Source organism: Hemitrygon akajei, chromosome 9 (genome assembly GCF_048418815.1).
Source record: "Hemitrygon akajei chromosome 9, sHemAka1.3, whole genome shotgun sequence".
Classification (NCBI taxonomy): Eukaryota; Metazoa; Chordata; class Chondrichthyes; order Myliobatiformes; family Dasyatidae; genus Hemitrygon; species Hemitrygon akajei.
Genome location: NC_133132.1, coordinates 144,923,445 through 145,211,802, shown reverse-complemented (window position 1 = coordinate 145,211,802; position 288,358 = coordinate 144,923,445). Strand labels below are relative to the sequence as shown.

The 288,358-nt window shown below is 39.9% G+C and overlaps 5 protein-coding genes across 9 annotated transcripts; 2 read left to right on the top strand and 3 right to left on the bottom strand.

The window, feature by feature from the left end:
- Positions 1-4,240: 4,240 nt before the first annotated feature.
- Positions 4,241-62,279, bottom strand: cdc5l (CDC5 cell division cycle 5-like (S. pombe)). Its single transcript, XM_073057201.1, has 16 exons — positions 62,043-62,279; positions 51,763-51,866; positions 48,426-48,587; positions 46,636-46,763; positions 42,909-43,008; positions 40,099-40,317; positions 38,319-38,463; positions 37,881-38,069; positions 32,508-32,656; positions 31,736-31,895; positions 29,544-29,708; positions 29,214-29,294; positions 26,294-26,536; positions 22,903-23,100; positions 8,084-8,296; positions 4,241-4,708 (listed from the first exon to the last, which is right to left on the bottom strand). Exons 1-16 carry the CDS (start codon positions 62,085-62,087, stop codon positions 4,601-4,603), a joined length of 2,409 nt encoding a protein of 802 aa, XP_072913302.1. The 5' UTR covers positions 62,088-62,279; the 3' UTR covers positions 4,241-4,600.
- A 7,369-nt stretch (positions 62,280-69,648) lies between these two features.
- Positions 69,649-121,130, top strand: LOC140733621 (protein downstream neighbor of Son-like). The gene is made up of 9 exons (XM_073057200.1): positions 69,649-69,967; positions 81,968-82,440; positions 100,008-100,199; positions 104,973-105,151; positions 106,657-106,835; positions 107,176-107,281; positions 113,016-113,135; positions 119,176-119,362; positions 120,367-121,130. Exons 1-9 carry the CDS (start codon positions 69,673-69,675, stop codon positions 120,562-120,564), a joined length of 1,929 nt encoding a protein of 642 aa, XP_072913301.1. The 5' UTR covers positions 69,649-69,672; the 3' UTR covers positions 120,565-121,130.
- Positions 111,958-153,362, bottom strand: mmut (methylmalonyl CoA mutase). Of its 3 annotated transcripts, XR_012100324.1 has the most exons (14): positions 152,918-153,362; positions 149,574-149,941; positions 147,568-147,725; positions 145,629-145,800; positions 142,472-142,720; positions 138,697-138,808; positions 132,705-132,820; positions 131,169-131,284; positions 130,134-130,265; positions 129,526-129,673; positions 128,020-128,187; positions 125,682-125,825; positions 115,841-115,993; positions 111,958-112,894 (listed from the first exon to the last, which is right to left on the bottom strand). XR_012100324.1 is itself a non-coding variant. In XM_073057199.1 (13 exons), exons 1-12 carry the CDS (start codon positions 153,285-153,287, stop codon positions 125,697-125,699), a joined length of 2,238 nt encoding a protein of 745 aa, XP_072913300.1. In that variant the 5' UTR covers positions 153,288-153,362; the 3' UTR covers positions 111,958-115,993; positions 125,682-125,696. The 3 variants fall into 3 exon arrangements, 2 of the variants coding, with proteins under 2 accessions (XP_072913300.1, XP_072913299.1); XM_073057199.1 differs by having other exon boundaries at positions 111,958-115,993; XM_073057198.1 differs by lacking the exons at positions 111,958-112,894; positions 115,841-115,993 and having other exon boundaries at positions 125,424-125,825.
- Positions 153,363-159,242: 5,880 nt separating this feature from the next.
- LOC140733618 (ammonium transporter Rh type B-like) lies at positions 159,243-285,919 on the bottom strand. 3 transcript variants are annotated; one of them, XM_073057194.1, is made up of 10 exons: positions 192,048-192,328; positions 186,872-187,058; positions 183,459-183,609; positions 182,736-182,883; positions 181,062-181,228; positions 180,041-180,178; positions 169,222-169,355; positions 166,852-166,967; positions 164,364-164,437; positions 159,243-161,759 (listed from the first exon to the last, which is right to left on the bottom strand). In XM_073057194.1, the coding sequence occupies exons 1-10, from the start codon at positions 192,220-192,222 to the stop codon at positions 161,682-161,684; spliced, it is 1,368 nt and encodes a 455-aa protein (XP_072913295.1). In that variant the 5' UTR covers positions 192,223-192,328; the 3' UTR covers positions 159,243-161,681. The 3 variants fall into 3 exon arrangements, with proteins under 3 accessions (XP_072913295.1, XP_072913296.1, XP_072913297.1); XM_073057195.1 differs by lacking the exon at positions 192,048-192,328 and adding an exon at positions 201,036-201,096 and having other exon boundaries at positions 159,244-161,759; XM_073057196.1 differs by lacking the exon at positions 192,048-192,328 and adding an exon at positions 285,716-285,919 and having other exon boundaries at positions 159,245-161,759.
- On the top strand, positions 205,669-229,953 carry LOC140733615 (ammonium transporter Rh type A-like). The gene is made up of 10 exons (XM_073057192.1): positions 205,669-205,892; positions 208,397-208,583; positions 213,120-213,270; positions 213,846-213,993; positions 215,501-215,667; positions 216,551-216,688; positions 220,902-221,035; positions 223,291-223,406; positions 224,723-224,796; positions 227,398-229,953. The coding sequence occupies exons 1-10, from the start codon at positions 205,718-205,720 to the stop codon at positions 227,458-227,460; spliced, it is 1,353 nt and encodes a 450-aa protein (XP_072913293.1). The 5' UTR covers positions 205,669-205,717; the 3' UTR covers positions 227,461-229,953.
- Positions 285,920-288,358: the final 2,439 nt, after the last annotated feature.

Genomic DNA, 288,358 nt, shown 5'->3' with positions numbered 1-288,358 from the left:
TTGATTCCTTCTAGCAAAGGGATCATTGATGTTTCAGATGAGACACTGAATGAGTTGTGATGCAGAGACTCGACCTGAAAAGTCGATCATCCCTTTGCCTCCAGAGGTACTGTCTGACCCACCCAGTGGCTTTTTCCAGCAGTTCATCTTCTTCCAGATTAGAGTATCTGCAGTTCCTTGTCTCCAGGTTTAATGTAACAATGCTAGATACAATTGTTTCCCCAAATGAAAAGCACTGGAGGCTAATATTTTATGAAAATATTTTGGTGGGACCAACCAGAGTAGGGCTTACACAGTGAATGGTAGGGCACTGAGGAGTGCGGTAGAACAAAGGGATCTGGGAATACAGGTCCGTAATTTGTTGAAAGTGGTGGCGAAAGATGGGGTTGTAAAGAAAGTTTTTGGCACATTGGCCTTCATGGATTAATGTTTTCTCTACAGGAGATGAGATGTTATGTTGAAGTTGTATAAGATGTTGATGAGGCTTAACTTAACAGGAGTATTGTGAGCAGTTTTGGTCACACACCTACAGGAAAGGTGTAAGGAGGGTTGAAAGAGACAATTTACAAGAATGTTGCCAGGACTGAACTGCCTGAGTTATAAGGAAAGATTGAATAGGTTTGAACTGTATTCCGTAGAATGTAGAAGATTGAGAGATTTGGTATACAAAATTATGAGGGGTTGAGACAGGGTAAATGCAAGCAGGCTTTTTACACTGAGGTTGGGTGGGACTACAGCCATAGGTCATGAAAGGTGAAAAGTTTAAGGGGAACATGGGATCAACTGATTCACCCAGAGGGTCATTAGTGTGTGTGTGCAATGTGCTACCAGCACAAGTGGTGCACGTGAGCTTGATTCAAGATTCATTATCAAAGTATGTATAAATTATACAACCTTGAGATTTGCTTGCTCACATGTAGCCACAAAGCAAGAAACCTTAGAGAGGTTTGAAGAAAAAAATAAAAGTAAAAATAAAAGACCAATACTCGACATGCAAGTGAAAGAAAAAAAAATTAAAAATCATGCTAACAATTGAAGCGAACAATAGCATTTCGAATCAGAAGTGAGTCCTCAGAGCTGAACCCTGGAGCAGCCCACATTAGGCCCAAAATCTCGCTCATCAGTTCATCATATTAGTGGGCACAGAGCACAGCAGTTGGGACAGTCTTCATAGCCTCAGTGCCATGGAGATGACCATTGCAGAGAGTGAGTGAAATCGACTCTCATCCAACTGACAACCTACATTTTCAGTCTATCTGGGCCGGCATTTAAATTGTCCAAACAGTGCATTGTATCTCACATTAAGACCCAGACATCACTGCTGTGAAAGCCTTAGGGCCTAGCCCACGCTGTGCAGCGACTCGATTCCATTGTCCAGCATGAAGCTGCTCTCAAGCTCTTCAAGTCAGCTTGGTGTCCAGAGCGATCTAACCTCGCACCTGGCCTTTTGAACGAGCATCAGAACTTCTCTGCCTGAGCCCCAACTACTCCTTGCTCCCAGGGCACTGGAACTCCATGTGCAATACACCATATTGGCTCATCCCCTGAACTTGCCTCACCATCGTTCACCCCTTCACCGCTTACGGCGATAATTTAACACAATTTACCTCAGAAAAGTATTTTTAATGGTTTTTAGTCGGATTTCTTAGCTTTTGACTACCAGAAAGAATGTTACACATGTTCAGTAGTGCTATTTTAATCGGAAGTTACAGAGAAGTTTGGATAGGTACATGGATAGTAGGGGTATGGAGGGCGATGGTCCTGGTGCAGGCCTGTTCCTGTGATGTGCTTCTCCAAGACTCTATGAAAGATTACACAACTTAGTTTTGACCATCTCTATCACAAAACTATTGTGTCCAGGTGGGTTTTTAATTTAGTCACTGCATTATTTTCACGATTAAAACTCTATATATTAACCCATCTGAGAGTTGCACGTTTCATTACGTCCTCAATTCCTTACATATTGCATTATATAAACTCAATCTTGGCTAATACACAGATGTACAATTAATGATACAAACTACGAATCCTACCTTATTTCAATATACAATGAGCTACAGGAACCTATGAATCCAATATGAGGGATGAAAATACAGAAAAATTAATGGATGAAACCCTACAGATGATAAAATACTAAGCATGAAGTTTGTCCTTTTAAGTACTCCTCTTGCATAATTTAGTAGGAGAAACAAAGAGTGACTTTGTACTAGCGCAACTTTCCTATTTGGTTAAGACCAATACTGAAGTACAGTTACAAGAATAAGTTTGTGCACACTTTGCAATTACCTTGTTTTCTGCATTAATTACTCATCAAACGTAGTCTGATGTTCATCCAAGTCATAATAATGGACAAACAAGCAATTGTACTTCTTCTCACCAATACTGAGTACACCATTTAAACAATCATAGTCTAGGCTCAAAAAACTATGTGAACCTCTGGGGTAAAGCCTTCTATAAAAGCAATTTGGAGTCAGGTGATCCAGTCAATAAGTTGAGATTGAAGGTGTGGGTTGCAGAAGCGCCCTGCCCTATAAAAAAGACACACATGATCCAGTTACTGACAGAGCCTGCTCTTCTCAAAAAGATCTGCTTATGTGCACCATGCCTCAATCAAAATGACTCTTGGAGGACCTTAGAAGAATTGTAGAGATGCATGAAGATGGAAGAGGCTACAAAAGTATTTCTAAAGACCAGAGTGTTCATCAGTCCACAGTAAGAGAAATTGTCTACAAATGGGAGGAAATTCCAGTGCTGTTGCTATCTTCCCTAGGAGTGGGCATCCTGCAAAGATCACACCAAGAGCTCAAAGTACAATGCTGAAAGAGGTGATAAAGAATTCAAGAGTAATAGCAAAAGACCTGCAGATCTCTAGAACTTGCTAATGTCTCTGTTCATGTGTCCACTATAGAAAAAACAGTGAACAAGATTGGCGTTCATGGAAGGACACCATGGAGGAAACCACAGCTCTCCAAAAAAAAAATTCCACAATGCTTTTGGGACAATGTTCTGTGGACAGATTAGACAAAAGTTGAACTTTTTGGCAGAAATGTCAATTGTTATGTTAAAAGGAAAAAGGGCAATGCACACAAACACCTCTTTCCAACTGTGAAGCAAGATGGAAGGAGCACCGTGGTTTGGGACTGCTTTGCTGCCTCAAGGCCTGGACTGCTTGCAATTGTTGAGGAAACTATGAATTCAAAATTGTATCAAGACATTTTACAGGGTAGCAGTCCGTCACCTGAAGCTTAATAGAAATTGGATGCTGCAACAAGACAATTATCCAAAACTGCCTTGATTAAATCAACAGAATGGTTTAAAAAGAAGAAAATGCATGTTTTGGAATGGCCAAGTCAGAGTCCAGACCTTAACCCAATTGAGAAGCTGTGGCATGACCTGAAGTGGGCTGTTCATGCAAGGTACCCCAGAAATATTGATGAACTGAAACGGTTTTTTATGGAGGAATGGTTTAAAATTCCACCTTGCCAGTGTGCAAATCTGAAACGTTTGGTGGAGGTTATTGGTGCTAAAGGAGGCTCTACCAGTTACTAAATACAAGGGCTCATATACTTTTTCCAACTAGGACTGTGAATGAGTAAACAACGTGTCCAATAAAGACATGAAAGTACAATTAGGACTTTATTCCTTGGGGCGTATTAGAATGAGGGGAGATTTGATAGAAGTTTACAAAATTATGAGGGGTATAGACAGAGTAAATGCAAGTAGGCTCATTCCGCTTAGATTAGGAGAGAGAAATATGAGATGACATGGCTTTAGGATGAAAGGGGAAAGGTTTAGAGGGGAACATTAGGGGGAACTTCTTCACTCAGAGAGTGGTGGGAGTGTGGAACGAGCTGCCATCTGATGTGGTAAATGTAGATTCACTCTTAAGTTTTAAGAATAAATTGGACAGATACATGGTTGGGAAAGGGTTATGGACCGGGTGCAGGTCAATGGGACTAGCAGAATAAAGTTTCAGCACAGACTAGAAGGGCCAAATGGCCTGTCTTCTGTGCTGTAGTGTTCTATGGCTCTATGGTAATTGTTTGTGTGTTTTAGTTTAAGCAGATTGTGTTTGTCTATTATTGTGACTTAGATGTAGATCAGACCAAATTTTATGAGTATTTAGTGCAGAAAACCAGGTAATTGCCAAGCGTTCACAAACTTTTTCTTGCAACTGTACATCTTTTCAAAGTTCAAAAGATTTAATTATTTCAGTCATTAAAATGAAATATACAGAGAATAAACAAATTTCACATTTTATTAGAATGATACTCAAATCACAGTACAAATCACTCCTTTCCATAAGTTTAACATACAATTAAGAAAATGTTCAGAAAAGCTTTGACAGTAGACCAGCTTAACATGTTTTCTTCTTTCAGTACTGACAAACAGAAGACTACTCCATATATTACTTAGAATCTCCATGTGGAATATACAAAGGATCCATATATACTACAGCAAAATTCTCAGTACAATTTGCACAGGGTGACATCTTTAAGTTTCCTTTATAACCATTATTGTCACAGAAAATACTTTATTAAATGGAGTTCACTGTACAAAGTAATGTGAAATGCATGCAGAGCAGACGTTTTCTCACTTATCAATACTTCGCTGCCACAAGTCCTTCTTTTTCCAGAAGCAGGTCTGCGTACCTTTGCTGAAGCTCCTTCTCTCTCTCCTGTTGTCGTGCAACATCTTCCCTCAAAGACTGAGTTTGGAGTTTGAAAAAGATACAGCAAATAAAATTCACAATGTTGTATATGAATAGGCAGCATCAGAAAGCTAAGCCCTGCCTTCACTCGGACAACTTAAATCAGACTTTGAAACCTGCTATTCTTAAAGTGCAGAAGATATCCTATGTTTCAAATCTCCCACCTTTCTCTACAAATTTATGTGTTAACTAACTAACTAACTTTATGGATGAATACTCCCCGTGGAAGCAGAATGCTACCTAACACTCCTAAGGATTAATTTTGTTCTTGTACCAGAAAATATCCTGTACCACTGGTAGTAATTGCACAGATAGCAGGTCATCCTCAATGATTTTACAGTTAAGCAGTTTAATGTGCCTTGTTTGTGCAAGAATCTTCTACAAATGACTACATTTACAAGGAATGACAGCTCTGCTTTATGGCAGCTAAATGTTATAAAATTGTGGCAGTTTAAGTAACTGATTCTTCTACAGGATAGATAACAGCGTTCCCTTGACATTTACTATCCAATTCCAGAATAGTCTATTTCATACAGCTCAAGTTTGCAGTAAAAAAAGTATTTTCTTTCATTGTTACACACACAAAATGCTGAAGGAACTCAGCAGGCCTGGCAGCATCTACGGAAAAGAGTAAACAGTCCAATGTTTCGGGCCAAGACCCCTCATCAGGGCTGGAGAAAAAGATGAGGTCAGAGTAAGAAGGTGAGGGGAGGGGAGGAAGAAATGCAAGGTAGTAGGTGATAGGTGAAACTGGGAGGGGTAAGGGGTGCAGTAAAGAGCTGGGAAGTTGATTGGTGAAAGAGATTAGGGCTGGAGAATGGGGAATCTGATAGGAGAGGACAGAAGGCTGTGGAAGGAGAGGGCAGGAGCACCAGAGGAGGAGATGGGTAGGTAAGGAGACAAGGTAAGAGAGGGAAATGGGAATGGGGAATGGTGGGATCATTACTGGAAGTTTGAAAAAATAATGTTCATGCCATCAGGTTGGAGACTACCCAGATGGAATATCAGCTGTTGCTCCTCCAAACTGAGTGTGGCCTCATCACGGCAGTAGAAGAGGCCATGGACTGACATGTCAGAATAGGAATGGGAAGTGGAATTAAAGTAGACGGAACATAGGTGCCCAGCGAAGCGGTCTCTCAATCTACGTGGCATCTCACCTATATATAGACCACACTGGGAACACTGGATTCAGTAGATGATCCCAAAAGATTCACAGGTGAAGTGTCTCCTCACCTGGATGGATTGTTTGGGACCCTGAATGGCAGTGAAGGTGGTGGTGTAGGGGCAGGTGTAGCACTTATTCCGCTTACAATGATAAGTGCTAGGAGGGAGATCAGTGGGGAGGACGAATGGACAAGGCAGTTGCATAGGGAGCGATTCCTGTGGAAAGCAGAAAGTGGAGCGGGGGGGAGACGGTGGTGGGATCCCGTTAGAGATGGCGGAAGTTACAGAGAATCACGTGCTGGACGTGGAGGCTGGTGGTGTGGTAGGTGAGGACCAGAGGAACCCTATCCCTGATGGGGTGATGAGAGGATGGGGTGAGGGCAGATGAGTGTGAAATGGAGGAGATGTAGTTGAGGGCAGCATTGATGATGGAGGAAGGGAAGCCCACTTCTTTGAAGGAGGACATCTCAGTAGTTCTGGAAAGAAAAGCCTCATCCTGAGAGCAGATGTGGCAGAGATGGAGGAACTGAGAGAAGGGGATGGCATTTTTACCAGCAACAGGGTAGAAACAGGTAGCTGTGAAAGTCAGTGCTTTTATAAAAGACATCAGTAGATAAAATTATTTCCAGAGATTGAGACAGAGATCGACAAAGGGGAGGGACATTTCGGAAATGGACCAGGTAAATTTGAGGGTGGGGTGGAAGTTGGAGGCAAAGCTGAGGAAGTCGATGAGCTCCGCATGAGTGCAGGAAGCAGTGCCAATGCAGTTGTTGATGTAGCATAGGAAAAGTTGGGGAGTGATACCAGTGTAGGCTTGGAACATAGACTGTTCCATGTAGCCGACAAAAAGGCAGGTATAGCTGGCAGCCATGCAAGTGCTCATGGTGGAGAGGAACTGGTTGAAGCTGGTGCCCAGAAAGAAACAGAGTTTTGAGGCCTTCCTGGTGGGGGATGAAGGTGCATAGGGACGAGACATCTATAGTGAAAATAAAAGATGGTCGGGGCCAGGGAACTTGAAATCCCTGAAAAGATCAAGTGGGTGCAAAGTGTCATTGATGTAGGTAGGAGGGGACTGAACCCCTCCTCCGCGGGGGGGGGGGGGGAGGTGGAGGAGGAAATGGGGACTGAGTCGAGGTATGCAGATACAAATTCAGTGGAACAAGCAGAAACAATGAGCCTACCTGGTCAGGGGAGGTACGGGGTGAGGAAACTATGAGGTTGGTGCCAGGGGGTGGGAGATTCCAGAGTTAATAAGGTCGGTGATGGTGTAGGAGACAATGGCCTGGTGCTCCTGAGTGGGGTCTTGTTCAAGAGGCAAGTAAGAGAGGTTGTCGCTTGGCCTCAGCAAGGTAGAGCTCAGTCCGCTAGACTACTATAGCACCCACCTTATCTGCAGGCCTGATGGTGAGGTTAGGGTTAGTGTGGAGAGAGTGGAGAGCAGTGAGTTCGGAAGGAGTGAGTTTGGAGTTGGAGAGAGGGGTGGTGAAGTGGAGACGGTTGATGTCTCATTGGCAGTTAGCAATGAAAAGATCTACAGCAGGCAGAAGATCAGAGCTGGGTGTCCAAGAAGAGGACAAGGGTTGAAGACAGGAGAATCGGTCATCACTGCGGGCTGGAGAGTGATTGCCAAAGAAGTAGGCATGGAGACAGAGGCAGCGGAAGAAGAGCTCTGCGTCATGGCGGACACTGAGGTGTGGACACAGGGGGACAAAGGTGAGGCCCTTACTGAGGACAGAACGTTCTGCCACTGAGAGGGAAGGTCAGAGGGGATGGTGAAGACACGGCACGGATGAGAGCTGAGATCAGAGGGGGAGGAAGGGGTTTGTTGTGTCAGAAAGAGGAGAGAGCTGGGGTGCTCAGGGAAGGTGGGGTAAGAGAAGATGGAGTCTCCGAGGATCCAAGAGCTGGTGATGGGACCTGAAAGACATGGGACTGCAGAGTGGTGGTGGGAGAAGGGGAGATGGGGGTTCCAGCGGCAGTGTGCAAAGTCCTGGCCTGGGGGTGCTGTCGGTCAAGGCTGGAATTGGAGTTGGAGGTTGCGCATTCAGCGCCTTGAAAGGGTCCAAGGACACTGGAACCCTCGTTGATGGCTTTCAGTGTTACATTGTTTTACTATTGACTTTAATTTTCCAATTTGTTTCTGATGTTTAAATAAATTAGTAGTGCTTTAATAGTGTATTTTAAAACATAATCAACTGCCGTAATTACCTCTTGTCTTCTCGGAATAGCAATATCTTCATGTTTCTTCAGTTCCTCAAAGGTGCATAATTCTAGATGTGCCTGTTCAATTTGATCCCACAGATCACTTAACTGTTTCATAAGCCCTGTGGCACGTGACTGATAGCCACCAAGTAGGATCTTGAGCTTTTTCTCCATTTTTGCTGCCTGCTTTGCCTCTGTGGTCATATGATTTCTGTTGGTCTAAACAAGAAATTACATAAGTAGATATTTTTCCAAGAAATACTGTTGTCAGCATTTTCTAGAATTAAAGAGTTATTAGAAATCAGCTCCTGTATAATTCACAAACGGGGATGACTTTATCTGACATTTCAGCCTTGTGAAACTTCCCAAAATATCTATCAACATTCAAGTTTGGTCTAATCATCACAGAAGAACATGAACAACAGAACAGTAAGCCATTCAACCCCTGGCACCTACTTCACTGTGCACCAGGATTAAGGGTAATCTTTTACCTCAGTGTCACAAGATCATGTCCTTAGATTTCGTTAATATGTAAAGCTCTATTAATGCTCAACTCAAATATATCTATGACTAAACCTCCACAACCACCTTGGCAGTGAATTTCAAAGTTGATTCTCATTTTGAAACCATAGCCCCTGGCTCTTGACAACCCAGTCGCCAGAAATATCAACTCTCCATTTACCTTGTCAAGCAGCTTAGGAGTTTCATATGTTTCAATTTCACATGTCAGCCAAACACATTTAATCTCTGTGTATGACAAACCCATTATCTCAGGAATCAATCTGGTGGAACTTTACTGCATTCCTGCCATTGCAAGTATCTCCTTCGAGAGCCAAAGAAAGAACACAATCCAAATACCACACAGCTTTACGCAAGAGGAATAAAATGTTTCTACTCTTGTACTCAAATCCTCTTGCCATAAAGGCAAACATATTTCTCACCATTTAAATTTCAATTTTTTGTAAAATTCTATTGTATTTCTTTTTTCCTGTAAATGCTTGCAAGAAAATCTCAAGGTAGCATATGGCAATATACAAATACTTAGTTTGAAGTCTGCCTTTCTAGTTGCTTGTTGAACCTACATTTTTACTTCCAGTTTTAAGGGCAATGCAGGTCGTCCTGAAGACCAACATCTTTTAATCTGTTTCTACTTAAAATAATGTTCTGCCTTTCCTTTTTTCTCATCCAAGCTGGATATCTTTTTTTTTTATTCCATTTGCCATATTCTAGCCCATTCATTTAGCCTGTCTACATTACCCCCATACAGCTACCTTGTTTTGTATCACCTGCAATCCTAGTTGTATTATAATGGACACAAAGTACATTGCAGATGCTGTGGTCAAATCAACATGTACAAACACGCTGGAGGAACTCAGCAGGTCGGGCAGCATCCGTGGAAACGACCAGTCAACGTTTCGGGACGAGACCCTTCGTCAGGACCACAGTTTCGGGCTCCGTCCTGACAAAGGGTTTTGGCCCGAAACGTTGACTGCTTGTTTCAATGGATGCTGCCCAACCTGCTGAGTTCCTCCAGCGTGTTTGTACATGTTGTATTATACTGGATTACCTCATCGAAAGACTTGTAAACTCCCACTGGTTTCCTTCTATTACCCAGTTCTTAATCCAGTATATCCACCTGTAATGTTGGGAACAATATATCAGTTCACTTGCACTTCTTCCAATCAATGTTCAGTGATCTGCTCCTCAAGGAGAAAGCATGTGAGGCACTTGCCTTTAGTCCAGCTGCAGTTGAAGTCACAAGTTTACATACACCTTAGCCAGATACATTTAAACTCAGTTTTTCACAATTCCTGACATTTAATCCTAGAAAACATTCCCTGTTTTAGGTCAGTTAGGATCACTACTTTATTTTAAGAAGGTGAAATGTCAGAATAATAGTAGAATGATTTATTTCAGCTTTTATTTCTTTCATCACATTCCCAGTGGATTAGAAATTTACATACACTTTGTTAGTATTTGGTAGCATTGCCTTTAAATTGTTTAACGTGGGTCAAACGTTTTGGGTAGCCTTCCACAAGCTTCTCACAACAAGTTGCTGGAATTTTGTTCCATTCCTCCAGACAGAACTGGTGTAACTGAGTCAGGTTTGTAGGCCTCCTTGCTTGCACATGCTTTTTCAGTTCTGCCCACAAATTTTCTATCGGATTGAGGTTGGGGTTTTGTGATGGCCATTCCAATACCTTGACTTTGTTGTGCTTAAGCAATTTTGCCACAACTTTAAGATTATTAAGGGATTGGACACGCTAAAGGCAGGAAACATGTTCCCGATGTTGGGGGAGTCCAGAACCAGAGGCCACAGTTTAAGAATAAGGGGTAGGCCATTTAGAACGGAGTTGAGGAACAACTTTTTCACCCAGAGAGTTGTGGATCTATGGAATGCTCTGCCTCAGAAGGCAGTGGAGGCCAATTCTCTGGATGCATTCTTGAAAGAGTTAGATAGAGCTCTTAAAGACAGCAGAGTCAAGGGATATGGGGCGAAGGCAGGAACGGGGTACTGATTGTGGATGATCAGCCATGATCGCAGTGAATGGCGGTGCTGGCTCGAAGGGCCGAATGGCCTACTCCTGCACCTTTTGTCTATTGTCTATGCTTGGGGTGATTGTCCACTTGGAAGATCCATTTGCACACTGAGCTTTAACTTCCTGGCTGATGTCTTGAGATGTTGCTTCAATATATCCACATAATTTTCCTTCCTCATGATGCCATCTATTTTGTGAAGTTGTCTACCCGTTTCCTCCAGCATCTTCACAAGGTCCTTTGCTGATGTTCTGGGATTGATTTGCCAGTACATTCATCTCTAGGAGACAGAATGTGTCTCCTTCCTGAGCAGTATGACGGCTGCATGGTCCCATGGTGTTTATACTTGAGTACTATTGTTTGTACAGATGAACGTGGCACCTTCAGGCATTTGGAAATTGCTCCCAAGGATGTACCAGACTTATGGAGGTCCACAATTTTTTTCCCTGAGGTCTTGGCTGATTTCTTTTGATTTTGTTGGTAAACTTCTGACCCACTAGAATTGTGATATAGTCAATTAAAAGTGAAATAATCTGTCTGTAAAGAATTGTTGGAAAAATTACTTGTATCATGCACAAAGTAGATGTCCTCATCGTTTTGCCAAAACTATAGTTTGCTAATATGAAATCTGTGGAGTGGTTAAACAATGAGTTTTAATGACTTCAACCTAAGTGTATGTAAACTTCTGATTTCAACTGTAGGTGACTCATGAGAATCAGATAATGTTAATCCTTTCAATTTGCATAATACTCGATCTAAAGTTGCCTATTCCTTATTGGCTCCTCACACTCCAACCTCTAATATACACTCCATGAATTCACCCTCCTCACTGTTGATTTTATTTAGCCAGTTTATACTAAGATTAAAGTCTTTCATGATTACTATATTAGTTTTTTTACATGCACCTCCAATTTCTTGATTTATACTATACCCTGCATTACCATTAGCAGCTCATGCGTAAACACAAGAGATTCTACAGATGCTGGAAATCCAGTGCAAGACACATTCAAAGTGCTGGAGGAACTCAGGTCAGGCAGTATCTATGGAAATGATAAACAGTCGATGTTTTCGAGCTCAGATCCATCTTCAGGAGAGCTTTTATTAATATTTCTATCCCTTGCTATTTTTAGGCTCTACCCCGCCCCCAAAGTCGATTCTACTTAACTTTTGAGCTATGATCCATTCTTTTTACAGCTTTTATCCTTAATATCAAAGCTACCTTGGTACCTTTTCATTTTACATATCTCTTTCAAAAGTAAGTATTCTGGAGTATTTAGTTCCTAATGCAATCATGTCTTTGTAATGCCCTTTGGATTATATCTACTTACCTTATCTAATGCCTGTGTCATTAATTTGTCCAACTTGTTAAGAATTCATTTTGTACTCCGGAGATGCACTCATATCCTGATATTCTCTGTCCCTTCCAGACAAACTCTATTATTGTCACTTATTTTTCTACCCTGAACTATGGCTTTGCCATTCCTCTACCTCATTAAGGACGTCTAAAGGGTGGTGGGGTTCCCAAATTCCTATCCAAAAGAATGCAGGAAGGGCAGAAACCCTCTGCACATTTAAAAAAAACATCCACATGAGAAGTTGATGCAACTTAACCTTTAGGGCTACAGGATTAATCTGAATGGGATGAAGATGATTGCTGTGTGATTGGAAGCCTGTAAGCTTCCAATTCCATCTAAGCTCTTGAATAGCACATTCAGTTTTAAAAGTACCATAGATAAAGTTTGACTGTCTCAAGATAAAGTGACAGATTATCCAATCCTTCAAAATTATCAATGAGAGAAATAGTGCAAGCAAGGGAAAAAAAAGGCAAGTTTAGAAATTTGGAAAATATCAATGTTGTTATAAAAATGCACCTCAGAAAATATCTTTGTTTTATTGATAGAGGGAGCAGCCAAGCAAGAATTAAACTGAAAATATTATTTTACCCTCAATTATACAAATTTTGAAGCTGTAGCTGAAATAATGAACTGCATGAGAATTTCTCAATAAATTGGTACTGATTATATTAAAATAAACTAATGGAAGTGCTCCATGCTACAGTATAAACATCTGCCCCAAAGTCCAAAATTCACTGACGCAAGAGCTCTGTGAATTTTTCAAAACACATTCCTAGAGACTAGATTTTTTTTTGTTATGATCATTTCACTAGTCTTTTTTTGTAATAAACAGGTATTTCTTTAGAATTCCTTTTAAAATATTTAGAATGTACAATTTTTAAAATGTTATATTATCCTGACTTTGAGTCATTTTATGTCGTAAAACAAATAAATCCAACCCTTGAATTCCTCATTATGGTGGAATATTTTTGAGACATAAAAAGCTATGCATTATACCTAAATACATGTGCAGACTGTAAGGAAAACAGGAAAACAGAAGCAGGGAAGGCCACCCATCTCTGCAAATAAATTTTCTGCAAGATTTTAACTAAAAGTAGCTATGCTGCATTATAATAGCGCTGAACAGTGGTTTAGGTCTCCTTACTATCATTTGTATTCTATTACAAGGTTCACAAACTAGATTTGCTGGAATTACCTGTGCAACGCAGTGTAGTGTCAAATTCAGTGAAGCCTTACATTACTGCCCCTTTACAAATTCTCACAGATGCTGACACTCAGCTCAGCATTTACAATATCAACAGTCAGCTTTGAAAATGACACTGTGCATTAGCAATAGGTAGCTATAAAGGAGTACAGTTACTGAATGATTAGAGGGAAGTGGGAAGTGATGAGATGAGACAGGGAACACCAGATAGGTTGAAGAGGAGGAGCTTACACATGAGGAATCTACTTTGTGCAAGACGCACAAAGAAAATGTCAAAGGCTACAGTTGGGAGCTCCTGGCAAAACGTAACCGGGGAGATATTTATGAGTGCCTACACTTTGAGGAGACCTACAACACAGGCAAATCAACAAGCCCATTTTACAGACTCCTATGGAGTTGAAAATAGTAAATGAAACCTCCTCCTCTTGATCATGAGATTTGAGTGACCATTCAAATGCAACAGTGAGCAACAACCGTGAGAAGGGGCAGACTTACAGTAGACAACAGCAACTTTGAATGATGTCAATGTCGGGGAGCTGAGAATGAGTGTGACCTTGACCTCAAAGACACAAAAAAATCACAAAATACACTGCAGATGCTGGGGTCAAAGCAACACGCACAACACACTGGAGGAAATCAGCAGGTTGATCCGAGGAAACAAACAGTCAAAATTCTCCAGCTTCCGGTAATTCCATCCCCCTCCCTCATGGTTCCGCCTCCTTCTACTACCCTTAGTGCTTTCCCCTTACATTCCTTCTTCACCTTTCCTGCCTATCCCCTTCCTACTTCCCATCCCCCACCCCTTGATCTTTCCCCTTTCTGGTTTTCCACCTAGCACCTACCAGCCTTCTCCTTCCCACCCTCCCCCCACCTTCTATATAGGGCCCCTGCCCCCTCCCTCTTCAGTCTTGATGAAGGGTCTCAGCCCAAAATGTTGACTCTTCATTTCCACAGATGTTGCCCAACCTGCTGAGTTCCTCCAGCGTGTTGTGCATGTCACAAAAAAACCCACAGTCCAAATAAGTGAGCGGCAGCATGGGACAACTTATTTAGGTTGCAGGAGGTCACAATTTTCTGTGAGGACAAGAAATACAGCTAGAGTACTGGCCCTTTCAAAAGCACACGTGTTATTAAATCAAGAAGTTCTGTAATTAAATCAGAACTATTTTTGAGAAAAAAGTGACGTTAGAAAAATCACATTTGAGAATTTCGGACACTGTTCTACTGTTGATGTCATGAGTTGAGTTTTAAAAAAAAAATTGGAGAAAGATACAAGTGCAAACAAAAATCCCACGAGAAAAAGGAGTTGAATTTCTCAATGGTACGTACTGCTTAAGTCCCATTTAAGTCTTGTCAATTATGATATTACAAGAAACTATTTTTGAAGTTATATGAGGAATTTTTAAGTTTGATACTTCAAATAAAAAAATTCCCAATAATATCTATAAATGAAAAGCTAGGATTTTTTTCAAAATAGTTTACACATTTGAAATAATGTTCCTTTGTGAAAAAGTGACGGAAGTAGCACTGCTCAATTATTTTGTTGCAAAATGGCAAATGAAGCTTTGAAATTTTTACTGAAATGTAGGTTTGGAGACTGGAATTAAGAATAGAAATAAAAACTGAATTAAACTATAGAGCAAGATTAGGCATTGAAATGACTGTAGCCACAAATGTAGCTGTGTTTGTTTATTGGTTTTCCTAAAAAGTATTTGGATATTGCACACCTTTAAGAGTTGCAGGGTACTGACAAACGTATTAACGTTTGTTGCAGCACGGTCTGCAGCTGTTTTCAATACCAAGAGGAGAAGTGCGAATTCTCTGAATGGAACTGCTACTGCCTAATTCTTAGAACTACTCAAGTGAATGATTTCCATCCTACTTTTCCCTGCCAAGATGTTTTAAACAAATCCACCTTTTGTGAATAACTTCCTTGATTAACTGAAACGTATACTTATGGGTATAAATAAAACATGCTATCCTTACTATTCCGTTGTGCTTATTTTTTCAAAGAAAATTGGAATTTAAAAAAAAGAAACATTACTTCTGTATACTTATTATGTATTAGGATTCCTGCCATTCATTTTGTTCCAGAATTTATAAATGTATGTACTTGGAAACAGTGAGATTATCCTAAAATAATAAAAAGCAAGACTTTTAAAATTGTGGATCATAACACTACTTTGTCAGAAATAGGAAGTAAACTATCTTGACATACACTTAAGCAATGTTGTAATAGCTTGGTTTGAATTATCAGTTCAGTGATTGGTTATATGAGTCATACATTTTAATGCTAAATACACAACAATGACCAACTAATATTTAAACAATGAAACCAAAATAAATATCATTTAGCGAACAAGGCAAATATTCCTGTGTCGACAGTAGTATCATACAGATTAGTAGGGTTAGATTTACCACTTGATTCATTTTGAGCTTTCCACTTAAATCTAGAAATAGGTCATCACAATCAATGTAAAACAAATCCCTAAACTTTCAAATGCAATTAGATCATCACTTGGGATAAACCTATTTATGTTTTATGGCAAAAAGTTCTTGTTTAAAAATGTTTTCATTAGAAGTAGACCAATACTGCACTCTGCTGGATAAATGTCATTTCTGCAACTAACATTGCCTTGTATGACTTAATATGCAAAATAAAATGCATTAATTCTACCTCATACTGTTCAAGCCTTATATGTCACCATGTTATAGGTGTGTGCCTCAATAACGTAAAGCTAAACGCACACATGTTACCCCTGGCTCCCATGGCTTCCTTTCCATTAGTTTTATGTTTTGGAGGAACAAAACAGTGGCAACGAGCAAGCTTAAAAAGAGCTCAAGATGACTATGTACCTAATGGAGCACAGCATGCTTTCTTCTCAAGGGGAGAGTGAGACATTCGAGTTTTAAAAAAAGGCTGAAAATGGATGAAATATATGGGTACATAAGCAGTGAGTACTGGATGATAATAATACATTTTTTAAAAAAGCAGAAAGATAGACTCATTTGATTGCACATCAGAAAACTGGGTGATGTATACTGAACGAATTGAGCAACATTTTGAAGCAAATGAAATAGCCAATGAAAAGTGAGTGCCAGTGTTACTGAGTGCAATAGGTAGAAAGGCATAAATTTTGCTCAAAGGTTTGAATGCTCCATCCAAACCAGCCAAAACGAGCTTTGCTGTTTGCAAAACGCTTTAGGTTTCATAAGTGGAATCAAAAGGAAGGGAGGTCCATTTCAGCTTATGTAGCTGAACTGAAGAATTTGTCAGCTCAGTGATGATGCATTGAGAGATCATTTAGATTCAGAATCTTATAAAAAAATTTTTAAAAAAACAGATCCTAACTGAAGCACAACTCACATTAAAACAAGCAGTTAAAATCGTTGTATCCATTGTAAACAGCAGCCAGAGATGCAATTGAGTTACAGTCAGGAATGAAAGTGAGCGTGAATATAATTGCAATGACTAAACAGAAACTGATCTGGTCTGGCTGAACAAGTTGTGTTACCATTGTGCAGGGGCTCAAAAACATCAGACCAATGCAGGTTTAAAGGCAAAACATGCTGAAAATAAGACCGTAAGATACAGGAGCAGAATGAGATCAGCTGGCCATCGAGTCTGCTCCACCATTTTATCAGAACTGATCCATTTTCCCTTTCAGCCCTCATCTCCTGCTCTCTCCCTGTAGCCCTTCATGTTCGGACTAATCAAGAGTCTATCAACCTCTGCCTTAATTCCACAGATTCACCACTCTCTGGTTAAAGAAATTCCTCCTCATCTCTGTTCTAAAGGTATGCCCCTCTTTTCTGAGGGTGTGTCCTCTGGTCTTAAGGTTCCCCTATCATAGGGAGCACCCTCTCTACCAGCATCAGATTTATTATCACCGGCATGTGTCGAGAAATTTGTTAACTTATCGCACTCTATTTAATAGTTTTCAAGGAGATCACCCCCACATTCTTCTTAATTCCAGTGTGTGTAGGCCCAGAGCCATCAAACACTCTTCATATTACAATCTTTGCAATCCCAAAATCATCTTCATAAACCTCCTTTGAACCCTCTCCAATGTCAACACATCCTTTCTTAGATAAGGGGACCAAAACTACTCACAATACTCCAACTGAGGCTTCACCAGTGCTTTACAAAGCCTCAACATCACATCAATGCTTTTGTGTTCTTGTCCTCAGAAAAAAATTTCGATCATCGCATTTGCCTTCCTTACCACAGACTCCCAAGTCTTTTTGCACCTCGGAATTTTGAATTTTTTCTCCATTTATAAAAGAGTCTACCCTTTTATTTTTCCACCCAAGCAAATGACCAAACCGTTCCCAACACCATATTCCATCTGCTACTTCTTTGCCCATTCTCCAAATCTGTCAAAGTCCTTCTGTAGCCTAATTCTTCATTTCCCATTTATCTTCGTATCGTCAAAGGAGTCAAACGCAACAAAGTAACATACAAAATGCAGACAAAAATAAATGCATTGCCCAGGGAAGAGAAAATGCTAAAAAGTCAAGTTACAGTTTCAAAAAAGAGCACAAGTCTGCATGCTGTCAATAAAACTCGGTTGATGATGAGAATGACACAGAACTGGGTAGCCTTGAAATTTATAATGTGAAAACAAGAGACAAGCAATATATCAGAAGTGAACTGCAAATTAATTTAAGTGGAATTGCACACTGTTTTAGTCATTCCACAAAATGAGTTTAAACAACATTTCAAAGATACTGAACAGAAGCCTGCAGATATCCAGCTAAGAATTTATACTGGAGAAATGATAACTCCTGTGGGAATGACATCCTTAATAGTGAAATACAACCACCAAACATCCACTTTGGGCTGGTATGTGATTAAAATAGGAGGGCCAACATTGGGGGGGGGTGGGGGTCATGATTGACTGAGACAACTACAACCTGATTGGACATCTATTCACCTTTTGCATGCCATATCCCCCGCAACAGAGACAACTGAAAGTAAATTAGGAAAAGTATTGGATGATACAACAAACATATCAAGGGTAACATAGTGGTAAATGAAAATGCCACACCCAAGTTTTAAAAGCCAACTCAGTTCCTTATACCATCTGTGATATTTAGCTAGTGAGCTAGATCACAGGAATGTGGAATGAATTCTTCCCATGGGCAACACCAGTGGACCCAGTAGCCAAGAAGGATGTTTCTGTCAGAATCCGGTGATTTTAAGGTCACCTTTTGCCTATGACAGAGGGCATCTTTGCAAGCCTTGTGCTTCAGCAAAGTGGACTTAGCTGAGGCCTACCTACAGAAGGACATGAAGAAGAGTCCTAAGTATTTCTCACTATGAACATCAGAAAGGGCTTTATTGCTATAATAGGCTTAATTTTGGAGTAGCACTCGCGTTTGCACTCCAGCAGAAAGCTAGGGTCCAGGTCCTGCAACCCCTCTCAGGCACTCAGTCTTACCTGGATGACATCATTCTTACCAGTGAGGATGACAAGGAACATCTCCAACATCTCAAAGCAGTGTTAAAAAGATAGGAAGATTATTGATGCAACAAGTGTGAATTCTTTAAACCAAGTATCATGTACTGTGGTCACACCATTATATTGATGCACAAGAATTACACAGGTGCACAGAGAATACTTAAGCAGTGGTAGATGCCCCAAGGCCAAAGGACGTGTCACAATTGCGATCCTTTTTAGGATTTGTCAATTACTACAACAGGTTCCTGCAAACCCCGGCTATTGTGATCCAACCCTTGAACTCATTACTGCAAATTGGGAAGAAATGGCAATGGACATAGCAGTGCAGGGTGGCTTTCCAAAAAACACAGGAACTGGTAACATCAAACACTGTACTCACACATTATGATACACATTGTCCAGTGAAGTTTGCCTGATTCTCTGAAATAACCCTGAGGAACTTAAAGTTGCTGTCCCTCTCCACTTCTGATCCCCGATGAGAACTGGGTCATGGACCTCAGTTTTCTTCCTCCTGAAGCCAGCCAGATTTTTAGTGTCCCTCCTATATGCTGATTCGTCATCACCTTTGATTTGGCCAATGACAGTGATGTCATCAGCAAATTTATGATGACTGAGTTGTGCCTAGCCTCAGTCATAAATATAAAGCAAATAGAACAGCGGGCTAAGCACACAGCCTTGTGGTGCACCTGCGCTGATGAAGATTGTGGAGGAGATGTTGCCAGTTCGAACTGACTGGGGTCTGCAAGTGAGGAAATTGAGGAACCAATTACACAAAGAGGTATTGAGGCCTAGATCTTGAAGATTATTGAAAACTTTCTAGCTATGGTTAAACTCCCTAGAATTCAGAAGGTTGCAAGACATGGCAACTGATAAAGCAGACATGGAGAAACTATTACTATTGTTAGGTGGTCTAAGAATCATACAAAAGTGATTTTTTTAAAATTTAAATTATTCTAAAAGTGACAACTGACTGATGCACACAATCAAAGATTAATATTTTTGTTAACTGATAACGTTAAGGAATAAGGGACGAAAGCTGGTATGTGGATCATATCACCTTAAGGTAGAAAAAGATTCTAAGCAATCAAAAGCCTAGTCATGCAGCCAAGAACACACAGGATAAACTGCCTGTCGTGTGTCTTTTGGAGTGGTCATCAGGAAAGGGAAACTGAAAATGTCTCGTATTCGGGACTCTCAACACAGTATGACCTAGTTTGAAATTTTATAAAGTAGGGTGTTCTTTACCTAATGAGGATGCTAAATCATATTTTGTTCCCAATCATTTTAAATATAAACATAATCCCAAAAATATATTTGCTATTTATTCTCAGTAGTCTCCATTTTGTACCTCATAACATTGCATTCTCTGTCAATAAATGTTAAAAGGCCTGAACAGATTAGATATGGTAAAGTTATTTCCCATGGTAGGGGATTCTAGGACAAGAGGGTACGACTTCAGGATTGAAGGACATCTTTTAGAATTGAGATGCAAAGAAATTACTTCAGTCAGAGGGTGGTAAATCTGTGGAATGTGTTGCCATGAGCCGCTGTGGAGGCCAAGTCATTGGGTGTATTCAAGGCAGCGATAGATAGGTTCTTGATTAGCCAGGGCCTCAAAGGGTATGGGGTGAAGGCAGGGGAGTGGGGATGACTGGAAGAAATGGATCAGCCCATGATTGAATGGTGGAGTAGACTCGATGGGCCAAATGGCCTACTTCTGCTCCTATATCTTATGGTCTAATACAGGGGTGTCAAACTCATTTTAGGTCACGGGCCGGATTGAGCAAAATGCAGCTTCATGCGGGCCGGATCAGTCGGACGCGTGCGAACGCAGCTTTCGTTGCCTCCGTTTTTTCAGCCTGCTCTCATGTGTCTCAGTCTCTGCTATAACTACAAAGTGTTTCACTTTACAAATTCCGTTTCTTATGAAGAAGACTGCCGAATAAACACTAAAAACCCTGAAAACCAGGTACCTGAATAAACTCAGCGTTAGCCTTATCATACGCCATAGGTGCTTCGATTACTGGGGCCAGCTTTAATAGTAATTAGATATTATCTCCCGGGCCAAAGATAATTCCACCGCGGGCCAGATTTGGCCCGCGGGCCTTGAGTTTGACATATATGGTCTAATAGATACACAGAGTCAAGATTTATCCATATCATCTCTTCCCCACTTGTTTAAAAACTGCTGAACTCAAATTTACTAATACTAGTCGATTATATCTTATCCAAAATGCTTGGGGTCAGAAGTATTTTAGATTTTGGAATATATACTGAGATAGCTTGCGTTTGCCATCATTTCAGAGTCTGAATTTAAGTACTACCAGTAAGCAGTTTCTGTCTTACATTTATTCATCACACACATGTACTTAACAGTAAAAATTACACATCATTAATGAATATACCACGTGTGCAGGGTAACAAAAGCAGCATTGGGAGAATACCTGAATCAGCCGTTGAACAACAAAAAATGGCAGACTTCAGTCTTGACCACAATGCTGTGTTTTGATTAAAAGGCTGCAGTTCACTCTATTTGTATTTTTTTAGGTTCTGTGTAAGGTATAAAAACAATCAGCATTTTGGACTTGCTCTGATGTTAGAATTTCACCAACGACCATCTTGACAAAGCTGATTGTATTTCTCTGCTGCTTCATGATCAGCGACACTTTATGACCACATATTTAAAAAGGTAATGTCTGCGATCAGCCTGCTGAATATTCACTATTACCTTCAATTTTCAGTTTGTCGTGTCATGGTCAGCATACTGTTAAGTGGCATATGTTTACTCTGATGTCCACGAATCCACTCTTTCAATACACGATCGAGATCTTCATTTGTTGCTTTATTTTCATTACCTTCTGTTCATTACATACATGAGGTCACTTCTCAGATCTCTGTAGTGTGCAGAGACCTGCACATTGCCTAGGAACCTTCCCAGAGCCTTGTCGAATTTTCCCATCTGTGACATCATTTTAGCGCTCAAAAAAACTTCAGATTTTGGAGCTTTTCAGATTTTGCAACCTGTAACTTTTTTTCCTCAGTTTATTTCCCACTGCTTCATAGCAGTCTCAACCATACCAAGCTACTTGTTAATATACACAGATGATTATAGTGAGTCGATTGTGCTCAATTTAAAAGGTCTAAATATCAGTCTTGAATTTTCCAAGAAACTAACTGGTTTTTAAAAAGCCTAACTCCTTACCGGTAGCACATAAACTCAGAGTCGGACATGATGGCAAACTCCAGCTATCTCAGTATCTTTTGTAAAGATGATAGAAAAAACAGTAGAGCATCCCTTATCTGAAGTTCCAAAATCCGAAAACCTCTGAAATCAGAATTTCTGTTTTAGCACTGACATGACGTCACAAATGCAAAACTACACAACACGCTGGAAAGATTCCAGACAATGCACAGGTCTCTGCACACCACAGACAGTTCTGAGAAGTGATCTCACATATGTAATGAACAGAAGTTAATAGAAAATAGAAAAACACCTCAAAAAGTGAAAAATGAAGATCTTGATCATGTACAGTATTGAAAGAGTGGATTCATGGACGTCAGAGTGAACATATGCCACTTAACAGCATGCTGAACATGAAACAAGGAAAGATCTATCACGACAAACTGAAAATTGAAGCTAATTGTGAAAACAGCAGGCAGAAATTTCAGAAGCTTTAAATTTTGAAAATGCCTGCTGATCATGAACATCTAGCAGAAGGATAAATCCACACTGTTGATTGCTGTTACACCTTACATAACGGCATTAAATTTTTAAAGCACTGCTGATGAAAATCTAACACCAGAACAAGTCTACAGTGCTGATTGTTTTATACCTTACTTAAAATCTAAAAAAGTAAAATACAGATACAGTGAACTGTAACCTTTTATTCAAAACACAGCATCGTAGATAAAGATTGAAAGCCTCCCGTTGTATGTTTCTGTTCAATAGCTGATTTAGGTATTCTCCTGATGCTGCTTTTGTAAACCTTGCATAAATTATATTTTCATTAATGGTATGTAATAATTTTCATTGTTAAGTACATGTGTTGTGAACAAGTGTAAGACAAAGACGGCTTACCAATAGCACATAAATTCAGAGTCAGAAATAATGGCTATCCCAAGCTACATCGTAATTTATTCCAAAATCCAAAACACTTCTGGCTAGAGGATTTTGGATAAGGGGTACTCATCAGCTCCATCATCATTAGGAGCAAATATATTATTTTTCATCGAATGATCCAGTTTTCGAAAATGTACACTAACCTCCAGTTTTTTTTCCAGTGATTCTATGCGATCCTTCTTGCTGGCCAGATTGGCACGAGTATATCTGTTCTGCCCTGGCAGATACAGCACCTGACTGTAACATTCTTCCCACACTTGGTTATATGCTTCAAGTGGAAGGTCTCCATGCCCCATACCATGTTTAACAACTTCCATCTCCTGAGTCAACAAATCACTCGCCTGAAAAAAAATGACACATTTACTGAGTTGGAAGTAGATATAATTGATGTTAAAAATTAAAAATCTTACCAACTCTAGGAAAATTAAAACAATTGCAAATTTTACTGTTTTTTCCCATTTTATTCATCATATTTGAATTCATCAGAAGTACATTTTGATTAAAAATATCTGCCAATGATGAAAAGCTTAAATAAAAACAGAAAATATTGGAAGCTTAATGTCTGTGGAAAGTGGAACAGTTGCCATGTCAGGTCTGGGTCCCTTTATTAGAATAGGGAAGGTTAGAAAACAAGTTAGGTAGCAGAAAAAGTAGGGGAGAGATGCTGGAATATAGAGAATAGCTCTGATAGGGCAAGACCAGATGATATAATGTGGCAGCTAAGAGAAGTGATAATCAAATGACTTCATTGTCTCTGTAATACGATGCCAATGATAAGGCTATTCAGCATGCCCAGCTGGTCAGACTTTTAACATTGGGGGGGGGGGGGGGGGAAGAAAACAGAAATCTGAGCCAAAATAATGGCAGGTTCAAATGACCACTTCTGATACACACAGAAAGACCGAATTGTTAGAGTTATAAAATTTAGGTATAGAATCCTGCAGCTTGTAATGCAGGAGAGGCTGTTCCTAAAACTTGCATTTGGCCTTGCTGTAAAAATGCAGGAAACACAGACAGCATAGTCAGAGTGGTAACAACACATTGAAATTAAGTGACCAAAAATTTGGGGTTAATCCTGTGTACTGATCTGAATTGCCACATTTGGTCACACATTCAACACATTCTGTTTCCCCTTCCTAAGTATATCTATTACATAAAACTAACTTATTCTTGTTCCCAATTATGACAAAAAGGTCTTCAGCTTGTTATGTTAATTCTGTTGATCTTTCAACATGTTGTCTGACCTGTTGAATGTTTCCAGTATTTATCTATGAAATTTAGATTGCTGTCTGGAGTACTGTTTTCGTAGACTACTGGCCAAAACTGGCAAGTGGAATCAAATTTTATGGTTTATAAGGCAGATTGAGATCAAATTCTTTTAAGTCCACTCATTCTTTACACCAGTCATGTCTAAAAAGACATCACTGACATCTAGTGGTACAATCATGTATCATCATGCAACATCACATTCGAGCCTACATACTGATAGTGAAACAGGATCCTTAATTGCACAATTTCCATTAAGGTTAATAATAATGTAGATAAACCATTAATCCAAAAATGACACTTCATGCATTATACCCTATATCTCCTTTTACCAAGATCAAAACCCATAATATTTAGCTATTTAAGAAAATATGTACACTTATAAAACTCAGTGGTAACATTTTTTTTAATTACAGGTGGCCCCCGTTTCTCGAACATTCGCTTTATGACACCTCGCTGTTTCGAAAGACATACATTAGTACATGCCTTTGCTGACCGAAAGAGGATTTTCACAGTTATGAAAAATGACATCCACTTTAAACGTGTGTTTACCCCGAGAAAGACTACCATGACCAGTGAAGCCTTGCGCAGGCAGGTGTGTGTGCATTATGTGTACATGCACATGCGTGTATGTGCCAATTTTTTTAATTACACATCAGTTTTGGCTCGCTGTCGCCTCGATTCTGGTAAGTGAAACTACACTTACAATATACATACAATATTTATACTTTATATAGGCTGTGTATTTATCATATCATTCCTGCTTTTACTATATGTTAGTGTTATTTTAGGTTTTATGTGTTATTTGGTATGATTTGGTAGGTTACTTTTTTGGGTCTGGGAACACTCAAAAATTTTTCCCATATAAATTAATGGTAATTGCTTCTTCACTTCACGACATTTCGGCTTACAAACAGTTTCATAGGAACGCTCTACCTTCGGATAGCAGGGGAAACCTGTGCCTTAAAATCACTTCAGAATTGTGACAATTACACCTTTTTTTTGTCTTTAGAATTTTTTCATTCAAATTACAACGCTCCATGCTTCCAAAATGATACATGTTAAACTAACATACTATTATCTGTTCAAATCATGAAGAAATTAATTACAGCTAAATGATTCGTTCACATGCAACTATAAGAATACCAAAGTGGATCACTTAGATTTTAAAACTGGCCATGCGCCAACACACCAGTTCAGTTCTTTGCATACCACTCAATACATTGTTACAATAAGCCATTACTAATTTGTTCAATTCAACGTAGTTCACATGTAATCACACTAATCAAACTTTTCTTAGAACTATTCTATACTATGCATGGCACACTTGAAAATGCAAATGCTCATTCAAAAAAAGGATGAAGTATTTATCCAACTAGTTTCAAGGATTCTTCAGTGTACACAGAAAAACAGCCCACTGCTCTTTGCCCAGTGCCACGTAATTTTCTTTACATTTCCTTTCAAAAGGAAAGCTTCCACCACATTTCCAGAACTCAATTATTTTGTAAAAACATTGCCCCTCTCTTCTATGGCTCATTACCAGCTTTACTTCAAAGTTGCCTCCCCTAGTTCCTAACTCTCTTATATCTGGAAACAAGTTCTCCCTATTTAACATGACCAAAACCCCTTTAGAGTATTTCTCAGATTCCTTTTAGAAATATTCTACTGAATACATGTTCTTTAACATTTCAAAGAATACATATCAGACCAAAATATATTAGTGTGTAAAATTAATTTCTCACCTCTGACTCTGGCCTATTCCCTCAAATCCAAGTACTTTCGTTACTGCTTTCATGGTCAGTACAAACCATTTGTCTTCTACACTCCATCAAAGCCATCAGGCTTTGAATAGCTCTTTAATATTGCTTCATAATATTATCCACACTAGCTTCTCCCATTGCTCCACGGGATTGAAGCATTTCAGTAAATCTTCCCTTTGCCCCCTGCTTTCACCTTCTTTGAAGCACAAGTGCAAATATAGACACAATATTTCAAATGAAGTCACACTACTGCTATAAATTTTATTAGAATTGCAACTGTCCATAAGATATTGTTGCTTTCATACATATAATTTTTAAAATTTATAGAATGTATAGATATAATGTAATTGAATAGCTTTTCAATAAGCCCTTTCATTAAGAGATTAATTTTACTTTGGCAATCACTAATTTTTAACTTCAGTTACTCTACAACTCCATCGTTCCATCATGGGATCAAGAGTATAATGCAAATAATTACATTCTATATTAATTAAAATAATTGACAAACCTTCTTCAGGTCTTCTTTATTGATTTTCTCATATTTGTTGTGTTCAAGGAAAGCAATATGCTCAGCGTTACTAGAACTCGATCCTGCACCTTTGCCTCTTTTATTAAACTGGTCTACATATGGATGATGCAGTGTATCATAGTGAAGCATGACAATCATTTCTTTCTTCACCATCTCTTCAGCTTTCTGCATTTCAGTTAGAGGAGGCTCTACATTCAGCGGACGCAAGATGGTTTCGTTAACCTAAAATTAGAAAGGAATTTGGTTGTATACACTAATTCTATATTTTAAAAGAACACTTTTCTTACCATTACAAAACTCTAAACATAACCATGATTTAACAGATTCTAAAAATGTAATTCCTTAATCTTCTACCATGCTAATTTAGCAGCTTTTAATAATGTTATTTTTCCATTGATAAGATTGTTGTACTTTTCTTTAGGGTATGAATAACTAGGTTCCGGCCCAAAACGTCGACAGCGCTTCTCCCTACAGATGCTGCCTAGCCTGCTGTGTTCTACCAGCATTTTGTGTGTTGTTGTTCCTCTACATATTAGTTAACTTTCTATATTTCAATATAAATTGCATATTTGATATTGCTGGTCCCCTGCTCCCTTCCCTGCTTTACCTGAAGCAAACTTCAAAAGCATGTTCCTGATCAGTGGGGACATGTACAGCATAAACTAAAGGCTTACTGAGAAGCACTTTTGATATTTGACTTAAGTTTTTAGAAAATTGAAATATATTCAAAGACTATTAAAAACTTTACTACTGAATAACACAGGACTGATGAAGGGTCTCGATCTGAAACGGCGACTGTTTACTTTTTTTCTACAGATGCCGCCTGGCCTGCTGAGTTCTTCCAACATTTTGTGTGTTGCTTGGATTTCCAGCATCTCCAGATTTTCTCTCGTTTGTGACTGTACGACTGAATAATTGTTTTAAAAAATCAGAACACTTCTAATAGAGAGCTACTAAGGCCCTAGTGAAGAAAAAGGAGGTGCACAGTAGGTATTGGAAGGCATTCTAAGGGACTGTTTAAACAAATAAAGTATTTGGATAGACAGGCAACATGGCTTTGTGCATAGTAAGTCACGTCTAACCAATCTTGAAGTTTCTCGAAGAAGTTACCAGGAATATTGATGAAGGCAAGGCAGTGGATGTCACGTACAAAGACTTTAGTAAGGTCTTCAACAAGTTGCCATATGGGAGGTTGGTCAAGAGGTTCCATCGCTTGGCATTCAAGATGAGGTTGTAAATTGAATTAGGCATTGGTTTCACGGAAGAAGCAGAGAGTGGTTGTAGATGGAGGCCTGTGACTAGTGGTGTGCTGCAGGGATTGGTGCTGGGTCCGTTTCTGTTTGTCATCTATATCAACGATCTGGATGATAATCTGGTAAACTAGATTGGCAAATTTGTGGATGACTCCAAAATTGGGGATGTAGTGGACAACCAGGAAGATTTGCAGCGGGATCTGAACCAACTGGAAAACATAGGCTGAAAAGTGGCAGATGGAATTTAATGAAGGCAAATGTGAAGTGTTGCACTTGAGAGGAGCAACCAGGGTAAGTAGTGGTAGGGCACTGAGGAGTATGGAAAAACAAAGGGACGTGGGAATATAGATTCATAATTCCTTCAAAGTGCCATCACAGGTAAAGAGTGTCATAAAGAAAGCTTTTGGTACTTTGGTCTTCATAAATCAAAGTACTGATTACAGGAGTTGGGATATTAGGTTGAAACTGCATAAAACATTGGTGTGACCCCATTTGGAGTATTGTGTCTAGTTTTGGTTACCTCCAGCAACGATGTAAATAACATTGATAAAAATTTACAAGGATGTTGCTGGGACTTGAAGATCTAAGTTATAGGGAAAGGTTAAATAGGTTGACAAGGTTTATTCCCTAGAATGTAGATTAAGGGGAGATTTGAGAGAGGTAAGCAAAATGATGAAGGGAATTGATAGGGTAAGTGCAAGCAAGCTTTTTCCACTGAGGTTGGGCGAGACTACAACTAGAGATCATGGATTATGGGTAAAAGGAGGAATATTTAAGGGGAATATCAGGGGGAGCTTCTTCACTCAGAGGGTAGCGTGAGTGTGGAATGTGGTGTCGACTTCAACGTTAAGAGAAATTTGGACAGGTAAATAGATCAGACGGGTGTGGTCTGGGTGCAGGTTGATAGAACTAGGCAGATTAATGGCCAGATGGTCTGAAGAGCCTGCTGCTGTGCTGTAGTGTTCTATGCCTCTCTCAATGGAAAAAAGCTATATTACACAACTAAGAGCAACGGACTCCCTTGCAGCTATTTTCTCCAACTGAAATGAATCTTCCTGCAGCAGATCTAATCTGGGACAGGTTTAGCATTCAGGTTTCCCAATGCCTCTCCGGAACACAGGAGCAAATGTTGTTAAGACCACAAGACCATAAGATATTAGAGCAGAATTGGACCATCTGGCTCATCGAGTCTGCTCTGCCATTTATTTCATCATGGCTGATCCAATTTTCCTCTCAGCCCCAATCTCCTGCCTTCTTCCTGTATTCCCTCATGCCCTGATCAATCAAGAATCTATCAACCTCTGCATTAAATATACATAAAGACTTGGCCTCCGTAGCTGCCTGCCGCAGAGAATTCCACAGATTCACCACTATCTGGCTAAAGAAATTCCTCATCTCTGTTGTAAAAGGATGCCCTCTATTCTGCAGCTGTGTCCTCTGGTCTCAAGACTCTCCCACCATAGGAAACATGCTCTCCACATCCACTCAATCAAGGCTTTTCACCATTTGATAGGTTGGGGTCTGATTGACAGCACTGAAACCACCAGGAAGTTGGGACTTAGTTCAATTGAGTACCTTTAAAAGTGATCCAGTTTATTAATGTAACCCTGCTCAAAAAATGATATGGACTGCTGTTTTACACTCACCTCTGAAGGTCTTGGAAAATTTCGTTGTACTGATTGGTGTCTCTTCTTTAACTCCCTCTCACGTTCAGCATCTTTCATTGCCTTAAAAGGAAACAATAAAAATTCTGACAATTATAACCCAAACTTGGTTGCAAGATACAAAACACAAGTATGCCATTCTAATGCACTGAACTAGCAGAGACATAATGTGAGTGATTACTCTGTAGGATTCAAATACCAGTCTCACTTGTCAATTCCATCCTCACTATACAATATTCAGTATAAATAGGAATCAATTCCATAGTTAAGTTTTGTGCAGAGTGCAAGGTTAGAATTCTTGAAGAAGGTTACCTGTCTACGAGACTCCACATCAGCAGCATCTTCTATGAAGTTATCTTCTGTCTCTTGTTCCTCAAGCTCTCGTTCTGCATTTTCTGGCAGTACAATTTCAAAGTCATTCTTCGGAGTAGGAAGATTCAACAGACCCATCCGTAGTTGTTCACGGTGCTCCCTTTCCTGCAAGAAAATTTAAGTATGACCTTTGAGGCAACATTAGTGATTTCCTGAGTGAACAAAGTTAGCTGCTGATTTGATAAAAATATCGATGGCATTTTGTAATTAAGTAAATTCAATATACAGCTAACACTACCCAGCTGTGATTAACTTTTTAAACTCCTGTTTTCCATGAATTGTGTGTGATTATGGTGGTGAACTATAGGGCAGATGTCACTGGCTAAAGCTGCAAATTCAGGACCTCTTTGTAACCCAGACTCACTGATAGTTTTGCAATGCCAAATCTAATGTGCAATTAAAATTGTGTCCAAAAGTAAGGAAAATCCTGCACTAGGTTAAACCTTTTCCCGAACCTTTTGGTTTCTAAGAAAGTGCATGGTTTTGAATTGGGAGGCAAGGTAGAAACTCAGGCTCTGTTAACAGCTGGGAGCTTTGCTGGCTCTCAAAACTCTAGTGCAGGTTTGGGAATGGGTGTATTCAGTCTGTTACCAGGCCAACTCAGACTCTCCACATGCAGACTAGAAAGAAGCATGGAGAAATTGCCGGTGGCAATTCAGAGCAGAGGACTGGGCCACAAAGAATTAGTAAATTAAATTTGGTAACATTTAAGGTCAACAGGTATATTATTACTCAGCTGGAGAAAATTAGTGGATCTTTTTAAATCGATCTACCCAAGCACACCTTCAAGCTTTGAAGGAAACTTTGTATCAGGATTCAGATGGCCAAGTAATTTTATGTCACCTTTATAGTGAAGCATATCTACAACATTCCAATATGTTAGCAGATAGACAGGGTACCAAAGCACAGAAACAAGCCCTTTGGTCCATACTGACCTGGTGTTCTCCTGATTTTCATCTGCCTTCACCCAGACCTTTGCCCTCTATACTACTCTCATTCATGTAATTACCCAAATTTCTTTTAAATGTTACAATTGAACCTGTATTCACCACTTGCACTGGCAGATTGTTCCATACTTGCATCACCCTCTAAGTGAGGAAGTTAGCCCTCAGATTCCCTTTAAATACTTCATCTTTCACCTTCGGTTCTAGTCTCAACCAAACTGTGGGGACAAAGCCTACATGTGCACACCTTATCATAATTTTTGTATAATTCTATAAGACCTCAGATGTTACAGAGTTGTACCATGCAGAAAAGGTCCCTCGGCCTACCATTTCATACCACCCGTTTAGCCTTATGTGCATTAGGTTAGGAGACATTTATGTCCTGGTAATTCAAATACTACTTTAAGGTGCTTCTTAAATGTCATGAGTGTATCTGCCTCCATCAGCTCTTTAGGCAGCACATTCCAGTCTCCAACCATTCTCTCCGTGAAAATAATTGGCCCTAATATCTCCTCTAAACCACCTACTTTTCATAATAAACCTATGCCTCTCATCTTAAGCAGCTCCATCATGAGAAATATGTATTTACCATCTACCCTACCAATCCTTTATATACCTTTATTAGCTCACCCCTCAGCCCCCTCTGCTCTAGGGGGAAAATAATCAAATCCAGCCTATCTAGATACTCCTTATAACTAAATTGTTCCAAACCAGGCAACATCCTGAACTCACAATTGGGATCAATGCCTTTGGTTGTTAAAAAAACAGAAGGGAAAAAGTCATTTATGGTCTTCAGATCCAATTTCTTATCAGGAACTTATACCATAAGTGTTAACTTGTGTAGAATAGGTTTTGGGTCAGGTTTTGTGGCAAAATACAGCTACTTATTTTCAAAGCTCATTCATGTGTAATCCTATTAATTGAAATCAGGTAAATATTAGCATGTGTAGAATCATGTGAATGTTAGCTTGTGATATCTATTCTCTCATGTAATCATTGCAAAGCCTTCAGAACAAAAACTGTAGCTAATCAAACTAACTCCAGCTGGCACATGGCTCACAGCGGAACTTCAGTCTCTAGGCAAGTACTTAAACTTAAATAAGTCAGTGTGCTTGCTTTAATGTACCAGTATAAAACTATTCATTTTTCTTAATAAAACTGAACTCCAGAAATAACCCTAGTTCTTACCAGTTGCTTGGTGAATGAAGGGTCGTAATCCACCACTTCGTCTCCAGGATTGATATTCAATTTATCTCGTAAAGGAGTCCTTCCAGGAGTCACTGTCACACCAGGCTTAGGTGTCAATCCACTACGCGGAGTCAAACCATCACTCCCATGTGTTGGGGTTCTAAACATTTTAAAATAAGATATTTTACAAGAAAACTGTCATTCATGCTGGAAGCAGATGAATTAATGCTGCAAAGATGAGATTAAATAAAATACAGAGATGAGTTATTTTATCTACAGTCTTGTTGACAGGATCACTCCTCTTCACCTTTTCATTTTCTCCCCATTTTACTTATTGTTTCTCTGTCTCCTCCATCCTGAAGTGGAGATTAATGACGTCCAATTTACTTCCCTTGAATGCAAATAATCTCACCCAGATCAAATTGACTTTATAATCTGGACTTCGTTTATATCTGGTTATCATTTGCAATCAGTGTTTAAGATTTGAATATCAAAAGTGACAGATGAGAAAAACAGAATTTTCTCTTTATAAATGCCTTATAATCTGTGAAGTGTTTTATCTAGATGTCAACAATTAATATGCAAAATGAAAATAAACAAAGTACATAACTTGAAGCATTGCAAAATGAACATTAAGCAAACATGTCAGTAAATATAATTTTATCAATTGTAAAATCAAGAGTTATAGTTTCACTGAAACAATTATACATTTTAATTCAAAACTGGGCAAAAAATTAAGTCACTACATTAAGAAAAACATGTTAAAGCTTACCTGAAAGGTGTTGTGAGGACTGTATTTGGTGTCTGAACTACCTGTCGCTGTGGGGTTACTCCAGAAAAATCACTTTCATGGAGTGGGGTATTCAGTCCACCTTTTAAAGGTGTATCAACATTTGTCAGTGCCATTAAGTTTTGAGCTTCCTGCATTAAATACAAAAATCCAGTTTAGTACCCAATTTCATTTACATATTTACCTTTTGTTTTTACTTTTCACCCGAGTTCATGCATAGCCTAAAAGCAGGAATTCATCTCCAACACTCCACAAAACCTACTCTAAAGAACATGAGCCGCTGCAGAACCAAAGCGCTGCATTGAAGTGACCAGGCATCTTCTTATACTGTTCCAACAAAGGGAGAAAATAAAGGCAAATCAAAAATTGTAGCCCTCCAAAAAAAACTATAACCCACTAAAATGCAGTTTTTTTAAAAAAATTGGCTCATTTGAGTTTAAGAGACAGGAACTAAAAATATGCTCTCATTCTCACTCTTCCCAATGAAGAACTCTAGTGTGGATAATAGAAAACTAACTTGTATGTCATTCGGCTCAGTCATATGTGTAAATAAAAGATGTATAATCAAGATGGTAAGGGCATTAGTGTTGTAGAGGATAGAAGACAAATAAATTATTGTACTGATAATTGGTTTATTACTGTCACACGTACTGAAATACAGTTAAAATGTTTCTCTCGTGCCATCCATACAGATCATTTCACAACATCAGTACACCAAGGTACAATGTAAAATCAATAACAGAAGCTGTGTCTAGTGTTACCATCTTAGAGAAGGCGCAGTGCAGGTAGACAATAAGGTGCAAGGGCCATACTGAGGAACGTTGTGAGTTTACCTTTATAAGAGGTGTTCAATAACAGCAGAATAGAAGCTGTCCTTGAGCCAAGTAGTTGGCGCTCTCTTCTCACCGTTACCATCAGGAAGGCACAAGAATCTCAGGACCCACACTGCCAGGTTCAGGAACAGTTATTACCCCTCAACCATCAGGCTCTTGAACCAGTACAGATAACTTCACTTGCCTCATCACTGAACTGCTTCCACAACCTATGGATTCACTTTCAAAGACTCTTCATCTCGCATTCTCAAGATTTATTGTTTATTTACTTTTTCTTGTGTTTGCAGCTTGTTGTCTTTTGCACATTGGTTGTTTGTCCACCCTGTTGGGTGCAGTCTTTTATTGATTCTACTGTGGTTCTTGGATTTACTGAGTATGCTCACAAGAAAATGAATCTCAGGGTTGTATATTGTGACATATGTACTTTGATAATAAATTTACTTCCAACTTTGCTTATTTTCAGGCTTTTGTACATATTGCCTGCCTGAAGGGAGGAGGAGAGAGAATGTCTAGGGTAGGAGGGGAGTCTTCGATTATGCTGACTGTTTTTTTTCCCCAAGGCAGTGAGAAGTTTAGACAGAGGGGAGGGTGGTTTTTGAAATGGACTGATCTGGGTCTACAACTCTGTAATTTCTTGCCGTCTTTGGTAGAGCAGTTATTATATCAAGCCATGATGTACCTGGATAGAATGATTTCTGTGGTGCATCTTTAGCCTCCTAAATGAAAGAATGGTGCACTTTCTTAACAATAGCATCAATGTGGTTGTACCAGAACAAGCTAGCAATACTTAATACCCAAGAACTTGAAGCTCTTATCCATCTCCATTTTAGCACTCAGTTTCCAGAAGACAATGACCAACTCTTTTGTTTTGCTGACAATGAGGGAAAGGTTGTTGCCATGACACCATGCTCTCTACCTTCTCCATCTAATCCATCTCATTGTTATTTAAGATCTGGCCTGCTCATCTTCAAACTTTTCGATGGTGTTAGAGCACAATAAGGCCAGACATTTGTGAATGTAGGGAGAGTAAAGCACGGGGCTGGGACACAGCCTCGTGGGGAACCAGTGTTGACAATGATCATGGCAGAGGTGTTGCTGCCTATCTTTACTGATTGCGGTCAGTTAATCAGGAAACCAAGGATCCAACTGGAAAGGGAGTTGCTGAGTTCCAGAGCTGCATTTGTTTGGAAATGAAGACAGAGCTACAGTCAGTAAATAGGACTCTGATGCAGGTGCCTTTGCTATGTACATGCTCCAGAGGTAAGTGTATGGCCAGGAAGATGGCAATGGCCATGAACCTATTTCAGGGGTAATTGTATTACAGACTATCAGTGTTCTGGGAGTTTGGAGCTGACATGTGTCAAGATCAATCTCTCAAAGTATTTCATATGCAATATTAGGTCCCTTAGTCTCAAAAAAAACTAAAAACCCTAACAGGGGTGATCTATAATTATGTATTGTAAAATAAACATATTTTAAACCTGAGTCTTAGCAGTCTAACTTCACAGAAAGTACAACATAATTTGACAGTTTTGGAAAAGTCAATGTGAGGACTAAAATCTCCACAACTTCATCTAAGATAGGGACCTCATTCAAAACACGAACATACTATTTACTCACCCATATAAAGTCACGTGTATTTCAGTAATTAGTGAAATGCAAGCAAAATATTTGCAAGATACTGCCACATAAGAGCAATGCACTATAGTCATAGAGTCATAAAAATGTAGAAAAAGGCCCTTTGGCCCAACTTGTTCATGCTGACCAAGGTGACTTCCTGAGCTCATCCAGAATAAAAGGGTTAACATATGAGGAGCGTTTGGCCGTTCTAGGTCTGTACTCACTGGAATTTAGAAGAATGCATGGGGATCCCACTGAAACCTACTGAATGTTGAAAGGGCTAGATAGGGTGGATGTGTCCTATGGTGGGGTATCCAGAGCAAGAGGGTACAGCCTCAAAATTGAGGTATGGCCTTTTAGAACAGAGGTAAGGAGGGATTTTTTTTAGCCAGAGAGTAGTGAATCTGTGGAATGCTCTACCACAGACTGTGGTAGAGGCAAAGTTCGTGGGTATATTCAAGGCAGAAGTTGATAGTTCCTGATCAGTCAGGGCATCAAAGGATATGACGGGAAGGCAGGTGTATGGGGTTGAGTGGGATCCAGGATCAGCCATGATGGAATGGCAGAGCAAACTCGATGGGCTGAATGGGGTGATTCTGCTCCTATAGTCTAAATGTTGTTATTGTACCAACCTCTACAATGTCCTCTGGCAGCTTGTTCCATATACGGACCACCTTCCACATGAAATTGCAGCCCCTCACACATTGAACCAATAACCACTTACTTTAGTCTCCACTACTTTGGGAAAATATTGTGGCCACCCACCTTATTGATGCCCCTCATGATTTTTTTGAACCTTTGAGTCAAGCGTCATCCTCCCCAACCCCAAGGAAACAAGTTCTCCAGTCCAGCAACATCTATATGGTCTTTACTGCACCCTCTCTAGCTGTCCTGTAGTATAGCAACCAGTACTACACACAATGCTCTAAGTGTGACTACACCAATGTCTTGTACAGTTACAACATAATGTTATAATTCATGTACTCAATCCCCCTCTTCACCATCCAGTCTAACTTTGTTGTTATTTTCAGGGAACTATGCACTTTCACCCCCAGGTCACTGTTCTCCAACACTCCTCAGGGCCTTACTATTCACTATGTATGCCCTAGTCTGGTTTAACTTCCAAAGATGCACCATCTTTCACCCGAGTTAAAACTCCATTCACCATTACTTGTCCTTTTTCCCCAGTTCATCTAAATCCAGTTGTAACCTTAGACCATCTTCTTTACTGCCCATTATAACTTACTAATCATGCCACCTACTTCCTCATCCACAAGACTTAGCAACGATCCCTGCAGCACACTACTGGTCACAGACCTCCAATCTGAAAGACAATCCTCTTCCACCAAGCCAATTTTGAATCCTGGATTGCACATGATCTAAACTCCTACACCAGTCCACCATGAGGAACAGTGTCTAAGGCTTTGTTACAGTCCATGTAAACAACATCTACGCTCTGCCCTTATCAATTCTCTTGGTCACCTCCCAAAAAACATGACACATGATTTCCCATGCACAAAGCCATGCTGACCGTATCTAATCAAGTCCTTGCCTTTCCAAATGCAGATCAATCCTGTCTCTCAGGATCCCTTCTGCTAACTGTCTCACCCGTGATGTTAGGCTCACCAGCCTGTAATTGCCTGGCTTGTCCTTGCAGTCTTTCTTAAATAAAGGCACAACATTAGCCTTCTCCAGTCTTCTGATACCTCACCAGTGATTAACAAAGATAAAAATAAAATCTTTGCCAAAGCTTGAGTAATTTCTTCCCTCGCTTCTCACTGTGTCCAAGGATACAATGGTCATACCCAGAAAGATATATCCAACTTGATGCATCTCAGATTGTCAACAACACATCCTGCACAATGTAGTTATGTGTTAGGACATCAGTTTTTTTTCTTGAACTCCACAGGTTCCATGGCCTTCTCCACAGTAAATATAGTTGAGAAGTATTCAGTTAAGACCTCATCCATCTCCTTTGGTTCCACACACAGACAATCACACTGACCCCTAAGGAGATCTATTCTCTCCCTAGGTACCCTTTTGCTCTTAATATACTATTGGAACCTTTCAGGATTCTCCTTTACCTTATCTGCCAAGAATATTCCATGTCCTGTTTTTACCCTTCTTATTTCCCACAGCTGAAGTTTCGGTAGCAAACAAGTAAGCTATAATTGTAGCTACAAAAGCTACAATGAAACATCAATAATTCCTTTCCTCTCACAAACGCTGCTTGATCCACTGAGTTCTTCCAACCTGTTGCTCCAATTCTAAAATCTGCAGCCTCTTGCATTTCTGCTGAGCTTTCAGTAGTCTTTTACTGCCTCATTTCAATTTTTATAGAATGTAACAGTTCAGCACAGGAATAAGCCCTTCGGCCCACGGCACTGTGGCAAATCAAATAATTAGTAATCAAATGGCCAACTAAATTAATCCCCTCTGCCTACATATTGCCATATCCTTCCATTTTCCTCACATTCATGTGCTTATCTAAATGCATCTTAAAATTCTCTAATGTATCTGCCTCTACCAATAACCCAGCAGCACATTCCAGGCATTCACCACTCTGTGTGCAATGAAACTTGCCTCCTCACATCTCCTTTGAAATAACTTCCTCTCACCTTAAATGCATGCGTTCTTCAATTAGACATTTCAAATCTGGGAAAAAGATACCTTACCTATGCCTCTCATAACCTTATAAATCTCTATCAGATTTCTACTCAGCCTCTGCCACTCCAGATGAAACAACCCATTATCTTAATTGTTCTTTACCATTCCAATTATAAATAGGAGTTAAAAACTATTTGCTTCTTGTATTGCAGCCATCCCTAACTGCACAGTACTCTCCGGGTATAGCAGGCTACACACAAAGCTAAATGACCTTGGGTTAATTCGGTTTGATTACCTGAAGAATGCGATCCTGTGCTGCAGGAGTACGTGCAGTTCGCAAACTCAAACCAGTATTGGCAATGTTATATTCAGAAAGAAGAGCGTTGGAAGCAGAATTCGGCATTCCCGATTCTTCTACAGTTTGGCAGGCTATTTCACTCGCCTGACCATTTTTGACCACTTCTTCCAGTTCAGCATCAGAGATCTTTTAAAAAAAGAACACAGTTTTTTCTTAAATTGGTGGCTAACAAAGCTTTATTCAGTTTTACACTTCTATTAATTACTATTATTAAATGGGCACATGAAACCTGTTGAATGATATTCATCTAACAAAGAATTTGACAAAGCACAAGTTGAGGTACAAGTATTCTCACATTTCTGGAAGAATGCCGTGTCAGTAGGGAGAGCACAAAAAATACAACTATAATGTCTAGTGTTTGAGGTGGCCATTTACCTGTGGTGCAGGAAGAACTAGTTTACTTCTTTTTTTAGTAAACTCAGAGACACCACTGATCTGTAATATAGCAGAGGGTAAATCAGATTCCTTCTTCTTTTTCAGACGCTGCTTATCTTTCTTCTGCTCTGCTTCTTCTTTCTCTCTGAATAAAATAAACAAATTATATGAAAATGAACATATCTGTAGAGAGCTCTGGAATTTGGAAACTCATAAAATAACTATAGCTTATTTTTCACTTAACTACTTACATGTATTTTTAAATAAGTGTCTTGGTATGATCAAGAAGCTCAAAACCGACATAATTCAACTTAAAAATATTTATTGAAACTACCCTCATGAAACAATTAAACACATAATCTGCAAAAAAAAACAGCATGAGAACTGTTGGAAAATTATATCTACTTTAAAGTTGTCTCTCGTATTTTGGATGACAATTTTGTGAGAAATAAACAGTCCAGTGAAAACTGACGCTATAATTTTGGTGCAGGCTTTCATTGATTCTGTTATGGTTATCACTCTATTATGGATTTATTCAGCATGCCTGCAAGAAATGAATCGCAGGGTTGTATATGGTAACATATATGTACTTTGATAAAAAATTTACTTTGAACTTGTTCTGCATTCATAAACTCTGTTCAACTAAATCTGAAAGTGTCATTGTCACTGATAGACAATTTCTCAATGTAATGGAAGTGTAATGGCTTCTTTGTAATGTTTCACTGCTAAGGCTAATGTAATGGCTTCTCTGTAATGTTCACTGCTAAGGTAACGGTTTCTCTGTAGCAGCAATGTTTGGGTCATGGCTGGAGATAACAGGACTGTAGTACACCTTAGCCAATCGGAGATTGTTGTTTTGTCTTGTATATCTGGAAGGATGTTGTTTTCGCTGTCTTTTGACGAGGAGAGAAGAAGAGGGAGGGCGCGTGTGGTGAGAGCTAGTAGACCACTGGACGGAGTGGACTGGGATCTGAGGGTCCAAAGGCTGGCGATGCTCAGAGGAGACCGATGGTGGAAGAATGACTACTGAGTGAGCTCCATCGTGACTTTGACTTGGGCCCTTTTTTTAAAATTTTCATTACTAACCCTATATTCAAATTAAGATTCATAAAGTTCAAACATTTAATTGCATATCGTGTACTGCTTGATATTTTGCGTTGGGAGTTTGTAACTGGGGGTACATTACACAGCATCCACACAAACGCGATTATCCAGTTTGGCGGGGCCGAAGGCTGTTTCCCTAGACGAACACGAGCTGCGCGAGCCCAAGGGTTACAAAAGTTAAAGACATCTGATTAAACTTTATTTTTTATTCAGAGATATAGCAGATATAGGCCCTTCCAACTGTGCCGCCAGCAAATCACAGGACATTTTACAACGACCAATTAACCTACTAACTGGATCTTCTTTGGACTGTGGGAGGAAACCGGAATACCTGGAGCATAAGGAATGACATCTTCTATTGCTTTGCAGATGACTGAGAGTAGATGGATCAGGTTATAGTTAGCCAGATTAGATTAATGCTGTTTATAGTGTGAAAAACTATATCAGATAGATGCCACCTTTTTAAATGTATTGGAATAGCTTGTCCAGAAGTGCAGCTAGTTCTCAAGCACCAAGGCAAGTGTTTTAAGTCTTGGGGGAAAACCTAAACTGTATGTCTTAACATGTATAAATCTCAACGAAAATCTCCGTGTAATGAAGCAGTAAATGTATAATGCACATAATGTATTAAAAATGTAGTACAGTAATGACAATTTAGTATTTTGCTGCAACTTACGATCTTAGCTCTCCATCCAGATGTTGTTGGCGAAGTCTTTTGAAGTCTGGTTCAAGTGTTTGATAGTTTTCCTCAGCGGTGTCATAAAAGCCTGGAGCAGGTTTCTTTTCGAAGGGGATTTCAGCATTATAATCCACTCCTCTCTTCTTTTTTCGTTTCTTCTGTATCTCTATGCCAGCCGCTCGCAATTCTCTGCGCTTCTGAAGTGCTGCCAGTCGTCTGACATTTAAACAGTACAAAGATTTTTATTTTACTAAGTTTTCACCACTTAGAATTTCATTTGATTATAAACTCTGTTTGATATTCAATAAGATGAATACCAAGAAGTTAGAATATAATTACAGCTTATTAGTGTACCAGTTAGGAAAGGGATTGACAGGATCAATTCCGAAACCTCTCATTATGTAAAGATCAGCAAATATTTATTCTATGATATGTGAATATTATGAATACTCAGAAAGTCAGGCTACTGCTCTGTTAATTTGTTAATTTTTCAGACTGATGGCCTTTCACTAGAACTGTCGTACCTGCTGAATATTTCCAACTTCTAAAGTATTTTGCTTTTTGATTATGGTTTAATGAAACACTGCCATTTCTCTTCCAACAATGGCCCCCATGAAGAACCACTGCTCCTCTCTCTGGTCTAATTCTGATGAAAAAGTTTCTCTCTCTACTCCCCCCCCCCCCCACCCCACAGATACTACCCACCCTGAGTTCCTCCAGCATTTTCACATTTTATGTCAGATTACCAGCATTTACAGTTGTCACTTTTTAAGTTTGTGGAAGTGTATTACTAAACAACAGAATATTGTTAATCTCAACAGGCTGTGGGATAAGTTTCTAATATTTTAAATATTTTAACAAATTGTGCACTATTATGTTAAAAAGGTTTCTGTTTTAAACTGCTTCATAGACCCAAGTTTAATATTGACTTTGAGTTGAATAAGATTCATTTTTTGAGATTTTTCTCCTGTTATAAATGGTCATCGTGTGAACATTAATCAGTCCCACTACTTGAAATATTTAGGTTTAAAATAAGCAATCACATACGTCAGACCAAAATCAGATGCAAATATTAGCAATGACATACCGCATAAATTTTGTTATTCTGTGGTAGCAGTATAGTGCAAAAATATTACTGTTACAATAATAAACAAACAGATCAAAATAGTTTATGGACAGCTCAGGAATCTAGTGGCAGAGGGGAAGAAGCTGTTATTAATATGTTGTGTGCCCATATTCAGCAGTGCCAATTTCTAAAACTGGTTATGTGAAATATGATGAAATGAATAGAAATATTACAGATTTAGTTTGCTTTACTAGAGTTTAAGATGTTTATGCTGGAGAGAAAGATGCATATTTTATTAATGTTAAGGGATCACCTAGTCCTGAATAAGGATCCTCAATGTGACAAGCCTTTAACAACAAAACTATATTCAGATTAAAGTAAATTATTATGATCCATATCTAGAAATACTGTAAACGCTTAGGAGATTTAACACAATCCACCATTTCAAGAGGAGCTTATTAACAATAATGATCCCTACTAAGGCAATCACTTTATAAATTCATACATAATCGCCATAGTGGATTGACACTGGCCATTTTAACATCTACTATTTCTACAATATCTTCTCCAACAGATTAAAACCAAAGTGTAAATTGCTTTCAAAGACACCATTTAATAACCATTCTGTTAATGTTTTTGAACTGTTTAGCTTATTTGTTAGAGGGCACCTAAAAGTCAAACATATTACTGTGGATTCTGAATCATAGTTAAGTAATGTTGGGTTAAGTAATGTTTAGATGATTATTTATTTTTCACTAAATGACATTACTGAATCAGTTGGATTTCCCACCAACTTTCTTGGGTAAAGGAAGTCACCAGTGATGAAATTCCATTGCAGGGACTACAGAGTTTGGCTGAAGAAATTGAACGTGAACACAAGAAACAGGAGAGCAAGTAGACCTTCTCTTGCCTAGTGTCTGATTTACCATTCAATTACATCATGGTTATTCTTTTATCCCTGCACAAACATCACATTCCTTGACTCCCTCACTAACCAAAGATCTAGCAATCTCTGTATTTACTCAGTAACTTAGCCTCTATGGGCCTTTTGTAGAGTGAATCCAAATTCTCATTTCAATGTTTGACTTTAGAGATGGAATATCTACAATAGTCATTTCAAAATCACTAGAAGGATAAAAGAATAAAAATCAGTGTCACTCCATGAATACTTGAGATCCACTTATTCACAATCAACATCAACAATTATTGTACAGAGATTCCCGAGGTTACAAATGGCATGACTTTTGGAAATTTGACTTCACACAAATCCTCCCATACATTTTTAAAGCAGGTAATAAAAAAATCTTTCATGTAATTATCAATTATGCAATAATCAGATATAGTACATATTCCACTAGTTTAATTATATGTGTGGTAGGTAGATTTTCATTGGAATGAAAGTATATCACGTGTATGTGGAGCAAAATATGATTAGCTATGAAAAGTTGACTTTTCTGACTTAATGAAGAAATGAGTTCACAGAAAGTTCTCAGGAAGACAACCCTCTTGTAACCTAGGGTTGCCTGTATAAACTTACTCAATTAGTTTATTGATTTTGAAGTTGTCCATTATTGTTGATAACAAGCTATCCATACTACCTTTTCAGTTTGTACAAAAATGTCCACTAAGTACACATAAACAGGCAAGCACATATGCTTCTTGGTTAATATAAAGAATTTCTGTCTAATGGGAGATACAGATGTTAACAATGTTGCAGTTTTTGCTGTATACAATGACTAACCTGGCTTCTTCAAGCTGCTTTTCTCGTGCTTTTCTTTTGGCTTTCTTGCCTTGAGTATTGGCCAAACGAGCTCTTGCCTCAGAGAGCATTTCAAGTTCATCTAAGAGAAAAAAATATATTTTTATGTAATCCCATGTAACCTAGAATCAATACTTCCTTGGTAAACAAGGTTGAGAAGAAGGGAATAAACAAAGTTGAAAATACTCAACAATTACAAAATCTCTTAATTAGTTGATTCTAAAAGGTTTTTTTTTAATAAACTTCCCACACTCAAACTTCAGCATGCCTATAACTTCTTTGTTTATTTCTGTTACCTGACGTGAATAATCTCATCAGATACGAGTGGCATTTTTGTTGCAGGTTCAATCATCACTTTCATTAAATATTCTGTGGCTTCTTAACCTTTTCTTACTTACTAAAACACAGGAGGACATTTGGTCAATAAAATCTAAGCTAGCTCCTGTATCCCTATATGTTACATTGCTACATACTGCTAACAATTTTTCTTTTATTCTTTGCCACTTGTCCATATTACTGTATCTAATTGAATCTACTAGCATGTCTTTGCTATTCCATTTTTTAAAGCAAAAAATTATTTCATAACTTGAAGACACATTTTTCCAAAGAGTCAAAGACATTATATAAAAAAAGTGGGAAATTTTATTTTTGTACTTAGAGCCATAGTCATACAGCATTAAAACAGGCCATTCAGCCCATCATGTCCACACTGACTAGGGAGCATCTATCTGCAGGAATCCCACCTTCCAGCACTTGTTTCATATCCTTCAATGTCCAGAGAATTTAAGTACTCATCTGGACACCCCATAATTCGGTTCACAACTCTGCTTCCACTACTCTAGCAGACAGTATATTCCAGCTAATTGTCACCCTGAATGAATCCACTGTAGATCTCTTTTCCACTACTCTGAATCTGTGCCCTCTAGTTTTATTCATGTATGGCAAGAGAAAAAGATTTCTGCAGTCGACTCTGCTTATACCTTCTTCATTTTAAATACCTCAAACATGTCCCTTCTCCACTGCAGGGACAATAAACCAACCTCTCTAGTCAATACTCATAACTAAAATGTTCCAACAGAGGTCTAACCAATGTTTTATAAATATGTGGCATAACCTTCCTGCTCTTGCATTCAAAGTCCCAACTAAAGTACAGCATGCCACATCTTTTTGAACCACATTATTGAACTGGGCTGCCAGCTTGCAAGTTGTTTGGATTTGCACACCAACGTCCCTTTATTCCTCAATATTCCCAAGGACCTTACCATACATACATATTCTAAGTCCCAGCCTCATGAACACTCCCTGTAAGAGCTTTGTATCTATTTTCTGTCAGCATGCATTTTGTGTTGCACATTTATTATGTTTATTACGGTAGGTAGTCATGTGGGTGGGGGCATGGTACAAGTAAAGAGCTTAGTGACAAAAGCATGAATATGTAACCAAACTCTTCTTGGGAGTGACCCAGATGATTATTTTTTGCTGATCGCATAATTACATTTAAAATCACTTAACTTCACGTAAGTCAGCTTAAATTTGCTTAATTACACTGATACGGTTTAATACGCTAAGACTGTTTATTTTGTTATATCGCTAGTTTTAGATTCATTTTTTATTGCTTCAAGATTGTTTTGCTAGTTTGCTAATAAAGGATTGAATACAGTCAGCCCTCCTTATCTGCGGGGGATTGGTTCCGGGACCCCCCGCAGATACCAAAAATCGCGGATGGTCAAGTCCCTTATTTAATCTGTCTCAGTACGGTGGTCTTTAGGACCCAGCGGAACCCCGGACTTTATTTAACCTGTCTCAATGCGGTGGACATTAGGATCTGGCGCAGCTCTGAATCCGCAATGTTTCTGTTCACGAAAATATTCACAATCACGATTGAAAATAAGGTGGAAATACTAAAGCCATCAGAAAGAGGTGAAACACCATCGGTCATTGGAAAAGCGTTAGGCTACAGTCGGTCAATGATCGGAACAATTTTAAAGGAGCATGTGAAAGGCCCTGCCCTGATGAAAGCTACAATTATTACTAAGCAACGCAGTGGTTTAATTATTGAAATACATATGTTTCTTAAGTTTTATATGCAGAGAAAGGTAAAATATATACTACATACTAAGAAAAATGTTTTACCAGCTGACGCTAAATAATACCGGATGTACCTGTTCTGACTTCAAATCCGACTTAAGGATGGACTCAGGAACAGAACTCATTCATAACCCGGGGACTGCCTGTACTTTTAAATAATCTCTAGATTACCTAATACAATGTAAATTCTATGTAAATAGTTGTTATACTGTATTGTTTAGAGAATAATGACAAGAAAAAAGTCTGTACATGCTCAAACGAGTGCTGGAGAGAGAACTTCCGGGTTTTCCCAATCCACGGTTGGTTGAATCTGCCTATGCGGAAACTGCGGATAAGGAAGGCCGACTGTATATTCTTTGACTTTGGAGCCCTGTTATTATTGGATTGGAAAGCTCATCATACAGGAACAACCCCCACCCTGCTTACCCTGTAAGCAATATTAGATTGCTCGCTACACTCCCAAATCTATCATTTCCCAAAAATTCCTATTTCAATATTCACAGTTCAAAATAAATTCATTATCAAAGTATGGGTATGTTACCATATACCTCCTTAAGATGCATTTTCTTGCAAGTGTTTACCGAAAAATACAATTGAATTTCATGAAAGACTATACATCAACAGACAATGAATGACAAACAACCAACGTGCAAAAGACACTTATTTATTGCTTCTCAGCCCATTTCATCAACACATCACTATCACATTGTAGCATAAAACCACCCTACACACTGTCAACAACTCCAACAACCCGAGTGTAACCTGCAAAACTTACTGGTTATGCTCCCTATCTCCACATGCAGATTATTCAAGGATACCAGCTTTGAGGTCTGATATTTCCAGACATTTAAGTATGTACTTGAGCACTTGAATGATCAAGGCATAGAAGGCTGTGGACCAAGTGCTGAAAAATGAGATTATTATTGATATGCATTTTATTGTTAGCATGGACATGGCATATATTTCTTGCCGCATGACACTATAACCACGTATTTAAATCCCTGTACTGATGTTTCCTTCTCACAGTATCGAAGTTAGTCTATTCACTAATGATATCCTACATAATTGTGATGACAATCTATCCATTTTAGCTTTTCTCTACATGCTTACTGCTGTTCATGTGGTTGACTATTGATACTTCTTTCTCACCTTTCAGCTGGGCGGCACCCTTATCTGATTTTATTGTTATCCATAGCTACCACCAAATATGACTTCTCTTCTAAAACCAGTTCTGTAGGTCATAATATCTCAAGGAGCTTAAGATATTGCATTAAATATGCTATATAAGTGGAACTTTTTATTGCTGAGGAGGGGAGGACACTTCATGAGCCTCTCTCCTCCCCACAGGCTAGCCTTGAAGCAATACACAAGTTCTGTTGTACTTCTCACAGCATCTCTTCTCCATCCCTTCTTTCACTTGGTTCAAGCAGCACACCACTCAATCCCATAATTTCCTTTTAACTAGGCACTGCAAATGTCGGATTCCTCACAAGAAGGTCACAGAACTGAATTATATGTAACAATATACTGTAATATGCTGCTGCAGTATTTTTTTCAGTACTGAGTGACACATCAATTGCTCAAAAGTATCCTATAAATATCAAGCTGAACTCAGAAATACCTTCATCCATATCAACCGGATCAGGCCTGGCTGGCTTAGTTTCTGGGTTTGGATCAATCTCACCAGGCTTCAGCTTTCGAGGATCATCAGCAGCTTCCTCTTCTTGATCTCTTTGGGCAGCCTTATCTCTGAAATATGTCCCAACACCACTGTCAGCTGCATAATCGATTTTTCTATTATTTTCTTGAAACATTAATTTTCAACAAAAATTGTTGAAAAATCAACAAAAATCAAACTGAGCACCAAAGATGTTTTTTTAAACCATAATTTGGTTACAAATATAAACAATAAAAATAAATTTGCTAAAGAAAATGATTGCTCCAGCCATATAGGATGGTGTCTTACATATTACACTGGCAAAATGATAGTATTCCTCTAGGAAAGGATAATATACAAATGTTTTCATGTCACTCATTATAGTTCAAATTGGCAGCAACAAGCTAATGAACAAAATAATATGTCATTATTGCAAAATATAAAAGTTACAGTGGTAAACAAGAAACATCTACATCCATACAGATACCCTTAAAATATCCATGGAAGACACGATTTGTGAATGAAAGCGCTCTCTGTATAATGGTTGACAGGCCAATGAGCATTGGCAATTTGCTGGAAATCAAGTACAGCAAAATAAATCAACTATATAAAGTTTGTAACACCCTTTAGTCAGATTTGAAAAGCACTTATGGCAGCATTACACTGAAATAAAAATTCCCAACAGAAGGAAAATATGTTAATGAATACTATTAAAATGTTGTTGTAAAGTACGTTATTGAAATATGGAATATATTTCTTTCAAATTAAAACTGCTTTCCAAGATTCTTACTCTGTACAGATTCAATTACTATCCCAGGATTTCAGCAGTTCATTTTTGTCTTCCCTTTCCTTTTGTAGTTACTCAAATAAGCTACAAGTTTTTCTTTCTGCTGAATACAAAAGGAATAACTAAATGGAATGCACTAAAACTGGAACTGAACTGACTTTATTTCTCACATCCTTCACATACACAAGGAATAAAAATCTTTACGCCTCCATCTGAAAGTGTAATTTATAGTAATTTGCAATAATTAATACGTACAGCAGAACAGTCAATATAGCTTAGAAATATCTTAAAAAATCAATATCATGGGAATCAAACACAAGAGATTCTGAAGATGCTGGCAATTTTGAGCAACACACAAAAAATGCTGCAGGAATTCAGCAAGTCAGGCAGCATACATGGAGGGAAATAAACAGTCATTGTTTCAGGGCAAGATTCGTCATTAGGACTGGGCTAGTCCTGATGAAGTGTCTCGGCCTTAAATGTCAACTGTTTATTGCTCTTTATGGATGCTGCCTGGTTTGCCAAGTCTCTACAACATTCTGTGTGCTTCCTTGATTACGAAAAACCTGCCTTTCAATTCCAAACTAAATAAAACAAGAATGTCATAGGCTTTAAATGACTCACAGTTCCAGGGACACAGATTTGATGGTAGGGGTGGGTGCTATCTGTTTGGCAGCCACATGTTCGCAATGGTTCAGAGGATCTAATGGGTGCTTTGTTTCTTCCCACAACCCAGAAACATACAAGCAGGTTAGCTGGTTAATGTTTGTTACCCAAAAAGAATTGAAGAGGAATTCATGGGTGAGCAAAAGAGAATAAGTTGGCTATAGGGGGGAAAAAAGCCAGCAGGAATGGGATTGATGTGATTTGCTAATTTGGGAGCCAGAATGTACTTGACAAGCCAAATACCGTTTTTCGGTGTTATAATAAGTAAAAGCTAAAAAATGGAGAAAACTTTTCAACTTACAGAAGATATTCATAATGTTCCAAGCACTGGGCTGCTGTTCGGCCAATTATTGGAGCAATGGTCCGCCACTGGGTTGGCATGAGCTTTGCCAAGTGAAGCAACTTCTCCTCCTCCTCCCTTGACCATTCTGTCTTCTTGATACTTGGATCCAACCACTCATACCTTGTTTGCAAAAAATACGATTTCATTAGGACAGATATGGAACTCTAATGCTGTGATTTAGAGATATTCTTAAAAAAAACTTGCAACAAATCATTCAAATGTTTTGCTTTACTTATTTGCTTAAAAGTGGAGGAGATCAGTGGCAATGCTGACATTTATTATCCATTCCTTATCACTCATAAACTCAGGAGATAGTGGTAATTGCATCAGTGAATCTGGAGTCAGAGGTGTAAGATTTTTCTTCCCTGAAGGACATTTATGAACCAGTTAATTAAAGTATATAATTGATGTCTACTTTACAACAAGTTAAAATATGATCAAACATATCAGCGATTCTCAACAGGGGCGGTTACATGTCCTAAGCGGGTGTTAGGGGAAACAGAAGTCGTTGGGGGGCGGTAAGTGGCACCCTAACTATGGCACTATAATTATGAGACCTCCCATGATTGGTCAATCGCGCTAACTGGTACAGTATAAATGTAGCTTGCAGAACATCAGCTCTATCGCAATTAAAATCTGAATTCCTGTCAACGTAATTTTTGCTGTTATAATTGCCTTCATCTTTGCTACCATAATTCCATTTGTGTCAACTCACTGCTGTCGTCAACATCGGATAGGCATTCCCAGTTTGTGTTAATTTTTTATTTTAATTTGGCCCCCGTTAATGATGGATGGATACAGTGTGATCTCTATGAGGCTGAAGGTAGTAAAGCCTTGAATTCTAAATCTGCTAAGAAACAGAAACTACAGAAAGTGCATCAGTACAATGTTACATACCTGGAGTATGGTTTTATTTCATTCCCATCTCATCAGTGACAACACGTGTCTTATTTTAATACTGTACTATCTAATGAAGTCATAAAGCCATCAAGATTGCAGGAACACTTCCGTAAGACACCCTGGAAAGGCTCCTTATGGTATTACTCAGTTCCAGAAGATGGAAGGAGCATTTGGAAAGCATTGCATACTTGAATCATTTGCCAAGTAAGCTAAAAATGACCTTGATAGTGGTCTCATTGCTTCTTATATTTCCAAAATGATAGCAAAGTGTGGATAATCTCATAAAATTGGTGAAACATTAATAATGCCTGCTGTATCAGAAGCACTCACCACTGTTCTCAAAATGGATACCAGAATTTTAAAATCAAATCTTCTGATTAATAACTCCATAGCTTGTAGTATTGACATAATGAGTGAAGACATTGAGTATCAACTATGCATAAAGTTACAAAAAAACAGAATTTGGGATACAAGTGGATGAGTCAACTGTGCAAGACAATGAGGCATTGCTAATGGCATATGTACGGTTTATCAAAATGGAAAAGTTTATGAAGAAATTCTCTTTTGTAAAATGTTAAAAGAAAATCAATGGAGAATCAATCTACGACAAGCTCAAAGGGTACATTGAGGATAAAAGTATTTCAATTAGGAATACTTTTATTTCTTGTGCAAAAGATGGGGCACTATATATGACAGTTTGCCATGCTGGTTTGTTGCATTTATGAAAAAAAAATTCCAAGTCTGTTTGCAATCCATTGTGCAATTCATCAACACCTCGCAGGCAAAAACCTCAGCCAGTGACTTCTTTCAAGCACGACTCTTATAACACTTGCTATCAACAAAATTAAACCTAATCCATTTCTCCAGTTATGCCAAAATAATGATGAAGGGTTTGAATTCTTGTATCTTCATACTGAAGTATGTTGGTTGTCAAAAGGCTGAAGGCTAATGCTTAAAATATTTCTTTGATCTTTTTGTCACTCTGGTTGAATTTTTGTTCAAAGTCGACAAGAGGTTGGGAAACAAGATTGAACTTCTATGTGGCATCCTAGTTTATCTGTTTGACAAAATGAACATTCTAAATATAAAAATGCAGGGTGCTTTTAATTAAATTGCTTTCAATTTAATCCAAGCAAAAAGTGCAGTGTCCACTTCTATTGGAAATTTTGAATTACATAAGCAAAACATTGGGAGAAGAATGGTTTCACAGTTTCCCTGCATGGAAAGTAAAGCACTCTCTTTCACAGATGGTGATTTGCAAGAGTACTGCTTACACCTGCAGTCAATGAAGAAGGATTTTCAGAATCAATTCAAGGATTTGAACAATCTGGAAACTCTGGACTGGATAATTAACTCATTTCTTTGCAAGATCGAAGATCAGGAAGAGCCTGCAAGTAGTATCAACATTCAGAATGATGAAGCAGCAAAAAATGTTTTGCAAAAATGTCGGCTTTTGTGGTATATGGCTACACTGCATACAAAGTTTATTGAACTTTGAAGAGCCAGACTTCCTTGCATTTCCATCCTCCTACCTTGTTGAAGGAGGCTTCAGTGCAGTGAACCACATAATCACAAAAAACAGAAACTGCTTGAACATTGTTACACTTGGGGACTTAAGGCTTTTGCCGTCACAACTTGAACCAGATATTATAACTCTTGCTAAAAACTTTCAAGCTCTAGGATCACATTGATATCAAAGCTGCTGTACAGCACATAGGTACTATGTAAGTTGGGTTTAAGGACAATAATAATTTAAAGAAGAATCATTTTTCCTCATGTTAGCATATGGTCGACATGTTTTACACTATGGGGGCACTGGAAAGTATACTGTGCCTAAAAATGGCATTGGTAAGTATGAAAGTGCTTTAGGGGGAAACTGGGCCAAAAAAGGTTGGAAAATACTGAAATATATGAGTCAATGTGTAATATCCTTACCATGTGATAATGAACAGCAGCCTGTACGGCTATGTGAAATTTCTGTAGTCCAGTGTTGCACTGTGTGAGTGGACATTTATCAATAATGTAACATAGTTTGGTTTTCTTGAAGCTAGTCAGAATGTTTACCAAGACTCCAGTGCTGGAAGTTGCTCATGCATATATCTTCAACCGTTCTTTTTTCAGACCCTTGAAAACAATCATTTTTCCAGACCATACCACCAAACTCCATTTAACCCATTTGGCTAAATATTACATCATATTCTAACTGGTTATGAAATTCTCAATTCACATTGTCCACAACTCATCAGGGCTAAGGTTAAGGAGAACAATGGGGTGAGAAGGTAATAGAAAATTCCATTGCTTGTCAAGTAAACTCATCGCACAACAGCTATTTTGTGCTTGCTGACTAGATTAAGCATCAACATTGGATACAATAGAAAGAAAATGTCAAACATACCATCTAGCTTTGCATTGTTTGGCTGACTTCCGATGTAATAGTGATGCAATACGTGACCACTGGTTTTTGCCATATTTCATAACAGCTGCTTTGAGAATTTCATCCTAAATAAATAGACAGCATGTTACTAATGACAAAACTGAAGCATAACTTTGTAAAGTGCAGAAATATTGCAAGTTATTCATTTTACAGAATCCAGGCATGAGTCAGTTTAAAAAACACATTGATTGTAAAATTAATAGTATTTTAAATATGGTTTGTTCTTCCTCATTGTGAACTCTATCAGCACTCTCCGATGTAATTCTCTCCGAGTCCTGGGCTATGCTTTCAGATGAAGTCTATGAATAAAGAGCAAAAATGTCTAATGTAGGAGAACAACCCAGTGATAGATTGATACTTTATTGATCTCAAAGGAAATTACGGTGTCATAGTAGCATTACAAGTGCACAGATATACAAATATTAGAAGAGAAGTAAGAAAGAATAAAAAATAAGTTACCTCAAACAGTCTAACAGGAGGGGGTCATCACTTCCCCGGCTATAGGTTGATTCATTATAGAGCCTAATTGCTGAAGGCAAGAATGACCTCATATAGCACTCTTTGGAGCAACGCAGTTGTCTTAGTCTATTACTAAAAGTGCTCCTCTGTTCAGCCAAGATGACATGCAGAGGGTAGAAACATTGTCCAGAATTGTCAGGATTTTCTGTAGGGTCCTTTGTTCTACATAAGCCTCCAGCATATCCAGTTTGACTCCTATAACATAACCAGCCCCTTCTAATCAATTTATTGAGCCCATTGGCATCACCCATGTTGATGTCATTGCCCAGCACACCATCACATAGAAAATTGTACTGGCAACAACAGACTGATAGAACATGTGAAGGCGAGGCCTGCATACTCCAAATGACCTCAGTCTCCTCAGGAAGTAGAGATCTTACTGACAGTTAGCTGTCTCTGGAGAAAGGGAATGGAGGATGGAGGTTGAAGGAGTAGGGAAAGAAAGTAAAAGGAATGTGGCAAAAATAAATAAAACAGATATTGATTTTCTTCCTTATATGCCTAATCATGTATCACCAAGTTTAGCATTGATGCATGCTGGATTAAATTAGAATAATAAATTCAACTGAATGACCAAATTTCACTTAGATTTTAGCAGTTACTTTAGCCTTCTTGTTTTCTTTATTATGTTTTTACTCAACATTAATCTGAATGAGGATTACGTTTATTCAAACTACATTTGTTATGAATGCTGAACAGACCTGATGGAAATGGGGTGCGGAGTTAACCATTCCCCCCCCCCCCCCCCACCTTTTGAGAACTATGAACTATTGCTATTGCTATGCTGTTAATGAGAGAGAGAGATGACGCACAGAGGCAGGGACATCTGCTACAGATAAGAGAGAGAGAGGGAGACACAATTGATTTATGTATTATGGCTTCTTCCTGGATTGTTTACCTTTCGCTGCCAGGACGTTACTTTGCTCGTTAACATTCCTAAGGAGGCAGCAGGAGTGGCCTGATTTGATGGACATGGTCATTTTGAGTTGATGGATGGCTGATACCCCGTCAGTGGGGGATAAAAGACAGGTGTGGGGAGACACCCCTCAGACACACCAGTGGACACTGACCGAGTGTTGTGCACCCACAGGAAGGTAGGGGCTTCGAGGACCGAATCAGAAGATCGGTCAACAAAGCTCACAGTGTTACAGCAGGGCCGGTGGGGACTTGTGTGTGTGTCCACTCATGCCAGAGTGACGAGTCCACCACAGAAGAATGGTCTGGCCGAGAACGGAGGGGTCATAACCGAATGACCACAACGGTACAACGGAATCAGAATACAACAGAAGGTTTGCTGGCTGCAGCTGCTCAGTCTCTTGCTCGCGCTCTCTCTCTCTCTCTCTCTAACAACTTACAACAACCGCAACTACCTCAGCACACATGAACTGAACTGAACTCTATATTCTCTTATGACAATTCATTTACCCCTAGACATTGATAGAGTTTGTTTATTATTGCTTATTATTATTTCTACACTTCTAGGTTTATTATTGCTAACCTGTTTTATCTGTATATTTGTATTATTGGTATTGTTTTGCTTATTTTACTAATAAACACCCTTGGTTATAGTACCACCAGACTCCAACGGATTCTTCTATTTCTGCTGGTCTGTAAACCCAGTTACGGGGTACGTAACACATTAAAATAGGGTTGAAAGTATTACTACTGGAAAAATCACAGTATAAATACAGTATTAAGTGCTTTGATATGGTTAATACAGGACCTTCAATATATATTTAGTAAATCAAATTCATACAAGCAGCATAGAGAATGAATCCCAAGAATGTATACAAGATCAATTTCTAGATCAGCATGTTGAAAAATCAAATAAGTAACAACTACTTTTGATCTGGTACTGTGCAATGACAAAGAATTTATTAACAACTTTAAAAGTAACTGACTCAAAGAGTGACCATAATGTGACAGAATTTTACATTAAATTGGAAAGTAATGCTATTCAATCCAATAAGCACAATTTTCAATCTAATCAATGGAAACTAAGAAAAATATGAGAGGGAGGTTGGCTCTAGGATATTTGGAAATTATTTTAAAGGATATGACACTAACAGGCAACAGAGCATATAAAGAAAAAATACATGATTTGCTGCAAATTTACATACAGGCACCAAATTAGATTTTTGAGGCACTATTTTTAGACCATAAGACATAGGAGCAGAACTAGGCCATCTGGCTCATTGAGTCTGGTCCGCCATTCAATCATGGCTGATCCTTTTTTTTAATCTCCTCAACCACAACCTTCTCCCTGTAACCTTTGATGTCATGTCCAATCAAGAACCGATCAATCTCTGCCTTAAATACACCCAACGACCTGGCCTCCACAGCCGCATGTGGCAACAAATTCCACAAATTCACCACCTTTTGGCTAAAGAAATTTCTCCGCATCTCTGTTTTGAAAGGGAGCCCCTCCATCCTGAGGCTGTGCCCTCTTGATCTAGACTCTTCCACCATGGGAAACGTCCTTTCCACATCCACGCTGTCTAGGCCTTTCAACATTCGAAAAGTTTAAATGAGATTCCCCCGCCTCCCCATCCTTCTGAACTCCAGCGAGTACAGACCCAGAGACATCAAACGTTCCTTGTATGATAAACCTTAATCATCCTTGTGAACCTTCTCTGGACCCCGCCAGCACATCTTTTCTAAGATGAGGGACCCAAAACGGTTCACAATACTCAAGGTGAGGCCTCACCAGTGCCTTATAAAGCCTCAGCATCACATCCTTGCTCTTGTATTCTAGACCTCTTGAAATGAATGCTAATATGGCATTTGCCTTCCTCACCACTGACTCATCCTGCAAGTTAACCTTCAGGGTGTTCTGCACAAGGACTCCCAAGTCCCTCTGCATCTCAGATTCCTGAATTTTTTCCCCATTTAGAAAATAGTCCACACATTTATTTCTATTACCTAAATGCATGACCATGCATTTTCCAACATTGTATTTCATTTGCCACTTTCTTGCCCATTCTCCTAATCTGTCTAAGTCCTTTTGCATCCTACCTGTTTCCCCAACGCTACCTGCCCCTACACCAATCTTTGTATCATCTGCAAACTTGGCAACAAAGCCATCTATTCCTTCATCTAAATCATTTATATACAGTCAGCCCTCCTTGTCCGCAGGTTCCGCCTGTGTGGATTCAACCAACCGCAGAGCGGGAAAGCCCAGAAGTTCTCTCTCTAGCACTCGTTGTTTGAGCATTGTTCGCCTCATGTCTTGTGTTGTGAGCAAGAGGATGGAGTTTAAGACTAGTAAGGGATGGCTGGCTAGCTATGTAAAGCGCTACAGCCTCATGAACTTATAAAGATCACGGGAGAATCGGGATCAGCCGAAGAGCTACGATGGTTGCATCTGTACTGAACAGGTACAGACTTTTTTTCTTGTCATTACTCCCTAAACAATACAGTATAACAACTATTTACATAGCATTTACATTGTATTAGGTATAAGTAATCTAGAGATGATTTAAAGTATACAGGAGGATGTGCGTAGGATATATGCAAATACTACGCTATTTTATATAAGGAACTCGAGCATCCGTGTTTTTTGGTATCTGCGGGGTGTCCTGGAACCAATCCCCCTCGGTAAGGAGGGCTGACTGTACAGCATAGAAAAAAACAGGTCCCAACACCAACCCCTGTAGAACACCACTAGTCACTGGCAGCCAACTCACTGCCTCCTACCAATCAGCCAATGGCTAACCATGTCAGTAACTTTACTGTAATGCCATGTAATAACTTGGTAAGCAGCCTCATGTGTGGCACCTTGCCAAAGGCCTTCTGAAAGTCCAGATATACAACATCCACTGCATCCCCTTTATCTATCCTACTTGTAATCTCCTCAAAAAATTCCAACAAGTTTGTCAGGCAGAATTTTCCCTGAAGGAAACCATACTAACTTTGTACTATCTTGTCCTGTGTCACCAAGTACTCCATCACCTCATCCTTAACAAATGACTCTAAAATCTTCTCAACCACTGAGGTCGTTAACTCATAATTTCCTTTCTGCTCCTTTCCTCCTTTCTGAAAGAATGGAGTGGCATTTGCAATTTTCCAGTCCTCTGGCACCATGCCAGCGTCCAGAGTTTTTAAACAGAGAGTAATGGATTGCCAGTGAAGATGGTAGAATATATGACAAGACCATTTAAGAGGCATTTGGACTGGTACATGAAATGGCAGGGAATGGAAGGATATGGAACACATGCAGGCAGATCTGTCATTTTAATTGGCATCGTGGTCAGCACAAACACTGAGGGCCAAATAGCCTGTTCCTCTACTGTAGCATTGTATGTTTAAAATAAAGTCCAACTATAGAAATTAAACATTATGTAAATAGGAGAGAAAGAAAAACAGGTCTGAGGATTAGGAGTGTTTTAGAATTAGGCAGAGCTTGGCTGAGAAACTGATAAGGTCCAATAGATGACAACAGCAAGCCAGAGAAAAAACCTAAAAACAGAATACGTTAAGTAATACACCATGGGTCCTTTAAAAGGAACAGACAGCAATAGCAAATTTGGATCGCTTACAGACACGGACTTAAGAATTTATAATCAGGAGTAAGAAAAGATTGAATAATTAAACAACTGCTTTGCATTTGCCTTCACAGCAAAACAGGAAATAAAACCAAATTAGAAATAGGGGGGGGGGGGGGGGGGGGGGAACGTTAACAAGCCTGAAAACTGATAAATCCCAACAAGTTCATTATCTATAGAGTTAACAGAGATGGATGAAATGAAAATATGGTTGACTAATCTACCAGAGATTTGTGAAGATGCATGTAGTGGATGAAGTGCAAGTGGGAAATCAGTACGTCTTTGCTTAGTGACACACAAAGGGTTGCTGAACAAAGTTAGAATACACATAACTACAGGATATAGACTAGTGTTGATTGGGAGATAGTTAATAAGCAGAAATCAAAAACTAGGAACAAACTAGCCTCTCTGGGCATGACAAGCTGCCTTCAGTGGAGCACTAAAGGGATTGACTATTGTGCCCCAACTATTCATAATATGTCAGCAATCAGGCAAAGGGATCAAATATAAAGCTTCTAAGTGTACTGATGATGTGAAACGAAGTGTGAAATTGTATACTGATTTGGATGCAATGAGATTTCAAATGGAGAAAGACAAGCTAAATTAATGGACAATAATAGAGCAGCTAATGTATAATGTGGAATATTACAAGACAGAAGAAATGAAATGCTGAGTGTTTTTAAAAAGGTGAGAAATGCTGACAGCAAAATGGACCTAGGCCTCCTGGTACAGAAGTCATTCAAAGGTACCATGCATGTGCAGCAGCAGAACAAAAATGGTATGGGCCTTTATTACAAATGATTCTTGTACAAGGGCTTTACAATTACAAAAGCTCTGTTGAGACCCAACAGGAATACTGTGTACAAATTTGGACTCTGTAGGCTTAAGAAAAAATATAAACTTGATACTAAGATGTTATCACAAGCATTCAATAACCATTCCCTGGACTGGGAGAATGAAGAAGGGTTGAGCAGAACAAACCTCTGTAGTTTAAAGTTTAGAAGAAATGATAAGTAATTTTCTCAAAATATAGAAAACTCTAATGAAGACTTTATGGAAGGGAGAACAATCCTCCTTGCTAAGAAGTCCAGAACTTTAGTTCATGCCACTGTCTTAAAATAAGGGCAAGTCATTTTGTGGGTCACTTACAAAGTGATGAATCTTTCAAACTTTCTACCTTGTGGCTTTTCCAGAAATGTGGGCTTAGTTTGATTGTACTGATTGATTTGTAAAGTTCTGCTTATTAAGGCAATCGAGGAATCTGGAAATGGGTTAGGAAAATTGTGCTGAGGTAGAAAATGAGCGGTAGTCTTGCGGAACGATGCAGGGCACTTGAGCGGCCAAATGGACTACTCCTGCTCCCATTTCTTATACAAATCAAATTAACACAATCTGGTCAAGATTCAGGCAAGTTTCATTCCAGCCACATAAATTCCAACAATGACCATCTTGAATGAGAAGGGGTTGAGGTTGGAAGGTTCAAGGGCTATTGACTAGAAACTTAGCATTTGGAAGAAAAACCATTTTGAAGTTGAGCCAAAACTATACAGATTGAGGAATAAATGATCAATCCTAGTTGATGTTGAAATGACAGGTGCCAAGTTCCATTCTTGAATTCTGCTTCAAGTATTCCATAATATTATCTGGTGAAGAGTTCTAGGATTTTCTATCTAGCAGCAGTGAAAGAGTAGCAAAATATTTCAAAATCAGAATGGTGTGTGGCTTGGAAGAGAAAAAGTAAGAGATGTTGCACCTATGTTCTTATAGCCCTCATCATTCTTGTAGTAATGATCACAGATTTGAGGGGTGATGGTGGAACCATACTGCATTTTATAGATTTGACTGATTGCAGCCCTGACACGCTAGTGGTGTAGACTGGGTGCTACTTGCAGCAGACTTCAGTTTGCCGGTGTTAATTACTCTTCAGTAAACGCTGCAACTGCCAAGAGGTTAGGATATTGCAGCAGGTGACTCACCTCCTGACTTCACAAAACCTTTTCACCATTTTTGCAAAGCACAACGCATGGTGTAAAAGAACCAGGAGTATGAAGAGACGTCAAGAAAAAATTATCCCATTTAATGATACTTAAATCACCACCTTAAACTCTCCATCCCTCATACTATCATGCCGTAGCTATAATGTACACAATAGATGAAAAAGGTACTGCAGCAACTCTAAAAGCCTTTTTAACCTCAGTAGCCAAACCAATGACCAAGGACTAAGGGAGAAAACATGGGAACTCTCCTCCAAGCAATGCACCATCTTTCTTAAAATAGATGACTGCTCTTTCATCATTGTTAGTTTGAAATACGGAAATTGACCACTCAATAACACTAGGAAAACAACTAGGACCAGCTCGTCCCCACTTTAAGGCAGTCAGGGAGGCAATAAAAGCTGATCTGGTCAAATACACTCATAATAAATGGAAATAAATTTGTTTAAAGCACTGAGGTCATGACCCTCACTACTAACATGAAAAAAATATTACTCACTTCTCCAAACTTTGACATTAAACTTATGCTCCCAAGTTACTGATCTCACTGCTACAGAACACAAGAGATTCTGCAGATACTGGAAACTTGAACAACACATGCAAAATGCTGAAGGAATTTAGCATATTAGGCAGCATCGATGGAGGGGAATAAACAGCTGGCATTTCGTGCCAAGACCCTTCATCAGGGCAGAAAAGGAAAAGAAGGGGGCAAAAGCCAGAATAAGAAAGTGGGAGAGGAGGGGAAGGAATACCAAGCTGGTAGGTGATAGGTGAGACCAGGTGAGGGGGAAGATAGGGATGTGGGGGGGGGGGGGGGAGGAGAACGAAGGAAGAAGCTGGTAGGTGATAGATGGACTGCTAATTTCACTACTGAAATTAGGAAGAGACCTTTTGCCTCTAAATTTTGTGCATCACTGTCTCCTTTTCCAGAAGTGTTGCTCATCTTTCATTGATCAAAAATTCTCCAAGTCTTGGCAGCAATATCAAATTTTCCTTTGTATCCTCTCTGGTGCTGGTACATTTTCCCCATACTATAGCCATTGGAACTAGCAGACATTTTAACTCTGGCCTAACAATGTTTTATACATTTTGAGTATGACATCCTTACAAAGCATATTTTAAGCCTCAGCCACTATATCTGTGAACCTCACCCTGTGCTGCTATTTCAAGGAGCTGTGGAAATACATCCAAGACTCCACTGTTCACTTCAAGTTCTTAGCTTTACTTATTGCAAATGCCCCTTCTCCTTTTTTGCCATCACTGATAAATTACCTCCATTTATCCAGAATGAATTACATTTACAATTTTTCTATTTAACTGATCAATCCACTGATACATTCCTGGGGTCCCGAGCTTTCTTTGTTGCTATAAAGTATAATGAATTTGATACATACTACAAAACACATGAAATGGACCTTTGAACTTTGTAGAACTCTATTTCAAACAGTATTCCTGAAACCATCGCCTGGTGCATGACACGACTGAGTCAGTGTTGAATCCAACCACATAGATTACTGTTCACTAACTAATCCGTCTTCCAAAAATTCATTTAGATTATATTAAAAGCCTGATACAAACAATCCTGTATCATTTTTAAGGCAGCAACAAATTAGTAAACTTAAGCTCAAAAGTTTGTGTTTATATGGTTACAAAGCATGCCCAGCAATAAAGTATCAGACTATACTGACAACTCCAGTATTGCATCTAAGATAATCAAAATAATAGAATGAATGTGGTATGACTGCAGGAGAAGATGATTCAGAGAAAATTCAAGGTCAAAGATAATCAAGGAACTAAAAAAGCATAATGAAGATTCCATTGAAGCAATTATATTACCGTCGTTATGCACTGAGCAACCTGGATATTAATATGCAGTTAAACAATCTTATGTTAAAGAAGTGTTTTGAGGTACAAAAGAAAAAATGCAGGAGGCCAGTGGATCAGTTGGTGAATTAATGAATGGTTAAAAATAAAATGGACACATCTGAGTCTGCAACAGTGATAACAATGGCAAATAGGAAAAAAAATAGGAAAAGGATAGATGATGGTTTGATGAAAGCACACTGAGCTGCTTTTTCAAAGTAAATTTACTAACAAAGTACATATATGTCACCATATACAACCCAGAGATTCATTTTCTTGCAGGCATACTCAATAAATCCATAATAGAATAATAGCCATAACAGTATCAATAAAGACTACACCACCTTGGGCATTTAACCAGAGTGCAGAAGACAACAAACTGCGTAAATGTAATTAAAATAAATAATAAACAATAAATATTGAGAACATGAGATGACGAGCCCTTGAAAGTGAGTCCATAGGTTCTGGGAACATTTCAAAGACGGGACAAATGAAATTGAGTGAAGTTATCCCCACTAGTTCAACAGCCTGATGGCTGAGTGGTAATAACTGTTTCTGAACCTGGTGATGCAAATCCGCAGGCTGCTGTACCATTTTTCTCTCCAGTTATTGCTTTATTTTTGGAAACTTTCAGCTTTTATATTATATTTCAAGAAAACTAGGGCTGGAAAGTCGTCAGAACATCTTATATATATGTCAGAACAATATATATTATTAAAAACGAGACCTGTACAGTAGTTGTGATAACCTTCCCAGGCTATTAGAAGATAAAATGGAAAGTAATTAGGTCACCCAATTCCTTAATAAACTTCCTTAAGAATTACGCACACAATGGTTAAATATAAATTTTTAGCCAAATCAGTGTAATTCAGGAATCTTGGGAGAAAACTTGGGACAAACGAGAACGGTGACCGAGCAACACTAGGCAAAGATAGTAGCCTGACTTAGTATTAACCCAAGAATTCCATCCCACAATTAATCAAAGAAAGACTGATATATTCTTTCACGAAAGGGATATTCAGCCTTCTAAATTCTGCACTCAAGAGCGCAGTGGAGCATTGGTTGTGTATATTCCAAAGGAGAGATGCACCGAATCTTGGGTATTAGTGGACGTGGGGTTTGTGCAGTAAAGTTGTTGGCAGATCAGTCATGACCGTGACCATAGTGAACAGCAGAGTAGGCAGGAAGGGCCGAATTGCTTTTAATTCCGATGTTTGCATAGTGCAGGGCACCCGGATAGCCCATCATTAACCTGTACACGAAAACCCCAGGCCAAGCTACACCAGGGCAGGCCAGGCCCGGGGACAGGCCTCACACTCACCTCCGTGTTCCTCCAGACGCCTCCCTTGATCATTATCCGCGGCATCTTTGCGCTTGACGAGGAGCCAGAGGAGATCCCCCGGCAGCTTAGTGAGAAGAGAAGACGGAGAGATGTCTAACCCGCTGGTGTTGTGGGCAGCAGGCTCCGGCCCAGTGTACAGCAACGACTAGGGTCCCGCCAAAGAGCGGCAGCCGCTGCCCCGGCAAGGAGGCACCTGCCCTCTTTCCGAGTGACTCCGCGCCCTCTCGCCAGGCTGACTGTCACTGCAGCCAGCCGCTTCCCGGACGCCCTGCTCTGCAGGTTATCTCCAGGGCGCCCTGCGAGCGTGGTGTCAAAGTAATAGTATACTTGTTTTTGATTTTCTGAGGGAAGGTTTGACTATAAGAAGGGGAAAAAAAACGGGTTTGCATTTTCACGACCTCAGGAGGCTGGAAAGCTCATTACAACTGACAGTGTTAGTGACTCAAAGTGCTATCTCGGATCCCATTACCGCAGGAATGTTCATGTACGGGTCCTAAAATGTCCTTTTCCATATATTTTCAGTTTACATCTCTCATACCGTATTGAGATACATCACATCCTGGGCACTAACTTGCTCTTTATTTTAAAATAAAGAGCAAGTGCTGAAGATGTGGGGGAAAAAAACTCGTACAGAAATTGCACAAATGTGTTTGTCCTGTTATTCAGTGAGGATATTAAGGGATTATTATTGAACAAGTAATACTAACATTTACACCCAAGACGAGTTCCATTATTTTGTGTGGCATGAAAACCGAAATACAGGAAGTTCTCTGCAATGTGGAAAGAATGCTGGAAGAAATTTGGAGGTGTTGTTGAGGAGATGAAGGAAGTGATTATAGGGGGATACTGATCAGTAACAAGGAATGGCAAATGGATTTCAATACAGATAAATGAAAGATGTTCATTTTGTAAAGTCACATCAATGTAGGACTTATACTATGAATGGTAGGGCACGAGGGAATGTGGTAGAACTGGGGGAATGCAACTGCATAATTAGTTGAAAGAGGGATCACATTTAGACAGTGGTGAAAAGGGTGCTAAGCCCACTGGCCTTTATCAGTCAGGGCACTGAGTTTTAGCAGTTGGGACATTACGCTGCAGTTGTGTAAGTCATTGGTGAGGCTGCACATGAAATACTGTGTACAGTTTGGGTTGCCCTTTTATAGAAAGGACATGGTTAAACTGGAAACAGTGCAGAAAAGATTTACAAGGATGTTGTCAGGACTAGGAGGCTTGAGTAAAAGGAAAAGGTTGGCTAATAAGTCTTTATTCCTTGGAGCATAGGAGAATGAGGGGCAACCTTATAGGACAGTTTATAAGAGAGGATATAGAAAGTGGATGGCAACAGTCTTTTCCTAGGGTAGGAAAGTCCAGAACCAGGCAGCATAAGCTTAAGGTGAGAGAGGAGCAATTTAAAAGGCACTTAAGGGGCAACTTTTTCACACACAGAGGGTAGGAAGTATGTGAAGTGAGCTGAGGTAGGTACAAAAGTACCATTAAAGAAGTACTTGGATAGGTTCGTTGGAGGGATATGAGCCAAACACAGGAAACTGGGACTAGCTGGGTGGGCACAATGGTTGCCGTGGGCTTGTATCCGAGCTGTATTTCTCTATGGCTCTATAACTCAGCAAGCCTTGAGGTAGCTGCAGAAAGACAAACCTGTTACTGTTTCAGAACATCCCAAAACATTGACTGTTTTGCTTATTTCCACAGATACTGCTTGACATTTGAATTCTTCCAGGATTACATTTTTGTTGGAGTCATACTGAACAGAAACAGGCCAATTTATCCATGTTGACTAAGGTGTCTGTCTAAGCTAGTCCCATTCGTAGAACATAGAGCAGTACAGACAGGAATTGGCCCTTTGGCCCATTGTATTTCTATTGAAAATGATGACAAATTAAACTAATCCCACATGGCTGAACATGGCTTATATTGTTCCCATTCCCTGCCTTTTCATGTACCTTTAAAAATGCCTTTTAAACATTGCTGTTCCATCTGCTTCCACCCCTTCCATTGGCAATAAGTTACGGGCACCTACCACTATCCATATAAATCAAGATAATACTTGCCTCTTTTAAAATTCCCCCCTCACATTAAAGCTATACTCTTTAGTATTTGATATTTCCACCCTGGGAAAAACTCTCCAATTACTTATCATATCATTGCCTCTCATAATTTTATTTACTTGCATCATATCACTCAGCAGCCTCCAACACTCAGAGAAAACAGTCCAGTTTTGTACAACCTCTGCTTATAGTTAATACTCTCTAATTCAGGCAATATTCTGGTGATCCTCTCCAGATCCTCCATAAACTTCCTATACTGTGGCATCCAGAGCTGCACACAATACTCCAGCCATGGCCTAACCAATGCTTTCTACATCTGCAGTATGACTTACCAACCTTTATACTCAAAACCCTGACTGATGAAAACATGAATACTATATGCTTCCCCTACTACCCTAACTAAAACTTCCAGGTTTTGCCTGCATTTGGCCCAAACATGTCTCACCCCAGTCCATGTACCTGCCCAAATGTCTTTTAAACATTGTAATTAGTACTTGCTCCTACCACTTCCTCAAGCAGATTGTTACAAATACCCACCACTATTAGTGTGAACAACTTTGTTTTAGATTCCAGCATCTGCAGTTTTATTTATTTTCCAGATATATGTGTTTATTTTTCTCCAGAAAGTGAATGTAAACAAGACATTTAACCATGGACCTTCAATCTCCTTACCTAAACGCTCTTCGTCTTTGTCTCCCTCATTATTCTGGCAAATACTATTTAAACCTGGAGACTTACTTTGGCTCTGCTTAATCTTGCTAGAAGTACCATCACATTTATAATGAAGCCATTGATTCTTTTTGGTTTAAGATGGATCTTGCTTATTGATCTTTGGTGTTTATGGTGCTGCTTCAACAGTGAGGGGTGGGTTTGGTGCTCAGAGCTTCGTCTGGTGGGGCGGTGGGAGACGTTGAAGGTTTTGCTGCTGCATGTGCGAAGGGAGGGGGAGAGGAGGCTTCATGGCTTCGATGTTTCTATCATTCTAGGTGGTTTCTTTGTTTCATGAATGCCTGTAAAGAGATGGAATTTCAGGGTGTGTGCTGTATACATACTCTGATATAAATATACTTTGAAACTTTGTTAATACATTATTGTCCTCATCATCACCTACATCTGGTCAAGATAGCACCAGCAAACAATTCCTCGGGCGACATCTTCCAGATAGTCAATCTCTTCAATCATTTCACTTTTTCTATGCCTTCAACTTGTTCTTTTTGTCTTGTTTGTGTTACAGAAACTGTTTGAGCCTGCGACGTACAGCTTGGAACTTGATCAAATGATCTAACACTACGCTGTGTCCAGAGAGCTGCCTTGTGGACATCGGAGACGAGGACCTGAAGAGGACCGGGAACTCATGGAAAAGACCAGAGATGGGGTGTGGGCTCCATCGCAAAGTGGCAAGGAAGACTGAAGCATCAGAGGAGGTCAGCAGCGGCTCCCAACAGAGGCCAGCAGCCAGGTCAGCAGTGTTTAGGCCCGGCATGGTTGTCACTCTTCATGTAAGGACTGAGTTTATCCGGCTGCTCTCTTCATATGCTGACGGAAAGGTGTTTTCGATATCCTGAGATGTATGTTATTATTGGACTGTATTTTAAATTGGTCTCCTTCAGTTTTTCAATGTTTTCTTTCTTGTGCCCAATGGCAGGTGGGCAATCTGTTAACTTTTTTGTGTGTGAAGGTGGGTTGGGGGTTTTGATGCTACTTTGGCTGTTTTTTTCTGCAGGGGAGGGGGTCAGGGATTGTTACTGTCGCTGTTTTTTCTGCTGAGAGGGGTTGGGGATTTGTTGCTATTGTCGCTGTTATTTTTCAGTGAGTGAGGGGGTTGGAGGTTGTTATTGTCATTGCTCTTTTTTTCTGAGGGGAGGGAGTGGGGGATTTTGGGTTTGCGAGTTTTGTATCTTTTTCTTTTTCATGTCGGGGGTTAGCTGATGTCCTTTCTTTCAACAAACCCCATGGTCTTTTTGTATTTCATGGCTATCTGGAGAAGATGAATATCAGTGTTGTATTCTATATGCATACTTTGACAATAAAATGCCTCTTTGAATCATTATTTATCTCTTCCCATTTCTTCCAGTGTACTGTTCTATTTACCCTCAACATTACATTACCCTCTTTTTATTTCTTCTGTCCAACTTGTCATGGAAAGTATGAATTTATCTCATTAGTTTTCTCATTGCTTGTTGTGAGGAACTTCTGAGATTATTCTCTATTTGATTTCTTTTTAATTAGCCATTTGTTCCCATCTATTTCTCTTTATGTGGTGCCATCTCTGTGCGATGTCATTCTCTTGTATATCTGAACTCCATCACTTGTTGTTTTGTACTGTTGGAACTCCAGTGCTTGGAGATGAAGCCAATGAATGTAGTATTTTATTTGTGTTTTCAGAAGATACTCAATAAGGTATATAAAGGACGTTGGTCAAGAAGACTGCACAAATGCCTCAAGAAGGCAAGATCTCCCATCAAAGTTCCCAACATCCAGGCCTTGCTATCTACTCACAGCTACAATCAGGGAGGAGGTACAAAAGTTTGAAGTCCCACACCACCAGATTCAAGAACCGCTACTTCCTTTCAACCATTTGGTTCTTGAAACAACTTGCAAAACACTAATCACTATCTCAGTATATGGCCACTTTGTACTACAATGGACTTGTTTTGATTTAATTGTTTTTCTTGTATCATTTTGCATAAATTTTTCTTGAGTATGCTGTGTCTCTTATGCTATGTAATGCAGCAAGTAAGATTTTCATTGCACCTGTATATACATATACCTACGCAGATGACAATAAATTCAACTTTGACATTGAAGGGAATTAGGGGTAGAATATTGATGTGGAACTGCAATTGGTTATCAGACAGAAATCAGTAAATATAAACAGATTGTTCTCAGATTGGCAGGCTGTGACCACTACGAGATCAAGCAATATCAATGCATAAGCCCTAATATTTCATAATCTACATCAATATTGTGGCTAAGTGCAGCATTTATCATATTTTCAAGTTGTTTGAGTCACTAAGCCAAGTGAGATTGTATGTATAAAAAACGATACAAAAAGATTTTGAGGTGAATGGGTGAGCATATGGTTTAAATTATGGAAAATGAGAGAGCATTCACTTTGGTAAACACAACAGAAAATGGAAAGAAAAATTAAATGGTAAGTAATTGGGTCATGTTGATGTTTGAACTGACCTTGGTGTGCATCTACACAACTCACTGAAGACCAAAATGCAGACATAACAAGCAATTAAAACGAATTGTAAGTTAGCCTTTATAGATGTCCCATGTTATGGACAGTGGGAGTAGGGTGGGTGTAGCATTCCTAGAAAACAGTCTATATCACAATTTCTTATAACGCAAAGCTGCATCATTTGTGCATGTATCAAGAAACATGAATTGAAAAATGTCTTTATTTAATTACTTTATTTTCTCATAAGTTCTGTAAGAACAGATTTTACAATCTGTACAATCTGTAAGGAGATGGTGGTGGACTTTAGGAGATCTAGGCCTCATATGGAGCCAGTGATCATTAATGGAGAATGTGTGGAGCAGGTTAAGACCTACAAGTATCTGGGAGTACAGTTAGACGAGAAGCTAGACTGGACTGCCAACACAGATGCCTTGTGCAGGAAGGCACAGAGTTGACTGTACTTCCTTAGAAGGTTGGCGTCATTCAATGTCTGCAGTGAGATGCTGAAGATGTTCTATAGGTCAGTTGTTGAGAGCGCCCTCTTCTTTGTGGTGGCGTGTTGGGGAGGAAGCATTAAGAAGAAGGACACCTCACGTCTTAATAAGCTGGTAAGGAAGGCGGGCTCTGTCGTGGGCAAAGTACTGGAGAGTTTAACATCGGTAGCTGAGCGAAGGGCGCTGAGTAGGCTACGGTCAATTATGGAAAACCCTGAACATTCTCTACATAGCACCATCCAGAGACAGAGAAGCAGTTTCAGCGACAGGTTACTGTCGATGCAATGCTCCTCAGACAGGATGAAGAGGTCAATACTCCCCAATGCCATTAGGCTTTACAATTCAACTGCCAGGACTTAAGAACTTTTTTTAAAGCTATTATTAATGCTTTTTGAGTTAGTGATTTAGATGCATATCATATTATTACTGAGTTAAGTATTATATGTAATGAGTTTTTGCTACAACAAGTGTATGGGACATTGGAAAAAAATGTTGAATTTCCCCATGGGGATGAATAAAGTATCTATCTATCTATCTACTCCATATCTCAAATCATTGAACAGTAACTTGTGAATTTTGTAAGGGTGATTCTGCAAGACCAAATTGCTATTACACAGGGGTCATCTCTATTATGAGAGAGAATGAATATCACAACTGGTGTGACTGCATCTGGACTGTTGTAGATAGTCTTGGTCTCATGGCCAAAGTATATACTTGCCCTGAGGGGAGTGGAGCAATGAGTCAGAACATTGGTACCAGGGATATTAAATTTGCTGGATGAGGAGAAATTGAATAGAGTGTGAGTATGAAGGAAGCCCACATTAAGGTATACAAAATTATTTGTCTTTATCGTCTGAGGCCTTGAGAATAGGAGTTGGGATGATATGTTACATTGTACAAAGCAATGGTTAAACCATATTTGGAGAATTTTATGCAGTTCTGATCACCATACTTTAGGAAGGATGTGATTAAGCTAGAGAGTGTACAGGAAAGATACACAGGAATATTGCATGCACTTCGAGGACTTGAAAGAAATATTGAAAAAAGTAGGACTGTTTTTCTTGGAGCGAAGGAGACTGAGAGGTGACCATAGAGGCAAATATAATCATGAGCAACACAGGTAGACAATATCTTCACTGCCTTTTATCTGGGAGAGGGGTGCCTAACACTAGAGAGCATATGCTTAAGATGATGAAGGAAAGTTTTAAAGGGAACTTAAGGGTAAGTTATTTCACACCGTATATAGAACGAGAGCCTAGAAGAGCTGGTAGAGGCTGGTACAATTATAACATTTAAAAGACACTTGGACGGGTATATAGACAGGAACAGTTTCGAGGAATGGGTCAAATGCACTTAAGTGCGATTAGTGTAGATAAACATGATCAAGTTGGACTGAAGGGCCTGTTTCTATACTATATAACTCTATGAATTTATTAATGATTCCAGCAATTGAGACGCAGAGAGAATGTTTCTCCTGACTGAGGAGTACAGGGTTCAGAGTACATGAGTTTTAGTGTAAGTTTTGGGTCCTTCTTAACTGAGATGAGCTGGGGAATCTTTGGAATTCTTGACCCCAGAAGACTGGTAAGGATCGGGCATTGTGTTCAGATTTCTGTGATGATTCAAAATAGAGATCTCGGCATTAAGTAAAAGAAGAGATTCAAGGATATGCGAGAAAATGGCGCTGAAGAAGATTAATGTTAATGACTGGTGGAACAGGCTCAAAGGACTGTATGGCCTCCTCTTGCGCCCCTGTCGATATTGAACTACAACTCCCATGATACTTGGGGTGGTGATGCGCAAGCTGGCGACGCGGTGTAGGCTGGGATGTGAGTTCCCCAGCTCCGGCCTCGGCGACCATGGTGGGCACTTACTGCTGCGTCCCGGGCTGCTTCAACAACACACTCAAGAACAAGGAGCTCTCCTTCCACGTCTTCCCTAAAGACGAGACGCTGCGAGGTGTCTGGATCCGCAACCTGTCGCGCCTGGACGAGAGGAAATTCAGTGTGTGGCAGCCCAAAGCCCATCACAAAGTCTGCGACGCGCACTTCGCAGGAGGCAAGAAGACCTACATGAACAATGTGCCCATAGTCTTCCCGGTGAAGGCCGAGAGATCCCGCAGGAAGGAGCAGGCCAGCCAGCCCCCGCCGTCAGGTAGAGCACCCTATACCAGCCTAGCCGCAAACGGCAGAGGCAAAAGTTTAATCCTGGGCTCTGTATGTGTTTCAAAAATGGAAATTTCTGATTTATGGTTCTATGTATGTAGACATTTGCGTTATCTGTTGGTCTTACGTATAATCCGCCCTCAAATGGATTACTGGCACAGACGAAAAGATTTCGAGTCTAAGCTGCAGTCCAAACTGAGCTCCTCAGCAGTGTAAACGTGTCATGCGATTGGTTTTTGTTGTGTATGTTCGTGTTGGTGCTGTGGTTTAATGACCTGTTTTTGAAATAGTTTCAATATATAGCTGCTTCGGCTTTAGTTTCGTCCATCATATTCTCCTAATTAAAAGGAACTGCTTATTTTGATGGAATTTGCAAGAATGTGACTACTGCCCTTGTTTCTTTATCTTCTATTTCCCGCACCTTCTATAATTCAGGCATAAAATGTCAGAAACGAGTTGATAAAAGATTTAGCAAATTTTTGCTGTCCCTCCCCCCAAGTTACGTTCTGGGAATAAGTGCTCCCACTGAGACTTTGCTACATTTGCGAACGTATATCTGCCTAACGTACAGTGCAGTGATCTAGTCATTTTAATGAAGATCGAGGTGAAATTAAAAATTGATAAATCAATATTACACTTCCGATGGTGTTACTAATATCACTGTTACTTAGTATTATACTCGGATTATGACACTAAAATAGTTAGTTTGGTGGATAATGAAGAAGGTTATCAAATCTATAAGGATCCTGATAAGTTGAGTAAATGGGCTGAGAAATGACAAATGGAGTTTAATTTGGGTAGATGTGAGATGCTGCATTTTGAAAAGTCAAATCCAGGTATGGTCTTCACAGTGAATGACAAAGCCCCTAGGAGTTTGGTGGACCTTGTAGTAGAAGTACAAGGTTCCCTGCAGGTGGAGTCATAAATAGACAAGTTAGTGAAGAAGGCTTTTGGCCTGCTTGCCTTCATAAATCAAGCATTGAGTACAAAAGTTGGGAGATCATGGTGTAGTTGCACGTGATTTGACTCGGATATTGTGGTCAGTTTTGGTCACGCTGCTTATAGGAAAGAAGTTATTAAACTCTAGTACGGTAAAGATTTACACAGGTGTGCCAGGTCTTGAAGTACTGAGTTATGGAGTGGCTAGGATCTTATTCCTTGGAGTATGGTAGACCAGCAGATGATCTCTTAGAGATGGATAAAATCACATGGGGCATAGTTAGGTTGAATGCACACAGTTATGGAATCAAAGACTATAGGGCACAGGTTTAAGATGAATGAGGAAGGATTTAATAGGAACTTGAGGGGTAATGTGTATGTAGAATGAGCTGCATGAGGAAGAGGTTGAGGCAGGTAGAATAACAGCTTTCAAAAAAGACAGTTGGTCAAGTACATGGACTGGAAGGTTTAGAAGATTATGGGCCAAATGGTGGTAAATGGGACTAGTTTGGATGAGGCATTTTTGTCAGCATGGAAAAATTGAGCGAAAAGGCCTGTTTCCATTCCTTATAACTCCATAGAGGATAGAAGGAAAAAAACCATGTTAATGTGATAAAACATTGCTGTATACAAATTTGTCTGTTCTTAAAGAGATGTGCTGTGAATTTGGCCCAACATCGTGTCTGAATTGGAAAATATACACCGATTTAAAACAGAAATACTGTTTTTCCAAAATTATTGGAAGAAGCATAAGAGGTTTAAGTCTGTGATTTGCCAATAGGTGTTGACTTTCAAGAGTGTCGTGCTTCAGTTAACTTTCTCAAGCAGTCCATTGTGGCAGGTGAAGACTACCTTACGTTTGTAGTATAATTTTATAACCTGTGATATCATGGCATGATGGATGGCACAGTAATGCAGCAGTTTGCGCTGCTGTCTCCGAGCTCCAGGGACCCATGTTCGGTTCTGACCCGAGCTGCTGTGCGTGTATGTGATTTCTATGTTCTCCCTGTAACCATGATGGTCTATGTCGGGAACTCCACTTTCCTTCCAAGTTCCAATGCCGTTCTGACAATTGGCCACTGAACCCAGCGATGCAAATTAGTGGCAAAAAGGGAGTTTGAGTATGTGGGAGAGAAAATTTGTAGCTACAGAGGAAAGGAAATGGAATTAGATCTGATGGAGTTGCTCTGCAGTAAGGTGGCCTGGACTTGATGGGCTGGTGACAAGACTAATGTGCGCGTGATTTTTTTTTAGGCTCTTTAAACTGAGAGAGTAGTCAGTGAGATTTTTTAAACTCTTCCCACTGTCTATATCTACACTCAGCGGCTGCTTTATTAGGTACCTTCTGTACTTAAGAAAGTGGCAGCTGAGTGTATGTTCACGCTCTTCTGCTGCTCTAGGCCATCCGCATCAAGGTTCAACGTGCTGCACATTTAGAGATGCTCTTCAGCACACCGCTGTTGTAGTGCATGGTTGTTTGAGTTACCGCCGTTCTTCTGTCAGCTTCAACCAGCCTGGCTATTCTCCCCCGACCTCTCATTAACAAAGCGTTCCCATCCACAGAACTGCTGTTCCCTGGATGTATTTTGTTTTTCTCTAAACTCTGGAGGCTGTTGTGTGTGAAAGTCCCAGGAGATCAGCAGATTCTTAGATATGCAAGCCACCCCATCTGGCACCAACAATCGTTCCACGTTAAACTCACCATACCTGTGCACGTGACAATAATTCAACTTGATACCATGAGCATATCTAGCCTTCTTTATTATAAAGTAATATTTACCTGGCATTTGTGGAGAAAAATATCTGTGATAGTATTAGCACCAAGTTAGTATCTGAATGAGTACACAGTCCTGCGAGGACATTTCTGTTATCTTGAATGTAACTGAAATAGCCCCCTTCCGAATGAACACGATGTGAATTTTGTTTTTTTTAGAACAAATTTTAATCTATCTGGAAATCAAAAGCAACAAAAATAAGTTATTAGATCTATACCCTGCCTGGTGCTTTGCTTTTTTTTGTTTGGTAGGTTAGGCTTGCAACAACTGGTGTTTGGAAGATTGCAAAGTGACTTGATGTAAAAGATATAAGTGTAGAAGATCCTTTTGAGGCCTCTTGGCGGGGTGAATGTGGAATGGAAAAATTAGGAGTCAATATTTCAAAGTAAACAGATAAATGGGTGACATATTGGCAGAGCTAGTACAGCTGCTGTCTCCTGGCTTCAGTGACCTAGTTTCAGTCTTGACCTTGAGCAGTCTCTGTGGTGTTTGAACATTCTCGCTGTGACCATGTGGGTTTTACAGATAGCAAAGACTTGCTAGTAAATTGCTCCTAGTGTGTAGGTGAGGGGGAGTTAATGGGAACGTGAGGCCCTCCGTTGGATGGGGTCAACAATGGATATTGTGTCTTAGCTGTCTATGTGATATCTAAGCTAGGGCAGTATGAGATGGAGAGCAGGCTGTTGCCCGTGTAGCAGGCTCCCCTTCGGCACACAGCTGACGCAGCCAACGGAACAGCGTAGACCAATACGGTTTGGCCCCAGTGGTGTGCCGGAGTTGCCAGTCAGCTTTGAACTCAACGTAGGACTGCCTTTGGAACTCCAGCTCTGGATGTTTCAGGGTTTACTCCTGAAGCCTTCCCCATGAGTGGGTATAGATGTGAGGCAGCAGATATTTGAGATCAGAGTTTTCCTTTTTGTAGATGAGCTGCCAGCCACGGCTGATGAGCCCTATCTGCCCTTAGCAACTGGTTTTAAGGCGCCAGTAACTCACCTTTGCCCCTTCTCCTGTCAGTAGAAAGGGTTCTGCTGGGCTTAGTAGCTCAGCCACACGTAAAGAGAACAAAATTAGGATTATTGGAGTTGGTACAGATGAAGGGCAGCTTTTTTTGATTTGGGCCCTGTGACTGTGGCATAAACCTTTTGAAGAATCTTGGAACCCTCTTCCTCAAATGTTTGTGGAAGCAGAGTATTTGAATTTGTTTTAAAAGGTACTTGATGAGGAAAAGGGAGAAAAGTAATCATCGTGAGACAGTAGTGCTGAGTTAAGGTTAGATGAGTCATGATCGTTAAATGGTGGAGCTAGTTAAGGGGCCTATTTTCATATATTTTAATTCACATTGGCTTATTATTGTTACATATGTGAAATATGGTGGAAAGGCTTTTTGTTTGAGTGTCATTCAGACAGATCTTGCAGGTGGTGAAAGGAAACACATTGAATATACAGTAACAGCTACAAAGAGTACAGTTTGTCTTTATAATTTGTATGCACTTAATGTAACATAAGAAACAAAAGTAAAAATGACCATTCAGCCCATTTAACAACCTCAGGCATTCAGTAAACATGATTAATGTTTTATCTTTGCTTTCCTGCACTTATCAAATATTCCTTCATTCGTTTAATATCCCAAAATCTATCAGTCTTGAACATATTTAGTGATTGAGTGTTTGCAGCACTCTTGGGTAGAGAGTTCCAACGACTCAGTACCCTCTGGGTGAATATAATTCTCTTTATCTCTGTCCTGAAATTACGAGTCCCGGAAGAAATCCAGCACCGGTTTCTGAAGTAAACATTGGCAATTAAATGCAGTAATCCAGAAGTAGTTGTCAGTAATTTGCTTTTCTTCCACTGGGAGTGATGTTTCTGTAGCATACTGTGTAGAAATGGGGAACTGATGGGAACAAAGCATTTACATTTTTAAATATATAAAAATATTCTGAAGAAAGTCCTGCTTTGCATGAGTTTCAAATGATGATTTTAACGTAGCATGATTAGTTTAAACAACTCTTGGCATGAGAGCTCTAATTTTACATGCACAGAATATTATTGGCAAACATTTCAAAGTTTCATAATGCTTGAAATAAATATTTAAGTCTTTGCATGATATTTCCAATATAATCTTGTGCGTGGTTTTCAAAGTTTCTTTCATGCTATATAAATTGTTTAATAATTTAGTCCAAAATGAATTGTGCTTTTTACAGCTCTTGTTTCTGAGATTTTTTTCATATTATTAGTTGCTTTCACTGTTTAATAGCATGATTGTTGCTGGATACCAGCAATTCCTTAAATTTGCCACCTAACAGTTTTTTAGAGATGACAAATTCACACACGAGAAATTACTGGATCTTTGTGGGACTCCAAATTTGGATTTGAATAATCTCGGAGGCCTGATTTTCATATTTGGATAGAAAACCTGTAGAGGTAAATAGCCAGACATTGCTGTGAATTATTCTGTCTTTTTATCATATAACCCATCTTGTACAACTATCTTGTGACATTTCTAACACTTTCTGTTGCAAGGTTAATATTCAGTTTTCAATTGATAAAATGTACATTTGATGTTATGAGCACATAAAATCCAATTTGAGCTTTTCTGCGTTCAATTTTTTGCTCATTGAAGCAAATGTCTCTATGCCATCACCTTACTTTTCTTGAATCTGCCTTTCTTCCACCAACTACCTCTTCAACAAGCCTTTTCCAAAAGGTGCTATGTGCTGTTTTAGTGCAGACTCATTTCATTTTGACTGTTGGCACTTTTAAAACCTTCTAACATAACGGTTATGGCCTTTTATTGATTTGTGAAGCAAGCTACAAATAGCTAGTTATTTGCCGTCCATGAGAAGATGGTGTCAGAGCAGGTGTAATAACATCTCAGACCACTTGCTTTCTTCCTGGCTTTAAGAAAATAGTTGCCTTAACAATACATCACTCTTAAGTAATGAACTGTTAGGATATGGAGTACAGTATTAAGAATATTGTTTTAGTGAAGGGAGGAAGGCTAGTGAATGTACTGAAAAGCATGACCTATATGTGGTGGGGGTGGGGGGAATCTCATTGAAACCTACCGAAAGTTGAAAGGACTAGATAAGGTGGATGTGGAGAGGATGCTTCCCATGGTAGAGGTATCCAGAACTCGAGGGCATAGCCTCAAAATTGAGGGGCGACCTTTTAGAACAGAGTTAAGGAGGAATTTTTTTTTTTAGCCAGGGAGTAGTGAATCTGTGGCATGCTCTGCCACAGACTGCAGTGGAGGCTATGTCAATGGGTATATTTAAAGTAGAGGTTGATATATTCTTGATTAGTTAGGATGTCAAAGGTTATGGTGAAAAGGCAGGTGTGTGGGGTTGAGTGGGATCTGGGATCAGCCATGATGGAATGGCAGAGCAGACTAGATGGGCTGAATGGTCTAATTCTGCTCTTTTGTCTTATGGTCTTTCTTTCAGGGAGAATGGAGTGGAAAAGGTAAGAGAACCTTTCTATAGCTGGACAGGGATAATGAGAATATTTACCTGGAGAACTATGCAGTTTGTGTTTTCTTGTTTAGAGGCATAGAGAAATGCAGTGGGCAAGCAGGCCCTTTGGCCCACCAAATACATGCTGACCATCAGTTACCTGCATGCATTCTCACATTCCCATTAACTCACCTCAGTTTCGCCTACTCACTCACACACCAGGGGCAAACTATTGTATCCAATTCGTCTACCAACTTGGCATGTGGAAGGAAGCCTCAAAGGCACTTGCAGACTTCACTTAGACAGCTTCATAGGTCAGAATTGAACATAGGTTGCTGTAACTGTGAGGCATTGTGCAGTCCAAATGCTGGGGTAAATTTGCATTGGTGTCAGTGCTGAGAAATTTCACTATGTTCATTACTGGGATACAGTGATTGCCTTAAGACAAATTGTTAGCCGGTTTGATCCTATGCTGACTGATGTCCAGAAAAACAGTGACTTTGTGGTTGTGGCAAAGTTGTTTCCCATGGTAGCAGAGTTGTGGTAAACCATGTATATCTGTCAGGACACGCCCCTCTGCTGACTGCCCCTGTGGCTCCTTCCACAGACCCCTGGATAAGGGTGATTGTGTCTCTGCTCCTCCCACAGTCATCCAGCATGGACGTGCTCCGTTTTACTGTTAATAAAAGCCTTTCAGTATTTACTCTACTTCCAGTCTTTTGGAGTTATTGATAGTGCATCAATGTTATTATCAGTAATTTCAAAGCATGGGGTGCGCTTTGAGACCCGACAAATTGGACATTGACCCACGAACACCTGAGGCCGGCAACGCTTACGAACTCTGGCTAGCCTGCTTCGAATCATACCTGGAGGAGATTGAAGTGACCGAGTCCGCCACGAAGCACAGAGTTCTCCTGTCTAGGGTCAGTCCATGGGTCTACTCGATAATTAGAGACCAGCCGAGTTACGACGGCACGATGAGCGCCCTCAGTAGACAATACCTGCGGCCGGTAAATACCGTCTATGCACGACATCGCTCAGCGATGCGGCAGCAGCGGGCAGGAGAGTCGAGTGCTGAGTTTGTCCGGGCCCTACAGACACTATTGCGGGCCTGCGATTGCCGACGGCCGACGGCCAAACAGCATGTGGAGCTCCTAGAAAGAGATGCCTTTGTCACAGGGATCAGATCAGTGTACATGCGCCAGCGGCTGCTGGAACACGCCGATTTTACCTTACATTCGGCGATCGAGCTGGCCGACACGCTGGAGGCCACTCTGCACAACTCTGACGCTCTCCAGGCGCGTGATCTCCCGACGGCCTCATGGACGCCGCAGACCCCGCGTCCCACCAGCAAATCGACCAAGGCTGCTGCCAGTCGCGAGTCTGCGAAGTGTCACTTTTGCGGACTCAAGAAGCACCCTCAAAAACGCTACCCGGCCCGAGAAGCTACCTGCTCCAGTTGCCGAATGAAAGGCCACTTCGCCAAGGCCTGTAAGTCCAAACTGTGAGAGGGATCGAGCAGCGCCACGTGGAAGGCATGGGGATCACCATCTTGGCCGTCGCCATCTTGCCTGCCTGCTGCTGCATGGGGGCAGCCATCTTGGCCGGCGCCTCCTCGCACCACCTACGACCCACGGGTGCTTACCGGGCACCCCATCGCACCGGACCAAGACAGCGATTCAACTCTGGCCTCCGTGATCCTCGACCAAAGCGCCCCCCACCAGCTCGCAAGGTCAATGATGGACATCCTGGTGGAGGGGCGCAGGACAGGTTGCCTGTTTGACATGGGCAGCACTGAGAGTTTTATCCACCTGGACACGGTGCAACGCTGCGGACTCGTGACACGGCCGGTAAGCCAGAGGGTCACCATGGCTTCTGGGTTGCATACAACAGACATCTGGTGGGGTGGTGGTTTGTGTAGTGACACTGGTGGTGCAGGGCACAGAATATCGGGACTTTGCGTTACTGGTCATGCCTCAACTGTGTGCCCCTGTGCTATTGGAGCTCGACTTCCAGAGCCACCTGAAAAGTGTGACAATGGAGTATGATGGGCCCCTCCCACCAATCACTGTCAGAAATCCCCAGTTCTGTGAGAATTCATCACATACCCTGCTACTGACCACACACACACACACACACACACACACACACACACACACACACACACACACACACACACACACACACACACACACACACACACACACACACACACACACACACACACACACACAAACCCCCCCCCCCCCCCCAAACCCAACAGCCGTATTACGGACACCAATTGCGGCCTCTCCACCCTCAAGATCCCTCCCCCACCACTGTTCGCCAACCTGACCCCCGACTGTAAACCTGTGGCAGCTAAAAGCAGGAGGGACAGGGCCTTCATTAAGTCGTAGGTGCAGCGGCTGCTCAGGGAGGGAATCACTGAGCCAAGCACAAGTCCTTGGAGGGCCCAGGTGGTTGTTGTTTGGAACGGGGAGAAAAATAGGATGGTCATGGACTATAGCCAGACCATCAATAGGTTCACGCAGCTTGGCGCGTACCCCCTACTCCGCATCATGGATATGGTCAATCAGATAGCTCAGTACAAGGTGTACTTGACCATAGACCTGAAATCCGCTTACCATCAGCTCCCCATCCGCTCGGAGGACCGCCCTTACACTGCCTTCAAGCCAGATGGCAGGCTCTATCACTTCCTGCGCGTCCACTTCGGTGTCACAAATGGTGTCTCTGTCTTCCAGAGGATGGATCAGCTCATGATAAAATGACGGAGCAGACTCGATGGTCCGAATGGCCGACTTCTGCTCCTTTATCTTATGGTTTTGTTGTAATATACTGAATAAACAATATATTACTATTATTTCCCCTCGTACTACCTCCGTGTTAATGTACTGAATATATATGGTTCAATTTAATATCAGATAATATATACAGTATACTACCTTAAATTCTTACTCTCCGCAGACATCCATGAAACAGAAAAAACAAAGATGAATGACAGAAAAGCATTAGAACCCCAAAGCCTGTGTTCCCTCTTCCCATGCACAAGCAGCAGCAAGCGTCAATCCTCCCCCTCCCCCTACCTGCCTCAGCAAAAGCATCGGCCCCCCACCACCCACCATGCAAGCAAAAGCAAAGCCCCCAAAGAGAGAAAGAGAGAGGTATCGCTTCTGCTGCAGAGAGAGGGGAGGGAGGCCAACAGCTCGCTGTTTTGATGTTACAATCTGCAATGTCGCTGATTTTGACAGCAGAACACTCTGCTGCCTTGATGTTTCAATCTCCCACAATGTTTTATTTGGCAACCCCAACAAGGAATCGGGTCACCTGCATGGCCGCACTCTGAAGGCGCACGTCTTCCAGGCCATTCCTGAAGATGTCGAAAACGCTAGCAAGGTCTGAGAGCGGGAATCCACCGCTGCAAAGAATTGCAGTTTGAGTGTAGCTGAAGATCACAGACGCTGACAGTATTCTGTGACAACAACAAACCAATTTACTGATTTCTATACAAGATTCTGAGGGGGTTTTACATATGGATGTTGAGATGATGTCTCCACTTGTGGGAAGTCTTAAACTTGGAGGCATGATTTTAGGATAAGGTTTCCTGCTTAAGATGAGAAGTTGTAAATTGTTGGAATTTCTCACAAAACAAAATGTGGAGGCAAAAATCACTAAATGTTTTTAAAGTTGAGAGCAGCATTTTTTTTACTCTGTTGAGGAATTGAGAGTTATGAAGATTGAGGAAAAGAGCAGAGTTAAAGCTTATTCAATGACAGCAAGCTTGGCCTGCTACTTCTATTTCTTATGAATTGGGGCAAAGATCTCTAGAATCCTTCAGAAATTTTCTTGCATCAAATATAACCAAATATAAAGAGCATGAAAATCATAATCACAAGAGATTCTACAGATACTCAACCTTGAGCAAAACATACAAATACTCAGGAAGTTAGGTATCCTCTACGGATGGGAATAAACAGTTAATGTTCATGGCTGAGACCCTTCATCAGGATTGGAAAGGAAGGGGGTAGAAGCAGAGTAAGAAAGTGGGAGCACATAAAGCAAAATAGTATAATCAAATGTTAACATCTTCCCATCATATGTTGTAGTTGTGTTATTAATGACATTCGTTTTGTCCTTTTCTGTTCAATGCTGCATTTCTTAAGATACGGCGAACTCTTATTTCACGATATTCTGCAGCACCCAAGTGCTGTATTTTCAGAATGTAAATGTAACTGTCCCACTGAGACTGTGTTCCATCCCCATGATCAATGCAGAAACACAGGATCTCTGAATGTTTTAAATCAGCAACTAATCTTTGTGCTATCACCCTATAATGTGGACAAACTCTATAAGCGTAAGGTCAGATCATGTGTGCTAGTCCTTGCCCCATATTGGGCTTTTCTTTTACTCTTTATTACCATGAAAAGTATTGAAAAAATATTTGACAAGAATAGGATAGTAATTTTGTGCTCCACATATCACCAGATTGCATGCTGTCCGTTCCGTATGTATTCAGAGGCTGATATTTTGTTCACCATTCCCCTCGGCATAACCTACTGATGGTGTACCTTCTCACTAACTTCTGGTATTTCATGATAATGCTGGATCACACTGAAATCTTTATGGTCTAGTCCTCAGCTGGGGGTTGCTATTACAATAGAGCTTACAACACTTTTAGTTTTAGACAGAAGCATAAATTTGAGCCAAAGATAGCAAAAGATTTTGATACATTTCATTAGACCTTGAAGTAAATAGGAATGCCTACTACAATAATCAGCAATAACAGTTAGGATGGTGCCATTAACTGAGATTGGGGACACCTAGCTAGTCTGTGTGGATGAAAGTAAAGACTGTTATTTCATAAAAATGCATTTCTGTTGTATTTGCTGCTCTGTAATCATTTTGAGTTGCTCTTGAAACTGATGTCACAAAAATCAGTGTTTTATATGTTTGGCTATGAATAAATAATTGTTAGATTCTATAATTTCCAGTATTTGGTGAAGCAGTTATCATCACTGCATAGCCACAAATGAGTTAATAATTTCCTTTCCATTCATTTATCCAGTTACTCCACAGAATAGGTTTGTGCCATTATTACTGAGGGGTCGTCCTCCTTGTGATAAATTATGGAGACAGCAGTCAGTAACTGGGCTCATCTGAATATGAATTGAAATATCTGTTTAATTTCACAGCAAATTCAGATTATAGATAGTTGACACTGTCAATGCACTTGTATTCTTGTAGATTAGATATGGAATTTAATTATAATATACATTAACTAAATACCATATTGTCCTTTTTGACATTAATGATGCTTCATGTTTGCCTATTAAAGGTATAGGGCCCTGCAATAGTGTCTGTTATGTCCTGGGTGTAATTACAACTTTGACTGTTGTTTGGGTGAAATGTGTGCTGGTTGAAGTCCTTGGAAGAAGGTACATGTTACTCTGGAAATCAACTCCACCTTACAGGAGTACAGATCATAGTGGGAATGTTGATCAGATTGAACAAAGTATCAAAATATTTTCAGAGACGGATAAAATATCTTAATGTATCCTGGTCATACTACCATTTCTTCTTTTCTCATCATTATGATAAATAGTTTCACAACCTTGAACAAGCGGAAAGTTTAAAATCCCACTTGCATCCATTTGGTCCATTTCTCTAACAGTATGCAATCTATATACCTGTCCAAATGTCTTTTAAATGTTTTAATCTCTACCACCTCTTCTAGGTTTTCATTCCATATATCCAAAATCCTCAGTGTGGAATAACTTGCCCCTTAAATTCCCTTTAAAATCAGTGATTTTTCTTATTTTTGTTTAGGTCGGCCTATAAATGGTGGGAACCACTTTAGTTATCCCCAGAACGTCTTGGCATTTCACAAGAAGGCAAAGCAAAAGTATGGCCAGACGCAACACAAGGATCTTCCTAAAAGAATCAAAGTACCTTTTGCTGTTCCGACAGTTCAGAAGGAAGGATCAGTTGTAGCGTCTTTATCGTTGAATCATCAGGAGGGTGAAGATGAAAAAGCACGTTTTGAAGCTGCACAGACTCTGCTGGATATCTTCAAAGTTAATTCTGGCTGTGAGGATGTTCAAATGACCTCCGTGTGTGAGGCATTGCAGCAAATCAATGAAAAGCTGAATACCGAGATTGCTGATTTAAAAGATGAACATCGTTATCTACAGGAAGAATATAATCAAATTAGTGGCGAATTGAAGAGATTTAAAGAAAGCGAACCCAAATGTTGCACTCAGATTCCACTTTATTCTACATCTCCATGGCTCCAGATTAAAGTAAGCTTGGAATTTACAAATATAGTTGGTGTAGTGAAGTGAATTATATGTCTGCTTTAGTATAATATATTTCTTATTATTTTGCTACATTTAGACATGAATTTGGTGTTTAATTTTTTTTCTGATGCAAATGGTTCAGTAAAATGTCCTAATAATTGCAAGTTTTGTATATTGAACATGTGTAGCCTTTATTGTATAGAGTTGTGGAGACATAGAAAAGTATGAAACAGTCTCTTCGGTACATCTAGTCCATGCCAACTCCCAATGACCTACACCAGGACCATAGCCCTCCATACCCTTCCCATCCGGATACCTATCCAAACTTCTCTTAAACGTTGAAATTGAGTTTGCATGCACCACTTCTGCTGGTAGCTCATTCCACACTCTTATGGACCCTCTGAGTCAAGAAGTTTCCCCTCATGTTCCCCTTAAACTTTGCACCTCTTGCCGTTAACCCATGACCTCTAATTGTAGTCCCACCCAACCTCAGTGGAAAAAGCCTGCTTGCATTTATCCTATCTGTACCCCTCAGGATTTTGAATACCTCTATCAAATCTCCCCTCAATCTTCAATGTTCCAAGGAATAAAGTTCTAACCTATTCAATATTTCCTTATAATTCAGGTTTTGTGTTGTAAGAAAAATACCTAGGAAGCGTATGACTGTGAAAACACATCAACTAGGTGTTTCTGACACCAGTATGTTCGCCCATGCATTGCGAGTGGTAGCTGTCGCTAATTCATAAATGCTGGCTTATTGCTTGGTCTTCATGGTTTGAATTTGATCTACTGTTTTTCAAAAAAAAAGAAATCATGGAAGAAATGGTCAGTAAGTCACCAAAATAGCAAACAACTGGAAAAATGATTTGATGTCCAAGTGTTTATGAGATGAGGGTAATGAGAGGACGGGAAGAAATGTTAAATGGAGAAGCATACTGGAGGAGATGATGGCAGAGCAGAGATGGCTGACGTTTCTATGAGTGGCTTACAAGGCGCAGGAAAGGTGTGTCCCACAGAGGAAGAAGTTCTCAAATGGCAGGGGTAGGCAACCATGGCTGACAAAGGAAATGAAGGACTGCATAAAAGCCAAGGAAAGGGCATATAAGGTAGTGAAAGTGAGTGGGAAGTCGGATGATTGGGAAGCTTTTAAAATCCAACAAAAGGCATCTAAAAAAGCTATAAGAAGGGAGAAGATGAAATATGAGGACAGACTAGCCAATAATATAAATCAGGATACCAAAAGTTTTTTCAGTTATATGAAAAGTTAAAGGGAGGTGAGAGTTGATTTTGGACCACGAGAAAATGATACTAGTGAGGTAGTAATGGGGGACAAAGAAATGGCAGATGAACTTAATGGGTGCTTTGCATCTGTCTTCACTGTAGAAGACACTAGCAGTGTGCCAGAGGTCCGTGAGTGTCAGGGAGCAGGAGTGAGTGCCATTGCTATTACAAAGGGAAAAAGTGCTAGGCAAACTCAAAGGTCTTAAGGTGGATAAGTCACCTGGGCCAGATGGACTACACCCCAGAGTCCCGAGAGAGGTTGCTGAAATAATGGACGCATTGGTCATGATCTTTTAAGAATCACTTCATTCTGGCATTGTCCTGGAGGACTGGAAGATTGCAAATGTCACTCCACTCTTTAAGAAGGGAGGAACGCAAAAGAAAGGAAATTATAGACCAGTTAGCCTAACCTCAGTGGTTGGGAAAGTGTTGGAGTCTATTATTAAGGATGAGGTGTTTGGGTACTTGGAGACTAATGATAAAATAAGTCTGAGTCAGCACGGTTTCTGAAAAGGGATATTTTGCCTGACAAATCTGTTAGAGATCTTTGAGGAAGCAGGGTGGACAAAGGCGAGGCAGTGGATGCCATTTACTTGGATTTTCAGAAGGCGTTGATAAGGTGCCATACATGAGTCTGCTTAACGAGATAAAATCCTATGGCGTTACAGGAAAAATACTGGCATGGATAGCGGAATGGCTGAGAAGCAGGAGGCAGTGAGTGGGAATAAAAGGGGTCTTTTCTGTTTGGCTGCAGGTGACTACTGGTGTTCCTCAGAGGTCAGTATTGGGACCACTGCTTTTCACATTGTTTGTCAATGATTTAGATAATGGCTCTGTGGCAAGGATTGCAGATAATGCAAAGATAGGTGGAGGGAAGGTATTGCTAAGGAAGCAAAGCAATTTCAGCAGGACTTAGACAAAGTAGAAGAATGGGCAAAAAAGTGGCAGATGGAATACAGTGTTGGAAAATGTATGATAATGTATGTATTTTGGTAAAAGGAGCAGTAGTGTGGACTATTATCTAAATGGGGAGAAGGTTCAAACATCAGAGGTACAGATGTACTTAGAAGTCCTCATGCAGGACTCCCAGAAGGTTAATTTACAGAATGAGTCTGTGGTAAAGAAGGCAAATGCAATGTTGCCATTTATTTCAAGGGGAATAGAATATAAAAGCAAGGAGATAATGCTGAGCCTTTATAAGACACTGGTCAGGCCGCACTTGGAGTATTGTCAACAGTTTTGGGCCCCATATCTCAGAAAGGATGTGTTGTCATTGTCATTGGAGAGAGTCCAGAGGAGGTTCATGAGGATGATTCTGGAGATGAAGAGGTGAACATGTGAGAGACGATTGGCAGCTTTGGGTCTGAACTCAGTTGAATTTAGAAGAATACGGGAAGATCTCATTGAAACCTACCGAATGTTGAAAGGACTAGATAGGGTGGATGTGGAGAGGATGTTTCCTGTGGTGGGGTATCCAGAACTAGAGGTTACAATCTCTAAATTGAGGGATGACCTTTTAGAACAGAAGCAAGGAGGGAATTTTTTAGCCAGAGAGTAGTGAATCTGTGGAATGCTCTGTGGTGGTGGCCAAGTCCGTGCATATATTTAAGGAGGATGTTGATTGTTTCCTGATTGGTCAGAGCGTCAAAGGATATGGCAAGAAGGCAGGTGTACGAGGTTGAGTGGGATCCGGGATCAGCCATGATGGAATGGCAGAGCAGACAAGATGGGCTGAATGGCCTAATTCTGCTCCTATGTCTTATGGTCTAAATATACATCTGTTCTGTGAGGAGCAATAGTGAAACTGTCGTATCATTATATCAGATCATGCCATGGTGGTAAGAGTTAGAATGTAATATATTAAGATCCAAAATAACAAAAAAAATCCTCTAATTATGGCAGACATATCTGAAACAGAAACAGAATAACCTGAACTTTAACATGCTATCTAATATATTTGCTTTTAAGTGATACCACAGAATTGAGGATCATTTATTTCTTCTCTGGTTTTTGAAGGGACTAGGGATGCCAATGTGGGAACCATAAACTTTGCTGCAGATAGGATAGGCCAGGTTATGAGGTCATGTGCTCCTTTCACAGCTTACTAAGAACTTCATTATTTTCTTGATTGGTAGATATTAAGTTTTTTTTTCCAAAAAGAGATCTAATGCTTTCCAGGGTATATGACATAAGCTCTTTTTGGGCTTCCAGCTGGGTATAAGTGTCAATTTTAACCGATGTATTGATGACAAATCTTCCATCTTCATCAGGGTGATGCCTAGGCATGTCAAGTCCGATGGTATATGCAATCAGCTCCCATTGTTCATCCCTCTTGATTGGTTGGTTCTCAACCAATCAGGTTTCTGCTGTCCCACTGTGTTTAAAATTGTATTCCAGTTCTTAATTAGAGTGAGACCTTCATCTTTGTGATAATTCTTATATTCTAGTCTTATCTCAGTGGCTTCCTTTTCCAGGTGGATCAAGGAATATGTAGAATTAACTTGCATCAAGGAGCATAGGAGGTATATCTGTTTGGGATACCCTGAGAAATTGGTGGTAGCAGAACATTGCATTCGCAATGACCACGGGATTGACTTAGACGGCATAAAACTACTGTGCCACGCCAATGGATTGGGACCACCTGATTGGTTGAGAACTAACCAATCAGGAGGGACGGATGATAGGATATATATACCACCAGACTAGACGTGCCTAGGCATCATCCCTGATGAAGATGGCAGAGTTTCTCATTGAAACATCGATTTCAATGAAACTCTTGGACCCAGCTGGAAGCCCAAGAAGGAATTCTGAGTCACTAGGTTCTTAATATTGCTTTCAGTGCTCCTTCTCCACTTTGAGTGGTCATAGCCCCATAAGAAGTAGATGCAGGAGTAGGCCATCTGGCCAGTTAGACTGTTCCACCCTTCAATAAGATCATGGCTGATCTGATATTGGACCCAGGTATACCTTAACTGCTGTATCCCCATTACCTTTAATTCCCCTGCTGTGTAAAAGCAATCTAAATGTGTATTAAATAGATTTAATGACAAAACCTCTATTGCTTCCCGAACAGAATTCCACAGGTTCACTACTCTCTGAGAGAACCAGTTTCTCCTCATCTCTGTCCTAAATCTATTCTCCCAACTCTTGAGATCATTTTCCCCTAGTTCTGGTCTTAAGAGGGCATTGAGATTGAATGAGAATGTTACATTTCACCAAGATGGTTTGGAGTATGTCTTTGAATCTTTACCTTGGTTCATGTGATAAACTCTTTCTGTTACAAATCTTGGGGGGGGGGGGGGGGGAGTCACGTGATGATGTAGGATCGAGACGTGGAAATCCAGCTCTCCCGTAAAAAACTAATAAATTAATGTTTAAGTGAAGAAAAGTTAGTAAATATTTTCTAAAAACTACATCTAAAACTACTCAGGGTTTTCCTTAGATATGCCTTCTAACAGACAAAGAAGAAAACTACTACTTTGAAGACAGTACAAACTGGGCCAGCCGCCATGAAGAAGCCTCGGACTCAAGTGCATCTCACCTCCGGCGATACAGAACAGGAATCGGCGGCAACATCAACAGTCTCCAAGAAGAAACAACAGGAACTGCGCGTGCGCGAAGGAAAGGGCATGCGCAAACATGAGCAATTTGAACTACAAATCCCAGCTACGATTGGAAGTGGAATTGAAAATGAACCCGAGGTGCATTCGGATTCTCTGGAACATACAGATGAAGATGAGGAGGTAAAAGAAGAACAACAGGAAGAGGTTGGAGGTGGAAGATATTCTGGAGATATAAGAGAAGCTTTGGCGCAAATAATGCATGAATTAAAAGAATTAAAAACATTAAAAATAATAAAAGAAGATATTAAAAATATGAAGACTGTTTGATAAAATGGTGAAAAAACAGGAGAAAATGGACAAGAAAGTTAAAAAGCTGGAAGAAATAATGGGAGACACTATTGATAGAGTGAATAAAATGGAAGATAATATTCTTGCCTGGACATCAGAAAGAAAACGACTGTTGGAAAAAATAGACATGCTTAAAAATTTTAGTAGACGAAATAATATTAAAATTGTTGGTCTTAAAGAAGGGATAGAGGGAGAGGATCCAATAAAATTTTTTCAAAAATGGATCCAGGAAAATTTGGAAATGGAAGAAGGAACCCAATTGATTGAAATCGAAAGGGTCCACAGAGCCTTAAGACCAAAACCTCAACCTGATCAATACCCATGACCAATCTTGATAAAATGCTTAAGATATCAAGATAAAGAAAAGATCCTGAAGGCGGCTGCCCAATGTGCCAGAAAGAGAAATGAGCCATTGATGATAGAAGGGAAAGCAATTCTTTTCTATCCTGCTATAAGTTATGACCTTTTGAAGAGAAAGAAGGAATTTAATCCAGCGAAAAAAGTTTTATGAGAAAAGGGTTATAAATTTATATTGCGCCACCCGGCAACACTGATAATTTTTTTGGATGATGGAAAAGAAGATTTTTTACTGATCATCGGGACGCAGAGGAGTTTGCACAAGAACTCCCAAATATTTGCTAGACACAGTAAAGATTTAAAAGTGAAACAGATTAAAGATGAAGACGGGGACAGTGAAGTGAATTGATGGATATTAAGGATAGAAGAATATTTAAATATACTTTTAATTATATGATACAGGGGGAGAAAGGTAAAAATTTGAGAAATATTAATCGAGAGTAGTGATATTATTTTTTCTTCTCTTATATATACTTTTTTCATGTTACGGGGGAGCTTCGGATCGATTGCTACGGGATTCACGTGTGTAATCATGGCGTTTGCCATGGCCCACACAACGGAGGGGGGTAATGTTGTGTTTGTTTTCATTCACAACATTAGCAGGGGGGTTTTTGTTTTTTTTTACTTTATAATCTATTTTTCTTTTATCTTTCTTTCTTTGCCTGGATGATCGGAGGGGACACACATAGCAACATGGAGAATTTTAAAATAATTCCCCAAGGTACTATGAGAGTTGAAATATTATGTATTATTATAGACTGGAGTAACACCGTTAAAAATAATGACTAATTTACTGAATTTTTAAAGTTTTAATGTTAATGGGCTTAATGGACCGGTGAAAAGAAAAAGAATTTTAACATACATTAAGAAAATGAAAATAGATATAGCTTTTATACAAGAAACACATTTAACAGAGATAGAACATCAGAAATTAAAGAGAGACTGGGTCTGAAATGTTATAGCAGCTATATTTAATTCAAAAGTGAGGGGAGTTGCAATTTTGGTCAACAAAACTTTACCAATTAAAATACAAAATGTATTAATTGATTCTGCGGGAAGATATGTAATTATACATTGTCAAATCTTTTCAGAACTATGGACTCTTATGAATATTTATGCACCAAATGAAAACAATGTAAAATTTATACAAGAGGCTTTTTTGAATTTGGCTGACGCACACGATAAAATATTAATAGGTGGAGACTTTAACTTTTGTCTAGACCCAGTTTTAGATAGGTCAGCAAAGGTTGTTACAAAACCAAAAGTAGCAAAATTAACTTTATCATTGATGAAAGATGGAGAAGAATTAACCCAAGAGAAAGATTATTCATTTTATTCAAATAGCCATAAAACTTATTCAATGATAGATTTTTTCCCTACTATCAGCGAATATTCAAGACAGAGTGAAAAATATGGAATATAAAGCAAGATTATTGTCAGATCATTCCCCCTTGATAATGACAATAATAATGATGGATAAGGAGGAATCGATTTACAGATGGAGATTTAATTCAATATTATTAAAACTTCAAGATTTTTGTGATTTTATGAAAAAACAGATTCAGGTTTTTTTTTAGATATAAACTCGCATTCAGTTGATGATAAATTTATATTATGGGAAGTGATGAAGGCATATTTGAGAGGCCAGATAATAAGTTATACTTCTAAAATTAAAAAGGAATATATGGTAGAAATAGATCAATTGGAAAAAGAGATTACAAAATTAGAAAAAGAATCTCAAAGATATATGACAGAAGAAAAACAAAGACAACTTGTTAATAAGAAGCTACAATATAATACACTTCAGACATACCGAACAGAAAAAGCAATTATGAGAACTAAACAGAGATATTATGAACTAGGTGAAAGATCACACAAGATTCTTGCTTGGCAGTTAAAAACAGACCAGGCTTCCAAAACGATAAATGCAATTAGAACAAGTGTAAATAAAATTACTTATAAACCTTTAGAAATCAATGAAACTTTTAAATTTTTAAATTCTGAACTGTATCAATCAGAATCACAAAATGATATTGTTGAGATAGAAAGGTTTTTATCACAAATAACTCTCCCAAAATTGAATTCAGAAGAACAGAAGGGATTAGATGTGCCTTTTACATTAAAAGAGGTCGAAGAAGCTCTAGGATCACTTCAGAGTAATAAATCTCCAGGAGAAGATGGTTTTCCGCCTGAATTTTACAAAAAGTTTAAAGATTTATTAATTCTTCCTTTTATGGAGCTAATACATCAAGCGGAAAGAACGCATAAACTTCCAGAATCTTTTCCGACAGCTATTTTAATAGTATTGCCAAAAAAAGAGATCTTTTAAAGCCAACAACATATAGACCTATTTCTTTGTTGAACACAGACTATAAAATAATAGCAAAGATTTTATCTAATAGATTATCTAAATACTTACCAAAATTAATACACATGGACCAAACAGGATTTATTAAAAATAGAAAATCAGCAGATAATGTAACTCGGTTACTTAGCATAATTCATTTGGCACAAAAGAGGGAAGAAATGAGTGTGGCAGTTGCTTTGGATGCAGAAAAAGCATTTGATAGATTGGAATGGGATTTTTTATTTAAGGTATTGGAAAAATATGGATTAGGAGTATCTTTTATAAAATGGATTAAAACCTTAAATACTAACCCCAAAGCTAAAGTGGTGACAAATGGCCAAATTTCAACATCATTTCAGTTAACAAGGTCAACTAGACAAGGTTGTCCATTATCACCTGCTTTACTTGTGTTGGCGATAGAACCATTAGCTGAATTAATTAGAACTGACTCAGATATTATGGGTTTCAGAGTTAATCAGGAGGAATATAAGATTAACTTATTTGCTGATGTTCTGATTTATCTAACTAACCCATTGCATTTGTTGCATAAATTATCTTCTAGATTGGAAGAATATGGGAAAATATCAGGGTATAAAATAAATTGGGATAAAAGTGAAATTTTACCCCTTACTAAAGGAGATTATAGTCAATGTCGATTAATAACTCAATTTAGATGGCCGATAAATGGTATAAAGTATTTAGGTATAAGAGTTGATAATGATATAAAGAATTTATATAAACTAAATTATTTGCCATTATTGAAAAAAATTCAAGAGGATCTTGATAAATAGATGATGTTACCAATAACATTAATAGGTAGAGTCAATGCTGTAAAAATGAATATATTCCCTAGATTACAATATTTATTCCAAACACTACCAATACAATTACCGCAGAAGTTTTTTCAAGAGTTAAATAAATGTGTGAGGAAATTCCTTTGGAAAGGTAAGGTGTCAAGAATATCGTTGGAAAAATTGACATGGAAATTTGACCTAGGAGGGTTACAATTACCAAATTTTAAGAATTATTACAAAGCAAATCAACTTAGATTTATTACATCTTTTTTTGATGAAGATAAACCGGCATGGATTAGAATAGAATTAGATAAAATAGGAGAAAATATACCAGAAGATTTTATATATAAATGGGAATCTAAATGGATACGGGAAAAGAAAGAATCTCCTATACTAAAACATTTGATTGATTTATGGAATAAGATAAATGTTGATGATGAGATAAAGAAATCTTTATTAGCAAAGAGACCTTTAATTCAAAATAAACTTATCCCTTTTACAATGGATAATCAACTTTTATATAACTGGTTTCACAAAGGGATTAGATATATAGGAGACTGTTTTGAAGGAGGTATATTAATGTCATTTGACCAATTAAAGAATAAATATAAAATATCAAATAACACTCTTTTCTGTTATTTCCAATTAAGGGCTTATTTAAGAGATAAACTGGGTCAAACAATGTTATTGCCGAAACCTAATGAAATAGAAACTTTAATTCATAAAGGAAAAATTAAAAAAATTATTTCTGGTATGTATAATTTGATTCAAAAACAGGCAATTAAACAAGGAATTCACAAGTCAAGACAAAAATGGGAAAGTGATTTGAATATTAAAATTGAAGAAACAAGTTGGTCAAGATTATGTCTTGACAGTATGACAAATACAATAAATGTTCGACTAAAATTAGTACAATATAACTTTTTACATCAAATATATATTACACCACAAAAAATAAATAGATTAAACTCAAATTTATCTGATCAATGTTTTCCATGTAATCAAGAAATTGGTACTTTTTTACACTCTACTTGGTCTTGTTTTAAAATTCAACCTTTTTGGACAAATTTAAGAGTTTTACTGGAACAAATTATTGGAATACAACTTCCACATTATTTTTACTAGGCGATATTGAAAGGATAAAATCGAAATCCAAATTGAATAAATATCAGAAAGAATTCATAAAAATTGCATTGGCAGTAGCCAAAAAGGCTATTGCAGTTACTTGGAAATCAGATTCATACTTAAGTATAGATCGTTGGAAGAATGAAATTTTTAGCTGCATTCCACTTGAAAAAATTAAGAGATTAAAATTTAAGAGATAAATATGAAATATTTCTGAAAATTTGGCGCCCTTATTTAAAAAAGATAGTATTAAATATATAGGTGCTCAGAAGATAAAATTATTGGTTATCTGGGGAAAGAATTAAATATACATATTAAAGCTATTATGAACTCCATGGAGCATGTGGGGATCTTCCGATATCCAGGCATTCTTTCTTTCTTTCTTTTTTCTTCTCTTTTTTTTATAGGGATATGTTTGGGGGGAGGAGTTAAGGGGAGGGGGAAGGGTTGACAATTTTTTTTTCTTTCTGTAACCTATTTGAAAATTCAAAAAAACTTTTAAAAAAGCCAGATCTTGGTGGAACAGACTGTTTCCAGTTTTGTCGATGACCAAACTATAACACTGACTGTATGTAGAACCTCGAACCTGGGGATGTTGGTCTTGGAGGGGACACTGACAGTGGAATTCATTTATGAATTCCAATATATGTAACCAACTAGTGGGGGTATTCAAGGACATTTTCAACCTCTCACTGCTACAGGCAGAAGTTCCCACTTGCTTCAAAAAGGCAACAATTATACCAATGCCTAAGAAGAATAACGTGGGCTGTCTTAATGACTATCGCCCTGTAGCACTCACATCGACAGTGAGAGATTGGTCATGACTAGACTGAACTCCTGCCTCAGCAAGGACCTGGACCCATTGCAATTTGCCTATCGTCACAATAGGTCAATGGCAGACACAATCTCAATGACTTTCCACACGGCTTTAGACCACCTGGACAACACAAACTCCTACATCAGGATGCTGTTCATCGACTATAGCTTAGCATTTAATACCATCATTCTCACAATCCTGAATGAGAAGTTGCAGAACCTGGGCCTCTGTACCTCCCTCTGCAATTGGATCCTCGACTTCCTAACTGGCACAGTCTGTGCGGATTGGTGATAACATATCCTCCTCGCTGATAATCAACACTGGCGCACCTCAGGAGTGTGTGCTTAGCCCGCTGCTCTACTCTCTAAATACACATGATTGTGGGGATAGGCATAGCTCAAATACCATCTATAAATTTGCTGATGATACAACTATTGTTGGTAGAATCTCAGATGGTGACAAGAGGGCATACAGGATTGAGATATGCCAACTAGTGGAATGGTGCCGCAGCAACAACCTAGCACTCAACATCAGTAAGACGAAAGAGCTGATTGTGCTTAAGACAAAGGAACACATACTAATCCTCATAGAGGATCAGAAGTGGAGAGAGTGAGCAGCTTCAAGTTCTGGGTGTCGATCTTGAGGGTCTAACCTGGTCCCAACATATCGATGTAGTTATAAAGAAGGCAAGACAACTGCTGTACTTCATTATGAGTTTGAAGAGATTTGGCATGCAACCAAATACTCTCAAAAACTTCTTTAGTTGTACCGTGGAGAGCATTCTGACAGGCTGCATCACAGTCTGGTATGGAGGGGCTACTGCACAGGACCGAAAGAAGCTGCAGAAGGTTGTATAATCTAGTGAGCTCCATCTTGGGGCACTAGCCTACAAAGTACCCAGGACATCTTTAGGGAGCGGTGTCTCAGAAAGGCAGCATCCATTATTAAAGACCTCCAGCATCCAGGGAATGCCCTTTTCTTACTATTTACCATCAGGTAGGAGATACAGAAGCCTGAAGGCACACACTCAGCGATTCAGGAACAGTTTCTTCCCCTCTACCCTCTTATTCCTAAATGAACACTAAAGCTTTGGACAATGCCTTACCCTTTTTTAATATACAGTATTTCTGTATTGCACATTTAAAAAAATCTATTCAATATATATAATTGATTTACTTGTTTATTTATTATGTCTTATTTTATTTATTATCTTTTTCTCTCTCTCTGCTAGATTACTATTGCATTGAACTGCTACTGCTAAGTTAACAAATTTCACGTCACATGCTGGTGATAATAAACCTGATTCTGATTCTGAATTTGTAAAGTTTTGCTGAGTAGCACTCCTGGTATTATTTCTATATTCCCTGTGGTGTGAAATCCACTCAGTACTCTTCGTCAATCTGGCCCCTGGACAGTACAGAACGAAAGCTGCAAGAAGATGGTGCCAAAGTTATCAAGGACCTTACAGAAGTAGCTCCTCTCAGCCAGTGCCTCACAGACAATGTGTCAACTTTCAGCCTACAAGTGCCACAAAGTGTTCATAGCTTATAAGCTGCCTTGAGTTCTGCCAAAACTAGTTCCTGCATAAGAGACATTTGGCTTCTCTTTTAAGAAGAGCCGAGACTGGTTCTGTGAGAATGATCAGAAGATAACAGGAGCTAATTCACAGATAATTTAAGGATTTCCTGGATTGAAAGCTCTTTCATTCCTCATGGGGAAAAGAAACAAATTCTGCAAATGCTTTCTAACAGAAAGCTCAGAACCTAAAGAGATGCAGAGGAGCATAGGAGGCTGAATAACTTGCTGATGGCCATTGCTTCTCTAAAGCGAGATGGCAATTAAAGATTCATTGGTTTTTCAGATGCACCTTGGAACACTTTCTGTGTTAAAGGTGTGATATAATCCAAGTTATGTGGAAAATGTAATCAGAATGAAACACTTTGGTATATACGTAGGTGCTGAAGCTTGAGGTTATTGAGCCATCATGTCAAAAGGATGTGCACGAGTAGTGTGTATAGTACGTGTACTGTGTGTATGTGGCTATCATTATGGAATTGTGCTTAACTCTAATGAAATTTACATAATTCGGTCTTCAGGCCTGACCATTACTTTTTCAAAATTGACTTTATACGAGGAGTGGGTGGGATAGAATTCTGTTTCATTTGCTTGTCGGCCCTTGTTAAAGGTGTGGTGTTGTTCAACAGTGGAATCCGAACCTCAGCTCCAGCCAGCAAATGTGAATCCCTATTTCTTTGAAGAATTCACTGGGGCTGATCTCTTGATAGGGACTGAAAATTGTTGGAATTAACTTTACTTCTTTTTATTCCCTGCTGGTAATGTAATTTAATAATATTTATCACTGTATCGAGGCTTGCAGCATTAGGAGAGAGAATTGAAAATTACTATGATCTATAAAGCCAGCTTGAGATACTGCGATTGGTATTGCTGATGGCTGCTTTTGGTGGCCACCAGAGAAAAGAAGGTAATTTCACTCCATGGCAATGGTACGTGAAAACACTGCTGAATATTGCAGGTTATAAAGTACAATGCCAAACACCAGAGACGTATGAGAGTGTGAAGGGCTGTGTATAAAATAAATGAGAAGATTTTACATCCCACTGTGATACTGGGACATCTATTATCTGATATGCGCTCATCTTTACGTGTGAATTGCCTGACAAAGATTTTGATGCCCAGATATTTTTATGCTAAACCGTGATCCTAAAGATTCACAGGCCTATGATTCTGGGGAAGAAGATAGTATCCTGGTAGCTGCCTTTGTTGGCTCAGCTGACGTCTCATAGGGAAGTTCTCTTTCCTGCAGAGCATCCTTGATACTGCTAGCACTGTGAGTGAAGGTTTGGAGCTAGCTGGGTGAATACAGTGATTGAGCATTCTTCACTGCTCAGTTCCAGTGAGAGGATATAAAGAGGTTTTTGGCAGACTTAAAAAGAGGCTGTGTTACCCAAGGGACTACAATGTCTTTAAGGTGCCAAAGTTCTAGAAATCCTGGAATCCATCATTGGGGGGAGGGGGTGTCAGCCAACCTGGCACAATAAGTTCCAGCCGTATCTTCTACAGCATTTATGTTGCTGTGTTTGGGAAAATCGGTACATTCGGGAGCCAATGGAATGCTCTCTGAATTCGTGAATGAGCACAAAAAATGGGAAGTGAGGATTCCTTGGTTGTTTTCCTTTAACCTTATTATGTGAGCTTCATTATTTCTATATTGGCGTTTATTTGTTAAGAGACTATCCTAACAAGTTTAGCTGATGTGAACACAAGAAGATTCCAGCCATTGTCCGTAAGGTTTGTACATTCTCCCCGTGACTGCGTGGGTTTCCTCCTGCAGTCTAAAGATGTACTGATTGGGAGGTTAATTGGTCATTGTAAATTGTCCGGTGATTAGGCTCGGGTTAAATCAGTGATTGCTTGGCGGCACAGCTCGAAGGGCCGGAAGAGCTTAGTCCGTGGCATATCTCAATAAACAGAAGAAAAATAAATAAAAATGGTAACTACAGGTGGCCCCCGTTTTTTCAACGTTGCTTTACGAGAGCTCGCTGTTACGAAAGACCTACATTAGTACATGTTTTCGCTAACCAAAGAGGATTTTTGCTTTAACGAAAAAAAGACACCTGCTTTATATGTGTGTTTACCCCGAGAAAGACTACCATGACCGTGAAGCCTTGTGCAGGCAGGTGTGTATGCATGCGTGTACGTGCCAATTTTTTTTTTCCTCTCCAAATCTATTTTATAGACAATAGACAATAGGTGCAAAAGTAGACCATTTGGCCCCTCGAGCCTGCACCGCCATTTTGAGCTCATGGCTGATCATCTACTATTAATACCCGATTCCTGCCTTGTCCCCGTATCCCTTGATTCCCCTATCCATAAGATACCTATCTAGCTCCTTCTTGAAAGCATCCAGAGAATTGGCCTCCACTACCTTCCGAGGCAGTGCATTCCAGACCCCCACAACTCTCTGGGAGAAGAGGTTTTTCCTTAACTCTGTCCTGAATGACCTACCCCTTATTCTCAAACCATGCCCTCTGGTACTGGACTCTCCCAGCATCTGGAACATATTTCCTGCCTCTACCTTGTCCAATCCCTTAATAATCTTATATGTTTCAATCAGATCCCCTCTCAATCTCCTTAATTCCAGCGTGTACAAGCCCAGTCTCTCTAACCTGTCTGCGTAAGACAGTCCAGACATCCCAGGAATTAACCTCGTGAATCTACGCTGCACTTCCTCTACAGCCAGGATGTCCTTCCTTAACCCTGGAGACCAAAACTGTACACAATACTCCAGGTGTGGTCTCACCAGGGCTCTGTACAAATGCAAGAGGATTTCCTTGCTCTTGTACTCAATTCCCTTTGTAATAAAGGCCAACATTCCATTAGCCTTCTTCACTACCTGCTGCACTTGCTCATTCACCTTCAGTGACTGATGAACAAGGACTCCTAGATCTCTTTGTATTTCTCCCTTAACTAACTCTACACCGTTCAGATAATAATCTGCCTTCCTGTTCTTACTCCCAAAGTGGATAACCTCACACTTATTCACATTAAACGTCATCTGCCAAGTATCTGCCCACTCACCCAGCCTATCCAAGTCACCCTGAATTCTCCTAACATCCTCATCACATGTCACACTGCCACCCAGCTTAGTATCATCAGCAAATTTGCTGATGTTATTCTCAATGCCTTCATCTAAATCGTTGACATAAATCGTAAACAGCTGTGGTCCCAATACTGAGCCCTGTGGCACCCCACTAGTCACCACCTGCCATTCCGAGAAACACCCATTCACCGTTACCCTTTGCTTTCTATCTGCCAACCAGTTTTCTATCCATGTCAATATCTTCCCCCCCAATGCCATGAGCTCTGATTTTACCCCCCAATCTCCTATGTGGGACCTTATCAAATGCCTTCTGAAAATCGAGGTACACTACATCCACTGGATCTCCCCCGTCTAACTTCCTGGTTACATCCTCGAAAAACTCCAACAGATTAGTCAAGCATGATTTACCCTTGGTAAATCCATGCTGGCTCGGCTCAATCCTATCACTGTTATCTAGATATGCCACTATTACATCTTTAATAATGGACACTAGCATCTTCCCCACCACCGATGTCAGGCTGACAGGTCGATAGTTCTCTGTTTTCTCCCTCCCTCCTTTCTTAAAAAGTGGGATAACATTAGCCATTCTCCAATCCTCAGGAACTGATCCTGAATCTAAGGAACATTGGAAAATGATTACCAATGCATCCGCAATTTCCAGAGCCACCTCCTTTAGTACCCAGGGATGCAGACCATCTGGACCTGGGGATTGGCTGAGAGGATGGTGCAGGAGGGAGGGCTTCAGATTTTTAGATAATTGGGCTTTGTTCCAGGGAAGGTGGGATCTGTTCCGAAGGGACGGTTTACACCTGAACTGGAACGGTACTAACATTCTTGCAGGAAAGTTTACTAGTGCTTCTTGGGGGGGGGGGGGGGGGTTAAACTAAATTTGCAGGGGGCGGCGATCCAGAATGTGAGAGAGGATAGCGAGAGGAAGAATAAAGGACAGGTGGGGACTACACGGTTCCAGAATATTAAGTGTGTAGGCCACCAAACAGTAGCATGGATATTGGATGCAAGTTGAATAAGGAGTTAACATTGGCATGTGGCAAAGGTAATGTCGCAGTAGTTATGGGGGATTTCAACATGCAGGTGAACTGGGAGAATCAGGTTGGTGCTGGACACCAGGGTAGGGAGTTTGTAGAGTGCCTACGGGATGCATTCTTGGAACAGCTTGTACGAGAGCCGACCAGGGTCAAGGCTATTCTGGATTTAGTGTTATGTAATGAACAGGATTTGATAAGCGATCTTGAAGTAAAGGAGCCATTAGGAGGTAGTGATCATAATATGATAAGTTTTTATCTGCAATTTGAGAAGGATAAGGGCAGCTCGGAGGTGTCAGTGTTGCAGTTGGACAGGGGAAACTATGGAGCTATGAGGGAGGAGCTGGCCAAAGTTGACTGGACGGATATCCTAGCAGAAAAGACAGTGAAACAGCAATGGCAGGTATTCTTGGGAATAATGCACAAGATGCAAAATCAGTTCATCCCCCGGAGAAGGAAGGATTCAAAGGGGGGAAAGGGGCCACAGTGGTTGACAAAGGAAGTCAGAGATTGCATAGCATTAAAAAAAAGGAAGTATGACAGAGCTAAGGTGAGTGGGAGGATAGATGATTGGGAAGTTTTTAAGGAACAACAGAACTTAACTAAAAAGGCAATACAGGGAGAAAAAATGAGGTACGAACGCAAGCTAGTCAGGAATATAAAGGAGGATAGCAAAAGCTTTTTTAGGTATGTGAAGAGAAAGAAGATAGTTAAGAACAATGTTGGGCCCTTGAAGAATGAATTGGGTGAATTTTGGCTCGCTGTCTTCCCCATTCTAATAAGTGAAACTACGCCGTACATACAATATTTCTACTTAGGCTGTAAATAGGCTGTATATTTATCATATCGTATTATTTTTTATTATATGTTGATGTAATTTTAGGTTTTATGTGTTATTTGCTTTGATTTGGTAGGTTATTTTTTGGGTCTGGGAATGCTCAAAAATTTTTCCCATATAAATTAATGGTAATTGCTTCTTCGATTTCTGACATTTCAGCTTACAAACGGTTTCAACGGAACGCTCTACCTTCGGATAGCGGGGGAAACCTGTATCAACCTAATGATCCTTTTACTCAGTATTATTTTCAGAATCATTTGAACAGTAAAAATATAAAAATACAGTTTTATGCAAATATACAACTGCCTGCCATCAGAAACTGCAAGTAAAACATTCCCAGGAATTAATTGGTGGTGCATTAAATGTCTGTACTATTTGTCTATACTTTTTGATTGGGTAAATTCCAGGATTAATTTTTAAAATGTTACTCTCTTAGGTATCTGGTGAATGTAGTGAAGAGCAGCCCACTATTTACCCAGACTGCTACACTGACTGGAGTATAAAGACGAGGATCCTCATTACCTCACCTACTCCTATATCCTGGGCAAAAGTATGTAGCAATTTGTTACCAAATGTGGGATCCATTAATGGAACTGCAGTAAAACCTGAAAAAGTTCACATTAAACAGGTGAGATGATTTATAAATAAAAATGGGTTATTCATTATGGGCTGAATCAAAATAATCTGCTCACTGTTGTTTCCAAGCTATTTAGTTATTAAGTATTGCAATGAGAGCATTTTGCCAATAGTAGCAATGAACAAAATCCTTTCTAATCCTGCCTTTTGAATTGTCTACTCCCTCAAATATACAGTATACATTAATGTCTTTCCACATTAGAATTTCATCTAGTTGTGAACATCTTTCATTGCTTTCCTTGTGCACATCTGTTTTTTTGATTCACTGTCAGCAAGACTTGGAGCAACTTTTCTTTTTGTTTCTTTCTTTTATTAACTGTGGAAGAGCCAATGTTATACAAGTCACATATGCTTTTCACAGACACACCACTGTAGAGATAACGTATGGTGTTTGCACTTTACACACAAGAAGCACTTTATTCAACAAAGACGTGACTGGGGCTAGAAGAGAACAGGTTATAAAAATAAATGCAGAATAACACAGAGGAATGACTTGCTTCTTTTAGAGACCGTGCCGACAGCTGATTCTGCTAATGGTGCCACCAGAATAGTGGCGATGGGTCAGCACGGCAAGGCAGGAAATTTCAAAGCAGGCTGGTGAAAATCATGTCCAAAGCAGCGTTGGAACCGGATTACTGATTACTGGATTCGAGGTGGTCAACCTAGATCAATATTTTTGTTTGTATGAGTATTATTTAATTAGTACATATTTACATAAAAATTGCATCCCAAAAAGGAAGTTGGTTGTTTAGAATGACCTAATCAACAAATGCTTAATCCTATTATTAGGAAAGTGTACATTATAAGGAAAATGTATACGTATAATGGTTTCAGTGGTAGCATAGCGATTAGTACAACGCTGTTACAGCCCGGGGCGTTGCGGAGTTCGAAGTTCAATTCTGGCACTGTTCTGTAAGGAGTCTCTGTGGAATGCGTGGGTTTTCTCCAACTGCTCCAGTTTGCACCCGCAGTCCAAAGATGTACCAGGTAGGTTAATTGGTCATTGTAAATTGTCCCGTGATTAGGATAGAGCCGATCAGAATTGTGGGGTTGCTAGTGCAGTGTGGCTCGAAGGACCAGAAGGGGCTACTCCACTCTGCATTGCTAGATAAATAACTAAACCCGAAACTAAGATAAGAAAAGAGCACTACAAAGAAAAAGAAGTGCGTCTTGTTGTGAGCTCTTGAATTTGAAATACCTTCTAATCAGGAAACCCTTTGAATCAATCGGTCATTCAGAATCTACCAACCGTAAGTCATGTCAACCACCAGGATCACATTTTAGAACTGTGACTAAGTGTCTGGGGAGTGGTGGTGGAGGTTGCACAGGTAGAGTTATTAACTCTGTTCTGTTTCCATTCAATAAAATTAACCTATTGTGTTCTGAAAGGAAATAGTTCTGTTTGCAGTGATGCAACAGTTACCACTTCTCCCCTTAAGCTAAGGAGGCCAGCGTTTTGATCTTGGCCTTGGGGTCAGTCTGTGGAGTTTTCACATCCTCCCTTTGGGGTTTCCCTGAGTGCTTTTGGTTTCTGGTTAGTAGGTTAATTGGCTTGTCATATTGGCCCTGGTGTAGATGAGCGGTGGGAATACTGCAGGAATGAAGGGATGATGGTGGAGTGGTGAAGGTGTAAAGGCAAAAATGTAATTGGGGCAGGTGGGTTACTTGATAGGTGGCGTGGAAGTAACTATACTGCAAGATTTTGTGATTAATGTTCAAATTTCTTTCATCTTTTGAAATACAAATTGCCTTCTGAAATGTAATTGAGAGATAATGTTACTAGCTCTATTTTGTATCCGATAGGAATATACTTTTAAAAACATTGGCTGGAGCTGATTGGCCTTTACAGAAAGATTTACATTCCTCTGACACCTTTCATGGCTCCAATATCTCAAAGCACGCTGTCAATTAGTTTGCATCCTCTGTTCGACATGGGGAGATGTGATGACATATTTGGTGTTCCATCTGTGGGAAATTCTTATGTGAGATTGAGGGATAGAAGTATTTTCAAGGAAACTCCACGTTCCTCTGAAGCACTTCTGCCGATCAGACTGCACTACATTAGAATAACAGCATGGATTTTGTGCTCAAGTCACTGGAGTGAGACTCAATTCCACTTATTGAAAGATGAATTAATAATTCTGAGCAATGGCTGTCATTTTAAGCCTATTAGTCTGCTTCATTGTGAAGGTTTCCATTTATCATTTTGAATTGCTCTGAAAGTGACAGACCTCTTAGCCAGCAGTGTTGCATCAAATTTTAAATACACTTCCCAGTGTGAAAAAAAGAGCAGAATTTATGACTTTTTTTTGTATGGTTCATTGAAACTTTTACAAATTAATGCCAGCTTTGATTTGAGTTGACTTAGGATGAGAAATGGCCTCATTTGGAATTCAACAATGTGATGCTATCAATCAGACAATGGACTATGAAAGATCAGAAAAGAAAGACACAAACAGAAACTCTGGGGAAAGGTTATTGATTGGTTCCTTGAGTTTATAATAAAATTGAGTCTTTCCTTTTTGTAGTGTTCTTCACTAAATTTCAGGTATCAAGGGTTTTTATACCTGCAGTTATCTTGTCTATAAATGATTTATTGTTTTTCCATGAGAAGGATTTTTATGATTTATTTTAAAATATTTTCTTGTCCAGGTCACAAGAAATGCACATTAAGCATAAACCTAAATAGACTATTGCTGATCAAATGCCATTTCAGATTGAATTAGCAAAACTCATTGCATGCTTTTTGTTAAGTAACGTCATTCATCTGGAAAATTGCACTGATAGTTTCAAAAGCCACCGGTTAGGGGAGTGGGATATTGTGATACTGTTTTATTTGACCGAAATGAAGCTCAGTCTGCAGAGAGGAGATGATCAGCCACCAGTCTATTTTCCTGTCCATTTGTGGAAGGAAGACAAGATTTCCTTATTTATGATTTAGTTAATGTAGCCTGCTGAAAGACCAGGAACATCACTGTTTGCTGTACGGTTCCTTAATCAAGCTTCTGAAAGCCTTGTTTTATCTCATTGCTGAAGGAGATCAATGATACAATCTAATTTCAACTCCCAGTGAGAGCTGTGCAGTTGACATCCTTGTGGAGCGACCCCTCCTGGGGCAATTTACTCCAAGGCCTTGTCCTCTTAGACCCTGTCAGAAACCTGAATGGCCAAAATGGGAAGCATTATCCTTGGCACTAAATTCAGTCTGTGGCTGGTGGTCTGAGGTGGATAAAAAAAATTATTAAAATTGTTACATTGTAAAGAAGGAATTGTGCCCTTTCTGGCCAATTAAAAGCATAAAAATTATTTGCTCTGAAAAGAATTGATAGGCTTACCTTGTTCTAAAGTGTTATTTTCTGATTTCTAAAATAATTCCATTTAATTTCTTTTATTTAAAATTAGGATATAAAAGAATACATAATTACACTTCAATATCTAATGCTCCTTGCCCCTCTTTTCTTTAATAAAGTTCTTCAATAGCTATAGTACTGTATTTTGTCCTGTGGCAAGCCTGCACAGGATATTCTTTGCTATTTTGGGTAATACATCCAAATATCTGATTTCTTTTATTCATTGCTATAAAACAGTACTGAATTCATCTAAATTTGTGAATTCAAGACAATTAGATTTCTCATCTACTATGTGTTGTTTTTTTCTTTTTAATGAAGATTTTTTTTGCTCCATGTGAACTGCTTTGAATTAGACAATGATGGTTTCAGTTTACTAAACCTCAATTGATATAACCCACAGAGATCTCGTGTCTTCTTTTCTGACCAGCAAAGTTGAAATGAAGCCTACGTGTTCGACATTTTGTTAGATCTCATTGGTAGAGAGTTAAGTGAAAATTGCACGCAAAATGAAAATCGGTACATCCGACAATGTTTTATAAAAATGTGAATGACTTTGAGCTTTTTGTTTACTGCTTCTGGAGAAACAAATATCAGTGTTAATTCAATTTGCACAGTAATGGAAAATAACCTGTGCCCTTGCAGCAAGCCAATATATAAATGGTGGATTTCTTGAGAAAAAGGGAAATTGCTTTACTCGCTCACTGCATTGCAACATCACTGTAAAGTTTGATGAAATGGTCATTTTTAGTTGTGTTTTTGTCATGTTACAAATCTAGTACAATGAAAGGAGACTGCCCTAGCATCAACCAATACACACAAAATGCTGGTAGAACACAGCAGACGAAGGGTCTCGGCCCGAAACGTCGACAGCGCTTCTCCCTATAGATGCTGCCTAGCCTGCTGTGTTCCACCAGCATTTTGTGTGTGTTGTTTGAATTTCCAGCATCTGCAGATTTCCTCGTGTCTGCCCTAGCATATTTAGTTTAGACTGGTCTATTGTTATCCATAGCTAAGACGCAGCAGGCTAGGCAGCATCTATAGGGATGTGGTGAACTACATGGGGTCTGTGGGAGGAGCCACAGGAGCAGTCAGCAGGGGGGGGCGTGTCCAGACAGGTATATGTAGTTCACCACAAGGGAGAAGCGCTGTCGACGTTTCCTGACAAAGGGTCTCGGCCCGAAACGTCGACAGCGCTTCTCCCTATAGATGCTGCCTAGCCTGCTGTGTTCTACCAGCATTTTGTGTGTGTTGTTTGTATTTCCAGCATCTGCAGATTTCCTCGTGTCTGCCCTAGCATATTTATTTTAGACTGATCTATTGTTATCCATAGCTAATCTCTGTTATTTCTTTATTTAGCAATACCGCGAGGATTACACCCATCAACCCATCATTAACTTGTTTGCTTACTAATTCAGGAACCTGAAGATAGCCCAAATATAACGTGCACCTTCCAGCAGAGTATGGGATACTGGATGTACCCAAGGCTGCCCTGGCTGCATCTTTTTCCAAGAATAGGAGTTAACAGTGTATCAGTTGATGATGCTTTACAGTGGAATCCAGATTACAAGATACAGAATATTCTAATGAAAGACTGGTAAGTCACTAACAGCCGGTCAAAAAAAAAATCATGCAAAGGAAAACATCAAATGGCCCTAATGTTTATTGTGAGTAAACAATTAAAGAACTTATCATTTGATATTGTCATGTTTGATTTTAGAAATGTTTGTTCTTCTGGAATAATGAAACAATTTTAATGAAAATTAAATTAAAATAGTTGTATGTCTTCTGACTTCCATATATCTGACCAGTAGAAATTCATACTTTGCATATGTCAAATACACAATCTGGTAGCAACTGGAAATATTCCTTTTATAATAATTTGGCTCAATTGACTTTAATGAATCTACATTTAATAAGAGGAGATCAACCTTCATTAGATGTAATCTGTTGGTGAAAATAGTTCCTGCCTTGGTGTTCAGTGCATTTTTTAATCATTTGGCAATTCTTACTGATATTAGCATTGGTGTCAAATCTTGGTAAGATAGTAAAGGCGAGCATCTCAAAATCATTATGGCCTACTGTCATGAAATAGTGTCTGGATAGGAATAAAAGTAGGACAGGCCTTCAGACCAATGCGCCTGTAACAGAAGATAGAAAAGTGAGGGGTTTGCAATAACAGAGTGGTTCATCCAACCAGTTCTATATAGCCATGATCTTGTGTCACTTAAAACTCTAGTTCAAAGTAAATTTATTATCAAAGTACGTATATGTCATCATATATAACCCTGAGATTCATTTTCTTGCGGGCATTCACAGTGGAACAGAGAAATACAACAGAATCAATGAAAAACTATACTGACAAACAGCCAACGTGAAAATAATGTGCAAATACAGTAAATAACTAAATTGATTAATTTTTAAAAAATCTGAGAACATGAGCTGTGAAGTTCTTAAAAGTGAGTACATAGATTAGAAGTATTTTACTTGTCTTAAGTAATTATGTGAGCATGACAATAATGATTGAGGTTTTGAACAGAATTTGATCTGTGAATTGGGTGGCAGAGTGGAGATGCGTCTTTACAGAAGGAGGTGTAAAATGCTCCTTCCCTCTGCTAACCTGCAGGTCGCCCTTGGGCAAGGTGTAGTACCAGTTTAGCCCCCCCCCCCCCCCCCACCCCACCGATCATGGTCACGTGAAGCCCATGGGAGCAGGTAGTGGACGGTCATATGAGCAGCTGGTGCATATCACAAGTTCTGGTAATGCGGTCACTGACACCAGGCAGACAATCTCTGAAGAGTATCGATAATGGCTGGGGTCACCCGTTTTGTAAAGGCACTGCCCAGAAGAAGGCAACGGCAAGTCACTTCTATAGAAAATTTTCCAATAACAATGATGGTTATTTAAAGATCATGATTGCCCACATCATATGACATGGCACACATTGAATGAACGGTCTGTGAATATGGGATGTTTTAGCAGTGGATATTTCTCTAAATCTATTAATGATACTGCTTTTTATCAAAGGAATACACATTTTTACCTTATTGTAAACTTGTTTTAGGTTTTCATACATTAAAATTTGTAACATTCTATTTTAGGTTGTCGACCTCAAGCTCACTGTTTGAACAACTTCAGTCTGGACATTGTCCTTTCTTTTACATCTGTACGTACCAATTCACCGTGCTCTTCAGGGCAGCTTGGGAATCTAGGAAAGAATCAATTACTGCCTTGTTGTACCCAGCAAGTGTGGAAGTTTTGGAAGAAATGAGATTGTCAGGTAAGGACTCTTTTGCATAATCCATTTTTAATGAAGTTATGTAACAATGAAATAAGCAGCACTGTAGAGTTGTATAAATGGTAATAAAGTTTGAAATGGTAAATTTTTAATAATGTCTTTACACGGGAATGTTGATCATATGTGCTTGCTAAAAATTCCATGGTCTTTGCAATTTAACTTTCCTTTTCATTGTTGCCCATGACCAAAACTACTAATTCACGAGTGGTGCATTTTTGGGACATGTATAATTCACTGTATAAAATATTTTAAAAATTCAGTAGCTCAGGTTTGATCTCTGGTGGAATAATCATTAAACGTGCTTTCTCTGTTCATTTTGTAGAAGTTGTCTTTTCAACTTACTTAGTGGACCACTCTCAAGAGAATGGTCACATGAGCCTTTCCCCACAAGATGGACATGGATTCGCCCATTTTAAACCAGCTTTCATGTAAGTAACACAATATAAGGTTATGCCTTGTTGAAGATTGTTTCTGTATTTTGCTACTGTCCTTCAAATTTTCAATATACATTGATTTATTTTTGTTTTCCATTACAATTGCCCAATATTGTCCAGCTGCACAGAATGTTTATCAAAAAAAAAAGATAATCGTGCCCAGTGATTGAATCAGGCAATGAAATATTTGAGGAATGATTGTGGATTGATTCTGACTTCATACTTGACATCTTGGTTGCCATTGGCCTGGTAATATCCTTGTACTTGATCTTACTTGTTTTTTCTGGCAGTGGCTATTTGAGCAGAGAGCCAAATCTGGTAGTTCACTGTATTGCTGCACTATACATGGTGTCCAATGAAAGTACATAGATTTGCTGTGATTTGCCTACCACTTACACCTTGACCAAAAAGGCAAAACAAAGGTATCACATCAAATTTGGCTTGACAGTAGGAGACAGGGTGTTGGTAGTGTTACGTAACCCCGTAACCAGGTAACTTACCAGCAAAGATAGCGGGATCAGCTGAGTCGGATGCTACTATTTTCAAACGTTTTATTCAAAAAGGGCACAAACGTATGGTTAATACAAAACATTCAGATCATATACATCGTCAAAACTCAATCTAAAACACCGGTGTAATAATAATCAATCAGAAATAAGCTCTATAGTTGTCTAGGGGTAATACTGAGTCCAATTGAAATATAAAGAGTCACTCAGAAGTTTGCAGGCTTTTCCCTTTTGGGAACCGCTGGGGTTTTCACGTTGTAGAGAGAGAGAGATGATTTAGAAAGGATAAACACTTGCCCGTTGTCTTTGCAGAGCAAATCCTTGGAATCAGGGGAGCAGGCTTCCCCGTTGTTAGTTAAAAGCAGTCTTTCATTGGTTCTAGCCACAGATTCAAAATTTGGAATCTAACGCACGTGGCTTCCTTCAAAATGGCTTCCTGCTCCCACGGGAATCGGTATCGTGCTTCCTTGGTGTCTCCTTGGTGCGTCTGAGTGTTTCCCCCCCTCAGACCCTCCTTTATACTTCTTCACGGGATCGCAGGTGTCAATCAGGTTGCAGGTAATGCGATCTTTCTCTCAACCAGCCCACTTTGCCCGAGGGCTTTTCACATGGTCTCAGTAGAAGGTTGTTTTCCTGACCAGCAGTGTACTGCAGCGATTCATGCTGGGTCCATTTTCGTTTGTCATTCTTATAAACAATTTGGATCAGAATGCAGATGGTGTGGTTAGTAAGTTTGTGGATAATACTTGAATTGGTGGTATAGTGGACAGAGAAGAAGGTTATCTAAGATTACAATGGGATCTTAATCAGTTGGTCCAGTGGGCCAAGGAATGGGCAGATGGTGTTTAATTTGGTGAAATGTGGGGTGTTACTTTTAGGTAAGGCAAACCATTGTATGGTACAGAAACATAGAAAACCTACAGCATAATACAGGCCCTTCGGCCCACAAAGGAACTTGTCCCTACCTCAGAAATTACTAGGCTTATCTATAGCCCTCTATTTTTCTAAGCTCCATGTACCTATCTAAAAGTCTCTTAAAAGACCCTATCATATCTGCCTCCACCACCGTTGCCGGCAGCCCATTCCACACACTCACCACTCTGAGTAAAAAAAACATTACCCCTGACATCTCCCCTGTACCTATTCCCCAGCACCTTAAACCTGTGTCCTCTTGTGGCAACCATTTCAGCCCTGGGAAAAAGCCTCTGACTTTTACAATTTATGTCAACGATTTGGATGAAGGCATTGAGAATAACATCAGCAAATTTGCTGATGATACTAAGCTGGGTGGCAGTGTGACATGTGATGAGGATGTTAGGAGAATTCAGGGTGACTTGGATAGGCTGGGTCAGTGGGCAGATACTTGGCAGATGACGTTTAATGTGAATAAGTGTGAGGTTATCCACTTTGGGAGTAAGAACAGGAAGGCAGATTATTATCTGAACGGTGTAGAGTTAGGTAAGGGAGAAATACAAAGAGATCTAGGAGTCCTTGTTCATCAGTCACTGAAGGTGAATGAGCAAGTGCAGCAGGCAGTGAAGAAGGCTAATGGAATGTTGGCCTTTATTACAAAGGGAATTGAGTACAAGAGCAAGGAAATCCTCTTGCATTTGTACAGAGCCCTGGTGAGACCACACCTGGAGTATTGTGTACAGTTTTGGTCTCCAGGGTTAAGGAAGGACATCCTGGCTGTAGAGGAAGTGCAGCGTAGATTCACGAGGTTAATTCCTGGGATGTCTGGACTGTCTTACGCAGAGAGGTTAGAGAGACTGGGCTTGTACACGCTGGAATTAAGGAGATTGAGAGGGGATCTGATTGAAACATATAAGATTATTAAGGGATTGGACAAGATAGAGGCAGGAAATATGTTCCAGATGCTGGGAGAGTCCAGTACCAGAGGGCATGGTTTGAGAATAAGGGGTAGGTCATTCAGGACAGAGAAAAACTTCTTCTCCCAGAGAGTTGTGGGGGTCTGGAATGCACTGCTTCGGAAGGTAGTGGAGGCCAATTCTCTGGATGCTTTCAAGAAGGAGCTAGATAGGTATCTTAGGGAAATCAAGGGATATGGGGACAAGGCAGGAACCGGGTATTGATAGTAGTTGATCAGCCATGATCTCAAAATGGCGGTGCAGGCTCGAAGGGCCAAATGGTCTACTTCTGCACCTATTGTCTATTGTCTATTCATCATCTTGTACACCTCTATCAAGTCACCTCTCATCCTCTTTCGCTCCAAGGAGAAAAGGCATTTGCATCGTAAATTGTAGGGTCCTGGGGACTGTTGTAGAACAGAGAGACCTAGGGGTCCAGGTACATAGTTCTTTGACACAAGTGGACATGGTGGTGAAGAAGGTATTTGGCACTCTTGCCTTCATCAATCCAGGATGTTGGGTACAGGAATTGGGAAGTCATGTTATAGCTGTTTAATATATTGATAAGGCCAGATTAGGAGTACTGCGTACAATCCTGGATACCTTGCTGAAGCAAAGATGAAATTAAATCAGAAAGGGTGCAACAAAGAGTTACGAGGACGTCACTGGGACTGGTGGGCTAGGACGTTTCTTCATAGCCTGGTGAAGGATGACCTTATAGCAATATATAAAATCATGACGTAAACAGATGAAGTGAATAGCCAGACTTTTCCCCTGGGTAAAGCTGTCCAAAACCAGTAGGTATAGGCTTAAAATGAGAGGAGACATGAAATTTAAATTTAAATGGGACATGAGCAACACAAGTAGTAGTCATGAGACTTGGAAATTGATTTGAGATAATTGAAGGCTGATTCTGGCTGCTGGTAATCAAATAGGCTGACCAAAGGAACCAGGTTAAAACAGAAACAGGGAATCTAACTAGAAAACTTTCCAATTTTTATTGACTAATAATGTTAAGCTGGTAGTGGAAAATTGTTCAGATTGTGCACTGTGGGAAAACTCTCATACTGCAGGATAAACAATGTTGGAAGATATTGGCAATATTGAAATTCAGGATCAGATAAATTTAAAGCAGGTAATGCAGTACAAATATTTTGTTTCACTAATATGTCTGTCATCGTCTTTCAACAGTTTATTTTTGTGGGGTTTTTTTTTGCGCTGCATCAGATCAGATCCAGAGAATTATTTTGTCTTTTACACTTGTGTATTGGAAATAGCATTGAACAATCTTGAGACGTTATCCTATCCCTATGCATATTTTATAACAATCCTGTACCTTTTGTATTTATTTCATATGGCATGTTTTTACTATTTCTTGGCTGGTATCATTACTTAAGAATAAACCTTGTATGCCTTGGTATTTCAAGCAATTGTTTTTTATCTTGCGATGGTGAAACGATGAATCTAGGCCCACAGTGACAAAACTGAATGATTGATTTCATTGCAGAACAGATTGCATATTCTACACAGACAGAATATACAATTAAAATCACAATTTGTATACGAACAAATTTGTATACTTATCAATCTCAAGGTAGTATATACTTTGATAATAGAATTACTTTGAACCCTGATGTTGCAATTTAACATCAGCAACACTTTGCAGCCTGTAGTTATTCTAGAAGCCATGAAGATTAAGATTGAGGCAAGCAAGACCCCCTTCTAAACTGCGTTTTACAGGAACGCCTTTGAGAGTGTCCTGACAAGTTGCATCTCCACATGGTATGGGAGTAGCCAAGCACTGGGCTGGAAGTCTGTGAGAACAGCCAAAAGGATCATAGGGGTCTCCCTACCATCCATCAGGGACATTTATCAGGAGCGCTGTGTATGAAGGCCCTCCGTATTATTAAGGATCCCACTTATCCATCCAGTAATCTCTTTGACTTTCTACCATCAGGGGGTCTCTGTTGCATAAAAACATGAACGGTCAGAATGGGAATCAGCTTCTTCCCTCAGGCCATTAGGCTTCTGAACTCCCGGCCACGTTGTATTCAGGTTGCCACTGGTTAATCTGTTCCATACCTTACTGTGTTTAATTTATGTGTTTTATAAATTTTCATAAGTTTTCTTGTGTTATGAGTACTACTGTGCTTTACACGCTGGTTCAGAGAAATGTCTTGTTTCTACATACCTTATATTGTTATTACATGTTATATATAATGTATATAGTTTGTTATGAACCCCGTAACTGGGTCACTTACCAGCAAAGATAGAGAGGTCCTTTGAAGTCTGATGATACTATTTTTAACAGTATTTATTGGTAAAAATACACAAAAGTAATATCAATGCTAATATACAGATAATATACGTCGTCAATACTAAATCTAAAAGTGCGGGTATAATAATAATCAATAAGAAATAGTTCTATCGTTGTCTAGGGGATAATGTATTGTCCGATGGAAATATAAAAGTCACTCAGTTCATGCAGGCTGCAGCCTTGGGGACCGCTGGGTTTTGCAATGGTTGGAGAGAGAGAGATTTGGAGAAAAAACTTGCCGATTCCTTTTATGGTTTCGATCCGTCGGAGTCTCGTTAGTGTGGCCGTTCACTTGTGGCCTCTCCTTTAGCTAAGCCGTTCTTCCGTGATGAGCCCGCTACCCTGGCAAGGGAGGATGCACACAGGCCCTCACTGGCGTTGGCTATAAAACGCTGTCACTGGCTTTCCAGCGTTTCTCCTGGTGCGTCTAAAGGGGTTGTTCCCCAGACCCTCTTTTATCCTTACTCACGGGGTCTCAGATGTCAATCAGGTTGGGATGATGCAATCCCTCAACCAGCCCACTCTGGTCGTCCCCTGAGGGCTTCAATGAATAGTACAGTACTCAATACACAATTCCATCTCCAAGAGACAATAGCCGTTATCAGGGGTTTTTGTTTCGCTGAGGCCAGGACACATTCCAAACCTTGAGGATTCTGCGTGTCTCTCTCTCATTTCCTGGGTCCCAGACCCGAATTAATAGCGATCTTGCGATTCCCAAAAAGGAGGGGGCGACTTTGTACCCTTCGGCCCCTCAGAGTTGTGGCACATTCGTAACAAGTTAAATGGTAATAGACCTGACTTGATATTTTAATATAGCATTGATCATACCTAAATTCCCAAACTGTGAGAAGTAGTTAAGAGTTCAGCAATAGCTGTGGCTTCAATTTGTTTCTCCTCCATTGCACTCGTACAATTCCTAAGGCAAAAAGAGTGATGTTTCAAGTTTAATAAAAACAGTTAACCAGCCTCGCTTCACTGGCAATTTTCTTTATTAGTCAAATGGACTGTATGGCAAATGTTAATTTTCTCATTAACAGAAATAAGGAAGAAAGTGACAGTCAAGCTGGGACAGATACACATTCTCTATGGGTTGAAAAGACCTCTGTGACAGAATCTCAGGAAGATTTCCATCCATCAAACTCATCTGAATGTTATCTGTATCCTTTTCAATATTTCATTGAGTTAGTAGCCTGGTGTGCAAAACAAGACGAACCTAATGGGTTCGTTGGTAGTCAGCCTTTAAGGAGGTACGCATAAGAGTAAGACACGCAAAGGAGCTGGAAGCAGTCAGCAGGTCAGGCAGCTGCAGTGGAGGGAAATGAACATTTGGTGTTTTGGGGCAAGACCCTTTACCAGGGCAAGAAAGAAAGAGGCAGAAGGCAAAATAAAAGGGTGGGGAAAGTGTGTGTGGAGGGGTGAGGGAGCATGGGCTGGTGGGTAATAGCTGAGGGAGAGAGGAAAGGTAGGTGGGTGGGGTAGGAGAAGTTGGAATGATGTGAGCAGCTTGGAAGAGATAAGTGGAAGAGGCAAAGAGCTGAAGAAGAAGGAATCTGATAGGAGAGGAGGCTGGTGGATCCACAGAATAAAGGGAAGAAGGTGTGGGTGATGGGCAAGTTGTGGGGTGGGGGAGGAAAGAGGAGAGGTAATGGGGCCAGATGGATAATGGACAACAAAGGGAGCATGGTGGGAACAGAAGGGAGTTGGAGAAATCGATGTTAATTTATCAGGTTGAAGACAACCAAAACAGACTATAAGATGTTGTTCCCCTCATGCTTCTAGCCTTAACTTGGCCATAAACGAGGTCATGGACAGACATGTCAATTTGTAAAAGGGAAGTGGAATCAAAATGATTGGCCACCAGGAGATTTTAGCTGTTACAGCGGATGGAGCGAATGTATTAGATGAAGCAGTCCCTCAGTCTGCATTGGGTCTCACCAATGTAGAGGGAGCTGCACCAGATGCAATATGTGAATCCAGTGTCATTTATGAAGGTCTGCCTCACCTGGAATGATTGATAAGGGCCTTGAATGGTGGTGAGGGAAGAGCAATAGGGGAAGGTGCAATATTTGGGGTGGTTGCATGGATAAATGCCCAGAGGGGCATCAGTGAGGAGGGAGTCATGGAGAGAGTGATCCCTGCAGATTGTAGAGAGAGGAGGGGAGCTGAAGATGTACCTGGTGGGATCCCATTGGAGATGACAGAAGTTGCAGAGAATTGTATGCTAGAAGCACACTCATAGGTTGGTAGATAAGGATAAGAGGAAACCTATATCCCTGTTATGTTTGGGAGGGAAGATGCGCAGGATATGGAGGAGATTCAGGAGAGGACTGCATTGATAGCAGCAGAGAGGGATCCCCATTTTCTGAAAAGATGACATCTTGAATGTGCTGGAATGGAAAACCTCATTATAAGACCATAAGGTCCGGCCCATCGAATCTGTTCCGCCATTCAATCATGGCTGATCCTTTTGGCTGTCTCCTCCTCAACCCCATCTCCTTGCCTTCTTCCTGTAACATTTGTTGCCATGTCCAGTCAAGAACCTATCAATCTCTGCCTTAAATACACCCGACAACCTGGCCTCCACAACTGCATGTGGCAACAAATTCCATAAATTCACCACCCTTTGGCTAAAGAGATTTCTCCGCATCTGTTTTGAAACGGCGCCCTTCTATCCTGAGGCTGTGCTCTTTTGTCCTAGACTCTCCCACATCCTTTCCACATCTACTCTGAACAACATTTGAAAGGTTTCAATGAGATCCCCCCCCCCCCCACCCATCCTTCTGAATTCCAGTGAGTACAGACCCAGAACCATCAAATGTTCCTCATATGATAACCCTTTAATCCCTGGAAACATCCTTGTGAATCTCTTCTGGACCCTCTCCAATGCCAGCACATCTTTTCTAGAATGAGGTGCCCAAAACTATTCACAATACTCAAGGTGAGGCCTCACTAGTGCCTTATAAAGCCTCAGCATCACATCCTTGCTCTTGTATTCTAGACCTCCTGAAATGAATGTTAACGTGGCATTTGCCTTCCTCATCACTGACTCAACCTGCAAGTTAACCTTCAGAGTGTTCTACACAAGGACTCCCAAGTCCCTCTGCATCTCAGATTCCTGAATTTTCTCCCCGTTTAGAAAATAGTCCACACATTTATTTCTACTACCTAAATGCATGGCCATGCATTTTCCAACATTGTATTTCACTTACCACTTTCTTGCCCATTCTCCTAATCTGTCTAAGTCCTTCTGCTTTATACCTGTTTCCTCAACATTACCTGCCAATGTTTGTATCGTCTGCAAACTTGGCAACAAAGCCTTCTATTCCATTATCTAAATCATTTATGTACAGCATTATAAAAACATCCCAATCCTCTATTTTCCCATTTATTTTTGCTTTGCTGCATGTCTTCGCTTTTGCTCCTACAGTAGCTTTGACTTCAATTGTCAGCGAAAGTTGTACTATTTTACCATTTGAGTATTTCTTCATTTATGAGAACAAATGTGGTGGAATCAGAGGAATTGAGGGAAGGGAATAACATCCTTGCAAGTGACAGTGATGGAAGAGGTGTAGTAAAGGAGACTATGCAAGTTAGTGGGTTTGTTAAAGTTGGTAGATAATCTGTCTCCAGAGATGGAGACAAGGATCAAGAACGAGTAGTGAGATGTTGGAGATGGACTAAATGAATAAGGGTAGGTGGAAGTCGATGGTGAAATTAACAGACTTGATAAAGTCAGCACATAACATTGATGTCAGGCTTTGAGAAGAAGCCATGATTCCACGCAAATATTGCTCAATCCCCGGAATGATATAGAAATTGAAGTAAAATATAATAAGTTGTTTATTAGATTTAAGATAAGTGCCTGTAATGTAGTTTTCATCAAACTAATCATGCTTCTTCACACAGTGGCTCTTCTGTGTCGGTTGTCAAGGCCCTAGATTGGGTTCTTCAGTCATGCTGCATTAGTTAATTTAACTGTGATGGTGATTGGAACCCCACCACCAATCGTCGTGCTCTGAAAGAAAAGAAACTGAAGAGTTACTACATTGCAAGGAGACATCACTCAAGCATGTTAAAACATTTACAGTGAGATTAATTTGCTAAACACTTTTCATGTAGCACTGTTCATGGTTGTATCAGAATGTCCCCATGTTTTTACAGGTAATCAAATGGAGGCAGAATTGTCTGTGCAGGAGCTTGTTATGTACAGTGATAACCAACAGATAATATTGGTTGAGGTATAAATCTGGCTAGGATAGGGGAGAATTCTTTTGTTCATGAAATTTGTTGTGGGGATCTTATGTCATCTTAAAATTGATATCTTCAAAAACATGTTTCTCAGTACAGTATTCTCTTAATTCTGCACTGGGGCGTCAGTCCAGATGCTTTTTCTCAAATCTCCAAACCGAGAGACTTCTGCCTTGATGGTGAGAGTATGCATAGGTGAGGCCTAATGAATACAAATGCCACTCCTAATGCTCATGAGTCCAGTTAACACAACAGTTGTACACAACTCTCGTTGTAGATTCTCCAAGTTCACTCTATCCAGACCTTTCAATATTCAGCATATTTCAATGAGAAGTCCCCTATTCTTCTAAACACCAGCAAGTACAAGCCCAGAGCCATCGAACACTTCTCTTTCATTCTTGGGGTCATTCTTTTTAAAAACTCTCTGGCAGAACATCCATCCTTAGATACAGAATCCCAATCTACTCACAATATTTCAGATATGATCTAATCAATGCCTTATAAAACGTTAGCATTACATCCTTGCTTTTATATTCTAGTCCTCTTGAAGTGAGTAGTAACATTACACTTGCTTTTCTTACTACTGACTTAACCTGCGTGTGAACCTTTAGAGAATCCTGAACTAGGACTTCCAAGTCTCTTTGCAATTATGATTTTTGTATTCTCTGCCCATTTAGAAAATAGTCTACACCTTTACTCCTTCTAACCAAGTACATTAGCATACTCTTCCCTATGCTGTATTTAATCTGCTGCTGTTTTGCACATTGTCCCAACCTGTCCAATTCCTTCTGTAGAGTCCCTGCTTCTTCAGCACTATCTGCTCCTACATCTGTCTTTGTTTCATCAGTAAACATAGCTACAAAGCCATCAAATCTGTAGATCATTAACATATAAAGAAAAAGAGCATACCCAACACTGACCATTGCAGAACACCACTAGTCACTGACAGACAACCAGAAAATGCCCCCTTATTTCTGCTTTTTGCCTTCTGCCAGATTAGATAGCCTATCTTCTAAACATGCTAGTACCTTTCCTGTAATATCACAGGCTTCTATCTTGTTTAGTGGCCTCATTTGTGGCACCTTGTCAAAGGCCTTCTGAAAATCCAAGTAAAAAATATCCTTTGCCTATCCTGTTTGTTACATCCACCAAGAGATGTCAGACAAGATCTTCCCCTTCAAAAAATCATGGCTAACTTTGGCCTATTTTATCATTGTTTCCAAGTACCCGGAAGCCTCATCCTTAATAAAGGACTCTCAATTTTTACAACATCTGAAGTTACCAATCAGCCTATAATTTCCTATATTTGGTCCCCCGCTCTTTACAAAGAGTGAAGTGACATTTGAGTTCCCAGTATGTACTCTGAAACCATTCCAGAAACTCTTGCATTTCAGGCAAACACGAGGAAATCTGCAGATGCTGGAAATTCAAGCAACACACAGACCCTTCGTCTGCTGCCTGGCCTGCTGCGTTCCACCAGCATTTTGTGGGTGTTGCTTGAACTCTTGCATTTGCTGCTTTCCCATCATCCCTGCTAGGGTCCCCTTCCAATCGACTTTGGCCAGCTCCTCTCTCATGCCTCTGCAGTTCCCTATATTCAACTGTAATACTAATGCATTCAGTTGCAGCTTCTCCCTCTCGAACTGCAGGATGAATTCTACAATGATCATTGCCTCCGTAGGATTCTTATACCTTAAGTTACCTATTCAAATCTGGTTTATTACATAGTACCAAATACAGAATTGAATTTTCCTTAGTGGACGTGACAGCAAACTGCTCTTTTCAAAAAACAACTGCTCTTCTTTTGGAATCCAGTGCCAACTGATTTTCCCAGTCTTTACTTAGCGAAGTCTTCAGTGTTGCCTTTCTTACATGCATTTTCTGTCTCCTGTTGTAATATTTAACCCACAACCTGGCTACTATTGAGGCCTGTATACAACTCCCATCAGGGTCTTCTTCCCTTCATGATTTCATTTTTTACCAAAAAAGCCACCGCACCTCCTTGCCAGCCTGCATGTCTTTTTGATAAGATGTGTATTCTTGGATATTTAGCTCTCAGCTGTGATCTTCTTTCAGCCACGACCCTAAGGCCAACAATATTGTACTGGCCAATTTCTAACTATTAAAAGCACTAGATCCTTTTTATTAAATATATACATTCAAATATAATTGAAATCTATCCATTTCCCAAATCCATCGCTAATTTGTTCCTTTCTGGTTCTAATCACTAATCCTGTATTTCACCAGTACATAGTTGCAATATAATGTAATTCATTTAGCCCACTTACTTTGCTACAGATATTTTGTGCTTCGTTGACAGTATAATTTGATTAAGTTAACTTGTTAATGAAATATGCACTGTGTTGTTACATTATTTCTACACACATTCATTACTCTTAGATTTAAGTATTCTAATATTTTTCTGACTGGCTTTGTTTAAAGTTATTTCAATTCTACTGCCTTTGACGCAGCTCTAAGCAGACCTGTTCAATCATCACTGCTTTACTTGCTGACCTACAATGAAGTTTCAAAATCTCTCCACAGATTTGCACCTCTGTAAACTGCTCTGGTCCCCACTACTCAGGCTTTGGCATTTCTTTAGCTTTTGATCTCTTAATAAAAGACCAGAACTGAAGAAATGCCAAGAGTGGAGTATTCAAATTCAACTACAGCTATTCTTCCAGCTTCAAAGGCCCAACATTCTTGAATTGGATATTTCCTCCCTCAAGCTTCCCCTCTTGTTCCCCTTTTATTCTTTAAAAACTTGTGTCAACAAAGCTTTCAGTCATAACAACTGATAAAAGGTAAAATTACTGTGACAAGTCCTTGCTTTGTTTCATGTCATATACAACAAAAATTATATAATACATGATACAGTGTACAAAACCCAGTTCTATGGTTATGCAACATTTGTTGTAAATAAGATTATTTCCTTATCTTTGTAACCAGACATAATCACCATCAGGATAAGCAGTTTAAGTTTCTGGTTGTAGTTGAAGGGTCCTCTGCCGCTTCCTTGATCACCTTCCTGATGAACTCGCCACATGTAGTTGCACAAGAGGGTGTACAGAGAGGACTGCCACCAACATTGCTTTGCCCTGTAGCCTTCCCTGGAGCATCTTTACAATTGCTACAGGCAAGTTTCTTTTGTATTAGCATTAAATGGCTGAAACTAACCAAAGTAACAGAAAAATTGTGCTAAGTTAAATTGTGAACAAAAATGTTGCATTAATGCCAGATATGGATTAGATATAATTTCATAGTAATCGTAGTTGTGGGATGAACCTGTACTATGTCTTCCAAATTGGTGTTGGGGAAGTAGCATGTTGGAGTTCAGGTTGACATGGGTATATCTGTCAGTTAGGAATACCACTGAGAAACCTTGAGATTGGACAGTGGAGGTGATGGGCGTCATAAGAAGGCCTATGGTGTGTTAGCCTTCATCAGCCATGGGATTGAGTTCAAAAGCTGTAAGGTAATGTTACAGCCATATAAGACCTTGGTTAGACCCCACTTGGACTGCTGTGTTTAGTTCTGGTCACCTGACTACAGAAAGGATGTGGATGCTTATAGTGAGAGTGCAGAGGAGATTTACAAGGATATTCCCTGGACTAGAGAGCATGCCTTATGAGAACAGGTTGAGTGAACTTGGCTTTTGCTCCTTGGAGTGATGGAGGATGAGAGGAGTCCTGATAGAGTGTATAAGATGATGAGAGGCATGGATTGTGTGGATAGCCAGAGACTTTTTCCTAGGGCTGAAATGGCTAATACGAGGGGACATAGTTTTAAGGTGCTTGGAAGTAGGTACAAGGGGGATGTCAGAGGTAAGTTTTTCACACACAGTAGAGGGTGTATGAAATGCACTGCCAACGAAGTTGATAGATCTGGATAAAATAGGGCCTTTTAAAAGACTCTTGGATAGATACACGGAGCTTAGAAAGACAGAGGGCTATGCGTTAGGGAAATTCTAGGCAGTTTCTAGAATAGGTTACATGGTTGGCGCAATATTGTTGGCCAAAGGGCCTGTAATGTGCTGTAGATTTTCTTTGTTCTAATTGATTACAGGATATTTACACTTCCTGGTTTACAATATGATCTTAAACTGTATAACCATATTCTTATTTCCTTTACCTCCTAAAGGTTGTCAATACATGTGGAAAAGTCCAGGGCTGTCTTGGTTCTGTGGACTCTTACAGCTTGGAGATCACAGGCCCCATTCTTCCTCACTCCATGGACTGTATTAATCGTATTCTCCAGTGTAATGAATATAGTGGAACAGTGACTGTTGTTAATGTTCATGAGTGTACCTCTGTCTTCAATGTTCAGCTACCTAGTTAGTTTGGCTTTTGACTAATATTATGGACAGAGATATAATTAACTATGGCATAAAGGAAACACACTGGATGAACTGGCTGCATCTAACAGAAGTTTAGTACATTTTGTCAGTATATCCCAAGTTATTCTTGCAAAGCTAAGAAAATCACTGGAAATGGACAATAAACAATATAGTCAAACAGCAGTATTGATCTGACAGATTTATATTGTTTTATTGTCTTATGAGCATTTCCTTTACAGCAAAAATTATCCCATTGCTTTAGTTACCAAGTACATATCCCATTCACTATAATCTAAATATTTTATAAAGATGAAGCAGACCATCAGTTACCTTTCTCTAGATGTGGTATAATGCAGATCAAAATTGTGAATATACAGTATATGCTTTTTATAATCTGGTTTGACTCTAGCATTTCAATATACTAAGTTATATTTATATTATGTATTAATCTTTGACTAATAGGAATGTTTGGATATAGGAGATAATGTCATTACTTTGCATTAAATATTTTGGGTATAAGAGTTATTTATTTAATGCTCCTAATTAAATTATATCAAGCTATAAATAATCCTCAGTCTTGTGAAGGCCATTCCTGGTTGCAAACACCTGACTTACAGACACCACTTGCACAAGAACAAATTTTAAATATTGTATTATAAAGTCTTATGTATGTATGTATGTATGTTCATTCCTACAAATAGCAGAACTAGTTTCCTCTCTCCGCTTACTAATTGTTCTTGTGCTTTTGATGCCTTTCATTACAATACTTGAGGTATAGTTGCAATAAAGTAATTTTTGTGTACTTTGACTTAAACAAAAAATGACTTATGGATGTCTGTAAAATCAGAGACAGCTTGCAATCATATTCTAAATCTAACAATAGTCCACATCGATTAACTATTTAATCCTTGATAGTTAAATAACCTGCAACCTGTATTTTGCTGCCAGTGAAATGTATGAAGTGTGTTGTTTAACTAACCAGTTGCTTCAGACTGCCAGAATTTGTAGTTGAACATTATCACAGAACCTTTACAAGTGATTTTAAATGTATATCCCACCTTCGCTTAGCTTTGAAGGTGCCAGTGCATGTTTTTTTTAAAAGAACAGAAACTTTAATGTTCTGAACTAAGACACTATAGTACAGTTAAGTGTATAAGTTAGGTGATGCAATTCATTAACAAATTGTGGAAGAAAGGAAGATGTGAGGAAAGCAAATAAAGTAACATTTTGTCAAAAAATTTAGAGAAGAAAATGAAGAAATGGAAGTTTTAACCAGCATGGAGTATTTGAAGATTTTAAAGTAAGCTAGATTTGGTGTTATGTTTGCATAATAGGAATGATCTCAAAACACTCCATGTAATTTATAGTACAGAGTGGTGGTATTATTTGAAAGCATAGTAAGTTATGAGAGTAGCAAGCCAATGTTTCTGTTAAACTGGACTATTATAATGAAAAGGCAAGCTCAAATATCTCATTTTCTAACGTACATTATAATCCATGAGATATAGGAGCAGAATTATGCCATTTGGCCCATCAGGTCTGCTCTGCCATTTCACCATTTTCCTCTCAGCCCCAATCTCCACAGCTGCCTGTGGCAAAGACTTCCACAGATTCACCACTCTGTGGCAAAAGAAATTCCTCATCTCTGTTCTAAAGGGACTCCTCTCTATTCTGCAGCTGTGTCTTCTGGTCTTAGACTCTCCCCACCATAGGAAACATCCTCTCCACATCTATTCTATTAGGGCCTTTCACCATTCAATAGGTTTTAATGATGTCTCATTCTTCTGAACTTGAGTGAATACAAGCCCAGACCCTTCAAACACTCTTCATATGACAAGCCATTCAATCCTGGAATCATTTTCATGAACCTCCTTTGAACCCTTTCCAATTTCAGCACATCCTTTCTAAGATGGTGGGGTAAAACTGCGCACAATACTCCAAGTGAGGTCTCACCAGTGCTTTATAGTCTTAAAATGACATCCTTGCTTGCTTTTATATTCTAGTCCTCTTGCAATGAATGCTACCATTGCATTTGCCTTCCTCACCACAGACTCAGCTTGCAACTTAACCTTTAGGGAATCCTGCACAAGGACTCCCAAGTCCCTTTGCACCTCAGGTTTTTTTTTTTGAATTTTCTCCCCATTTAGAAAATAGTCAACCAAAATATCAAACCAAACCATTTCTTCTACCAAAGTGCATGACCATATACTTCCCAACACTCTATTCCATCTGCCATTTCTTTGCTCATTATTCAAGTCTTTCTGTAGCCTCTGTACTTCCTCAAAACTACCTGCTTCTCTATCTATCTTCATATCAGTGGTAAACTTTGCAACAAAGTCATCAATTCCATCATCCAAATCGTTGACATATAAAATAAAGAGAATTGGTCCCAACACAGACCACTAGTCACTGGCAGCCAATCAGAAAAGGCTCACTTTATTTCCAGTCTTTGCCTCCTGTTAATCAGCCACTGCTTTATCTATGCTAGAATCTTTCCTATAGTACCACGGGCTTGCAGCTTATTAAGCAGCCTCATGTGGCAACTCGTCAAAAGTCTTCTGAAAATCCAAGTACACGTCAACCAATTCTCTTTTGTCAATTCTGCTTGTTATTTCTTCAAATAATTCCAACAGATTTGTCAGACAAGATTTTCCCTTGAGGAAACCATGTTGTCTACGGCCTATTTTATCACATGCCTCCAAGTACCGAGACCTCATCCTTAATAATCGACTCCAACATCGTCCCAACCACTGAGGTCAGACTAACTGGCCTATAGTTTCCTTTCTTCTGTGTCTCTCCCTTCTTGAAAAGTGAGGTGACATTTGCAATTTTCCAGTCTTCCAGAACTATTCCAGAATCTAGTGATTTCTTGAAAGATCATTACTAACACCTCCACAACCTGATCAGCCACCTTTTCAGAACCCTGCGGTATACACCATCTGGGCCAGGTGACTTATCTAACTTCAGACCTCTATTTCCCAAGAACCTTCACTCTAGTAATGGTAACTTCACACACTTCATGATGCCTAATACCATACTGCTAGTGTCTTCCCTAGTGAAGACTGATGCAAAATACTTATTCAGTTGTCTGCCATTTCCTTGTCCCCCATTACTACCTCTCCAGCATTATTTTTCAGCAGTCCAATATCCACCCTCGCCTCTTTTTTTACACTTTATGTAGCTTTAGAAACTTTAGGTATCCTCCTTAATATTATTGGCTAGTTTATTTACATATTCCATCTTTACCTTAATGACTCTACTTGCCTTCTGTTGGTTTTTAGAAGCTTCCCAATCCTCTAACTTCACACGAAGTTACATTCCCTTTGTTTTTTATGTTCTCTTGTTAGCAAATGGTTGTCATCTTTCCTTTAGAATACTTCCACTTTGAGATGCATATATCCTGTGCTTTCTGAATTGCTTCCAGGAATTCCAGCCATTGCTGTTCTGCTGTCATCCCTGCCAGTGTTCTTTTCCAATCAATTCTAGCCAACTCCTCTCATATGCCTCTCTAATTCCCTTTCCTCCACTGTAGTACTGATACTTCTGACTTTAGCTTCTCCCTCATATTTCAGGGTGCATTCAATCATATTATGATCTCTTTCCATGAGGGTTCTTTTAAATTAAGCTCTCTAATCAATTCTGGTTCAATGCACAACACCCAATCCAGAATAGCTGATCCTCTAACTGGTCCAACCACAAGCTGCTCTAAAAAGCCATCTCATATGCACTTTAGAAATTCCACCTGTAATTCGGCACCAGCCTGATCTTCCCAATCTACTTGCATATTGAAATCCCTCATGACTTGTAACGTTGTCCTTTTAGACTTGCATGTCCTATCTCCTATTGTAATTTGTAAGCCACATCCTTACTACAGATTAGGGGTCTGTATATAGCTCCCATCAGGATCTTTTTACCCTTGTAGTTCCTGAGTTCTATCCACAATAATTCCATACCTTCTGACCCACTTTCTGATGATTTTATTTTATTTTATTTTACCAACAGCAATGGTGCACCCTCTGCCTTCCTGCCTGTTCTTTCAATACAATGTACATCCTTCGACATTAAGCTCCCAGCTATAATTTTCTTTCAGCCATAATCCGGTGATGTCTACAAAACCACACTTGCCAATCTGCAACTGTGCTACAAGGTTATCTACCTTATTTATTTACCTTAATACACGCATTCAAATATAACACCTTCAGTCCTGCATTCACCCTTTGATTTTGCAATTTTGCTTTATCAACAGCCTCCTTTCACTACATATTGCCTCTAAACCAGCTACCTCATCTTCAGCACCACCATCCACCCTTCGTACAATACTTCTTGCACTGAAATATATGCGGCTCAGGACACTAGTCACCATGCTGAACATTGTTTCCTAACTTTGGGGTCATACCAACATCTGCCTCCTCAACCTCTCCACTAATTGTCCTGGCACCCTAGTTCCCCACTGCGTAGTTTAGAGTTGCAGGGAGATAGTAACGAGTTCCAGAACAGTTTGTGGAGAGGTTGTAGAGGCTGTGGTATCTCAGTTTAACTGCATTCAGCTTTTTTAGTTTCATTGATAATTTCCAATTGTATTCCTCACCTCCTATTTTCACCTTCCCTGGACATACCTTGGTTCTAAAGCACTTACTCCCTTCACCTATCAAGAATCTTTTTTCCCTTTTCTGCAGACCCCTACTTCATTAACTACAGCTGAAGGCTTTTTTTTTAAAAACTTGTTTTCCCATGTTCTAGTGAACCTGAAACGTTTGGGCTTTCCAAGCCACTGCCTGACCTGCTAAATATTGTGTCTTTATTAATGAAAAAGCATTTTGGAGGAACAAGTAATGTCTTTGAGGAAATAATGTACACAAAGTAAAATAGAAATTCTCATTTTAATTTTATTTGTATACAGTTCAATCATACATAATGGAAATTTGGTTTAAATTATCTTCAGTTTGCAACGTGATCTCAGCTTGCTCCAATAAGAGGAGACACTAGTGAATGCAAGTCCATTAAGTAAACTAACAAGTACAGAAAATGGATGAAATACAAACTTTCCCAGAAAGTACTGTAGGCAAAAGTTTTGACTGACATTACAGAAAAACAAGCTTCAAGTGAACAAAATCATTACCATGCTCAATGATGTTCACAATGATTGCTGCCTCTTGACTAAATTTGTCTCAATGTTACCAAGGACCTGTACAGCAGCAACAGGAATTCTAGTACCTGGGCCAAAGATGCTGGAAACACCTGCCTTGAACAAGTCTTCATAATCCTGGAGGATTTAAAGGATAGTATTAACTGAATACAAGTTATACATAATTGACTTAACTTTGAGAATATTTGCTCCCGTAATTTGTTCCAATAAAAGTCTTAAATTTGTCCAAAAAGGTTGAATTTTAGAGCAAGACCATGTAGAATGTAAAAATGTACCAGTTTCTTGGTTACATCGGAAACACTGATCAGATAAACTTGGATATAATTTATTTATTTTTTGTGGTGTAATATATAATTGATGTAAAAAATTATATTGCACTAATAACCGAACATTTATTGTATTTGTCATACTGTCAAGACACAGTCTTGACCAATTTGTTTCTTCAATTTTAATATTCAAATCACTTTCCCATTTTTGTCTTGACTTATGGACTCCTTGTTTAGTTGCCTGGTTTTGAACCAAAACTCAAACTTAATAAATACCAGAAAGAATTTATAAAAATTGCTCTGGCTGTAGCCAAAAAGGCTATTGCAATTACTTGGAAATCAGATACATATTTAAGTATAGATTGTTGGAAAAAAGAAATCTATGGCTGTATTCCATTAGAAAAAATTACTTATAACTTGAAACATAAATATGAAACATTTTTGAAAATCTGGGGCCCTTATTTACAAAAGACAGGATTAAATATATAGGTGCTCTGAAGAGAAAATTAATGGCTACTTGGGGAAAGAAATAAATACATATACTAAAGTTATTAAGAACTCCATGGAGCATGTGGAGACCTTCCAACAACCAGGCACTCTTTCTTTCTTTCTTTTCTTTCTTTCTTAATTTTTTTTTTATATAGGGTAGTTAGGGGGGAGGGATTAAGGGGAGGGGGGAAGGGTCACATATCCTTTTTTCTTCACTTGTAATCATTTAAAAATTTAATTAAATAAAATTTAGAAGAAGAATATTTGCCAGCATTTGAGCACTTTACTTTTGTATGAGTGGTGCTCCTCTACCTAGTGTTGTATGGAAAGATTTATCAAACACCTAAAATGCCTAAAAAGAAACATTAATCATAAACTAGTTCCACGATTATAATGTACTGTATTTGCTGACCAAGGCAACCAATGATTCCTGTAATCCTAACTAGACATCAATGATGGTGAACCCAAATCTTACTGAGCTTCAGATTTCAACATCCAATGTGTTTTAGAGCATAGAATATGTTTTGGAATGTAGACCCCCCCCCCCCCCCAATAATGTAAGGCTATGCAAAACAGTAGGACAGGTTCTTTTTGCAGGGCACTGAGTCATATACTTAAATTTGCTAAGACTTCAGCTCTATTTTTCATACTTTTATGTGTGTCTGCATATGCACGCTACTCCTACCAACTGGGAATTGTGCCTTAGAATTTCCAAATTGGCCTAATCATTGGTTATGCCAGATTAGAAGCACTGTTTCACATTGTTATCCACACTTCTCCTATTTGACCAGCAGGATAAATAACATGTATTATTTTCTAACATTGCTTCTGATTTATTTTCTAAACAATTAAAGCTAAATATGCCCTTCATGTGACACTACTGTGTTAACAGACTCAAACACAGTAGTAGGTAGATGTCATCAAAAGCAAAAGAAAATTAAAAGATTACAAAAAACTGATTTGATGATCTGAAGATTGCAATAATTCAGGGTGACTTAAGAAAAACCAAATTATTGAGGGACCTGGCTGGTACTGAAGGACAATTAGCCTCTTGGAAGTTCAATTAAAAAAGTTATAAAAAGAGACAAGTTCTAAATGATACAAAAAAAGTATTATAATTTTAATTAAATAATTGTTGCAGATTTGGGATTGGCAGGGTGCCATTTGATTGTTAAATCTTTCTTGTATTACAACCCAACTTCCTGATAATCATTTAATACATGGATTAAAGTAGACAAGATTCCAACATAGGTTTGTGACACACATTCTAGTAAACAAATCTGCATTAAATCTTCTCTTCTAGTCCATAAGGCCTCCACTTGAAGTATAACTATTAGAAAACTCACATTTCCACATCGTAGATAGAAACAGGAAAGTTACCTTTATTTAGCTATTACTAAATGGACACAAATAAAGCCAGATAGAATAATTTTACTAGTTTGAACACTGCCTAATTTTGTTCCCACTGGTTAATGGAATCTTGATAAAGGTAAGTTTGATTCAATAATGATAACTACAGTAAGAGAAAACCTGAGATTACATCATAAATGTTGTACCTGAGGAGGAATTACACCACCACAGATGACCAAAATATCAGGGCGCTGAAGATCACAAAGCTCTTTTATCAATTCTGGCACGAGAGTTCGATGGCCAGCTGCCAAAGAACTGACACCAACGCAATGCACATCTGCATCCACTGCCTGCTGTGCTACCTCCCGAGGAGTCTAGAAATAAAGCAATGACAGTTTGTAAGGTTGAAATGAGTTTGTCTTTCAATTAACATTTGAAATGAATTGTACACGGATTATATTTTCATTTTTATAACCAAGTTTGTAAGATAATCTTACCAGTGATTATCACTGACTGCATTCTGATACCTACAGTGGAATTCAGAAGATTGTTGGTATGAATTCTGGTCTTAATAAAAATCCAACATTGCTCTGGAATGGTTAGCATGTTGCCTTTGGTATAGACCTTCAGAGAATCGTGCTTATTCCTCACTATTACAGGGAAACTCCAATAATTTGGCGTGCTCAGGTCTTGTGTTGAAATAGCAGATGTACTGGGCTCTTGGATGTTAATTCTAGTAATGCCAACATATTATTATAAATTTTCCACGGGACATCTGATATGTTAAAGTGAGTTTGGGGACTGGATCCTACAAGATGAACAGTAAGTGTTACATAGTGAGCCAGAAGCTGAACTAGTAAGATTGAATCTGTTATTCAAGTTCTATTGGTATTTGACTAATACTATCTTTGAAAATAAATGCTACATTATTTTTTCAAATTGAAACTAATCTGCACAATTTGAGAATGAATGTATAATTAACAGTCCTCTCAATAAAATCTAAGTTTTGATTTCCTTCATAGTCCATTTTGCTCTGATACTATAGCTTGTCCCATAGTTAGCTGTGAAAGTAAGACTTCTTTCTCCTTTTTTTGCTTAATTCAAAAATTTGTTTACAGATAAACTACTTAAAAAACATAATATTTCTACATCAGTTTCAGCTAAAATATGAGATTTGAAAATGGACTTGTGATTTGTGATCTCCCCTCTTTCCATGCCCATAGCCTTGACAATTAGTTTTTCTTGTCAATCCTTTGTTACTGGTCTCAACCTTTACAAACAATTAGTCTGGAATTTATAAAATAAAAAGACAAACATCAATTACACCCATCACTACCCAGCGTGAGTTTGTATAGATAAATATTTTAAATACATAACTTTCTGGTTATGTGAGAACTTAAGTAAATTGGGGTTAATGCAACAGAAATAACTAAATATTAAAGAATGAAGCAAAACAGTCCATTGTGGTATGAATTAGTACCCTGCAAATACCTTTGTCAGCTGGCTGAAATCATGTGAAATCTTGCATTTTTAAAAGAACTCTTTCTTGAATGTTATGCATTTGTTCCTCTACATGTGCCTCAGACCAGCTCACATTCATCTAAGTAAACGTTCGTCAAATCCTCCACCCTCAGGAAAAGTGAATCCCAATTTAACAGTATCACCCTGCTTCAATTTATGAGTTAAAATTTTATTAGTATTGATTAACCTACCTGAAACAAGGGTCCTATATCCACATCAAAACCCAGATCAGCAAATCCTGTGGCAATAACTTTTGCTCCTCGATCGTGCCCATCTTGACCCATTTTAGCAACAAGCAGACGAGGTCGACGACCTTCATTTTTAGCAAACTTCTCAATTCTAAATAATAAAAACATCCAAACAATCTTGTTAGTAAATCATGATTACAATATATTAGACAAGTTTGTGAATATTTAAAAAGGGATTATGTATTCATTTGCATGTCTGTATTAGATCAGCAAACTAGATTTTCATGGAGTGCCCTGCAGATTTATCAGAACTTTCAGATTCCAATAGTTAAATCTTTATGCAAACTAATTTCAAAAGGAATTGATAAAGTAGTTTTTTTGCACATGGGTTAAGTTAGTTTAAGGCTGTTATTCCCGATACCAATTCCCTTTCTCAAACTTCCAAACGGAATTGAACAATTCAAGTCTAACACTTATTGACACACCAAAAATTTAGAAATTTACATTTACTGACAAGTTTAATACTGAGAGTTTAGCAAATTTAATAAAAGTATTAAGAACCATATCCAAAAAGAATAGTTTTTTTGCAGAGCTATGATTTTCTGGCTCACCTGCTCATCGCCATAGACATTTCTTCGTTGTCACCAAATTCATGACGGTATGCACCGCTCACCATGCGATTACTAGGTTGATGTTCACCAAACACTACTTTCATTGCATCTGTAATTTCTCCAACAGTACATCTAAATAAAAAAGTTAATACATTGATAGTACATGTTAAGACTTAACTCACACAATATAACAGTTAAAGTAGTCAAGGTTGGTGAATAGATAAAATAATTCTATATCAAAGTGATTCAAGTCCAAATCTAATTTAGAAAATAAAACCATCAGAATCACCAGATTGTGTACTTCTTCTGTGTTTAAACTAAACATTATAAATCATAGTGAACACGGTCCAAATTCTCACCTTTGAAACTGAAGTTAATTTCAAAGAATCAAAAAGGGTATAAATTAATAAAACTCATGGGCAATTGTAAAACATTCAGTAATAACCATCACAAAGAATTTTCTCTCCCCTTCGCATTATTTTCTCTTAGTGGTATGAAATATTTCCAATCTAAGATTGAATGTTAAAGCCATTTTCAGTCTCCCCCCCCCCGCCCCCCAAATGTTCTACAGGATGGAAATGTTAATGGTATTGTCAGTCATATAGTTTGCAGATGATTGGTCAGGCCTTTTCACAATTGTTTTGTTCAGGGTGACCTGGATATTCTATTGGTATGGCATCAATTTTGGTTGAAAACTGAAGAACAACCATATATAAAATAACTGCAATTCAAAGTAACCCGTAAAATGAGTTGTCCTAAGGAAAACGTGTCCATCCTCTTTTCAGTGAGACAGATCACTTTTTCAAAGAAAAATACAGATTAAATGATGCCTGTCATGCCCTACTCAGCATGCAAAAAGGGCTCAAGGGAGGAAGGGTGGAACTCAATATTTGAGTAGGTTTCTCAGTTAGATGGGCAATGAAGGATGTAAGAACACAAAAATTATTAAGGTTGCAAGACAAAGATGCATTTAAATTCCATGAAGTACACCACCAGACAATTTATTCATTTTCAAATAAGGAAGCTGTGCCTTACCTTTCACGAGCAGCTTCCACTGCCAACGCCAGTAGATTTCCTTGTCCTGAGCGTGCACATTCAGTAATGGCACTCAAGCACTTCTCAGCTGTTGCTTGATTTCTGGATGCTCTTAACTAAGTTGAAGTAAAGTACCATTTGAATCATGTGTAAGGGCTTCCTAACCCAGATCAATTATCCATTTCAAACAAATAATTATAAGCTAAATACTCTTTAGCTTATAAGCTTTCTTCTCAAAATGAATGCACTGTTCCAACTCTAATATATATCAAGCTAATTAATGGGAATAGAGGTAGAATTTCAACAAAAGCTAAAAGACCTGCCGATACCTTTGCAGAGTAAAAAAAAACCTCTTGTTCTTAAGACATGGTCAGGATTAGATCATCCTTACCCTTCTTCCATGGAAAATGTACATATTTATGTTACAGTTAGCAGATTTTGCAAGTGTAACAGATCTTTAGGGTGAGAAGGCAGAAGATTATTGACAGTTTTAAACCCACCAGCAATCAATTTAACATTTGGACAACATGGACTTGTATTTTCTGCATTAAAGCACAGTGTCAAAGGCATTTCATCTTAAGGAGGTGAAAATTCAGGTTCTTTTGGAGCCAAGTCTGAAGCAAAACATACTTGCCTTACAAGAGGCTCATAATTCATTTTTTCAAATGACCATGATCCAACAGAAGTTAATATTTAGATATGGCATCATCCAGTCATGGAACAGCAGGAATTATAGATTGGAAGTTTCAACAACTGCACCTAATCTAGTTTGTGGCCACTGCCTTGCACCTGCTCCGCATGGAGAAATCATAATTGTTCTCTCAAAGGTTAAGGCTATATATAATACCTATTTAGAAATAACACCAATTTTGATAGAGTGAGTTAGTAATCAAATTTAGGTAAACTGGCAAAGAGAATAGGATTGAGATGAAGGCACTTATTTTAATTAAGTCAATTCTTTTTTCACTGTCCAAGATATTGGTGGAAGCCTATTCAATAGTAACTTTTAAAAATGAATTGATCACGAGACACTTCAGATGATGCTTCATTTCAAAGCCAAATACTTAAACATTAAAAAAGATTTAATCTTCTGTGATCCAAACAAATCCAAAGACTGAAATGGAATGGATTTTTCTTTCAGCTACAATGTAAAAAAGTTGAAACTGCTATATATTTGAAATGCATTAACAATGTTTAAATAATTCTTAGATGAGATTTTCATCATTGCCATTAAGTTATAGTACTATCTTTAAACAAAGCAAATGAAGCAAACTGCACCCTTAGACTCAAAAGATCAATATGAAACAACCTGCTTTCTAGAACACGTGAATTTTCAGAACAAAGCTAGCACAATGAGAATTAATTTGTTCAGTACCACAGCATACAGCAATCAAGTCTCAACCTTTTGTAAATGATCAAATCTTAGCATGTTTTGGTAGAATCTCATGGCTTGAACTTGCAACTATTATCCATGATGAATAGCAAGCAACTACTTCTCAGGATTATGCAATAGTTGCAGCAACACTGGACTCTTACCTTTTCTAGTTTTGCAATCTGTTGGTTCCGCACCGCAGTGTTGTCTATAATTAGCACTTCTACAGGCTCCTCTTTCTCCAGACGGTACTTGTTTACTCCTACAATTACTTCAGCACCTAGGAAACAGTAAGAGGCAAAATTCAAGTTACTTCTCAAAAGAGCATAACATTCTTAATTTTATATGAAAACGACAGGTTTTAGTGTTCAAATCTCAGCCTCAAATTCATTTGTGTTACAACAGGCTTTGAAACTAACTTTACAATACCTTACAAGGAAATTTATTTTTACTGACCTTCATTCTGATTCTTTGCACTGTTTTGTATAAAATAACAATCAATACCTATAAATAGACAGCATGCCAAAGGCCTTAAAAATTCAAAGGCTTTGTTTATCACACCAAAATAATCAACAGCAAATACCATTCCTCTGGATTTCCTTTGTGATGACTTTATGAACTAGTTGACATAATTAATAGATGTCAGTGACCCTATTTTTTCATGGGCCACTAGTCTTCAAAGTATTTAACAACAATTTGTATTTATGTGGCATCTTTAACAAAGAACAATTCTCCAAGGTACTTCACAGGTACTTTGCTGAAACAAAACTGAACATAGAGCTACATAACATCGCTAGAGTCATAGAAAACTACAGCGTAGAAACAAGACCTTCAGCCATATAATCCGTGCCGAATCATTTAAACTGCCTACTCCCTGCAGTACATCCCAGCCTGCACCAGGACCATAGGCCTCCATACCCATTCATACACCTAACCAAACTTCCCTTAAATATTTCTTTTTCTTTCTCAATCTTTTTATTATTGTTACTAATATCAACAAAATAAAATTGATACATAGATAATGGGATTACAAACATACACAATTCAACTGAACATGAAAGAATACATAAGCAATGATTACAGTATAAATGAGTATTCCCAATTCATGGTCGATACAATATACAAATAAACAAGGCAAGCCTAGGTATATCATAATATATAATTAAAAAAACAGAAAAAAGAAAAAACAAAAAAATTATGCAAAAAAACTAATCTAATAATCTAATAACTAATAAGAAAAAAAACAAAAAAGAAAAAAGAGAAAAAGAAGAAATGGAAAAAGAAAAAAAAGGGCTGTTTATAATATCTCACAAAAATACAAAATCATCAGTGTCGTCAGCTCCGATCCTCTCAACATATATAAAATCGAAACTGGAAAATCAAATAGGCTTGGAACAGGGTCGTATTACATCATATGAAAATATTGAATAAATGGTCTCCATATCTTTTCAAATTTAATAGAAGTATCAAATACACCACTTCTAATTTTTTCTAAATTTAGACATAACATAGTTTGAGAAAACCAATGAAATACAATAGGAGGATTAATTTCTTTCCAATTCAACAAAATAGATCTTCTAGCCATTAGTGTAAGAAATGCAATCATTCGACAAGCGGAAGAGGATAAATGGAGTAAGTCCATCATTGATAAACTAAAAATTGCAGTAATAGGATGAGGTTGTAAATCAATGTTCAATACCGCAGAAATAATATCAAAAATATCTTTCCAATATTTTTTCAAAAGCGGACACAACCAGAACATACGAGTTAAAGATGCTATCTCAGAATGACATCTGTCACAAATAGGATTTATATAGGAATAAAAATGGGCCAATTTATCCTTGGACATATGAGCCCGGTGCACAACTTTAAACTGTATTAATGAATGTTTAGCACATATAGATGATGTATTAACTAATTGAAGAATTTTATCCCAATTCTCAATAGGGATAGTAAGGTTAAGTTCTCTTTCCCAATCATTTTTAGTCTTATAACCCCTTAAATGTTTCAATTGAGCTCACATGTACCACTTGCGCTGGCAGCTCATTCCACACTCTCATGACCCTCCAAGTGAAGAAGTTTCTCTTAAACTTTTCACCTTTCACCCTTAAACCATGACCTCTGGTTCTGTGGGAAAAATGCCTGCTTGCATTTTCCCTATATATTCCCATCATAATTTTGTATAACTGTAGCATATTTCCCCTCAATCTTTATTCCAAGTAATAAAGAACCAGCCTTATCAATCTTTCCTTGTAACTCAGGTCTTCCAGTTCTGACATCACCCTTCTAAGTTTTCTCTGTACTCTTTCAACACATCTTTGCCGTAGGTAGATGACCAAAACTGCACACTATACTCCCAAATTAGGCCTCACCAACATCTTATACAGCTTCAACATAACATCCCATCTCCTGTACAAAATAGTTTGATTTATGAAGGCCAATGTACCAAAAGCTTTCTTTATGACCCTAGCTACAGCGGTACTAGAAAGTTTGAGAACCCTGTAGAATTTTCTCTATTTCTACATAAATATGACCTAAAATGTAATCAATCTTCACACATCTTAAAACTAGATAAATTAAATGAACAAAAAAAACATTATCCTTGTTCATTTATTTATTGAGAAAAATGATCCCATCTTGCATGTATCTGTAGGAAAAAGTATGTGAACCTCTGGGTAATGTCTTCTACAAAAGTTATTTGGTGCAAGGTGTTCCAATCAGTAAGATGAGATTGGAGGCGTGGGTTGTGGAGGTGCCCTGCCCTATTAAAAAGACAAAGTTTGGGTACTGACAGAGCCTGTGGGTCTCAAGAAAGATCTGTTTATTTGCAGCATGCCTCAATCACAATAACTTTCAGAGGACCTTAGAAGAAGAATTGTAGAGATGCATGAAGCTGGAAAAGGATACAAATGCATTTCTAAAGACCAGTGTTCATCAGCCCATAGAAAGAGAAATTGTTTAAAAATGGAGGAAATTCAGTACTGTTGCTACTCTCCCTAGGAGTGGGCATCCTGCAAAGATCACACCAAGAGCACAACGAGCAATGCTAGGAGGTGGAAAAGAACCCAAGACTAAAAACCAAAGATCTGCAGAACTCTTTAGAACTTACTAAAAGTCTATTCATGTGTCCACTGTAAGAAAAACTCTGAACAAGAATGGTGTTCATGGAAGGACACCACAGGAGTCCATCGCTCTCCAAAGAAAGAAAAACATTGCCGCATGTCTCAACTTTGCAAAAGACCACGTGGATGTTCCATGATGCTCTGTGGACAGATGAGACAAGAACTGAACTTCCTAGCAGAAATGCACATTGCTATGTTTGCAAGAAAAAGGGCACTGCACACCAATTCCCAAATCTCATTCCAACTGTGGAAGGAGCTTCATGGTTTCGGGCTGTTCGACTGCCTCAAGGCCTGGAGAGGTCGCAATTGTTGAACGAAGAGTGAATTCAAAATTGTATAAAGAAATTTTACAGGAGAATGTCAGGGTAGCAGTCGGTCACCTGAAGCTTAAATTGGATAATGCAACAAGACAATGATCCGAAAGACAAGAGTAAATCGACAGAATGGTTTAAAAAGAAGAAAAATTGTGTTTTGGAATGACTGAGTCAAGTCCTGATCTTAATCCTATAGAAAGGTTGTGGAAGGACCTGAAGCAAGCAGTTCATGAAAGGAAGCCCACCAACGTCCCAGAGTTGAAGCAGTTTTGTAAGGAGGAATGGCCTAAAATTCCTCTAAGTTGATGTGCAGGACTGATCAACAGTTACTATAATATAAATGTTTGGTTGAAGTTATTGTTGTACAACCACTGAAAGCAAAGGTTCACATACTTCTTCCAATAAATATGTAATATTGGATCATTTTTTCTCAAATAAATAAACAAACAAGTACAATGCTCTTGTGTTATTTATTTAATTGGGTTCACTTTATCTAGTTTTAGGACTTGCATGAAGATCCAATCACATTTAGGCCAAATTTATTCAGAAATAGAGATAATTCTAGAGTTCACAAGCTTTCTAGCACCACTGTACTTGCCAGTTGCTTGGTAGGTTGGCTTTGAGAAAACAGGTCGAGGATGCTTAGAGTGAGAGCAAGCTTTCACTCCAGATTGCTGAAGCTGTAATGTCAAGGAACAATATTTTAAAACATGCAATATGCACTAGGCAAGAAATGGAAATCTTGAGGGATTATAATACAGAAATGCACACACATGAATCCATTAAAAAGTGTCATGGGAAGAGTATAGGAAATGGGAAGAGATGCATGAACAATAAAGAAACTATGTATCTCAATCTCCATTTGTAGATAAAAGAATTAATGCTGTTATACATTTATATTCTAACTTTTATAAAGTTAGAACAATAATTTTAGGAAATATCTTCGCTAAGGGATGCATAATAATGCTTCAAATAAAATCAGACAGATATTCAAACAAAAAAGATTTCCCTTCTCCACAACTGAAGCAATATATCCCTTAACTGTACAGTAGAAAAGACGAATTGACTCCAAACTTTTCTATTCCTCTTCCTTTCCAACGTTGCCAGATATCCAAATGGTTGAAAACAGTATTGGTATAAAACAATTTATAGTAAGTACCCGCCAACATCACCTCATTATCTAAACTGATAAATCGAGCAAATTAAAGATCTGACTCTACCATCCCTTAATTGGCCTGGCTGATTAGCAAACTCAGACTGAATGAACCCAAGAGCTTTTCTCATCTCTCTCAATGCATAGAAGAAAATCATGTGTAAAAGTTACAGCTTCAGAGTTCAAAATTATATGTTGAGCCTTTAAATGTAAATAATTGGCATTATCACAAACTGTATTATCAATACCATCTAATATTTTCTTACTGTTATCCAATGATAATACCAAAGTTACTTATACATGCAGTAAAAAGAGAACAAGGTGGTGATACACGTTCACACTTCATGAAATTCCACTTCGTTAAAAACACACATTTAACGGATCCAGGCCCTACTAATGTGCTAGCTGAATACATGTTTAAGTACAGCACAAAATTCCTATTACCAACACTAAGATTCCAATCAAAATAGCATTATATGCAATTTAATTGACAAGATGCATTGTAATAGAAAATTAACCCTTCTAGAATATTCATTGACTAAATTGTCACAAGTTAAAATACTACCGTAGATGTCGGATTATAAGCCGCTACTTTTTTCCCACATTTTGAACAGCTTTGAACTTTGCGGCCTTTACTACGGTGCGGCTAATGCATGATTTTTTTTCATGCCGCCAAAAACATTTTGCCTCGTAACAGTAGACCAATAAAATTGATGAGTAGTTCACAGAGGTCCAATGAAATTGTACGATAAATCAAGCGCACTTTCACAATTAAATTATTGTAAATCAGTCATTTGTACTCACCCTCATCAACATGGAAAACACTCGAAGAAAAGCATTGTGCTGCCTTTATGGCAGTTATTTAGTTTATAATATTTTCGCTTAGTAATTCATTTGTTAGTAATTTCTAGTTAAAGTTAGAAGTGTTTTAACTATATTTGTTTTCTGTATACATCGCGGGATGCTATGACGTCACACCCAGTTTCGCCGCGTCTTGTGGGAAATACCGGTTTGCGATAAACGGGAAGGTGGGGGCGAGCGGCATTAGATCTGAGCGAACGCTGCTTTTAAGTTAAAGGCGATCAATAACTTTTCCTGGTAGGCTGCAGTATATATATTTTTTACCAGTCGTTAGGAGATATTGGAATGTTGTTCAGTAAAAAAGTATACACAACGTATATTTAAAAGTAGCCGCGTTACAGGCACGGTTCGAAAAAAAGCATTTGCAATATGTATTTGTTTATGTTACCATATGGATTTAATTAAAAGTTAAAAAATCCTCACGTGTAATATCTTTCTGTGTAAATATCTCATATTACAACGTGGGACACCTGCGGCCGAAAATCCGGTGCGGCCTAAAATCCGGTGCGGCTTGTACAAGTACAAAATTGATTTTCTTTCTAAAATTAGAGCCAGCGGCTTTTAATCAGGTGCGCTCTGTAGTGCGAAATCTACGGTACTTCTTCGAATAACAAATAAATTTTAAAAAATCTATTTTCCCCCTCCCTTGATCCACTATTTTTCTTTCAGCACCAAATGATGGATTAGTAGATTTTACTTTGCTTACCAGAGTCAATCCTTGCTTGTTTTCTGGCTGCACATTCTTCAATACGAAGTTTTGGTAAGCCGTCAGCTACTGCTTTAGCCATACCTCCCATTTCTTCAATCTCATTAATAAGCTGCAATTAAACACAACTGCACTATTAGACAAGATGCCAGTAAATACTATTTTCGTTCAATAGTACAGCAGCACTGGATTCATTTATGTAAAAGAATAAGAAAGCAATCAGAAAGAAGGAGAACCATTTCAAAATAAGGACACTTGGGTCTATTTTTATATAAAGAAATGAGTCTTGGCTAGAAATTCCAAACTGCTACTTGGTTAATTTTGAATGGGCTGGGAACATAGTCATACCAAGCAACAGATCAACAAGACCATAATTAATTCAGATGAATAAAGGAACAAATATGTACTTTCCTACTAGAAAGCAGGCTTTTATGAAAACTCGAGCCTTTTTATAAATTTAAAAACATTGATCCAAGACATCAACCATGTATATTCAAAATCCTTGGTGAAGCTAAATTTGCATTTGAAGGGCTATGGTGAGTTGGGAGTGGAGGGGAAGGAGGGTATGGGGTTGTGAAAAAAATGCACCCATATCAAGTAACTATCTGCAGTAAGTCCCCTCTGGTTGTGGATGAACTTTTAATCAATTTTAGACACTTAGAAAAGCCATGTGTTAATCAGCAACCTTCAACCTACATTCTTAAAAAGCACATCAAGATTAGTTAATATTGGGTCATTGTCTGCAGGTACATAAGGATATCCTGTTGCCTCATTAAGATTTGTCAATCATGTTAAAGCATGTGTTATCTTGTGCATTCAACTATCCAAAAGTTCCTCATGGATTTATGGCATCTAGATAGTAAACATTCTACAGGAATTATATTGAAATGTGATCAATAAAAGAAATAATTCAGGGCAGGTAATGAAAAGCTTGATCAAAGCAGTAAGTGTTATGACACACTATACAAAAGATTAAAAAGGGATTTATGAAGGTAGTTTCAAAACTTGACAGCCAGACAACAGAAGGGAGTAGAGATAGCCCAGGAAATTACAGATCAATGACTCTTACCTCAGTGGTTGGTAAGTTGATGGAGATCTCGAGAGGCAGGATTTCTGAACATTTGGAGAAGTATAATATGATTAGGAATAGTCAGCATGGCTTTGTCAAAGGCAGGTCATGCCTTACAAGCCTGATAGAATTTTTTGAGTATGTGACTAAACACATTGATGAAGAAAGAGCAGTAGATGTGGTGTATATGGATTTCAGCAAGGCATTTGATGAGGTACCCCATGCAAGGCTTATTGAGAAAGTAAGGAGGCATGGGATCCAAGGGGACATTGCTTTGTGGATCCAGAACTGGCTTGCCCACAGAAGGCAAAGAGTGGTTGTAGAAGGGTCATATTCTGCATGGAGGTTGGTCACCAGTGGTGTGCCTCAAGGATCTGTTCTAGGACCCTTACTCTTTGTGATTTTTATAAATGACCTGGATGAGGAAGTGGAGGGATGAGTTAGTAAGTTTGCTGATGACACAAAGGTTGGGGGTATTGTAGATAGTGTGGAGGGCTGTCAGGGGTTACAGTGGGATATTGATAGGATGCAAAACTGGGCTGAGAAGTGGCAGATGGAGTTCAACCCAGATAAGTGTGAAGTTGTTCATTTTGGTAGGTCAAATATGAAGGCAGATTATAGTATTAATGGTAAGACTCTTGGCAATGTGGAGAATCAGAGGGATCTTGGGGTCCGAGTCCATTACATGCTCAAAGCAGCTGCGCAGGTTGATTCTGTGGTTAAGAATGCGTACGGTGTATTGGCCTTGATCAATCGTGGAATTGAATTTAGGAGCCGAGAGGTAAATGTTGCAGCTAGATAGGACCCTGGTCACACCCCACTTGGAGTACTGTGCTCAGTTCTGGTCGCCTCACTACAGAAAGGATATGGAAGCCATAGAAAGGGTGCAGAGGAGATTTACAAGGATGTTGCCTGGATTGGGGAGCATGCCTTATGAGAACAGTTTTGAGTGAACTCGGCCTTTTCTCCTTGGAGCAATGGAGGATGAGAGGTGACCTGATAGAGGTGTACAAGATGATGAGAGGCATTGATCGTGTGGATAGTCAGAGGCTTTTTCCCAGGGCTGAAATGGTTGCCACAAGAGGACACATGTTTTAGGTGCATGGGAGTAGGATACAGAGGAGATGTCAGGGGTAAGTTTTTTTTTATATAAACGCAGAGAGTGGTGAGTGTGTGGAATAGGCTGCCAGCAACAGTGGTGGAGGCGGATACAATAGGGTCTTTTAAGAGACTTTTGGATAGGTACATGGAGCTTAGAAAAACAGAGGGCTATAGGTAAGTCTAGTAATTTCTAAGGTAGGAACATGTTTGGCACAGCTTTGTGGGCCAAAGGGCCTGTATTGTGCTGTAGGTTTTCTATGTTTCTATGAAGGTACAGGAGACAGCAAAATAGACCGGATAGTGAACAAGAGCTGTTTGACCTGCTCAGTACCTCCCACATTTTGTTTATTATTTAAGAATTTTAACTTAAGATTTCCTACTTTAAAACGATTACAGGAAAAACCCATGTGGCTCATGATGTTATGCCCAACTAAATTAGTAACTAGAAGCCCAATAAAACATAATTCCTTCAGCCTAAACAATGTCAATATTCTTCTAATTCTTGCACATTCATGTGCCTAAGCGCCTCTTGAACGGCTCTATTGTATTTGGTCTTTTCCCATCTCCGACAGTGCATTCTAAGCACCCACTACTCCATATACGTCCCACAGATCTACCCTGAACTTATCCCCTCACACCTTAAATGCATTACCTCTGGTCTTAGATCTTTCAACTCTAGGAAAAGACATTGGCCATCTAACTATTCCTTTCATATCCTTATAAACCCTTATCATACTTCCTCTCAGTCTCCACTGCTCCAGACAAAACAACCCAAGTTTGTCCAACCTCCTGTTATAGTACATGCCTCCTAATTCAAACAGCATCCTGGCAAACCACTTCTGCACCTTCTTCAAAGCCTTAAAATCCTTCCTATAATGAGGTGACTAGAATTGAATGCAATACTCCAGATGCACCTAGTGTTTTTATAAAGCTGCAGTGTCACTTCCCGACTCTTGAACACCATAACTCGACAAATAAAGACAAGCGTACCACATGCCTTCTTTACCACACTATCAATCCGTGGAACCACTTTCAGGAAGCCATGAACTTGCACCAAGATCCCTCTGCACATCAACACTGCTAAGGGTCTTGCCATTAACAGTGTACTGAAAACACTTAATAGTGTACTGTCCTTTTGGGTTTGATGTCCCAAACTGCAACACTTCACATGTAGCCAGGTTAAACCCCATCCGCCATTTCTCTCCCCATATCTGCACTCATCTAAATCCTGCTATCCTCTGTCTTCTACAGTATCCACACCACTAGCAACTTCTGTAATGTCTGCAAACTTACTAACCCATCCATGTTTTCATCCAGAGCATTTATGTATCACAGCAGTGGTTCCAGTTCAGATAGTCATGAAACACCAGCAGTCACTAAATTCCAGTCAGAACAAGTCCCATCGATCACTCTCTGTCATCTATGAAAAATACATTTGAAAGTTCCTAATAAGACATTATATGTTCCTTCAGTGTTCCATGGCTCCAATTGTTCTCCTAAAAAATACCACATAATATTTCAAAATACAATTCATTATCAGTCATAGATATACAGCATTTAATTTACTGATGTGTTTGCTTATAGACAGTTCTTAGATAAACTAACCTCTAAAGCAGCATCGTGTATCTCATTAGTTAGAGTCTCCATCATAAATGAACCTGCCCAAGGATCTGCTACTTTTGGAATGCCAGATTCCTCCTGGATGATGATCTGAGTATTTCTGGCGATCCGGGAGCTTTGGACTGTGGGTAAACCTAATGCCTCATCGAAAGAATTAGTATGCAGTGACTGAGTTCCTCCAAACACCGCTGCCATTGCCTCAATAACTGTGCGAATAATGTTGTTGTGTGGATCCTGAAATTGAAACACAATTTATGAACAAATAAACATTTAAAACATTGTCATTTTAACCAAATAGCCAGCCGTTGGTGTAGTGACATCAGCACCAGACTTCAAGACTAATGGTCTCAGGTTCAAAATCAGCCAGACCCTTGCACGCTTTCCATCTGTGCTGGTTGAGCATCAAGCTAGCAACTTGGCCTCATAAAAAATGGACTCCCCAATGCACGAGAAAAGGCACAACAATTTTAACTAAATGACAAAAGTGCAAAAGAATAGCTCCTGTCAATTACTTTGGACAAATATACTCTCGGTACAAGAACTACTTGGAGACTTTTGGGAACTAGCTTGGGAATAGCTATACTTTCATATCCCTGATACAATGCTTAAAATAAATGAGGTTTATAAGTTACAGCATAGCTTTCTTGAAGATGGGGTAAACACATCAGGGATATTGAGGAAAAACTTCACACAGAAAGTGGTGAATCTGTGGAATTCTCTGCCACAGGAAACAGTTGAGGCCAATTCATTGGCTATATTTAAGAGGGAGTTAGATACGGTCTTTGTGGCTAAAGGGATCAGGGGTATGGAGAGAAAGCAGGTACAGGGTTCTGAGTTGGATGATCAGCCATGATCATACTGAATGGCGGTGCAGGCTCAAAGGGCTGAATGGCCTACTCCTGCATCTATTTTCTATGTTTCTATATTGGTGCTGCTATCCTGTTGAAGCAGTAAGAGATGGTCTTATATCACTGTTTCACTCAAGTTAACCACATTCAGAGATTTTGCGTTTGGTAGCAAGATAACTCATGTCCTGTTTCGAGTTGCCTAGAGACATCTGAAACTCAGGGAACTTTGCCTTTGATTCCTGAATGCTCCAGCCACGCACAAGAAAGAGAATCTCTCTAGATACAATTGCACATTAGAAAGAACTTTTAAAAATCTGGCCCAACAATAAAAATCAATTCTTTCCTATTATAAAAAGATTGACCACAACTCCCTGACCTTTAGCATAGGTTTGGACAGGGACTTACAGTTTAGGAGACAAGGACCAGATAGGGCTTTTGAGACTTACAAGACAACCAAGCAGGGGTGTAAGGATGGAATTAGGAAAGCTAGAAGGGAACATGAGAAACAGGATTAGGGAAACTCCCAAGGTGTTCTCCTTGCATGTGAAGAACAGGAGGATGAGTAGAATGAGCACAGGGCGTATCAGGGAAAAAGATGAAATGTACCTGAATGAGGTAGGGAAGATTCTTTATAAACACTTTGCTTAAATATGGTATTAACCAGCAAGAAGGACCTTGATAAATGTGAGGTCAGCCTAGTACAGACTAATGTGCTGAACAGGTTGAGGTTAAGAAAGAAACAGTGCTGGAAAAAATCATTAGGATAGACAAGTCCCTATGGCTGGATGGGATATATCTCAGGCTACTATGGGAAGCAAGAGAAAAGATTGCTGTACCAGTGGTGACGATCTGGCCACAGGAGTAGTACAGAACATTGGAAGATTTCAAATGTTATTCCTTTGTTCAAAAAAAGGTAGTAGGGATAATCCTGGAAATTATAACCAGTGACTTACAACAGTGGTGGGCAAACTACTGGAGAGGATTCTTAAAGAGAGATTATATGAGTATTCAGAGAAGCATATACTGAGTAGGAATAGTCAGCTTTGTGAGCGACAGGTTTTGACTTCTTTGAGAAAGTGACAAAACAAGTGGAATAGGGAAGAGCAGTAGATGTGGGATGTGTACATTTTAGTAAGGCAATCAACAAGGTTCCCCATGGTAAACTCACTCAAAGTCAGGAGACATGGAATCCAGAGAAATCAGGCTGCCTGGATTCACAATTGGTTTGCCCACAGAAGGCAGAGCATATTCTGCCTGGAGGCCCATGACTAGTGGTTTTCCACAGTTGCTTTGCAAGTTGATAGGATGGTTAAGGAAGCGTATGGTGTATTGGCCTTTGTTAGTTGGAGGATTGAGTTCAAGAGCTGGGAGGCTGCAGCTCTACAAAACTGGTAGACCTCATTTGAAGTATTGTGATCAGTTCTGGTCACCTCATTATATGAAGGATGTGGAGGCTTTGGTGAGGGTGCAGAGGAGATCTACCAGGATGCTTTCTAGACTAGATAACATGTCTTATGTGGAAAGGTTGTGCGAGCTTATAGCTTTTCTCTTTAGAATGATGAGAGGTGACTTGATAGAGGTACATCAGATAATAAGAATATAAATAGAGTGGACAGCCAGTGCCCTTTTTCCCAAGGTGATAATAGCTAATATGAGAGGACATAGTTTTAAGGTGATCGGAGGAAAGTATAGGTGAGAAGGAAGTCAGACATAGGCTAATTACACAGAGAGTGGTAAGCATGTGGAACGCACTGCTGGGGATGGTGGTAGAGGAAAATAGGGACTTTTAAGAGGCTCTTAGGTAGACACATGGATGAAAGAAAACTGGAGAGCTATGTGGGAGGGAAGGAATAGAATTGTCTTGGAGAAGGTGAAAAGGTCTGTACAACATCACGGGCCATTGGGCACGTACTGTGTTCAGAACAATCAGATCAAATCCCTATCTGGTAAATATATGATATCAACATCTATGCCACCTAGTTAAAAACAGTTAATTTAATAAGTTTAGGATATAGTATTTCAGAATAAATCTCTCTAACAACTTTTTTTCCAATTTATTTCTGTCCTTCCATATGCAAATTTAGAATTTGAAAACATTTAAACTTAGAATCTTCAATGTGAATCTGAGGAAAGATCAATGGGCTAAAACAGTAAATATTTCTTTCAGCATGGATTCTCTCTGACCTGCCATGTATTTTGTGTTTTACAGTACCTTATTTCAAGAATATACAAGGACTTATAGTCAACATATTGTTTGGCATTTGCAATACCAACTTTATAGGACGTGTACTTACCTGCTCAGTAAGGGACCAACCAGACGTCTGACAATGGGCTCTCAGCAGTAAAGACTTAGAACTCTTAGCATTAAATTTTTCTTTAATTAAGTTCGCCCAAAGCCGTCTAGCTGCTCTCAGCTTTGCTATTTCCATGTAGAAATTCATACCAATTCCCCAAAAGAAAGAAAGCCTGGAAAAGAAAAGTGAGGCTTAATTTCTCAAACAACTCTATATTCTGAAATGTTCCCTTCAATTACTTTCCAAAGTTAGCATTTTTCAATGAACATAATACCAGGTAGTATAATTTGAACAGATTATGAACTCCATCAATAATCCAAATAATTTGCTAAGGACCAGCAGCAACAATATCTTCAAAGTATAAGGTTAATAGAAAGCTATCCCTTAAGATAAGAGATGTAGAAATTTCTTAACCAGGAGGGCAGTGAATCTGTGGGATTCATTGCTATACACGGCTGTGGAGGATGTCATTAGGTCTATTTAAAGCAGAGGTTAATAGATACTTAATATACTTAATTAGGGCATCATAGGTAATGTGGAAAAGGCAAATGAATACGGATGAGACGGAAAATAAATCAGCCATGACATATCTTATGATATACATGTCAAAATTTAAATTATTTTACATTAAAGTTTCCAAATCCCCTGAAGTATAAGCAACCCAGTGTCAGCATCCTCTCCCAAGCTGATATCCCCAGCAATAAGGCCATAAGTAACACTCATTTTCCTCTTTTGGGCAGGCCAGAACAGTTTCATACTCAACACTTGATTCCTATATGAGAACTCTATTCCAAGCACTTGTAATGAGAAGAGATTGCTTGGTAAACAGAGGAACAGATTCAAGGCTGTTCTCAAAGCCTTCTTGATAAGAAATGCAACATATACGGTGAGAACATTCGAGGTGGCATTGTCAACATCAAGTCCATGCAATGGGAACATATAGCAAGAAGGAGATTACAACTTCACTAGCTACCCATCCACCAATCCTGTTGAGTATCTGCTGTTCTAGCCTCTTTGGCCATTTCAAAAACCTACAAGCCATCTTTCATCCTGTATGATCAACCAAGAAAAATCTGCTAAAGAACCAGAAGCGATGTTTGTTGCACAATAACATTAAAATGCTAATTACCACGATGAGCCCACTCTCAGCACGGAGGAGCAACACCTCATATTCCGCCTGGGTAGACTCCAACCCGAGGCACGAACATCGATTTCTGCTTCCAGTACAAACCCCTCCCTCCCTTTTCCTCTTCTTCTATTCCCCATTCTGACTTCTTATCCCTTCTCCTCACCTGCCTATCACCTCCTCCTGTGCCCCTCCTTCTTTCCTTTCTCCTATGGTCCACCTTCCTCTCCTATCAGATTCCTTCTTCTCCAGTCTTTTACCTTTCTCAACTACCTGGCTTCATCTACCATCTTCCAGCTATCCTCCTTCCCTTCACCCCACCATTTTATTCTGGCAACATCCCCTTTCTTTTCCAGTCCTGAAGGAGAATCTTGGGCTGTTTATTCATTGCTGCCTAACCTGCTGAGTTCCTCCAGCAGTTGTACTAGATATCCAGCATTCACAGAATCACTTGTGTTTATAAAATGCTAATTGCTGCATTAACACGTATTAACATTAACAATTAGATTAATGTAGTGCCACATCAGAAAATGCAATAAAATCTCGAACACTGAATATTTATACTCAGAGAATTTAACATGCATACAACTTGCTACATGTCATCAACTATAATGGCCCATAATCCCACTGGTTGTTATCTTTCTCATTCTAAACATACACTTCTGAAATCAAACAGGTTAACTGAAATATCATATACTGAACTTAGCAGAATGCACGTTTTACAAAAGATCTGATGTTCAGATAGCCTTACTTTTTAAAATGACAAATGCTTTTCATTTGATTTTAAATACAACAGTGATTATTAGATATTACCGTGGTGCAAATTCATCAATGTTAAGCCCCACTTGGATACCAGTTCTGCAGTATTCCAGACCATTTGCTATGGTATAAGCCAATTCCAAAACAGCACCAGCACCAGCTTCTTGGATGTGATACCCACTGATGGAAATTGAGTTAAATCGGGGCATATACTGCAGAAGGAAAAAAACAACTTAAAATAAAATTTTAGCCCTGGTGCAGTAGGATAATTCAACTCAAGGATATCACGATCATACATGGGGCTCTTCCTTCACTCAATCAACCACTTATTTTTAGACCTGCATCATTCAAGATAAAGTCAACAATTAGGCTTGAGGCTTTATTATTTTTCCCTGTTCCAAGAATTAATATTATCCCATCACAGTTTACTTATTAAGATGAAGTACAAACTGCACAAAGGATTTTTAAAGAATTTGTTCATTTCTGGTTAACTTCCACCCCAGCTGCAAGTTTCCCCTGCTATCTAGAGTCTTACTCAATTTGTCTACCAGTCACTGAAATTCAAGCGCAGTCTTCAAAATGAAAGCCAGTTTACAAAGTATTTCACCCTAACCCATATTTAAGAACCTGTATGAAATGGCTTCAAAGCAATACTTTAAATTATCTTCTCTTCAATTCAGGTGTCAGCAGACCTGTATTTAGCTTAATGACATTGCCTAGCAATTTCTTGGAAAAGGACATTCTCATCTTCATGACCTGCTGCTTAACAAAATCAATGATTTTTGGAAATGTGCATTACACACTGGAAACCTGCACTGTACTGTACCAGCCCTATTCAAGTCAGATCGGGGTTTTGCCTTGAAGGAATGAAACAAAGACAATGGGTTGATTTGTTGGGTGGGGTGGGGATGAATGTTAGTTTATATGCACATGTTGTACAGCTATGTTAATTTTCCTTCAGGCACTGAAGATTTAGAGCAATCTTTATTTATGTTCTCCAAGGGACCACAATCTCCTAGGGTTTGAAGGTTTGTGTGCCTCAATGACCCGGAGAGCTATGTTGGCTGGAGTCAAGGCTTGTGCTTTGGCTCTTGATAGGGTCAAACAGGTCAAAGGGTAGAGAGCACACTAAGAGAGGTCCACTGGTCCTCCAGGTTCTGGGGTTCAGCTCAGGGCTAACAACCTCATCAGGTTAAAAAAAATAGCTACAGAAACAGCAATGAAGAATTCTTCTATATCTGTTTGCAACTGTATGGAAAGAGATGGAGGATCTTCAATGCTGCCCAAAATGCCAGCGGCATAACAGGTAGTAAGTACTGCATTTATATGATCAAAATGCAGACAAATACTATCTCCACAGTGTTGAGGACCTTAATCTTAAAATCATAATTACATAGCTCAGCTGTGACATCAGGATATAGCTCACACAGCAGGCAGTAGAAATTCCCATTGACCCTCACCAGTTTTTCAGCTGTACTACATGAATTATCCTATACAGCTGCATCACAGTAACTGCTCCGCCCAAGACTGCAAGTTGTTGTGAATGCAGTTCAGTCCATGATAACCTGCTTCCACTACATTGTTTTTGTTTTCCTTTGGTACCATCTTAATGTAACTTCATCTCTCTGCTGTCATGCAAACAAAATCTTTTTAAAACTGTACTGCAGAACATGTGACAACTAATTCAAAAAATCTTAAGTGCATTTCCCAAAATGTTGAGGTTGAGCCAAATGAAAATTTTAATGGTGATTTTTGTGAGCTAAGATAATAAAGTCTATGGAATCAGTTTCCATCTGTGGGAGGAAAAACAGAGTTAAAGTTTAAAGTCAAATACCCCTCAATAGCCTAAGATATCAATTGTTTTTCTTTTCTTTCCACAGATGAGGTCTGACCTGCTGGACCAGCATTTTCTGCTTTATTTTTAGATTTCTAACACTTGCAGCTTCTTAAATTTTTCATTTCTGTGTGATTTACCCAAATGTTGATCACTATGGATTAAGAACTTCAACTTGTGTAACATTATTTGAATATTTATGTCATACCAACCAAAGCATACTAACTTTAGCAGTATACTGGAATATATCAGCTATAATCCTCATGGAAGGCTCAGGTGGAAAAATGAAGGTATTCCTGACCATGAATTCTTTCAATATGTCATTCTGGATTGTGCCAGTTAGCTTCTCTTGAGGAACACCTTGCTCTTGGCCCGTCACAATGAACATAGCCAGGATTGGCAGCACTGCACCATTCATTGTCATGGAAACAGACATCTTTTCCAAAGGAATTTCATCGAATAGCAGCTTCATATCTTCCACACTGTCTATTGCAACCCCTGCCATTCCAACATCTCCAACCACACGGGGGTTGTCTGAATCATATCCCCTGTGAGTGGGAAGATCAAAAGCCACAGAAAGTCCTTGTTGACCAGCTTTAAGAGAATAAGTGAATTAAAATTATCAGACAGGATTGTTTGCATTGAGATATACATACATTCAAATACTATTTACCATGTAAGAAAATTTATGAAATAATATTGTACTGATATAACAGATGACATTTTGGGCCAGTTCTGGCTGCAATGGGCACACTGCAGAACATGCAATTAACTGAATATTTTCCTGTACTCATCAAATCAAATATAGTTTGTTTATAACTTGGTAGAACCATGAGCTAATAAAAACACAAGAGCAGGAGGACATTAACAAACTAGCACATTTCCATAACAATGAATTTTCAAATTGCAACAGCACAGTAGACTCATGATTCATGTCAGAACATTGAGTTAGGGATCAAGTTGTATAGTGGTTAGCAAGCAGAAGTAGTTTAAAAGTACCCCACAAGGATCATTGCTCTTTAACATTTACATTGATGGTTACAATCTGCTGGGCAATGTGGTTAATATGGAAGGGTGACAATGGTCTGCATGGACGAGTTGGGACAAATGGGCTGTTTCTACGTTGTATGATTCCTAATTGGAGACTGTGCTTATCATAGTAGGTGATTGCAAGAAATAGTAGACATTCACTCATTTGGCAAATGGGTGAATGACTAAGAAATTAATTTCAATATAAATAAGTGATGCTGGTCCATTTTTATAAGAATATGGTCGCAATTCTTATAGAAGTAAAGAAGAATGGATAAAGGAACAACGTGAGACTAAAAAGAGAAAAACATTTAAATGCTGGAGGACAGTCAACATTTCACGGTGAGACACTTCAGCAGGACACTTTCCACTGTTTACTCTTTTTCCATTGATGCTGCCTGGCCTGCTGAGTTCCTCCAGCATTTTGTGTGTGTTCCATAAACAGTAGACCTTAAATAAATTCCATAGGATACTAAGGAGATAGAGACCTGGAGAGCAGTAAGAATGTAAAATTCTCTACCAAAAGATATAATTGAAGTAATTATCACAGATAAATTGAGTGTCCTAAGGACCTGAGAGAGAAAGGAATTGAAGGTTCACAGGGGCTAATACAGGTTCTTGGAGATAACACTTGGGTAAGTCAATTGAGTCAATTTTCTGAGGGAGAACTACCTTCTTCTAACTAATGAAGACTTATGGGCAGAGAAAGAGGGGAAATAAAAGAGGATGAATTTGTCCAAATAAGTGCAAAGGCAGGAAAAGACTAGAGAACAAGAAAACCAGATATCAAAAGAAAAAGGGGAATAAAAACAGAATCATTTAAAAATCAACTTGTTAAAACCCTGCTTTCTTATTTACAAACAGAAGCTTGAGTGGTTTGAGGCCTCTTTGAGGCAGAAAAGTCGATTGACATTGACTAAAAATTTTTTTACGCTGGCAAAATATATATTTACAAAGTTAAACTATAACTGTAGCATTGTGTTGTGATGAATAATCTGCAAATCCGTCAGGTTTTTAAAATTACAGGCTATGATGCCCTCCATTGGCTGGGGTCAATCATGGATACTGCACCCTAGCTGTCCAGATAATACTCAAGCTGGTATGCAAGCCAAGGCAATACAACACGAAGGGTAAGCAGTTGTCCATGCAGCAGGCTCCTCCTTTCCACGTAGCTGATAAATCCAAAAGAACGGCAGAGTTTGGCACCAGTGGCATTGCAGGAGTTGCCAGTCAGTGTTGAACTCAACATTGGACTGCCTGAGGGGCTTCTCGTCCAGATTTTTCCTTGGGGTTTAACTCCTGAGGCCTTCCCTATGAGTGGGTATAGCCACAAAGCAGTGGATGTCTGAGATCAGGGTTTTCCTTCTCCTATAGGAGCTGCCAACCACAGCTGATAAGCCTCATCTGTATGAAGCAACAGATTTTAAGGCACCAGCAACCCACCGTTGCCCTTTCTCCTGCCAGTGGAAATAGTTAAGCCACACGTGAAGGCTAGGAGCTGGACTTGATTATCAGGGGCTATTTGAGACACATGTTATTGGAGCATTTAATAGATAGTTGGAGCTTATCCCCAATACACCCCCCCCCCCCAACTGTGACAGGAACCTACAGGCAGGCAGAAAATACATAAATTGCACTCCTTGTTTCTTGATCTCTTCAATTTCTTCAGCTCAACTGAGAAAAAAAAATGAATGAAATATATATGCTCTGTTGCAACAAGGTTAAAATACAGCCTTTTACATCTTAAGAGGCTGGTGAAAGGAACAGAAACTGGGCAAAGCCACAAGATCAATTTAAGAACATATGGTCAAAATTCTTAATTATTTAAAACCAGATGCTATGCAAGGACGTTTTTCTGATGAAACTCCTCGTCTACATCTTTAAAATTAGAACAGAAGATATTTTCAATTTGGGGAAATGTTAATAATATGCTCTTATGCAGATCTTTGACGGTTATTGTACCATACAGTAAATCCCCACTCTGTGGTCAATCACAAAAGGACATTAAGACTCCAGGAAAGTCAAAAATGCAATGAGGACTTCCTCCAGATTGTTGAATTCTATTTGTATTTAAGTAGAAAAGGGAATGGGGTAGGCATGGGAGAAATTATTCATGTTGCACAATAACTGAAAGAGGCTGTGGACTATGGTTTTGACAGCAGCAACCATACAGTGAAGACATTGTTGATCATAAAAAGACAACATAGAAATATAGCTCGGCACCAGCGGGAGATGGAGTGGTCTCACCAGCCCTGGGCTCTCAGCTAGGCACCGATGGGGGAAGAGAGTGGCTTCACCAACCCCCAGGCTCCTGGCTTGGGTACCGGCCGGCAGTGTCACCACTCCCTCTCCCAAGCTGGGCTCTGGGGCGGGGGAGAGATCGCGTCTTCTTTCGCCCCAGCTTAGCCCGGGCATCGGCAGGAGGGGAAGGTCTTATGGCCTCGGATCCCCAGCCTTGCTCGACCCCCGGAGACAGTCCTGCCACCCCGGCTGTTCACGGGCGGGCGGTACCTCTACCCACGGCCTGCGGCCCGAGCTGACCTTTAATGTTGTTGCGGTAAAACCTGTTGCTCTCCTCAACCGTGCTGAAGCCAGCGTACTGCCGGATGGTCCAAGGCCTGTAGGTGTACATGGTCGGATACGGACCCCGGGTGTAAGGCCACACGCCGGGCAATTCCTCGGGCAGCTCCGCAGTGTCCCGCTTGGAATAAAGCGGCTTGATAGCGATGCCTTCCGGCGTATTCCATATCAGATCTTCGGCTTTCTTCCCCTTCAGTTGCTTCTCGGCTAAAGCGACCCACTCCGGGTGCAGGGAGTGGCGGCCCCGACGCAGCACTCCCGCGGTGGGAGCCCCGGCCTTCGGCCGCAGCCTCAGGCAGTTACGGAGGAGCCGTGGCTGCGCCCGCAACATCTCTCCGGCAGCGAGCTGGAGCCTCAGCTCCACAGAGCGGCCAGAAGGGTCTCCGGCAGCCCCAGGCCTCTACTGACAGCGGCACGGACCAATCCGAGCCTCTGCCTTTGACTCGTGATCTCAATGGTTCTTGTCAATAGCCAATGAACGCTGAGTTTGGGCGGGCTCTTAGAATGTCAAGGTGTCTTTGATCTTGGAAACCAGTGACCGCCGTTTGCTTACATTGCCTCCGATATTGTAAGTAAGCCATTGCTTAATGCAGACCATTCTTAGGCTATTTGCAAACGCGACAATTGATCTTCAGTGTTGCCTTCAGACTCGCGAACTTTTTTGTCGTCAAAACATAAACTGCTAGAATCACTCGACAGACCAGGCAGCATGTGAAAAAGGAAACTTTTCAGGTGGAAGAACATCCGTCAAAACTGGAAGAGTGAGAAACCAAGTTAGTTTTAATATACAAGAAAGACAGGATTGCTGGAAATCTGGAGCCGCACACAAAATGCCGGAGGAACTCAGCAGGTCAGGCAGCATTTATGGAGGGAAATGGACAGTCGACCTTTCATCAGGACTCAGTGAACGATGAAGTCTTGAACAAGTTCAAGTTTACTGTCATCTACCTGTACATATATACCACCAAATGAAACAACATTCCTCCAGACCACGGTACACCCACAAGACATATATAACGCACATCACATAAACAAAATATTACCTGGAATAAGTTAATATAATTCAAGTGCACTTGAAGTGTTCAGCGTAGGTAAACAGTAATCAGTACAGCAAACAGTAGACAGCTCACTGTCCTAGTGATGAGACCTCGGTGGTGGTAGGGCCATAGCCTGAGGGAAGAGCCTGTTACCCAGTCAATGGTCCCAAGTCACATGCAATGTTCCTGAGTTTACCAGCACTTTCTTAACAGCGTCATGTCTGCCTTGAGTTTACCAGCCCTGTCTCAAGAGCATCAGTTCTGTCCTGATGGCAGTTGCCTTGAAGCCTGCAGGGACAGTGGGCTGTTGCAAAGAGATCTTAAAGAGGTCTGCTAATGTTGTATGTTTAATATTTCAGTAATATTGTAATTATATTGTTTGATTAAGCATTCCTTATTCATTATGGGTTATATGTAAAAGTTTGTGGATTGCATATGTCCTCATGCTACCACATCATACCTCAGTAAAAATAAAAACAAAACCAAGCACATGCGTCTCCCAGCACTGTGTACTTTTTTTTTCAATTAGTTTTATTTTTGGAGTTACAAAACACAGCCGTTAAGATCTCTGTTAGCTGGGCTGCACGGCCCTTCACCCTGTCCATTTCTCTCCATGAATGCTGTCTGATCCACTGAGTACAGCACTTTCTGTATTGTTGTACAGTGGTTTTAAATGGCTGAGTCAGCAGGGGATTGCAGCACCAGTAGTGAGGTCAGGATGAGTGGAGGAGCCCTCACAGGTCTGCTTTGAGTCGGTGGACTGGGGATTCATTGTCAGATCTGAATGAATATGCCACAGTTGTCACTGACTTGTGAGGATGAGCATGTGCCTTCGAGAACATTCTGGACAGATCCAAGCAAGAAGTTATGGATGAATCAGAAGGTTCGTAATCTGCTGAGCACTTAAGACTGTGACATTCAAGACTGGTCATCCAGAATTCTACGAAAAAGCCAGGTACAATCTAAGTTAAAGATGGAATCAGATGCACAAGAGTTATAGAACATAGAATAGTACAGCACATTGCAGGCCCTTTGGCCCACAATGTTGTGCCAACCTTAAAACCCTGCCTCCCATATAACCCCCACCTTAAATTCCTCCATATACCTGTCTAGTAGTCTCTTAAATTTCACTAGTGTATCTGCCTCCACCACTGACTCAGGCAGTGCATTCCACGCACCAGCCACTCTGAGTGAAAAACCTTCCTCTAATATCCCCCTTGAACTTCCCTCCCCTTACCTTAAAGCCATGTCCTCTTGTATTGAGCAGTGGTGCCCTGGGGAAGAGGCGCTGGCTGTCCACTCTATCTATTCCTCTTAATATCTTGTACACCTCTATCATGTCTCCTTTCATTCTCCTTCTCTCCAAAGAGTAAAGTAATGACAGCCATTACTTCCTACAATTTACTTGTTATCATGATGTGTTCTGGCAGTAACTGAATCCAGGTGCGGAGAATGACAGACTCCCACGTTGAGAAGAAAACAAGAGTTTATACCTAGGAATATCAAGAGAGCATTGGTGGCTCAACCGAGCAAACCCATGGGACGAATCATTCTCAAAACAAGGACCTCATGGTAAGTGTTAACCAGGAGTCTGCTTTAAATAATCACAGCACGCGGAAAAACCTTGCCAGTCAAAATAAACTTGACAGATTAAATAGAAAGCCCGAGGGCTTAACAACTGTTAAGACAACAATTAACAAATACAGGTGCTCTAGAAACGTCAAGCCCAATGCTCTAAGGCTCGCTGCACAGGCGTGCAGGGCTCATGACACTACCACCATCCCTAAGGCCTGCACCAAATGGTCTGGGGAGCCCCAGGGAAATGAAGGCAAAGTTAATAAGCTCAAGCCAGACCTGATGCTATTGAGACAAGGCTGGTAAACTCGAGACAGACCTGATACTCTTTAGACTGGTCTGGTATACTCAGGAGCATTGCATATAATCAGAAACATTGAATAACATGGGAGACACAGCAAACCTTGTTGAACCTAGGACGAAACTTTGTATGTCAGCTGGAGTATCTCTAAATGTACACTCAGAATATGGACTTGGGAAATGCATTGAGAATAGAAGACGACATTGTCTCCAGCCAATCGATGTCCAAGCTGCTGTTGAACCTCTGCTAGGTCTATTGATCACGGGGTTCTACTGTCATAGTGTGTGCTGACAACGACTGAACCCAGGTGCAGAAGAATGACAGAAGAGCATGTAGAGAAGGAGTCAAGAGTTTATACATATGAGTACCAATGGAATATTGGTGGCTTGACTGAACTACACCGCAAGATAAATCATTCTCAAAACAAGGACCCCATGATAAGTGTTAATCAGGAGTCTGCTTTAAATAATCACAGTATGCACAAAACCTGTGCCAGTCAAAATAAATTTGACAAGATTAAACTGTAAGCACAAGGGCTTAACGACTCTAGTTAAGACAACAATTAACAAAAACCGGTGCTCTGAAAACCTTAGACCCCAATGCTGTATGGCTCGCTGCACAGGACCGCAGGGTTCATAACAGTTATTGCTCGTTACACCACTGGCATTAAGGGCAGCAATGAAGGTCCTCTATTTCTGCTGGTGTTCAGTGCTTCCTTCATCATGTCAGTTGCTTCCTCTTGGTTTACACTACTGTTGGTCACACAAGTTCTGGATGGAGACTCATGAATACCATCACACTCAGACATAGAAGAGTTCTTCATTGCTGCTTCTGTAACAATTTTGTTTTATCAGTCAGGGTTGTTAGCCCTGAACTGAACCATTGAATCTGAAGGACCTTAGTCTGTCCTCAGTCTTTTGAACTGTTTGCCATGGGTGACCCTACTGACAGCCAAAGCATTAAGCATTGTCTTCAGCCAACATAGCTCTCCATAACATTGAGGCGCACAAGCCTGCAAACCACAAAAAGATTGTGGTCCTCTTTGAGGACTTCCTACAAGGTGAAACCTAACATCCTAAATGGTTGTTTTGCTTCACTCCCAAATGAGCTCACTGCCTCTTATGCATGTTTTGAAAGGAAGAATAAAACACTACCTGTGCGAATCTCTGCTGCAAAAGGCCCTGATGGTGTACCTGGTAGGGCACTGAAAATCTGTGCTAACTGACTAGCTGGAGTGTTCAAGGACATCTTCAATCTCACTGCTGCAGTCAGAGGTTCTCATTTGCCTCAAAAGGGCATCAATGGGGTCTAAAGGCAGGGTGAGCTGCCTCTACGACTATCACCCATTGCACTCAAATCTACTGTAATGAAGTACTTTGGGATTTTGATCACAGCTTGAATTATTTCTTGCCTATGCAAGGACTTAGACCTGGTATAATTTGCCTAATGCCAGAATAGGTCTACAGCGGATGCAATCTCACTGACTCCACACTCAGCCTTGGACTACCTGGACAACAGCAATACTTATGTCAACTCAACATTCAACACCATTATCCCCTTAGTACTAATTAATAAGCTTCAAAACCTGGGCCTCCGTGCTGATCTCTGGAGCTGGATCTCTGATTCCTCATTGGGGGACCACAGTCAATGTGGATTGGAAGTCACATTTCTGAAGATCAATATTGGGCCCAACATATTGATGCAATTACAAAGAAGGCACACCAGTGAAAATATTTCAGTAGGAGTTTGAGAAGATTTGTTATGAGTACTAGCAAATTTCTACAGATGTATTGTGGAGAACATTCTAACTTATTGTGTTACCCTCTGATGACAAGATTATAAGAAGCAGCAGAGGTTTGTAAACTGAGCTAGTTCCATTGTGGGCACTAGCCTCACTAGCATCAAGGACATCTTCAAAAGTTGATGCCTCAAAAAGACGGCATCCATCATTAAGGACTTTACTACACAGGACTTGCCTTCTTCGTATTACTCTTACTATTACCACCATCAGGGAGGACACACACACACACACACACACACACACACACACACACACACACACACACACACACACACACACACACACACACACACACACACACACACACACACACACCTTATTGTAATTTAACTCTGTTCTGATTCTGAATCTGATAGGATGAAGGGGAAAGGTAAACTCCACCTTTGGTTATCTGGAAATCCCAATGGTACAGCGTATGACACAGCCAGAGATGATTCCCATGCTCCCTTTCACTCCCTGGTTCCTGTGCACCCTTTCACTCTCTTGATTCAAAGGTTTCAAAGGTACGTTTAATGTCAGAGAAATGTATACAGTATACATCCTGAAATTTTTTTTCTTCGCAACCATCCACAAAAACAGAGGAGCTCCCCAAAGAAGAATGAATGACAGTTAAATGTTAGAACCCTAAAGCCCCCCTCCCCCAGCTCTGGGGTTCTCACTGTGTCCTATGGTCCATTGAATTTTTAATGGTTATGTTTCCCACGTTCCTAATCCCTATGCACTGAGGAAAGCAGACCATGGCAGGGCAGCACCTTTTGACTGGGGGCTGCCCTGCTTAAGGCAGGCTGTAGCTGTCCTTTAAGATCCAAGAATCTCTCCCACCTTTGGAAGCAACCCCTGGCACCATGCTCCATGTCAATCAAGCACAGTGGCTTAAAACCGATAACTGCTGCTTCCCGTGTCGTGTCAACACCATGACGCGAAGCAGGAGTGTCATTTCCTGACTACTGTTGACTCTGCAAGGTGAGTCGATACTCGAGCCAGTACACAAGCCAGGGCAGAGAGAAAGCTGTTGCCTATGCAGCAGGCTCCCCATGACTGGAGCATCAATCCAAAGGAACAGCAGAACCCATATAGCATGGCACTGGTGGCATCACAGGAGTTGCCAGTCAGGGTTGAACTCAGTGTAGGACTGCCTTAGGGACTCCAGCTCCAAGGTTTTGCTCAGGGTTCATTATCTACTGAAAGCTGAACCTGCGGCATTCAGGTCTGGCAATCCAGAGACCAAGAGCAGTTTCCAAATATAACCTGCAGAAGGCTATCACAGGTTGCTGACGTCGCCACTGTTTTTGGCCAAATCAAAGATGGTGACGAATCAGCATACAGAAGAAAGGCTGAAAATCTTGCTGAATGGTATCACAGCAACTTCTCATTCAACCTCAGCAAAACCAAAGAGCTGACCATTCTCAGTATTATTTATTTCTTTTTATATTCACATGGTTTGTCTTTTGCGCATTGCATGTCAGTCTTTGTGTGTAGTTTTTCATTAGTTCAGTTTACTTTGTTCTACTGTGAATGCCTGCAAAAATGAATCTCAAGGAAGAAAATGGTGTTTTATATATATACTATCATAATATATTTACTTTCAACTTTGAATAAGCAAGTAGAATCTCATCTAGTGAAAGACAATACATAACTATAACTCATATTGTTACACTTACTTATTAGATTTTTTGCAAACTTTTATTAAACATACAGTAAGTACAGATGATATTAAAGTATTTTCTCAAGTTATGGAATACATTCAGCGTACATCTTTTTAAAAATGTAAATTGGTTATCATGGGCTCAATGTTAAACATTTATAAGTTTATATAACAATTTGATGAGAAAATCTTTATAATTTCTGCATCAGTTAAAATCTGTATTTTTAATAGGAAAGAATATTAAATACAGATTTCATAGTGTAAAAGTATTATAAAACTTTACACAAAATCATTTTCTATATTTAAATCTCCATTTGTAGCATTAATATCTGAATTTTAGTTATTAATCATGAAGATAATATCATACAATATGTTCCACTATCAAGAATAATATTTTGTAGCTTCTAAGTCTTCATCTCTGAACATTGACAGAGAAGTTGATTTGCAATGTTTTGTATTACATGAAAGAAATGAGACTGCATAATGTGCAAAATACAGTTACAATAGAAAGATCTTTTTTAGCAAAAAGTAAAAGATTATGTCTAGTGATAGTCTTGTAATGTACAATTATCATACATCCATTCATGTCCCTTCATAGTCTTGCCCCAACCCTTTCTCTGTAAATTTCTGGCTTTAAATCCTCAGAGAACACATTCCTATTGATGGATAGTTTAAAGAACATCCAGGTATTAAATTCTGGAATGCCTTCCCCAAGCTACTCTCTCTTTACATTTATTCTCCTTTTGAAGATAGTCCTTAAAGTCTACCTCCTCTAGCTTTTTAACAAAGATCTACCTCTAACCATCTGATATTTCCTTCAGGCTTGGTTTCAATTTTTGGTACTTACACACTTTTGAACTATCAAGGGAAAATTTACTATGTTGAATATGCTATAAACGTTTTTTACTCTTCTAAGTTTACCTTTGTAAAAAATGTTTCTGTTAACACAATGACCTTTGCTACTCCATGCAGTTAAAATCTAGCAATGCCTCCCCTTCCCCACTTTGCATTCATGCCCCGTAACAAACAACGAACTCTAAGAATAGCACTTACCGCCATTCAGCCGTTGGTGCAGCTGTAACGAAACCCAATTTCCCTCGGGATCCATAAAGTATGTCTGTCTGTCTGTCTACACTACCTTAAAAATCCTTGTCCACTTGATGATCCTATGCATCCCTGCTCTTTCAGCTATTACCACTCTTGAGGAAACTGCACATTTGCCTTCAACACTCTAATAGTGAGAATTACAAATGCACTAAAGACATGAAAAGCACAAGCCAAAGAAAACCGGCAGCTGACAACTAAGTAAAGAAAATTGGAAGATAAGAATTTAACACAAGAGGAACAATTTTCATGCAACCTGCATGCTTGAATCTTAATCCTCATGGGGAAAATGTTTGATTTGACTTTTCTCACCAAATAGATATTTTGGATTCCCTGCCTTGCACATACATTGTTAATATATAGCTTTATTTTGAAATTACTGATTCATGAAGGGAAGTTTTTAGATACCATCAGAGCTTCAAAACCATGTTAAAGAGGTCATTCTTTATATGTGAATCTAGTGAGTAAATTTAGGCAAATAGTTTTACTGTGAAGGAAATATAAGCACATCCATTTCTATCTTAACAGAATGATCTTTGAACACTGATCAGGAATCAGAACCCATGAGATTTCTGTTCTCCTCACTAATTAATTTTAGTATTTCTAATGTGAAATATGTAATATGAGAACATTTGGAATTCATACGCTGCCGTTCATATGCTCAAACATCTCAAATATTTGAGATACAATTGATATTTTGTGCTCACTATTTATTGTGTAAGGCTGTCAATTTATGTTAAGTTAGTTTCTCAAACATTCATGAGCTGAGTAACCATTGGCTCTATGTTAACAGTATCAATTGCAATATAAATTCAGTCTCAAAACTAAGAGTATTCCCTTACAATGTAACTTTAGAGATTTTTATTTCCTCCTGACAGTTGGACAATGCCTACAACAACTCAATACCCCCTTAGTATTTGACTCTTGTCCATGATTATATTCTTAAGACATAGTGGTGCTTGAAGCCGCAATCATTTACAGACTTGTATCATTGCAACTCCAACCCAGCAAGGAGAATTCTGAATGTATAAGCAAAACAAATGATCCCCTAGCAGTTTAAGAAAGACGAGGCCAAAGAAAGTTATAAAAGGCTGCCAACTGATGAATAAAAATACTAAAAACATTTTTGAAATGCAGAAAAGGTTGTAATTTAAAATTCTGAAGCTATTTGTATTTTGTGTTATTCATCTACAAATTCAGATTAAATATGTTTTATTCAATATTGAGCATTGCTCACAATGTTCCTGCAAATTCATCTTTGATCATGCTTCTGCATTAGTTTTATGTTTTCCACGTTCTGATGAAAGCAGTTCATTGTGGTCATTTTCACCTTCTGGCACCTAAGAATAAACAGAAAGAAAAAATAAGAAAGTTGAATCACGTTTGTCCTTTGAAGCATCTCTGGTGCTAGTTGAAGCCCCAAGAAATCAGGGCACCACGTTCCAGTTAACCTATGATTAATTATTGGGGAGGTAATATGAAGTGCGAGTACAAAGTTTAAAGTAGCAGAGCACATTGGAACTGTTAATATGATTTGGTGGAGTCAACATGCAGAGCAGATGATAGAAAATCGTTGGATACATTGTAATCTCTCCTTAGATGCAGCCGCACTTTAGAGGTTATAACACAAAATAAGGGATAATGAATTACATCAGCGTGGACAGAGAATTAATGAAAGGACAAGAACCAGAGAAGGAATAACAAATACAGGTGTCCCCCTCTTTACAAAGTTAGAGTGTTACTATGAAACCATTCTTTATCCGAAATGGCGTAAAGTGAAGAACCATTAATTTATACGGGAAAAATTTTCGTAAAAGCGAAAATCCTCTTTGTAATGCGAAAACAGGTTACTAATGTAGGTCTTTTGTAAAAGCGAAGTGGCGTAAAGCGGGGGACACCTGTATGTCATTTTCAGATTGATGGACAGAGAGCTTTGTAGATGAATAGAGGCTTCAGCTATTTATTTCTATTAACGACTGAAATGAAATTATATAACCATATAACAACGATATAACAATTACAGCACAGAAACAGGCCATCTCGGCCCTTCTAGTCCGTGCCGAATGCTTACTCTCATCTAGTCCCACTGACCTGCACTCAGCCCATAACCCTCCATTCCTTTCCTGTCCATATACCTATCCAATTTTTTTTTAAATGACAATATTGAACCTGCCTCTACCACTTCTACTGGAAGCTCGTTCCACACAGCTACCACTCTGTGACTAAAGACTTGTGTTACCCCTAAACTTTTGCCCCCTAACTCTCAACTCATGTCCTCTTGTTTGAATCTCCCATACTCTCAATGGAAAAAGCGTATCCACATCAACTCTATCTATCCTCCTTATAATTTAAATACCTCTACCAAATCCCCTCTCAACCTTCTACCCTCCAAAGAATAAAGACCTAACTTGTTCAACCTTTTTCTGTAACTTAGGTGCTGAAACCCAGGTAACATTCTAGTAAATCTCTTCTGTACTCTCTCTATTTTGTTGACATCTTTCCTATAATTTGGTGACCAGAACTGTACACAATACTCCAAATTTGGCCTCACCAATGCCTTGCACAATTTTAACATTACATCCCAACTACTATACTCAAAGCTCTGATTTATAAAGGCCAGCATACCAAAAGCTTTCTTCACCACCCTATCCACATGAGATTCCACCTTCAGGGAACTATGCACCATTATTCCTAGATCACTCTGTTCTACTGCATTCTTCAATGCCCTACCATTTACCCTGTATGTCCTATTTGGATTATTCCTACCAAAATGTAGCATCTCACACTTATCAGCATTAAACTCCATCTGCCATCTTTCAGCCTACTCTTCTAACTAGCCTAAATCTCTCTGTAAGCTTTGATAACCTACTTCATTATCCACAACGCCACCTATCTTAGTATCATCTGCATACTTACTAATCCAATTTACCACCCCATCATCCAGATCATTAATGTATATGACAAACAACATTGGACCCAGTACAAATCCCTGAGGCACACCACTAGTCACCGGCCTCCAAACTGACAAACAGTTATCCACCACTACTCTGGCATCTCCCATTCAGCAACTGTTGAATCCATTTTCCTACTTCAATATTAACACCTAATGATTAAACCTTCCTAACTAACCTTCCGTCTGGAACCTTGTCAAAGGCCTTACTGAAGTCCATATAGACAACATCCTTTACCCCCGTCAACTTTCCTAGTAACCTCTTCAAAAAATTCAATAAAGTGTCATATGTCCAGGTACAAATGATTCAAATCTAGCTGGAAAGCGAGCTGTGTGCTGGATGTAAAGAACTTGCAGAAGGACGGACTAATGATGCCAGATGCAGAGGAATATGGAAAATGTGAATTAGTTCAGTTTGATGGGAAGAATACAAAATAGAATATTTTCTAAATGGTGGAAAATTAGTATGTAATTATTCTCAGTGGAATCTAATTGTTATTATACCTCAGACACAAAATATTACCACACAAACAAGCATATAAGAAAGCAAGTGATCTACTGGCCTTGTGTTGCAAGAGACTTATTGCGATTGTATTGAGCTTTGGAAAAGCCATATAGCTTTGATCTTTGAAACTAGGTAAGAATTTATTTGCTTTGGCAATGTAAAGCAAATTTATTTGATTTATTCTTGTGATGAGCAGCTTGTCCTCTCAGGAAGGATTATACAGGAGACATTTGCTTGTGATATGACCTCATTGAAACAAACAAGATTCAGAGAGGCTTGGGAGGATAGACAATGCGAGGCTGTTTCCACTGGTTAGTGAGTCACCAGAGGTCATAGAATCATTGTGATGAGAAAATGTTTTTATTCATCAGTTATAAATCTTCAGAATTTTCTATACATGTGGTATTAGTTGTTGAAAAATTTGAAGCTGTAATGAAAAAGAATATTCCACTATTTTAAAATTTACAGGAAAATATTATAAGTTCATACCTCCCAATAGATTTGATCCTCAAAATAATTTTGATCTGGTGGCTGTCCCCAAATTGGAATGCGAAGAATGAGACCTGTGAAAAGAGGGTACATCGGTTCATTTAGGGTCCATCGATCTTTAAATAATGGTTAACTTTATCACTAGAATATTTTCTTGGTATGCAGTGAGGGGAAAATCCTGTTATAAAATCATATCATTCTTACCCATTTATATGGCCATCCAAATTGCTCTGGACAGTTATATTTTGACAGTTGTATACTGGCTTTCTGTCATCATGATTTTTTGAATTTTAAGTGAATAGTACAAAAGAAATGCAAGTTTTTAATCCGGTGTCGACCAAAAAGCGACAAACCCGACTGCTTGTCCCAGACATACAGGAGGCTATCCCGATGGCCAGCCGCCGTAGCCATCAGCGGCGGCTAGCCCTGGCGTTTCCCGGGAACTTGCAGGGCGGGCTACAGCGGCTGGCTTCTGTGCCCCACCGCTGGTGGTAGAAGCACCATTGTTCGTTGGTCTCCTTACCCCTGCATCTGGGGTTAGCGGGCTCTGCGGCTGGGCCTGGTCTGGTTTGCTGCTGGGAGCGTGGCCTGGTGATCTGTGCGACAGATGTCCCATTCTCCTTCTTGGCTTTCCACAGCACGTCTGCCTGGGCCGCCATCTTCCGGCGGTCGCTGAAATCCGCGTCAGACAGCAGCAGGCGTATGTCCTCGGGCAGCTGCTCCAGGAATGCCTGCTCAAACATGTGGCAGGGCTTGTGACCTCCGGCCAGGGACAGCATCTCGTTCATCAAAGCTGATGGTGGCCTGTCCCCCAAACCATCCAGGTGCAGTAAGCGGGCAGCTAGCTCGCGCCGTGAGAGTCTGAAAGTCCTTATGAGCAATGCTTTGAATTCTGTGTATTTGCCGTCCGCTGGGGGGCGATTGTATGAACTCCTCAACCTGGGCGACTGTCTCCTGGTCGAGGGAACTCACCACGTAGTAGTAACGTGTGGCATCCAAGGTTACCTGCCAAATGTGGAATTGGGCTTCTGCTTGCTGGAACCATAGGTGAGGTCGCAGCGTCCAGAAGCTTGGCAGTTTTAATGAAACTGCATGAACAGATGTGGCGTCATTCATCTCCGGTCCAAATATCGTTTGGGCTGTTGGGGTCACCAATTGTAGCGGTGTGCTACACACAGCGCTGGAATAACGACACGGAGTCGGTGAGCTGCAGTTACAAAAGAGGTTTATTCAAACTTCGCGGCCTCACTTTAAAGCCTTCCTGATCCCGCCCTCCCCGGGCGGGAATGCAGTAGGTGGCGTGTATTCACAGTCCTGTCCCGCGCGCGGGCTTTTCCCCTTGCTGGTAAAGCAGGCCTGGTGCCCTCTTTGGGACCTGCCTCAATGCCGGCGCGAGCCGGTTCGAGTGCGCTAGGAAGTGGGTCGCCACACTATGTTCTTTTTGAAAATCTGCAAGAATATTTTCATTGTGGATAGTTGCTACTTAAATGAAAACAAGCTCTTATCGACTCCGATCAATAACTGAGGTGACTGATTATCAATCTCTCTGTTAAATTGAAGCTGTTTCAAGAGCACAGATTAATTCACAAGGTTGAAAACTGAGGAGAAATCTAAACTAACAGATGTTACTCTTGCAACCTGAAGTTAACATTATGTTAATTGTTCCAATTTACCACATTATTCACAGTGGGCTGGATTCTAATGACTAGAGCATGATGCTTGGATTTCCCACTCATCTGGTTTGGAACTCTAAGGACAAGAGTGGCCTGAACCAAATAGATAAGCCTGGGAAATCGGGGATATGAGCAAGCACAGGTACAGGTGAGGTACTCCAGTCAATCAAATCCAGGCCACTCTATATATTCTGGTAAAAAGGAGCAATGAAATTAATCATAATTTATTCTTCTCCAACACATGATGAATTTGTATCACATGCTCTGGTCATTAAGCAGCCGATGGCAGGAAATCCATACCCCCAGAATTGCCGTCTTTTGAAACAGATAAGCACTTAGAACGCTTTTAAATTTACATGATAATCAAAAGCGGGAAAAAAATCTTTCAAATGAAATATATTACAGATGAAGCTTTGGAGTATACAGGTAAAGTGTGGCCCACATTTAATCAATTTACCTTTAATCACATGATGTTTGCATTGTATTACCACAGTATGTAATCAATTCAGTCACAAGTTAATGTTCAACATTGTTTATGAACTTGTAAGCTGGCCATTTAATCAGCAGATTTTTTTTGGTCTTTAATGTTAGTTTCAATAATCTGTTCAACTTTAAGTAGGAAACCCAGTTTTAAATATTATGTGAATATTATGGAATGCATATCAAATGAGTATCAGGCTGATATCACAATCAAGTTCCAGTTATGACTAAACTTCAAATAATAAGATTGATAGACTGACTCTTATGAGCTTATGGTACTGAGATTCGTTTTTACGGCTTCCCAAAATAATATTGGCTGCGTTTTGTTTTCTGACCTGTAATTAGTCCTCCAAAGAGGGCCACAGCAAGAGATGTGCCCAGCCCAGCAGCTTGGTATCCAGCCTGTTGCATGGCAGTTCTTTTTCCAAATTCAGGGAAGGTTGCCTTAAGTCTTAAAAAGATAATGTTAAATGTTAGAATTCTTATAATATTACTATTATTACATTATTAAAAGATTACAGTGACCAGTTTCAGTGTTTAGTTGATAGTTTTCCCGTGCTGAGTAAGTGAAAAAGATTTTGTTTGTTTTATTATATGGTTTCCTTTTCTAGTTTTATTGCATTGCAATGATCTATATTGTAGAATTTACTTCCTAACTTTAAGCTCATGCTGGAGAACCTTATCCATTAGCACTGCATATTATTTATTATTCAGTTTCCATATCCAAACAACAATGTATTTCATTTGCCCCTTCTTATAGTTTAAAGATCTCATTTTCAATATTTTACTGGTAAGTTGTTCACTGTTTCCCCTGCTCTGCATCCACAGTTGTACACTCACGACTGTGGGGCCAGATTCTGCGCTAACTCCATCTGCAAATTTGCAGATGCTGCCACCGTAGTGGGACGTATTTCAAATAATAATGAGCTAGAGCACAGGAAAGAGATAAAGAGTTTAGCAACATTGTGTCACTGCAACAACCTTTTCCTTCTTGTCAGCAAATCAAAATCAAATCAAGTTTAATTATCATTCAAACCATACATGGATACAGTCACATGAGACAGCATTCCCCTGGGGGCCAAGGTGCACAGCATACATTCAAAATAGCGAGAGAGAAAAATATACGCACGTCGTTATGCAGGAAAACACATGTATAGTCCGAGTCCCTGAGCAACATGTAAATTGATGGTAGAAATCCCGGCTATCCAGCCTGTCATTCCACCAATCAAACACTGAAAGGCAGCACTGATGGGAGAGGCGAGTTCCCAATTGAGCACGGACTCCACGCTACACCTCCTCCAGCATTTTCTCAGCTCCACTGCAGCGGTAGGCAAGCCCGCGGCTCGAGGGCTAGTCCTCGCTACAACCAAGGCCACGCTGCTGCCTTGTTGCCCGTCTCACCACCAAAGAAGGGAAACTGGCATGCAGCATCTTACATTATTAATGTCCAGCAGGGTCTTGTGATCACAAGAGAACCATCCAAGACAGCCACTCATGGTTGCAGTGCACTCTGCTTTTGCGCACCAACACGGACTGCACCCAGGTCAGCTCCTCCGAGCCCTATCTCGCCCATCTGCCGCCTTCTCCTTCTCTAACTCAAACACCAACTTCTCCTTCCCTGAACCAAATGCCGGCTTCCCTGGCCCGACTGCTGGTTTCTCCTTCTCTGGCCCCTCCGTCTCTAACCCGATCGCTGGCTTCTCCTTCTCTGGCTCGTCCGTTGACTCCTTCGACACACCGGCCGGCTGCTTCGAACAACAAACAGATCACTGATGCAGTAGACCTGCAGTACCCATTGTTCTTGGAGTCCTGTGTAGTTTTAGGATCATAAAAGACGCATTTTAAAAGGAAAGTGCACCATTGGTTGGCCCCGACAGACTGCTGCATTCGGACAGGCAAAACAAAAGAGCTGATCATTGACTTGAGGAAAGTAGCCGGAGGTGGGGTGGGGGTGTACACATGCTCCTGTCAACGTTAGCAGTACTGAGCTTGAAAGGCTTGTGAGCTTCCAATTCCTGGGAGTTTACATCATCACCAACGGTCTGGAGATCTCATGAACAAGAAAGCTCTTCTTTTTCAAGAGAGTAAAGAAATTTGGCGAGTCCCTGTCGCCCGGTGCACTATAGAAAGCATTTTATCCAGCAGATGATGCATCACAGCTTGGTATGGTAACCGCTTTGCCTGTGACCACAAGAAACTGTGGAGTTGTGGACTCAGCTCGGTAATTCATGGAGACCAGTCTTCTCTCCACATACTCTGTCTGTCCTTTTCGCTGTATCAGTAAAGCAGCCAGCATAATCAAAGACTCCACCCACAGTGGATACTCTCTTCTCTCTTTCATCGTGCAGAGGACACTAAAGCCTGAAACCAGGTACCGGCAGATCAATAACAGCTATTATCCCATTGTTACAGACTACTGAATGACTCACTGATACATTAGAATGATCACTTGGCCTCACTATCTACCTCATTATGCTCTTGCACCTTATTGCCTACCTGCACAGCATTTCGTTGTAACTGTTGCACTTTATTCTGCATTCTGTTACTGTTTTACCTTGTACTTCCCTGATAATCCTTTGATCTCTATGCTAGGTAAGCATTTTAATGCACCTCGATGCATGTAACCATAATAAACCAATTCCAGTTCCATTTCTAGAGTTAATGCAAATAATACAGAAGAGTTTGCTTTCTTTGGCAAAACTCACCCATCCCCGTATAACTTTTCGTTGGCCATTGCTGCTCCGATGACACCAGCCAGACCTCCAATTATTCCGGGTAATCCATGAAGATTATGTACACCACAGGTATCGTGTATTTTTAATTTAGATGCTAAAATCGGCTAGAATAAGAAAGAAAGCAATTATTGCAATCAGCAATTTTATTTTCTTATGTGTTTCATTTGAGAATCTATTAACATATTGGGTTTAATTTTATTACAGTTTTGTGGTCTCCCTGCACCTGTACTTACCAAATCCGGCATCTGACTTGGCAGCAGAGAATTTTAAATGGGACACTGAGGAACCATTGCTCTAAAGTGTTCCTGAACGTTTTGATATTCAGCAGAGCCATGCCTCTTACTGTGCCAATTGTAAAGCTTTGAGCATCTCTTAATAGATCTAACATTCAAAGGCAATCAAAATGAAGTTAATAATTTAATAATTTTAAAATTAAGTATCTTTTAACTAAAAGTAATTAAAATACATTAGCAATAAAATAAACAACTGAAATAATTAAAAAAGAGAATTTATCTTTCTTCTTGCTTTATATTTCCAAACTAACAATAGTCACTGAAAAATGGGCTTCTAGGGTCTGTACCAAGATTCAGTAACAGATCAGACTGGAAGAGTCTGTATTTTTTGTTCTCTCAGTAAGTGAGGGATGATACATGTGCAAAGATCCTGGTCTTGATTCCACTTAAATAGGGAATGGGGAGTAGATCTAAATGGCTGCAAGATTTGATGACTTCATGACTTAAAACAAAGCATCCACATTTATATTAGAATATCTAATTGCAAATTGAGAAAAATCGTGATCAAATGAAGACTTAAAAAGAGATTAAAAATGTTAGTAGGCTTTGGCAGGCTAGTCAATGGAATCTACATGGTAATAATTCTGCTGAATGCTTGATTTTTAACTGAAAAGGTAAAACAGTATGTTCAAAATAGGAAGAATTCTATAATGGTCGTGTGTCTATTAGCAACATTACCTCACAGGAAGCAAAGATTACAATTATCTCCCTTTCCCTTATTTCATCTTTTTAATATGAATGTAACCAGAAAATATGGAAAATATTCAATAGGTCTGGCAGCTTCAAAGTTCTGAAGGTGGGTCGTCGTACTGAAGCATTCACTCTTTTCCTCTCACTATTGGTATTGCCTGGTTTTTTGAGTGCTCCAGCATTTTTCTGTTTTTATTTTTCATTTACAGTATCTGCATTTCAGATGTTCCCTTACTTCATTTTCCAACATATTTTACCCACCACAATCTATTGGTTGTCTTTATTTTTTATAAAGTCTTAAATGAATGTTTTGACTTTTTCCCCAGATTGGTAATATTTCTTATTCTGTTAAACCTGTCTTGCATTTTGAGATCCCATCTTGGATCCTGTTAACTATGACTGAAGATAGTTCACAGTGGCTGTAGTTTATGCCAGCAGTAAAATGTACTGCAGTTTCTCATCCAGGTGTCTCCAACAGTATCTCCCAAACTGGAAGCCTTTATTACCAAGAAGGGCAAGGGCAACTGGTGCACAGGAATAACAACCTCTATGTTCACCTTAAAGTTGCACATCTTCTGCAATATGCCAGCTTCACCTTCCAGTGCAGCGTGAGTACTTTCACCAGGGGGTCAGTGGTCATTCAAGAAGGCAGCTCGCCACTATATTCTCATGAGCAATAAATGCTGTCTTTGCCAGTAATGCCCAGATCGCAGGTAAGAATTAACAGAGAAATTTGTCTGGGACATGCTGGATGTCGCCAGATGGGTCCTTGGAGAACTGCTGACCATCGTAAACGTATTCTGTATTCTGGATTCTCTGCACCGTGAGTGGAAGTACTGACCTCTCGCTCTTGGATTCACCACTGAGTTCAGATTGCTCTGAAAGAGCTGAATACAAGTTGTATCTACCTCACCAGATTTATGCCAGGTATAACTAGGGTATCTAGAGCAGCCCCGTTCACTTGAGACATTGAACTAATTTAAAGACAAGTTACAGGTTCATTTTTATGTATTTCAATTAATATTTATGTTTTAATGTATTAATGCTGCCGTTCAGTATATTTATAAATAAATTCAAAATTTTTGCTGATTTCTATTTTTACAACTCTTTCTGAATGTCTCCAAACAACAGGAGTGATAATGGGATGCAAGCCAGACGTGTACAATCTGTCCGATTATTTATATCTATTATCGGTATTTCATAATCTGTTATTAAGGGCCTCTGTTCCTGCTCTCATAACAAGAAATCCTATCCAAACCATTGAACTCTCCCCCTTTTACTGAACAGAATTACATTTTCAGAAGAAAGCACGGGATTAGTAAGGCTGGCTTAATAGACTTAATATATCAAAAGCTGTAATATAATTATATAAGAATCAAACTGGACACACTGCAGGCTGTTGTAGAACAAAGAACGCTATGGAAAATCCTGGCAATTCTGGAAAATGTTTCTTATCCTCTGCGTGCCACCTTGGTTGAACAGAGGAACACTTTTAGTAATAGACTAAAACAGCAGCACTGCTCCAAAGGCGGTATATGAGGTCATTTCTTACCCTCGGCCTTTAGGCTCTATAATGAATCAATAAATAGCTGGTGAAGCGATGACCCCCTCCTGATAGACTGTTTGAGGTAACTTATGTTCTATTCTTTCTTACTTCGCTTCTAATATTTGTAAATTTGTATATCTGTGCACTTGTAATGCTACTGTGACACTGTAACTTCCTTTGGGATCAATACAGTATTTATCTATCCAACTATCTATCTACTATTAATGAGAGACAATATTAAGAATTTCTTCAGTTGATTTGCGGTGATGTCATCGTCGACAATGGCAGCTTAGGTCACTAGCTCCTTCGGAAAAACGCGTATTAAGCCCCGTTAACCCATCAAACATAATATTTTTTGAAAAATATTTGAACTGAAAAGAGGGACAAGAATGGGGAAAAAGAATGGAAATAAAAAAAGCGACACTGCGGAGCCTGTGGCCGAGAGGAGTGCAGCGAGCGGCTCTCCTACCCAACAGCGTGCTAGCGAGGTGGACGCTGGGCCTCGTTCAGGCGAAGCGGCGAATATCTTTGAAATCCAGAAAGAAATAAAGCAGCAGCTCCGTGATATTAAGTCAGAGCTCGCCAGCGTCAATCAAAAAATAGCGGTGGCAGAGACTCGAATTGAGAAGGTGGAAGATCGCGTTCAAAACATGGAACGGATTCTGAGTAAGACAATAAAAATATTACATCACCAAGAAGGTAAACTGCTTGACCTGGAGGGAAGATCATGGCGGAAAAATATCAGAATCTACAATGTTCCCGAAGGAGCGGAGGGCTCGTCTATGACGGAGTTTGTCGGAAAGTTACTACGGGACACGCTGGAGCTTCCCTCGGCTATGGAGCTGGAAGTCGAAAGAACCCACCGTGCGCTCGTCCCGAAACCTGCCCAGGATAGAAAGCCACGCTCAATAATAATTAAATTCCTTTGGTACAGCACCAAGGTGGAGATTCTACGAAGGGCCTAGGGTAAGAAGAGAGTGTTTTTCGACAATAAGTTAATATATTTTGACCAAGATTACTCCCCCCCCCCACAGTCCTGCAGAAACGCAAAAAATACTCTGAAGTAAAGCGAGTACTAAAGCAAAATAAGATTAGATTTCAAACTCCGTACCCTGCTAAACTTCGAGTGTTTTATGACAACGGGACGCAGTTGTACCAGACAGTGGAAGAGGTGACTTCAGACATGAAGGCCAGAGGGTTGCCTGTCAGCGTGACCAAAATGAGGGAAAGCCTGGCTGAGGAATTATCCCGCTCCGCTTGGGACATAGTGCGAGAATCGAGAAGGCAGGAGACGGGAGGAGGCCAAAAGAAATATATCAGGAAGAAACCTGGAGTTTCCAAAAGACAGTCCTCACCCCCTTCAGAAGAGCCATAAGGTTGGGCTAACTTTAAAAATGTTGAGAAGCTAAACGGAAGCAAAAGTATATGGTGATATACCTATCTCGAGAAATACTTATTATAATGTGGATTTTATATTACTTAGTTGTGTTATGATCCTAGCCCCCTCCTTTGTGAGAATCGCCAGAGCCCTAGTGAAGGGGGGGTCAATGACCCAAGAGAAGAGAGAGATACGTGCGGTGTCCCTCGTTTCACGGCGAGGCAAAGCTGGCGACTGTGGTCATTGTCTCGTGGAGACACCTTTGTGAATTGGGAACTGTACTACGTGTATACCCTCAGGGCAACGTGGGTGGAGAGATGGAGAGAGATTGCATCATCCCAACCTGATTGACATCTGAGACCCCGTGAGTTCAGATAAAAGAGGGGTTGTAAAGACGGCCCCCCAGACGCACCAGAAGACACGCTAGAAATCCTGCGACAGCGTTTAATAGCGACAGCCGGTGGTGGGGTTCGTGTGCGTCTTTTCCTTGCCTGGGATTGGCGACCTCACCACGAAAGAACGGCTTAGCTACAGGGGAGGCCACAAGTGAGCGTCCATTCCCCAACGAGACTCCGACGAATCGAACTCCTAAAGGTTGGAAAAACCCGCCGGGTAACTGTTTCATTTAATCTCTATCTCTCTCTCTCTAACAAAGTGCACCAACGTGACACCACAAAAGACGGCAGCTGGTGGAACTGCAGTGACCGCAAGAGACTTTCAGAAATACAGCGGACAATATATACATTACCCCTAGACAACGATAGAGTTTATTTCTTATTGATTATTACTATACCTGCGCTTTAGATTGAGTATTGACGACTTATGGTATCTGAATGTCTGTATTAACCTTACTTTTGTGCCCCTTTATAAATAAAAACGTTTGAAAATGGTACCATCAGACTTCAGCGGACCTCTCTATCTTTGCTGGTAAGTGATCCAGTTACGGGATACGTAACAGTTGTTATTCTTTATTTGCTCACTTACTCCTTTTTCCCCACCAAAATGAGAATATATATGTGCATATATGTGTATGTATGTAATATATGTGTGTGTGTGTGTGTGTGTGTGTGTGTGTGTGTGTGTGTGTATATATATATATATATATATTTGTGTATGTGCATATATGTATGTGTATATGTAGGAGGAGTACACTGGGAAATCTTTTCTGTGTAATGGATTTGTTCACTGGCTTTTATGAATACTGCAATGGGGGCCCTCAACTCACAAGTAAGAGGGGTTATCCCTCACAGCTAGACATTTCTTCTAGCTCAACGCAGGGTCATCTACTAGAGACCTCAGCCTTGGAATCACACGTTCGTTGCCATTTTTGTTATTATTTACGTTTCTTGGTTCTTATTCATTCAGGGAGTAGATCAATTAAGTTTTATTCTAATTTCAATGATACATTGACAGATAAATACAGATGGCTAAGGACAAGGTAAAATTCATTTCTTTTAATGTCAATGGGCTATTAAATCCAATCAAACATAAGAGAATTTTATCCAAAATGAAAAAAGAACAAGCCCATGTAGTATATTTACAGGAAACTCATTTAAGTGATAATGAGCATAAAAAACTAAAGAGAATGGACTTCACTAATCTGTTTTTCTCCTCATATAAATCAGGACATAGGAAAGGAGTTGCTATTCTTATCTCAAGTAAGGTAAATTTTGAAAAAGTATTCGAAATGGGAGATAAAGAAGGCAGATATATTCTGGTAAGGGGGAATATAGATGGCAATTCAGTTACTCTATTGAATATATACGCATCCCCGGGAAGTGATATTGGTTTCTTTCAGAAAACTACTGATATTATGGTAACGGAAACAGAAGGTCTCCTGATATGTGGGGGAGACTTAAATTTACAATTACAACCAAACTTAGACTCTTCCAGTAGAAAAACCTATGAAACAAAATCTTTACATGAGAAAGTTAATACACTTTTTGAGGATGTTGGTTTAATTGATATATGGAGGGACCTTTTCCCTGACAGAAGGGATTACACTCATTATTCTGCTCCCCGTTCTGTATATACAAGAATAGACTGTTTCATAACATTTGGAAAAGACAAAGACAAAATAAACACCTGTGGAATTGGGACAATAGATGTAAGTGATCATGCACCTATATATTTATCTGTTGATTTTGACCTACAAACAAAGAATACTATTTGGAAACTAAATTTAAGTTTACTCTATGATCTGTACTTTAAGGAACAAATTAAAAAAGAAATTGGTCTCTACTTAGAATTTAATGATAATGGAGAGGTTTCACCTCCCATTTTATGGGATACTCTGAAGGCAGTCTTAAGAGGGAAAATTATAACGATATCTTCATATAAGAAAAAAATTAAGGAATAAAACATTAGAGGAATTACAAAATAGGCTGAAGGAACTAGAGAAAAAACACAAATTGAATTTGGCACAGGATACATTAGAGGAAATTAAAAGAATTAGGAATGAAATAAATAGTTTGGCAATGCAAGAAATCAGGAAAAACTTAATGTTTCTGAAACAGAGACATTATGAAAGTGGATCGAAATCTATGAAAATACTGGTGTGGAAACTGAAAAAAAAGATAGCAGAAAATACAATTCATAGAATTAGGGACCCAAGAACAAAAATGATAAAAAATAAGCTAAGTGAAATTCAAGAAGCTTTTGAAGTGTTTTACAAAACTCTATATTCCAAAGTTCCAGGGGGAAGCATAACCCAAATTGACACCTTCTTGAATTCTCTAGAGTTACCCACTTTAAGCGAAGAACAAAATAGAACGATAACTACTGACATAACTGAAGTTGAATTAAAAGCTGCAATTAGTAGGCTTAAATTAAGCAAGTCACCAGGATCAGATGGATGACGGCAGAGTGGTACAAAGAATTTAAAAATGAGTTAATTCCTGTTTTACTCCCCACACTGAACTGGGCTCTAAAAAAGGCACAAATGCCACCCAGTTGGAAGGAAGCGGTAATCTCAGCTATACCGAAAGAAGGCAAGGATAAAATGGAATGCAGGTCATTTAGACCAATATCCGTTCTTAATGTAGATTATAGATTATTTACCTCCATCATGGCCGCACGATTCTACCCGTACTGATACGTAGCGATCAGACAGGTTTTATACGATAACGCCAGACAGAAGACAATATATGAAGGACACTTCACATTATGGATCATATACAAAAAAATAAAATCGAAGCAATAGTGATAAGCGTGGACGCTGAAAAAGCATTTGATTCGATTAATTGGAATTTTCTTTATAGAGTTTTACATAGATTTAGTTTCCAAGACACAATTATTAAAACTATACAGACACTATATGAAAATCCTACTGCTAGGATTAAAATCAATGGATATTTATCAAATAGTCTTACCCTAGAAAGGGGCACGAGACAGGGTTGTGCATGGTCACCGCTACTCTTCGCATTATATCTGGAACCATTAGCTCAATACATCAGACCAAATGAAGATATCAGGGGAATTACTATTAAAGGGACAGAGCATAAATTGGCTTGTTATGCGGATGACATTTTGATCTATCTAGGGCAACCAACATACTCTTTACCTAAATTGATGCAATCCTTTGAACAATATGGCCAATTATCAGGATACAAGATCAACATATATAAAACCCAATTACTTTCATATTACTATAGCCCACCAAGAGAAATTGAAAGTCGATACCCCTGGGCATGGCACACAGAGTCTTTCAAATATTTGGGCATCATTATGCCAAAAGATTTGGCACAATTATCACAATGTAATTATCAGCCTTTATATAAAAAATTAAGGAAGATGTGGCAAGATGGAGCCTGATTCCTTTTTTCAGTCTCAGTTCAAGAATTGAGTCTATTAAAATGAATATACTGCCCAGACTGTTATATCTCTTTCAGACCCTACCAATAGAGATTAATCAAAATCAATTCAATGAATGGAATAAGATGCTATCAAGCTATATTTGGCAGGGTAAAAGGCCTGGAGTTCATCTCAAAATTTTGCAATTAGCAAAGGAAAAGGGGAGGTGGGGCCTACTTCCTCTTAGAGATTATTATTTTGCAGCACAGTTGAGAGCTGTGATATGTTGGTGCAACCCATCATATGACGCTCGATGGAAAAACATTGAGGAGCGGGTACTTCCCATCCCCATACAAGCAATTTTGGTTGATACCAACCTGCAAAGGTACATAAATACTATTGATATCCCATGGGTGAAATTGACGCTTAAAATATGGAAAACTACTATAAAAGAATATAATCTAGAGGGAGATATTGCAATTCTTAAATGGTGTGCATATGACTCGGATTTTACACCAAATAAATTGGATGCTAGATTTAAGGACTGGACAGCTAAAGGAATGACAGTTCTTTGCAACATAATGAAAGAAGGAACACTGTTCAGTTTTGAAATGCTTAAATAGAAACACTTATTAGAAAAACAAGATTTCTATTGGTATTTACAGATGTGACAATATGTTAATAAGATGATTAAAGATGTAACCAAGGCAAGTACATGCTTAATAGAGCTCTTTAGAAAAGCACATAATTCAGATAATGGTAGTAGAATCATTTCAAGCATGTATAAGGGATTGTCAAATGTTAAAACACATTTGACTTCATACATTAAAACAAAATGGGAGAAGGAAGGAGGGATAATTATATCTGAGGAAGAATGGACAACAATATGGAGGTATCAATGGAAGTGTACCAGTTCACAGAAATGGAGGGAGTTTGGATGGAAAAACTTGATAAGATATTTTATTACACCCTCTCAGAAATCCCATTATGATAGTAACCTCCCTGTTTGCTGGAGAAATTGTGGAAATCAAAATGCAAATCATTATCATATTTTTTGGGACTGCTCTGTTATCAAAAACTATTGGAGGGGGATACACAATGCCCTACAATACATCTTTAAATGTGAAATACCCTTGGAGAGTAAGACCATATATTTTGGATATATACCTCAAGAATGGTTGAAAAGAGATAAATATTTAATGAATATACTGTTGGTGGCTGGTAAAAAGACTCTTACTAGGAAATGGTTATCACAGGAGAGCCCAACTTTAAGTACATGGATGGAAATTACAATGGACATTTACAAAATGGAGAAGATAACAGCATCTGTTAATCATAAGCTGGAACAATTTGATTCATACTGGGAAAAATGGTTTAACTACATAATGCCTCATAGGCCTGATTTTATTCTCACAAATCAATCAATTTGTTGTAAAAAAAAAGATCACTCCCTACTTGTACATAGTTCTTTCCTTTTGCTTGTTTTTTCTTTCCACTCTTTTCTAGAAGTGTATACCTCAGATAAATACTTTGTGGAGATTTGTGATATATATGATTATATGATATATATGTACAATGTCTGAAATACATCTTATGGAAATGTTTGTTTGATGATGAACTTTAATAAAAAATAACAAAAAAAAGAATTTCTCCAGTTATTCAATGTCTCTTGTTATTGGTTTGCCAGACATGTAAGGAAAAACATATTTACAGATAATAAATAACATTTCCACCACAAGTCCTTATGGTAAGTCCTTATGATTAGAATCAGAAAAATATTTTGATTTGAAAAACCTTTAGGGGTAACTTATTCCACACAGAGGAATGAGAATTAGGCAAATGGGCAAAGAAGAGGCAGATACAATGCAGTGTAGGGAAATGTATGGTCATGCACTTGGGTAGAAGCAATTAAAGGTGTAGACTACTTCCTAAATGGGGAGCATATACCAAAATCAGAGGTACAAAGGGACTTGAGAATCCTTGTGCCTGATTCCCTAAAAGTTAATTTGCAGGTTAAGTAGGTGGTGAGGAAGGCAACTGCGGTGTTAACATTCATTTTAGGAGGACTAGAATACAAAAGCAAGGATAAAATGCTGAGGCTTTATAAGGCATCGGTCAAACCACACTTGAGTATTGTGAGCAGTTTTGTGCCCCTTATGTAAGAAAAGGTGTGCTGGCATTGGAGAGGGTCCAAAGGTGGTCCACGAGAATGACCCCAGGAATCAAAGGGTTAATGTATGAGGAATGTTAATGGATCTGGGACTGTACTCACTGAAGTTTAGAGGAATAAGGGGGGATCTGATTGAAATCTATTGAATATCGAAATGACTAAATAAAGTGGACTTGAAAAGGATCTTCTCTAAAGTAGGGGAATCTTGGACCAGAGGACATAGCCTGAGAATAGAAGGATATACCTTCAAGGCAGAGATGAGGAGGAATTTCTTTCACCACAGGATGATAAATCAATGGGATTCATTGCCATAAGTGGCTGTGGAGGCCAAGTCAATGGGGATATTTAAAATGGGGGTTGATAGATTCCTGATTAATAACGGATACAAGGGTTATGGGGAGAAGAAGAATAACAAATCAGCCATTATGGAATGATGGACCAGACTTGAATGGCCTAATTCATCTCCTTTGTCTTATGGTCATAACATTCAGCTCCCACACCGCATATGCCTGCAATCTTGATGCACATTGGCAATAGTTAGATTGATCTGGCAGATTCTGAATCAATATTGAAGTTAGAGTATACAAGAACAAATCAATTAATTGATAGTTATTAATTTCTTTAATGTATAATTTTGTGGGTATGAAATTAAGTTAGAAGTATCTTATGTGTAGCTGTAATAATTACAATTTATTTTTCTTAAGCGATGCAACTGTAACATCACTGGATGTTAATATATGACACAAATGTAGTTTTGGTGAGATTTTGTGTTGGGAATGGAATGATAATGTACTTATGAATATGAGGTTTCACTCTTTTCCTGCCTCAAATTTATACAAGGAGAAATCTCCCACTTGAACAACTGGTAACAAACATTTTTCCAAACATAGAAGTTCACTAATACAATAGACAAAACCTACCATTAGAAATTTAAATCCAACAATCGAGACCATTCCAGCAATAAATCCAATCAGCAGACCTCCATAAGGAAAGATCATCATGTCAGCAGAGGTTCCAGCCGCTACACCTCCTGCCAGAGTAGCATTCTGTATATGAACCTGCACAAGAGAATGCAGATGCAAAGCCTCATTCGAAAAATAACACTGTAAAAGTCACATTCCAATTGAAGTCAAGACAGAATGATTCAGGATTTGTTTCCTTCCATGTACGTGCCTGATTCACTCACCAGCCCCCACCAACCATAATCACGCACATAAACCTTCCTACCCATCCTGGTCACTCTCACTCTCTCCTGCCTCATCATCTTCACCTCAAGCTGTTTTGATGTTATGCCCGCCTCTCTAAAACCTTGTTTTAGGCGAGTACTTATCTGTCCTCTGTACTCATCTTTGCCAAAGTCCAGCTGCCCAAGTCCTTTTATGCCCTTATACCCCCCACCCACAATGCACCCTGACTACATGAACCCCATATCAGCCTTACCACTACACAATTAATCCAGTTACTGCAAGAGCACTTATCCTTGGACCAACAATCTTCTGATTACCCCACTCTGATCTCTTAATAAAGCTCACCGATAGGCCAGCTAAGATCTATTCACAAAATATAAAACTAATTGAAGGCTCTCACCTTCCATACTTTAATAAAGCTTTATAAACACATTCAAACTACAAGTATTGTATGAGTTTATTAAATATTCATTATCAGTGGTAATCTTTATTCTTATGTGGATTTACTCCATAAATTAGAAGATGGAGCACTGATACTATATGAGTAGCTCATCATTGTGAGCATTTATTAGGTAATGGGAGCTTATCCCCACTACAACCTCAAGCTCTAACAACCTTCAGATGTGTAAAGTCAATAAATTAATTAAGGAAGGGAGCCTACAACACAAGACATCCTGATTGAAGAATGTGATGCCCAACAGTTGGAGGCCATAAATACAATAAAGTGAATAAAAACAAAGGTACTAAATCTTACCATGTCCAACTTTCCATTCTTATCAACCAAAATGGAGAGAGCATAGACTGTGAGCACACAGGCAGCCAGAGAGTAGTAGGTGTTGATGACAGCCCTGTACTGCCCATCCGGAGATTCTACAATGGCAGAGTTAAAGCTTGGCCAAAACATCCATAAGAAGATCGTACCTGAAAAAAATGTGCAGAACAATTCTAGTTATGTTGAAGTTTCAAAAGTGAGCAATTAGCATTGGAAACAGAAATCTTAAAATTGCTGTCTATATTTACATGCTGAAGAGTGATAGGTTATATTGTTAAAGCCATGCTAAAATACTGTAAAACCACTGGTAGAAGAACATTTAATACTCAGCATTACATAATGAACGTCTCTTGGCACTGTGAATGAAAATGTATGCTGATGTTGTATAAGGGGGAGGGGTGGGGACCTCATTGAAGCCCATTGAATATTAACAGACCTAAATAGAGTGGAATTGGACCAGAGGGCACAACCTCAGAATAGAAGGACACCCTTTTAGAACAGAGATGGGGAGGAGTTTCTTTTGCCAGAGGGTGCTGAATCTGTGGAATTCTTTGCTACAGATGACTGTGGAGACTAAGTCATTGGGTTTAAAGTGGAGGCTGATAGGTTCTTGATTAGTAAGGGTGTCAAAGGTTATGGGGAGCAGGCAGGAGTATGGGATTGACAAGGATAATAAGTAAGCCATGATGGAATGTTGGAGCAGACTCGATGGGCCAAATGGTCTAATTCCACTCCTATGTCTTATGGTCTTAAATACATTATTGATCGGTAGGGACTTGGTTTCCAAATCTTCTCTGGGAAGTCCTGTCCATGTCTCACTAGCTGTCAAGGCTGTGACTGCAATTAAAACTGAAAATCCTTGAGATTCTTACAATTGGTTTCAGTGGGGTTGTTGTGCTTGCATATGCACAGCTTGCAAATTACCCAGCATGCATCAACATAGTAAATGATGTTGCTGCTGGTTTAAAGCAGCTTTGAGATGACTACAGATGGGTTTGTAAGAAATGCCTGGCCCTGGGCTGAAGAATATCCCCCTCCTATCAGGCCCGAGCTTGGTGGGAAATGTTGGCACGACCATGTTGATGTATTTTGGTGTAAGTTAGACTAGGGGCAGGTATCTAATACAAACTTGTTAGTGCCAGGCTTGCAACTAGCATGATTTCTGGATCACACTTAAAAGCAGACACTGGAAGTGCTTTGTTGAGTAATAACAACACGTTTATTGTTGTTGAGTTCCTCTCAGCATCTTGTGGTGCATTGGGTGGCAACCTTGCCATTTCTTTAGCAGTTGTCTGTTTTTTATGTGGCTGAGTTGCTAATTCAAAGCTCAACCCTGTACGGATGGAAAGTGTGCAAAGAGCCTGCTGGATTCGAACCCAGGACCACTCGCCTCGAGGTCTGGTGTGAATGCCACTACACCACTGGCCAAATGTGTTTATTAATAAGACAATATACATACATGCAGTCATTTGGGATGGGGTAAAATATTGGGCACAAAGGACAGGAACTGAGTGAAATTCAGAATTTATTATTTTTGCGAAATCTGCATGGAAACCGAGCAATGTAAAATGCAGATCATACATTTTAAGTCACCTTTAACATTCCAAACCTGTAATCTACATTCTACACCGGCGTGATTGATATACTTTTACGTACCAATCATTGCAAATAAATCTGAATGATATACAGATCCTTCCTTATCTTGGGTTTCTTGCAAAGCTGGTCTGTGTAGAACTCGAGAAACCATCAGGCCAAAGTATGCACCAAATGCATGAATCGTCATTGACGCACCAACATCTTTGGCCTATGAAAGATCCAAATAATATCTGTATGTTTATCTGGATTGCTTAAAATGTACAGATCTCCAAATGACCTTTACTATCCAATCAGGGGCTTTTAAGAATATTTGAATTTGATTTGCACACAAAACATTAATATAGTGAAGTATCATTAATTAATACTTTTCATAGAATCAGACAATGATACACCACAGAAGAAAGCCATTTGATTCACTGTGGCTCAGCAATCCAATTAATTCTACACCCAGTGTCTACTTTATTAGGTACCTCTTATACCTAATAAAGCAGCCAAGACTGTATAGCTTGATCAATGATACAGAACGTGTTTGCATTTCTACCCCAACATAAAGTCAGGGATCCCATGTGCTTTTTAGCTTTCTCAACTTGTACATTCACCTTAAAAATGATCTGGATATATCTCCTGAAACATTCCCTTTTTCCAGAATCCAAACTTAAATCTAGACCTACATCACTCGATTATATTTCCCCAATATATCTGATGTTCCTTTCTTTCACTCTAAGTTACCTTCTGCACTGTTGCATTGTTTACATTGTTTTTCAAATCTTGATGCATACTTACCATCAAGATGCCAGTAACCAGGTGCTCATTGACAGCAAATATTGTTATCTCCAACACAGTCATGATCAGAAGCTGGGCTGGACTTGTCTTCCCCAGGACTGCTCCAAATGAAATCAGGACCACTGCTGTGCTGAAGTCTGCATTGATAATGCTGAAGAACAATGTCTGTTATAAGTTCTGTTGTTCAGAGTTAACATTAACAAATAGTACATGGCATTGATTACATATGGTTTGCACTGGAGTCAAAATTCAGCAAATAAAAAACACAAAATGCTGTCTGGCCTGCTGAGTTCTGCCACCATTTTGTGTTTTTTTATTTATTTCCAGCATCTGCAGATTCACTCATGTTGCCTCAAAATTCAGCAGTCTGGCAGCTGATATTTTCTGGGACACCGGTTGAGTTGGTTTCAATATACCCATGTGGACTTTTGTAGTGTGTATTGCTTAAATCTTCCTAACACTGGAAATATCCAGAATCAACTCAACTCCAATCAATACGCAATTCAGCAGATTCACCCCACCTGTACATTTGCTGACGACACAACATCTCAGATGGTGACAAGAGGGCGTACAGGAGTAAGATATACCAGCTAGCTGAGTCGTGTCATGGCAACGTTAGTAAGACCAAAGTGCTGATTGTTCACTTCAGGAAGGGTAAGATGAGGGAATACAAACCAGTCCTCATGGAGGGATCAGAGGTGGAGAGAGTCAGCAATTTCAAGTTCCTGAGGATCTAACCTGGTCCCAACATTTAGATGCAGTGGCTATATTTCATTAGGAGTTTGAGGAGATATGGTTTATCACCTAATATACTGGAAAGCTTCTACAAATGTACTGTGGAGAGCATTCTAACTGGCTGCATCAGTGTCTGGTATGGAGACGGGGGCAACTGCACAAAATTGAAGTAAGTTGCAGAAAGTTGTAAAATTAGTCAGCTCCATCATGGGTACTAGCCTCCGTAGTATCCAAGACATCTTCAAGGAGCGGTGCTTTAGGAAGGTGGTGTTCATCATTAAAGACCCCCACCACCCGGACATGCCCTCTTCTCATTGTTACCATCAAGAAGGAAATATAGAAACCTGAAGGCACACTCTCAGTAATTCAGGAACAGCTTTGTCCCCTCTGCCATCAGATTTCTAAACGGACATTGAACCCATGAACACTACCTCATGACTTTGTATTTCTGTTTTTGCACTACTTATTTAATATCACTATTATATATAAAACTGTAGTTCAGTTTTTTCTGTATTTATCATGTATTGCATTGTACTGCTGTCATAAAGTTAACAAATTTCATGACATACTCTGCTGATATTAAACCTGATTCTGACTCCCTCTAAACTCCCAAACCAAATGACCAATTGCCCACCAGTATTCCTACTGAACAAGATCATCAAGCACTCACCTGTTAATTGGTGAATGATTCTTGTTGACTTTTCTACAATTCTACAGACACTTTGAGAATAGGAAATTGTTAGTCTTCTTAGAGAGTGGTGTGCCAAACATTCTTCAGATTTGTGATGTAATGAGACTATGGCTAACGGTTACTATATCATGGATAGTTCTGTTAAATGTGGTTAATGGATTTGTCAACCATTCCGACACTGGAAAAAAAATGGGTCCAAGACACATGGCAATACCATGTGAAGGTTGGTACATTATTCAGGGATTTTTTTTTCAGGGCTGCCGATATTTCAGGCATTCCATTTTCCATACCCATTTATTTTGATGATGTGGAGTACTAGAGAGAATGCATTTAGAATATTGTTGACAGGTCTGGTTTTGAATGATAATCTTGAAAAAGAAGAATTATAGCAAATGTTTACCGGATTAAATCTGGGGATCATGTGTTTGAGCAATGAGGAGTGAAAAACAAAATGGACCTGTGCTTGTAGATGTGGAAAGGATGTTTCCCGGGGTGGGGGGGGGGGGGGGTGGAGTCTAGAATAAGAGGGCACAGCTTCAGGATAGAGAGGCATCCACTTAAAACAGAGATGCAAAAAAATATCTTTAGCCAGAGGGTGGTGAATTTATGGAATTTATTTCTCCAGGTAGCTGTGGGGGCCAGGTCATTGGATGTATTTAAGGCAGAGCTTGATAGGTTCTTGATTGGATGTAGCATCAAAGTTTAAGGGGAGAAGGCCAGGGAGTGGGGCTGAGGAGCAGAAAAAAAGGATCAGCCATGATTAAGTTGTGGAGCAGAATGGCCTAATTCTGCTCTTGTGTCTTATGGTCTTGAGTTCAGAAGAATAGAAAGTGATCACAATGAAATATATGAAACTCTTAAAGAGGAGCTTGGCAGATTAGATGTGGAATCAGAAGTTTTTTTTGGTGGGGGGAGGGGGGTCAAGAACCAAAGTCATAGACTCAAAAGGACTGGCTGTTAGGGACAAAGATGAGAAGATATTTCTTCATCCTAAGCACTGGAATCTTCTCCCAAGAGGTCAGAGAAGGTTCAACTAGAGATTATGTTCAAGGCAGAGGCAGAGTTTTTAATACTGAATGTATCAAAGGTTTGTGGTTAGTGGCACGGAGGTAGGAGATTAGCCAAGAACCACTGTAATGTTGGACCAGGCACAAGGGGTCAAATGACCAACTCCTACTCTGTGGACACAAAGTACACTGCAGATGCTGTGGTCAAATCAACACATACAAACATACTGGAGGAACTCAGCTGGTCGGGCAGCATCCATGGAAACAAGCAGTCAACGTTTCGGGCCGAGACCCTTCCTTAGAACTGAAGAAGGAGGGGGCAAGGGGCCCTATAAAGAAGGTGGGGGGAGGGGGAAGGTGCAGGTGAAAAACCAATCTGAGGAAAGATCAAGGGGTGGGGAGGGGAAGCAGGGGGGATAGGCAGGCGAGGTGAAGAAGGAATCTAAGGGGAAAGCACTATGGGTAGTAGAAGAAGACAGAATCATGAGAGAGGTGATAGGCAGCTAGAAATGGAGGCAGAGTGAAAATGGAATGGGGGAAGGGAGAGGGAGGGAATTGCCGGAAGTTGGAGAATTCGATTTTCATACCAAGGGGCTTGTGGAGTTGCCTTTCATCTGCTTTTTTTTAAAAACACATTTCTCTGTTAACTGCCAGTGGAGACTTCACTGTACCACATAAATATGTTACATATCAATTTCCTTAGCTTTTAGAATTATCATCAAAGAGACATATTAGAGACTAAAACTAAACTAATATAATATGGGGGATTTTATGATCTGTCTTCGGAACTGATTTCTCATATTTAGATGCCCAGATGATCAGGATATTTCATCCATTGATTTAAATGCATTCAATGCAATGTGGTGGTGCTGTCCAATTGCTCTTGTAGTACTCTGATAGACTCTGACAGTGCCAAAACATATTTAGACTTTATTACAAACATTCAGTTAGCAACTAATGCATAAAGAGAGTAAACACACCTGAGAATGTTGACCTTGATTTCTCCGTGATGTCCATGGTGCAACCAGCCTTGTATCAGTGTGCCCCACTGAAGACCAAAGGCAGCAATGAGCAGGTTGAATCCCACACTGCTGAATCCATATCTCTTCAAAAAAGTCATAAGAAAGCCAAATCCAACAAAGATCATGACGTGCACATCTTGGAAACCTGAATAAGAAACACATGTTTATTATTACTTAATTATCCAAAGCATTATTGAATAAGGTGGGGGGGGGGGAGTGCAATTTCCCTGACTTTCCTTGCCTTTATGATGGATAGGAGCCATGTACATAAATTTCAGTGTCCAGTACCTACTCAGCTCCAGGAAACTGCCTTCTTGCTATTGAACTCTTAACTTCCAGCCTACTGTCATGGAGATACCACCAGGTGGCGCCAAGCTCTTAGAATTAATCCTTTAGATCTGCAGATCCTGTAGTTTGGAGAAGTGAAGTTTGTCTGAAACTGAGGAAACCATTCTAAGAAACTGAAAATGCTGGAAACATTCTGGTGAAAGAGTGCTTGCTCTGATCAGTTTAGTCTGTTTCTCTTTCCACAGATACTGGCAGGTTTTCTAGAGTTTCTGAAGTATTTCCAGTTTCCATTTATGATTTTTTTTTTTATTTTCAAACCTTTCTAAAAATCAGTTAATAAGAATAAACCATCCTCTTAATTTGACTTACACACACCCGACCCCACACACACCCACATGTACACAACCATTTTGGTACTGGGCTAAAATCCTAAACAACTGAATCAAAGTGGAAGATGTGAAAGCATAACATCTTCATGACATGCTCTCTACAAGAAACTGACCCATCATCTCTTCTGAAGAACTGCAAGAGTAGGAATGGGCAGCAAGTTCTGACAATGCCAGAACCAGGATAAAATAAAGAGTCTGATTTATACAAAGAAGTCCACAGGGGGCAGTGTGGCACAATCTCTGCAGCATCTTTAATGAAAATATGATTTATCTGTTATGCCTTGACATAAATTTGGCAAATGGAATTGTTTTCTAAAATAATACCACTTTTACATAACAGTTTTCTGTAAGTGCAACAGAGTTTACAAATGTCATTCACCATTACCTCTACCAGATATCATGACAATTATTTTTTACTGCAGTTAAATCTAAAGATTTAAGATAATCTTCATTTGTTACATGTACATTGAAACATCAAGACATACAGTTCCATTTGCATCAATGACCAACACAGTCAAAAATTATGCTGGGAGCAGGCTGCAAGACTTGCCATGCTTCCAGTGTTTTATAGCATGCCACACTACGTGGGGTGGCACGGTTAGCAGAACGTTTTACAGTACAGGACATCCAGGTCCACTTCCTGCCCTTGTCTGTAGGAGTTTGTAGCTTCTCCCCACGGCCACGTGGATTTCCTCTGGTTTCTCCGGTTTTCCTCCTACAGTCCGAAGACCAGGTTATTTGGGCTTTGTAAATTGTCTGGTGATTAGGCTAGGATTAAACTGGGGATTGCTGGGCGGCGCCGCTTGAAGGGGCAGCAGGGCCTACTGCATGCTGTATCTCAATAAATTACCTCACTTTTTTAATATACAGTATTTCTGATTTTTGCACTTTTTTAAACTATTCAATGTACGTATACTGTAATTGATTTCCTTATTTATCTATCATTATTTATTTTCTCTTCTAGATTATGCATTGCATTGAACTGCTGCTGCTGGGTTACAAATTTCACGTCACATGCCGGTGATAATAAACCTGATTCTGATAAATAAGTAAATAAACGTACTAACCTATAGGCCTTTTTTGGAATGTGGGAGGAAACTGGAGCACCCAGAGGAAACTCTCGCGGCCACAGGGAGATTTTCAAACTCCTTACAGGCAGCAGCAGGAATTGAACCACCAACCTTATGATGACTGGTGCTGTAAGGCAGTATGCTAACCACTACACTACCTTATCTCTATCAATAAAGATTCAGGATTGTTTTATGTTCTTCAGTACACGAGTGTAAAGGAGAATGAAATGATTGTTACTCCAGATCTGATGCAGCATAAAAACACAATAAGCATAAAGAACAAATAAGCAAAACACATTAAATATAAATATAGAGGCATATCCATGAGGACAATGTACAAGTAAATGAGTGTGGCCGTACACACATAAAATTAGCATAGACTGATTATATGTACATAAAGTGACACTAGGTGCAGGGGTATCTGAAATAGGGTGACACTGTCAGGAAATGATAAAGTGACAAAATGCCTCTTGGCATGAGGAACTCTTCTAGGTAGAACAGGGCATATGAAAACGCAGTAGGGCAGTGACTGTAGGTAGGAGGTGTGGAGTGTAAATGTAATAGCAGTGCAAAAGGGATGAAGGGTGCCTAGTGGCCGATTTGTCTGTAGTACTGGTGGAGATGGTGGGATGGGTCAATGGGAGGAGGTGTTGGTCAGCCTAACGGCTTGGGGCAAGCTTCTGTTTTTGAGTCTTGTGATCCTGGCGTAGACGCTGTACAACCTTTTCCCTGATGGGAATGAGAGAATGCAGACTGAGTGGGATCATTCATGATATTTCAGGCCTTTACCTGGCACCTTTCTGTAGATATGTCCTTAATGGACGGTAGATTGGTGCCGGTAATGCGTTGGGAAGTTTAATTATCTTCTGTAGAACCCCCTGTCCACGGCAATCCTCCTATCTCTATTATATTAGCAAAGATTGTGATATTTAAGGATTCCATTGCACATTTCTCCAAGACTGAACCATTATCTGGTAATTAAAAACGGGTTATAATTTCACAATGTGCTAATTTAGGTGCACAATTGTATGGAAGGAATTTGATTGATGGGTATCATCTTGGGTTTGAATTTTAACCCATTGTTTTACACAATGTACTCTATGGCATTTAAAGCTCATCTGCCTAACTTGCTGTTCACTGCAGTTAACCCCTGTCTGGAATTCAGTTATCTTCAGATAAATGTCCTCCTTCATCCAGTTGGGAGGCAGTTGTGATGACTTATCTTATAGCTCTTGTTTCATGGTAGAACCTGCCATTGTATTTTGATCTGGAAATCCTCGTTCCTGCTACCCTGTGAGCCAATCAATAAATTGGGAAAATGCCAAATGCGAGCAAACAGCTACCAATCTGAAAATCTATCAGAATCTATTTAAGAAAGTTCAGTTCTCTTTAATTTAATACCAACAGCATTCACAAGCTTGCAAAGAATTGAATGTACGCTAGTTTACAATGTAGTAAAGGAACCCTGGTGGGTTAATTTTGAGCATATTGGGTACTGGCATAATATCCTGCCCTTTAATCAATTCTACGTCAAAGACCTCATGTTGAGTTTCTGCTAATTTCCCAGTTGTTAGAATGATTATTCTTTGTGAAATATGTCTGGTTAGGGAAAACAAAATTTAAATACTTTGATGAGTGAACCTACAGATTAACATGCAGAATCCACCACTGTGACACTGGTAGTGCTGGATTAGTAGATTTCCCAGACTGCTGGATAATATTAACATTGAAAGACAAGTTTGTTTCACATAGCAGCGTTATAATATTTTCGGGGAATCCAGTGGGTTTGGAGAGGGCGGAATGTATACCAGCCCTCTGGACCGTGCCTCTGGCTGCATATGACCCTAATCCTGCTGTACTCTAGACCTGTGCTTGCACTTCACACCCCTGGCTAGCATTCCACACTAATGAACATGCTGGATCAGGATTGCTGAGTAACTGGATGTCAGATCATCAGGGCTTTACTATTAGCTCCAAGCATATTCACTACGTTGCTTAAGAAAATAGCCCATATATTGTGCTAAAACTTCTTTTGTTCAACTTTAACATTTAAAAATACAAAAAAAAAACCAATAGAGCAGGGCTCCACACCACAAGCATGAAATAATATATACATTATAGTAATTTAAATTATGCTACGCAAGTCAACTAATTCAAATGATATCTGATGTTTTGGCACAGATTTCCAGAACAAGAGGTATTATATAAAAAATCTATTGTAAACTTTAGCTGCATCTATCAAAAATCAGAGAGGATTTTAGTTTGGAAGTTTGGAAGAATTTGGAAGTTTTAGATACTATTGATAAATCATTTTTACTTCACTTTCAGTGTTTATTTGTTTTTGTAGAATGTTAATGTCTTATTGACACTAACACATTCCACAATATTTGGTACTTTGCACATAAAAGTAAAGTGTATCATAGATGGTGAAAGCAGGATCATTTTTAACTTTTCACTTGCTTGTTTGTTGTAGACTCAATTTTTCTTCCATTGAATTCAACAGAATAAATTGTCCATGGTTTCTACAAACAACATCAACCCTCTTTGTTGAACTGAATTGGAACTGCTTAATAAGAACTGAAACAACTACTTGGAGGAAATGTGTGAGTTTAGCATTCTGAAACAGAACACTTGGCAATAAAACTAGAAGATGGTTGAAATACTTGAACAACCCATCAAACAGGAAAAAGGAAGTAACATTTCAAATGTGCCTATCTCTTTAAATGTTGACAGCTATTTGACTATTTTAAGTATTCACTATTTTAATTTTAAAGTTTTGGCATATAGCAATTTTAACATTTAATTCCAACTTGAAGTCCAGTCATTCTTAAAATAAAGACAAATTGTAAATGACTTAAAAATTAATTTAATTAGGATTCAGATTATTGTGGCAGATTCTCTGTAATGTGAAGCTACACTATGTTTTTTGGGTGGAACATAATTACCTATCAATTTATGTAGTTACAAGTAATTAAGCATTAAATTTAGTCAAAATTGTAAGGAAGTCTAAGTAAACTAATGCATTAAATAATGGCAGTATTATAAAACCTTATACTTCCATATGATGAATATCTAGGTAGAACTTTTAATTCAACATTAATACATGATATTCTTCCTTTCCATTCTTTTTCATAAGTGTACCCTGTAAATAAATATAATGTAAATGTGAACATTTGAAATACACAAGTCACTTTTTATATTTTAAAAAGGAAAAATATAAACAAGTGTGAAAGCTATTTTTAAAAATGCACTGCAGAGAAGAATACAGTCTCATCAGGTTTTAAAGACATTATGTAATAAAAAGTGAAAAATGCTAATAATTACTTTGCATGCCAATAAATAACTGAACAAGCATAACTATCTTCTGTTCGCTTTAGACATACTCACTTGGATATAGATTGTGGAATTGGTCCTGTGCGTCGGTGTTATTAGGATGAAGTTTAGAATCAGCTCCAGTATCATATGTAACAAAAACTGCATATAGAATAATGATCACAACTTCCAGCAATATTGCCAGGATAGGAAACTTCGAACGCATGTTGGTAGAGTAGATCGCAGGCATCACAGACTTTGTCTTTGTCCCAACAAACTTTCTGAGATATACCACTTGAGTTTAAAAGTAGACTGAAAGCCAATGACAGAGGAATAACACTACTCGGCAGCTCACACCCATTGCGAAAGGGAGGGATTATTTGGCAACTGTCCAAAGCCTCTATCTCCTTTGTTACGTACTGTAATTTTGTAATATTTTATTTACAAAAAGTGAACACTGTTGCTTATCCAGATTTATAGAAAATGATGTTATTCTCCCAGAATGTGTCAAAATTGCATGTGAGAAACTGTCTGCTTCTACAATTTTCCCAGGAATGTGCAAAAAAATCTAAGGAAATAATAGTGGTTTATGTAATTTGCTTAAAGAGTTTCCCTGGATAGAAGAGTGTGAAATTCCAGATTAAATAACTAGAAATACAGAAATAAGATGGAAACAATACAGCAGGCCAAAAACAAAGTTCTGTTTAAAGGCATACAGTGAATCAGCAATGTCTACACAGAGTGGCAACTTTTTTCATATCAGCTCTGCCTACCAGAAGGACAATATTATAACTAATTTGTATCCTGCCCTTGGGTAATTTATGCCTGGCCTCCTCAGCTCATCCAGTTCTTCAAAAAAGCAATTATCTTATCTAATCATCTGGTTGAGAATTCAGGAGGAAATTCTTTAAACAGAGAATGACTGGAATGCACTGCTCAGAACCAGAAGGAATAATTGAGGTGATTATCATGGATGTATTTAAGGGAAAGAATGGTAAACTTATAAGTGAAAACAGGATATTAGAAGTCACTCCTAGGAGAAGAGCAGTGGGGTGGAACTCATGCAGACAATAAACCCAGCATGATACTGCTCAGCTGAACTATCTGCTTTTGTGCAGCACCTTGTACCCAATATTGTGCATAACCCACTTGCCAGTGTGCACTTTACTAGCTGAACGTACAAACCACAGTGTCTCTGAGTCATTCCATTCATGAAATCTATAAAATCTGTGTAATTGCTGTTGCACTAGATGTAGTTATGCTAGTCAATTCAAACAGTAGGGTCCTCCAAACTGAGTGAGGTAAAGGTGATCAAAATGGGAGATCCTTCTTAATTGGGCAGAAAGAGGATGTGCCAACACATTTAATCCAGGAAGTGCGAGGACTTTAATATCTGAAGGCAGTAAGACATCAGCTTCATCTCCCTGTTCTTAGAGAGAAGCTAAAGATCTAGAAGATTAGCAAGAGCAGGTTCACTGTCTAATATGACTGTCAGCACTTCCCATGACTATATAAATATACATTAAATATGCAAGTATACACAATTGTACAAATAAATTGCCAGCTGACGAGGTTTAGGGAAATTGACATAGCAGCTTACTCAACAAGTAAGGGCAACAAAACAACTAAATGCACTTGGGGCTGCAGTAAGGAATTAACTATCTTTCAGATATGGATTATCTCTGTGGTACTACAGTAAGTTCCAATAGGACTGTAGCATCACAGGGATGGATGGAAGACTCCTTCTGCATTTCCTTATGTTCTGTTGTATATTTTATGTCGAAGAATTTTCTTACCATCGCAGTCCACTTATTGAGCTATTTGATTAAAGAAATGGTGTAGAAAAAGTGCAAATCTGCATTAGTATTTACTGATATCTACTATAAGCCTACAGACTCTCACAGCTTCTGGACTATTCCTCTTCCCACCCTGTCTCTTGCAAAAATGCTATCCCCTTCTCGCAATTCCTCCGTCTCTGTCTGCTATCAGGATGAGGCTTTTCATTCTAGGACGAAGGAGATGTCTTCCTTTTTTAAACAAAAGGACTCCCCTTCTTCCACCATCAACTCTGCTCTCAAACGCATCTCTCCCATTTCCCGCACATCTGCCCTCACCCCATCCGCCCACCATCCCACTCGGGATAAGGTTCCCCTTATCCTCACCTACCACCCCACCAGCCTCTGGGTCCAACGTATAATTCTCCGTAACTTCCGCCACTTCCAACGGGATCCCACTACCAAGTATATTTTTCCCTCCCCCCCTTTCTGCTTTCTGCAGGGATTGCTCCCTACGCAACTCCCTTGTCCATTCGTCCCCCCCCCCATCCCTTCCCACCGATCTCCCTCCTGGCACTTATCCTTGTAAACAGAACAAGTGCTACACCTGCCCTTACACTTCCTCCCTCACCAATATTCAGGACCCCAGACAGTCCTTCCAGGTGAGGCGACACTTCACCTGTGAGTCGGCTGGTGTGGTATACTGCGTCTGGTGCTCCTGGTGTGGCCTTTTATATATTGGTGAGACCTGATGCAGACTGGGAGACCATTTTGCTGAACATCTACGCTCTGTCTGCCAGAGAAAGCAGGATCTCCCAGTGGCCACATATTTTAATTACACATCCCATTCCCATTCTGATATGTCTATCCATGGCTGCCTCTACTGTCAAGGTGAAGCCACACTCAGGTTGGAGGAACAACACCTCATATACCGGCTGGGTAGCCTCCAACCTGATGGCATGAACAGTGACTTCTCTAACTTCCGTTAATGCCCCTCCTCCCCCCTTACCCCATCCCTGATATATTTAGCTTTTTCCCCCCTCCTTTTTTTCTCTCTCTCTGCCCATCACCCTGCCTGTTCTCCATCTCCCTCTGGTGCTCCCCCCCCTCCCCCTTTCTTTCTCCCGAGGCCTCCCGTCCCATGATCCTTTCCCTTCTCCAGCTCTGTATCACTTTCGCCAATCACCTTTCCAGCTCTTAGCTTCATCCCACCCCCTCTGGTCTTCTCCTATCATTTTGCATTTTCCCTTCCCCCTCCTACTTTCAAATCTCTTACTATCTTTCCTTTCAGTTAGTCCCGACGAAGGGTCTCGGCCCAAAACGTCGACAGCGCTTCTCCCTATAGATGCTGCCTGGCCTGCTGTGTTCCACCAGCATTTTGTGTGTGTTGCTTAGTATTTATGTTAATAGATTTGTTTACACAGTGAATCTGCTTATACTTGTAAGGAAGGAAAAACTATAAAATCAACATTTAGGAAAGAGAAAGATTTTCATTTTAGATTCAGACAGTTTTGTTAAGTCTATTAATATTTATTTAACTGATTAAGTGATCTTGAATTTCTAGCAATTTATGTGATTATATAATTGTTTCCACATGGTGTGCTGTTCTGCATCACAGCAAGTCTCCAGGTTTTACGGAACAGTAATCTATCCTTTTGTGGTTGCTGTAGGCTACCATTTTATTCTGTTAAATCTGATGTTTCATTTAAACTTGTTAATTGAGTTATAAAGCTGACTTCTGATATAAGAAACATCTTGAAGTCGCATTGGGGTTTTTTGGAAAAGCGGAAGAGCAGAAATATTGAGTACTTCCATCCACTTGCAGGAAAATAATTAAGGGAGTAGTGAGGAAGAGAAGAGAAAGTGGCACTGAATGGTTTGATTGATCAGGAGTTCGCAGGGCTGGTATGGAGGAGGGCCACTGTACAGGATCAATAAAAGCTGCAGTTAAGTTGTAAACTCAGCCAGCCCTGTCACGGGCATCAGCCTCCCCAGCATCAACGACACCTTCAAAAGGCGATAATGCAAAAAAGGCGGCATCCATCATTAAAGACCCTCGTCACCCAGGGCCTTTACCGTCAAGGAGCAGGTAAAAGGAGCATTCAATGTTTCAGAAACAGCTTCTTCCCCTCCGCCATCAGAACACTGAATGGACAATAAACTATGTACACTACCTCAGCATTTTATTCTCCTTTCATTTTGCACTACTTAATTTAGTTTTGTATATATACTTATTGTAATGTTTATTGCAATGTACTGCCACAAAAAAGGAATTTCACAGCATATGCCAATGATACTAAACCTGATTCTGATTATGACTCTGACATTGATGAACCAAATCACTTCTTCTGCTGCCATTATAAAGTATTCACAAATACCGTTTCACTTTATGATTTTCTCTTTATCTATTTTTTGATATTTAGTCATTTAACATTAATTCACCATGAGGCATCTATCATTCTTGGGTAATATGGTGCTAATTGTTTGGCCACTGATGGTGATATGTATCCAAAGGCAAAGCTCTTCCGCAATCTAACAGATAGTTTACATTAGCGTGTACATTAAACTTGCAAAAATTCTATGTCTTTATATTTTTCAACTATTGCTAAAGAGAACATGGAAGCTCATTCTGCTTTTATCATTAGTTCATAGTTCTTTACTTTTACTGGATATTTTTATTTCTCAGAAAAAAAGTCAGATTTTTGCTTGCAAACACGAGGAAATCTGCAGATGCTGGAAGTTCAAGCAACACACACAAAATGCTGATGGAACACAGCAAGCCAGGCAGCATCTATAAGGAAAATCACTGTCGACATTTTGGGCCGAGACCCTTCGTCAGGACTAACTGAAAATAATGGGGGGTTATATGGGAGGCAGAGTTTGAGGGTCAGCACAACATTGTGGGCCGAAGGGCCTGTAATGTGCTGTACTATTCTATGTTCTATGCTCTATGTTCTATTAATACTATATTCTGCCATCATATTTGACCAACCAAAATGAACCACCTTACACTTATCTGGGTTGAATTCCATCTGCCACTTCTCAGCCCAGTTTCGCATACTATCGATGTTCCGCTGTAACCTCTGACAGCCCTTCACACTATCCACAACACACCCAACCTTTGTGTCATCAGCAAATTTACTAATCCATCCCTCCACTTCCTCATCCAGGTCATTTAAAAAATCACTAAGAATTGGGGTCCCAGAACAGATCCCTGAGGCACACCACTGGTCACCAACCTCCATGCAGAATATGACCCGTCTACAACCAATCTTTGCCTTCTGTGGGCAAGCCAGTTCTGGATCCACAAAGCAATCTCCCCTTGGATCCCATGCCTCCTTACTTTCTCAATAAGCCTTGCATGGGGTACCTTATCAAATGCCTTGCTGAAATCCATATACACTACATCTACTGCTCTACCTTCATCAATGTGTTTAATCATATTATGCCTCTCCAAATGTTCATAAATCCTGCTTCTTAGGATCTTCTCCATCAACTTTCCAATCACTGAAGTAAGACTCACTTGTCTATAATTTTCTGGTCTATCTCTACTCCCTTTCTTGAATAAGAGAACAACATCCACAGCCCTCTAATCCTTTGGAACCTCTCCTGTCCCAGTTAATGACGCAAGGGTCATTGCAGATGCTCAGCAATCTCCTCCCTTGCCTCCCACAGTAGCCTGGGGTACATCTCATCTGGTCCCAGTGACTTATCCAACTTGCTGCTTTCCAAAAGCTCCAGCACATCCTTTTTCTTAATATCTACATGCTCAAGTTCTTCAGTCCACAGTAAGTCATCCCTATAATCACCAAACTCCTTTTCCGTACTGAAGCAAAATACTCATTAAGTACCTCACCTATCTCCTCAGGTTCCATACACATTTTTCCACTGTCACACTTGATTGGTCCTATTCTCTCAAATCATATACCCTTGTTCTTCACATAATTATAGAATACCTTGCGGTTTTCCTCAATCCTGTCTACCAAGGCCTTCTCATGGCCCATCCTGGCTCTCTTGATTTCTTTCTTAAGCTCCTTCCTGCTAGCCTTATAATCTTCTAGATCTCTATCATTACCTAGCTTTTTGAACCTTTCGTAAGCCCTTCTTTTCTTCTTGACTAGATTTACAACAGCCTTTGTACACCACTGTTCCTGCACCCTACCATCCTTTCCCTGTCTCATTGGAACGTACCTATGCAGAATGCCACCGAAATATCCCCTGAACATTTGCCACATTTCTTCCATACATTTCCCTGAGAACAGCTGTTCCCAATTTATGCTTCGAAGTTCCTGCCTGACAGCCTCATATTTTCCCTTACTCCAATTAAACGCTTTCCTAACTTGTTTGTTCCTATCCCTCTAAAATACTATGGTAAAGGAGATAGAATTGTGATCACTATCTCCAAAATGCTCTCCCATTGAGAGATCTGACAGGTGACCAGGTTCATTTCCCAATACCAAATCAAGTACAGCCTTTCCTCTTGTAGGCTTATCTACATATTGTGTCAAGAAACCTTCCTGAACACACCTAACAAACTCTACCCCATCTAAACCCCTTGCTCTAGGGAGATGCCAATCGATATTTGGGAAATTAAAATCTCCCACCGAGACAACCCTGTTATTATTACACCTTTCCAGAATCTATCTCCCTATCTGCTCCTCGATGTCCCTGTTACTATTAGATGGTCTATAAAAAATACCCAGTAGAGTTATTGACCCCTTCCTGTTCCTCACGTCCACCCATAGTGACTCTGTAGAGAATCCCTCATTGTACACCTGCTCATTAATGCAAATATCAAATCAACCAATAATGTGGCAGCAAATCTACGCATAAAAGAATGCAGACATGGGAAAGAGGTTCAGTTGTTCAGACCAAACATCAGAATGGGGATCTAAGTGACTTTGACTGTGGAATGATTGTTGGTGCCAGACGAGTGGTTCGGGTATCTCGGTAACTGCTGATCTCCTGGGATTTTCATGCACAACAGTCTCTAGAGTTTACAGAGAATTGTGTGCAACAAAAACAACAAAAAAATCCAGTGTGCATCAGTTCTGTGGGAGTTCTCAGTAACACCTTGTTAATGAGAAGGGAATGGCCAGACTGGTTCAAACTCAACTGTGTTGTGCAGAACACCTCCAAATGCACAACATGTGAACCTAGAAGTGGATGGGCTACAGCAGCAGAAGACCATGAGCAGATACTCAGTGGCCACTGTACTAGGTACCTTCAGTACCAAATGAAGTCACTACTTGGTGTATGGAGGGAAATTAACAGATAATGTTTTTGAGCTGAAATTCTTCATCAGAACTGGAAAGGAAGAGGGCAGAAGCCAGTATAAAAGGGCTGGAAGAATGAGGAGCAGCACAAGATGGCAGGAAATAAATGAGCCCAGGCAAGAGGGGTAGATGGCTGGGAGAGAGGTGTGGGGTGGATATTGACGTGAGAAGCTGGGAGTTGATAGGTGGAAGAGGCAAAGCCCTAAAGAAGAAGTAATCTGACAGGAGGAGAGAGTAGACCAAGGAATAACTGGAAGGAGGTGAAGAACCAGAGGAAGGTAATGAGGTCGTGAGGGTGAGAGATGAGAAGGGAAAGGATGAGGGGGCTACAGGAATGCAAGAAAATCAATCTCAGTGTTGTATATGGTGATACACGTGTGTTTTGATAATACATTTACTTTGAACTTCGACCATAAGACTGAATTACGCCAATTCACCCATCAAGTTCTCACCATTTTGGCTGATTTATTATCCCTTTCAACCCCATTCTTCTGCCTTCTTCCTATAACCTTTGATGCCCTTACTAATCAAAAACCTATCAGCCCTCACTTTAAATATACCCAATGACTTGGCCTCTGCAGCCGCCTATAGCAACGAATTCCACAGATTCCCGTCTCTGTTTTAAAGGAATGTCTTTCTGAGATTGTGCTCTCTGGTCCTAGACTTCTCCACTATAGGAAACATCCTCTCTACGCCCACTCTATCTAGGCCTTTCAATATTTGGCAACTGTCCTATCTCTCCTCAGAGCAGCACCTGAGCGGAAAATCCTCTTGACCACATTGACGCCATAAAAATGAAGTCTTGACCTCCCATTCCCTCTCCTGTTCAACCAGTTTTGCTTGGTCCATTATTTGACAGAAAATGATGCCTTGGCATGGCATTGCACCTCATTATCTATCTGCACTCCATTTCTCTGCAACCATAACACTATATCCTGTATTGTCATTGTTTTCCCCTTTGTACTGCCTTAGTGAACTTACGTTATGAAATGGCCTGCATGGGTGGCATGCAAATCAATGTTTTTCACTGTATCTTGGTACATGAGACAATATTGAACAAATTACTGATTATCTATTACTCATCAGTCTTATGCCCATAGCTTCTGTAAAATACACTTTATTCATGTATTGTTCTTTGTAGAATCATTTCAAATTCTGATTTCTAGTGCAAAGTATGGAACCTAATGGAGATTCTATTATAAATCTATTTCAGTTATTATTCTTCAATATTCTATGAAATATTTTGAAATATATTTCCAAAATTTGGTTTACTAGCCTAATACACCATTAAAATAAAATCTTGCTTATAAATCAAAAATTAATAATCTAACATTTCATTTTGATTGAACTTATATTTACAACATTGATGTCCCACTTTCAAGGTTTATTTATTTTAATAATTTTCCATATGGATCATTCAAATTCGATTTTCAAATTTTCTCTTTTTGCATAAGATCAAATACTCTTGAAATAAACATTATTTTAATTCAATTTGCACAATCTTCACTTTTATGTTTGCAAACAGTAAAGACATCGTTGTTGCAGAATCTTAACAAAAATAGAGAGGTTGCTCCGCTGTCTAGCATTTCCCTTGAAACTAGGAAAATTCAGTGGAAAAGTGAAAACATCCTGCTTTGAAATCTGGCAGCCTGTGTTATCTTTTGGTACAGGAAGGAAAATGTGCCTTTTACTTTAATTAACTTGATATAATAATACATTTTTTGTCACGCTAGAACATGGTTCAACTAATGTAACCAAACTATATGTTCGTGCTTATCTATTTTTAAGAAATTTCACAAAGCTCCTTAAGTTTTCTCTGTGGACTAGTAAATGATATCTTTTACATCTGGAAACATTTGAATGTTTAAAATAAATTTGTTTCTTACTTGTAGAATGCTAATAATATGAAAAGCAAGGGCGAATGATATATGTAGAAATCATAGTTTTAAAGTTACATTGGATAAAATTCAAGTTTTATTATCATTCAACCATACTTCTGGTCAAGATGATACCTGCATACAACACTCCTTCGGTCGACATCTTTGGGATAGGCCATGAAACCACGTATTTCACATGTTGTACATCTCTTACATTTGTTTTACATCTTGAATGTGATTCTGGAACTGTCATTTGCAGTTAGGAGATTGTTTGGCTGTTTTGGCGCTCTGCAGTCTCCCAGCTGATTCCAGGTGGCAGAAGCAGTATGCGGGAACCTTGAGGCAAGAAGGTTGTGAGCTGATGTTCAACTCCATTTCACTGGTTACAGCTTCCCGTTGTTCACCAATTAAAGCGTCGAGGGAGATTGAAACGCCTGCCTTTTTATCGCTGGGGATTCACTCTGCTGCCAAAGAGGGAGACTGCCTTTTTATTGCTGGTGAGATCTCTCTGCTATGGAGAGGGGAGAATGTTGCCCAAGTTTTTTTTGCATTTCGGATATGGACTTGGACTTTTTTTTCAGTCTTATGGTTCTTTTTTTTTTGTTTTCTGCGTTTTTCACCCAATCTTCCTCGTTTTTTTGTGTGTGCATGGGAGGGAGATTCGGGGGTCGATGTGCCTGTTCCATTTTTTGTTTGTTTTTTTTCTGCAGGGAAGAGAGATTTGGGGTTTGATCATTGTGCTGCTGTTCTTTTCTTTATTGGTCTTGTGGCTATCTGGAGAAGAAGCCGAATGAAACAGCATTCCTCTGGGGCCAAGGTGCAAAACATACACAGCACATTCAAAATAGCAAGGATAAAAAAACATAGTCATGCAAAAAAACACCTATACAGCTCAAGAGCCTCCGCAACATGTGCTGCAATTTAATGGTGTAATTCTCTGCAGTGCACAGTCAAACATACGCATGCAATCCAGTCTGTCATTCCACCATTCGGACACTGGATGGCAGCACTGACAGGAGGAGCCAGTCTCCAAATGAGCATGGACGCCACATTGCATCACCTCCGGCGTCTCCTCTCCTGGACAGAAGCAGCAGGCAGTCCCGCAGCTTGAGGCTTAGTCCTCACTACAAATGAGGCTACACAGCTCCCCTATGGCCTGTCACGTCACTAAACAAGGGAGACAGGCCTGCGGCATCTTACATTATCAATGTCCAACAGGGTTGTGTAATCGCAAGAGAACCGTCCAAGGCAATCACCCATGGAGACACTGCACGTCACCTTCGCGCACCAACTCCAATGTCTTCAATTAGCAGGCAGCAACACGGTCTGCACCCAGGCCAGCTTCTCCGAACACAGTCGGGTTCCTCTGACACCCAGTCCATCTATTCCGATCAACGAGCAGCTCGCTAATGGGCTAGACCTTCCTTACCCAAAGTTCTTGGAGTCCAGTATTGCCTTGCGATCGTAAGATACACATTTAAAAAAGAAAAAAAAACAAGTCCAAACATGCCACCATCTTATATGCTGCTTAGCTAGCACCCATTTCTATGTGTCCACAACTTTTCAAAACCAATTCAAAAGAATTCATCTGATTTTAGTGTGGAGACATGTTTCATTCAGCAGATGCACTTTTGAGACTTTAATGGAACTTAGCTGCAGTATTCTATCTGGATACCCACCCACAGCTGTCTGACTGACAGTGCAAGGGCCTATCAGGTTGGGAGGGTGCTGCAGAAAACCCCATCTTGCCAGACTGAGTCAGAGAGGTTGTAGCATTAATTGGTTGGAGGATTGCTCAGGGGAGAGTAAACGGTGGAACATTTTGTTAATTAATGGATGAGTCTGGTGGAGATTTTGATTGCTCGTGGAGGGGCCAAAATTGCTGGGATTGTGGGATATGTCTGGCAATGGTCACGTGGTTCAAGATGGAGGTGGAGTGGGGCAGGGTGGGTGACAGATGACTGGATGCGGAAAGTATGTGGGAAGAGAGCCGTTAACAGTCAGGAATCTAGTGGCTGGTGGAGTTTGGGCACTAAAGAGATCATAGAGGTGGAATGAAGCATTTATATATTAACTTCTCAGGTCAGAAGGAAACTTTTCTGCTCCATCTGTCTAAGCAAAGCAGCAAAAGCACTTATCTCTTGCGTTCATTTCATAGATGCCAGATTTCCCAGTGAAGGCAGTCATTAGAATACTTAAATAATTTACACACAAATTAGCCACCCTTTCCTCCACCCACCAAACGTGGGCAGGTTTGAAACGAGATTTACTTCATGTTGCACCAGCTTGGGCAACTGAGAATGACTCAAAACTACTTAGATTATCACGTATCCAGGGCAACTGCATTTCCTCAATTATATATCCTAGCATTAGTCCTGCAGGACCAAAGTTAGCCTGCTCTCTCCATTTCTCTTTCACATTGGTGTTCACGCTGCTGTGGATGAAGCATCATTGATTTGTGGTGCTGCCACCAACACCCATCAACTTTACTATACCGTAAGAGCACTCATTTTCTGTGTGTAGCTTGGTCTGTATTTGGTTCATGCACACATGATGGCTGACTGTCAGATTGAACACAAGTTATCGGGTATTGCACCAGTAGCAGCGTGGTTTTGACTCTCTTGGAGGTATTTCAGTCTGCAAAACAGCACACAAAGATAGAAGCAGGCTGAACTTTCAAAGGTTCCTAATTGCACAAGTATTAAGCAATTAAAATTTGCTTTAAATACCTTGGTTGCAAAAGCAGTTTCTGTTGTAAATATTTGTCTTTGATCTCAGATGTTAACATCCAGCAAGATGTTAACAGTATGACCTTGTATCTAAGGCTTAGTGAATAACGACATAGTCAACATTTTATCATAAATACACATGGATCTAGACAGAATCTGTCCTTGATAGTATCATATCCCTTAAAGATTACACACATTAGCAGGCAGGCTCTCACACCCTCAGGGATCTCCATGCCTCTCTCAGCCAAACTGCTTTCACATCATTTTTATTCCACCATTAGGATTTTTTCAAAGGATTTATGTTTATGATCTTCCATGTTTTAAAGCTTTACTTTCTCCTTGAGCAATCCATTCTGTCCTTAAATTTATTGTTCCAATAATGTGTATTTAATTGTCAAAAGCAACTTCAACTTAGTTTGATTGAATTACCAGTTGTGGGACTGTAAACAACATTATTACCCTTCAGGAACTGTCATTACCCTTCAACCATCGGGCTGCTAAACCAGTGTGGATAACTTCACTCACCTCAACACTGAACTGATTCTATGGCCTATGAACTCACTTTCAAAGACTCTAGATAGATGATAGATAGATAGATAGATACTTTATTCATCCCCATGGGGAAATTCAACATTTTTTCCAATGTCCCATACACTTGTTGTAGCAAAACTAATTACATACAATACTTAACTCAGTAAAAATATGATATGCATCTAAATCACTCTCTCAAAAAGCATTAATAATAGCTTTTAAAAAAAAGTTCTTACGTAGTTTAAATACATTAAATACAATCAACCCCGGCACTTTAACATATCTTACTCCTGGCGGTTGAATTGTAAAGCCTAATGGCATTGGGGAGTATTGACCTCTTCATCCTGTCTGAGGAGCATTGCATCGATAGCAACCTGTCACTGAAACTGCTTCTCTGTCTCTGGATGGTGCTATGTAGAGGATGTTCAGGGTTTTCCATAATTGACCGTAGCCTACTCAGCGCCCTTCGCTCAGCTACCGATGTTATACTCTCCAGTACTTTGCCTACAACAGAGCCCGCCTTCCTTACCAGCTTATTAAGACGTGAGGCGTCCCTCTTCTTAATGCTGCCTCTCCAACACGCCACCACAAAGAAGAGGGCGCTCTCCACAACTGACCTATAGAACATCTTCAGCATCTCACTGCAGACATTGAATGACGCCAACCTTCTAAGGAAGTACAGTCGACTCTGTGCCTTCCTGCACAAGGCATCTGTGTTGGCAGTCCAGTCTAGCTTCTCGTCTAACTGTACTTCCAGATACTTGTAGGTCTTAACCTGCTCCACACATTCTCCATTAATGATCACTGGCTCCATATGAGGCCTAGATCTCCTAAAGTCCACCACTATCTCCTTGGTCTTGGTGATATTGAGACGCAGGTAGTTTGAGTTACACCATATCACAAAGTCCTGTATCAGTTTCCTATACTCCTCCTCCTGTCCATTCCTGACACACCCCACTTGTTCTCCATATTATGTATTTACTTATTTTTTTATCATTATTTAGTTTTTCTTTTTGTGTACTTGCACAATTTATCATCCTTTGCACATTTTTGTGTGTAGTTTTTCATTGATTCTATCGCGTTTCTTTGTATCTACTGTGAAAGGCCAAAAGAAATGAATTCAAGTAGTATATGGAGGGGTGTGAATGTTGTTCCTTTATTCCAGAAAGGGAGTAGACCAGGAAATTATAGACCAGTGAGTCTTACCTCAGTGGTTGGTAAGTTGATGGAAAAGATCCTGGAAGGCAGGATTTGTGAACATTTGGAGAGGTATAATATGATTAGGAATAGTCAGCATGGCTTTGTCAAGGGCAGGTCGTGCCTTTCGAGCCTGATAGAATTTTTTGAGGATGTGACTAAACACATTGATGAAGGAAGAGCAGTAGATGTAGTGTATATGGACTATACGTAACAAAGGAGATAGAGGCTTTGGACAATTGCCAAATAATCCCTCCCTTTTGCAATGGGTGTGAGCTGCCTCTGTCATTGGCTTTCAGTCTACTTTTAAACTCAAGTGGTATATCTCAGAAAGTTTGTTGGGACAAAGATAAAGTCTGTATGCCTGCGACCTACTCTACCAACATGCGTTGGACGTTTCCTATCCTGGCAATATCGCTGGAAATTGTGATCATTATTCTATATGCAGTATTTGTTACATATGATACTGCAGCTGATTCTAGATTTCCTCCTAATAACACCGGCGCACTAGACCAATTCCACAATCTATATCCAAGTGAGTATGTCTAAAGCGAACAGAAGATAGTTATGCTCGTTCAGTTATTTATTAGCATGCAAAGCAATTATTAGCATTTTTCACTTTTTATTACATAATGTCTTTAAAACCTGATGAGACTGTATTCTTTTCTGCAGTGCATTTTTAAAAATAGCTTTCACACTTGTTATTATTTTTTCCTTTTTAAAATATAAAATTGCTTTAAAGGAATAAAGATCACTTTCTCTGCAGAAATACTCAGATCCAAAGTCACTTAATTAGATATTAAATACTTAGCTCATTTGGATAAATTTAGTGACTTGTGTATTTCAAATGTTCACATTTACATTATATTTATTTACGGGGTACACTTATGAAAAAGAATGGAAAGGAAGAATATCATGTATTAATGTTGAATTAAAAGTTCTACCAAGATATTCATCATATGGAAGTGTAAGGTTTTATAATACTGCCATTGTTTAATGCATTAGTTTACTTAGACTTCCTTACAATTTTGACTAAATTTAATGCTTAATTACTTGTAACTACATAAATTGATAGGTAATTATGTTCCACCCAAAAAACATAGTGTAGCTTCACATTACAGAGAATCTGTCACAATAATCTGAATTCTAATTAAATTAATTTTTAAGTCATTTACAATTTGTCTTTATTTTAAGAATGACTGGACTTCAAGTTGGAAATAAGTGTTAAAATTGCTATATGCCAAAACTTTAAAATTAAAATAGTGAATACTTAAAATGGTCAAATAGCTGTCAACATTTAAAGAGATAGGCACATTTGAAATGTTACTTCCTTTGTCCCGTTTGATGGTTTCTTCAAGTATTTCAACCATCTTCTAGTTTTATTGCCAAGTGTTCTGTTTCAGAATGCTAAACGCAGATATTTCCTCCAAGTCGTTGTTTCAGTTCTAATTGAGCAGTTCCAATTCAGTTCAACAAAGAGGGTTGATGCTGTTTGTAGAAACCATGGACAATTTATTCTGTTGAATTCAATGGAAGAAAAATTGAGTCTACAACAAACAAGCAAGTGAAAAGTTAAAAATGATCCTGCTTTCACCATCTATGATACACTTTACTTTTATGTGGAAAGTACCAAATATTGTGGAATGTGTTAGTGTCAATAAGACATTAACATTCTACAAAAACAAATAAACACTGAAAGTGAAGTAAAAATGATTTTCTAAAACTTCCAAATTGACACTCAAAATCCTCTCTGATTTTTGATAGATGCAGCTAAAGTTTGCAATAGATTGTTTATATATCTCTTGTTCTGGAAGACTGTGCCAAAACATCAGATATCATTTGAATTAGTTCAATTGCGTAGCATAATTTAAATTACTATAATGTATATATTATTTCATGCTTGTGGTGTGGAGCCTTGCTCTATTGTTTTTTTTTTGTATTTTTAAATGTTAAAGTTGAACAAAATAAGTTTTAGCACAATATATGGGCTATTTTCTTAGGCAGTGTAGTGAATATGCTTGGAGCTAATAGTAAAGCCCTGATGATCTGACATCCAGTTACTCAGCAATCCTGATCCAGCATGTTCATTAGTGTGGAATGCTAGCCAGGGGTGTGAAGTGCAAGCACAGGTCTAGAGTACAGCAGGATTAGGGTCATGCAGCCAGAGGCACGGTCCAGAGGGCTGGTATACATTCCGCCCTCTCCAAACCCACTGGATTCCCCGAAAATATTATAACGTTGCTATGTGAAACAAAGAGCAAACACGAGGAAATCTGCAGATGCTGGAAATTCAAACAACAACACACACAAAATGCTGGTGGAACACAGCAGGCCAGGCAGCATCTATAGGGAGAAGCACTGTCGACGTTTCGGGCCGAGACCCTTTGACAGGACTAACTGAAAGGAAAGATAGTAAGAGATTTGAAAGTAGTGGGGGGAGGGGGAAATGTGAAATGATAGGAGAAGACCGGAGGGGGTGGGATGAAGCTAAGAGATGGAAAGGTGATTGGCGAAAGTGATACAGAGCTGGAGAAGGGAAAGGATCATGGGACGGGAGGCCTCAGGAGAAAGAATGGGGAGGAGCACCAGAGGGAGATGGGGAACAGGCAAACAACTAAATATGTCAGGGATGGGGTAAACAAACTTGTCTTTCAATGTTAATATTATCCAGCAGTCTGGGATATCTGCTAATCTAGAACTACCAGTGTCACAGTGGTGGATTCTGCATGTTAATCTGTAGGTTCACTCATCAAAGTATTTAGATTTTGTTTTCGCTACTCTATCATCTCTAGCCAGACATATTTTACATAGAATAATCATTCTAACAACTGGGAGTTAAGAGTTCAACAGCAAGTAGGCAGTTTCCTGCAGCTGAGTAGGTACTGTACACAGAAATTTATGTACATAAAGCAATGGAAGTCAGGGAAATTGTGTCCCCCCTCCCCCCCCCGCCCACACACACACACACACACACACACACACCTTATTCAATAATGCTTTGGATAATTAAGTAATAATAAACATGTGTTTCTTATTCAGGTTTCCAAGATGTGCACGTCATGATCTTTCTTGGAATTGGCTTTCTTATGACTTTTTTGAAGAGATATGGATTCAGCAGTGTGGGATTCAACCTGCTCATTGCTGCCTTTGGTCTTCAGTGGGGCACACTGATACAAGGCTGGTTGCACCATGGACATCACGGAGAAATCAAGATCAACATTCTCAAGTGTGTTTACTCTCTATTCATTAGTTGCTAACTGAATGTTTGTAATAAAGTCTAAATATGTTTTGGCACTGTCAGAGTCTATCAGAGTACTACAAGAGCAATTGGACAGTGCCACCACATTGCATTGAATGCATTTAAATCAATGGATGAAATATCCTGATCATCTGGGCATCTAAATATGAGAAATCAGTTCCGAAGACAGATCATAAAATCCCCCATATTATATCAGGTTTAATATCAGCAGAGTATGTTGTGAAAGTTGTTAACTTTATGACAGCAGTACAATGCAATACATGATAAATACAGAAAAAACTGAACTACAGTTTTATATATAAAATAGTGATATTAAATAAGTAGTGCAAAAATAGAAATACACAGTCATGGGGTAGTACTCATGGGTTCAATGACGGTGGCAATGAGAAGAGGGCATGTCCGGGTGGTGGGGGTCTTTAATGATGAACACCACCTTCCTAAAGCACCGCTCCTTGAAGATGTCTTGGATACTACGGAGGCTAGTACCCATGATGGAGCTGACTAATTTTACAACTTTCTGCAACTTACTTCAATTTTGTGCAGTTGCCCCCGTCTCCATACCAGACACTGATGCAGCCAGTTAGAATGCTCTCCACAGTACATTTGTAGAAGCTTTCCAGTATATTAGGTGATAAACCATATCTCCTCAAACTCCTAATGAAATATAGCCACTGCATCTAAATGTTGGGACCAGGTTAGATCCTCAGGAACTTGAAATTGCTGACTCTCTCCACCTCTGATCCCTCCATGAGGACTGGTTTGTATTCCCTCATCTTACCCTTCCTGAAGTGAACAATCAGCACTTTGGTCTTACTAACGTTGCCATGACACGACTCAACTAGCTGGTATATTTCACTCCTATACGCCCTCTTGTCACCACCTGAGATTCTGCCAACATAGAAACATAGAAAATAGGTGCAGGAGTAGGCCATTCGGCCCTTTGAGCCTGCACTACCATTCAGTACGATCATGGCTGATCATCCAACTCAGAACCCTGTACCTGCTTTCTCTCCATAACCCCTGATCCCTTTAGCCACAAGGGCCATATCTAACTTTCTCTTAAATATAGCCAATGAACCGGCCTCAACTGTTTCCTGTGGCAGAGATTCCACAGATTCACCACTCTCTGTGTGAAGAAGTTTTTCCTCATCTCGGTCCTAAAAGGCTTCCCCTTTATCCATAAACTGTGACCCCTCGTTCTGGACTTCTCGTTCCCAACATCGGAAACAATCTTCCTGCATCTAGCCTGTCCAATCCCTTTAGAATTTTATACGTTTCAATAAGATCCCCCCTCAATTTTCTAAATTCCAGTGAGTATAAGCCTAGTCGATCCAGTCTTTCTTCATATGAAAGTCCTGCCATCCCAGGAAACAATCTGGTGAACCTTCTCTGTGCTCCCTCTATGGCAAGAATGTCTTTCCTCAGAATAGGGGACCAAAAACTGCACACAATACTCTAGGTGCGGACTCATCAAGGCCTTGTACAACTGCAGTAGAACCTCCCTGCTCCTGTACTCAAAACCTTTTGCTATGAATGCCAACATACCATTTGCCTTTTTCACCGCCTGCTGTACCTGCATGCCCACCTTCAATGACTGGTGTACAATGACACCCAGGTCTTGTTGCACCTCCCCTTTTCTTAATCGGCCACCATTCAGATAATAATCTGTTTTCCTGTTCTTGCAACCAAAGTGGATAACCTCACACTTATCCACATTAAATTGCATCTGCAATGAATTTGCCCACTCACCTAACCTATCCAAGTCACCCTGCATCCTCTTAGCATCCTGCTCACAGCTAACACTGCCGGCCAGCTTCGTGTCATCTGCAAACTTGGAGATGCTGCATTTAATTCCCTCGTCTAAATCATTAATATATATTGTAAACAATTGGGGTCCCAACACTGAGCCTTGCGGTACCCCACTAGTCACTGCCTGCCATTCTGAAAAGGGCCCGTTTACTCCCACTCTTTGCTTCCTGTCTGCCAACCAATTCTCTATCCATACCCCCAATACCGTGTGCTTTAAGTTTGCACACTAATCTCCTGTGTGGGACCTTGTCAAAAGCCTTTTGAAAATCTAAATATACAACATCCACTGGCTCTCCCCCATCCACTCTACTAGTTGTATCTTCAAAAAATTCTATAAGATTTGTCAGACATGATTTTCCTTTCACAAATCCATGCTGACTTTGTCCGATGATCTCACCTCTTTCCAAATGTGCTGTTATCACATCTTTGATAACCGACTCTAGCATTTTCCCCACCACCGATGTCAGACTAACCGGTCTATAATTCCCCGGTTTCTATCTCCCTCCTTTTTTAAAAAGTGGGGTTACATTAGCCACCCTCCAATCCTCAGGAACTAATCCAGAATCTAAGGAGTTTTGAAAAATTATCACTAATGCACCCACTATTTCTTCGGCAACTTCCTTAAGCACTCTGGGATGCAGACCATCTGGCCCTGGGGATTTATCTGCCTTTAATCCCTTCAATTTACCTAACACCACTTCCCTACTAACATGTATTTCCCTCAGTTCCTCCATCTCACTAGACCCTCAGTCCCTTACTATTTCTGGAAGATTATTTATGTCCTCCTTAGTGAAGACAGAACCAAAGTAGTTATTCAATTGGTCTGCCATGTCTTTGTTCCCTATGGTCAATTCACCTGTTTCTGACTGTAAAGGACCTACATTTGTCTTGACCAATCTTATTCTTTTCACGTATCTATAAAAGCTTTTACAGTCAGTTTTTATGTTCCCTGCCAGCTTTCTCTCATAATCTTTTTTCCCTTTCCTAATTAAGCCCTTTGTCCTCCTCTGCTGGTCTCTGAATTTCTCCCAGTCCTCAGGTGTGCCACTTTTTTTTTGCTAATTTATGTTTCTTCTTTGGACTTGATACTATCCCTAATTTCCCTTGTCAGCCATGGGTGCACTACCTTCCCTGGTTTATTCTTTTGCCAAACTGGGATGAACAATTGTTGTAGTTCATCCATGCGATCTTTAAATGCTTGCCATTGCATATCCACCGTCAACCCTTTAAGTATCATTTGCCAATCTATCTTAGCTAATTCATGTCTCATACCTTCAAAATTACCCTTCTTTAAGTTCAGAACCTTTGTTTCTGAATTAACTATGTCACTCTTCATCTTAATGAAGAATTCCACCATATTATGGTCACTCTTACCCAAGGGGCCTCGCACGACAAGATTGCTAACTAACCCTTCCTCATTGCTCAATACCCAATCTAGAATGGCCTGCTCTCTAGTTGGTTCCTCCACATGTTGGTTCAGAAAACCATCCCGCATACATTCCAAGAAATCCTCTTCCTCAGCATCCTTACCAATTTGGTTCACCCAATCTATATGTAGATTGAAGTCACCCATTATAACTACTGTTCCTTTATTGCATGCATTTCTAATTTCCCGTTTAATGCCGTCCCCAACCTCACTACTACTGTTAGGTGGCCTGTACACAACTCCCACCAGCGTTTTCTGCTCCTTAGTGTTATGCAGCTCTACCCATATCGATTCCACATCCTCCAGGCTAAAGTCCTTCCTTTCTATTGCGTTACTCTCCTCTCTAACCAGCAATGCTACCCCACCTCCTTTTCTTTCCTGTCTATTCCTCCTGAATATTGAATATCCCTGGATGTTGAGCTCCCATCCTTGGTCACCCTGGAGCCATGTCTCTGTGATCCCAACTATATCATATTTATTAATAACTATCTGCACATTCAATTCATCCACCTTGTTACGAATGCTCCTCGCATTGACACACAAAGCCTTCAGGCTTGTTTTTACAACACTCTTAGCCCTTATACAATTATGTTGAAAAGTGGCTCTTTTTGCTTTTTGCCCTGGATTTGCCTGCCTGCCACTTTTACTTTTCACCTTACTACTTTTTGCTTCTACCCACATTTTACACCCCTCTGTCTCTCTGCACTTGTCCCCATCCCCCTGCCACATTAGTTTAAAGCCTCCTGAACAGCAGTAGCAAACGCTCTCCCTAGGACATTGGTTCCAGTCCAGCCCAGGTGCAGACTGTCCTGTTTATACCGGTCCCACCTCCCCCAGAACTGGTACCAATGCCCCAGAAATTTGAATCCCTCCCCCTTGCACCATTTTTCAAGCCACGTATTCATCTGAAATATCCTCCTATTTCTACTCTGACTAGCACGTGGCACTGGTAGTAATCCAGAGATTATTACCTTTGTTGTTGTGTTGTGTTGGTTGTGTTGTCAGCAAATGTATAGGTGGGGTGGATCTGCTGCATTGCGTATTGATTGGAGTTGAGTTGATTCTGGTTATTTCCAGTGTTAGGAAGATTTAAGCAATACACACTACAAAAGTCCACATGGGTATATTGAAACCAACTCAACCGGTGTCCCAGAAAATATCAGGGCTGGTTTGCCTGAATCAGGGCAAACCATATGTAATCAATGCCATGTACTATTTGTTAATGTTAACTCTGAACAACAGAACTTATAACAGACATTGTTCTTCAGCATTATCAATGCAGACTTCAGCACAGCAGTGGTCCTGATTTCACTTGGAGTAATCTTGGGGAAGACAAGTCCAGCCCAGCTTCTGATCATGACTGTGTTGGAGATAACAATATTTGCTGTCAATGAGCACCTGGTTACTAGCATCCTGATGGTAAGTATGCATCAAGATTTGAAAAACAATGTAAACAATGCAACAGTGCAGAAGGTAACATAGAGTGAAAGAAAGGAATATCAGATATATTGGGAGAATATGATCGAGTGAAGTAGGTCTAGATTTAAGTTTGGATTCTGGAAAAAGGGAATGTTTCAGGAGATATATCCAGATCATTTTTAAGGTGAATGTACAAGTTGAGAAAGCTAAAAAGCACATGGGATCCCTGACTTTATGTTGGGGTAGAAATGCAAACACGTTCTGTATCATTGATCAAGCTATACAGTCTTGGCCGCTTTATTAGGTATAAGTGGTACCTAATAAAGTAGACACTGGGTGTAGAATTAATTGGATTGCTGAGCCACAGTGAATCAAATAGCTTTCTTCTGTGGTGTATCATTGTCTGATTCTATGACAAGTATTAATTAATGATACTTCACTATATTAATGTTTTGTGTGCAAATCAAATTCAAATATTCTGAAAAGCCCCTGATTGGATAGTAAAGGTCATTTGGAGATCTGTACATTTTAAGCAATCCAGATAAACATGCAGATATTATTTTGATCTTTCACAGGTCAAAGATGTTGGTGCGTCAATGACGATTCATGCATTTGGTGCATACTTTGGCCTGATGGTTTCTCGAGTTCTACACAGACCAGATTTGCAAGAAACCCAAGATAAGGAAGGATCTGTATATCATTCAGATTTATTTGCAATGATGGGTACGTAAAAGTATATCAATCACGCCGGCGTAGAATGTAGATTACGGGTTTGGAATGTTAAAGGTGACTTAAAATGTATGATCTGCATTTTACATTGCTCAGTTTCCATGCAGATTTCGCAAAAATAATAAATTCAGAATTTCACTCAGTTCCTGTCCTTTGTGCCCAATATTTTACCCAATCCCAAATGACTGCATGTATGTATATTGTCTTATTAATAAACACATTTGGCCAGTGGTGTAGTGGCATTCACACCAGACTTTGAGGCGAGTGGTCCTGGGTTCGAATCCAGCAGGCTCTTTGCACACTTTCCATCTGTACAGGGTTGAGCTTTGAATTAGCAACTCAGCCACAGAAAAAACAGACAACTGCTAAAGAAATGGCAAGGTTGCCACCCAATGCACCACAAGATGCTGAGAGGAACTCAACAACAATAAACGTGTTGTTATTACTCAACAAAGCACTTGCAGTGTCTCCTTTTAAGTGTGATCCAGAAATCATGCTAGTTGCAAGCCTGGCACTAACAAGTTTGTATTAGGTACCTGCCCCTAGTCTAACTTACACCAAAATACATCAACATGGTCGTGCCAACATTTCCCACCAAGCTCGGGCCTGATAGGAGGGGGAAATTCTTCAGCCCAGGGCCAGGCATTTCTTACAAACCCATCTGTAGTCATCTGAAAGCTGCTTTAAACCAGCAGCAACATCATTTACTATGTTGATGCATGCTGGGTAATTTGCAAGCTGTGCATATGCAAGCACAACAACCCCACTGAAACCAATTGTAAGAATCTCAAGGATTTTCAGTTTTAATTGCAGTCACAGCCTTGACAGCTAGTGAGATATGGACAGGACTTCCCAGAGAAGATTTGGAAACCAAGTCCCTACCGATCAATAATGTATTTAAGACCATAAGACATAGGAGTGGAATTAGACCATTTGACCCATCGAGTCTGCTCCAACATTCCATCATGGCTTACTTATTATCCTTGTCAATCCCATACTCCTGCCTGCTCCCCGTAACCTTTGACACCCTTACTAATCAAGAACCTATCAGCCTCCACTTTAAACCCAATGACTTAGTCTCCACAGTCATCTGTAGCAAAGAATTCCACAGATTCAGCACCCTCTGGCAAAAGAAACTCCTCCCCATCTCTGTTCTAAAAGGGTGTCCTTCTATTCTGAGGTTGCGCCCTCTGGTCCAATTCCACTCTATTTAGGTCTGTTAATATTCAATGGGCTTCAATGAGGTCCCCACCCCTCCCCCTTATACAACACCAGCATACATTTTCATTCACAGTGCCAAGAGACGTTCATTATGTAATGCTGAGTATTAAATGTTCTTCTACCAGTGGTTTTACAGTATGTTGGCATGGCTTTAACAATATAACCTATCACTCTTCAGCATGTAAATATAGACAGCAATTTTAAGATTTCTGTTTCCAATGCTAATTGCTCACTTTTGAAACTTCAACATAACTAGAATTGTTCTGCACATTTTTTTCAGGTACGGTCTTCTTATGGATGTTTTGGCCAAGCTTTAACTCTGCCATTGTAGAATCTCCGGATGGGCAGTACAGGGCTGTCATCAACACCTACTACTCTCTGGCTGCCTGTGTGCTCACAGTCTATGCTCTCTCCAGTTTGGTTGATAAGAATGGAAAATTGAACATGGTAAGATTTAATACCTTTGTTTTTATTCACTTTATTGTATTTATGGCCTCCAACTGTTGGGCATCACATTCTTCAATCAGGATGTCTTGTGTTGTAGGCTCCCTTCCTTAATTAATTTATTGACTTTACACATCTGAAGGTTGTTAGAGCTTGAGGTTGTAGTGGGGATAAGCTCCCATTACCTAATAAATGCTCACAATGATGAGCTACTCAAATAGTATCAGTGTTCCATCTTTTAATTTATGGAGTAAATCCACATAAGAATAAAGATTACCACTGATAATGAATATTTAATAAACTCATACAATACTTGTAGTTTGAATGTGTTTATAAAGCTTTATTAAAGTATGGAAGGTGAGAGCCTTCAATTAGTTTTATATTTTGTGAATAGATCTTAGCTGGCCTATCGGTGAGCTTTATTAAGAGATCAGAGTGGGGTAATCAGAAGATTGTTGGTCCAAGGATAAGTGCTCTTGCAGTAACTGGATTAATTGTGTAGTCGTAAGGCTGATATGGGGTTCATGTAGTCAGGGTGCATTGTGGGTGGGGGGTATAAGGGCATAAAAGGACTTGGGCAGCTGGACTTTGGCAAAGATGAGTACAGAGGACAGATAAGTACTCGCCTAAAACAAGGTTTTAGAGAGGCGGGCATAACATCAAAACAGCTTGAGGTGAAGATGATGAGGCAGGAGAGAGTGAGAGTGACCAGGATGGGTAGGAAGGTTTATGTGTGTGATTATGGTCGGTGGGGGCTGGTGAGTGAATCAGGCAGGTACATGGAAGGAAACAAATCCTGAATCATTCTGTCTTGACTTCAATTAGAATGTGACTTTTACAGTGTTATTTTTCTAATGAGGCTTCGCATTTGCATTCTCTTGTGCAGATTCATATACAGAATGCTACCCTGGCAGGAGGTGTAGCGGCTGGAACCTCTGCTGACATGATGATCTTTCCTTATGGAGGTCTGCTGATTGGATTTATTGCTGGAATGGTCTCGACTGCTGGAATTAAATTTCTAACGGTGGGTTTTGTGTCTTGTATTATTGAACTTCTATGTTTGGAAAAATGTTTGTTGCCAGTTGTTCAAGTGGGAGATTTCTCCTTGTATAAATTTGAGGCAGGAAAAGAGTGAAACCTCATTGATTTACCATTCTGTGGTGAAAGAAATTCCTCCTTATCTCTGCCTTGAAGGTATATCCTTCTATTCTCAGGCTATGTCCTCTGGTCCAAGATTCCCCTACTTTAGAGAAGATCCTTTTCAAGTCCACTTTATTTAGTCATTTCGATATTCAATAGATTTCAATCAGATCCCCCCTTATTCCTCTAAACTTCAGTGAGTACAGTCCCAGATCTATTAACATTCCTCATACATTAACCCTTTGATTCCTGGGGTCATTCTCGTGGACCACCTTTGGACCCTCTCCTATGCCAGCACACCTTTTCTTACATAAGGGGCACAAAACTGCTCACAATACTCAAGTGTGGTTTGACCGATGCCTTATAAAGCCTCAGCATTTTATCCTTGCTTTTGTATTCTCGTCCTCCTAAAATGAATGTTAACACCGCAGTTGCCTTCCTCACCACCTACTTAACCTGCAAATTAACTTTTAGGGAATCAGGCACAAGGATTCTCAAGTCCCTTTGTACCTCTGATTTTGGAATATGCTCCCCATTTAGGAAGTAGTCTACACCTTTAATTGCTTCTACCCAAGTGCATGACCATACATTTCCCTACACTGCATTGTATCTGCCTCTTCTTTGCCCATTTGCCTAATTCTCATTCCTCTGTGTGGAATAAGTTACCCCTAAAGGTTTTTCAAATCAAAATATTTTTCTTATTCTAATCTTTACCATGAAAATCCTTTCAGCCTTTCCTCTCTTATCTCATGTCCTTTGCCCCGCTTCAGTTCTTTTTCCTTATCAAAGCGTATGGGATGAAAGCGGGGGAGTGGGGATGACTGGAAGAATTGGATCAGCCCTTGATTGAATGGCAGAGTAGACTCGATGGGCTGAATGGCCTACTTCTGCTCCTTTATCTTAGGGTATTATCTGATTTTACTCTTACTCATTGTAATTGTTTTCCTGTAATGTATTCTTTCTTTCTTGACTACTAAGGTTTACTGATCCAGGACACCTTATCATATGTGAGGCTGAGTTGTCCTTTTGCAGTTATTGTGGCGTTCTTAGATTGCATTTTGTGACTTAAAAAGCAATTATACATTACTTGAAAGTTGAAGATTACAAATCACTCACTATAAAATGACCTAACCAGGTATTTTCTGCCTTATTGCTGAATTATTAAATTATTTTGGACATTTAGAGATCTCAGTCGATTTGGGATATATTCACTAATATATGTTATGATTCTGAATAGACTGACTATAGGTTTATTGGATCGGATCTTTAGTTGCCTGATTTTGCTTTACACTGACTTCCAAAACTCTTTAAAATACAACATTCTTTTGCCATAAGGACTTGTGATGGAAACATTATTTATTATCTGTACATTTGTTTTTCTTTACATGTCTGGCAAACCAATAATAAGAGAAATTGAATAACTGAAGAAATACTTAATATTATCTCTTTTATAGTAGATAGATAGATAGATAGGTACTGTATTGATCCCAAAGGAAGTTACAGTGTCAGTAGCATTACAAGTGCACAGATATACAGATTTACGAATATTAGAAGAGAAGTAAGAAAGAATAGAACATAAGTTACCTCAAACAGTCTATCAGGAGGGAGTCATCACTTCACCAGCTATTTATTGATTCAATATAGAGCCTAATGGCTGAGGGTAAGAAATGACCTCATATAGCGCCTTTGGAGTGGTGCTGCTGTCTTAGTCTATTACTAAAAGTGTTCCTCTGTTCAACCAAGGTGGCACGCAGAGAATAAGAAACATTTTCCATAAATGCCAGGATTTTCCATAGCGTCCTTTGTTCTACAACAGCCTGCAGTGTGTCCAGTTTGATTCCTCTGTAATTATATTAAAGCTTTTGATATAGTAAGACTATTAAGCCAGCCTTTCTAATCCTGTGCTTTCTTTTGAAAATGTAATTCTATTCAGTAAAAGGGGGAGAGTTCAATGGTTTGGATAGGATTTCTAGTTATGAGAGCAGGAACAGAGGCCCTTAATAACAGATTATGAAATACCGATAATGGATATAAATAATCGGACAGATTGTACACATCTGGCTTGCATCCCATTATCACTCCTGTTGTTTGGAGACATTCAGAAAGAGTTGTAAAAATGGAAATCAGCAAAAATTTTGAATTTATTTATAAATATACTAAACTGCAGCATTAATTCATTAAAACATAAATATTCATTGAAATACATAAAAATGAACCTGTAACTTGTCTTTAAATTAAGTTCAATGTCTCAAGTGAACGTGGCTGCTCTAGGTACCCTAGTTATACCTGGCATAAATCTGGTGAGGTAGATACAACTTGTATTCAGCTCTTTCAGAGCAATCTGAACTCAGTGGTGAATCCAAGAGCGAGAGGTCAGTACTTCCACTCACGGTGCAGAGAATCCAGAATACAGAACACGTTTACGATGGTCAGCAGTTCTCCAAGGACCCATCTGGTGACATCCAGCATGTCCCAGACAAATTTCTCTGTTAATTCTTACCTGCGATCTGGACATTACTGGCAAAGACGGCATTTATTGCTCATGAGAATATAGTGGCGAGCTGCCTTCTTGAATGACCACTGACCCCCTGGTGAAAGTACTCACGCTGCACTGGAAGGTGAAGCTGGCATATTGCAGAGGATGTGCAACTTTAAGGTGAACATAGAGGTTGTTATTCCTGTGCACCAGTTGCCCTTGCCCTTCTTGGTAATAAAGGCTTCCAGTTTGGGAGATACTGTTGGAGACACCTGGATGAGAAACTGCAGTACATTTTACTGCTGGCATAAACTACAGCCACTGTGAACTATCTTCAGTCATAGTTAACAGGATCCAAGATGGGATCTCAAAATGCAAGACAGGTTTAACAGAATAAGAAATATTACCGATCTGGGGAAAAAGTCAAAATATTCATTAAGACTTTATAAAAAATTAAGACAATCAATAGATTGTGGTGGGTAAAATATGTTGGAAAATGAAGTAAGGGAACATCTGAAATGCAGATACTGTAAATGAAAAATAAAAACAGAAAACTGCTGGAGCACTCAAAAAACCAGGCAATACCAATAGTGAGAGGAAAAGAGTGAATGCTTCAGTACGACGACCCACCTTCAGAACTTTGAAGCTGCCAGACCTATTGAATATTTTCCATATTTTCTGGTTACATTCATATTAAAAAGATGAAATAAGGGAAAGGGAGATAATTGTAATCTTTGCTTCCTGTGAGGTAATGTTGCTAATAGACACACGACCATTATAGAATTCTTCCTATTTTGAACATACTGTTTTACCTTTTCAGTTAAAAATCAAGCATTCAGCAGAATTATTACCACGTAGATTCCATTGACTAGCCTGCCAAAGCCTACCAACATTTTTTATCTCTTTTTTAAGTCTTCATTTGATCACGATTTTTCTCAATTTGCAATTAGATATTCTAATATAAATGTGGATGTTTTGTTTTAAGTCATGAAGTCATCAAATCTTGCAGCCATTTAGATCTACTCCCCATTCCCTATTTAAGTGGAATCAAGACCAGGATCTTTGCACATGTATCATCCCTCACTTACTGAGAGAACAAAAAATACAGACTCTTCCAGTCTGATCTGTTACTGAATCTTGGTACAGACCCTAGAAGCCCATTTTTCAGTGACTATTGTTAGTTTGGAAATATAAAGCAAGAAGAAAGATAAATTCTCTTTTTTAATTATTTCAGTTGTTTAATTTATTTTATTGCTAATGTATTTTAATTACTTTTAGTTAAAAGATACTTAATTTTAAAATTATTAAATTATTAACTTCATTTTGATTGCCTTTGAATGTTAGATCTATTAAGAGATGCTCAAAGCTTTACAATTGGCACAGTAAGAGGCATGGCTCTGCTGAATATCAAAACGTTCAGGAACACTTTAGAGCAATGGTTCCTCAGTGTCCCATTTAAAATTCTCTGCTGCCAAGTCAAATGCCGGATTTGGTAAGTACAGGTGCAGGGAGACCACAAAACTGCAATAAAATTAAACCCAATATGTTAATAGATTCTCAAATGAAACACATAAGAAAATAAAATTGCTGATTGCAATAATTGCTTTCTTTCTTATTCTAGCCGATTTTAGCATCTAAATTAAAAATACACGATACCTGTGGTGTACATAATCTTCATGGATTACCCGGAATAATTGGAGGTCTGGCTGGTGTCATCGGAGCAGCAATGGCCAACGAAAAGTTATACGGGGATGGGTGAGTTTTGCCAAAGAAAGCAAACTCTTCTGTATTATTTGCATTAACTCTAGAAATGGAACTGGAATTGGTTTATTATGGTTACATGCATCGAGGTGCATTAAAATGCTTACCTAGCATAGAGATCAAAGGATTATCAGGGAAGTACAAGGTAAAACAGTAACAGAATGCAGAATAAAGTGCAACAGTTACAACGAAGTGCTGTGCAGGTAGGCAATAAGGTGCAAGAGCATAATGAGGTAGATAGTGAGGCCAAGTGATCATTCTAATGTATCAGTGAGTCATTCAGTAGTCTGTAACAGTGGGATAATAGCTGTTATTGATCTGCCGGTACCTGGTTTCAGGCTTTAGTATCCTCTGCACGATGAAAGAGAGAAGAGAGTATCCACTATGGGTGGAGTCTTTGATTATGCTGGCTGCTTTACTGATACAGCGAAAAGGACAGACAGAGTATGTGGAGAGAAGACTGGTCTCCATGAATTGCCGAGCTGAGTCCACAACTCCACAGTTTCTTGTGGTCACAGGCAAAGCGGTTACCATACCAAGCTGTGATGCATCATCTGCTGGATAAAATGCTTTCTATAGTGCACCGGGCGACAGGGACTCGCCAAATTTCTTTACTCTCTTGAAAAAGAAGAGCTTTCTTGTTCATGACATCTCCAGACTGTTGGTGATGATGTAAACTCCCAGGAATTGGAAGCTCACAAGCCTTTCAAGCTCAGTACTGCTAACGTTGACAGGAGCATGTGTGCACCCCCACCCCACCTCCGGCTACTTTCCTCAAGTCAACGATCAGCTCTTTTGTTTTGCCTGTCCGAATGCAGCAGTCTGTTGGGGCCAACCAATGGTGCACTTTCCTTATTAAAATGTGTCTTTTATGATCCTAAAACTACACAGGACTCCAAGAACAATGGGTACTGCAGGTCTACTGCATCAGTGATCTGTTTGTTGTTCGAAGCAGCCGGCCGGTGTGTCGAAGGAGTCAACGGACGAGCCAGAGAAGGAGAAGCCGGCGATCGGGTTAGAGACGGAGGGGCCAGAGAAGGAGAAACCAGCAGTCGGGCCAGGGAAGCCGGCATTTGGTTCAGAGAAGGAGAAGTTGGTGCTTGGGTTAGAGAAGGAGAAGGCGGCAGATGGGCGAGATAGGGCTCGGAGGAGCTGACCTGGGTGCAGTCCGTGTTGGTGCGCAAAAGCAGAGTGCACTGCAACCATGAGTGGCTGTCTTGGATGGTTCTCTTGTGATCACAAGACCCTGCTGGACATTAATAATGTAAGATGCTGCATGCCAGTTTCCCTTCTTTGGTGGTGAGACGGGCAACAAGGCAGCAGCGTGGCCTTGGTTGTAGCGAGGACTAGCCCTCGAGCCGCGGGCTTGCCTACCGCTGCAGTGCAGCTGAGAAAATGCTGGAGGAGGTGTAGCGTGGAGTCCGTGCTCAATTGGGAACTCGCCTCTCCCATCAGTGCTGCCTTTCAGTGTTTGATTGGTGGAATGACAGGCTGGATAGCCGGGATTTCTACCATCAATTTACATGTTGCTCAGGGACTCGGACTACACATGTGTTTTCCTGCATAACGACGTGCGTATATTTTTCTCTCTCGCTATTTTGAATGTATGCTGTGCACCTTGGCCCCCAGGGGAATGCTGTCTCATGCGACTGTATCCATGTATGGTTTGAATGATAATTAAACTTGATTTGATTTTGATTTGCTGACAAGAAGGAAAAGGTTGTTGCAGTGGCACAATGTTGCTAAACTCTTTATCTCTTTCCTGTGCTCTAGCTCATTATTATTTGAAATATGGCCCACAATGGTGGCAGCATCTGCAAATTTGCAGATGGAGTTAGTGCAGAATCTGGCCCCACAGTCGTGAGTGTACAACTGTGGATGCAGAGCAGGGGAAACAGTGAACAACTTACCAGTAAAATATTGAAAATGAGATCTTTAAACTATAAGAAGGGGCAAATGAAATACATTGTTGTTTGGATATGGAAACTGAATAATAAATAATATGCAGTGCTAATGGATAAGGTTCTCCAGCATGAGCTTAAAGTTAGGAAGTAAACTCTACAATATAGATCATTGCAATGCAATAAAACTAGAAAAGGAAACCATATAATAAAACAAACAAAATCTTTTTCACTTACTCAGCACGGGAAAACTATCAACTAAACACTGAAACTGGTCACTGTAATCTTTTAATAATGTAATAATAGTAATATTATAAGAATTCTAACATGTAACATTATCTTTTTAAGACTTAAGGCAACCTTCCCTGAATTTGGAAAAAGAACTGCCATGCAACAAGCTGTATTCCAAGCTGCTGGGCTGGGCACATCTCTTGCTGTGGCCCTCTTTGGAGGACTAATTACAGGTCAGAAAACAAAACACAGCCAATATTATTTTGGGAAGCCGTAAAAACGAATCTCAGTACCATAAGCTCATAAGAGTCAGTCTATCAATCTTATTATTTGAAGTTTAGTCATAACTGGAACTTGATTGTGATATCAGCCTGATACTCATTTGATATGCATTCCATAATATTCACATAATATTTAAAACTGGGTTTCCTACTTAAAGTTGAACAAATTATTGAAACTAACATTAAAGACCAAAAAAAAAATCTGCTGATTAAATGGCCAGCTTACAAGTTCATAAACAATGTTGAACATCAACTTGTGACTGAATTGATTACATACTGTGGTAATACAATGCAAACATCATGTGATTAAAGGTAAATTGATTAAATGTGGGCCACACTTTACCTGTATACTCCAAAGCTTCATCTGTAATATATTTCATTTGAAAGATTTTTTTCCCGCTTTTGATTATCATGTAAATTTAAAAGCATTCTAAGTGCTTATTTGTTTCAAAAGACGGCAGTTCTGGGGGTATGGATTTCCTGATTCGGCTGCTTAATGACCAGGGCATGTGATACAAATTCATCATGTGTTGGAGAAGAATAAATTATGATTAATTTCATTGCTCCTTTTTACCAGAATATATAGAGTGGCCTGGATTTGATTGACTGGCGTACCTCACCTGTACCTGTGCTTGCTCATATCCCCGATTTCCCAGGCTTATCTATTTGGTTCAGGCCACTCTTGTCCTTAGAGTTCCAAACCAGATGAGTGGGAAATCCAAGCATCATGCTCTAGTCATTAGAATCCAGCCCACTGTGAATAATGTGGTAAATTGGAACAATTAACATAATGTTAACTTCAGGTTGCAAGAGTAACATCTGTTAGTTTAGATTTCTCCTCAGTTTTCAACCTTGTGAATTAATCTGTGCTCTTGAAACAGCTTCAATTTAACAGAGAGATTGATAATCAGTCACCTCAGTTATTGATTGGAGTCGATAAGAGCTTGTTTTCATTTAAGTAGCAGCTATCCACGATGAAAATATTCTTGCAGATTTTCAAAAAGAACATAGATGAATTTAAAAACTTTTATTTCTTTTGCACTATTCACTTAAAATTCAAAAAATCATGATGACAGAAAGCTAGTATACAACTGTCAAAATATAACTGTCCAGAGCAATTTGGATGCCATATAAAAGGGTAAGAATGAGATGATTTTATAACAGGATTTTCCCCTCACTGCATACCAAGTAAATATTCTAGTGATAAAGTTAACCATTATTTAAAGATCGATGGACCCTAAGTGAACCGATGTACCCTCTTTTCACAGGTCTCATTCTTCGCATTCCAATTTGGGGACAGCCATCAGATGAAGATTGTTTTGAGGATCAAATCTATTGGGAGGTATGAACTTATAATATTTTCCTGTAAATTTTAAAATAGTGGAATATTCTTTTTCATTACAGCTTCAAAATTTTCAACAACTAATACCACATGTATAGAAAATTCCAAAGATTTATAACTGATGAATAAAAACATTTTCTCATCACAATGGATGCTCACCATGATTCTATGACCTCTGGTGACTCACTAACCAGTGGAAACAGCCTCGCATTGTCTATCCTCCCAAGCCTCTCTGAATCTTGTTTGTTTCAATGAGGTCATATCATGAGCAAATGTCTCCTGTATAATCCCTACTGAGAGGACAAGCTGCTCATCACAAGAATAAATCAAGTAAATTTGTTTTACATTGCCAAAGCAAATAAATTCTTACCTTGTTTCAAAGATCAAAGCTATACGGCTTTTCCAAAGCTCAATACAATCGCAATAAGTCTCTTGCAACACAAGGCCAGTAGATCACTTGCTTTCTTATATGTTTGTTTGTGTGGTAATATTTTGTGTCTGAGGTATAATAACAATTAGATTCCACTGAGAATAAATACATACTAATCTTCCACCATTTAGAAAATATTCTATTTTGTATTCTTCACATCAAACTGAACTAATTCACATTTTCCATATTACTCTGCATCTGGCATCATTAGTCTGTCCTTCTGCAAGTTCTTTACATCCAGCACATAACTCGCTCTCCAGCTAGATTTGAATCATTTGTACCTGGACATATGACACTTTATTGAATTTTTTGAAGAGGTTACTAGGAAAGTTGACGGGGGTAAAGGATGTTGTCTATATGGACTTCAGTAAGGCCTTTGACAAGGTTCCACACAGAAGGTTAGTTAAGAAGGTTCAATCATTAGGTATTAATATTGAAGTAGGAAAATGGATTCAACAGTGACTGAATGGGAGATGCCAGAGAGTAGTGGTGGATAACTGTTTGTCAGGTTGGAGGCCAGTGACTAGTGGTGTGCCTCAGGGATCGGTACTGGGTACAATGTTATTTGTCATATACATTAATGATCTGGATGATGGGGTGGTAAATTGGATTAGTAAGTATACAGATGATACTAAGATAGGTGGCGTTGTGGATAATGAAGTAGGTTTTCAAAGCTTACAGAGAGATTTAGGCTAGTTAGAAGAGTGGGCTGAAAGATGGCAGATAGAGTTTAATGCTGATAAGTGTGAGGTGCTACATTTTGGTAGACTATTCAAAATAGGACATAAATGGTAGGGCATTGAGGAATGCAGTAGAACAGAGTAATCTAGGAATAATGGTGCATAGTTCCCTGAAGGTGGAATCTCATGTGGATAGGGTGGTGAAGAAAGCTTTTGGTATGCTGGCCTTTAAAAATCAGAGCATTGAGTATAGGAGTTGGAATGTAATGTTAAAATTTTACAAGGCATTGGTGAGGTCGAATTTAGAGTATTGTGTACAGTTCTGGTCACTGAATTATAGGAAAGATATCAACAAAATAGAGAGAGTACAGAGAAGATTTACTAGAATGTTACCTGGGTTTCAGCACCTAAGTTACAGGGAAAGGCTGAACAAGTTAGGTCTTTATTCTTTGGAGCGTAGAAGACTTGATAGAGGTGTTTAAATTATGAGGGGGATAGATAGAGTTGATGTGGATATGCTTTTTCCATTGAGAGTAGGGGAGATTCAAACAAGAGGAGATGAGTTGAGAGTTAGGGTGCAAAAGTTTAGGGGTAACACAAGGGGGAACTTCTTTACTCAGAGAGTGGTAGCTGTGTGGAACAAGCTTCCAGTAGAAGTGGTAGAGGCAGGTTCGATATTGTCGTTTTAAAAAAAAAAAAATTGGATAGGTATATGGACAGGAAAGGACTGGAGGGTAATGGGCTGAGTGCAGGTCAGTGGGAATAGATGAGAGTAACGTTCGGCACGGACTAGAAGGGCCGAGATGGCCTGTTTCTGTGCTGTAATTGTTATATGGTTATATCATTTCATTTCAGTCGTTAATAGAAATAAATAGCTGAAGCCTCTATTCATCTACAAAGCTCTCTGTCCATCAATCTGAAAATGACATACAGCTGTTCCCCGCTTTATGCCACTTCGCTTTTACAAAAGACCTACATTAGTAACCTGTTTTTGCATTACAAAGAGGATTTTCGCTTTTACGAAAAATTTTCCCGTATAAATTAATGGTTCTTCACTTTTCGCCATTTCGGATAAAGAATGGTTTCATAGTAACACTCTAACTTTGTAAAGAGGGGGACACCTGTATTTGTTATTCCTTCTCTGGTTCTTGTCCTTTCATTAATTCTCTGTCCACGCTGATGTAATTCATTATCCCTTATTTTGTGTTATAACCTCTAAAGTGGGGCTGCATCTAAGGAGAGATTACAATGTATCCAACGATTTTCTATCATCTGCTCTGCATGTTGACTCCACCAAATCATATTAACAGTTCCAATGTGCTCTGCTACTTTAAACTTTGTACTCCCACTTCATATTACCTCCCCAATAATTAATCATAGGTTAACTGGAACGTGGTGCCCTGATTTCTTGGGGCTTCAACTAGCACCACAGATGCTTCAAAGGACAAACGTGATTCAACTTTCTTATTTTTTCCTTCTGTTTATTCTTAGGTGCCAGAAGGTGAAAATGACCACGATGAACTGCTTTCATCAGAACGCGGAAAACAAAACTAATGCAGAAGCATGATCAAAGATGAATTTGCAGGAACATTGTGAGCAATGCTCAATATTGAATAAAACATATTTAATCTGAATTTGTAGATGAATAGCACAAAACACAAATAGCTTCAGAATTTTAAATAACAACCTTTTCTGCATTTCAAAAGAGTTTTTATTATTTTTACTCATCAATTGGCAGCCTTTTATAATTTTCTTTGGCCTCGTCTTTCTTAAACTGCTAGGGGATCATTTGTTTTGCTTATACATTCAGAATTCTCCTTGCTGGGTTGGAGTTGCAATGATACAAGTCTGTAAATGATTGCGGCTTCAAGCACCACTATGTCTTAAGAATATAATCGTGGACAAGAGTCAAATACTAAGGGGGTATTGAGTTGTTGTAGGCATTGTCCAACTGTCAGGAGGAAATAAAAATCTCTAAAGTTACATTGTAAGGGAATACTCTTAGTTTTGAGACTGAATTTATATTGCAATTGATACCATTAACATAGGGCCAATGGTTACTCACCTCATGAATGTTTGAGAAACTAGCTTAACATAAATTGATAGCCTTACGTAATAAATAGTGAGCACAAAATATCAATTGTATCTCAAATATTTGAGATGTTTGAGCATATGAAAGGCAGCATATGAATTCCAAATGTTCTCATATTACATATTTCACATTAGAAATACTATAATTAATTAGTGAGGAGAACAGAAATCTCATGGGTTCTGATTCCTGATCAGTGTTCAAAGATCATTCTGTTAAGATAGAAATGGATGTGCTTATATTTCCTTCACAGTAAAACTATTTGCCTAAATTTACTCACTAGATTCACATATAAAGAATGACCTCTTTAACATGGTTTTGAAGCTCTGATGGTATCTAAAAACTTCCCTTCATGAATCAGTAATTTCAAAATAAAGCTATATATTAACAATGTATGTGCAAGGCAGGGAATCCAAAATGTCTATTTGGTGAGAAAAGTCAAATCAAACATTTTCCCCATGAGGATTAAGATTCAAGCATGCAGGTTGCAAGAAAATTGTTCCTCTTGTGTTAAATTCTTATCTTCCAATTTTCTTTACTTAGTTGTCAGCTGCCGGTTTTCTTTGGCTTGTGCTTTTCATGTCTTTAGTGCATTTGTAATTCTCACTATTAGAGTGTTGAAGGCAAATGTGCAGTTTCCTCAAGAATGGTAATAGCTGAAAGAGCAGGGATACATAGGATCATCAAGAGGACAAGGGTTTTTAAGGTAGTGTAGACAGACAGACAGACATACTTTATGGATCCCGAGGGAAATTGGGTTTCGTTACAGCTGCACCAACGGCTGAATGGCGGTAAGTGCTAAAGTGTGAAATTGTTAGGTAGTCATGGGATTGTCCAGGGCACAGTTAGGTATATTCTGGGGTTGAAAATAAGTGTGTGTGTGTGTGTTTGTTAGTTTGTTACAGCCGTGAATGCAAAGTGGGGAAGGGGAGGCATTGCTAAATTTTAACTGCGTGGAGTAGCAAATTGTAATAATCATTGTAGTTAACAGAAACATTAGTAGTAATCATTAGTTAACAGAAATCGATAGTAGTAATTATTGTGTTAACAGGAACATTTTTTTTAGAAAAGTAAACTTACGAGAGTAAGATATGTTTATAGCATATTCAACATAGTAAATTTTCCCTTGATAGTTCAAAAGTGTGTAAGTACCAAAAATTGAAACCAAGTCTGAAGGAAATACCAGATGGTTAGAGATAGATCTTTGTTAAAAAGCTAGAGGAGGTAGACTTTAAGGACTATCTTCAAAAGGAGAATAAATGTAAAGAGAGAGTAGCTTGGGGAAGGCATTCCAGAATTTAATACCTGGATGTTCTTTAAACTATCCATCAATAGGAATGTGTTCTCTGAGGATTTAAAGCCAGAAATTTACAGAGAAAGGTTTGGGGTAAGATTATGAAGGGACTTGAATGGATGTATGATAATTGTACATTACAAGACTATCACTAGACATAATCTTTTACTTTTGCTAAAAAAAATCTTTCTATTGAAACTGTATTTTGCACATTTTGCAGCCTTGTTTCTTTCATGTAATACAAAACATTGCAAATCAACTTTTCTGTTAATGTTCAGAGATGAAGACTTAGAAGCTACAAAATATTATTCTTGATAGTGGAACATATTGTATGATATTATCTTCATGATTAATAACTAAAATTCAGATATTAATGCTACAAAAGGAGATTTAAATATAGAAAATGTGTAAAGTTTTGTAAGACTTTTACACTATGAAATTTGTATTTAATATTCTTTCCTATTATAAATACAGATTTTAACCAACGCACAAATTAAAAAGATTCTCTCATCAAATTGTTATATAAACTTATAAATGTTTAACATTGAGCCATTTACATTTTTAAGAAGATGTACATTGAGTGTATTCCATAACTGGAGAAAATACTTTAATGTAATCTGTACTTCATTGTATGTTTAATACAAGTTTGCAAAAGAACTAATAAGGTGTAGCAATTTGAGTTATTGTTATGTATTGTCTGTTTTTAGATGAAATTCTACTTATTCAAAGTTCGAAGTAAATATATTATGATTGTGTGTGTGTGTGTGTGTGTGTGTGTTTGTGTGTGTGTGTGTGTGTGTGTGTGTGTGTGTGTGTGTGTGTGTGTGTGTGTGTGTGTGTATTAAAAAAACGGGTTGGCGTGTGGCCAAATAGTTAAGGCATTTGTCTAGTGATCTGAAGGTTATAATAATGTTGGATTATTAGTTTTTGATTTATAAGCAAGATTTTATTTTAATGGTATATTAGGCTAGTAAACCAAATTTTGGAAATATATTTCAAAATATTTCATAGAATATTGAAGAATAATAACTGAAATAGATTTATAATAGAATCTCCATTAGGTTCCATACTTTGCACTAGAAATCAGAATTTGAAATGATTCTACAAAGAACAATACATGAATAAAGTGTATTTTACAGAAGCTATGGGCATAAGACTGATGAGTAATAGATAATTAGTAATTTGTTCAATATTGTCCCGTGTACCAAGATACAGTGAAAAACATTGATTTGCATGCCACCCATGCAGGCCATTTCACAACGTAAGTTCACTAAGGCAGTACAAAGGGGAAAACAATGACTTAATACAGGATATAGTGTTATGGTTGCAGAGAAATGGAGTGCAGATAGATAATGAGGTGCAATGCCATGCCAAGGCATCATTTTCTGTCAAATAATGGACCAAGCAAAACTGGTTGAACAGGAGAGGGAATGGGAGGTCAAGACTTCATTTTTATGGCGTCAGTGTGGTCAAGAGGATTTTCCGCTCAGGTGCTGCTCTGAGGAGAGATAGGACAGCTGCCAAATATTGAAAGGCCTAGATAGAGTGGGCGTAGAGAGGATGTTTCCTATAGTGGAGAAGTCTAGGACCAGAGAGCACAATCTCAGAAAGACATTCCTTTAAAACAGAGATGGGAATTTGTGGAATTCGTTGCTATAGGCGGCTACAGAGGCCAAGTTATTGGGTATATTTAAAGTGAGGGCTGATAGGTTTTTGATTAGTAAGGGCATCAAAGGTTATAGGAAGAAGGCAGAAGAATGGGGTTGCAAGGGATAATAAATCAGCCAAAATGGTGAGAACTTGATGGGTGAATTGGCGTAATTCAGTCTTATGGTCGAAGTTCAAAGTAAATGTATTATCAAAACACACGTGTATCACCATATACAACCCTGAGATTGATTTTCTTGCATTCCTGTAGCCCCCTCATCCTTTCCCTTCTCATCTCACCCTCACGACCTCATTACCTTCCTCTGGTTCTTCACCTCCTTCCAGTTATTCCTTGGTCTACTCTCTCCTCCTGTCAGATTACTTCTTCTTTAGGCCTTTGCCTCTTCCACCTATCAACTCCCAGCTTCTCACGTAAATATCCACCCCACACCTCTCTCCCTCACATCTACCCCTCTCTCCCTCACATCACATCTACCCCTCTTGCCTGGGCTCATTTATTTCCTGCCATCTTGTGCTGCTCCTCATTCTTCCAGCCCTTTTATACTGGCTTCTGCCCTCTTCCAGTTCTGATGAAGAATTTCAGCTCAAAAACATTATCTATTAATTTCCCTCCATACACAAAGTAGTGACTTCATTTGGTACTGGAGGTACCTAGTACAGTGGCCACTGAGTATCTGCTCATGGTCTTCTGCTGCTGTAGCCCATCCACTTCTAGGTTCACATGTTGTGCATTTGGAGGTGTTCTGCACAACACAGTTGAGTTTGAACCAGTCTGGCCATTCCCTTCTCATTAACAAGGTGTTACTGAGAACTCCCACAGAACTGATGCACACTGGATTTTTTTGTTGTTTTTGTTGCACACAATTCTCTGTAAACTCTAGAGACTGTTGTGCATGAAAATCCCAGGAGATCAGCAGTTACCGAGATACCCAAACCACTCGTCTGGCACCAACAATCATTCCACAGTCAAAGTCACTTAGATCCCCATTCTGATGTTTGGTCTGAACAACTGAACCTCTTTCCCATGTCTGCATTCTTTTATGCATAGATTTGCTGTCACATTATTGGTTGATTTGATATTTGCATTAATGAGCAGGTGTACAATGAGGGATTCTCTACAGAGTCGCTATGGGTGGAAGTGAGGAACAGGAAGGGATCAATAACTCTACTGGGTGTTTTCTATAGACCATCTAATAGTAACAGGGACATTGAGGAGCAGATAGGGAGATAGATTCTGAAAAGATGTAATAATAACAGGGTTGTCGTGGTGGGAGATTTTAATTTCCCAAATATCAATTGGCATCTCCCTGGAGCAAGGGGTTTAGATGGAGTATGTTAGGTGTGTTCAGGAAGGTTTCTTGACACAATATGTAGATAAGCCTACAAGAGGAGAGGCTGTACTTGATCTGGTATTAGGAAATGAACCTGGTCAGGTGTCAGATCTCTCAGTGGGAGAGCATTTTGGAGATAGTGATCACAATTCTATCTCCTTTACCATAGTATTTTAGAGGGATAAGAACAGACAAGTTAGGAAAGCGTTTAATTGGAGTAAGGGGAAATATGAAGCTATCAGGAAGGAACTCTGATAAATTGGGAACAGCTGTTCTCAGGGAAATGTACGGAAAAAATGTGGCAAATGTTCAGGGGATACTTGCATGGCATTCTCCATAGGTACGTTCCAATGAGACAGGAAAAGGATGGTAGGATACATGAACTGTGGTTTACAAAGGCTGTTGTAAATCTAGTCAAGAAGAAAAGAAAAGCTTACAAAAGATTCAGAGAGATAGGTAATGTTAGAGATCTAGAAGATTATAAGGCTAATAGGAAGGAGTTTAAGAAGGAAATTAGGAGAGCCAGAAGGGGATATGAGAAGGCCTTGGTGGGCAGGATTAAGGAAAACCCCAGGGTATTCTACAAGTATGTGAAGAGCAAGAGGGTAAGATGTGAAAGAACAGGACCTATCAAGTGTGACAGTGGGAAAGTGTGTCTGTAACTGAAGGAAATAGCAGAGGTACTTAATGAATACTTTACTTCGGTATTCACTATGGAAAAGGATCTTGATGATTGTAGGGATGACTTGCAGTGGACTGAAAAGCTTGAGCATGTAGATATTAAGAAAGAGGATGTGCTGGAACTCTTGGAAAGTATCAAGTTGGATAAGTCAAGCAACACACACAAAATGCTGGTGGAACACAGCAGGTCAGGCAGCATCTATAGGGAGAAGTGCAGTTGATGTTTCGGGCCGAGACCCTTCATCAGGACTGCAGAGTTGGATAAGTCGCCAGGACCGGATGAGATGTACCCCATGCTACTGCGGGAAGTGAGGGAGAAGATTACTGAGCCTCTGGTGATGATGTTTGCATCATCAATGGGGATGGGAGAGGTTCCAGAAGATTGGACGGTTGTGAATGTTGATCCTTTATTCACGAAAGGGAGTAGAGATAGCCCAGGAAATTATAGACCAGTGAGTTTTACTTCAGTGATTGCTAAGTTGATGGAGAAGATCCTGAGAAACAGGATTTATAAACATTTGGAGAGGCATAATATGATTAGGAATAGTCAACATGGCTTTGTTAAAGGCAAGTTGTGCCTTACGAGCCTGACTGAATTTTTTGAGGATGTGACTAAATACATTGATGAAGGTAGAGCAGTAGATGTAGGATATATGGATTTCAGCAAGGCATTTGATAAGGTACCCCATGCAAGGCTTATTGAGAAAGTAAGGAGGCATGGGATCCAAGGGGACATTGCTTTGTGGATCCAGAACTGGCTTGCCCACAGAAGGTATAGAGTGGTTGTAGACGGGTCATATTCTGCATGGAGGTCGGTCACCAGTGGTGTGCCTCAGGGATCTGTTCTGGGACCCTTACTCTTTGTGATTTTTATAAATGACCTGGATGAGGAAGTGGAGGGATGGGTTAGTAAGTTTGCTGATGACACAAAGGTTGGGGGTGTTGTGGATAGTGTGGATGACTGTCAGAGCTTACAGCGGAACATTGATAGTATGCAAAACTGGGTTGAGAAGTGGCAGATGGAGTTCAACCCAGATAAGTGTGAGGTGGTTTATTTTGGTTGGTCAACTATGATGGTAGAATATATTATTAATGGTATTCTCAGAGGGATCTTGGGGTCCGAGTCCATTGGACACTCAATTTTGCTGTGCAGGTTGATTCTGTGGTTAAGAAGGCATACAGTGCATTGGCCTTCATCGTTCGTGGGATTGAGTTTACGAGCCGAGAGGTAATGTTGCAGCTGTATAGGACCCTGGTCAGACCCCTCTTGGAGTACTGTGCTCAGTTCTCGTCGCCTCACTACAGGAAGGATGTGGAAGCCATAGAAAGGGTGCAGAAGAGATTTACAAGGATGTTGCCTGGATTGGGGAACATGCCTTATGAGAATGGGTTGAGTGAAATCAGCCTTTTCTCCTAGAAGCAACGGAGGATGAGAGGTGACCTGATAGAGGTGTATAAGATGATGAGAGACATTGATCATGTGGATAGACAGAGGCTTTTTCCCAGGGCTGAAATGGCTAGCACGAGAGGGCACAGTTTTAAGGTGCTTGGAAGTAGGTACAGAGGAGATGTCAGGGGTAAGTTGTTTATGCAGAGAGTGGTGAATGCGTGGAATGGGATGTCAGCTATGTTGGTGGAGGCGGAAACGATAGGGTCTTTTAAGAGACTCCTGGACAGGTACATGGAGCTTACAAAAATAGAGGACTGTGGGTAAACCTAGGTAATTTCTAAGGTAAGGACATAGTCGGCACAGATTTGTGGGCCGAAGGGCCTGTATTGTGCCTTGGTTTTTCTATGTTTCTACATACTGGTGCACCTAATAAGTTGCTCGAGTGTCGATGATGCCTGACTTGCTGTGTTCTTCCAGCATTTTTTGTGTTGCTCCAGATTTCCAGCACTTGCAGGATGTTGGGTTTCCCAGTTTGACTACAACTCTTTCAGCACTTTCCCTAAAAACAAGGAGACAACAAAGAAGGCAATTCTCACTAAAGGAGACAGTTCCAAAAAAAGGAATTTTTATTGATGCACCACACCAACCCTCCAATCTGCACAACTGCTTGGTGTGGGCCTTGCTCTGACCATGTGCCGCCAGAAACTGCAGAGTTGTGGACCTGGTCCAGCATATCATGGACATCAGTCCCCACTCTGTGGCCTCTCACAGTCTCGGTGAAACAGCCAGCATAATCAAAGACCCCACCCACAGCACCTGTGCTCTCTTCCTCCCCCTCCCATTGGGCAGGTGATAGAAAATCCTGAAAACATCTAGACTCAAAACATAGAAACATAGAAAGCAAACACAACACAAACACAAAGTGCACTGCAGATGCTGTGGTCAAATCAACACGTACAAACACGCTGGATGAACTCAGCAGGTCGGGCAGCATCTGTGGAAACGAGCAGTCAATGTTTCGGGCCAAGATCCTTCATCAGGGCTGAATAAGGAGGGGGCAAGGGGCCCTTTAAAGAAGGTGGGGGGAGGGTGGAATGTTCCAGGTGAAAAACCAATCAGAGGAAAGATCAAGGGGTGGGGGAGGGGAAGCAGGGAGGGGGTAGGCAGGAGAGGTGAAGAAGGAATCTAAGGGGAAAGCACTATGGGTAGTAGAAGAAGACAGAATCATGAGAGAGGTGATAGGCAGCTGGAAGAGGAGGCAGAGTGAAAGTGGGATGGGGGAAGGGAGAGGGAGGGAATTACTGGAAGTTGGAGAATTCGATGTTCATACCAAGGGGCTGGAGACTACCCAGATGGTATATGAGGTGTTGCTCCCCCAACCTGAGTTTGGCCTCATCATGGCAGTTGAGGAGGCCGTGTATGGACATATCCGAATGGGAATGTGAAACAGAGTTGAAGTGGGTGGCAACCGGGAGATCCTGTCTGTTGTGGTGGACGGAGTGGAGGTTCTTGCTGATGTAGAGGAGGCCACACCGGGAGAACCAGATGCAATAGATGACCCCAACAGACTCACATGTGAAATGTTGCCTCACCTGGAAGGACTGTTTGGGGCCCTGAATGGTGGTAAGAGAGGAGGTGTAGGGACAGGTGTAGCACTTACGCTTGCAGGGATAAGTACCAGGTGGGAGATCTGTGGGGAGGGACGTGTGGACCAGGCAGTCACAGAGGGAACGATCCCTGCGGAAAGCAAAGTTGTGCCGAATATATCCCTACCTTAGAAATTACTAGGCTTACCTATAGCCAGCCAGTTTCTATCCTGCTGTTATAAGGCTATTGAATGGACTCCTTGTACGATAAGATGCACTCTTGAGCTCACAGTCTACCTCGTTACGGCTTCACTCCTTACCGTGTGCCTGCACTGCACTTTCCCTGACACTGTAACACTTTATTCTGCATTCTGCTTGTGCTTTCCCTTGTACTGCCTCAATATATCAATGTGATGGATTGATTTGTAGGGACGGATTGCAAATCAAATTTTTTTCACTGTACTTTGGTGCATGCGACATTAATAAACCATTTTATTTATTATAATCTTGAGATTGTATGCCTAATTTGCTGCTCTGTCTGTAAGCCCCATTTATAACTAAGATCAGATGTCTTTAGTACTGTTGCTAAGCAACTTCAGAATCTGGAAGAATCAATAATCGCTCCTTGGGCTGACCTTTGAAGAAGAATAACATATCAAAGGTGTGTTAATAGACAATAGACAATAGGTGCAGGAGTAGGCCATTCGGCCCTTTGAGCCAGCACCGCCATTCAATGTGATCATGGCTGATCATCCACAATCAGTACCCTGTTCCTGCCTTCTCCCCATATCCCTTGACTCCACTATCTTTAAGAGCTCTATCTAACTCTCTCTTGAAAGCATACAGAGAATTGGCCTCCACTACCTTCTGAGGCAGAGCATTCCATAGATCTACAACTTTCTGGGTGAAAAAGATTTTCCTCAACTCCGTTCTAAATGGCCTACCCCTTATTCTTAAACTCTGGCCTTTGGTTCTGGACTCCCCCAACATCGGGAACATGTTTCCTGCCTCTAGCGTGTCCAATCCCTTAATAATCTTATATGTTTCAATCAGATCCCCTCTCATCCTTCTAAATTCCAGTGTATACAAGCCCAGTCGCACCAATCTTTCAACATATGACAGTCCTGCCATTCCAGGAATTAACCTTGTGAACCTACACTGCACTCCTTCAATAGCAAAAATGTCCTTCCTCAAATTTGGAGACCAAAACTGAATACAATACTCCAGGTGGGGTCTCACCAGGACCCTGTACAACTGCAGAAGGACCTCTTTGCTCCTATACTCAACTCCCCTTGTTATAAAGGCCAACATGCCATTAGCTTTCTTCACTGCCTGCTGTACGTGCATGCTTAGCTTCAGGGACTGATGTACAAGAACACCTAAATCTCATTGTACTTCCCCTTTTCTTTGTTTACAAAAGTCCCTCTATAATCTCTATCAGGATTAATATAATCAACATTTATACTTATATTGATATTTTCACCATCAATATTCTTAAAACAGAGTGGTGATTGATCAACATTGGGAGCTAAAATCTTTTAATTAAAATCAAACCACCTTCAGAAGTTCGTGTAAGTGAGACTGAGATCAGTCTAGCTGGGCAGAGGAGTCCGTAGTAAGCTTTTATCTGGTACTGACTCTAAGCTTATAATTTTAGAAAAAAAAACATGAACATTAACAATGTAAGGACTATTAATAATAATTGGGATTTAGTTTCTGAAAGGTCATACATTTTAAAAATTAAAGCTCTCATATACAACTGCAGGTGACACTGGATATTAATCACACCAAGGTAATGTAATCATTATTCATTGCAAGCAGTTCAGGTATGTAAAGAATGCCCATCGATCTCTGCAATAAATGTACAAGTGCATTATCAGCACCTCCTATCATTGTTGAATATACCTAGAATGAAGGCAAGCCTTATATACTCTTACTAAAGATCCAATATGAAATCTTCTGAGAATTTTTAACTTGAACTATGCTGTCTAAGTGCAGTTATTTTTAAAAAAGAATGCTTTTGGATTCCTTGTCTCTGGGGAAGACTTATCTCAGCCTCTCATGAGTTTAAACAGTTTTATAAAGTTGCCCCTCATTCTCCTACACTGCAAGGAACAAAAACTTAGCCTACCCAACCTCTCCCTATAAATCAGGCCCTATAATGCTGGTAAGATCTTTGTAAAACTTTTCTGCCCTCTTTTCAGTTTAACCACATTACTCCTCTAACTGGGTGACAAAAACTGTTCACAATACTCCAAGCACAGCCTTTCCAACAAGTTATACAATTGCAACATCATGTTCCATCTCCCATACTCATTGCCCTGACTGATAAACACCAGAATGCTGAACATCTTTTTTACAGCCCTGTCTACTGTGATGCTTCTTTCAGTGAACCACACACTTGTACTCCCAGGACCCTCTGTTTCATTACACTCTTTCATGCCCTTGTGCTCTTTCATATAGCACAAGTCCCGTGCCGATCTGATTTTCTAAAATGCATCACCCCACACTTATCTATAATAAAATCAATTTGTTATTCCTTAACTGATCATGATGCACCTGTAATCAACGATAATCTTCTCTAGCAAAACCTAACTTCCTATCATCCACAAACTTACTGATCAAGGCTTGTGCATTTGCATCCAAATAATTTATATAAGTAACAAGTAACACGGCCCACCACCAGACACTGGTCTACATTCTGAGAAACAACCTACAGCCACTACCCTCTGCTTCCAAATTAATTTTGAATCCACCTAAATAGTTCTCACTAGATTCTATGGGACCTAACCTTTCAGACCAGCATACCAGAGGGAGCTTTGCTAAAGTCCAAATACAGTACATCTACTGCCCTATCTTCATCTACTAAATTATTTACCTATACCAAAAAGACTCAAAAATCATCAAGCACAACTTTCTATGCACAAAGTCATGCTGACACCACCTAATCAGACTCTGTCTTTCTGAATGCAGCAGATCTTGTTCCCCAGAATTCCCTCAAGTAACTTCAAGTCTGTAGCTCCCTGACTTGTCCTTGTTGCCCTTCTTAAACAACAAAACAACATTAGCCATTTTCCTGTTTTCAGGAACTTCTCTGGTGGCTAGCAATGAAGCAAATATCTTCACAGGGGCCTCCAGGATTTCTTCTCTTGCCTCTGACAAAGTCTGAGGATGCACTTAGTCAGGCCCTAGTGATATATCCACCTTAATGCACTGTAAGGCAGCAGATACTTCCTCCTGGGTAATATGAATTTCCTCCAAGACATCTTCACTGGTTTCCCTTATTCCTTCGGCAGCCACGGTTTTCTCCTCAGTAAATACCAAAGAGGAGTATCCCTCACATCTCCTACAGCTTGAGGGACTGAGGAAACATAAGGGCAGTGCGCACATTGGAAATTATATACTTTGACGTGTTGGTTTAATTATCACCATGCCTAATTTTCCACTTGCCATTTTTTAGGAACTACAGAGAATACATCAAAATGCATAGAGAGTTAAAGGCTGTTACCATACAAAATTTGTGAATGTTCCAAATGTGCTCACAGTAAAATTCTTAATCAGAAATAAGAATCTTAGGAGACCTCTGCTTATTTTGACACTTTTTCCAGACACGAGCAAATAACCTGGACTGATACTCCAAAGGTGTGCTGAGCGAGAGTTCGAGGTGCTGTTTTTTAGGCGAGATTAAGACCCTCTTAAATTAATACTCTCATGTGGAAATGAAAAATCTATTGTACTATTGTGACTAGGTTAGAGGAATTCTGTAAGATGTCTCAGCAAATATTTTTCACAAAAACAACTTCACTAAAACTAATTATCTGGTTATCATTGTCTGCTGTGTTTTATTATCTTGGCATGTCCAATTTGGCTGTTGCATTTCCTAGATTATTAGAGTTACAATGCTTCAGAGAGCGTTACAACCTGTTTTGAAGCATCCTATGATATTAAGAAGTTCAGCGTGAATGGATCCTTCTTTGAGAGTGGGCTTCAAATTAAAACTTTCGATTGGGCACTTTACCCAAATTATGCATAATTTTTTTGTGAAGCTGTTTTGTGTTTTCTGGTGCTGCTTTTAAGCAGAATTATTCTGATAAAATGTATTTAAATGTACTTCCTGATGCAACAATCCAAGTGTGTGTGTGTTTTGGGAAGATAAAATATCCTGTATTATTTTCCAAAGCCAGTCAAAAACCTTCCAACACGGTGTTGTGCTGGAAGCTACACGGGCTATTACGTAATTCTTGACTAAGACTATCGATGGCTATGAATATCAGTGCTCAAGCAAGCTTATAGGCATCACAACAATCTACCTCTCATCCTGCTGAGGCACCACTTCAACAGAGTGACAACGGGGCAATAGAGCGGCTCATGCTTGCTCTCGCTTCACAGAGTTGTGATCCCAGTCACCAATGCCCATTTTCCGAATGGTCGCTTTGTCAGACCGACTGTCCATCACGAGAAACCTCACCATCCAGGACATGCCCTCTGCTCATTGATACCATCAGGGAAGCTTGAACAGCATCTGACAGTGTTTTGGGAATAGCTTCTTCCCCTCTGCCATCAGACTTCCCAACAGATCATGACCCATCAACGCTACCTCACTTTTTGTTCTTGTTTTGCACTTTTTTTAATGATCCTTATTGTAATTTAGAGTAAATTTGCATATTTTCTACAGTACTCCTGCCACAAAGTAACAAATTTCATGACAAATGTTAGTGACTTTCAATATGATTCTGATTGCTGTTTATGCTGAAATAGTGCAGTGAAAGCTGGATCAGCTCAAAATTACTTAACACCTTCCTAGTCATCTTGGATCTCTTCCCACCAAGTACGCACCTTATTGATGCGTTTAGTCTATAAAGCATATTCTGTGTCGAAGAGCTGGAAGATGAATGTCTAGTCTTCTTGACCATTGCAGAAGAGTTTTCTGAGCTTTAGAAATTCCATTCGATCATTGGAAAATAGACTGTCTCATTGAAAATATTTCCCGTGATCAGCATCCAAAATGCTTTCCCTTTATTCAGAGACTGTGGCCCAGTTTCTAGAATGCATACTGTGAGGAAACATTCTTTTTAATTCCATTCCACGAGCACTGTAAGAACTTTGTAAATTTCTATGTTCAGTTTGCTCAGTCTCTGCTTATAGAGTAAATTTCCATCCCTGGAATCAATTTAGTGTATCTCCATTACATTCCCATTTCCTGAAGGGAAATAGATACCCTAATGCTGTCACATAATCATCTGCCGAATTTCTAAGATAAAGACATGTTCGGCACAGCTTTGTGGGCTGAAGGGTCTGTATTGTGCTGTAGGTTTTCTATGTTTCAATGCCTGTCCTTCCTCACAGTCTCACAACACACTAGATTTTACAGAACACTTCAATTATAATTTAATGTTTTCTAAAGCCTCCGTGTGTTAGAAAATAAATCATGTAGAGTAGTTATATGAAGTGGTGTACTTAAGGAATTTAGTGAAAACCTATATTCGATATTTCCTGTTCCATATGCTGTAACCTTTGCATTATTGTTCTAGTGCTTCCTTTGACACAGTTTGAGGCTTTTAAAATCCTTTGTCACCTTCCATTATTTTTGGAGCACAAAGACCTGAATTCCTTGCACAGTATGACTCATGTTATTGTTTAATCAGGTTCTGCCTCTATAGTATTGCAGGTGGTTAATAAAATGATAAATTACTTCATAGGCAATGCCCTGTATGCATTGCTACAATCCTAGAGTGAACAGTACAGTTAGATGCTGTCCCCTAAACTCTGTACTGTTATGTTGAAATGGTCCAACATTCAGGCTCTGTGAATGTATAATTAACCACCTTTGATCTTAAGGCCAGAAAGGATGTATATATATTTCTGTTTTATTTAAAGTGCACAATATGCATTTTCCATAGTACAGAAACTGCAAATAACTGCAGTGTTAGGAAGAGGTATTACAATGATAATAATCATTCATATGAAGTTGATGATTCTGTATTCCACCTCTGTACATTTGACCTTATCCTTGCCAATAGTTCTGACATTCTGATGGTCTCCTGCAGTGATAACACAAGAGGCAATTTCGCCTGATTTTTGCATATATTTCTGATTTGTTACATGTAAAATTATTCTGAGAGCAGAAGCTTTTTTTTACCTAAGCCTACACAAAGGAAGCATATTTCAGGATATTACAGTTACAATTTGTAAAATAGGCACATTGTTTAAATGTCAACAACCAAGGATTATCAAGGAGACAAATTGGCCCCAGTTGTGCCTTTGAAACTGGCCAATTTCCAGTGGCAATCTCTCATGCTGATTTCTTGAAGTAGTTTACTGCTGTCAGATTAAATTCCAGGGTTCCCACATGAAGCAGATACATAAACCAGACAATGAATGCACAAGCTACTGACTGAAAGGTGATCTACTTTTATTTAATGAAGGCTTATGCCTCCCTAAACTGGACAACCACACACTCGCTGCTTCAGTTCACTGATTGAGTGCTAGTATCAATTGATTTTCCTGAGATCCTGACCAGAAGATGCTTTGAGCTGCACAAAGGATCCTCAGCCCTTGTGGAGAGGTAATGTCTCGGTACATATTGGTACCAATGACATAGGAAGGAAAAGCAATGAGGTTCTGAAAAGAGAATTTAGACAGCAAGGTAGAAAGCTGAGAAGCAGGACCTCCTGATTAGTAATTTCTGGATTGCTGCCTGTGCCATGCGCCAGTGAGGGTAGGAACAGGACGATCTGGCAGATTAATGTGTGGCTGAGAAGCTGGTGCAGGGGTCAGGGCTTCAAGTTCTTGGATCATTGGGATCTGTTCTGGGGGGAGGTATGACCTGTTCAAAAGTGATGAGTTGCACCTGAAACCAGGTGAGACCAATATTCTTCCAGGCAGGTTTGCAAGAACTGCTAGGGAGGGTTTAAACTAACTTGGCAGGGGGTTGGGAACTGGAATGAAAGGACTCAGTATAGGACTGATGGTAAAAAAGTAAAGATAGCGTGCAGTCTGACTGTCAGGAAGGGCAGGCAGGTGATGGGACTTAGTTGCAGCCAACAGGCTGAGTATCAATACATTAAGGATGCAGAATCAGAAAGGATAGCAAATACAGTACTCAAGGTGTTGTACCTAAATGCGTATAGTATAAGAAATAAGGTAGATGATCTTGTTGCAATATTACAGATAGCCAGGTATGATGTTATGGCCATTACTGAATCACACATTATATTGGAGGGATGGGGGTGGTGTGGCTCCACTGGTAAAGAATGGCATCAAATCAGTAGAAAGATGAGACGTAGGATCAGAAGATGTTGAATCCTTGTAGATTGAGTTAAGAAACTGCAAGAGTAAAAGGACGTTGATGGCAGTTGTATACAGGCCTCCCAACAGTGGCTGGGAGGTGGACCACAGGTTACAACAGGAATTAGAAAAGGTGAGTCAAAAGGGCAATGTTATGTTGGTCATGGGAGATTTTAACATGCAGGTCGACTGGGAAAATTAGGTTGGTAGTGGATCTCAAGAGAATGAGTTTGTTGAATGCCTAAGAGATAGCTTTTCAGAACAGTTTGTCATTGAGCCTACTAAGGGATAACTGTACTGGATTGTATGTTATGTAATGAACTGGAGGGGATTAGGAAGCTTAAAGTAAAAGAACCTTTAGGAACCAGTGATCACAATATGATTACGTTCAACTTGAAATTTGATAGGGAGAAAGTAAAGTCTGATGTAGCAGTATTTCAGTGGAGTAAGGGAAATTACAGTGGTATGAGAGAGGAGCTGGCCAAAGTAAATTGGAAGGAGCTGCTGGCAGAGATGTCAACAGAGCATTTCTGGGAAAAATGAGGAAGGTGCAGGACATATGTATTCCAAAAATGAAGAAACACTCAAATGGTAAGATAGTACAACTGTGGCTGACAAGGGAAGTCAAAGCAATTGTAAAAGCAAAAGAAAGGGCAAAAATTAGTGGGAAGATAGAGGATTGGGAAGTTTTTAAAAACCTACAGAGAGCAACAAAAAAATCATTACAAGGGAAATGAGGCAGGAGAAATAATAACGGGGGACAAGGATATAGTTGATGAACCAAATGAATATTTTGCATCAGTCTTCACTATGGAACACACTAGCAGTATGCCTGATGTTATAGTGTGAGAAGGAAGAGAAGTGGATGCAGTTACAGTTACAAGAGAGAAAGTGTTCAAAAAGCTGAAGGACCTAAAAGTACAGAAGTCACCTGGACCTGAGGAACTGCACTCCAGAGTTCTGAAAGAGGTAGCATTAGAGATTGTGGTGGCATTAGAAATGATCTTTCAAAAATCATTGGACAGTGGCATGGTGCCAGAGGACTGGAAAATTGCAAATGTTACTCCACTCTTTAAGAGAGGAGGAAGGCAGCAGAAAAGAAATTATAGACCAACTGCCCGATCTCAGTGGTTGGGAAGACGTTAGAGTCAGTCGTTAAGGATGAAGTGATGGAGTACTTGGTGACACCAGACAAGATAGTACAAAGTCAGCATGGTTTCCTTCAGAGAAAATCTTGTCAGATGAACCTGTTAGAATTCTTTAAGGAGATTACAAGTAGGATAGATAAAGGGGATGTAGTGGATGTTGTATAAGTGGACTTTCTGAAGGCTTTTGATAAGGTGCCACACATGAGGCTACTTACCAATTTATGAGCCCATGGTATTACAGGAAAATCACTAACATGGTTAGAGTATTGGCTGATTTGTAGGAGGCAGCGAGTGGGAATAAAATGATCCTTTCTGGTTGGCTGCCAGTGATTAGTGGTGTTCCGCAGGGCTCAGTGCTGGGACCACTTCCTTTTATGCTGTATATCAATGATTTCGATGATGCAATAGATGGCTTTGTTGCCAAGTTTGCAGATGATACGAAGATTGGTGGAGGGTCAGGTAGTGTTGAGGAAGCAGGTAGGATGCAAAAGGACTGATTAGGAGAATGGGCAAAAAAGTGGCAAATGAAATACAATGTTGGAAAATGCATGGTCATGCACTTTGGTAGTAGAAATAAATGTGAGGACTATTTTCTAAACAGGGAGAAAATCCAGGAATCTGAGATGCAAAGGGACTTGGGAGTCCTTGTGCAGAACACCCTGAAGGTTAACTTGCAGGTTGAGTCGGTGGTGAGGAAGGCAAATGCCATGTTAGCATTCACTTCAAAAGGTCTAGAATACAAGAGTAAGGATGTGAGCTGAGGTTTTATAAGGCACTAGTGAAGCCTCACCTCATCTTGAGTATTGTGAACAGTTTTGGGCTTCTCATTTTAGAAAGGACGTATTGGCATTGGAGAGGGCCCAGAGGAGGTCTACAAGGATGATTCCAAGAATGAAAGGGTTATCATACAAGGAACACTTGATGGCTCTGGGTCTGTACTCACTGGAATTCAGAACAATGAGGGGGGATCTCATTGAAACCTTTTGAATATTGAAAGGCCTAGACAGAGTAGATGTAGAAAGGTTGTTTCCCATGGTGGGAGAGTCTAGGGCAAGAGGGCACAGCCTCAGGGTAGAGGGGCACCATTTCAAAACAGAGATGTGGAGAAATTTCTTTAGCCAAATGGTGGCGAATTTGTTGCCACATGCAGCAGTGGAGGCCAGGTCATTGGGTGTATTTATGGCAGAAATTGATAGGTTCTTGATTGGACATGGCATCAATGGATATGGGGAGAAGGCCGGGAACTGGGGTTATGGAGGAGAAGAAAAAAGGATCAGCCATGTTTAAATGATGGAGCAGACTCGATGGGCTAGATGGCTTATTTCTGCTCCTATGTCTTATGGTCTTATGGTAATCTCAAAGGATACAAGCCAAATCTTTAATCATGTTGTATGGGTTAACAACTGTGTTAAATGAGATAGAGAACAGATACAGCACTTGAACACTACATATCCAAGAGACACTAGCTTCATAGATTCAAACACGAGGAAATCTGCAGATGCTGGAAATTCAAACAACAACACACACAAAATGCTGGTGGAACACAGCAGGCCAGGCAGCACTTCGTGAGGGGTCTTGGCCCGAAACGTCGACAGTGGACAGTGGACATGAGTGACAGTGTCACTCCTTATAGATGCTGCCTGGCCTGCTGTGTTCCACCAGCATTTTGTGTGTGTTGTTGTAGCTTCATAGATTGACAATGTTATCCAAATAAAGCCAAAACCTAATATATAGAGTCCTGGTGTCTCTTGCAAAGGAACAGTTGACCACTTATTTATCTCCAATCTCATTTTTGGCTCTCTATTGAAGTGGTCTTTATTGACATAAAATATATAGCATTGACCATAGCATTTGGGAAAGGCAATATTGCCAATCTTTGGGTATTGTGTTCAGTTCTAGTCACCTCATTATGGGAAGAATGTGGAAGCTTTGGAAATGGTGCAGGGGAGATTTACCAGGGATATTGCCTGGATTAGAGAGTATATGTATTATGAGGGACAGTTGAGCAAGCTAGGTCTTTTCTCTTTGGAGTGAAGAAGGATGAGAGGTGACTTGACAGAGGTATATAAGATGATGAGAGGCCAATGATAATAGGCATTGATAGAGAGGACAGCCAGCACCTTTCTCCCAGGGCAGAAATAGCTAATGCACGAGGACATAATTTTAAGGTGACTGGAGGAAAGTATACAGGGGGATGGCAAAGGTAGGTTTTTTTACACAGAGAGTGGGGTGGGAGCATGGATCATGCTACCAGGGGTGGTGGTAGAAGGAAATATATTAGAAACATTTAAGAGAATCTTATCAAAAGTGGATGGCTATGCAGGAGGGAATTGTTAGATTTATTTTGGAGTAGGTTATAAGACTGTCACCACATCATGGGCTGAAGAGTCTGTATATTGCTGACTTGTTCTATGTTTGCTAGCTTGTACTGTCTGCTTCTAATTGCTTTTGAACAGGTGGCGGAGGTTCTGCTGCACGTTTCCCACAAGACCGGAGGGAAGATAGCTTCAGGATTTATACCCAGTGAAGGTGTAGAGATGACAATATATTTCCAGGTCAGGGTATTGCCTGACTTGAAAGAAAGCCTGCAGATTGTGGAGTTCGGATGGGCCTTCTGCTCTAGTCTTTCTAGGTGGTAGATGTTGTGGGATCCAGAGATTCTGTTGGACTGGACATGATGAGATAGGCCAGTGCATTTTGTAGATAATACACACTGCTGCCACTTTACACCGGTGGTGCAGGGAACGAATATTTAGGATGGTTTATATGAGTCAAGCAGGCTGCTTTATCCTCACTATCTTCAAGGTTTTAAGAGTTGTTAGAGCTGCATTCCAGGAAGGTGGAGGTCTTGACTTGTGCCTTGTAGAAAGAGAACAGGCTTTGTAGTTTTGGGAGGAGAGTCAATCAGTACAGTACAGCTTGCCACTGATGTGGTACCTATGGTACTTACGTGGTTGGACCACTTGAGCTTCAGGTCTGTGGTGCTCCCTTGGGCTTTAATGGCAGAGACTTGGTGATAGTAATGCCATTGTAAATCAATACTAAGTTGTCAGTCTTTCTTTTGTTTTAATAAACAGGCAACACAGAATACAATGCAGATGGAGAACAGATCCTAGGCTCCTACTTTTCAGCCCCTAATTATTATACTAGAATAATTACAACTGCATGCCATCATGACACAGGGGTCATGAAATCTCAGCATTTACACAAATGCCCTCTTTTGGTAAGCAATCTATCCTGGATTGCAATCTTCTCCTGTCAAGCCAGATTGTTTCTCTTGACTGCATTCAGGAAAATCTGTCTTGAAATGCCACTGCCAAAGCTCAAAACAGAAGACTCATTCACTGTCAGCTCTGGCTGAGCGTAGTCTCTTCCACCACCACGGTCTCCTTTCAATGGTCCATTAACAGTCCAACCCAGCATTCTTCTGATCGCAAGGGCCCATCATTCACACCGCACATCACTTGCAATGGCTGCAATGTCTTAGGTGCATTCACCCCTACCAGCAATACAATTCCTGGCTCAATTTCTGGAGAATGAATATGCTTCATGTGAGACCATTCCTGAAGATCTCCCTGATGAGGAATCTTCCCGTTATAGACAGGCAGTTCACAATAGTTTTCATTACCTAAACCAACCACTTTCATCCTGAAACAGCATATCTACACACAAGCTTCCCTTGACCCATTGTGTATAAGAGAATGCATGTTTTTTTCCTGTCAGATTAAGTTTGTTCATGAGGCTCATTGTGCAGAACACGCCTGTACTTTCTTGATCTAGGAAAGCAGAACAAAGCATTGTCTTGTTACTTTTCTCGGTCTTTACCTGAACTGGAATTATAGGAAGTTTACAATCATGATCACAAGCCCCCATAAAGACATTAGATACCAAGGCTGCTGTACTTGCTTCATTCACACCTTGTTTCAAATCTCCTTCCTTTTCATCAGTTCCAGGCTCATTTGTAGTTTCACTTTCCACAGTACAGTAGTAGCAAAGCTGCTTCCTTGAGCTTAAGAATGAATTTGTGATCCATTTTTGTTCACACCTTCAATTACTTCTGGCAATTAGCGAACATACAATCTTGAAGCGATGAAACTTAAGCGCACCCAAGTGTAAACTGAGCATAATTGAGTGTTATTGAGCATGCAGCAAAAGATATGACCTTCGCTGGTCCCCAGCTACTCCAGACTGCAATGAACAAAGCATGAAGATGTAACTTATTCCCTTCACTTCTGCCAGGCCCCTCACTCATGTGACTAGTTACCATAATAAACACGCAACACAGAATATAATGCAGATAGAGACCAGATGCATGACTCTACATGTACTATATGTGTCTTGTGCTGTGTATGACTGTAGGTACTGTGTTTTGTACCTTGGCCCTGGAGCAATGCTGTTTAGTTTAGCAGTATTCACAGGTGTTCATTTATGGTTGAATGCCAATTAAACATGAATTGAATTGAATTGAATTGAAGCAATTGCCTGAATGTTGCTTTGACCTAGCTATGTGGAAGCATGGACCAACTCAGTTGATGAGAAGTTGTGGAAAAGAATTGAAGAACTAAAGGGAAAATTGGCAAGTGGTACTGTGTTCATTTCTGGTCGCTTCATTATAGGAAGGAGGTTCAAACTTTGGAAAGGGTGCGGAGACTTACCAGGATGCTGCCTGGACTAGAGAGGTTGAGTGAGCTAGTGCCCTTCTCCTTGGAGTGAAGGAGGATAAGAGGCCAGTTGATAGAGGTGCACAAGATGATAAGACCGAGTGGATAGCCAGAGACATTTTCCCAAGCTGGAAATGGCTAATGAAGGGAGCATAATTTTAAGATGATTGGAGAAGAGCATAAGGAGACACCAGAGATGAGTGTTTTTACACAGAATAGTGGATACATGGAACATCCTGCTAGGGTGGTGTTTGAGATAGACACATTAGGGATATTTAAGAAACTTTTAGATAGGCACATGGATGATAGAAAAAATGGAAAGCTATGTAGAAGGGAAGGATTAGATTGGTCTTAGAATATATAAAGTTGGCACATCATGGGCTGAAGGCTGAAGGGCCTGTACTGTGCTGTAGTGTTCTGTTCTGTGTAAGTAAATGCCAGTCTTACTACCAATGCTTATAATTTTAAAAAAACTGCAATTAATTTGGAGTCAACACAATGAGCAGAGAATGTATTTGTTCTATGTAAGATCACAAGACAAAGGAGCAGAAGCAGGCCATTCGGCCCATCAAGTCTGCTCTGCCACTCCACCATGAGCCAAACTATTCTCCCATCTCGTTCCAATTTCTGGCTTTTTCCCATATCCCTTGATACCCTGACTAATTAGATACCTATCAATCTCTTCCTTAAACACCCCGATGATTAGGCCTCCACAGCTGTAGGTGGTAACAAATTCCATAAATCCACGACCCTCTGGCTAAAAAATTTCTCCTCATCTCTGTTTTAAATGGATATCCTCTAATTCTAAGACTGTGACCTCTTGTCCTGGACTCACCCACAAGGGGAAACAGCCTTTCCACATCTACTCTGTCCAACCCTATCAATATTCGAAATGTTTCTATGAGATCCCCTCTCATTCTTCTATACTCTAATGAATACAATCCAAGAGCCAACAAATGCTCCTCATATGTTAGTCACTGCATTCCAGGAATCATCCTAGTGAATCTTCTCTGAACTCTCTCCAACATCAGCACATCCTTTCTAAGATAGGGGGCCCAAAACTGCACACAGTATTCCAAATGGGGTCTCACCAGTGCCCCATAGAGTCTCATCAACACCTCCTCACTCTTATACACTATTCCTCTTGAAATGAATGCCAACTTAGCATTCGCTTTCCTTACTGCCGATCCAACCTGGTGGTTAACCTTTAGGGTATCCTGCACTAGGACTCCCAAGTCCCTTTGCACTTCCGATTTTTGAATTTTCTCCCCACCTAAATAATAATCTGCTCAATTATTTCTTCTTCCAAAATGTACAACCATACATTTTTCAACATTGTATCTCATCTGCCATTTCTTTGCCCACTCTCCTAAACTGACCAAGTCTCTCTGCAACCTTTCCGTTTCCTCAACACTTCCTGCTCCTCCACCTATCTTGGTGTCATCCACAAACTTAGCCACAAAACCATTTAATCCATAATCTAAATCATCGATATACAGTGTAAAAAGAAGAGGCCCCAACACCGACCCCTGCGGAACACCACTAGTAACTGGCAACTAACCAGAATAGGATCCCTGTATTCCCAATCTTTGCTTTCTGCCTATCAGCCAATGCTCCACCCATTTCAATATCTTTCCTGTAATTCCATGGGCCCTCATCTTATTAAGCAGCCTCTTATGCGGCATCTTATCAAAGGCCTTTTGGAAATCCAAATACACAACATCCACAGCCTCTCCCTTGTCAATCGTATTTGAGATTACCTCAAAAAATTCCAATAGGTTGGTGAGGCAGAATCTTCCCTTCATGAAACCATGTTGGCTTGGGTCTATTTTGTCAAATATAAATGTAAATGTAGACATGTAAAGAACATGTGTTCAATATGCTGCCTAGCATGATGGGAGCTTTGAAGTTTGAATCCTCTACAGAAGATACCATAGGATAGAAACACATCCAGGAGTACCTGGAATGCTCAAAGGCAGAGGAAAATGTACTTGTGTGTATCATGTTGAGATGTGGAGATCTATCGTATCTGAAAAGTGTGGTGGAAGGTGGGAACAAGGGGTATCCAAAATAGTTGTGGGGTGAAGGTGCTTGGGAGCAGAAGCCATAGAAGTTGGACAAACCTTGTCAAGAGTCTTGTCAAACACAGCAGAGAGGGGATTCCTGTTCTGAGGGAAATAGACAGTGCGGCCAATCAGTTATGCAACTGGTGCAGCAAGAGCTGGAGAAACCAGATGGGATGAATGAAGATTGTACTGGATGTCTGTGGAGTGTCTATTCCAAAGACAGAGCAGGAAGTTTCAGAAGGGAAGGGTAGAAACAAACTGCAGAACGATAACATATGAATGGAAATTTCAGGCAAATTCAATGGAATTCTCAGTTAATGGTAAAAGCAGGAAGCAGCCCTGGAAGAGTCATTAGTGCAGCGGAAAAGAGATTAGGGAGGTAACAGGAGTCAGATCAGAACAAAGAGTGATTTGGCATCGATAAGAGGAAGTGAGTAGATTTTAGGGGTTAAAGAATTAAATGCCAGATTGAATTCAGACAGACCAAGTTCAGAAGAATGTTGCAGATGATGGGGGGGAGGTGGGGTGGTCATTCAACATACAATCAAGAAGACCTGTAGGCCATCCAGGTGATGGATGAGGTACAGGCAAACTGTAGGGTCAAATACCATCTCATTGTACCTATTTTCAAGCATGACGGAGGCTCGAAGACAGACAAATTTAATTGTTCAATGGCTTGTTTCTGATTGGTGCAATGCACTCAAGTCAGTGCTCATTCTAAAGTAACCCTGAAAACTCTAGACAATTTTATCTTAAATATTGAATTGTGCACTATGGACCTCCATAAAGATGTGTTGAAAAAATTAGTCCTTGGTAGTTCCTGATTAGTGGGTGTTAACCCTGGGAAGGAAGTTATTACATTAAGAGTTGGGAAAATGCTGTGTGAATACTATTTAAAGGGATATTTGTCTCCACTGAGGTAAGTTTCTACTTGGTTGATTTAGTGACTGGTGTTTGCTGTTAGCTGACAATATTTAGAACTACAACAAAGTCCGCAGATGCTGGAAATCCAGAGGAACACACACAAAATGCTGGAGCAGCAGGTCAGGTAGCACCTGTGGAAATGCATTAACAGTCGATGTCTTGGGCTAAGACCCCTTTTCAGGACAGAAAAAGAAGGGGAAGTGTTTCTGACTTGAGTTTCCTAGATGTAAATCAGAAGGTGACTTTGTGAGCTATTGCATTTTAAGGATTTGCTTCACAAAATTTAAAGGTTTATTTTATTTTTGAGTCACTTTTGCGGTTGTGAAATGAATGAGAGCAGGAACAGATCTAAAGGGGTCTTTCATCATGAGGAGGCATTGCTTCAACAAAAGGGTAGTGTGCCTGCTTCCTCAGGGAACAGCAGGACAGGACTGAGCTTCGGCCAGTTACTACCCATCACCTTCTCCGACAAGGGTCATAGTCCTGCTTCAGGATGTCATAACAATGTGGATTATTCCGGGAAATCCCTCAAATCCTTGGCAATAGACACAGCATCAATTCAGGCCAATCACTGCCACCCAATTCCCAACAGGGCTTCTTATTGTTTTTGTTGCAAAAAGAAGGCATTTGGGATCATAAAGTCAGGGAACATGAGGAGAGCCATTTGCATAGAACTAGATGAAGGGTGAGAGAGGAGTCAAACTGAAACCTAAGGGAGACAGGAGCAGGCTGAAATAACTTTTCTATCAGAATATTCCTGTTTATAGTTCAGGCAGAGGAGTTTGAAGGGAGGTGTCTGGAGAGCACTGAGATTGGATTAACAACTAATTAACAATTGAAAGCCTGTAGAAGAGCAGATAGTGGGGAAATGGGAATGGTAGTCAGACAGTTAGCATTTATCTTCAGCAAGTTATTCGTTCTCTTGAAGCAACGTATTGTTTCTTTGTATCATAGGAACCAAATGACTTGCTAAGCATTTCCACTGTCTTCCCTCATTATTGTTCCAGCTCAAGTTTTGCCAACTAACACTACATTATATATTCTAAAGTCTATTTGAAAACATTACCCTTTCCGGGTAGGACGCTTCATTTAGTAAATTGGTTTATCATTGTCACATGTACTGAAGTGCAGTGAAAACTTGTCTAGAATATCACTTCATTACAACAGTGCATTGTGGAAATATGGGTGCTAGTGAGCTTTCTCGGCTGTGGCATCATTGTGATTGTACCACGACTAGCTATTGCCGACGTTTCCTCCTAGGAAATTGAAATTCTCAACCTCTTGACCTCAGCACCATTGAGGTAAACAAGGGCAGGTATACGGCCACCCCTCTTTCCTGAAGTCAATGACCAGCTATGTTGCTTTAATGACTTTGAGGGAAAGGTTATTGTCATGATACCATATCATTAGGCTTTCTATCTCCTCCCTTTATTATTATTTGAGATACTGCTCACTGTAGTGGTACTGTCTGCAAACTTTTCGATAGTGTTGGAGCAGAACCTGGCCCTGCAGTCTTCAGTTTATAGGGTGTAGAGTAGGGCACTGAGGAAATAGCCTCCTGGGGCATCTGTGCTGAGAATAATCGTGGGGAGGTGTTGCCGCTTAATCATAAATATTGCGGTCTTTTGGTCAGGAAGTCGAGATTCCAGTTGCAAAGGGAAGTGTTGAGTCGAAGGTCTAGGAGTTTGAGATGAATTTGCTTGGAATTATTGTATTGAAGGTAGAGATGTAGCTGTTAAGTAATATTGTTACACTGGTGTATTTTCTGTCCAGAAGCTGCTGAGGTGAGAATAGGGCCAGAGCAATGGCCTGTTTCAGTGGTAGGCGAATTGCAGTGGGTCAAGTGGTGTGAAAGGTGGGAGTTAATGCATGCCATGATCAGCCTCATGATAGTGCCTGTCAGAGGCACCAAGCAGTAATCACTAAGGCACATTATCTTGTTTTTCTTAGGTACTGGAATGAGCGGATGTGAACTTCAGGTTCAAACAGGGAGAGATTAAAACGTCTTCAAGTACCCATGCCAGCTGATTTGCGCAGGATCTAAGGATACAACCAAGGACACTATCCAGGCCAGTTACTTTCCATGGGATTGCTTTCTGGATGACTTATCTTACATCTGCACTGGTGACTCTGGGGTCAGGTGCATTGGAGACTCTCGGGGTGGGTGGTGACATTCCAATACCCTTCTGTTGAAAACATACATAAAATGAGTTATGCATATGGGGAAGGATGTGTTGTTGTCAGCAATGCTGCCTGACTTTGTTTTGTGGCCTGTTTTAGCACTTAAACCTGGCCACAACTGACGGATGGCTGGTCTAAGACTGATTTTGGACTTGTATTGTCTCCTGGCAACCCTAATAGCTTTACGGAGGTCAGGGTCACCTGATTTGAACACGGCAGTCTGACATTACGGTTATTAAGACTTTATCTTAACATCATGTATGTTTTTGAATTTTAAATGAGGAATCCCTGTAGTAGAAAGTGTTGTGGGAGGATCATAATATTTTCCTGTTCTATCTCTTCTCTGCAATGTATTTCCACCCTGATGTATGCAAACCGAGATAACGCAGAAATACCACAGTACGTGGGAGATAATGGAGCACTTAAGAAAAGTGCGGCTGCTGAAATAAGTTATGCAAACAACTTGAAATATGATTTTAATTCTCCCATTTTAATATTTATACCTTAAAGAAACCCCAATATCAAATATTCAAGAGTGACATTATTAAAGGTGTAAAAGCAGCAGGAGATTTTGGAGGGATCTATTAATACCATTGCGTGAGTCAGTGCATCAGAGGCAGCGCTGGCAGGAAAAGTAAGGAGTATAGTCTATTTACTAACTCTTTGAAAATTCTTCACAGGCTGCAATAAACATAACTCATCAATGATGGGAAAAACTTTACAGGAAATGGCAGCAATGCAGATTTAGTGGAAAACTCTTCACAGCAGCTTTCATAGGCACGATGGACTTTCATTAGTCCTCCAAAATCCAGTGATTCTATGCCTAAACAAGAGCAATTTAGCCCAAGAAAAGCAGATTAATTTATCTGATAAAATGCAGTGAAAAGGGGATCATTGCAGATTGAGAGATACATTGAGCTCAGCAGAATTGAATAAAACACATTCTGTGTGTGAAATTGATCCCCGTCATTTGCATTTGACTAAACACAGAACATGAATGATAAGGAATTATGGAATCATCCCATTTCTGCCCAGGAATACTGTTGTTACCTCCAGAGACCCTGGACTTCCCAGTGCTCTGCTGCTGTTCGTTTGTGAGGAGGGTAGTAAGGGTAAGTGTCTGAATAGACAGAGGGCACAGATGGAGGTGAAAGTGGTGAAAATCCCTTGGTGGCGTGGGAGGCTGCCATAAGGCAGGGAGAGATTGATGAGGTCATACAGTGGATTAGCGAATCATGAAGGAAGTGACCCCTTTGAAAGGCTCAAAGGGGAAGGGAAGGGTATATGAGTCTGGTGGGGGGGGGGGGGGGATCTGGTTGGGGCTGGCAGAGAACATGAAGAATAATTTGTTAAATGTGGCAGCTATTGGGATAGATGGGAGGAACTAGGGGAGCCCCGTTTTTGCTCTGGTGAGGAGAAGGGGTGAAAGCAGGAGTGCAGAGACGTAGGATGTTTGGAAAACACTTTAAGCTTACTAGCGAATGGTGAGCTGGTGTGCAGGGCAAAGGTTGAGCAGAGGCTCTCCATCCGGTCCAGGTCCAGTCAGGACCCAGCTAGGATTATATGTCAAGGTTGCATGATCTTTATTCTTGATGATATTAAAAAGGTCTGATAGATTAGTCCAAGAAAATAATTTCTTACAGGTGAAGTTGTGGTGATCACCCAATCCTGGTGGCACATGTAAATTGGGATTACATAAGAGTCCTAGGGATGTGGAATTTCATTCACAATTAATCTAATTCTTATTTTAATCCCATGTGTTTTTGCCTTTGGATTGTTATGATAAGAAAATGGGGGAGACCACGAGACACTTACATTCTGGGCATTGCGTGCGCTTCTAGTAGGTTTTGGTAGTCAGAGGAAGTTCCTGTTTAAAACAAGAGGGAAGTACATTGTGATCTTGCATCATGCAAGATCAGGGTCCAACACCTGCTGCCTTTTCCCAACATGAATATAGTGCACAAAATAACTACAATCGCCTCTCAATAAGCTGTAGTAGACAAAGCTGCTCTGTAGCACAGATAAATCACTTAATGTTTCAAAAATATACATATATATTGCAGTTTATTGGTCGTTAGTGATAGTTTTAATCAATATTTTGAGTTTATTGCCTTTCCTAACATTTAAACTTCTGTGAGTGTGTGTGCTGTTTCAACTTGTTCTATATGTTTTCTCAGTTCTATTATAAATACTTTTCACTGTGACAGTGGTGAAAAGTGTAAGCAGTGTTACGTACCTGTGTGTCAACATGAGAGAGGAGCTATCCTGTGCCCAACACGCTGATGCAACTAAAAGAAAGCTTGCCAGATAGATGTTTGAAGATCTGGTGGGTCACCAAAGAGTCTTGCAAATTCCTATAGCTGTAGGTGGAGAGGACTCCGACTGGTTGCATCGCAGCCTGTATCGAGGCTCCAATGCACATGACAGCAAGAGACTACAGAGGTTGTAGCTCCATCATGAGCACAATCATCCCCAACATCAAGGACATCCTCCAGAGGCAGTGGCTCAAGAATGCAACATCAACCTTTAAGGACCTTCGACATCTGCTCGTTGCTGCCATCAGGGAGGAGGTGTAGGAGCCTGAAGTTCCACACTCAATCATTCATCAATGTATTTCTGAATAGTCCATGAACACTACCTCATTATTCCTTTTTGTTTACAATATTTATTTATTTCATAATTTATAGTAATTTTATGTCATTGTATTATGCCCCGCTGCCACAAAACAACAAATTTCATGTAGTATAAGTCAGTGATAACATACCTGATTCTGACTCACGGAGTGAGTTTGTAAATCTGGTGGGAACAAAGAATGTTGGGAATGGTGAGGGTGGAGTGCTGCTGGAGGTGTGTGGGACAGGTAGCAGAGAAGGAGTGCCAGGGGTGGGGGCTGGCATGGGTTCAGACACACCCAGCCCTGAGATATCAGGGAAGGTCGTTTGACTCCAAACAATTGATCATTACAGAATGTCTCTTCAATGCTTCCCTTTCCCTGCCATCTCCCTTCCCTTTTTCCCAACCATGATTCCCCTCTCGCTGCCCCCTATGCCAGTTAATTGGGACAGGAGAATGTTGCCGAACATTTTCCAAGTAGTGTCATCGTGTGCACGTCAAGTGGCCATTATAGACACCTCACTGTGATTATCACCCTAGCGATATAGACACCTCACTGTGATTATCACCCTAGCGATATATATAGTTTTAAAAAGCCTCACTTACACGTTTGTGTTCAAAAAGCAGTCATTTCAGAAGTGTTTTGCTCACTGCAGTTTTAAGCATTCATGCTTGGAAATCCCTGAAACAGCCAAGAGTGAAAACAAAACAAATTCATGACTACAACAAGTTAGGAATTATGAAGGTATCGACAGCCATCTTGTAATGTCACAATGAAAATGAAGATTTGGAGGATACAATTGTCAAAGGCATCGTATGAAAGCAGTTCACTCTCTGCACTAGGTATCTGCACTGATTTTGTCTATTTACAGTCAATGAAAAGAACATGAATGAAGTCCTTTGTCAATAAATATTAGGAACTAATAAACAATTTTATAGTACTTGTAGTAGTTTTGGTCGTGTTTTAATTTATTCTGTATTTTATTTAAATCCATAATTTGTTATTCAGTTAAATGGTAGCTTGTCTTTTTTTATTCCTTTTTAACTGTTTCCATGAAACTTTGGTTAATCAGGGTACCCATTTAATTGGGCCGGATGTACTGGTCCTGTTATAACCCAATTAACCATAATCCACGGTATATAAGTAAGCAGTGGAAAAAGAGAGCAAAGATAGTGAAGCATTATTCACGGGTTCATTCTCTGTCTGTGTAGAGAGGAAGAAGCTGTTTCTAAAATGTTGAGTGTGTGTCTTCAGGGTCCTGACCCCCTCTTTGATGGAGGAAATAAGAACTTTAGCAAGACCTTTGACAAGGCTCTGCATGGGAGGTTGTTCAAGAAAGTTCAGTCACCTGGCATTCAAGATGAGGTAGTAAATTGGATTAGACATTGGCTTTGCGGTAGAAGCCAGAGGTGGTGGTAGATGATTGCTTCTGTGACTGGAGTCCTGTGACCCCTGGTGTGCTGTGTGGGTCTGTTGTCGCTTGTCACCTACAGTACTTCCATGATCTGGATGAATGTACTAAACTGGATCAGCAGATTTGCAGATGACACCAAGGTTGTGGGCCTAGCAGACAGTGAGGCAGGATATCAAAGCTTGCAGTGGGATCTGGATCAGCTGGAAAAATGGTGTAGAAAATGGCAGATGGAACGTAATGCAGAGAAGTGCGAGGTGTTACACTTTGGGAGGACAAATCAGGACGACTTCTATGGTCAGTGGCAGAGCACTGAGGAGTGCGGTAGAACAGAGGGATCTTTGAATACAGATTCCTTGTAAGTGCTATCACAGGTAGAAACATAGAAACATTGAAAACCTACAGCACAATACAGGCCCTTCGGCCCACAAAGCTGTGCCGAACATGTCCCTACCTTAGAACTACCTAGGCTTTATCCATTGCCCTCTATTTTTCTAAGCTCCATATAGCCATCCGGGAGTGTCTTCAAAGACCCTATCGTTTCCACCTCCACTGCCACCGCTGGCAGCCCATTCCACGCACTCACCACTCTCGGTGTAAAAAACTTACCCCTGACATCTCCTCTGTACCTACTTTCAAGCACCTTAAAACTATGCTCTCATGCTAGCCATTTCAGCCCCGGGAAAAAGCCCCTGACTATCCATACAATCAATGCCTCTCATTATCTTGAACATCTCTATCAGGTCACCTGTCATCTTCCACTGCTCAAGGAGAAAAGGCAAAGCTCACTCAACCTATTCTCATAAGGCATGCTCCCCAATCCAGGCAACATCCGTGTAAATCTTCTCTGCAATCTTTCTATGGTTTCCATGTCCTTTCTGTATGGAGGTGACCAGAATTGAGCACAGTATTCCAAGTTGGGTCTGACCAGGGTCCTATATAACTGTAACATTACCTCTCAGCTCTTAAACTCAATCCCATGATTGATGAAGGCCAACGCACCGTATGCCTTCTTAACCACAGAGTCAACCTGCATGGCACTTTGAGTGTCCTATGACTTGGGCCCCAAGATCCCTCTGATCCTCCACACTGCCAAGAGGCTTATCTAGGTAGATAGGATTATAAAGGGAGCTGTTGGCATATTAGCCCTCATAAAACAAAGTACTGAGCACAAAAGAGTTGGGATGTTTTGCGGAAGTTGTATCAGACGTTGGTGGGGCCTAATTTGGAGTAGTGTGTGGAGTTCTGGTCAACTTAAGATTGAAAGAGTGCACAGAAAATTTACCAGGATTTTGCCAGGACTTGAAGGGACCTGAGTTATAAGGAAAGGTTGAATAGATTAGGACTTTATTCCCTAGAGTGTAGAAGAATGAAGGGAAATTTGATAAAAGTATACAAAACTATGAGGGGCATAGATAGGGTAAATTCCAGTAAACTTTACCACTAAGTTTGGATGAGACTAGAACCAGAGATCTGGGTTAAGGGTGAAGGGTGAAATATCTAAGGGGAGCATGAGGGGCAACTTCTTCACTCAGAGGGTGGTGAGAGTGTGGAACAAGCTGCCATTGCAAGTGGTGAATTTGGGTTCGATTTCAACATTTAAGAGAAGTTTGTATAGGAACGTGGATGAAAGGGGTATGGAAGACCATGCTCTGCAGTTGATGGGAGTAGGCACATTAATAGTTTGGCATGGACTAGATGGGCCAAAAGGCCTGTTGCTGTGCTGTAGTGCTTTATTACTCTATGACCCTAAGAGGGCATGGCATGGATGGTGGGGGTCCTTATGATGGATCTCGCCTTTCTGAGGCATCGCCTTTTGAAGATGTATCTGATGGTGGGGAGGCTACTGCCCACTGTGAGAAGTGCATCCAGCTGCAGCTTCTAACAATCCGCATTAAGGAGTTGGAGCTGGAACTGGATGAACTCCAGATCATTTGGGAGGCTGAGGGGGTGATAGACTGACATATAAAGAGGTAGATACACCTAAGGAGCAGGACACAGGAAACTGGGTCAGGAAAGGGAAAGGGGTTAAGGAGCCAGTGCAGAATACCCCTGTGGCCATCCCCTCAACAACAGGTATATCACTTTGAATACTGTCGAGGGTGATGACCTAACAGAGGGGAGTCACAGTGGTCGGTCGAGTCTCTGGCACTGAGTCTACCTCTGTGACTCAGAAGGGTAGGGAGGGAGAAGAGGCATGCTGTGGTGTTAGGGGATTCGTTAGTTAGGGGAATGGACAGGAAGTTCTGTGGTTGAGAATGAGATTTTAGATGTTATGTTGCCTCCTGGGTGCCAGGGTCTGGGATACTTCGGATCGAGTCCTCAGCATTCTTAAGTGGAAGGGTGAACAGCTACAAGTCATGGTCCATGTGGGTACCAATAACATGGATAGGGCAGGTGACAAGGTACTGAACAGGGAGCTCAGGGAGTTAGTTGCTAAGTTAAAGGGCAAGACCTTTAGGGTTGCTACCCATGCCACGTGCTGGTGAGGCCAGGACTAGGAACTAGGAAGATTATACATTTAATATGTGGCTAAAAAGTTGGTGTTAGGAGGGAGGCAGAAGATTTTTGGATCCTAGGGCTCTCTTCCAGGGAAGGTGGGACCAGTACAGGAGGGACAGTTTCACCTGAACTGGAGGGGGACTAACATCCTAGTGGGAAGGTTTGTTAACGCTGCATGGTGGAGTGTAAACTAGAGTTGCAGGGTGATGGGAGCCTGACTGGCAAAACAGATAGTGGAGAGGTTGTGGAGGCAGATGTTGGTAGGACCTCACATAAATTTAGCAATGAAAAGGTTGAGCATGGTTCAAACAGGGTCCTGAGTTGCATATGCATCATAGGAAAGGCGGATAATAGTGTTGAAGATGAGGTAGCTGGTTCACAAACAGGCAATGCATAGCGAGGAGAGGCTGTTGATAGGGTAAAATTGCTATCAACAGGATGAGTTGCAACATAAAAGGCGGACAAAATCGAAAAAGATGAATACGGGACAGGAAGTGTTACATTTGATTGCGCGCAATATACAGAATAAGGTAGATGAACTTACAGCACAGTTGCTGATTGGAAGGTATGATGTTGTAGGCACCACAGAATCATGGCTGAAAGATTATAGCTGGGAGTTTAATGTCCAAGGATACACATTATATTGAAAGAACACGCAGGAAAGCAGAGGGGGTGGCATTGCTCTGTTGGTAAAAAATGAAATTTAATCATTAGAAAGAGGTGACAGAGGGTCAGAAGGTGTTGAATTATTGTGGGTAGAGCTAAGGAACTACAAGGGTAAAAAGACCCTGATGGGAGTTGTATACAGACACACAAACAGTAGTAAAGATGTGCCCTACAAATTACAACAGAGTTAGAAAATGCATTTCAGAAGGGCAATGTTACACTAGTCATGGGAGATTTCAACATTCAGGTAGATTGGGAAAATCAGGTTGGTGTTGGATTCCAGGAGGGGGAATTTTTAGAGTGTCTACGAGATGGCATTTTAGTGCAGCTCATGTTTGAGCCCACTAGGGGATCAGCTATTCTGGATTGGGTATTGTACAATGCACCAGAATTGATTAGAGAACCCCTTTATCTTAAATTTGAGAAGGAAAAACTGAAGTCAGATGTATCAGTATTGCAGTGGAGTATAGGGAGTTACAGAGGCATCCGAGACGAACTGAATAAGTATTTTGTGTTGCTCTTCACTGTGGATGACACCAGCAGTATGGTGGAAGTTCCAGGTGTCAGGGGTCATGAAGTGTGTGAAATTACCATAACTAGAGAGAAGGTTCTTGGGAAATTGAAAAGTCTTAAGGTAGATAAGTCACTTGGACCAGATGGTGTACACCCCAGAGTTCTGAGAGAGGTGGCTGATTAGATTGTAGTGGCATTAGTAATGATCTATCAAGAATATTGAATTCTGGAATGGTTCCAGAAAACTGGAAAATTGCAAATGCCACTCCATTCTTCAAGAAGGGAGAGAGGCAGAAGGAAAAATGCTATAGGTCAATTAGTCTGACCTCAATGGTTGGGAAGATGTTGGAGTTGATTATTAAGGATGAGGGCTCAGAGGACGTGGAGGCCCATGATAAAATGGGCTATTGCCCTCAAGGGGAAATCTTGCCTGACAAATCTGTTGGAATTCTTTGAAGAAATAACAAGCAGGATGGACAAAGGAGAATTGATTGATGCTGTGTACTTGGATTTTCAGAAGGCCTTTGACAAGGTGCCACACATGAGGCTGCTTAACAAACAATAAACCCATGGTATTACAGAAAAGATTCTAGCATGGATAAAGCACTGGCTGATTGGCAGGAGGCAAAGGGTGGGAAGAAAGGGAGCCTTTTCTAGTTGGCTGTCTGTGACTAATGGTGTTCCAGACGAGGGACAGGTAGTTTTGAGGAAGTAGAGAGGCTACAGAAGGACTTAGACAGATTCGGAGAATGAGCAAAGAAACAGCAGATGGCATAGAGTGTTGGGAAGTGTACGGTCATGCACTTTGGTAGAAGAAATGAAAGGGTTAACTATTTTCTAAATGGAGAGAAAATATAAAAATCTGAGGCACAAAGGGGCTTGGGAGTCCTTGTGTAGGATTCCCTAAAGGCTAATTTGCAGGTAGAGTCTGTGGTGAGGAAGGCAAATGCAATATTATCATTCATTTCAAGAGGACTAGAATATAAAAGCAAGGATGTAATGTTGAAACTTTATAAAACACTGGTGAGGCCAAACTTGGAGTACTGTGAACAGGTTTAGACTTCTTATCTTAGAAAGGATGTGCTGAAACTGGAGAGGGTTCAATGGAGGTTCACAAAAATGATTCCAGGATTGAATGGCTTGTCACATGAAGAACATTTGATGGCTCTGGGTCTGTATTCACTAGAATTCAGAAAAATGATAGGTAACCTCATTGAAGCATATTGAATGGTGATAGACCTTGATAGATTCGATGTGGAGAGGATGTTTCCTACGGTGGGAGAGCCCAAGACCAGAGGACACAGCCTCAGAATAGAGGGGTGTCATTTTAGAATGGAGACGAGGAGGAATTTAGCCACAGAGTGGTGAATTTATGGAATTCTTTGACATAGGCAGCTGTCATGGCCAAGTCTTTATGTATATATAAGGCAGAGATTGATAGATTCTGGATTGGTCAGGGCATGAAGGGATATAGGGAGAAGGCAGAAGGTTGGGGCTGAGAGGAAAATTGGATCAGCCATGATGAAATGGCAGAGCAGACTCAATGGGCCAAATGTCCTAATTCTGCTCCTATATCTTATGGCCTTATGAGAGAGCTGGTTGAGTTTACAACCGTCTGCAGCTTTTTCTGATCCTGTGCAGTGACCCCTCCATGCTAGATGGTGATACAACTGTAGAGTCTTTTTAACGTGACAAAGCTGTTGATGTTTCTAATTTGTAATTGCGTCAATATGTTTGGCACAGAATAGATTTTCAGAGATGCTTTTCACCCAGGAATTTGAAACCGCTCACTCTTTCCACTGTTGCCCCTTGATGAGGACTGGTATGTGTTCCCTCAGCTACCACTTCCTGAAGTCTACAATCAATTCTTTAGTCTTAATGACATTGAGAGCGACATCACCCAACCAAAAAGTTTTAAAAAGTTCAAAAGTACATTTATTATCGAAGTACATAAATGTCACCATATACAATCCTGAGATTCATTTTGTTGCAGGCATTCACAGTAAATACAAAGAAACACAATAAAATTAATGAAAAACTACACATAACAGGACAGATGAACAATCTTTGTGCAAAAGATAACAAACTGTGCAAATACAAAAAAGAAAACTACTACTAATAATAATAATGTATAAATAAATAAGAAATGAATATGATGAACATGAGATGAAGGGTTCTTGAAAGTAATCCATAAGTTGTGGAAACAGTTCAGTGATGGGGCAAGTGAAGTTGAGTGAAGTTATGCCATCTGGTTCAAGAGCCTGCTGGTTGAGGGATAATAGCTGTTCCTGAACCTTGTGGTGTGAGTCCTGAGGCTCCTGTACCTTCTTTCTGATGGCAGCAGCAAGAAGAAAACGTGGCCTGAATTGTGGCAACACACACAAAATGCTGGTGGAATGCAGCAGGCCAGGCAGCATCTATAAGGAGAAGCGCTGTTGACGTTTCGGGCCGAGACCCTTCGTCAGGACTAACTGAAAGAAAAGATAGTAAGAGATTTGAAAGTAGGAGGGGGAGAGGAAAATGCAAAATGATAGGAGAAGACTGGAGGGGGAGGGGTGAAGCTGAGAGCCAGACAGGTGATTGGCAAAAGGGATACAGAGCTAGAGAAGGGAAAGGATCATGGGACGGGAGGACTAGGGAGAAAGAAAGGGGGAGGGGAACACCAGAGGGAGATGGAGAACAGGCAGAGTGATGCGCAGAGAAAGAAAGAAAAAAAAGGGAGGGGATAAAAAACAAAAAAAAACTAAATATATCAGGGATGGGGTAAGAAGGGGAGGAGGGGCATTAACGGAAGTTAGAGAAATCAATGTTCATGCCATCAGGTTGAAGGCTACCCAGCCGGTATATAAGGTGTTGTTCCTCCAACCTGAGTGTGGCTTCATCTTGACAGTAGAGGAGTCCTGATGAAGGGTCTCGGCCCGAAACGTCGACAGCACTTCTCCCTATAGATGCTGCCTGGCCTGCTGCGTTCCACCAGCATTTTGTGTGTGTTGCTTGAATTTCCAGCATCTGCAGATTTCCTCGTGTTTGCCTGAATTGTGGGGTTGTTGATCCAGCCCTTTCATCTCACGCCTGTACATCTCCTCATCATCATCATCTGAGTGTCTGCCGACAACATTCACATTTATAGATAGTGTTTGCGTTGTGACTAGCCACACAGTCATGGGTGTAGAGAGAGTAGTGCATCAGACTAAGCACTCATCCTTAATGTGCACCGGTGTTATTTGTAAGTGAGGAGGAGATGTTATTTCCTATCTGCACTAACTGAGATCTCCCAATGAGGAAACCAAGGATCCAGTTGCAGAAGACAGAACAGAGTCCCAGGATTTGAAGTTTATTGATTAGTAATGAGGGGTGGTCCTTAATGTAGCCTCAACTCTACATTTCCAACAATCCTCAATATTATTTCACCCACTTCCAACCAAATTGCAGAACTGAACTACTCCCATTAGCCTGCATTTGTCCCATATCCTTCTAAACCTTTCCTATTCATGCAACTGTCCAAATGCTTTTTAATGTCATATTTTTACCTTTCTCATTCACTTCTACTGACAGCTTGTTCCATTGGTAGACCACATTCTGAGTGAAAGAAGTTACCCCTAGATCTTGTCTTGCTCACTTTAGGTCTATGTCCCCTGGTTCTGGAATGTTCTACCCTAGGGAAAAGACTGTCAATCCAACTTATCTATGCCCCTCATGATTTTATAAATCTCCACCTATAATCTTTCACAAACAGGAGAAAATCTGCAGATGCTGGAAATCCAAGTGACACACTCAGAATGCTGGAGGAACTCAGCAGGCCAGGCAGTACGGATGGGAAAGAGTATAGTTGATGGTTCAGGCCAAGACCCTTGAGCTGGACAGTACCGTTGACGTTTCGGGTCTATAGTTCATAAATTGTGGATGATCTATTGTGAAGGACTTACCCACACAGTATTTATTTAATATGGCTGCAATGGATAGGAAATGTTTAGAGGTATGTGAGCCAAACATGGATAAGTGATACTAGCTGAGATGTGCATCTTGGTAGGCATAGATGGGATGGCCCAAAGAGCCTGTTTCCTTCCTGCAGTACGCTATCACTCTCTGGTAGAAACCAAGGCTGAGGAACTAGGCAAATGTTTAATAGCAAGGCCAGTTATAATTAGATAGATCTTTAAACATTAAAGGATCAAAGGATATGGAGTTATTGCAGGAAAGTGATGAGGTAAAAGATTAGACACAATCTTAATGAATGGTGGAGCAGACATAAGGGGCCAAAACATCTTCTCCTGTTTTTGTTTCTTATGATCATTCAGTCAAACAACCTTTCCAGACCTGAGATTTTAATCATATACACGTGGAGTCTCATTCTTTCATAATTTAACTGGTTACACAAATATTGAGACAACCACTTATTTACAGCATTCTAAATTTACCTTTATTTTCCTGCCACTGTGAATAACCGTTCATCAGACGACAGAGAGAAAATTCATGAAAGGAATGGTTTAAAACGTTCATTTCAACACATAAACAAGGTTCATTTGTTGCAGCAACAAAATTATGTATCTAAAAATTATAACAAAACTATGTCTGGATTTGATTGAATCAGAGATTACTGTCAACAGTTGTTTCCCAAGGGCAATCATTATCTCCAGCATTTTCTGATAATCATAAAACAATTATCTTTACAGTAAGTAACTACTGCACATATTTGGAGAATGTTAACTTTTTTTATTAGATTTAGTATTTTTATTAGATTACCTACTTTTATTGCATTTGCGGGAACACAATTCAAACTGAATGGAAAACTAGTTGTAATACAGAATATTGAGTGTGACGTTTCCTTCCAGGTCTTCTGTAAGATCGACCTCCTAATGCACCATTCTTTAAAATGGTGTTCACTGGCGTACTACAGTCCAGGCCCTCTTCTGAGAATCTTATACCAGTCCATTCACCTCAGTAGTGGTCGTCACGATGTATGTGAGGTCTGTTTAGGGATTGCATAAAGAAGACCATCTGAGCAGACCCAGATCTGGCCCTGGAAACCTACAGATGATGACTGCTGAGTATCTTAAAGGGTGAGCTTCGTAGTCAGGTGGGTCAGATACTGGTAATGGGGGTAATCATCTGATAGTGAGTGCCAGTGGGTGGGGAGGAAACAGAGATTGGAGTCAATGTCCATTGTGGTGCAGTCAGCTAGTAGTGTGATAGAGCGACTGATAAGTGTTGGCAATCAGTGATGTTGATTGGGGCGTTGGTAGATGTTTGGAAACAGGTGGGTTGAGAATAGCTGGAAGATTCAGAGATAGGAATGGAAGGATCAGTTAGCGGGACTGGGGGATTGGTGGTTGTTGAGACAGTCATTTGAAGGGACACAAGTGTTTGTAGGTGTTGAGCAAGTCAAAAGTGGAGAGAGAGAGAGAAATCAATGGCTGCATGGCCAGGCAGAGGGTGGGGAAGGAGGGATCAGTAGTTGTGTGGACAATCAGTAAGTAGTATACAAGGACTATAGTTGTTCAGGGTATCTGAAGTGGGAATAGTCAGATCAGTAGTTGTGTGTTTGGAAGTCAGGAAGGCAATGCTTAGTGAGGAAGAGACAGTAGTGGTTCAGATGTGAGAGGGACAAGAGCACTTACTGAAGTTACATCAGACAAGATTTGCCAGCTTTGGGAGATGGCATTTGCTGTTGAGATTGGGGGAGGTTCTGTGGACCCTCAAAGAGAACCAGTATTCAAGGCCAGGAGACTGGATCCAGGATGGTAAAAGACCCATGATCATGCAATCTCAGTCAAGAACAGGGCTGCCATTTTCAGGGGCTACCCTGGTCCCAATGCACCACTCATCTTATACTCCCCTCACTCACCAAGTAACAATCTCTATCAGCCACCAGTATTTGAATATTCAAAAGGATTCTGTTAGTTGTGTCCTGAAGAAGGGCCTCGACCTGAAAAGTCGACAGCTGGTTCATTTCCACTGATACTGCCTGACCTGCTGAGTTTCTCCAGAATTTTGTATGTGTTGCTCCTGTTAGTTAGGATATGCTACCTTTGTAAATATGTAATTCTGCAAAGTTACCTGTCTATATTCAAAATGCTAAAGTAAGTTGATGATTATAGGCACTGAATCTGTGTAAAATCATATTTTACAAACAAGAGAAAAACTGCAGATGCTGGAAATCCAAGCAACACACACAAAATGTTGGAGGAACTCAGCAGGCCAGGCAGCATCTAGGAAAAGAGTACAGTTGACATTTCGGGCCAAGACCCTTCATCAGGACTAGAGAAAAAGATGAGGAGTCAGAGTAAGAAGGCGGGGGGAGGGGAGGAAGAACCACAAGGTGATTGGTGAAACTGGGAGGGGGAGGGTGAAGTAAAGAACTGGGAAGTTGATTGGTGAAAGAGATAGCGGGCTGGAGAAGGGGGAATCTGATAAGAGAGGACAGATGCTGAGCCCGCTTCTGTACTCCCTTTTCACCTGTGACTGCGTTCCTGTACATGGTTCTAACTCCATAATCAAGTTTGCAGACGACACCGTGGTGATTGGCCTGATCAGAGGGGATGACGAGATGGCCTACAGGGACGAGGTCCAGCACCTGGCCATGTGGTGTGCCGACAACATCCTGGCCCTTAACACCTAGAAGACCAAGGAGATCATTGTGGACTTCAGGCATGCTAGGAGCCACACACACGTCCCCATCTACATCAATGGAGCTGTAGTGGAGCGTGTATCAAGCTTCAAATTCCTTGGTGTCCACATTTCTGATGATCTCACCTGGTCCCTGAACTCCTCCATCCTGATCAAAAAGGCGCAATAGTGCCTTTATTTCCTGCGGAGCATCAAGAAAGCTCACCTCTGTCCCAGGATACTGACGGACTTTTACCGCTGTACCATTGAGAGCATACTCACCAAATGCATCTCAGTGTGGTATGGCAATTGTCCCGTATCAGACCGCAAAGCACTCCAGCGTGTGGTGAAAACTGCCCAGTGGATTATCAGCACCCAATTGCCCACCATTGAGAACATCTACCATAAACGCTGCCTGGGCAGGGCGAAAACTATTATGAAGGATACATCTCACCCTAACCATGGACTTTTTACTCTCCTCCCATCCGGTAGGTGCTACAGGAGCCTCCGCTCCCGCACCAGCTGGCACAGGAAGAGCTTCTTCCCTGAGACTGTGACCCGGCTGAACCTCCCATCACAGCATTGAGCAGTATTGCACCCATATTGTACTGTCTCAGTACTTTTATATTTGTGTGCTGCAGCACTTACTTTTTATGCACAGTTAATTTGTAAATAACGCTATTCTTTGCATTTCTGGTTAGATGCTAACTGCATTTCATTGGCTTTGTATCTGTACTTGGCACAATGACAATAAAGTTGAATCAAATCTAATCTAATCTAATGGCCATGGAAGAAAGAAAAGGGGGAATTGCACCAGAGGGAGGGCAGGCAAGGAGATAAAGTGAGAGAGGGAAAAGGGAATGGGGAATGTTAAAGGTGGAGGTGGGAGGCACTACTGGAAGTTTGAGAAATCAATGTTCGTGCCATCAGATTGGAGGCTACTCAGACGGAATATAAGAGGTTGTTCCTCCAACCTGAGTGTGTCCTCATCGCAACAGTAGAGGACTCTATGGACTGACATGTCAGAATGGGCATGGGAAGAGGAATTAAAATGGATGGCCACTGGCAGATCCCACTTTTTCTGGTGGACGGAGCATATCTGCTCGGCAAAGCAGTCTTCCAATTTACATCAGGTCTCATGGATATACAGGAGGCCACACTGGGAGCACCAGATACAGTAGATGACCCCAATAGACTGACAGGTGAAGTGTCGCCTTGCCTGGAAGGACTGCTGGGGCCCTGAATGTGGCCCTGAGGGAGGAGGTGTAGGGACAAGTGTAACATTTGTTCTGCTTCCAACGGTAAGTGCCAAGAGGGAGGTCAGTCTGGAGGGACGAATGGGCAAGGGAGTTGCATAGGGAGTGATCCCTATGGAAAGCAGAAAGCAGTGGGGGAGGGAAAGATCTGCTTGATGGTGGGATCCCGTTGGTGATGACGAAAGTTACGGAGAATTATGTGCTGGACACGGAGGCTGATGGGGTGGTAGGTGAGGACAAGAGGAACCCTAGCCCTGATGGGATGGTGGAAGAATGGGATGAGGGCAGACATGCGTGAAATAGAAGAGTTGTAGTTGAATGCTGCGTTGATGAAGGAAGGGAAGCCCCCTTTTTTTGAAGAAGGAGGGCATCTTTTTCGTTCTGGAATGAAAAGCCTCTTCCTGAGAGCAGATGTGGCAGAGAGAAGGAATTGAGAGAAGATAATGGCATTTTTTAAAACTAACATGATAGGAGGAGGTATAGTCTAGGTAGCTGTGAGACTCAGTGAGTTTATAATAGACATCAGTAGATAAGCTGTCTCCAGAGATAGAGACAGAGAGATCAAAAAAGGGAGGGAAGCTTTGGAAATGGACCAGGTAAATTTGAGGGCAGGGTGGAAGCTGGAGGCAAAGTTGATGAAGCCGATGAACTCTGCATGGGTACAGGAAGCAGCACCAATGCAGTTGTTGATGTAGCGTAGGAACAGTTGGGGAGTGATACCAGTGTAGGCTTGGAACACAGACTGTTCCACGTAGCTGACAAAAAGGCAGGCATAGCTGGGACCCATGCAAGTGCCCATGGTTACACCTTTTGTTTGAAGGAAATGGGAGGAGATGAAGGAGAAATTATTGAGAGTGAGGACGTTCCACCAGACCGGGGAGAGTGGTGGTGGATGGGAACTGGTTGGGCCTGGTGTCCAGAAAGAAACGGAGAGCTCTGAGGCCTTCCTGGTGGGGATGGAGGTGTACTGGAATCCATAGTGAAAATAAGATGATCGGGGCCAGGGAACTTGAATGATTGAAAAGATCAAGAGTGTATGTATATTGTTGCCCTTGAGCTTAAAAAAAGTATAAAACATTATGTTGGTAGAGAAGAACAAGATTCTCTCCAGAAGCTCTGCCTTTTGTTTTTCCGAGTGACGGCTTTTGTGCGGCTCAGCTTTAGACAATAACCAGGACAAGCTGACTGTACCTAGAGGCAGTGCAGTTAGCTGTTGGGAGCCATGTGTGACTGCAGGACCACATTTTTATACCACAACGGATGACAACTGGTGAAATATTGTGAATATATCCAGCTTCATTTAAACAGGTTTCAACATCTGCTGTTAATTGTTTCCTTACCCTGTTTTGGAACTTGTGACAGTTTACACTAAGAATATTATCTAGCCTCTCATACATGGTTCCTTTCTAAAGTTCAGGGAGAAGTGACCCCTCAGGGTAGATATGTAGAATCATTCCTCCCTCTGCACACAGCATGCCTTGCCCCGTGCTCCAATGCTTGTTCCCCCAGTCACATGTAATTGCAAGCAAAATGTTGTTTGGTGTATTCCTGTGCAACAACAACTAGTTTAATCAGACACTTTGTTATCAGGATATTAGGACCTTTCATCCAGTTCCCTGCAGACTTGTGTACTAGAATGCGGCTTTTAGATTCATTGCAATAGCCGGTGGAAATCAATAAAACAGTTAAATTAAAATTAATTGATGACCTGCCTCACAATACTGTTAGAATTTCCTTTTGGCTTGCAAGTATCTGTTCCAACTTGATTAGGAGAGGATATTAGCTGCATTGAAATTTGGGAGCTAGCGAATTGAGTATTGTGTTTACTGTGTTTTACACCGGTCACAAATTTTGTTTTCTAACCATTGACTCAACCTGCCTCATTAATTTTACCTCAGAGTGAAACAGGTAATTTGGAATCATTCCTATCTGACCTTGAGATAGTTTCTAGATCTCAATATTCTCCACAATGAATTCAGTAGTCATACAATGAACTGTGTTTTCCCAGTTCTGATCTCCTTTTGGAGAATTGCCTTCACTCTTCTGTTGCCTTCAGTGGAGTAACAGCTATGTAATGGACCTGTAAGTTGTTGTACTATACTAAGCACAAAATTATAGCATACCTGTGTCAAAGAGGAGAAAATCTGCAGATGCTGGAAATCCAAGCAACACACACAAAATGCAAGATTCATCTATCAGGCATACTCAGTAACTCCAAGAAATACGATAGGATTAATGACAGACAAACCGACAAGACTGATGAACAACCAATGTGCGAAAGACCAGAAACTTTAAGTACAAAAGAAAGAAAGGAATAATGAAAAATAAATAAGCAATAGATATCGGAGAACATGAGATGAAGAGTCCCCAAAAGTAAACCTCTAGCCTGTGGGAACACTCAGCGATAAGGTGAGTGAAGGTATCCCCACTAGTTCAAGAGCCTGATGGCTGAGGTGAAATAATTTATTTAGTGATACAGTGGGAGTAGGCCCTTCCGGCCCTTTGACCTACACCACCCCAACAACCCCACAACCCTGATTAACCCTAAACTAATCATGAAACAAATTACAATGGCCCATTAACCTATCTGGTATGTCTTTGGACTATGGGAGGAACCTGGAGCACCCGGAGACCCCAGCATTCCACAGGAAGGAAGCACAGAATGCTGCCAGAACTCTGAATTCTGCAATGCAATGCCCCGAACTGTGATCATGTTGTGCCCTAATAACTGTTCCCGAACCTGGTGGTGTGGGTCCTGAGGCTCCTGTACCTTCTTCCTGATGGCAGCAGTGAGGTGAGAGCATGGCCTGGGTGGTGGGGGTCATTAATGATGGATGCTGCTTTCCTGTGACATCACTCTGTATAGATGTGCTCATTGGCGGGGAGGCCTATACCCGTGATGGACTGGGCATTCTGGGATTAAAAATGAACGATCAATTGCAAAGAAAACCAGTTGCATTTTCTGTGATGTCATGGTTTGACTAAGAAGGCCATAAAATTTATCCCATGACACCAGCATCTCAATAGAAATTCTGAACTTACTAGTTGGCAACTTTTCATGGTGTTGAATTAAATACTAATGCAATTTTAATATCGTAACTCCATTACTGTAACGTCAGTACAAAAACATACATAGAGGGCATATAAGAATAAAAATATGCTTCCATTTAATGGTTTATAACTAAAAATGTTAACACTATTTAGCATGTCAGGTAGCTGGTGTGGAGAGAACTGTCTGATCTGAAATAGATTTGTTTTCTCTCTACACACTCTGCTTGATCTGCTGAATATCCCCAGTATTTTTAGTTATAATTCAGATTTGCAGCACCTGAAAATAATTTATTCCTTTTGAGATTATATATTGCTTTAACATATTTAAAATTCTCTACATTTACTCTTCACAATGGAAACTGATTTGTGAGAAATCCTGCATTATTGTGATAAATTATGGTATTTTCACCCAATTTCACGTCTCCACACACATTATCAATAAAGGTCAAGTTAAATTCCACTCTCTAATTATTTTATTTTTATCTTTCCTTTACGTTTCCTTTTCTATTTCATTTTCAGTGCATCATGAGAATTAAATAAAATTAAGAAATATTACCAGCGATATTTTATTTAACTTTTTTACTTATTTTAACTACTATTTTATTTTAATTTTATCTACTTATTTTAGTTCAACTATTTAATAGAGATATATACATATACTTACTGTAATTCAGTTTTTTTCTGTATTTATCATGTATTGTATTGTACTGCTGCTGCAAAGCTAACAAATTTCATGACATCTGCTGATGATGTTAAACCTGATTCTGATTTTGATCATTCTAAGTAAGAATTATTCATAAATTGTTTCTGAATGGTAAAACGTCAGGTGACAGACAATAAAGCTGTCAATCATAATGAAATGAAAGAATGATAGACGATTTCACAAAATCTGTCTAATTTCAAAACTGTTTTGTTACATGAAAACAAAACCTTAATACAATTTCAGGAAAATAAAATAGCTATTCTTTCCCAGTTGCTCCCTGTTTTTAGTGAAATGAAGAACTAAAAGTATATATAAAAAATACAACTGCAGATGCTGTGGATCGAAGAATACGTACACGACGCTGGAAGAACTCAGCAGGTCAGGCAGCATATACAGACGTGTTATTTTATTTGCTAAACTAAACATAGCTGGCATTGCCTGGGGCAATATTATTTGATAAAATTAGAGAACCAACAAGAAATACAAATTCCTGAGACTTTGCATTAATCACTTTTAATACTTTTCAAATAATAAGTTCAAGTTCATGTTCAGTTTGTTGTCATTCAACTGTATACATGCATACCGCCAAACGAAGCATCGTTCCTCCGGAGCAAGGTGCACAACACAGTACATATAACTCACACACACAACACAGCAAGTAATATTACCACAAATAATGACAAATAATATGGTTTTTATACAATACAAGTTAAAAAGTAAACCATATAACGCTTCATATGAGATGAGAGCTGGTGGGTTACAAGGAGATCAGCAATCTTACAGCCTGGGGGAAGGTATTAGCCATTCTAATCTGGTACTTCGATTGTCCTATTTTGGAGTGAAAAACAGAGCTGCCAATGAAGCTCTCTGAAATGGATCCAAATCTGGGTAAACCTAAACCATTTTGTTTTGGAAATAAATGAATGTAGAAATCATGAGAAAATGGTGACTTCTGAGATAAGGACCCCAATGAATAAAAGGAATAAAAATTTCTAAGTTAGAACATTAAAGGAACATTCAATGTTAAAGGGTAATTTAAAACCCCTTAATGACAGATAGAAGTCTTCCCTTTTCGTAGCAGTGAATCACTGCCGTTTGGTTCACTGCAGATAATTTATATGGATATTTGCAGGTGTTCAGTTCTATATGTGCCAAGTGGTAGTACAAATTCCTAAAATTATCTCGGTAGCTATAAATACCGCAGAGTGAATCTTTGTAAGTAAATATTTTGCGACTTTTCATTTGATTATGTTTCTAACTTGGCCCAGCATACATTTGTGGTAAAGATATGGATTGTTTTTTTCCAACTAACTCATCCAATTCAAACAAACAACTGGCCTAATTTATTGATTGAAAAGATATGCACTCCATTCGAGAGCTATCCAGCTACTAGACGTATCAGACCAAATAGAGCAAAACGCTGCAGCTGCTGAAAGTGGAAAAATTACAACCCTTCATTTAATCGCGCGATGGTTTATGTATCAGAAAATGTGTAAGATGTCTTCTACAGTATAACAGTGACTTCATGTAAAAAAATAGTTCATTGGCAGAGAGCTCTTCCAGCCACTGTGAAGTAGGCGTTAGGTAGGAGCACGTCCGTCATCAGATCAGGAAGACGAGAATACTGGTCTACTGCTCGCTGCAGCAGGAAGGAGGGCTAATAATCCATGACTGAAATGGAATATATATTAATTAAAAAAAATAATGTTAATGCTTTAAATTAATTTACATTCTAAATGTGCTTTTAACCAGAAATTTTAACTTCATTATTTAAATGTCCTTCAGCTGGTTTAAAGGCTCTACTTGGGAAATGAATGATAAGGACTTTATGTTACCAGGGCATTCTAGAGATGAGGCTCTGGCAGCAGGGCTCTAAGGTTGAATGGACCTGTTGAGCTGCTAAGAGTTACTGTAACTGTGAGGGAGTGATGGACAAATGGTGTGGAGAAGTTAAGCACGATCTGGCTCAAAGCATTTTGAATAATATGGTCTTTCGACATGTGTGGAATTGGGAAACAGTGCATTGAATGGGAGTTAGACCAGGTGCTTGTGGATGCTGGAGAGATTACTTGCTGTAGTTCTTAGGAGGAAAAGTGGTTAATTTTCAATGCACCTGCTGCAGCCTGACTAAACAATCACATCTTCGATTTATATGGCTTAGTCATTGTGTCTGTGATTAATTACACAGGATCTCTGCTAAGAACAATGCAAATAATAGCTGCTTTCTTTATAGTCATACCTGAGATATTACACACACACACACACACACACACACACACACACACACACACACACACACACACACACACACACACACACACACACACACACACACACACACACACACACACACACACACACACACACACACACACACACACACACACACACACCCCTAAAAAGCAAATGCTTTAATATAGCATGAGTATAACTTATCCAGAGGACACAACCTCAGAATAGAGGGGTGTACTTTTAGAACAGAGATGAGGAGGAATTTCTTTAGTCAGAGGGTGGTGAATCTGTGGAATTTGTTTCCACAGGCGGCTGTGGAGGCCAAGGCATTGGGTATATTTAAGACAGAAGTTGATAAATCCTTGATTAATTTGGGGCATGAAGGGATACAGGGAGAAGGCAGGAGATTGGGGCTGAGAAGGAAAATGGATCAGTCACGATGAAATGACAGAGCAGACTCAATGGGCCAAATGGCCTAATTCTGCTCCTATGTCTTATGGTCTTATAACATAACATCTATCCCCAATTAATTTATAGAAATATTCTGGTTTCCTTTAGTCTCAGTTTTACAACTTTTTTCCAATATAATGGAAACTTGGGTGATTATTAACAGTGACATCTGGATGTGAGAATTTTGGCTGTGCATAACAGAAATACTTTATATTAAAAAAAGTGAGTTAGTGTCCAAAGCTTCAAATTCCATTTAGGAATTGTATGGCAGAGGAGAAGAAGCTGTTCCTGAATCGCTGAGTGTGTGCCTTCAGGCTTCTGTATCTCCTACCTGATAGTAACAGTGAGAAAAGGGCATGCTCTGGGTGCTGGAGGTCTTTAATAATGGATGCTGCCTTTCTGAGACACTGCTTCCTAAACATGTCCTGGGTACTTTGTAGGCTAGTGCCCAAGATGGAGCTGACTAGATTTACAACCTTCTGCAGCTTCTTTTGGTCCTGTGCAGTAGCCCCTCCATGCCAGACAGTGATGCAGCCTCGTGGAGCGATGATCTGAAGTTCAGTGTAGAGTCGAGGAAAATTCGTGGAGCAGTGATTTGAACCAGCCCATCCCTTGCCTTTGGCCCTGACACCCTGCCCTTTTCAATCTGGCCCGGCACTTAAATCATTCAAACTGCTGGCCACTCCTTGCTCTGGGACCTGGGATCTGCTGCCTTGATAAGTACCCCGCCCTCTCAATTCAGCCCATACCCAACTTTTCCAATTCGACTCAGCACTTAAATCTATCAAACCTTGGGTCTTTCCTCATTCTCAGGCCTTGTTCTGGGCCCCACCACCTTGACACTGCATTGCCTCCACTCTCCTCAAGTTGGTTCTGTTGAATTGAATTGCCTCCAAGTCTGTACCAGCCAAACATTGGCTCAGTCCCTGCTCTCCAGTCCAGAATCTACTGCTTTGATTCCGCCCGTACACATCACACCACAACCTTCTTGCACTTTCGACCCTTCACTCCAAAACTGCTGGGTTGTGCAGGCAGCTCAAGAGCTCAACTCCGGCAGGGAAGTTACAGTCTATTGCTTGCTGTGATTGTTTACCAGAAAAAATGTGATTGATAAAGCATTTAGTTGTTGTCTTTGTTTTATTTGCTGTGCTTCACCAGCACCACCTTAAACTGGAATTCATTGCCACAGACTGCTGTGGAGGTCAAATCATTGGGTATACTTAAAACAGAGGTTGATAGGTTCTTGATGAGTCAGGGCATCAAAGGTTACTGGGAGAAGGCAGAAGGATATGGTTGAGAGGGTTAATACAATCAGCCATGATGGAATGCTGGGGCAGACTCAATAGGCCAAATGGCTTAAATCTGCTCCAATGTCTCATGGTCGTAAAGTATATTTTATGTATTGCATTGTACTGCTGTCAAAAACAAATTTTATGACATACGGTGTGTCAGTGATAATAAACCATATTCTGATTTCTTCTCAAGCTACGGTTAGATGGCAGTGAAGATGGGTGAAATATTTTCCACACATCATATTGAAAGCTGCACATCTATTTACCAGTAAATTGATCTGTGAGTTGCAAATGTTCACATTTACCCATAACCGAGTGCTCTGATAAATATGATGAAGGACAACTATGTAATTGGAGCCATCAGAGTTGTTTTTGATCTCTGCTTTCATTTCAGCACTCAATGACATTTTCACAAAATGGCTGTTTTTCACACACCTCACATTTTTTCCCTTTAGACACTCCGTGGAGATTGTTGCCGCCACAATAATAGAATTGTCGCAAGTTCTATCCATCTCATTGACATTCATGATTGACCTCTTCTTATAAGTTAGAGTGAATATATTTCCTGATGTTGATGTTCTCCTCTGTTTCTACTCACAGCGGTATCGTCTTCTGCCTGCTGTTTTATTCTCTGAAGGTGACGGTGGTCTTGCCGACTCAAGCAGCTCACATGCTTTGACACCCTTTCCTAAAACCTTCCTTTGAAATTCTTTGCTATGCTTTCTTCAGTCTATATTTTCATTTCCTAAGATCAGACAATTCACATTTAGCTTCTTTGTCACTGACGGGAAATATTGTTCTTTTTGTTTTAATTGCCTTGTGAGACAGTATACAATTATCTCATTTTCTGCTTTCTATGGAGTAAACTATGTATTTCAGTGCAACCTTTCTTCCTGGTAGGAGATAATGTTTTGTAAGTGTCCTGCAATTCTTTACCATTATACAAAAATACGATTTTTTTTGTTTTATGTCATTGAAATAATTTGACATTCTGCCATTGCTCTTGGAAACCTGAAAAGCCATTTCTTCAGTGGGATGGGACCAGGAATGGCCAGGAATATACATTCAGTGGCCACTTTATTAGGAATCTCCTGTAACTCGTAAAGTGGCCATTGGGCGTATGTCTGTGGACTTCTGCTGCTGTAACCCATCCGCTTCAAGGTTGGACATGTTGTGCATTCAGAGATGCTCTTCTGCACACCATTGTTGTTATGCATGGTTATTTGAGTTACTGTCACCTTTCTGTCAGCTTGAACCAGTCTGGCCATTCTCCTCTGAATTCTCATTAACAAAGCATTTTTGCCCACAGAACTGCTCCTCACTGGATGTTTTTTTTTTGTTTTTCACACCACTCTCTACAAACTCTAGAGTCTTGTGTGTGAAAATCCGAAGAGATCAGCATTTTCTGAGATACTCAAACTGCCCCATCTGCCACCAACAATCAATCCATGTCTGAAGTAATTTAGATAACATTTCTTCCCCATTCTGATGTTTGGTCTGAACAACAACTGAACCTCCTGGCCATTTCTGCATGTTTTTATCCATTGAGTTGCTGGCTAATTAAATATTTGCTGGTGTACCTAATAAATTGGCTGCTGAGTGTATATCCAATGGCATGAGGTTAAACATGAATATCTCTATATCTCTAATAGCATATGAATGGAGTATAAGTGCAACAAATTCACAACTCATTTAAGATTGATTTAGAAGCATATTTTGATATTGGTTGATTTGTACAGAGTTGGGTTATTTAGGTTAGGTCTGAAAACTTATTCTCTTCAGCAGCTGCAGTTTGAAGCAGCAGTTAACTTAGCAACAAACAGAACTGCAAGGAATTTTACATGTAAGATTAATCATTGCACTGAGTTTGCAAAACAACTTCCTGAGTTTGTACTGGAGTTGAACATTGACTATACCTTAATGGGTATCTTTCCTCCTTTCTACCTGCCAGAATCTCCAGACTGTGGGTAAGTGCCTGAATCCAATCTGAGTGCCAATTCAGGTATCCTATCGTTCTCTTTGAGTCATCCATAGCATCGTTGACTTACAGAACAGCCATAGAAGCAAGGCTGCCTAGTGTACAGACAACTGTCAAATTGCTGTAGATGTCACTGGTAGATTGCAGGAATGATACATTTTAGCAGCCATAAGCAGTAAATGTCCCCTAGGTTCAATTGCCACCAGATCTTGTTTAATAAATCTACCTGCAGAGATCTGCTGCAGCCAAGAGAGTTACCCTCAGCTCCTGAGACATTGTTATACCTGCTCATCAAGGATTCTAACCCCTGGTGTACAGGACACTGCAACTCCTCCAAGACGAGTCCTTTCCTCCAGCTCCTCCACGTGCCGGATGCACGGGAGCTTGGTGCCGAGCTGGAAACAAGCTCACAGCTTTAAATTTGGAGCCACTGAACAACAACGTTAGCACTGGACTCCCTGAGCTACCATCAAATTTTGCAGAGGGAATTAATACAATGGCTGTGAAGAAAATCTTTCACAGAGTTACTCAGGAGGATGACCATGAAGTTATAGTGTATATTGTGAGATTACATTGTAAACTCCTTGTTTCCTGTCCACATTCTCCCTGATGAATACTTGGGAAAGCCATGTACCCTGGGTTGACTCCCACAATTAAAGCAGTCTTAATGAGTATTTGAATTTTCCATTACCGGACCAACTCTCCCATGGAGCTTTCCTGTGTTTCCGGAATTCTTACCATGGGTTTGAGTTCAATTTAGGAGTCAGACAGTCTGCTTCTTGGTTACTGCCCATCAACTGCTTTGGCAGGTTTAAGGCATCATACCTGACTACAAATCCAGCCATTCTCTCAAGTTAAAATCCACTTCCCCCTGCCTACCAAGAGGTGGAAACTTCAAGGGCCCCTTCTCTTACTGATCCTTTTACTTGGCTAACTTTGATCTGCTGTTCAACATGGGAGAAATGCAGATGTTTTACAAGATATGAATGGGCTGGGTCTGGAAATCTTTATCACATAAAACAGGGATCTGTTTTCTGTTGCAAATTAGGAAGTAAAGTCACACCCTCTTATTTGAAGGTTAAAAGATACATGAGTGTTTTTTAGACTCTAGAGTGCATAAAGAAAAAAATTGTTTGTATGTTAACATAAATTACGTGAACTCTGTGTCACACTTTGACCTCTGTGGTTCAGCGTATCCTTTGATATTATCAAAGGCACAATTAGTTCATGCTTCTTAAGAGTAAACAAATCACCATATGAAGTCTTTACTCATAACATTTCGTTTATCACTCCCCATATGTTTTCAGATCAGTTTTATGACATAATCAAGCCTCTCTATTTAATAGGAAGAACAAGGTAAACATCAAATTTAAATTTTCAATGTCTAGTTCAAAAATATTTCACCGGTTTCTTTTTTTCTGCGAAGTCACAGAATTGTGCAAGGAAGTGGAAAAACTCAATAATAAGAAAATAGGAGTAGGACATTCGGCCCCTCTAGTGGAAGCTACAGCCAAGGAAAAGCACACCAAGTTCTCTACTTCCTCAGAAGGATAGAGAAATAGAGCATGCTCCCAATGACTTTTACCAATTGCTATAGATGCAGCATAGAAAGCACCCTATCTAGATGCATTTGACTTGATATGTCAATTACTCTGCCAAAGATCATGATGAATTGCAGAGAGCTGTGAACACAACCCAGTCCATCATGCTACTCAATCTTCCCTCCATTGACTCCATCAATTGACCTATCACCAAGGTCTGCAGCAGATACCATCTCACTGGCTCTCTATTCTGCTTTGGTGCACCTAGCCAAGAGCAAACATAAATCAGGCTGCTGTTTATGGATTACACACTCAGCTTCTGTGCCTCCCTCTGCAACTGAATCCTTCATTTGGAGTCCACTGTCAATATAGATGAACTGTAGCACCTTGTCTTCATTGCCAAACACCACAGGTGCACCACCTCAGGGATGTGTGTTTAGTCCATTAGTCTGCCCTCTCGATGCTCATGGCTGTGTGGCTAACCACAGCTCAAAAGCAATTTATAATTTGCAAGAGACAGCATTGTTGTCAGTAAAATCTCAGATGGCGACAAGGAGGTGTATAGGTGTGAACTAGATTGGCTGGTTGGGTGGTGTCGTAACAACAACCTCACACTCAATGTCAGCAATACCAGGAAGCGATTGTGGACTTCAGGAAAGGGAATTTGAGGGAACACGCACCCAGTCTTCAACGAGGGGTCAGCAGTGGAAAGGGTGATTCATAAACAGCTTCTTGTCCTCTCCCATCAACATTTCCTCGTTATTCCTTTCTTTGCACTATTTATTTTGTAAATAATAGTAATTGTTGTTTTTGTGCTTAAAGCAACAAATTTCACATCACATATAAAACAGTGATAATAAACCTGATTCTGATTCCGACTCCATCTATACTTCCCACAACCTCAGGAAAGCAGCTAACATAATCAGTACCCCTCCCACCCTGGTCATTCTCTCTTCTGCCCACTCCCATTGGGCAGAAGACACAAAAGCCTGAGGGTGCAAACCACCAGACTCAAGGACAGCTTCTATCCAACAGCGTCAGACTCTTGAATGGACCTCTCATATGCTAAAAGACAAACTTTTAGATCTCCCACTTTACCTCATCAGAGCCCTTAGACTTCAGTTGTCTGCACTCTCTCTGTAACTGTGTGGTGAACTACATATACCTGTCTGGACTACTCCTGTGGCTCCTCCCACAGACCCCTGCTGACTGCTCCTGTGGCTCCTCCCACAGACCCCTGCTGACTACTCCTGTGGCTCCTCCCACAGACCCCTGTATAAAGGCGATTGAGGCCTGAGCCCGGCGTCGTTCTCCAGGATGTAGTGTTGTTCATTCTTCCAGTCAATAAAAGCCGATATCTCGCTTCTTACGTCCCAGAGTGAGTTATTGATGGTGCATCAAACTGCAACACAATATTCTACACTTTCTTATTTTTCACTAGCTTGATGTAATCATGCATGGCACAATCTATGTGGATGATGCACACAATAAACACTTTTCATTCTATCTTGGTACATGTGACCACAATAAACCAATACCAATATGATCATCACTCCCGATGAAGGGTTTCGGCCTGAAACGTTGTCACTACCTCCTCCCATAGATGCTGTCTGGCCTGCTGAGTTCTGCCAGCATTTTGTGTTTTTTACCAATATGATCATGGCGGATTTCCCCCAGGCCTTGTCTCCTTTTCAGTGTCAGTTGCTCATAGTCCTCAGTTTCCTGATCTTTCAAAAATGTATCTATCCCTTCTTTAGATAGCTCCAAATGATCTAGGATACAGAGGATTTCAGAGATTCACAACCCTCTTCAAGAAGTCCATTTCCACCCCGTTTAAATTACTATCCCTTTATCACAGTAACTATGTCCCTGTTCAAAATTCTACTGTCAGTGGACACAAAGTGCTGAGAGCAGTTTAAATGGAGTTTTAAAATTCCTGACTGCATAGCAAGCTGGACTGTGCATTTGCCTGGGTGGGAGGGAGGGAGCCACTGGGCTTGTTTCGCTGCTGTTGCTTGGTATGTTCAGCTGTTCTGCCAAGCACTATGGGCACACTATGTTGCTGCCAGGATGAGTGGCGACACTCACAGGTTGCGCCTAGTGCATCCTTGGGTGACACGTTTCACCGTAGTTTCAATGTACATGTAATAACTAAATCTAGATACAATTCTATATATGTAAAATAATGTTGATAATGGTGTTGTGACCGTGAATGAAGTCACGAGAGAGACAAGGAAGCTGGTGGATATAGAAGTCTTTATTCAGCCAAACAATCAGGCACCACACTGGAGACACTCTTGGAAGGAGAGGTCTACTACTACCACGTCGACTCAGGCCTAGGGGGCTGGTATCGGGCACGATGACGGACTCTCCACTCCTCCCTCGCCCTCATCAGTGTGTTCAGTTCGTCTACATTAGCCACGCTGCTATCTTCTAGGAGCGTGTTGACCATAGTCTTGAGAGGACGCCTAGGGTTCATCCTCCCATGCTTGGGCTCCCATGTGATGACTAGGCTGGCAGGTAGCTCAGGGTGGCATAGACAGTGCCCTGCTAGTTGCAGTCTTCTCGCCTTGATTTTAGAACTGAGCATCGGTAGGTCGTTATAGAGCTCAACTTTCATCATGTGTTGTTGCCAACTCACATCAAGAGCCATCCGGTCGAAGAGGTCTCCTGACCCAATGTTATATGACATGCTTATATGCTAAAGGTCAAAGGTAACAGTTGGAGAAATCTGCACTTACACTCTGCTTCCTTTGAATTACATATAATTTTCAAACACCTCCATTTTCACACCAGCACCCCAGACACCCAAAATGAATGTTATTCACCATTGACTCTGGGTTGCATTCATGCATATGCAGACATCTCAGGTCGATGAGGCATTTCTTGGTTTGCAATCAGCTCCAGTCTGTAGCTCCAAGGACACCATTGTTCTGAGCAGTGTTTTCAACTCCACGTTCAGGTCTGAAGGCTGGCTGCTGTTGAATTTAATCTTTGCTATATACCATAACTTATGAATGCGCCCTAACAAAGGGCGCTTGTTACTACTAATTACCATATATCTTTAGTTTATCCAAGCAACATTTGAATTATAATACCACAGAGGGAGATCACCATCTGCAAGTTCAGAAGACAAGAAATGAAACTAAAATGAAGGCTGCAAGATCAGGAGGTGCCCATTGCATTATATGTGTCTCACCCTCTTGGCTTCTACCAATGGGAAAGAGATTGGAAGGGCAGGACAAGAGTTGTGGGTTGTATAAATAAGTGTCTGCATTTTCTGAATCGAAACACCAAGATATACCACTAACTTGCTCAAGTGGAGCAAGACTGTAGCCAGAATTTCAGAAACTGCAAGTCATTGTTTGTGTGTACAAGCAGCCAACCTGTTGTGAGTGGCTTACGACGTGCTTCCTTTCACTGTTTTCCCTAATTCTAAGTAGTTTTTGTGATTAACTTCTTACCACAGAATTAAATATAGATTTATTTGCTGATTATATTCTTTATTTCCAAGCTTTCTTCCTCCTATACTCTCTATACAGATTTAATAAAGGAACAATTTGAAGATTAATTTATTTTATTAGGAGCCAAGCTTTGAAATAGTTTGAGACAAGTAATGGGAGCAGTGAATCAGGGTGATAGATGTTATGAGGGAGTGACAGATGCAGAACTGGGAATAGTTAGAGTTAAAAGCAGAAAATATTGGAAATACTCAGTGTGTCCAGCAGCATCTGTGCAGAGAGAAAAAGAGTTGACTTTTCAGGTTTAAGGGCTTTTACCAGAGTGAGCAAGCATTAGAAAGCAAAGATATAGTACATTGCAGAGCTGTGGAAGGGAGAAATGAGAGAACAAAGCAATTGAGTGACACAGTTGAGAATGGGAAGTGAAAACCTATTATCTGCAGCTGATCTGCCTGAAGACTCTGCAAATAAGTGAAGGCACTGAAGAGAGGGAAAAAGTATACCGGAGTTATGAGATAGAAAACTACTGATAATTTTATATAAAGGAAATGCTCGAAATACACAGCAAGTTAGACTACATTGATGTATTACAGTTTGCTGGCCTTCCATTAGAACTGGCCACGTACTGTACATAATGAGATACTACCTTGAACTTATGTCAGGGTTTGTTGGAACAATGTAAGAGACCAAAGTCTGAGAAATCACTGAAGAACAGGATATGGAATATTATGACGCAGCTTGTCGTTCATTGATCCTGTTTACAAATTTGCCCAGTATGCCTGCAGGATAATGAATCTTGGGCTTGTATGTGGTGACACGTATATACTCTGATAATGAATTTTTACTTTGAGCTTCGAACTTTTGAACTTGGGAAAACCTAAATGACAAGCTTTTGGAAAATTCGGTGGACTGAACAGAGCTGTTCTGCAAAGTACTCACCCAATCTGTATTTGGTTTCTCCAATGTTGTGATGTCCACATTCTGAACACTGAATATATTTCATTATATGGTCTTCCAGCCCTTTAAGCCCTGCCACCCAGCAAACCCACAACCCTGATTAACCCTAGCCTAACCATGGAACAATTTACAATTTACAGTTTAAAGAAATATGAGGTCATGCACTTAAATAGGAGTCATACGGGATACTCAAAGACTCAAACACAGGATTACCTTACTTTTCTTTCACAGTACTGAGACGTTTATCATACCAAAAGCTTAGAGACTCACGTGTGTGTTCATAAGTATTGTTGCAATACAACGTGTTGAAGCATTTCAAGAAAGTAAAAGCGGGTAACAACACTCTTCTTTTGCTCCTTCCCTATCAGTCTGACCCTGGTAGCCACCATACTGTCATCCGAATCTCAGATTTCCCATACTGTCTATGTCACATTCCTTTGGATTTCACTGTGATTCAAACTGCTACATAAAATGGTTGGATTTTGCTGAATGTGTTGGTCTTCAAATGCTGGGAATGACGATCAATCAGACCCTTCAGGGAAGAACTCAGCTTTTCATTTCAAATAACATTCTCACTCTGCTGAAGGACTTTCCAATCCATATTTGCATTCTAATCAGTGCCTGCAGATTGCCAATCCTGTAGCTAGTGGTTATTTACATATTTAAAATACAGTAAATTGGCAAACTTAGCCATATCACTATGTATCCTCCTTTCTTGAAGCAGCAGCCAGCTCCTGATACATTAGCAAACATTCTATTGAGGCATATGAATGTTACACTGTAATACCACCTGCTGGCGACACTCATCTACTGCTAGGGTATCTTGGACAGAATGCAAACTAAAATTTTAGTTTGTTGTATGGCCCGTGCAGAAGCAGAATGTATGCAAAACTTTAGATACTATTTCGATGCACTTATTTCAATTCATAATTTTCTTTCCTGTTGTATCTAATGTGTTAGGTCTATTTTGTGGTAGCTTCTTTTGTTCTTTTGCCTTGAATTCTTCAGACAAGAGTTGTGGACCACTGTCACTGTCATCATGGCAACTTCAGGTCATTTGCTGTGTGCATCCACTCCAATTAAGCTTTGTAGTATGGCATCCAAGTCTTGTATGTGCTCATGTTGATTTTTCCCAGTAATGAGTAGGTCATCCAAAAAGCATTGCACCTCTGTCAACCTGCTCAGGATCTGGTCCATTACTCACTGAAAAAGTGCGAGAGCTGACCTGCTGCCAAATGGAACCTGAACATTCCTTTGTGAGTCACTACGGTCAACAGTCCCTGTGACTCTGGCTCCACATGCATCTGCAAGCACACTTGACACAAGTCAGTCTTGCTAGATGTCTGTCCTTTTAGCTAATCCTGCAAGAAAGGTTATCAATGAGAGGAAAGGGGTGTTATTCAACTGTAGGAACCGGATTAATGGTTACCTTGAAGTCTTCTCAAAAGCTTGAAGATTTGTCAAGACCTTGGGTCATCAGTAGAACATTCTGAGGGCTCTGAGTTTTGGGCTTTTTTTGTATTCTCTGCATTTTATTTATTATAATTATCGGTAATGTTGCACTTTGGGATTTGAAGTGTTATTGTTAGGTTTTAGTTTACATTTAAGTTGCAATTGTCCTTGGATACTTCTAATTAATTCTCTGAGACTTGGCAGGTGTCAAAAGTCCTTGGACTTTTGTCTCTTATTAGATTGGTTACTTGTAAACTTGTCAGGAGGCTGAGGTTTTATCAGCTGGGCACTGATTTTTTCGATCCTTGGAGTGTATGTAAAGGGGTAGTGCTAACCCCTCGGTGTCTCGGTCATCCTAATCCTTGCCTAGTGAAGTTCTGGCTGAGTTATTCCGAATTATCCAAGTCCCTGTAAGTTCTACTGATTTGTTCTGTCTCTTTTGTTAATAAAACTCCTAGTTTTGATTAAGCCTTCCAAGTCTCTGTGTGATCCTGCGCTTGGGTACAGCGAAGTAGGAGGAATTACAGAAGCTGAGCAGTGGCCAATTGGAGATCCAAAGCGTGAGAAGACATAGCTCACTGAGATTCACCAACTGAGTACATAAGGCATCGACTTGTGGCAGTTTGGTCTTTTGAGTAGCAGCCAATCGGTGATCGGCATTGATTGGGAAGAGCAAATTAAAATAAGACTGCAGTAAGTGGAGCAGCCATTCTTGGAGTGGATAATGTTAGAATGGGAATTTTGAGGCTTTAGCTTTTCGAAGCTTCTGCGAGGGAAGGCTTGAGAGAGAGAATGTTTAAGGCTATAGGTAGGTTCCTTTTTCTTACAGTTTATTTATTGTTTTTTCCTATTTACATTTGCTTAGTTAAAAGACTAAGGCTGCCAGGCAGGATAGTTGAATGCTCCTCTTGCAGGATGCGGGAAGACAGGGAGACCTCCAGTGTCCCTGACGACTACACCCGCGAGACGTGCAACCAGCTGCAGCTTCCAACGCTCCACTTTAAAGAGTTGGAGCTGGAACTGGATGAGCTTTGGATCATTCCAGGGGCTGATTGATAGGACATATAGAGAGGTAGTTACACCCAAGACGCAGGACCTGAGAAACTGGGTGACAGCCTGGAAGGGAAAAGTGCTTTAACAACCAGTGCGGAGTGCCCTTGTGGCCTTCCCCCTCAACAACAGGTATACCACTTTGGATACTGCTTGAGTGAGGATAATCTATCAGTGGAAACTCACAACAGTCAGATCTCTGGCACTGAGTCTGGCTCCGTGACTCAGAAGGGAAGGAGGGGGGGGGGGGGGAGAGAAGAGGCACACTGTGGTGATAGGGGATTCATTAGTTATGAGAACAGTAAGGAGGCTCTGTGAATGAGAATGAGATCCCCAGATGCTATGTTGTCTCCTGGGTGCCAGGGTCCAGGATATCTTGGATAGAGTCCTCAGCATTCTTAAATGAGAGGG

Coding starts and splice junctions, on each gene's coding strand:
- LOC140733615 (XM_073057192.1), top strand. CDS start 205,718: ATGCCTGCGACCTACTCTACCAACATGCGTTGGACGTTTCCTATCCTG. Junction 205,893..208,396: donor ATTCCACAATCTATATCCAA/GTGAGTATGTCT, acceptor TTTCTTATTCAG/GTTTCCAAGATGTGCACGTC. Junction 213,271..213,845: donor TGGTTACTAGCATCCTGATG/GTAAGTATGCAT, acceptor GATCTTTCACAG/GTCAAAGATGTTGGTGCGTC.
- cdc5l (XM_073057201.1), bottom strand. CDS start 62,087: ATGCCGCGGATAATGATCAAGGGAGGCGTCTGGAGGAACACGGAG. Junction 38,070..38,318: donor TAGTTCTTCCTGCACCACAG/GTAAATGGCCAC, acceptor TTTTTTTAAAAG/ATCTCTGATGCTGAACTGGA. Junction 8,297..22,902: donor CACTGGAAAAAAAACTGGAG/GTTAGTGTACAT, acceptor TTTCTTGTTTAG/ACCAACAGAAATCATATGAC.
- LOC140733618 (XM_073057194.1), bottom strand. CDS start 192,222: ATGCCTGCGATCTACTCTACCAACATGCGTTCGAAGTTTCCTATCCTG. Junction 183,610..186,871: donor ATCAAGGTCAACATTCTCAG/GTGTGTTTACTC, acceptor ATTGTTCTTCAG/CATTATCAATGCAGACTTCA. Junction 161,760..164,363: donor AGGATCAAATCTATTGGGAG/GTATGAACTTAT, acceptor GTTTATTCTTAG/GTGCCAGAAGGTGAAAATGA.
- LOC140733621 (XM_073057200.1), top strand. CDS start 69,673: ATGGTGGGCACTTACTGCTGCGTCCCGGGCTGCTTCAACAACACACTC. Junction 82,441..100,007: donor CTCCATGGCTCCAGATTAAA/GTAAGCTTGGAA, acceptor TTACTCTCTTAG/GTATCTGGTGAATGTAGTGA. Junction 119,363..120,366: donor CATCTTTACAATTGCTACAG/GCAAGTTTCTTT, acceptor TACCTCCTAAAG/GTTGTCAATACATGTGGAAA.
- mmut (XM_073057199.1), bottom strand. CDS start 153,287: ATGTTGCGGGCGCAGCCACGGCTCCTCCGTAACTGCCTGAGGCTGCGG. Junction 131,285..132,704: donor AGATTGCAAAACTAGAAAAG/GTAAGAGTCCAG, acceptor ACTTCAACTTAG/TTAAGAGCATCCAGAAATCA. Junction 129,674..130,133: donor ATGTCTATGGCGATGAGCAG/GTGAGCCAGAAA, acceptor TTTATTATTTAG/AATTGAGAAGTTTGCTAAAA.